The sequence below is a fragment of the Anomaloglossus baeobatrachus genome, chromosome 5, assembly GCF_048569485.1.
Source record: "Anomaloglossus baeobatrachus isolate aAnoBae1 chromosome 5, aAnoBae1.hap1, whole genome shotgun sequence".
In the NCBI taxonomy this organism is placed as follows: domain Eukaryota; kingdom Metazoa; phylum Chordata; class Amphibia; order Anura; family Aromobatidae; genus Anomaloglossus; species Anomaloglossus baeobatrachus.
In genome coordinates, this window is record NC_134357.1 from 259,538,180 (window position 1) to 259,816,316 (window position 278,137).

Consider the following 278,137-nt stretch of genomic DNA (forward strand, 5'->3'; position numbering starts at 1 on the left):
TCTCCTTCACGATTGTCCAAGATGGTAATGTAAAAGTAACAAAATGACCTTGTCAACCCTTGAACTCCTGAAAGGGAATTAAAAATTAAAGTATGTACATACAGTCATGGCCAAAAGTTTTGAGAATGCTACAAATATTAATTTTTACAAAGTCTACTGCTTAAGTTTTTCTAATGGCAATTTGCATATACTCCAGAATGTCATAAAGAGTGATCAGCTTAACAGCAATTACTTGCAAAGTCAATATTGGTTAAGAAAATGAACTTTAACCCCCAAAACACATTTCAACAGCATTGCATTCCTGCCTTAAAAGGAGCAGCTAACATTGTTTTAGTGATTGTTCCATTAACACAGGTGTGGGTGTTGATGAGGACATGGCTGGCGATCAATCAGTCATGATTAAGTAAGAATGACACCACTGGACACTTTAAAAGGAGGCTGGTGCTTGGTATCATTGTTTCTCCTCAGTTAACCATGGTTATCTGCAAAGAAACATGTGCAGCCATCATTGCTCTGCACAAAAATGGCCTAACAGGGAAGCGTATCGCAGCTACAAAGATTGCACCTCAGTCAACAATCTATCGCATCATCAAGAACTTCAAGGAGAGAGCTTCCATTGTTGCCAAAAAGGCTCCAGGGCGCCCAAGAAGGACCAGCAAACGCCAGGACCGTATCTTAAAACTGTTTCAACTGCGGGAGCGGACTACCAGCAGTGCCGAGCTAGCTCAGCAATGGCAGCAGGCTGGTGTGAGTGCTTCTGCACGCACTGTGAGGCGGAGACTGCTTGAGCAAGGTCTGGTTTCAAGGAGGGCAGCAAAGAAGCCACTTCTCTCCAGAAAAAACATCAGGGACTGACTGATATTCTGCAAAAGGTGCAGGGAGTGGACTGCTGAGGACTGGGGTAAAGTCATTTTCTCAGATGAATCCCCTTTTCGATTGTTTGGGACATCTGGAAAACAGCTTATTAGGAGAAGAAGAGGTGAGCGCTACCACCAGTCTTGTCTCATGCCAACTGTTAAGCATCCTGAAATTATTCATGTGTGGGGTTGCTTCTCAGCCAAGGGAATCGGCTCACTCACAGTCTTGCCTAAAAGCACAGCCATGAATAAAGAATGGTACCAGAATGTCCTCCAAGAGCAACTTCTCCCAACTGTCCAAGAGCAGTTTGGCGCCCAACAATGCCTTTTCCAGCATGATGGAGCACCTTGCCATAAAGCAAAGGTGATCACTAAATGGCTCATGGAACAAAACATAGAGATTTTGGGTCCATGGCCTGGAAACTCCCCAGATCTTAATCCCATTGAGAACTTGTGGGCAATCATCAAGAGACGGGTGGACAAACAAAAACCAACAAATTCTGGCAAAATGCAAGCATTGCTTATGCAAGAATGGACAGCTATCAGTCAGGGTTTGCTCCAGAAGTTGATTGAGAGCATGCCAGGGAGAATTGCAGAGGTCCTGAAGAAGAAGGGTCAACACTGCAAATATTGACTTGCTGCATTAACTCATTCTGTCAATATAACCTTTTGGTACTCATAATATGGTTGCAATTATATTTTTGTATGTGATGTAAACATCAGACAAACACAATTAAAAACCAGAGGGCAACAGATCATGCGAAAATATCATGTTGGTGTCATTCTCAAAACTTTTGGCCATGACTGTATGTATGTATTAAAAAGACAGAAAGAGAAGTATTTAAATTTGCCTCATATTACATCATATCCCATGGCCCAGGAACTACCAACACCAAGGCAATTTGCACATAGAAAACTTTAATTGATTGGGTCAGGCATATAAATTTTACATGGGATATAAAACAAACATGGGGAGCTCCCCATGTGCGTCTGCATGTGAGTGTTACATTTGGTGGATTCCCCGCCGGGTTATGTGTTTGGGTAATGTGCCTATGGTTCTTTACTAAGCATTATCTTGTCTTTATACCTTGAACCTGTTTACTGCTAAGGCACTTACACTGGCCCTGCTGGGAATATACCTTTGTGTCTACCCTGCTAGATCCATGCAGCCCCACATGGGGATTTTTTGCTCGCTCTTATGTGTCATTTAACCTCTTCACTTGCTATGATGTTTTATATCCCATGTAAAATTTATATGCCTGACCCAATCAATTAAAGTTTTCTATGTGCAAATTGCCTTGGTGTTGGTAGTTCCTGGGCCATGGGATATGATGTAATATGAGGCAAATTTAAAGACTTCTCTTTCTGTCTTTTTAATATGTTCCTGAAGTTGTTGCCTTTCACTTCATCTAAGTCTGCTGTGACTGTCTTGGTTGTTGCTGTATGTATGTATGTATATTGTAGAAATTTTTTTCGATACTTACCAAAGGTACGCAGTTCACAATGTACTTCAACAGATGATACTTGAAGATCATCTAATAAACACGCAGATTTCCGTACAAAATACAGTTCACAACACTTGTATGCAGAGATACGAAGCAGTGAACTCTAAGGTAGCTGAACAAACTCTGATGTAATCTGAAAGAGCAATATAGCTGAATAGGTAGCGCCTAGAACAGTCATGGCAAACCTTTCATAGGCTGAGTGCCCAAACTGTAGCCCTAAACCCAATTTTTTTTTCTGAAGTGTCAAACAATCCTATTATGTAAATAATTGATTTTAACCTTACCTTTGCAGTTTTCTCTTCTCTTCAGCAGGGGGCATCACGCTCATGCGTGCTTACCACACATTGAAGCTGAGCCTCTCCCACTGCCCTTTCCAGACACAGCAGTTGGATTGATCTTTCTGGAAAAAAATGCAGTATATTAGACAGAGATTTTAGCCTGGAATGCAATCAGGTGTCACCCTGTAATCCACATCTACATTTCAAAGTCTGAACATCTTGAAATCCCATAAAGATCTACGAGTTGCTCCCCTCCCCTTTCATTGTATAGTTATGCCCCCTTCCTGGGCTACTTCCTGGTAAACATGTCCCCCATCTTGATATATATTTCCTACATTCTGGTATATTTGTCCCCATCTTGGCCCCATCCTGGTAAATGTACCCCATTCCTGGTAAATGTCCTCCATCCTGGTAAATGTCCTCCATCCTGGTAAATGTACCTCATTCTGGCATATTCCCCCATGCTGGTAAATTATCCCATCCTGGTAAATGTACCCCATCCTGGCATGTTTCCCCATGCTGGTAAATGTACCCCATCCTGGCATGTTCCCCCATGCTGGTAAATGTACCCCATACTGGCATGTTCCCCCATCCTGGTAAATATCCCCCTTTGTGGTAAATTTACCCCATCCTGGTAAATGTCCCCCTTCCTGGTAAATGTACCCTATCCTGGCATGTTACCCTATCTTGGTAAATGTACCTCCATCCTGGCATGTTTCCCCCATCCTGGAAAATGTACCACCATCCTGGCATGTTTCCCGCATCCTGGCATGTTTCCCCCATCTTTGCATGTTTCCCGCATCCTGGCATGTTTTCCCAACCTGGCATGTTTCCCGCATTTTGGCATGTTTCCCCCATCATGGCATGTTTCCTGCATGCTGCCATGATTCCCCCATCCTTGCATATTTCCCCTATCTTTGCATGTTTCCCCATCCTTGCATGTTTTCCCCCATCCTGCCATGTTTTCCCCCATCCTGCCATGTTTTCCCCCATCCATCCTTGAATGTTTTCCCCCATCTATCCTTGCATGTTTTCCCCCATCCTTGCATGTTTTCCCTTCTTTCCATGTTTCCCCCATCCTTCGATGTTTTCCCCCATGCTTTCATGTTTTCCCCCATACTGCCATGTTTTCCCCCATGCGGCAATATTCCTCCCCCCCACCTTGACACAGCAGCACACAGTTTAAAAAAAACCCCTCACCTTCCAGCACCTGATCCACCACTGCGCACCGCTGGGTCGGGTCCTCAGTTCGCCATCACTGGCCTAGAAGCTTCTGTTGGGATGTGAGAAGGCTGCCGCATGCCATAAGCTAAGCATTAGGTACAGGACCTAAGGAAGTCTGGCTAGCCAGGTCAGTGGATGCTGACGCAGGTGCCATGACTCTGCGCCAGCAACTGAGATGTAGGACCGTAGCCAGGTCCCTACACTTTCAATAGTTTCTCTTTTGTTAAATGTTCCTTATCATTAGAAACGGTTCACAGCAAAGAGACGTGTATTTTACATGTTTTCAGATATTTATCCCTATATTGGTGGGAGGTCCCTGCTTGGTGGGTGGCCCAGGGCCCAGGCCCCTTGGGCCCCCCTCTAAATCAAGGCCTGATCACATTGCAAACCTCTGACTGGATTGCGGCTCTCCTGACCCGAGCATGACAGCATGGATTTCTATGCAGCTTTCACACTTAGGTCAGGGGAGCTGATAGCCAGTCCAAGTAGTGCAATGCGATTTTCTGTCCAGTCATAGACCGTGTGACCCTAACCTAACTCACTCACTATCTGTGGCTCAGAGGCTTTGTCAATATTTAATTTGCTCAGATGAAGCCATCCATACTTTTACTTGTGTTAACTTAGTTATATTTGGTGTTGAAGTTGATTTCTGCCTTGCCGAATGATCCCTAGCATAAGCAGTTCATTGGTGAACACAAATGAAATGTGCAACTTTAGAATCTCAGCCTTCTCTTTATGCGCTACAATTAAATTTTTCTGATCATCTTTTAAGGGGCTGATGTCAGATTTTTTATTTTTGGTATTAATAAATTTATAACTTTTTTTATCTTAATGTTATTGGCAATTTGTTTCCCTGCACATAACTTTGTAGCTTGATTTCTTTGTTACATTTCCTATTCAGATCTTTATACTCTTTGAATGTTGTCTCTGACTTATTGGCCTTCAAGGTCTTGAATGCCCTTTGCATTTGTCTTATTATACATAGTGCCATATTTGTTGCCGAAGTGTAAAGCGGGCTTTACACGCTGCGATATCAGTACCGATATCGCTAGCGTGCGTACCCGCCCCCATCGTTTGTGCGACACGGGCAAATCGCTGCCCGTCGCACACAAAATCGCGCACCCCGTCACACAGACTTACCTGTCATGCGACGTTGCTCTGGCCGGCGATCCGCCTCCTTTCTAAGGATGCGGGTCGTGCGACGTCACAGCGACGTCACACAGCAGGCGTCCAATAGAAGTGGAGGGGCGGAGATGAGCGGTACGTAAACATCCCGCCCACCTCTTCCTTCCGCATTGGATGTGGAGGCAGGTAAGGAGATGTTCCTCGCTCCTGCGGTGTCACACACAGCGATATGTGCTGCCGCAGGAATGAGGAACAACATCGTTAATTAGAAGAGAACGATTTTTTGTTTTAGGACGACCTCTCTGCGGCAAACGATTTTGGCCGCTTTTGCGATCATTTTAGGTCGCACAAAAGTGTCACACGCTGCGATATCGTTAATGAAGCCTCATGTGCGTCACTAATGACGTGACCCTGACTATAAATCATTAACGATATCGTAGCGTGTAAAGCCCATCTAAGTCTATTTCAGACTTCCTCATCAGACCAAATTTTTTTTAAATCTGACCATTGTCACTTTATATGGAAATAACTGTGGAATGATTCTTCATATTACAATGATTCTGAGATTGTGTTTGTTTCTTTTTTGTGACACCAAGATAGTAGTAAATTTACCGTATTTTTCGGATTATAAGACGCACTTTTCCTCCCAAAACTTTGGGAGGAAAATGAGGGGTGCGTTTTAAAATCCAAATGTAGCTTACCGGGGGTTTGTGCAGAGGAGGCAGGGGAGATGTTCCGAGCAATGCACTGTGCTGCCGGTGCTGCTGGTCTGTGCGACGCTGTTTTGTGTATCGGGCGGCGCCACTCTGCTCTGTGTGGGACCGCTCTGCTCTGTGCACGGCTGCTCCGTTCTGCTCGGCGCTCGGCTGCTCCTTTCTGCTCGGCACTCGACTGCTCCGTTCTCGTTGGCGGGCAGCTGCTCTGTGTGGTGTGCGGTCATTCTGAAGATGTCGGTGGTCAGGGTTTCAAGTAATGGTGCCTAGGGTCAGCGCATGCGCAGATGGAGCTCTCAGCTCAAGCTCTCATCTGCGCACGCTCCGACTCTAACTGCCATTATTTGAAGCGCTCACCGCCGACCGCAAACATCTTTAGAATGGCTGGTGACTCACCGCCCCACGCACACAGCAGCCGCGTCACCAGCCCCGCACCGAGAAGCACCCGCAGTGAGTATCTGGGCCCCCCTATATACTACTTGCAGTACTCCAGTACCGCCCCTGCCTCCTGTGAGCCCTACTCTGCTGCTGCCCGCTCTCCCTGGTAAGACACCACCAGATTATGAAACGGACCTAATTTTTCTTTTTTTACTTTTTTTACCTTTTTTTTCCCTCCAAATTTGGGGTGCGTCTTAAAATCCGGTGCATCTTACAAAACGAAAAATACGGTAGATTGATATAATTTGTCTGTATTTATGAACATATCTGAAATTTCATGAAAATGTTTTAAAAAATTTTCGAATTTTTATGTCTTCAAAACAGTCATACCACAAAAACTAAGTAATAGGGATGAGCGAATACCCTAATACTCACTTTGCCGAATATCCGGTGAATACGTCACCGCTATTCGACTATTCGCGAATATTCGATGCCCAATGTAAGTCTATGGGAAACCCGAATAATTTCACGTTGGACCCGTCGGTGACCTGTGGTGACTGAGGAAAAGGCTGAAATGGATGGGAAAAGGCAGAAACAGTATGGTCACAGCCTGTAGAAGGTGTGTGAGTGCATTTCTGCCCACCCTGACCTACAACCCCCTCTCGATCATCCATGATGGCAGCACACACACCATAGCGCTGCCCGCATTCACCCTCTTCCTCTGCCATGACACATGTGACAGAAAACTCCTCCCTGGGTCCAGCTAAGTCACCCCCCATACCACTTCCGGTGTTCTCCGGTGTTCCCCGGTGTCTCTATACCTGTCGCAGCGTTGATCCCCCGCGATCCCTCCTCCTTCACAATAAACATTGGGCGCATGCGCAGAGAGTGGCTGTCAGCTCAGTTTCCTGCTTAGAGAATGGCTGTGCTGGAATTGGAATCATGCCTGGTCTCTCTCTCTCTCTCTCCCCTCCTTTCCTCTCCCCTCTCCTCTCCTCCCTGCTCTCCTCTCTCCTCTCCTCTCCACTTTCCTCCTCTCCTCTCTCCTCTCTCCTCTCCCCTCCTCTCCTCTCCCCTACTCTCCTTTCCTCTTCTCTCCCCTCCTATCCTCTCCTCTCTCCTCCCCGCTCCTCTTCTCTCCTCTCCCCTCCTCTAATCTCCTCTCTCCTCCCCTCTCCTCTCCTCTCTCTCTCGTGGAGCTCACAGGAGCAGCGGTGTTCTACGGCTGCTCCTGTCAGCTTCATGTAGTAGAGCTGGATGCGTCGTGGGACCTTGTGTGGATTACGCCGGTCGGGGGTTTGTCTTTTATTCCAAATAAAGGATTTTTTGCGGGTGTATGTGTTTATCTACTTTCACTTACAGGTTAATCATGCGAGGTGTCTCATAGATGCCTGCCATGAGTAACCTAGGACTTAGTGGCAGCTATGGGCTGCCATTAACTCCTTATTACCCCGATTTCCACAGCACCAGGGCAATTCGGGATGAGCCGGATAGAGTCCCAGGACTGTCGCATCTAATGGAGGCGGTAATTCCGGGCGGCTGCTGGCTGATATTTTTAAGCTGGGGGGCTCCCCATAATGTGGGGCTCCCTATCCTGAGAATACCAGCTTTCAGGCGTGTGGCTTTATCTTGGCTGTTATCAAAATTGCGGGGGACCACACACTGTGTTTTTTAAATTATTTATTTATTTTACTGCACTACATAGACCCGCCCACCAGCGGCTGTGATTGGTTGCAGTGAGACAGCTGTCACTCAGCGTGGGGGCGAGTCTGAATGCAACTAATTATAGGCGCCGGTGGGCGGGGGGAAGCTGGGAATACAAGATGGAATAATGAGCGCCCGGCATTTTCAAAAGCTGGAGAAGCCGCCGGAGCAGTGTGACAGCCGTGCAACGCCGCGCCGGTGATCGGTCAGTGATCGGTGAGTATGAGAGAGGTGGGGAAAGGGAGAGACAGACAGAGAGAGAGACTGAAAGATCTGCGTTCTGTTTGTCAAAAAAGCGATTTATGGAGCTGCTAGCAGCTACTGGACACTGTGTTCAGCCCTTACAACGACTATTTATTAGTTAGATCTATGAATGGCTCTCCCGCACACAATACAGTCTATGTACACCGCCAGCTCCCTATCTCTGCGTGTTCACAAAATGACCGCTGGCTTATATAGCCCCTATGATGCTGTGCGGCCAATACAATCACAGTAACACCACAACAAAGATGGCTATGGTGTTATACTGTGAGGGAAAGCAACATCAGATGTGTTGATTGGCAGGAAAACAGGCGCCAGGAAGTCAGAAATGAAAATGAAAGTATCAGAGCGGATGCGGTTTTATCCATCGGATACCGAATGGTGCAAATAGCCTGTTATCCGTCGGATACCAAATAGTGGCGAATACATTCGCTCATCCCTATTAAGTAATATTTACCACATGTCTACTGTAGATCAACATAATTTAGAGAACAAAATTTTTGTTTTAAATAGTTAGAATTGTTAAAAGTTTATTAGCAATGTTTCATTTTTCCAACAAAATTTCCAAAACCTATTTTTTTAGGGACAATAGAGGAAGCTCTGCTACACTGGTGTATAGGTTCTCAGAGGTAATAAAGGACAAAAATAGAGGATAACCTCGGCACACTGAACCTCCCAATAAAAGTAAAAAGTCACACCGGATAGTAATGCAAAATAATTCTTTATTAGTCCTTTTTTGAAAAATTGCATATATGTTTTTTGTCCAAATCAAGATACAAGTTGACGTTTCGGCCTGAGCCTTCGTCAGATTGGACTTATCTGAATATAATGAAAAAAATAACAATAATCAATATCACACAAGAGTGTGATTTTGTCCTCTCACTCTTGTGTGATATTGATTATTGTTATTTTTTTCATTATATTCAGATAAGTCCAATCTGACGAAGGCTCAGGCCGAAACGTCAACTTGTATCTTGATTTGGACAAAAAACATATATGCAATTTTTCAAAAAAGGACTTATAAAGAATTATTTTGCATTACTATCCGGTGTGACTTTTTACTTTTATTGGGAGGTTCAGTGTGCCGAGGTTATCCTCTATTTTTATTTTTTTAGGGACCACATCACATTTAAAGTGAGTTTGAGGGTTATGTGTTACAAAAGGCTCTATCCAAAGGTGATACCATGTAAAAAAAAACCCCACCTAAAAGTAGTCAAAACCACATTCAAGAAGGCTATTAACCCATTAGGTGTTCACAATAATTAAAGCAATCTGGGAGTAAAAAATGAATTGATTTGGCCCCCAAGTTCTTTATAAGGGTATTAGGAGAAAATGGACCATAAGATTTGTGCAGTTTCTCCTAAGTACGATGATACCCAATATGTGGTGGGAAGCTACTGTTTGGGCACACGGCAGGGCATGGAAGGGAAAGAGGCACCTTTAGACTTTTAGAGCGCAAGATTGGCTGATATAGATAGCGGACATTATGCCTCATTTGCAGAGCCTTTGCTATGCCAAAGAAGTAGAAACTCCCTACAAGTGACTCTAGCTTAGAAACTGCACCTCACAAGGAATTTATCTGGGGTGTGATGAGTACCTTGAAAGTACAGGTGCTTCAAAGAATTTTATAACATTGAGCTGTAAAGATTAAAAAAGTTAATTTCCCCAACAAAAAAAATTGTTTTAGCCCCAAATTTGTCATTTTCTCAAGGGTAACGGGAAATTGGATCCTAGAATCTGTTGAACAAATTTTCCTGAATATACCGATACCCCATATGCAGTGAGAAACTAGTGTTTTGACACACTGTTAAGCTCCTAAACGAAGAAGTAATGTTTTATAGTGCAGACTTTGATGGAACTCTATGCAGGTATTATGTTGCATTTGCAGAGACCATAAAGTGCCACAATAGTAATAACAATAACTACCCCACAAGTGACCCAGTTTTGTAATTGATCTAGGAGTGTATTGAGGTATAGGTTTAGTAGGGATTTTCCTGGTATGAGAATTTATAATGTGGTGCCATATGTAAATTGTGTGGAATACATCAGGGTGTCATATGTAAGTTACCGTATACACAGTGTACATCAAGTGGTGCAATAAATTAGAGTAAATTGAAAATAAAGATATCTTTTGGAACATTATCTTCACTTTTTTTGCAACCTTCCCCTCTCCAGCCAGGGAAATGATGCCTTGGTACAATTCAGGCCTCTTCAATTGCAGAGGTACTGGACCCTCCCCTTCCTAACTTCCAAATATTAGACATTGTGATGCATTATGCTCACTCGATGGGGCACTTTATCACACAGATTTGTCTCAGAATCCACCTGAAATAGAAGCAGTGTGCAAATACCCCAAGAGTTTCTGCTAGAGATTTACATGGTTTTTAACCCAGATTTGTCCAGTTTCTTATAGTATGAAGAATTTGTCATACGTTGGCAAATTTATCAATTCTCCTGGAATCGTACTCATCTTTTCCAGAGTCCGGGACAGAAAATCTGGCAAGATAATCTACAAATAAAAGTTAGGCCTCATTCAGAAGTCAGCTTTTTTGTATACTGTATTTATTTATAACAGGGAAAAGGGAAAGGGGAAACATAAAATGAGGTGTAGCAAGCATTGAAATTACTTATTTTACAATTTTTGTCATTTTTTAACAAACAATAGGCTTTAGATATAATTTGAAAGGCAACCTTAAAAAAAAAAATAAATAAAAATATACAACTCCAGGATTCCTAGCAACTATTACTATGCAAAAGAAACATACTGCAAATATAAGGCAAATTTTGCAAACAGTAAGAAAATACAAACAACTAATATATGTAGAAAAAAAACCCAAAAAACAAGAGAATAACATCAAAGGTCGTATATCTTAAGGGTTGGGTTAAATTTAAGAGACCACAGATACCACCTCTCCGCATATCTAGAAAAGTTACCTTCCTTCAGGGCTATGTTGTACTCATATATGTTGTGTAAGGAAACCCTATCTATAACTTCTTGTATTGAGGGGACATCTATTTCCTTCCATTTGGATGCTAGTAAAGATTTAATGACCAAAAGAATATGGCAAGTAATGTGTTTACACCGCTTTTTCAACTCCTCCAAACCAATAGATAGGAGAACTAGCTCAGAGGTCAAATGAATTCTAACTGAGGTCTCCGTATATATAAGATGTTCTGTGTCTTTCCATAGGGTACCCAACAAAGGACAACTCCAAAAAATATGGAAAAAAGAGCCAGTACAGCCACAACCCCTCCAACAAAGACTTGAATTAGAGGATGAGATGACATTCAATCTCTGAGGCGTATAATACCAGAAGTCAGCTTTTTTGAAGAAAACGGACAGATTTACATAAGTCTTTTTTACTGCAGCTGAATAGAATTGATTATTTGGCTGTCTCCTTAACTAGAACTATTGAGATCAGGGCCGGATTATAGGCAGGGCAGGCGGGGCTGCCGCCCAGGGGCCCCCACCACAAGAGCCTCCAAGGGGGCCCCCACCACCATCTGTCTTCGGCTCCATGTGTTGGCGGCCCCCATGATCATAGCTGGCTTTATCTATATGTGAGTAGTGCAGTTGCACAGTGTGCCGTCCGCCAGGCTCCAGAGGGGGGCGGTGCAGGGAGACAGATGTCATTTTGATTTTCAGTTTCCTCTCTGCCGCGGCTGTTAGCTGCCCGAGAGGATTGTGGGGGCGGGAAATTCATCGTCTCTGATGTGTCACCGGCCATTCTGCTGCTGTGGATGCAGCTAGAGCCTGCACCGTCCATGAGAGATGCAGGCTGTGATAGAAGGACGATGTCAGCTGTGAGAGTTAAGGTCACTCAGCAGGGCAGGGGGAGGGGGGTGTAGAGGGGGCTACAGTGCTCTCCAAGTAACTCCAAAACAGAGCTATCAGTAAGGGGGGAATAACTGCATATAGCTGTGCATGAAAGGTGGAGACAGGGACATTTTATTGCAAGTGGTGTACATTTTGTTCCTGGAGTTTGGGGGGGGGGTCATTTTACTGCAAGAGGTGAAGTGTGTATGAATGACCTACATAGTAGCTACATTACAGTATAGTCCCTGACACCCATCATTGTTTAAAGCTACCTACACCTCCTTAATTACACTATTCCCTTTTCATATAATCAGAATGTAAGCCCCTTCCCTAGATTATAATCATATAATAATGCCCCCTCCCCCACTAGATTGTAATCATACAATAATGCCCCCTCCCCCACTAGATTGTAATCGTATGATAATGCCCCTCCCCCACTAGATTGTAATCATATAATAATGCCCCCTCCCCCACTAGATTGTAATCATATAATAATGCCCCCTCCCCCACTAGATTGTAATCATATAATAATGCTCCCTCCCCCACTAGATTGTAATCATATAATAATGCCCCCTCCCCCACTAGATTGTAATCATACAATAATGCCCCCTCCCCCACTAGATTGTAATCATATAATAATGCTCCCTCCCCCACTAGATTGTAATCATATAATAATGCCCCCTCCCCCACTAGATTATAATTATATAATAATGCCCCCTCCCCCACTAGATTGTAATCATATAATAATGCCTCCTCCCCCACTGGAGTATAATCATATAATAATGCCCCCTCCCCCACTAGATTGTAATCATATAATAATGCCTCCTCCCCCACTGGAGTATAATCATAGGATAACACTCCCCTCACCTGGAGAGCAATCATAAAATAATGCCCCCTCCTTCCCCTGGAATATAATAGAGTAAAACACCTCACTAATGGAGTATAATCATAGAATAATGTCCCCCATCCCTTTGACTATAATCATTATCCCCTTTTTGAGTATATTCATACACTACCTTATTGTGATATAACCGCCTCCTGGAGTATAATTACATACACCCCTTGCAGTAAAATGATGCCCCCCGGAGTTTAATGTGTTCTTTCCATGTACATGTGCCAGACGTATTGCTGAGTGCCATTCACTGACAGCTATCAGTTTTGTTATTCATATTGACTTCATAAAATTTTGTCATAGTATTATAGTACTCAAAATTTAACTCCTTCACCCCGATTTTCCGTTTTTTTTTTGTTTTTTTCTCCCCTTCTTCTGAGAGCCGTAACTTTTTTATTTTTCCATCAATCTTGCCATATAAGGGATTATTTTTTGTGTGACAAATTGTACTTTTGAGTGAAATCATCAGTTTTACCATATATTGTACTAGGAAACAGGGAAAAAATCCAAGTGCGATAAAATTGCAAAAAAAGTGCAATTGCACGATTGTTTTTGGGTTATTTTATTCACCATGTTCACTATATTGTAAAACTACCATGTCAGTATGATGCCGAGTTCATAGATACCAAACAGGTATACTCTTATCTAAGGGGTTAAAAAAATTCAGAAGTTTGTTAAAAAAAAAAAAGTGCTTTTGGTGCCATTTTTTGAAACCCGTAGTGTTCTAATTTTTTGGGATGTGAGGCCCAGTGACTCCTAATATTTTTGCATCTTGAGCTGGTGTTTTCAATTATACAATTTTTATGAAGTTGCTACTTTTTGATCGCCAGTTATTGGATCTTTTTAAAAATTTTGTGGCGACCCAAAAACATAATTTTGGCATTTGGATTTTTTTCTCGCTACACCATTTACCGATCTGATTAATTGATTTTATATTTTTATTGATCGGGCATTTCTGAACTCTGAGATATCAAATATGTGTATATTTTTTTAACTGTTTTATTTTCAGTGGGGCGAATGAGGCATGATTTGAACTTTTTATTTATTTTTTTACATTTTGTATTTATTTTACTTGTCCCCTTGAGAGCTATAAGGATCAGCAGTCTGATCGCTTGTGCATCCCTGTTGATCAGAGCTGTACAGCTCTGGTTAGCAGAAATACAGCATTCCTGTGTGAGTCGGCGCTCTATCGACTGTGACAGAAAATATGTCATGATAGCAACAGGGGTCATTACATGGCCCGCCGCTACCATAGCAACCATCGACTTCCCGTGATCGTGTCAAGGGGCCACCGATGGCGGCAGGGAACAGCGCGATCCTCGATCTTTCTGTGTGTAAGTGGACAGCTGTGAGTGATCCTGGACTGTGTCTGTATTGTAGTACTGGAAATCTGAATGTGGCAGAACAGGATAAGACACATGCTCATTGGATTTATATCTAAATGCTACAGTTCGCGCTTTACTGTTATGGCTAAAAATGTTAACGTTATGGGGCCCCCACCAGATTTTCTGCCCAGGGGCCCCCACCAAACTTAATCCGGCCCTGATTGAGATACAATCTTATTCACACCATTCAGGAAAATTATGGCTACTCCTTTCCATGCTAGCCATACTATTAAGAATATCCCTGTGGGTGAGATGATCAGGACTAAAAGAAATACTACAGATACAGAGAGATTGTTCTGTGGAAATCGGTATTGTGCAGGATAGATTGAAGGCTAGGAAATAGCCATCATGGATGGCCAATACGGCTAGGGATTGTATTAAAAACAAGGACAGGGAAGACATATTGGTAATATAGGAGGTCTGGATAGTAGTAAAAATAAAAACAACAATGTAACCTTTGTAACTCAGTTTAGTCCCCAGTTTAATAAGAATAAGCAGATAATTTCCAAACATCTACCTATTCTTTATTAAGATCAGAATCTCAAAAATATTCTGCTAGAGCCAGTTAGATTTGTGGCCACTAAATTCCCGACTCTGCAGAATATTTTGTCCCCTAGTTTATTTATACATGAGGATAAGGTACGAATTGATAATTGACTATAGACTGTGGGTTTCTATGTGTGTGGCCATACTAAATGTATATGTTGTGACCACGCTAGTAAAGCAAATTCTTTTTCCTCCATATCCACTGAGGACAGATTTAAAGTGAAGAGCTATATTAATTGCAATACCCTACATTTGATTTATTTGATGACTTGTGTGATGTGCAATCTACAGTATGTGGGTTGCACATCTGGACTGCTTAAAGTTAGAATTTGTAGGTATTTGACTGATGCGGTAAAAAAACTCAGTCAAGTGCTCAGCGGCAACAAAGCATTTTCCACAGTGCACAATGGGGATATCAGTATGTGTAAAATTCAGGTAATCGAGAAGTTTAAATTACCTCTACGAGGTCGAGATCTTGGGATGATTTTGCTTAATTGCGAATCCTGGTGGATTTACTGCTTGCAAACCAGAATGCCACAGGGTCTTAATAAAAGACATGATGTCATACTTCATTAAAATTAAATTATTGAAGGTTTTTCTATATATTTTTTAGATCTTTGGAATATATATGTTGAGGATTTTGTTAGGACCTGCCAAAGAATACTTTTTGATTGGCTATTGACTGACATGTGATGGACAAGAGATAATGTAAAACGCTGAGGACACATTATACAATGAATAAGGACAAGTACGTCTGAAACGCTTTTGTGAGAACTAGGATATTCGTGATCATTGCATTTTGTATTTTATGGATTGAAAGTTTAAGGATTTTCAAATAAAATTGCCTTTCTTACAGAACTTGGATGCCGAATTATTCCCTCCTTTTGCTTATACTTGCTCAGCTGACACTGCTGCAATCCATTGCACGGCTGCATGCATGGATGGATGAGCTGAGTTTTAAAACTTTCAGATTAGTGTTTATTTTTTTTCTTTTCACTTTCCGGGTTAGTAATGAAGGTGTCCAATGCCTATCCATTACTAACACAAGGGCTTAATGCAAGGTGACTTTACACACTTAACATAAACCCCAGTTATCAAAGAAAAAAACAACAACTCTGCACTACTTGTAAGCAATTATATCCCACAGAGTCACCCTGGAACACACTGGTGGATATACGTGGTCCTAATACTTCATGCAGTTATCGTAGAAATAAAAAAGTGTGTAGATGAAAAACAAAGTAGCACTCACCATCCATAAAAACTGGATTTATTGATCAGTCTTTAAAACAAATCATAGGAGGACCAGGAACATAAAAGACGGACAACAGCTGTTTTGTTTAAAGCACACACTACAACAGGTCCCTTATGTCTAACTTACAAGTGCTTCCTTTATAGCAGTCTTGGCAAGGTTACGTCACATGATTACGGATAACAAATTGAGATCACATGTGACAGGTAACTGAATGACATATTCACAAATCACATCTATAAAAAATCTCAGTGTAATACAACTGTTCTGCCCATTCAGGTATAAAAGATTTGTCAAGTTATAAGTGCCATACAACCACTGTTGATAAGCCTTAGCCCCGTTTCACACATCCAGCATTTCGCCAGATGACGGATTCAGCACGCATGCAGTGCAGTACATTAATTTACAGTGGAAGCGCGACACCATGCGGACAAATGCGGTTGTGCATGAAGCACTCAACCGCATGGTGTTGTGCTTCCACTGTAAATGAATGTACTGTACTGCATGCGTGCTGGTTCCGGCGAAATGCGGGATGTGTGAAACGGGCCTCACAAATTTTAAATGTTAGAGCACTATCTAGTGGCTTATTTCGGTAGTGTTCAGGATTTCCTCTGTGGGAGTGTTCTAGTGTATTATGGGAAATTTCCTAAGCATTCTGGGTAATGGCATCCATTTTCAGGAGTTAATTCACCACAGGAGGACATGTGCTGTTCTGTCTCCTGCACTTTCCTTGTTAAAAACCCACTATCCTTACAAAAGCATATCTGGTAAGGGATTACTGCTGTATGTAATAACAGATAGGAATTTGAATGTGTGTGCATTCTCCATTTTGTGGAGCACTTCCTCTGTATTATGTGAATGTACCTGTGTGCATTATGTGCTCCATACTATTGTTATTTATGTATTTACAGTTTTACCACATATACTCACTGTTGACCAATAAACAAGTTTAGACTATAGAGAGAACATTCTGATTACTTGGGAAACAGAGAAGGTTCATGCTGTATGTCAGATTGCACACTGTGCAAACGTGCATGGAAACAGAACAGTAAAACAGATGCTAGTGGATTGGACTATACGGAGCTGCTACCCCCACATGGTGCAACGTAAAGATACAGCAGCAGCCGCCATACAGTCACAAGTAATGCCTGCAGCCCCCAGAAGTGCAGCACAGATCCATCTGCGCTGAAGTCTGTTCCTGCGTAGATTTAGTCTGCAAATGTGCCGCCCCTGCAGCGGTCGAACCGCTCAGATTCGGGGGTTGCTACTGTGGCTCGAGGGTCTCCGGACCCGGGGGCTCACGGCCACTCTCAAATGAAAAGGGGGCTATTTACAGGGGAGAGAGAGTTTGTGACACCACCCGTGGTTCACGGTAAAGGGGAGTACCGCAGCTGCTGATGGGAGTACCCGGGGGAGATGGAGTGGGGGCAGCCAGATGATGTTTCCCTCCACGGGTAGGGGATGGTTTCGGGACTCTAGATGCTGGGTCGCTGGTGCAGGGGAGCGCAGGGCTAGTGGAAAGTAGGGGAGGACCATGTACTCACTCAGGCAGCATCGGTGATGAAAAGACGACTCTGACAACAAGGTAAACCAAGTCTCTGTGTGCCGCTGCCCTCTTGGGGTTGCCCGTCCGGGTATCCGTCCCCTATAGTACTGCCAGGTGGTCCGGAGCCTGCCTCCGTGCACAAATTAGGAGTGTTCTGGTGGCCCGTTGGCATAAAGCTGTCCGAGCCCGCTCCCTACTGTTGGTAGTGGAACTGTGATCTCAAGGGCTCACGCTTGGGATTTCTGTGGGCTGCGGGGGTTGGAAAGCCCTATCCCCCTCATTGTGCTAGTGCCCCTGATCTCTGAGCTTCATGGGGGACAGTCCATAAGTCACTATTCTCCTCAGGTTAATTGCCGGGTTGCCTGAAGCTACTCCCCGACCTAGGGTCCAGTACCCCGCTGTGCTTTTGGTCCCAGACCGGTTATTAGACTCGAGCTGCTGACCATCCTTCAAGACCAGGTCTAGGCACCCAGCCTCAATACCCTGCGACCAGGTCTCCGACTCCTCCGGGCCCAGACCACCGTCTGCGACCGAACCTCTAAAACCCGGGAGCCACACACTCTCCAGCTCCTCACTACATGAGGGCTACCACTCTTCTGTTCTACTTCCCTCCCACCAGTCTGCCTGACCACTAGGTGGGCGGCCCTATTCCAGCTCAGCAGCCCACTCATGTGTCTGACAGGGTGTGGTGTGAGGAGTGGTTGGGATTTGGATGCGGATGGAGGCAGTACTATAGGTTGGGAACCCATAACCATGGGGGGCTGAGTCCTGCACTAAGAGGTAAAAAGCGTGCAGTACCCTGTGACGCCCTGACTAGTCCAGGGGCGTCACACAAACAAGCAAGCAACGTCTGCAACCCAGGCATCCTCAGTGAGGACGAGGTCCCGAGCAAGCTGCTCTAACAAGTCTTCAGTGGAAGAGTTTGCTGCTCTCACTCGTGCAGAAGCTGAGGCCGCAAAAGTAAAATCCTCCTTCGCTGCACAAGAGATGCAACTAAAACTAAGACAAGCAGATTGAGAAGCAGAAAGCGCATGCCTACAAGCAGAAAGTGCACGCCTTCAAGCAGAAAGAGCTCACCTGCTAGCTGAAGAAGAGGCTGAGAGAGCGCGCCTGCAGGCCTCTCTGGAAAAACTGATTGCAGAAAAGGAGGCAGCAGCGACAATAGCCAAAGCAGAGTTCCTGGAGGCCGTGGAGTATCCTAAATCCGAGGAACGCAGCAACATGCTTGAACCAGACCTAGATCAGCAGGATCCAACTCAGCTCATCTCAGAGTATGTCCACCAACATCCCAGAATAGATGACAACCCTGATCCACAACACCGACCAGCCTATACTGACTACCCGTGATCCCATCCTGAACTGCAGTACTGCAAGCAAGAAAGTATGCAACAGATTGATGTTGACCACAACTACAGTTCTACAGAACTGAAGGTACTAACTCCATTCTGACGTAGAGGGTCACCCCTCGCTTCAGAACCATATTATATAGACTACCCGGAGACTGAAGCTCCTAACAAGTATGATGTTACACCACACATGCAGGACAACAACAGCACACCAGCTTATTCTGACGCTAACCAAGCCACGATGGACTTTGCAAAGTTCTTTGCTCGGCGAGAGCTGGTCACCAAAGGACTTGTAAAGTTCACAGATCGTGCTGAGAACTACAGGTCATGGAGAGCCTTCTTCCAGAATGCCATCAAAGATTTGGGTCTTTCTCCTGGTGAGGAGTTAGATCGCCTTGTAAAGTGGCTCGGAAGTGAATCTGGTGAAAACGCCAAAAGGATCAGAGACATTAGCATAAAGTATCTAGACTCTAGTCTTCGTATGGTATGGGAAAGACTCAATGAGTGTTATGGTTCAATAGAAGCTATATAAAATGCTTTGTATAAGAGAATTGATGCTTTTCCCAAAATAATAAGTAAAGGTTAGTGTTACGGGGGGACCGGCAGATTAGGACCAGGGGGTATATATCCTAATCGCCAGTCGGGGCCCACTGTGCTCCAGATGACAAAGGAGCTGCTGGCACCTGAGGGTTAAGCGGAGACTATAGAGCTGGATGGCTCTGAGATAACCCAGGAACTCTGAGAACCGGTCACGTGTGTTGGGACACGTCAGACCGGACGACAACCCGATTAGCGTTTTGGTGCACCTAGCGCTACACCAACCACGTGTGCAGGAAACACGTCAGGCCGGGTGGTAACCAGGTAGCGTTGACCGGAAGACCGCCACGAAAGCGCCCTGTCGGCCACGTGTGTAGGACACGTCAGGCCGAGCGGTCCTCCGATTAGCGTTTCTGGCCACCTCTCGACTGGCCATGTGTGTGTAGGACACGTCAGGCCAGATGGGTACACCAGTAGCGTTGACCGAGAAGCCGAGGAGGATAAGGAACACCCTGTTAACTCCACAGGGGTCCTGGGGTACGCTGTCCGTGCGCGTAGGGGGCACAACCGGACAGGTGGCGCAGCAGGTGCGTTGTCCGTGTGCGTAGGGGGCACAATCGGACATGTGGCGCAGCAGGTGCGTTGTCCGTGTGCGTAGGAGGCACAATCGGACAGGTGGCGCAGCAGGTGCGTTGTCCGTGTGCGTAGGGGGCACAATCGGACAGGAAGCACAGCAGCCGCAGCCCAGTTAACACCACTGGGCTGCTATAGCAAGACTGGAACGGCAGGAGGGAAGCACGGTGCCTGACCCTGATGTGCCGAGCCACGAATCTTGGCGTGACAGGCACTGTTCGCCTAACCCTACCTACCGCTTCCCAACATAGGCTTATGCCGCAATGAGGCTCTAACATGGAGGTGTGCTCTGACTGAGCAAAAGTGAAGACTGCGCACCTCCATGTTGTCTCCAGCCCCTTTTATAACCTGGGTCCGCCCCAAACCCAGGGTGGAACCACCAAGGTCCAATAGCAGAGTGCCATGTCATCAGTGACGTCACATGCGACCTATCCGGAACCGCCACATCATTGATGACCTCATGGCAGCCACGCCCCAAACACTTCACCAGTCATCGTCTGACGACCAATACTGAGGTGCCAGATCATAGGGGCGGGCCTCTGCGAGCCAGTCTGGAGTTGCCACGTCATCAGGACACCTGACACCCTCTGCCCTATCAGGGCCTGCCACCTCACGGACATGCTCAGTGAGGTCCTTACCGGACCTAGCCTCTGGTGCACTAAGTGCCTGAGCATGCCCAGTAGCCTGAGCAACAGGCTCAGAAAGCAAATTATCAGTTTGAGCATACTCAGTAGGCACATCCCAGCACTTAGACACAGCACGAAGTCCAAGTACCTGTGCAAAGAGGCTGTTAGGGTTAATTGTGGGAGCATGCTCAGTAGCCTGAACTGAGGACTTAGTCTCAGACATAACACAATCAGGCTGAGCATGCTCACTAGGCAAAACACCGGGCTTAAACTCTGGCTGGGGTAAATCGGCGCACGCATGTGCACTAGCCGCCTCTCCACAGTTAGACGTGGTGGAAGGAACAGCCAACTGGACGACCCGAGGCACGGCCAAGAACGTCAGCCGGCGCCTGGGCGCAACAGGAACCGCAGCAGGCTGCTTGCGGCTATGGCGGCGCTGGTTCGTAACAGCAAAAGCTCTGGGAACTAAGCGACTTGTTAGTGGAGGTACAGGTTGCTCAGGCAGAAGGAGACCTGCCAGGATTGGCATTCCTGGACACTACCCGGGGTGTCAATCCAATTGTCCAAAAATTTCTTATAAATTTCAAGAGAAGTGGATCATGCATGGTTCCCACTATAAACAGACTCATAATGTACCGTTTCCTCCTTTCGCAGTGTTTGTAGATTTTGTCACTCAACAGACAAGAATTAAAAATGATCCCAGTTTCGATTTCACTCTGTCATGTCCCACTGCCCTTGGTGTCAAGCCTTGCAAAATACCAGTGGCAGTCCATAAAACTAATGTTACCTCCACAGGTTTTCCTTACAGCGCAAGTAAGTTCTCTCAAGAATAGAACAAATCTATGAACTTCAACAAGCAGTGTCCCCTACACTGGAAACCACATCCTCTTTTAAAATGCAGAGCCTTCAAGGAGAAGTCTCTAGAAGACCGCAAAGGATTCCTCAAGGAAAATAACATCTGCTTCAAATGCTGTGCTCCAACATCACACTTTGCAAGGAACTGTGAAGCCAGTGTTAAATGCGCAGAATGTGGTAGTGTAGATCACAATACAACCTTACACCCTGGACCAACCTCACAAGTGCCATCACAAACAGTGGAGCATAGCGAAAAGCACGGGGACACTAACATAGTCACCCCAGTAGTCACCTCTCAGTGCACAGAGATCTTTAAAGGACTTGAAGGAGGAAAGTCTTGCTCAAAAATCTGTCTTGTCAGAGCGTATCCAGTAAGCCATCGGGATATGGCGATCAAGATATATTCAATCTTAGATGATCACATCAAGAGATCCCTAGCTAAGTCCCTCTTCTTTGATACCTTTAACATTGTAGACCCCCAGGTCTCCCTACTCCTTGAGGATGTGTGCAGGTACTGTCGAGACGGCGGGGAGGAAAGCAACCAGTTACAAAGTGGAGTCTATGGATGATCAGACTTGCTTACCGCTGCCAACCATATTGGAGTGCAACCTGATTCCTGATAACAGGTCTGAGATACCTACACCAGAGGTAGTGGCACATCACCTCCATTTGAAGAGTATAGCTCACCAAATACCAGAACTGGACACAGAAGCTCCTATAGTCTTACTCCTCGGAAGAGACATATTACATGTTCATAAGGCTAGGAGACAGATTAACGGCCACCAGAACGCTCCCTATGCGCAGAAACTTGACCTAGGATGGGTCATTATAGGAGATATCTGTCTAGGAGGAGTACATAAGCCAACCTCAGTCAACAGTATGCTCACTAATACCCTTGAAATTGGATTTCTAACTCTCTTCCAGCCATGTCAGAGCAGTTTCCTGGTAAAAGAATTATCACGTAGTGCTCCCCTGCCTTGCCCTTTCACAGACCCTTTCTGTGAAGACCACGCTTGTGATGATGAGCAAGATGACAGAGGATGCACAGTTTTCCACAGGACAAGAGAAGACAACAAGATAGCAATGTCCATAGAAAACAGACTGTTCTTGGACAACATGGAGCAAGAAATAGTAAAAGACAAGTCAAAAAGTTGGGTTTCACCTCTCCCATTCAGACCCCAGAGACGGTGCTTACCCAACAACAGAGAACCTGTCTATGGTCAATTTCTCTCAATAAAATGTCGCGGGCGGGGAGGAGGGTGTCGGCACACTACGCTCACCCCTTCTGCTCGGGTCCGGCAGCTACTCAGTGGTGGCTCGAGCCGTGGGCCGGATCCCGGGGTTTCTCGAGCGACACTCCTCGCCCGTGAGTGAAAGAGGTTTGTGGTTGGGTGTGGGGGATTGTTATAGTTCGTGACGCCACCCACGGTTGTGGTGATTTCACCACCGCTGCTCAATTCAGGGGTCCCGGGGATGGTGATGCGGAGCAGCCAGGTGTTGTGTTGTCCCTCCGTGGGTAGGGGCTGGTGATCCCGGGGCCCGGTGGTGGAGAAGGAGGTGCGGGGCCTGGTGGGCGCAGGGACGCGGGGGCAGCGCTGTGCCTTGCGGCACTGTGGTACTCACTCAGCCTGAGACATGGACACAGTTTGTACGGTAAACCAAACGGCTGGTAGGACGGTCCCACAGACGGCTGCACCTGCACCGGTTACCCGCTCCCCGACTGCAATCTGGGCCGGAGGAGCTCTACACTTTGCCCGCAGGCGCTGGCCCTGAGAAACTGGTGCCGTGGCGGTGGCGGTGTCTCTCTGCTTCAGGTTGGGCTGTTGCCTTCAATCGGGACTTGGTTGTTGGGGGTTCTACGTCCCCTTCACTGACGGATTTGGCAAATTTGGCGACTCCTAGCCTTGCCGGGGTCCGAGAGGCCCCTGCCCTGGTGCTGACTGTCCTTCGGAACACTGCTCCAGACCACCGGGCACACAGCCAACGGGGTCCTTCCAGGAACTTCCAAACGGTCCCCCTCCAGACAGTCACCGCCGTCGCTGACCTTGCTGATCTGGCCCTCCACAAAGCTGGACCCTTCAGGCTTTCTTTCTTTACTGTCACTTCACTTGCTTTCCTCCTTTACCACTTCTCTACTTTCACTGCTTGTTTACTCTCTCTTTAGCTCCTCACACTTGCCCTGCCTGGGCTTATCCGCCTGGTATCTCCTGCCTCCAGAGCTGTGATCTCCTTGGTGGGCGGAGCCAACCGCCTGGCACACCCCCTGGTGTGAATCATCAGCCTCTGGAGGAAGGCAACAAGGATTTCTGGTTAGCATTGATGTGCCTACCTGGAGTGTGGGGTGTGGTGGTGTTGTGACCCGTGACCCCTGGCTTGCCCAGGGCGACACATTCCCCCTTAGCAAAATGCAGACCGTCCGCGGGCTGCCGTCCTACACCGGTTTTATTTTTCTGAAAAAGGGGGTAACAAGGTTAAGCAAAACATGAATAACATTTTTAATAACTCTTCCCAAAACGGGAGGCACATTTACTTTTAACGTTGCAACGGTTTACGGTTACGGTTTCCGCTCTCTCCCACCCAAGCAACCTGGCCCTGATGCTGCCCCTAAAGCCCAGGCAGCACCCCTTGACCTACAGTCCAGCACAAGTTACCCGAGCGGGATCTGTCCTTCCCTCCAGAGGGTAGCCACCGGTTCCTTTGGTGGCTGGGCCCTAGCCTGCTCTGCTCAGGGCCCTCCCTCCAACCTGCCTCTCCGGAGGCGGCATTGCGGAAACGGTAACGGTAACCAACATATTTACAAGCCACTTAACGTTTGTGGTGCCCTGCAAGTTCACGGGCTTGTCCATGGATAGTTCCCATGCAAAAACTTTAACGGTCCCCACTGGGACAACGGTGCCGGCTCCTGCCGGTTCAATCACAAGCAAATCAGGTGAAACTTCGGTAATTTTTCATTTTCCTTATCATTCTTTTCAAAACTTTTAAACAAACAACAACTCAGTGGTGGTCCCAACGGGGACGGTGCAACGGGCATCCGCTGCCCTACTCCGGTCCTTCTGCTGCTTCATCCGAGGGAGGGGGTGCAGAGCTCACCCTGCTCTCGTTGCTGCCCCTGAGCTTTACATCCAGGGCAAACCACCCCCTCTCTCCGCAGTGCCGGGTATACCGCACCATGTCCCCCGGTATGAGATTACGGCCAGGATGCTCCTCGGGCAGGTGGGCATTCACATCCCGCCGGGCCACAAACACTTCGGCCTCCAGGCCCGGTTCGTATATAAATCCGTAGCCCCGGCGGACATCAAACCGCCTCACCTGCCCTTCATACAACGGGCCCCGGACACGGAAGGTCGCTTGTCAAAGGTTCTCTTTCTCCCGAATGGCTCGGGCCACCAGCTCGGCTTTTCTTCTCTCCCTCTCCGCGATCTCCAGGCCCAGCTTTGTCGGCTCCCTGTCCCAATATGGCGCTGCTGCCAGCGCCGGCGCACGGGTCGGGCCCCGCGGGACATCCAAAACGTTACCCACTGTCAGGAAGGTGGGCGGCGTATCCCGCGGTGTCATGGCCTTGGGCGCTGCCTTGCAGCAACAACCCGGCGCCACCTCAGCCGAGGTGTGGGGGATGGGCACAGGGGCTTTCCTTAGCTGGGCCTTCGGCTCGGAACGGGCCATCGGCTCCGGCTCGGGAAACTGCTCGGGGACTGTCTCTGGCACAATCTTCGGGGCCTTCCATGGCAACACCTCCGGTTTGCTACGGGCTCCGGCTACAGGTCGGTCCGCTGGGGCGGACGGGCTGGGTATCGCTACCGGTTGCGGTGGTAGCGGGCCTAGTGGCGGGGTCACGGCCCCCGAGACGGGTGGCGAGGGAGGCAACGGGGGGAGAGGGCTTGGACCGGGTCCCTCAGCCGCAGCGACCGGTCCTTCCGGGACATAGGGGCGTGGGTCACTCACCCTCCCTTCCTCCGCTTCCTCCTCGCGTCTCCGCACGGTGGCTATAACGTCCGCCATGTCGGTCTCCCACTCCTCCAAGAGGAGCTGCTTTTTGACCTGCAGCCTTAGATGGAGCTGCGCGGTCCGGATTTCCACCCAGGCTGCGGTTCCCGGTGCGGGGGCCACGGTGTTTCGGGACGGCATCCACATGGTGTCTTTCTCTCTTTCTTCCAGGAACGGTATACTTGCAAGGTCCTGGCGTCCCTGCTTTTATATCCGCGACTACATGCCGTCAGCCGCCATCGCGTCCCCCTTAGCTCTTTCCGGCCCCTCCTCTCTCGGGGCGGGGTTTTGGCCTTCGCGCCTCTACTGCTCGAGAAGACGCTCGAGCGGGAACTCTTCGCGCCAAAGATGGCGGCTTCTGAAATTTTTCTGCCAGATGCCTCCGGCGGTAACAAGGCGCACCTCTACCAGACGGCAGAGCGGTAAGATCCTGTTCGTGACGCCAAGTTGTCGCGGGCGGGGAGGAGGGTGTCGGCACACTACGCTCACCCCTTCTGCTCGGGTCCGGCAGCTACTCAGTGGTGGCTCGAGCCGTGGGCCGGATCCCGGGGTTTCTCGAGCGACACTCCTCGCCCGTGAGTGAAAGGGGTTTGTGGTTGGGTGTGGGGGATTGTTATAGTTCGTGACGCCACCCACGGTTGTGGTGATTTCACCACCGCTGCTCAATTCAGGGGTCCCGGGGATGGTGATGCGGAGCAGCCAGGTGTTGTGTTGTCCCTCCGTGGGTAGGGGCTGGTGATCCCGGGGCCCGGTGGTGGAGAAGGAGGTGCGGGGCCTGGTGGGCGCAGGGACGCGGGGGCAGCGCTGTGCCTTGCGGCACTGTGGTACTCACTCAGCCTGAGACATGGACACAGTTTGTACGGTAAACCAAACGGCTGGTAGGACGGTCCCACAGACGGCTGCACCTGCACCCCCGGTAGGTGACGGTGATGTCCCTCTTCCTTGCACCTATGTTTGACTTGTGGTAGCGGTGGATTCCCTCCGGTTACCCGCTCCCCGACTGCAATCTGGGCCGGAGGAGCTCTACACTTTGCCCGCAGGCGCTGGCCCTGAGAAACTGGTGCCGTGGCGGTGGCGGTGTCTCTCTGCTTCAAGTTGGACTGTTGCCTTCAATCGGGACTTGGTTGTTGGGGGTTCTACGTCCCCTTCACTGACGGATTTGGCAAATTTGGCGACTCCTAGCCTTGCCGGGGTCCGAGAGGCCCCTGCCCTGGTGCTGACTGTCCTTCGGAACACTGCTCCAGACCACCGGGCACACAGCCAACGGGGTCCTTCCAGGAACTTCCAAACGGTCCCCCTCCAGACAGTCACCGCCGTCGCTGACCTTGCTGATCTGGCCCTCCACAAAGCTGGACCCTTCAGGCTTTCTTTCTTTACTGTCACTTCACTTGCTTTCCTCCTTTACCACTTCTCTACTTTCCTGGGTTTGCCTTAAACCAGCTGCAGAATTTTAAGTGAGTTTTTAGGATCAAGCGCTTATCCTTGTCCTTGGACAATCTATTACTTCTCTACTTTCACTGCTTGTTTACTCTCTCTTTAGCTCCTCACACTTGCCCTGCCTGGGCTTATCCGCCTGGTATCTCCCGCCTCCAGAGCTGTGATCTCCTTGGTGGGCGGAGCCAACCGCCTGGCCCACCCCCTGGTGTGAATCATCAGCCTCTGGAGGAAGGCAACAAGGATTTCTGGTTAGCATTGATGTGCCTACCAGGATTGTGGGGTGTGGTGGTGTTGTGACCCGTGACCCCTGGCTTGCCCAGGGCGACACAAAAACACAAACTTCAAAGGACACCAGAGGCGAGAGAACATTTTTTTGCCTTCATGGAGAAGTTATTCAAGAGTAACTATGTAAAAATTGCACCCCCACTCCAAGACCCTGAGGAGTTCTGGTCCTTACCCATTTTCAGTGTGTGTCATCTTAAGAAACCAGGTGATATAAGAATAGTATTTGACTTAAGCGCCAGTTATGAAGGCGTCTCATTAAATGATGCCCTACTGTCCGGCCCAGACCTCAATAAGAGATATATGGCAGACATACAACAGATGTTTTACTGCTTTCTTGTCAAACGAGAACACAGAAACTACTTGAGGTTTGTTCAGTTGAGGTAACTGAAAATTTTGCAGTTGTCTCTTAATTTTGGCCATACTAGAAGATGGCCCGATTCTACGCATCGGGTATTCTAGAATTTACGTATTGTGTAGTTCATGTATGATTTTTGTTATATATATACAGTAGATGTTGTTGTGTGTAGTTACCAAGTGTTTGTTTAGGGCGCTGTACATGTTCTGGGTGTTGTCTGGGTGTGGCGGGGGGGTGAGAGCGGTGTTGTATGTGTGTTGCGTGTGTTGCGTTGTTTGTGGAGCGCTGTGTGTCTGTAGAGTTGTGTGTGTGTGTGTTGCGCGGTTTGTGTGTGTGTGGTGTGTTTTGGGGGGAGGTGCGTTTTGGGGGAGGTATGTTTTGTGCAATGTGCCGCGGTGTTTGTGTGTTGGGTGTTGTGTGTGTGCAGCATTGTCTGTGTGTGTGGGTGTCTGTGTAGGGCAGTTGTTTGTGGTTCCCAGTGTGTGTGTGTGTGGTGTGTTGTGCAGTGCGCGCGCGTGTGTGTGTGTGTGTTGGGGGGAGGTGTGCACTTCCCATTGTGCTCTTTCCCCCATGCAGCGCACTCCCCATCGTGCTCCATCCCCCATGCAGCGCACTTCCCATCGTGCTCCATCCCCTATGCTGCGCACCCCCCATCGTGCTCCATCTCCCATGCTGCGCACTCCCAAACGTGCTCCATCCACCATGCTGCGCACTCCCAAACGTGCTCCATCCACCATGCTGCGCACTCCCAAACGTGCTCCATCTGCCATGCTGCGCACTCCCCATCGTGCTCCATCCCCCATGCAGCGCACTGCCCATCGTGCTCCATCCCCTATGCTGCGCACCCCCCATCGTGCGCCATCTCCCATGCTGCGCACTCCCAAACGTGCTCCATCCGCCATGCTGCGCACTCCCAAACGTGCTCCATCCGCCATGCTGCGCACTCCCAAACGTGGTCCATCCGCCATGCTGCGCACTCCCAAACGTGCTCCATCCGCCATGCTGCGCACTCCCAAACGTGCTGCATCCCCCATGCTGCGCACTCCCAAACGTGCTCCATCCGCCATGCTGCACACTCACAAACGTGCTCCATCCGCCATGCTGCGCACTCCCAAACGTGCTCCATCCGCCATGCTGCGCACTCCCAAACGTGCTCCATCCGCCATGCTGCGCACTCCCAAACGTGCTCCATCCGCCATGCTGTGCACTCCCAAACGTGCCCCATCCGCCATGCTGCGCACTCCCAAACGTGCTCCATCCGCCATGCTGCGCACTTCCAAACGTGCTCCAGCCGCCATGCTGCGCACTCCCAAACGTGCTCCATCCGCCATACTGCGCACTCCCAAACGTGCTCCATCCGCCATGCTGCGTACTCCCAAACGTGCTCCATCCACCATGCTGCGCACTCCCAAACGTGCTCCATCCGCCATGCTGCGCACTCCCAAACGTGCTCCATCCGCCATGCTGCGCACTCCCAAACGTGCTCCATCCGCCATGATGCGCACTCCCAAATGTGCTCCATCCGCCATGCTGCGCACTCCCAAATGTACTCCATCCGCCATGCTGCGCACTCCCAAACGTGCTCCATCCCCCATGCTGCGCACCCCCCATCATGCTCCATCCCCCATGCTGCACCAGCATCAGCCTCTCTACCCGCAGCATCAGCCTCTCTGCCCGCAGCATCAGCCTCTCTACCCGCAGCATCAGCCTCTCTCCTCCCAGCATCAGCCTCTCTGTCCCCAGCATCAGCCTCTCTGTCCCCAGCATCAGCCTCTCTGTCCCCAGCATCAGCCTCTCTCATCCCAGCATCAGCCTTTTCTGTCCCCAGCATGAGCCTTTTCTGTCCCCAGCATGAGCCTCTCTCCTCCCAGCCTACCCCAGCCTCAGCCTCCCCCAGCATCAGCCTCTCTGTCCCCAGCATCAGCCTCTCTCCTCCCAGCATCAACCTCTCTCCTCCCAGCATCAGCCTTTTCTGTCCCCAGCATGAGCCTTTTCTGTCCCCAGCATGAGCCTCTCTCCTCCCAGCCTACCCCAGCCTCAGCCTCCCCCAGCATCAGCCTCCCCCAGCATCAGCCTCTCTCCTCCCAGCATCAGCCTCTCTCTTCCCAGCATCAGCCTCTCTCCTCCCAGCCTACCCCAGCATCAGCCTCTCTCCTCCCAGCATCAGCCTTTCTCCTCCCAGCATCAGCCTCTCTCCTCCCAGCATCAGCCTTTTCTGTCCCCAGCATCAGCCTCTCTCCTCCCAGCCTACCCCAGCCTCAGCCTCCCCCAGCATCAGCCTCCCCCAGCATCAGCCTCTCTCCTCCCAGCATCAGCCTCTCTCTTCCCAGCATCAGCCTCTCTCCTCCCAGCCTACCCCAGCCTAAGCCTCCCCCAGCATCAGCCTCTCTCCTCCCAGCTTCAGCCTTTTCGGTCCCCAGCATCAGCCTCTCTCCTCCCAGCCTACCCCAGCCTCAGCTTCCCCCAGCATCAGCCTCTCTTCTCTCAGCCTCCCCATCCCAGCCTTCCCCAGGATCAGCCTCTCTCCTCCCAGCCTCCTCCATCACGCCGTGCTCCTCTGCCGACACTCACAGATCCGATCGCATACACTCACACACACATGCACACACCCGATCGCATACACACACACACCCGATCGCATACACTCACGCACACACACACTGACGATATCACACATACGCGCTCACACTCACAACATCCGGAGATACCACATGCTTCTGGCCATGTGATCCTCCGGCAGGTCCTGGAAGCTCACAGCACAGTATCGCCGCCGAGAAGCAAGTCATATCCCAGGATGTTGTGAGTGTGTGGATGCTATGTGTGTGTGAGGTGTGTGTGAGAGTGAGTGTGATCTGATGTGTGTGTGTGTGTGTATGTGTGTGTGTGTGCTGTTATGTGTGTGCGTGTGTGTATGTTCCGCCGCTGCAGGACCTTGATGCGCTGGTAACTATGCTACCATGGTTACCAGCGTATCTCGTCCCCCGCTCGCACGGGAGCCCACACCAGCATACGCCGGCCAGCCCCAGCAATGCGAGGGTATGTGTCAGCTGGTTTGGCGGCGTACGCTGATATGGGCTCCCGGGGGTACAGTACTCACCTGGGAGTCGTGGCTCCGTGACCGTGTCGGTTCGGGGAATGCGTGGGGGGGCAGGGCCAGAGCTAGCGTGCATTGCGTGAGGGGGGCGGGGCGTGGCCGAGTTGCCAATGCCTGCAGGGTGCCGGGGCAAGAGCCCAATCTGTGGGGGGGGGGGCGGAGCCTGGGCGAGCAGCCGGCCAATCCGTGTGGGGGCGCAGCCTGGGAGAGCGGCCAATCCGTGCGGGGGGGCGGGGCCATGGCGAGCTCAGCGGCCAATCAGCTTTGTGTCACTGTAAGGACTCAATTTTGGAGCAAGACAGACAGACAGAATAAGGCAATTATATATATATAGATATACCCTATATATACATACAATATATAGTTATATCAAAATTAAATAATTTAAAAAAAATGACGTAGCGCTCCACGGTATTTTTGATTCTCAGCGCAGATAAAGCGGACGGCTACGGGGCTGCCAACTCTCCATCTGCCTGGCTTTACCTTGGCTGGCAATCTAAATACAGGGTAGCCCATTAATTTTTTTTTATTATTTAAAAAAATAATTAAAAAAAAATGCGGGAGATCCTGACATATTTTGATCAACAGTCAGGTAAAGCCAGGTAGCTGGGGGCTGTGATTCTCGGCAGCCCGCAGCCGCCCCTGGAAATGGCGCAGTGTTTCTTAGCGCCATTTACAGGTGGTTTACCCGGCTCGTCCAGCGGCCCTGATAGTGGTGACACGCTGGGTAATAAAGGGGTTAATACCGGCTTTGTATTCTCAGATGGTACTAAGCCTAAAATTCATGGTATCACACCAAATTAGACATGTCCACCATGAATTTCTAGGAAAAAGTAAAAGAAAAAACACAACACAGAAAAATTTTTAGAAATAAAACAAAAAAAAAAATTATAGACTACATCTTTATTATAAAACAATCCTTAGTCCGACGTAGTTCACAAGGGCAGCAATGTCAACTCTGATTCATCACTCTGTACATACAGTCTATACATTGTGAGAAGCAGAGAGTCATGTCAGCTCTGCTACATCGCTTTGTACAGAACGGTGAAGCAGGCTGACAGTGAGGGGATGATTGCACTTACGTGTCGCATTGCATCACCCCGTACTGACGCTCTCAGGACAGGAGCACTTCAGTTGCATCGAAATAGATGCAGCTGACCTGCTCCTGTTGGGAGATTGTGCGCCGTGATGCGACACTCGCACAGTAACAATCAAAGGTCAGTTACCATCAAGGACCTTTGATGATGGCATAGTCATGTGACCAGTTTTGGAGCCATAATTATATGGAGATAAGGTATGCACACCAGTGACTATGTAAGGGGAATACATGTAATAGCAGAAACTGCTGGTTGAATACTGACATGAAAAATCCAATAGCTATATGTAAGAATGAAAATGTGAAAAATGGAACCTGCATTACTGCCATGAACATATGAATCAAGAGAAATTTAGCTACTGAATTGATCAATGCAACAGAGCCCCAACACTACGCCAAAGTATTTCTCTACGTTGGGGTCCCTAGCTAGTGTGTGTCCTCTCATGCAGTTAAAAAAAACCTACCGTGTATGGGAAACTGAGACCCAGGCTATATATACATATCATGTGGATTGGCAATAGGTGTGAGTGGGGAGGGTTCACAAACGAAAAACTACTAACAAATAAGGAATAACGTTTGGAACACCATTCTAAGTCTGAACTGGGTGCAAAAACCTAAAAAAAACAGTATATGGAGAGAAGGTATGCACACCAGTGACTATGCAAGCGGAATACATGTAATAGCAGAAACTGCTGTGTGAATACTGACATGAAAAATCCAATAGCTATATGTAAGAATGAAAATGTGAAAAATGGAACCTGCATTACTGCCATGAACATATGAATAAAGAGAAATTTAGCTACTGAATTAATAATAATGCAGGTTCCATTTTGACTTCAAGTGTCATAAACGCACTTCGACGTTTTATTGCCATAAGAGGCCCAGTGAAGCACATCCACTCCGATAGAGTCACGAACTTCGTTGGGGCAGCAAAAGAACTTCAAATTCCTTCCAACTTAGATGCTACCAATGTAGAAAGATACTTAAGTGAACAAGGATGCACTTGGACTTTCAATTTACCACACTCTTCTCATATGGGAGGTGCTTGGGAAAGAATGATAGGGATAGAACGCAGAATCTTTTTTTTTATTATTATTATTATTTATTTATAGAGCACCATTAATTCCATGGTGCTGTACATGAGAAGGGGTTACATACAGAATACATACACAAGTTACAGTAGACAGACTAGTACAGAGGGAAGAGGGCCCTACCCTTGCGGGCTTACATTCTATAGGATTTTGGGGAAGACAGTAGGTGGGGTGTAGATTGGTTGGGCGGCAGCTCCGCTCGGTGAACGGGTGGCGTCTCCGCTTGGTGGACGGGTGGTGGCTCCGCTCGGTGATCTGGCGGCGGCTCCGCACGGTGGTCGGGCGGCGGCTTCGCACGGTGGTCTGGCGGCAGCTCCGCACGATAGTGAAGCAGTGAGGTCATTGTAGATTATAGGCATTTCTGAACAGATGGGTTTTCAGGTTCCGTTTGAAGCTTGCAAGGGTAGCAGATAGTCTGACGTGTTGAGGCAGCGAGTTCCAGAAGACTGGGGATGCTCGGGAGAAGTCTTGGAATCGGATGTGTGAGGAGCGAATGAGAGAGGAGGAGAGAAGGAGATCTTGGGAGGACCGGAGGTGACGTGTTGGAGTGTAGTGGGAGATTAGTTCAGAGCTATACGGAGGAGACAGACTATGCACAGCTTTGTAGGTCAGTGTTAGTAGTTTGAATTGGATGCGGTGGAAGATTGGGAGCCAGTGGAGGGACTTGCAGAGAGAAGCGTGGTGGTATTGAGGAGAGAGGTGGATCAGACGGGCAGCAGAATTAAGGATGGACTGGAGAGGGGCGATCGTGTTAGCAGGGAGGCCACAGAGGAGGATGTTACAGTAATCGAGGCAGGAGATTGAGGGCATGCACTAGTATTTTTGTAGATTGCGAGTTGAGAAAAGGACGGATTCTGGAAATATTTTTGAGATGAAGACGGCAGGAGGTGGTGAGGAATTGGATGTGTGGTATGAAGGACAAGGCAGCGTAATAGGTCACTCCGAGGAAGCGAATTTTAGGTACTGGCGAGAGCCTGGTGTTATTTATTGTAATAGATAGATCAGGTGGAGAGTGTAGGGGAGATGGAGGAAAGATGATCAGTTCAGTTTTGGACACATTGAGCTTTAGGAAGCGAGAGGAGAAAAAGGAGGATATAGCAGATAGACACTTTGGGATTCTGGACAGCAGAGATGTGACATCTGGGCCAGAGAGGTAGATCTGAGTATCATCGGCATATAGGTGGTACTGGAAGCCATGGGACTTTATGAGTTGTCCCAGGTCAAATGTGTAGATAGAAAAAAGTAGGGGTCCCAGGACAGAGCCTTGAGGGACGCCAACAGAGAGATGGCGGGATGAAGAGGTTGTGTGGGAGTGGGAGACACTAAAAGTGCGGTTGGAAAGGTATGAAGAGATCCAAGAGAGGGCGAGATCTCTGACACCAAGGGAAGAGAGGATCTGTAATAGGAGGGAGTGGTCGACAGTATCGAAGGCTGAGGACAGGTCTAGAAGTAGAAGTATGGAGAACTGCTTGTTAGACTCTATCTTCTTATAAGTGGGTACCAGACTCACCGTGAAAGTCTAAGTACATTCTTGGCAGAAGTCTCAGCCATCATGAATGCTAGGCCATTGACAACACTTTCTGGCAGTTCTGGTACCTGTCAATTCTCACTCCAGCTATGTTACTTACTCAGAAAACCAGTGCTCTGAGTGCTCCACTTGGAGCATTCAGCGACAAAGACCTCTACCGATAACAATGGAGTCAAGTACAAAGCATCTCCAATGTTTTCTGGGACAGATGGAGAAAGCAGTACCTCTCTACCTTACAAACTAGGATGAAGTAGCAGGACAACAAACCAAACATCAAACCTGGTGATATTGTGTTGATGAAAGACAGCTAGTCATACCGAAATGAGTGGCCACTCAGCCTTGTCACCAAGATGTTACCAAGCAAAGATGGGAACATTCACAAAGTCAAAATCAAAGTGTGTAAGCTTGGGAAGAGTAAACTATTCGTCAGGCCAGTAGCAGAACTTGTCCTGTTGTTTTCGCCAAAAGAGCCTATAAGTGGCATCATTTGACGCCAGGCGGGGAGTGTTCTGCCCATTCAGACATCAAAGAGTTGTCAAGTTATAAGTGCCATACAACCACTGTTGATTAGCCTTACAAATGTTAAATGTTAGAGGCACCATCTAGTGGTTTATTTCTATAGTGTTCAGTATTTCCTCTGTGGGAGTGTCCTAATGTATTTTTGGAAATTTCCTAGGCATTCTGGGTAATGGTATCCATTTTCAGGAGTTAATTCACCATAGGAGGACATGTGCTGTTCTGTCTCCTGGCACTTTCCCTGTTAAAAACCCACTATCCTTACAAAAGCATATCTGGTAAGGGATTACTTCTGTATGCAATAACATGCTGTTCAAATCTGTTGTTGAATTGTATAGTTGTGATCATGTAGGGAGATTAGGCCAGATAGGAATTTGCATGTGTCTGTAGTCTCCATTTTGTGGAGCACTTCCTCTGTATTATGTGAATGTATCTGTATGCATTATGTGCTCCATACTTACTATTGTTATTTATGTTCTTACAGTTTTACCACATATACTCACTGTTGACTAATAAACAAGTTTAGACGATGGAGAGAACAGTCTGCTTACTTGGAAAACATAAAAGGTTTATGCTGTATGTCAGATTGCACACATGGTGCAAACGTGCATAAAGACAGAACAACAATTACGAGGGGCTGCTGATAAGTCTTTGGCTTTGTGATTTTTTTTTGTTTCTATGGTAACGAATATTATATCACATGAAAGACTAAGGTGTCTAATATGTTTTTAAAATTTTGTGTTTGTTGTTTATGGCAACAGTGTTTTATGCACGCGGGAAAACAAAATGGCGGAGTCTAATATTCACAGTAACTGAGAGCAGAGGAGGGATAAAATTCTTATTTCTGCAAGGAAAGTCCGAGAAGGATATTCATGGTGATATGTCACAGACATTAAAAGATCAATGCTCTTCAAATTCCACAGTTAAGAATTGCATTGCCAAATTTTAACTGGGCAACTTCAACAGCAATGATGAGGAACGTCCTGGACGACTGAGAGTGGTTGTTATCTGGAGATCGTCAATGCTGTGCACAACCTCATACTGGAGAATCAACAAATTTCAGCTAAAGCAATAGCAGACATCATGGGGATTTCCCATGAACGTGTTTGTGTCATTAACCATGAACATTTGGACATGCAAAAGCTATCTGCAAAGTGGGTCCCCAAATGTTTAACAACAGATCAGAGAAGCATGCGGGTGAAAACTTCCTGGTCCATTTGTCAGCTTTTCCAAACTGATAAGAACTTCCTGGATCGACAAATCACTATGGATGAGATATGGATTTATTTGTATGACCCTGAAAACAAGGAGCAGTCAAAAGAGTGGAGGCAAAGTGGTTCTCGTTCAAAGAAGTTCAGGGTGCAAAAATCAGCCACTAAGGTGATGGCGTCTGTTCTGGGATAAGGAGGGCATGCTGCTAGTGGACTACCTTCAAAAGGGTTCCACCATCAATGCAAGGTATTACATTGAACTTTTGGACCAATTGAAGGCAGCTCTGAAGGCCAAAAGGCGCAGTAAGCTGTCCAAAGAAATCTTGTTTCTGCAAGACAACTCCTCCGCTCACGCTGCACAAGCGACCATGGCAAAACTGGCAGAGCTGGGCTTCCAGCTGGTTGACCTCCCACCTTATTCACCAGATCTAGCTCCCTCCAACTATCATCTGTTTCCAAACCTGAAGAAACACCTCAAGGGTACCAAATTTCACACCATTTCTGATGCCATGGCTGCTATGGATGCCTGGTTTGAGGCACAGCCGAAATCCTTCTTTTTGCTAGGCTTACAGAACTTGGAATACCAATGTAAGAAGTGTGTTGACATCAGTGGAGAGTATGTGGAATAAATGTAAAGTTTCATCATCCAATCTCATTTCTTTCTGGGTAAAGCCAAAGACTTATCAGCAGCCCCTCGTATATAGCAACTATTAGAGAAAAACAGACAAATTGTTAGAGAAAATAAAACCTAAAAATGTGTAGCCCCAATTTTTCAATGAGTAGAGATGGGGATACAACAGAAAGAGGACCACAAATAGTCAAAGTGAAATACAAAATTTTAATAATTTGTACAAAGGTGATACAGGACACACAGTGGAGGCAGGCTAGATGGAAACAGCCTGCCAGGAAAACAACCCACAGCAATACCAGGACACACCACCAGATGGCAGCCTGCAGACAGGCAGCAATGTAAAAGGACAATGAAGGTGAAAAATAGCCCATAGAAAGTCACTAGGGACGGTGTAGGAATTGAATTGTATAAAGGAGATCTGTAAAACCCCCTACGAAGTCCCAAAGGGCAAAAGGGCATGAATAATTAAGCACTGTTACCTTGCGACATGTCAGAGCAGGAATGGTGGATGTGTCCGGGCGTGGGGGCGGGGCCTCGACGCGCGTTTCACCAAAGGCTTCGTCAGGAGGCGTGGCTACAGGTTGTGAGTGAAGGGTATAAGTAGGAAAGTGTGGGCGCCCATTAGCAAATCGGCGCGCACAGTGTCATGTTGCCACGCCCCCCCGAACGGCCAGGCACGTCGGGCCTCGCGATGACGAGCGTGAGAAGGAAGTGACCTCATTCCCACGCTCGCCACAGGGACCCGACCGAGCCAGGCCGTTCATCATCCAATCTCATTTCTTTCTGGGTAAAGCCAAAGACTTATCAGCAGCCCCTCGTATATAGCAACTATTAGAGAAAAACAGACAAATTGTTAGAGAAAAACGAACAATTTCTTTAATTTAATCCCATAGGTCCTAAGGCGTCTAACAACAGAATCCATCTGGATTGTTTTTGTAACAGCAGTTTATGATAATCCCTACCTCTAGGGGGAAGGAATCTTTCAAAACCTGCAAAGTGCATTACTTCTGGATCAGATTGATGGACTTATTTGATATGTTTAATTAGTCTAGTAGCTCCTATTCCTGTGCATAAAGATAATGTTCCCTAAATCTTCTAAAAACCAGTCTAATGGATTTACACACATAATAAAAACTGCATGGGCAGAAAATACTGTAGACTACATATTTCTTCAGGCAAGAAATAAGCTGCTTTACCTGTCGATAAAAGGAAGTTATTTGTATAGGATTATTAGTTAAATGTAAATGGCGAAATGAGCAGCTTCCATTATAAAAGCATTAGACCGGTTTTCACGGCCCTCAGTGAACTAAGTTGAACCCAATGTAGATTTGCAACAATGTGAGCTGCACCAAGTAGCACAAACGGTGGAGTGGTGCATGGGACACATCTGCTTATTCAGTTGAACCCGCTGCCGGATTGCCAGACTGCAGTGCGGCCATGTCCCGCAATCCAACAGTTTGGCAATCCTACATTGGTTCAACTGAGTTCACTGAGTGTGAGTGTGAATTCTGGTGATCTGACTGCTGGATTGTTAGTCTGTGTGATTGCGGGGTGCAGCGACACAGCAGTCCGGCAATCCAGCAGTCAGGACTCCGGAGATCAGACTGCCGTCATCCCTCAGTGAACTCAGTTAAAGCCTCTGTGGGATTGCCGGACTGTCGGATTGCAGAACATGGCTGGCACAGCAGTCCAACAATCCGGCAGCGGGTTCAACTGAGTTCACTGAGCATGGCAAGGGAGTACCCGAGTGTGAACTCCGGTGACCTGACTGCTGGATTGTCAGATGGCTGTGCTGCCGTGTCCTGCAATCCGGCAGTCTGGCAATCCGACAGAGGGTTCACCCATGGTTACACTTGGTACTGTGGGAACCTGGAAGTGAACTCCGGTGACGTGACTGACATCACCACTTCTCAATTTCCTCCACTGCCCTTAGTGTGTCCCAGAAACTGCAGTGATCGGTCGGATTTTTGCATTTTCCATCACTGCAGCCTCTGGATATAGCAGACATGGGATCGTCTTGGGATGTCATGTGGATTACATTGGACCTGTTGGCGTGTTTTGGGGGTTAATAAATTGCTGAAAGAGGGTGTGTTTTTTTTTATAATTTAACTACTTAATGACCTTGCCACTTTGTACATTAATGACCGAGCTTCACTTTATGAGATAATACATTTGTAACGCTTTAATGGATCTCAGTAATTCGAATGCGGGATTTACACGAGACGAGCTATCGTGCAATGCGTCGTCGGGGTCACGGTTTTCGTGACGCACATCTGACATAGTTAACGACGTCGTTTCGTGTGAAACCTCCGAGCGACGCAGTATCGGTCACAAATCGTGAGTCGTGTACTCGTCGCTCAGTTTTAAAAAATTGTTTAATTAAAATGGCGCCGGTTGTTCATCGTACCCGGGATAGCACACATTGCTCCGTGTGACACCCCGGGAACGATGAACACAGCTTACCTGCGTCCCGCGGCTCCCAGCGGCTATGCGGAAGGAAGGAGGTGGGCGGGATGTTTACGTCCCGCTCATCTCTGCCCCTCTGCTTCTATTGGCCGGTGGCTGTTTGACATCGCTGTGACGCCGAACGTCCCTCCCCCTTCAGGAAGTGGATGTTCGCCACCCACAGCGAGGTCGCATAGCAGGTAAGTACGTGTGACGGGGGTTTCACGACTTTGTGCGACATGGGCAGCGATTTGCCCGTGACGCACAAACGACGGGGGCGGGTACAATCGATCGTGAAATCGCACGATCGGTCGACTCGTGTAAAGTCCGCATAAGAATGTTTTTTCATGTCATATTTTCCTTCATGATAGTGATACATTTTGGTTAATATTAATTTATGAAAATATCAAAAAGGTGTCAAAAAATTACTTTACATCAACACAATTTTTGAAGAATCTTTTTTTTTTGTTGGGAAATTAGAAGGGTTCAGTTTATCAGCAATTTCACATTTTTCCAACAAAATTTACAAAACAATTTTCTTTAGGAAACACATGACATTTCAAGTGACTTTGAGGGCCACTTGTAACAGAAAATACCAAAATGTGACACCATTCTAAAAACTGCACCCCTCAATCTGCTCAAAACCACATTTAAGAAATGTATTAACCCTTTAGGTGCTTCACAGCAACTAAAGCAATGTGGAAGAAGAAAATTAAATGAATGAAATGAATGAAATCAAATGAAATGAATGAATGAAATGAAATGTTACTTTAGCCTTAAATTTTGCATTTTCACAAGAGTATCAGGAAACAAATGCACCATATAATTTGTTGTGCAATTTCTCTTGAGTATGCCGATACCCTATATGTGGTGGAAAACTATTGTGTCGCCCAGAGTTATGGGGTACTCGGTCCCGGGCAGTGTATATGTGCCGCCCCCGTGCCAGCAGCCGGCGCTGCTTGGTTCCGGGCCTTCAGGGGTGGTGGCTCGAGGGTCTCCGGACCCGGGGGTCTCGCGGACACGCCGAATAAATGGGGGGACGTAGATGTACGGGCTAGGCCGTAGTAAGTTTGTGACGCCACCCACGGTGTGTGGTGAGGTGGGACACCACCGCTGCTGTTATGGGGCACCCGGGAGAGATGTTGTGCAGCAAGTTGTTAACCCCTCCGTGGGCAGGGATGGTGGCCCCGGGACCCGGTGGTTCCGGTCCTGGCACCCACCTTTGTGCTCTGGTTTCCGGGTCGGTTCCCCGTGTCGGTACCGGTGGGCTACAACCCTGTCCCAGTCCACCTCGGTTCCGCCGAGCCATCTTCCCGTCTCCTGCTGACGGAGACCACCGTCTGCTTCCTAGACAGTGGCACCAGGGCTCCTACCCTGGTACCGTTCAACTTGAACTCTCCTCCTGGAGCTACACTTAGCTCCAGCCTACACGCCTCGCCAAACTCCTCTCCAAACTCCTCTCTGACTTTGATTCCTGTTTTTCCCGCCCCGGGCTGTCTGGACCCCTGGGTAAGTGTGTCCCAACTGCCTGGTCATGCCCACTGGTGTGTCTATCTTTTCCTAAGGGGGGGGTGACTAGGATTTCTGGTTGGCTGTGTGTTTCCTAGTGAGGGAACGGTGTATTGCGGGGGGGCCTAACTGTGACTACCTGGTTTTGCCAGGGCGTCACACTCCCCCTTGGTTAAACACAGACCGTCCGCGGGCTGTCTGACCACCACCATTTATTTAACTGGAAAATATAAAAGATGAACAGTTACAAGTATAATAACATAATTACAGTAAGCATATTTTGTTTTCTTCCCTTACGGGAGGCATGTTTCTTAAACGTTGCACATTAAAACCTGGACGGGACGGACCGGGTCCTTCTCACTTCACCCACCCAAAACAACCTGCCCCCTGATGCCACCGCTAAGCACTGGTGCGCACCCCTTGCCCAAGTCCAGGGTAAGTCCTGGTGTTGCCCAATGGGCCGGGTAAAAAGTTCCTTACCCGGCAGTCCTTTTTCAAGGGCCCCACGTCCAGGGGACCCCTGACCCGGAGGGTAGTCACCGGTTTTGCTGGTAACAGGGCCTCGTCCGACTCTACCGCAGGCCCGTCCTCCAATCAGCCTCTCCAGAGACTGCAGCTTGGTGAGAAGGTTGGTCAGGGGCTATTTACAAGACCCAAAAGTTTATGGGCTGGTTTGCAAGTTCAAAGCCATTGTCTTTTAACTATAAAACCGGGAACTAGAAAGCATACACAATCCCAACGGGGACTTTAACTGTGGGTAGCCGGGAACCGCTACCTAAACATCTTAATCTGGTGACGACCTCAGTTGATTGGCATTCATTCACACTCATATTTACACAATGAACAGACACCACCCACTAGATTGCGGTCTCTCTGTACCTAAGTGGTGGCTGACCCAAGTTAGGGCGTATGGACCTTCTAAGCACTCTAGGTTCACATGGGACCGGTGAGGGAGAGTGAAATACAGCCCCCTCTTCCCCAATGTCGGGTATGGCTGGCAGAGACCTGCGGGGGCGGGGTGTAGGTGCATCCCTGGGCGCTGGTGCTGGTGTGTTGCTGGTAGGCTCTTCTGGCTCTACATCTTCCACGGGTTGTGGGAACATGATAACGGGAACAATCACCGCTCCATTCTGCATAGGCCAATGAGCCGGAAAATCACCCATCACAGTGTGGATCACCTCTTTCTTCTGTTCCACATTCGGCGCAGGAGGGAAAACCTCTTCCAGCATCTTCAGGGGTTCTGGGCACGTCTTCAGGTGGTCCCTGGAAACAGTGGCCGTAGTCTTCCCCTGATCGCGACTAACAAGGTATGTTTTCTGGTCTTCCCATCCAGTGCGTTGGATAACATAAGGGATCCTCTCCCACTGATCATCCAGCTTGTGCGTCCTTCTCTTCCTCTTCAATACTACATCTCCGGGTCCAAAAGGGGCAGCCCGAGCTCGCTTGTTGAAACGTTGCTCTTGCCTCTCCCGGCTCTGGCACAGATTCCTTTCCACATATTCCTGGATCTGCCGGTACTGCTTCTGTCGCTTGACGTCCCAATTGGCAGTGGGGGGAATGGTTTCAGGTACCTCGATGTCTAATTCTAGATTCACCGGCAACTTCCCAAGCCAGGTTCTCATCAGGTACGCAGGCGTGCACTTAGTGGAGCTGCAGGGGATATTATTGTACATGTCCACCAAGTTGGGCAGCTTCTTGGGCCACAAGTTTTGTTCTTCCAGAGGCAGGGTCTTGAGGAGGTTAAGAACCAAGTGATTCATTTTCTCACACATCTTGTTAGTCTGGGAATGGTAGGCCGTGGTCCGGATCTTCTTGCACCCATACAAGTTGCAGAATTCTTGAAAAACCTCTGGCTTGAAGGCCGGGCCCTGGACCGTAAGCACCTTCTCCGGGTAGCCATGGGGCTGGCAGAAGTACGCCTGGAAGACCCTTGCTGCAGTGTGGCCCGTTAAGTCCTTGACGGGGACCACCACCATGAACCTGGAGTAGTGGTCTACGATGCTCAGGGCGTACGTATATCCACTTCGGCTAGGCGTGAGCTTGACATGGTAAAGGGCAACCAACTCCAACAGCTGGCGGGGGACAATCGGCTGCAGCGGGGTCTTCTGACTGGTTTCATCCCATCTTCTCAGCGCACAGGGACCACATTCTCTGCACCAGGCCTCTACGGACTCTCGCATCCCGCTCCAGTAGAAGCGTCTCCAACTTCTTCCAGCCGAAATGTCCGGCCCCGTCATGATAAGCCTTCAGGACCTTGGGTACGTATGCCTGCGGCACCACCAGCTGGCGGACCTTCTCGTGCGTTTTTGGGTTGATTAATCCCGTGTACAGCTTACCCTGTTGCAAGAAAAGGCGGTCCCTCTCTTTCCACAACCGCTGAGCTTCGGAGGGGGCTGTAGGCTGTAACCCTGAAGCATGTTGAGTAATCATCATTTTGACTAGCCGGACCGCGGGTTCCTGATCTTGGGCTTCTCGCAACCCATGGTGGGGTAACGGGTCAAAGTTCGCTTGCTGCTGGCCGACATAGGGCTTTTCGGCACTTGGCTGATGGAACGCGGGCAGCTCGATTTCCTCCAAACCATCTTCCTCCACCCCTTCATCTGATAGGTGCGGCATCCGGGACAATGCATCTGCGTTGGTGTTCTTGCGGCCGGCCCTGTACTTAATGGTGAAGTCATAGTTGGCTAGCCAGGCTACCCATCGTTGTTCCAGGGCCCCCAATTTTGCAGTGTCCAGGTGTGTCAAAGGGTTGTTGTCCGTATAGGCGGTGAACTTCGCCGATGCCAGGTAATGCTTGAACCTCTCCGTTATCGCCCAGACGAGTGCCAAGAACTCCAACTTGAAAGAGCTGTAATTCTCGGGGTTTCTCTCCATCGGCCGGAGCTTCCTGCTTGCATAGGCAATCACCTTCTCACTGCCATCTTGCATCTGGCACAGGACAGCACCCAAGCCCACATTGCTGGCGTCCGTGTGAGCAGGAGACCATAATAGGGATAGGCCAGGATTTCTTCTCCAGTTAGGGCCGACTTCAGTTGCTGGAAGGACTCCTCGTGCTTCTCACCCCAGGCAAAGGGGTCCGGGATTTCTGCCATTCTTGGTCTGTAACACGAGGAGGTCTTGCATGGGTGCGGCCATCTTGGTGTATCCCTTCATGAAGCGACGATAGTAGCCCACCAGGCCCAAGAACTGCCGCACCTCTTTAACCATGGTAGGCTGCGGCCAGCTCTGGATGGCAGTGATTTTCTCGGGATCCGGGGCCACACCTTCAGCACTCACCACATGCCCGAGGTACTGCACTCTGGGCTTCAACAGTTGGCACTTAGAGGGCTTCAATTTCATCCCGTACTTAGAGAGGGCTGCAAACACTTCCGCGAGGTGTTCTAGATGGGCTTCATATGTCTTGGAATAAATGATCCCATCATCCAAGTACAGCAGGACCGTCTCGAAGTTGCGATGTCCCAAGCAGCACTCCTTGAGCCTCTGGAAGGTTCCTGGGGCATTACACAGCCCAAAAGGCATGCTGTTGAACTCGCAGAGTCCCATCGGGGTAGCCAACGCAGTCTTCTCGCGGTCTTCCTCCGCAACTGACACCTGCCAGTAGCCACTAGTGAGGTCATGGGTAGAGAAATAATTAGCAGTCTTCAGCGCGGCCAATGACTCTTCAATGCGAGGAAGTGGGTATGCATCTTTATGCGTTATCTGATTAATCTTCCGGTAATCCACACACATTCTCATAGTGCCATCCTTCTTCTTTACAAGGACCAACGAAGCTGCCCAGGGACTACAACTATCACGAATGACCCCTGCCTTCTTCATGTTCCTCAACATATCTTTGGCGCACTGGTAGTGTGCAGGTGGGATCGGCCTGTACCTCTCTTTAATAGGTGGATGTGTGCCGGTTGAATATGGTGCTGGACCCCCTTAATCCTTCCGAAGTCTAACGGGTGTTTACTGAATACCTGCTCGTACTCTTGCACTACCCGGTACACCCCCTCCTTGTGATGTGCGGGTGTAGATTCGGTGTCGACATGTAGCTCCCGGCACCACTCTTCTAACTGTTCGGATGGGGTGTCACTGCCTGACTGTGATGCGGTGATAGTGGAGGTTGCTACGTGAATGGCGTCTGCGTCTACAGTGAATAATTTAGCAATGGTGGTGTAACGGGGTAGCATAACCTCTTCCTCTCTGCAGTTCATCACTCTCATGGGCACCCGTCCTTTCTTGACATCAATCACCCCTCTGGCTGCCATCACTGTGGGCCAATTCTCGGACAGCAGAGGCTCCACCACTGCCGGGTAATCCTGTCCACGGGGACCCACTGCTACTCTACACCAGATCATCATTTCATTCTGTGGAGGCACCACTAGAGGCACCACATCCATCACTCACACGCCACCAATCTCTCCACCTGACATGTTCACTTGTCGCTGCAGGAGGGCCCGGATTTCACGTTGCAGAGCCCTCTGCTGCCCCTCGTCTGCTGTGACAGACACTTGTTGCAATAGGTGCAGTACTTCTCCCATGCAGGTCTCGATCACGTTGGTCCCTAGGACCATTTTTGGGGTACGGTCACTGGGGTCATTCTGCACTACAATTAGCCCTTGATGTTTCAGCTCTACCTGCCCCACCTTCAAGGTTACCTCCTTAAACCCCTCCTGGGTCATAGGGAGTTCATTAGCTGCAATGATGGTCAAACTGGGGTCTGGGGGGGTGATCTCACTATCAGACCAGTATTGCTTGTACAGTATATAGGGCATAATCGTTACCTGTGAACCGCTGTCGAGAAGGGCGTAGGTCGGGATACCGTCCACAGCAAGGGAGATGATGGGGTGGTCTCCAACGTATCGATCACGCCAGTCTGCTGGGCCTTGAGGGTCTATTCCTGAGGATTGGCCCTTGGCCTCAGGAGTTGCCCGTTTAAGGGGCACCGGCGAGAGTATTGACCAGTCTTGTTGCACTTATAGCAGATGGGTGGTCCATACCGGCTGTCGTTGTTCCTCCTCCGCTGCATCCACGGGACCTCCTCCGGGCTGTCGGCGAGCTGTATCTTCTCTGCTGGCTTGGCTTTCGATGGTAGCTGTAAAGCGGGCTTTACACCCTACGATATATCTAATGAGATGTCGGCGGGGTCACGTCGTAAGTGACGCACATCCGGCATCGTTAGAGATATCGTAGCGTGTGACAGCTATGAATGAGCAGAAATACTCACCTTCTCGTTCATCGTTGACACGTCGCTCATTTTCTAAAAATCGAACGTCCAGTTGTTCATCGTTCCTGAGGCAGCATACATCACTCCTTGTGACACCCCGGGAACGATGAACTGCAGCGTACCTGCGGCCGCCGCCAATGCGGAAGGAAGGAGGTGGGCAGGATGTTTAAGTCCTGCTCATCTCCGCCCCTCGACTTCTATTGGCCGGCCGCTGTGTGACGTCGCTGTGACGCCGAACGTCCCTCCCCCTTCAGGAAGTGGATGTTCGCCGCCCACAGCGAGGTCGTTTGGAAGGTAAGTACGTGTGATGGGAGGTTACAGCATTGTGCGACACGGGCAAGAAATTGCCCGTGCCGCACAAACGATGGGGGCGGGTGCAATCGTAAATGCGATCGCACGAGACATTGTAACGTGTAAAGCAGCCTTAAGGCAGCGAGGATCCTAGCGACGTCACCACTCAGGCGCTGGACTTGCAACAACAGATCCTTCGGGGTCCCTGCTGCTGCTTCGGGAGCCGGCAGGGCCAACAAGGGGGCTACTACTGAGACGGGAGCGGTGTCAGCCGGCCAGGATGGTGGGTCGGGGGCACCAGCATCGACCATCTGTAGTGCTTTAATGGCCCGGTCTTTTAGAACCGCAAAGCTCAAGTCCGAGTGTTCCAGAGACCACAGCCGTAGTTGTTTACGATCTTCAGCGGACCCTAGCCCCTGCAGGAACTGCTCCACCAGCATTTTGTTGCTCTCGGGCTCAGTAATAGGGTCCACCTGCTTCAGGGTGCGTAGGGCCGTCTGCAGCCTCAAAGCGTAGTCTCGGATGCTGTCTTGCGGGCGCTGTCGGTAGTTATAGAAATGCATCCACAACTCCGCTTCAGTACGGGTTTCAAAAGCAACTTGCAGCTTGTCAAAGATGGCAGTTACTGAGACTTGGTCAGCATCTGCCCAGGTCTCCACCTCCTGCTCAGCGGCGCCGGTCAGCTGCCCAAGTACCACAGATGCACGCTGCTTGCCAGTCATGGCATACAAATCAGGGATAGTACAGATTTTCTTCCTGAACATCTGCAGGGTATCAGGTTTCCCATCATACTGGGGTAGCCAGGCAGCACCAGGCACATATGGGAAGGAGATCGGCATTACCTGGGTGACCGCCGGGACCACAGCTCATCCCGCTCCTGCGACCGGAGCGGGAGCTGCCACATTTCCGTCATCGGCCACATCTGCGCCCACCGCCGCTCCAGTGGTCGGCGCCGCTCCGACATCGGGGTTAGGCGCAGACATGTTCCCACTGCTCCCCCTTGGTCTTTTGCCGACACTTCTTTCTGCGGCCTGTTAGTTTCGTTTTGCGACTTCCGGGCTCGCTTTCCGGCCACGTTCCCAGGGGCGGGGCTTTGGCTTTCGCGCCCTTTTCTCAGGGAAAAAGACGCTGGGCTGTAGTTTTCGCGCCCAAAATGGCGGCAAAATGGCGACTTCTGAAAATTTGGCAACAAATCACCGCTGACTGTCCAATACACGGCGCACTTCCACACGGTAAGTGGATGGGTAAGTATCCTGTTCATGACGCCAAGTTTCGTGGTGTGCCGCCCCCGTGCCTTCAGCCGGCGCTGCTCGGATCCGGGCCTTCAGGGGTGGTGGCTCGAGAGTCTCCGGACCCGGGGGTCTCGTGAACACGCCGAATAAATGAGGGGACGTAGATGTATGGGCTAGGCCGTAGTAAGTTCTTGACGCCACCCACGGTGTGTGGTGAGGTGGGACACCACCGCTGCTGTTATGGGGCACCCGGCAGAGATGTTGTGCAGCAAGTTGTTAACCACTCCGTGGGCAGGGATGGTGGCCCCGGGACCCGGTGGCTCGGTGCAGGGGATGGCAACCGCAGGGGGTGCTGCTGTACTCACTGTTACTAAAACACACAAGTCTCTGGTAAACCAAGGTGATGGTGACCGGTGCCGCGGCCGGTTGCGTTCGGGTCCCCCACCCGGTTGGTGGTCTCTATCCTTTTCCTGCACTGCTTTGTGTAAGGTGGACTTTCCTAGTGTGAAACTCAGGAGTCCGCTCCCGGCTGGATGTGGCCTAAGGAGCCATGCCCGCAGACGCTGGCCCGTGGGATCTATGGGCCCTGGCGGTGACCTCTTATCCCTAATCGGTGGGCTGTTGTCTTCTATGAGGGACTTTGGGTGGGACAGGACCTCTAGTCCTGGCCTCAATCGGTTAATTAACCAGTTCCGCTTGGTTCCGGTCCTGGCTTCAGAGTCCGAGTACCCCCCTTTGTGCTCCGGTTTCCGAGTCGGTTCCCCGGGTCGATACCGGCGGGCCACTACCCAGTTCCGGTCCACCTCGGTTCCACCAAGCCGTCTTCCCGGCTCCTGCAGACGGAGACCGCCGTCTGCCTCCCAGCTAGTGGCACCAGGGCTCCTACCCTGGCACCATTCAATTTGGGGGTATTCGCCTCTGCTGGAGCTGCACACAGCTCCAGCCCACACTCCTCTCCAAACTCCTCTCCGACCTTGGCTCCTGTGTTTCCCGCCCCGGGCTGTCTGGACCCCTGGGTGGGTGTGTCCCAACCGCCTGGTCATGCCCACTGGTGTGTCTATATTTCCATATTTCCCTAAGGGAGGGTGACTAGGGTTTCTGGTTGGCTGTGTGTTTCCTAGTGAGGGAACGGTGTAGTGTGGGGGGGCCTAACTGTGACTACCTGGTTTTGCCAGGGCGTCACATATAAGTAGGGAATATCACTTTGGCAGCCGTTGCCCGGTTCTCTGCCCTGGGTGCTTTTTAATGCTGAGTATTTATAGTGGAGATTAAAGTCATTGGTGTGACGCCACCTGCAGGTTGCGGTTAGGATGGTGGAACATCCGCTGATGAGTTGGTTATCCCTAGGGCTGGTGGTGATGGCAGCTGTGGTGGTAGTCCCTCCGTAGGTAGGGCTGAGCCCGGGAGATGTGTGGTGGAGACTTTCGCCGAAGAAGGGAGGCCACACCAAGGGTTGTAGTTTAACAGTCTTTACTCACAGTTGTGAAGAGAAGACCTCGCGTCACCTCCCGTAGGTGCTCAGGAGAAAAAAATAGATAAGACTGTGTGAGAACTCCAGCACACTAACTATTACCCATGGAGACACAGAGAAAAAAGGGGAAACGTAAAGTTGATGTCAAAATCCTTTTCTTTTTATTTTTTAGTGAGAAAAAAGTGCAAATTGTGCTGTACAAAAGTCCGCCAGATAACAAAGTTTCGGCCGATTTGGCCTTCTTCAGGTCGGACAGGCTAAATACAATATATACAGGAAAGAAAACAAAACAAAAATAAAGGATATCCATCAGTATAGAATATTGGAACATGTTAAGGTATAGTAGGACACATATCAAGGTATAAGATAATCCATGAGAGACAATAATGCAGAATCATAGGTGCAAATAACATAGAATCACGTCGACGTACGAGGAATTAAGGGAGACCAAGGAGAGTTGCATTCGGTTTGGTGCTCTATTTACAGTATTCCCGTATGTACATATATAGTTACATATGCACATGTGTGTCATATAAGCACCTTGTGGACTACATGGTAGAGAGGCTCACCTTAAGGATAACAGGACACAGAGTGGGTAGGTATGTGCAGGACACAACCACGCAGGCACATGGTAAGTGGCTCATCTTGACGATCTGGACACATCTACTGAAGCCATATATACTTTACATAGTGATCCCCCCCCTTTTTTCCTACCTCACTCTGCCAGCTACGTGGACTCCTACTGTCGCGGGCGGGGAGGAGGGTGTCAGCACAGTACGCTCACCCCTTCTGCTCGGGTCCGGCGGTCGCTGCTCAGTGGTGGCTCGAGCTGTGGGCCGGATCCCGGGGGTTCTCGAGCGGCACTCCTCGCCCGTGAGTGAAAGGGGGGGTGTTGGGTATGGGGATAGTTTATTGTCCGTGACGCCACCCACGGTTGTGGTGATTTCACCACCGCTGCTCAATATGGGGACCCCGGGGATGGTGATGCGGAGCAGCCAGGTGTTGCGTTGCCCCTCCGTGGGTAGAAGTTGGTGATCCAGGGCCCAGTGATGAGATGGGAGATGCAGGGCCTGGTGGGCGCAGGGACGCGGGGGCAGCGCTGTGCCTTGCGGCACTGTGGTACTCACTCAGCCTGAGACGTTGACACAGTTTTACGGTAAACCACACGGCTGGAAAGACGGTTCCCACGGACGGCTGCACTTGCTCTCCCAGTAGGTGACGGTGATGTCCCTCTGACCTGCACCTGATGTTTCTAAGTTGGTAGCGATGGGTCCCCACCGGTAACCCACTCCCCGGCTTCAAGCTGGACCGGAGGAGCTCTACTTTGCCCGCAGATGCTGGCCCTGAGGAACTGGTGCCTTGGCGGTGGCGGTGTTCCTCCTTAATGGTTGGACTGTTGCCTTCAATCGGGACTTGGTTGTTGGGGGATCGACGTCCCCTTCACTGACGGATTCGGCAAATTATGGCGACTCCTAGCCTTGCCGGGGTCCGAGAGGCCCCTGCCCTGGTGCTGACTGTCCTTTGCACGCTGCTCCAGACCGCCGGGTCACTACCCGTCCGCGGTTCTTCCAGGAACTCCCGAACAGCCACCCCTCTGGACAGTCACCGTCGTTGCTGACCTTGCTGACCCGGTCCTGCACACAGCTGGACCCACTTCAGGCTTTCCACTCTCTTTCTTTTCTGTCACCACTCCTGCTTTCCTCCTTTACCACTTTACTTCCTTCACTTCACTACCTGTTTACTCCTCCACTTCCTCCTCCTAAAACTGAACTTTACTCGAGCCCTGCCTGGGCTAATCTGCCTGGTACTTCCTGCCTCCAGAGCTGTGAACTCCTCGGTGGGCGGAGCCAACCGCCTGGCCCACCCCCTGGTGTGAACATCAGCCTCTGGAGGAAGGCAACAAGGATTTCTGGTTAGCTTTGGTGTTCCTGACTGGGATGTAGGGTGTGGTGGTGTAATGACCTGTGACCCCTGGCTTGCCCAGGGCGTCACACTACCATTATATCCCAGGGACCCTCATCCAGACTAAAACCATTGGCGTCTCAGGTACTGATTTCTTTCTAATTCCCTCTTTCCTCCTTTCCTTTTTACAATGTTGATCTTTCTTTTTCCTTCCCTTTTTCTATACAGTCAGGTAGTTACCTGGACCAACACCTATCTGCCTTATCACCCTCCATTTTTTTGGACCATACTGTGGCTCCTTACTCTTGGCCTTTACACATCATCTCAGGTACACCACAACCATTGATCTTTATTTTTGTTTTGTTTTCTTTCCTGTATATATTGTATTTAGCCTGTCCGACCTGAAGAAGGCCAAATCGGCCGAAACGTTATCTGGTGGACTTTTGTACAGCACAATTTGCACTTTTTTCTCACTAAAAAATAAAAAGAAAAGGATTTTGACATCAACTTTACGTTTCCCCTTTTTTCTCTGTGTCTCCATGGGTAATAGTTAGTGTGCCGGAGTTCTCACACAGTTTTACTCACAGTTGTGCCTTTGGATGGCTGGTTCAGATCCCTGTAGTTCCAGTGCCAGTTTGTGACTCGGTTGCTCTGTCCCCGCACCCTCAGTGTGGTTGGGTCCTCGTAGCTTGGAGCTGTTTTGGGGCCCGACAGTCTTTAGGCAGTCTCCTTGTCCGTACTGCGGGCAGTGTGGACCCTGTAGGGCCAGTCCGTGGTCCCGAACCCTGATCCTCTCTTCACTGTTGATGTCCCCAGATCTGTGGGTAAGTGAGGTCCGTGAAGGTCCCCTCACTGTGCAGGTATTTGCCAGGCTGCGTGAAGCTGTCACCTGACCTAGGGCCCTGTGCCCCGTCGGTGCTCTGGTACCAGTACCTACCCTGGCGACCACTCTCCTCTGCCTCCGGGTCACCATTACACGACCCAACTCTAGGCACTTCTCTCCACTTTCACTCTCTTCACTCAACTCTCCACTTCCGACTGACTGTCCCCTCCCATCAGGTTGTCTAGTCCCCTGGACTGGCTCCGCCCTCTAGGTGGCCATCCCCTTTGTGCCTGACTAGCCAATTACCCCTGGTGTGGAGTGGTAACTGGGATTTTGGTGTGTGCAGATGTTACTGGCACTGGTGTTCCAGGTCCCTGGGGGTAGGCCCTGCATCCTGGTGAGGATGCAGCACTAGTAGTGCCCTAAGTGGTTCAAGGGTGCTACACTATACTTTGGGTGCATTGCAGGTCTCAATAAAAAAAAAATCACATTTTTTCCCACAAAAATATTATTCTAGCTCTAAATTCAGCAATTTCACATGGGAAACAGTTTTATTTTTCTCAATGCATTCCACTAAGTAATGAATAAAGATTTGCAATTGGGATATTTCATTCATTGAGATCTAGGGTATGGTATTTTAGTGTTCCCTTTATTTTTTTTGAGCAGTGTATATTCTAAATTGTATTAACCCCTTCATGACCTTTGATGTAACTGTACATCATGTAAAGAGGTCTTTCCTGACCAATTGACGTACAGTTACGTCATGGCGATTGCAAGGGCTCAGATGCTGTAGCCCCACGATCGCAGCATTCAGGAAGCATGGAAAGGGATCGCTTACCTCTCCCAGGCGATCAAGTCCCTGAAATGTAAACACAGGGACCTGATTGCTCCCATAGTAACCCAAGGTCATCGTCATGACGACCCCGTATTACTGAGCTATGGAAAGCCTCATACACCATGCTAAATGCATGGTGTGTGAGACTAAAGGTCCCGTTACACGTAGCCACGTTCCAGTGATCCCAACAATGACACAACGAGGTTAAGATCGCTGGTACTAACTAAAGAATGTATGCCTGGAACACCAATGGTGTGAACATGGTGCAAGACTCAAAGACATAACTATACAATAGGATAAAGAGTTGCACACAAATTGCACACAAGTTTTTTAACTACAGGTGAGGTTACATATAGGCTAGGGACCCCAAAAATAGAGATTACCTTGGCGTTGGGTTGGGGCTCTTTTGCATTGATCAATACAATGGCTAAACATCTCTTATATTCCTATTATTCATAGCACTTATGCATATTCCATTTTCATGTTTTTCACTTTTTCAGATAGTTCATTGTATTTTTCAGCCTAGTATTCCCATAGCAGTTTTCAAGATCACTGGTACGTCGCTACATGGTCGCTAGTGAGCTGTCACACAGGCAGATCTAAGTAACGACGCAGCAATGATACGGCGATCCTCGGCGGTCGTTGGGACCCTGTCACACAGCAGCTATTCTGACGGGCGTTGAAAAGACAAAGTAAAAACACAGCGATGAATGCTGCCCAGTGGGACACCAATGATCAAAAAATGAACCAGGACGTTCAGGCACGATCGGCGATATCACAGCGGGGGGCTGGTCGCTGCTGTGTCACACATAGCGAGATCGCTAGCGAGGTCGCTGTTGCGTCACAAAACCTGTGACATTTCAGTGATCTTGCTAACGACATCGCTATGTGTGATGGTGGCTTTATGTTAAAGCTGCGAATGCAACACTGACATATATAATCCACTGCAGTGATTGAGCACTGCAGTGGATTATATCAGTGATCAGATCACTGAAAGTTAGTTGCCTATAAAGGGACTAAGTAAAAAAAGTTTTAAAAATTGGTAAAAATATAAAAAAAAATCTAAACATTAAGGACAAAGAAAAAAAAATCAAATATGTAAATTTGTGTACAAAAAAAAGAAAAACACCAAAAAAAACTACACATATTTGGAATTGCTGCGTCCGGAACAACCCGATCTATAAAACTGCACACTAGTAAACTATTCCAGCAAACACGGTAAAAAATAAAAAACGTAGCAAAAACTATGTCTTGAGCTGACAAAAAAAATGGAATTAAACACAATCAAAAAGTCATATATAGATAAAAATGGTACCACTGAAAATGATATCTTGCCCCGAAAAAAATTAAGCTGCCATACAGCTCCATCAGTGAAAAAATAAAAAAGCTATAGCTCTTAGAATACAGCAATGCAAAAACTGATTGTTTGTTTTTTTTTATATAAAATAGTTTTTATAGTGGAAAAGCAGCAAAACATAAAAAATGCTATAGTAATGTGGTATTGCTGTAATTGCACTGACCTGAAGACAAAGCTGTCTTATCACTTTATGGAATGGTGAACGGCATAAAAAAACTGAAAAATCGTATTCCTGAATTGCCGTTTTCTTATTGATTCTGCCTCACAAAAAATGGAATAGAAAGTCATCAAAAAATATTATGTTGCCCAATATTGTAACAATATAAACTCCAGCTCATCTCAGAAAAAAAAGCCCTCACATTGCTCTGTTGGCAGAAAAATAAAAAAAACATAAAGCCTTCAAAATTCAGTGATGCAAAAAACCTTTATTTTGTAAAAAGCGTTTTGTGTGATGTCACCAAACCTAAAAACTATATATATCTGGTATCGCTGTAATTGTACTGACCTAAGGAATAAAGCCGCCTAATCACTCATTCCAATCAGTGTACGGCGTAAAAAATAAATAAATACCGCCTATTCTTCAACCGCTATTGATTTGTTCATTCTGCCTCTAAACACTCGCAGTACTGCGCAGCTCATATTGATCCTGCGCTCAAGGCTTACTCCATGATTACGTGTAAGGGCACCTGTCTACGATCATTCTTAGCAGCATTTTGGATGCAGCGTGTTTTTTATTGCGTCCAAAAGCTATGTTGTACAATACAAGCACAGAGGATGGGATTTCAACTTATGCTTGTGGAGATGTGAGTGTTCTCTGAGAAAACAAAGCGAAAATCCACAACACCCCAAACCCAAATGGGCAGCTGTGGTCTCCTGCGGAGAACACTTGCTTCTCCGCAGGAGAAGACACTCTGAGTACAGGACACAGCATGTGCAGATCATGGGCTCATACCCTAAATTTTCTGAAAAACATGATTCAGACAAAATTACCAATGGAATTTCACTAATGAAACAGAGGGAATCACTTTCACCTCACGTCTGGCTCAACTGCCTCATTAGTGAATTGATCCGTCTCGAGTTTCACCTGAATCACGTATTTCAGAGATGTAGATGGAAACCATAATGTAAGTGCTCAGCATAGAGCACAAAATAAATGTGAACTGACCCAAAATGTTCTGTAGCAAAATTGCCACCAAATAGCATTCAACACAACCCACAAAAACACAAGTCCTCACTCAGGTCGGTCATTGGTTAATGTAAATATAGGGGGCTTCCACATTACTGGTAACACAAAGGCTCTGGAAAAAAGTTAAGGGTTCCCCCTCAAAAAAGAAATCCAGAAAAATTTGCGGTCCCAAAACCAAATGCCCCCCCCCTCTTTTCTGAGCCCCACAATGTGTCTAAACCACTGTTAGCATCCACATGTTTGACATTACTGTAGTGAGGAGAGCCCACTTCAAAAGAAACCCGCGGGAAACAGGGCACGGAGGCGCATGAGCTTAATAGGTCCTGTAGCAGGTACATACAGTTAGGTCCAGAAATATTTGGACAGTGACACAATTTTCGCGAGTTGGGCTCTGCATGCCACCACATTGGATTTGAAATGAAATCTCTACAACAGAATTCAAGTGCAGATTGTAACGTTTAATTTGAAGGTTTGAACAAAAATATCTGATAGAAATTGTAGGAATTGTACACATTTCTTTACAAACACTCCACATTTTAGGAGGTCAAAAGTAATTGGACAAATAAACCAAACCCAAACAAAATATTTTTATTTTCAATATTTTGTTGCGAATCCTTTGAAGGCAATCACTGCCTTAAGTCTGGAACCCATGGACATCACCAAACGCTGGGTTTCCTCCTTCTTAATGCTTTGCCAGGCCTTTACAGCCGCAGCCTTCAGGTCTTGCTTGTTTGTGGGTCTTTCCGTCTTAAGTCTGGATTTGAGCAAGTGAAATGCATGCTCAATTGGGTTAAGATCTGGTGATTGACTTGGCCATTGCAGAATGTTCCACTTTTTTGCACTCATGAACTCCTGGGTAGCTTTGGCTGTATGCTTGGGGTCATTGTCCATCTGTACTATGAAGCGCCGTCCGATCAACTTTGCGGCATTTGGCTGAATCTGGGCTGAAAGTATATCCCGGTACACTTCAGAATTCATCCGGCTACTCTTGTCTGCTGTTATGTCATCAATAAACACAAGTGACCCAGTGCCATTGAAAGCCATGCATGCCCATGCCATCACGTTGCCTCCACCATGTTTTACAGAGGATGTGGTGTGCCTTGGATCATGTGCCGTTCCCTTTCTTCTCCAAACTTTTTTCTTCCCATCATTCTGGTACAGGTTGATCTTTGTCTCATCTGTCCATAGAATACTTTTCCAGAACTGAGCTGGCTTCATGAGGTGTTTTTCAGCAAATTTAACTCTGGCCTGTCTATTTTTGGAATTGATGAATGGTTTGCATCTAGATGTGAACCCTTTGTATTTACTTTCATGGAGTCTTCTCTTTACTGTTGACTTAGAGACAGATACACCTACTTCACTGAGAGTGTTCTGGACTTCAGTTGATGTTGTGAACGGGTTCTTCTTCACCAAAGAAAGTATGCGGTGATCATCCACCACTGTTGTCATCCGTGGACGCCCAGGCCTTTTTGAGTTCCCAAGCTCACCAGTCAATTCCTTTTTTCTCAGAATGTACCCGACTGTTGATTTTGCTACTCCAAGCATGTCTGCTATCTCTCTGATGGATTTTTTCTTTTTTTTTCAGCCTCAGGATGTTCTGCTTCACCTCAATTGAGAGTTCCTTAGACCGCATGTTGTCTGGTCACAGCAACAGCTTCCAAATGCAAAACCACACACCTGTAATCAACCCCAGACCTTTTAACTACTTCATTGATTACAGGTTAACGAGGGAGACGCCTTCAGAGTTAATTGCAGCCCTTAGAGTCCCTTGTCCAATTACTTTTGGTCCCTTGAAAAAGAGGAGGCTATGCATTACAGAGCTATGATTCCTAAACCCTTTCTCCGATTTGGATGTGAAAACTCTCATATTGCAGCTGGGAGTGTGCACTTTCAGCCCATATTATATATATAATTGTATTTCTGAACATGTTTTTGTAAACAGCTAAAATAACAAAACTTGTGTCACTGTCCAAATATTTCTGGACCTAACTGTACATCTGGTTGTTTGCCATTTGTATTTAGCATGCACTGGTTGCACTTTACCTTCCAGCATGGGACATCTGCACTAGTCTCTTTATTATATCACTGTCTATTTGTTATGCTAGTAACATTTGACTATTATAGAAACTGATTTTGGTTATTGTATTACATTATTGATCCACCTGAACGGCCCGAAATTAACACCTTTTTCGCTTTGCCTCTCATTTGGGAAACCCTGTCTATGAATGCATTTTTCATATCCAAATTTCTGTAAAGCGCATGATTTTAATCCATTTAATAAAATGTATATTTTTATATCTATTATATTCATTGCTGTATCATTTTGATTCCCACGTATAGGGGATCACCTTCTCCTTCCCGCGGGTTTCTTTTAGAAAACTATACTTATTTGGGCGACACTTTTTTAAGGGGATTTCTGATGATGTATTAATTTACAAGGTGCAGTTTTTCAGAAGCACGAACTGGAAACAATGTACGAGCACAACAATGTACTGGGCACATCAAGGACTTATTTGCAATTTTTAATTCTGCAACATTCACTGCGTTTGACTCCATCGGTGGTTTCCAGAGACTAAATCATCACTAAATCCGTAGACAAATTCCCAAAGGGGTGTTATTTCCAAAATGTGGTTACTTGAGGGAATTTTTTCTGTTCTAGCACCAAGTGGCTCTGCAAATAGAATTTGCTTAGTATTCTAGGAAAATCTGTGGTCCAAAAATCAAATGGCATGCTTTCCCTCCTGATCCTTGTGGTACAGCCAAACAATACTGTACAGTGACATGTGGGGTATTGCCACATTCAAGAGAAATTTGTAACACATTATCGGGCCTCTTTTACCTTTTCCCCTTGTGAAAATTTCAAATTTGGGGTTAAAACAACATTTTAGTTGTTTACTATCCTATAGTATAAAATTTTGTGACACACCTGTAGTGTCAATATGCTCACTGCACTGCTGGATGAATTAATTGAGGTGTGAAGTTTGTAAAATAGGGTCACTTGTGGCGGATTTCTGTTGCTCTGGCACCTTAGGGGCTTTGCCAATGTTACATAGCGCTCATTCCCTTCCGAGCCTTGCCATGCACCCAAACAGTTGATTTCCACTACAGATGTGGTATTGGCATACTCAAGAGAAATTGCACAATCAATTGTATTGTGCATTTTCTCCTGATACTCTTGTGAAAAAAGCTATCTGGTTGAAGTAACAATTTTGTGGTAAAAATGTATTTTTTTGTTTTCACGGCTCAACGTTATAAAATTCTGTGAAGCACCTGGGGATAGAAGGTACTCACCAAATATCTAGAAAAATTCCTTGAGGAGTCTACTTTCTAAAATGGAGTCACTTGTGGGGGAGCTCCACTGTTTAGGTACCTTAGGTTCTCTCCATATACGACATGGCGTCCTCCAATGATTGCAACTATTTTAGTATTCAAAAAGTGAAATGGTGCAAATTCCCTTCTGAGCTCTGCAGTGCACCCAAACAGTTGATTTCCACCACATATGAGGTTTCAGCGTACTCAGGAGAAATTGCACAATAAATTGTATGGTCCATTTTTTTTCTGTTACCTTTGTGAAAAAAAGCTAGCTGGTTAAAGTAACAATTTTCTGGTAAAAATGCATTTTTTTTTTTATTTTCACAGCTTAACGTTATAAAATTTTGTGAAGTACCTGGGAATTCAAGGTGCTCACCAAACATCTAGATAAATTCCTTGAGGGGTCTAGTTTCCAAAATGAGGACACTTGTGGGGGATCTCCACAGTATAGGAATATCAGGGGTTTTCCAAATGTGACATGGCGCCCGCTCTCTATTCCAGACAATTTTGCGCTCTTAAATTCAACTAGCACTCCTTCTATTTCGAGCCCTGGTGTGCGACCAAACAGATTTGAGTACTTCGAGGGGTGCAGTTTTTAGAATGGTGTCACTTTTGGGTATTTTCTGTCAAGTAGGTCTCTCAAAGTCACTTCAATAATGATGTGGTCCCTACAAAAATGGTTTTGTAAATTTTTTTGGGAAAAATGAGAAATTGCTGATAAAATTTGAACCCTTTTAACTTTCTAACAAAAATTATGGTTCAAAAATTGTGGTGATGTAAAGTAGACATGTGGGAAATGCTATTTATTAACTATTTTATTTGATATAACTTTCTGGTTTAAGAGCATAAAAACGAAAATCTTGAAAATTATGAAATTTTCTAAATGTTCTCATAATTTTCAATATTTTCACAAATAAACGCAAAAAATGTCATCCTAAATTTAGAACTATCATGATACAATATGTCACAAAAAAAACTTTCTCAGAATCACTTGGATCCGTTAAAGCGTTGCAGAGTTATAACCTCATAAAGTGACAGTGGTCAGAATTGAAAAATAATTCCCTGGTCATTAAGGTGAAAACGGGCTCGAGGGTAAAGGAGTTAAAGGGAATGTCAGCAGGTTTGTGTCACATCATCTGAGAGCAGCACGATGGAGGCAAATAGATTCTGAATCCAACAATGTATCACTTAGATTAGTGGGTGCAGCCATTCTGACAGAATTAGAATTTTCCGATTTAGTCATGTAGCAGAGTCCAGAGTGCTGCCTCCACCCACAACAGGCTCTCTATAGAGATTGTACATTGACTGTGAGGTATTAGTCACAGTAGGGAGTGTGTTAGAATGCCATACATAATAAGTCCTGCTGCTTAAACCAACATAGTAAATAGCCAACAGATTGGACTGTGACAAGACAGGCAGCCTTGAGTTTCCTGTGTTAACTTTTGCAGCATTGCAAAAATCTCCATATAACAACCTGTTTTAGATTTCATTGGTTCATAATAGGAATACATGGTAATTAAATCAGAGTATTAGTTAACATTTTATTCTCATTAACCTGCCTAACATATTGATATGGGACTTCCAATGTTCCACAACGATTCTGCAGGGTCCCAACCTTAACTGACCTCCTATGTCTCTGGCCTCAGCTGCTTTACTTCTGTAGCCAACATGTTACAACACAACCGGAGTTTTGGCAGCCGTCTACTTCTGGCACCAGAGCAAGAGATCACATTGCCACTTGAGTCAACAAGATGAAAAAACAATTTTCCCTAAGCACCAAGCTACAGAGACGAGAACAGGAACAGATTTAGCGTTACCCAGGTAAGCCCGAATAGAGCTACGGTGGTTCATCTCTAGAGTCCGAATTCTGCTGTTTCATATATAGTAAACTATGTAGGGCATCAAATGTTTTTTTGCTTTTTTCAGAGTTTTTCATAGTATTTTAATTCTTCTAGTGAATTTAAAAATCAGTATTAATATTTCTGTATTGAGGTGCAATGTGCCTGCCAGTTTGAAGCTTGGTACACACTGCATTTGTGGCCACTATCCATACATGAACCCATTTTAAATAACAAACACATATGGCATGATGTACATAAAATAAATGGTAGATTCAGATGCATACCAGCCAGGTGGAGGCCAACACAATATACTTTTGACTTCTGTCTGATGACCAGGGGCTTTATAGTAATGTTAAACTATTTGCCAAGAGCCTTTTCAAGCACATAGGTTTATGTAAGTGCCCAGATGTATTGGGCACTTAATCTTACATTGGCATGCAGCTTGTAAGGCCCTGCTTATTAATTTTAATAGAAACTGTGTAATACTTGAGTTATTTCCATCTTCAAGCTCCTATTCCAATATATGGTAGGCGTAATAATAACAATATTAGCAAATACCTCCAATTAGAAATGTAGTATAGTTCTCCTGATATAGCCATGTCTCTTACCTCATCTGCAGGGCATTGCAGGTTAGGTATCCATGGTTACGACCACGAACAACTAACAAACTAACTGTCACTACATGAGTGGTCATAACCATTTATACCTAAGCTGCAATGCCCTGCATATGAGGTAAGATCTGGATCCAGCAACTCGGTAAATTTAAAAAAAAAAGAAAAAAAGTAGGAACATTATACTTACCGGTCTCCCGCGCGGTTGTAATTCTACTTCTGGGGTCTCTCATACTAGTTACGGGGCCGATCATTAGCCTTTAGACATGCACTGCTTCACTCGCCCACTAGCAGTCCCCACGTCTCTGACTGGTTGCAGTCAGATGCGCCCCCACCCTGTGTGACATCGTGTCTGACTGCTTGCAAACACAGATGCTATGTGCGTGTCTATATTGGTGTCAAAATAAAGAAATAAATTGGCCTAGGGTCCTTCTATATTATGATACCCCACACTGCTGAAGCATATGGCTACAGGCTGCAGCCCCCAGCTGTGTGTTTATCTTGGCTGTGTATCCAAATAAGAAGGACCGCATGCAGCGTTTTATAAAAAAATATTTACATAAATAATTTTAAAAAACAGCTTGCGGTCCCCTCCAGTTTTGATACCCAGCCATGATAAAGTTGATAACTGGTGGCAGCTATTCTCAGGCTGTGGAGGCCCATGGTTATTAGGCCCCCCAGCCTAAAAATAGCAGTCTGCAGCCACCCAAGATTTTCGCATCCATTCGATGCGACAATCCTGGAACTTTACCTGGCTCATCACGATTGCCCTGGTGTGGTGTCAATCGGGGTAATAAGAGGTTAATGATAGCTCACAGCTACCACTAAGCCCTAGATTAGTAATTGGAGGCATCTATGAGACTCCCTCCAATATTAATCTGTATGTGAAAAGAAATAAAACACAAAACATAGATAAAATTCTTCATTTCAATTAAAATACAAAAAACAACATCCTTTTTCATCCCTTTATTAACTCCAAAACACCCAGTTCCGCCGTAATCCTTGAGGTCACATGACTATTCCAGCTCTGCTACATACATACTGAAGTCACAACATACGGGCACAGAACGTGTCCGCATGCTTTGACTTCAGAGAGAGACTGACTAAGCCGCCGCAATGAGCAGTGACCTCACTCTGTTTATTTGCGGTTACAGCTGAAGGTTCCCATTGAACCCCACCTGTGAAAACAGGTAAACTGATCTCAGGTGACCACTTTAAACTCAGTGATCTCACCTCAGGTGAGGTCACAGTTCACAGACCTGCTTCTGCTGGCAGAAAACAGTGGGGGGAGGGCTCTGCCAAAAGATGCAGATTTGCTGCTGAAATTTTTTACACCATATTTCTGCACAAAATCAGCATCTTCTGGCAAAAATCGCATCAAAACACGATGTGGTTTTAATGTGATAGTGATGCGATTTTTTTTGCCAGGAGATGTAGATTTGGTGCAGGAATTTGGTGTAAAAATTTCAGCATGGTTTTGACACCATTTCAGTGCAATTTTCTGCAATGATGTGCACATTTGGTGCTGAAATGTCTGCACCAGATTTCAGCACCAAATTTGCACCTCCTGGCAGAAAACCACACCGGAAGTACATCAAAACTGTTTTTGTGTATATTTTTGCCAAAAGATGCAGATATGGTGCTTAAATTTATACACCATATTCCTGCACTTAATCTGTATCTCCTGGAAAAAAAATGCATCAAAACCGCAGCATAACACGTGCAGTTTTGATGCAAGTTTTTTGCCAGGAGATGCAGATTTGGTGCAGCAATATGATGTATAAATTTCAGCACCAAATCTGCATTTCTTGAAAAAAATGCACTGTATTCTGCCAGGAGATGTAGGTCTGTGAACTCAGTGACCTCACCTGAGGTGAGGTCACTGAGTTTATCTGTGGTCAAAGCTGTGCATCCTCCACTATGGTGAACTGTTGATAGGGTGTTCTTTTCCTTATAAGTTTCATTGCATCATCTGTAAACAACTGTTGCTTTGCATTGCCGAAAAGGTCTATTTTTGTTTCATCTGTCCACACAACATTTTCCCAGAAGGATTGTGGTTTGTCAAGGTACTCTTTGGCAAAGGTCAGACATTCCTTTTATGTCTTTTCTTCAGCAATGGTTTCTTCCCTGGCCTTAGCCAATAAAGTTCTGCTTGGTTTACTGTGCAGTGTATGGTACTTGTTGAAACCATGGCCCAAGACTGTTCCAGGTTGGCCATAAAGATGGATGTTTGATCTTTGGATGTTTGACCTGGTGTGTTTTCCACCATTCGCACAAACCTTCAAAGACATCTCTTGTCAATTTTCCTCTTTCCCCCACATTCAGGGAGGTTCTTGACGGCTGCATATTTGGCAAGCTTCTTAATAACATTGCGCACTGTTGAAACTGGGATACCAAGGTCTTTGGAGATGGCCTTATACCCTTTGGAAGTCTTGTGTTTACTAATAGCAGTTTTGATGTCCTCAGACAGCTCCTTTGTCTTCATCATTGTGACAAAGAAATAGGCATTACCACATGGCTTTTTAAAACACTAAAGTCATCATTCATTGGCTAATTCATGTCCCATGGGCACCAACAATTTATCACAAGTGATTCTCATTTGTGATTTGCCACAAGTGAGTCAAAATGCGTTTCTATACTTATTTAATGTAAAGGGCCAATACCAGCCTCACAGTAGCTTTAGGTTTTTCTATTTTTACCTCCAATTCCTTTTTGTTTTGAGTCATATAGGACCTGGACACCTCTTCCCAAAAAATAATTGTCCAAAGTGAACTACCCTTTCAAATAAGATTCCTATGTAATTTCTGCTAACTACCATACTTACCTGGTTTGCAAATCTCATACCATTACAATTAAATGCTAACCACAGAGCTTATATTTTGTGTGGCAGTACCTTTATTCAATTGATATCTTGTAGTTCTCGGAAAACCTCTATAATACTAAATTCCTTTCACCTAGTGGATTTGGCTTCCAGAATAGGTTTTCTAGTTCTTGGTATAATATTAAACTGCAATTGTGAGTGGATAATTAATCCAATTTACTATTATGACACAAGATACCTTCTTACATCTACATTATCATAGGACCAGGTCTGAAGCAGGTGAGTTGCCCACTGTATATATGCTTTCCTATATAACCTGCACTAGTATCTCTGCTCTGTAGTACATGTTATCTTGTATTATTATTATTTATTATTATTATAGCGCAATTTATTCCATGGCACTTTATAAGTGAAAAGGGTATACATAAAAACAAGTACAATAATCATGAACAATACAAGGCATAGATTGGTACAGAAGAGGAGAGGATCCTGCCGAAGAGGGCTCACAGTCTATAGGGGATAGGTGAGGGGACAGTTTGTTCTCTATCAGTATATGTATATATAGTGTATATAATTGGCTAACTCAAACCAATTTTATAAGAGATCTGATTGGTTAGAAACATTGTTGTTTAACTGCAGTTTTAGCTGATTAAAGCATTATCCCCCCAAAAAAAACAAGCTATCCCCTGGCCTACCATCAATGTGCCTCAGCGTGCTAACTGTATAGTGTGCAAGGAATCTAATTGCTCCCTGCTCCGCCTTTAAAAGTGTAAGTAAGCAGCTGTAGAGAGAGAATATAACTTGACTTTCTCCATGTAGTTGCATCATAATCATATGACCATATTTTCAAAGGTAACTAGAACTGGGTGATTATCAAAAGTAATTAAAATGGGATTTGTTTTTCATAGAGGGGTGTATGTATGGTATACCCTTATCTTCACCTGTACAAATGTTATCTTGATATTGTATTTTTCTTTTTATTCAGTAGTTATAGTAATAATAGTTTTAAGCACCAATGTAGTTGACGCACCCACGGGTTCTCTGGGGCTACCCGTCACTGGACTGCGGTTCTTCTCCTGGGTCACCACGGTGGCCTTGCCCAGTTCCGTGACCCCGGCGGTGTCAATACAGCTGGGGATGGGGACGATGGGAGTAGTTGTTCGTGATGCCACCTGTGGTATGCGGCTAATATGGGAGCCGCTACTGCGGGGAGTCTCTCTTTGCTGGGGTGGATGGGGACGCAGCTCAGGTGTTGCAGCTCTCCACAGGCAGAGATTGGCCCCAGGGAGGATGATAGGAGTGGTAGTTGCCTATGGCGCAGGGGCGCGATGCTGAGAGTGCTAGCAGTAACAGGACGACACAGAGGGTGCAGTTCAAGTTCTTTACTCATTGGAAGCACACCGCCGTTGGAGTACCAGGCTGCACTGTGATGGACTTTAGCCAATCCCGGATTCTTCGGAGGTCGAGGCCGGTGTTTCCTTCTGTGTGTCAACTTTCAATGGTTTCCCTCCACCCCAGCTCTTGGGCCGTGGAATGGGTCACGGGGGACTTCTGCACTCCCTGCGAACCCTGGGATCCCCTTTCTTTCCTAAGAACCCGGGTCGAACTTCCAGCTCCAGACCACAGGCCCTGAACATCCGTGTCTTTGCTTGCTTATCTCCTCCTGCATGCGACCTGGTGATTCCTGCGCCCGGTGCTAACTGACTACTGTGTGTGATGGCTCCTTAGTACCCCCCTGTTGGTGCCCCGCCTCCCGAGTTCCTTAACTAGTGGGCAAGAGGTCCCATACCTTGTGATGGCCACCCCAGCGCCTACCCTAGCTCAGTCCCAGTGGAAGAGCTCCCGTGTGATATGTTGATTGAGTATGTTGTTGGTTGTTTACTAGTGACGACCTCCTCCGTATCCGAGATGAATACTGCACTTCGAGTGAGGTGCAGTATCCTGTGGAGCCTGAAGCCGTAGAGGCGCCACATATTCTACAGCCCTTTACAATTTAGGGCAGGGGTCGTTAACCTTTTTGGCTGAGAGAGCCATGAATGCCACATATTTTAAAATGTATTTCTGGAAGAGCCATACTCACCAAGGGAGAGCGGTGGTGGTGGGGAAACTCAGAAGGCCCCAGGAGGCAGGGTAGGTGATGCTGTTGCAGGCTTGTGGAGTGTCATGGTGGCGGGAACCATTGATCTGCTGGCAGGCTGTTTGAATCTCCCACAGTTGACGAAATCGACTTTAAGAAAATGGCCCTGGTGTGTGCACAGATTGACACGATGGACTTCAAGAAATTAGCTGCGGAGTCCAATATGCCTACGCGCTGCCTCCGCAGCTATTTTCTTGAAGTTGATCTTGTCAACTGCAGGAGATTCAAAGCAGCCCACAGTCCGCCGGCTACTGCTAGCTCATCGCCGTGATAGTATTGCCGACCCTGTGCTGCCACTGCCGCTCTGGTAAGCCACATGCGGTTTGTAAGTCGCACCCCCATTTTTCCCCCCAAAAAAGTGCGTCTTACAAATTGGAAAATACTTTTTTTATTAAAGATGTCTCTGTGAGCCAGATGCAGTCATCAAAATAGCCACATCTGGCTTGCGAGCCTTAGGTTCCCGACCCCTGATTTAGGGTGTATTTGTACAAACAAGATAAGATATTACAGAATAATAACACATAGTCCAACACATACGAAAAGGGGTAACACAAACGGAAAAATTAAATTGCTTTTTGTGTAAGGTCCATCCATCAGGATAATAAATAGGAGCCTTCAAATTGTAACGCCTGCCTGGATCCACAGGCTCAGACTGGCTGTAATAAACAGGTTAGAGGAAAGCCGTTCACAAAGCAGAACCCCGAGAACCTGAAACCTTTACCCCTATACAGGGATTTGGAATTACACAGGGCCCAGGACATCACTGCCTGTGGTAGGCTGCAGTCCGATGAGAGTAGTAGCCAGGTAGGGTCAAACCGGGAAATGCAAAGCAGGGACAGAATCAGGCAGGCAAGGACGTAATCAGAAAACAAAGCAGAGGTCAAATCCGGATTGGGCAGTGAGGTACAAATACGGCAGGTAGGAGAGTAGTCAGAGAGCAGGCCGGGGTCAAAGCAGGAATCAATAATCAGAGCAGGGGGGTACCAGAGTCTAGCAGGAATGCAATCTATATCTGGCAATGACCAGCAGACAGAAGAGGAGACAAAAAGGGTGTGGTGTCTTCCCATTGGCTGAAGCTGAATTGTGGCAATCTTAGGTGGAAGACAAACGCCACCTACACTCAGCCAGTGGTACTGCAGGCACCAGGAAAACCAAGCCTAGTGGATGAGCGGAGCCTGCACCCACCAGAGCCACTGGCACGACTCCTCCCATTCATATTACATTTAAGAGGGGCTAGTTTAGTAAGAGGGAGACAGATTAGTAGAGAGTTGCAGTAGTCCAGGCAATAATGAATCAGACCCGTAGTTAGAGTTATTTCAAAGTCAAAGGTAAAAAAATGTTGAATTCTAGAGATATTTTTGAGGTGCAGATGTAATGACAAGCAAGTGATTGGATATAGGGAGTGATGGAAAGATCTGTATAAATATAACATCAACAGCAGGCGTGCTGCTTTGGCGTTATGGCTGAACTATACAAGGAGATGGCAATTTCAGGTTTAGGTAGATCAATAGAGGGAAGAAACACAAGGGGTTAACTTTTTGACAAATTGAGTTTTAGATAGAGGGAAGACATGATATTAGAGACAGCAGACAGATCTCTGGTATTTTGTAGTAATGCGCTTGTGATGTCAGGAGAGGAAATGTATTATTGTAAATAAGCACTTGCACCTTGTCCCCCCCCCCCCTTCTCATCTCATTCTGGATTGTAAACTCTCACGAGCAGGGTTGTCTCTTTTTTCCATACTCTAATTATTGTATTTTCCGTAACTGTTATTTGTTTCTATATGATCCTTCTGAATTGTAAGGCGCTGGGAAATATGTTGGCGCTATAGAAATAAAGATTTTTTTTATTATTATTATTATTGAGTATCATCAGTATAGAGATGGTACTGTAATCCAAATCTGCCAATGGACTGTCAAATAGGGGCCGTGTGTACAGACAAAAAAAGGGGCCTAGTACTGAACCCTGAGTAACCCCAGCAGCAAGAGGACGAGAAGAACTGATAAATGATACACTGAAGAACAGTCAGAGAGGTAGGAGGAGAATCAAGAGAGAACAGTGTCTTTAAGGCAGATAGAACAGAGTATGGCGAAGAGAAGCCAGTGGTTCACAGTGTCAAATGCTATGACAATCAGCAGGGAGTAGTAGCCATTTGATTTAGCTGCTAATAGATCATTAATGACTTTAGTAAGAGCAGTTTCAGTAGGTGTAAGGAAATCAAGGCCTAAGAAGGGCCAAGAAGAGAATTATCTGAGAGAAAGCGAATTAGATGAGAGTGGACAAAGTATTCCAGGAGTTTAGAGATAAAGGGCAAATTAGGGACAGGTCTGTAGTTGGCAGAGCAGTTCTAGTCGAGGGATGTTTTTTTCAGTAATTGGTTTATGATGGGGTGTTTAAAGCTGGAAGGACCTGAAGAGAGAGGGACGGTAAATATTTTAGTTAGGTAGAGACAGCCAAGGAGAGAGACTGAAGAAGATGTGAAGGAATAGGCTCACTAGTAATAGGTGCAGGTAATAGGGCAAGAAGAAGACTTGTTCCTCTGCAACTGGTTCAAATATGGAAAGTGAACTTAATGGCATGCTGGAGGTAAAAGGAGCCATGGTTTTGGCAACTGGGAGATATTTTCCTGTAGTATATGATCATTTTTTTTTAAATAATTGTCCAAATTGTCAGCATTGAGGTTGATGAATAGACCAGCACTTTAGAACTGAGGAGTGAGTGAGAGGTGTTAGGCGTTTAGGATTGTTGGATAGTGATGCAGCACCCCACGGGGCAGGTGGTTAACCTACTCGTTGCCGGGCCGTTGAGTGTCGGGTCAGGCGATGTCACGGGTAGCCTTGCCCAGTTCCGTTGCTCTGACGCATGCAGTCAATGGAAGGGAAAGTGGGGAGTTGGTGAAGTTTATCATGATCATACAAGCTCCATACATACTCATACAAAATAACACTGAGACAGACTACAGAGTATAGGTTGGAAAGAATTTGCCATTTGTTTATTATTAAGGGTTACCAAATAACAGGTATATAAACCATAACCAAACATTACCATAAAAAACCAAAACCAAATTCAAGGAGCTAATTACCATAATCCACCCAGAGCCTCTGGGCGATTTTTCCCCCTCTAATATAAACAAATGACAAAACAAAACAAAAGAACATAAAAAGGGGGCGGGAGGGCGGGGCAACTTCTTCTTTGATCTTCAGCTGTGACTGGCACAGCTGACCAAAAACCCACTCTTTTATAGGGAAAAGCCTTCCCGCACAAAAATTGAATCACCAATAAATAACCACCAAACACCCGCGCGGTGTGATAATTGGCCAAAGCCACACACCCGCGTTACTAGGCAGAAAATTACCTCATAACCTCACAAAATATTATATACATCCACGCAGTGCTCCGATTGGCCACAGGCCTCACACCCGTGTTACTAGGTAGAAACTACCTCAGGACCTGTATGATCACGTTAATCCCCCAGCTAGTTGCTATGGGATTTTTCATGATCATACAAGCTCCATACATACTCATACAAAATAACACTGAGACAGACTACAGAGTATAGGTTGGAAAGAATTGGCCATTTGTTTATTATTAAGGGTTACCAAATAACAGGTATATAAACCATAACCAAACATTACCATAAAAAAACAAAACCAAATTCAAGGAGCTAATTACCATAATCCACCCAGAGCCTCTGGGCGATTTTTCCCACACGGACACTAATGCATCATTAGTGTCCCCCCACCCGGCTACCCAGTCAATTCTCAACCATACTCTGTAAGCCCAGGTTAAAAATATCGATCCCAATATCAGATAAATGTACCCCATCTGCCCTATAGATGCCTTGCTCAAAACCTTCCAAGTCAATATGCCTAAAGGACGACTCCCCAATAGAAATTAAAAATTTTGCCAAAACCCTATTAATTCGCTTTCTAATCTCCATAAATGAAAATTGGGATCCACACCAAACCAATCTGGGGATAATTTCAGAAAACACCAACGCTGTTGAAGGAAAAATATTTTTAACCAAAATAATGTCTCTCCTCACTCGAGCAAGAAAATCAAGAGTTCTCATTCTTCCCACGTCATTACCTCCTACATGAATGATTAATAAATCGGGAGTTGGGTAATACGCAATATACCTTCTCAGCATAGCTATAAGATGCTCCCATTTCATGCCCCGGCTGCTAAGCCAAAAAACATTAACCTGATCAAGTTCGAAATTAAGATTTTCAGTATAAGTCCGAGCAGCAGCGCGTTTCTGGGCCCAGTAAATAAACGAGTGGCCAATGATCCATACAGTCAGTGGCTCTGTAAATAAAAATAATTAATTAAGCAATAGCTGAAGCCTTACATACAGTTTATACCGTCCCGATGTCCACCTCCCCAACTTCATAATTTTCCCCTTAGTTAATCCCAAGCTGGCTGCCACCGTGGCAGCCCCAATTCTAAAGGAATGTGACGATATTTTCAGATCCTTCTTTCCCAAAAATGACAAGCAACTTTTCAACATTGCGTTGAACTGAAATTTCGTCGCTGGGTCACCAGAGCTATGAATAAATAATGCTCCCGACACCGGAGGGCGGACACTCAGCCAATGCCGAAGGTTAGCAATCGGACATACGAGTGAATCAGGAATGCATGAAAGCTTAATCAAATGACCCTTCTTAAATTGATCGGTTTTAGAGCTACTAACAGAAATAAAACAGTGAGATCTAAAAACCTTCACGTCCTCAACTAATAACCCGCTAACCGCTTTTTTACTATGAGCCACTAATTCCGAAATCCGCAGTGCAGCGAAAAAAGCAATAACAAAAGCGGCACGAAACAACAAAGTCTCAAAAGCATCCCTACAAACCGACTCCAATGCAACCCACAGCTCTTCTAACAACTCCATCGAGATAGGCCGTCTATTATCACCTTGAACCGATCCCTTCTTGAGCCCTTTAAAAAACTGCCTCACAGAAAAAAACGAAAACAGCGACTGAAAAACCCCAGATTTTTAGAAAAAATGAAATACCCGACACCGCTTTATGCAAAGCCGAAAAGCTGCTCCCTCCCATTAGCTCAGAGTGTATGTAAGTCCAAACATAAGACAACTCACCCCTGTAACTATCCCAACCTCTAGCATCACAAAACTGCTTCCATTTATTCCATGCCGCAGCATAAGCTGCCCATGTATTTGGAGCAAGAGAATTCTTTATAAAACCTGAGATTAAATCCCTAGAATCTGAAAATAGTGCTCTGGACAAGCCACTTCTACCTATCCTTTCTCTTCTCCTTTTCTCAGCCCGGACAACCGCTGTAAAAAAGATAGAGAAGAAAACCCGGTCCGCTCTTGAGTCAATACTGCCTTCAACCAAATGTTAGATCTCAAACATTGAAAAACAATTTGCCTCAGCACCCTGGCTGACCAAAGACATTTGGATGACAGCGTATTCACTGCAAAAACCAAACCTTTACTGCTGGAACAAAGACATATCCTCTTGTTAGCAAGAACCCCACCCCAAAGAGATACGACTACAAAAATTGCAAATAGCTCTAAAGCTAGCTTTTTTTTAGTCAAACCGACAGCTAGCCATTCCTTTGGCCAAGCAGCAGCAGACCAAGTAGTACCTAAAGAAACTAAAAACCCTTGAGAAGCATCTGCAAAAATACGAAGACCCAACTCATCAGAGGAACAAAACTGCTCCTGCATGCAGCTAATCCCATTGAACTCGCCCAAAAATCTCTTCCAAACTAACAGGTCTTCCCTCATTTCCGCAGATACCCGAATATGTGCCATAGGAGAACTTACACCCCTAATACTGTGATATAGCCTGCGGCAAAACACCCTTCCCATGGGAATAATACGAAGTGCAAAATTAAGCGATCCTAACAGTGACTGCAATTCTCTAAGTGTGACCTTTTTCTTTGACCCGATATTATCAATTGAATCTCGCAGCTGCCTCAACTTGTCCTCTGGCAAGCTGCACTCAAACAAAGCAGAATCAATTGCAATACCCAAAAAATCCAGCTGCTGGCAGGGGGATACAGTTTTTTCGCCGGCCACAGGAACACCAAAATGATTCATAAATGTCAAAAACGTCTGCAACATCTCAAAACACAAGTCAGAATCCCTGTGGCCCACGAACAAGAAATCATCCAGGTAGTGCAGGATCCCGCCAGCCGGCACAGCATCCTGCACTACCCAATGTAAAAATGATGAAAAGCTTTCAAAATAAAAACAAGATAGTGCAAACCCCATTGGCAGACACTTGTCAAAGAAAAAATCCCCCTTAAAGTAAAACCCCAACGAATTAAAACCAGATGGATGCACCGGTAATAATCGGAACGCCGATTTTATGTCAGACTTTGCCAGGAGAGCTCCGCGACCAAACCGTCGCAGGAGCTCCACTGCCATATCAAACGATGCATACCGTACAGATGCATCCCTGGCATCAACTTCGTCGTTCAGCGACCCTCCCTGTGGAAAAGACAAATGGTGTATAACCCTAAAACTGCCAGCCTCCTTCTTCGGCACTATTCCCAAGGGTGAGATTCGGAAATTAAAAAATGGAGAAGAAAATGGGCCCGCTAGTCTGTCCATAAGCAATTCCTTTGCAATGTGCTCAGAGACAGCTTGAATATGCGGCCTAATAGAAGGTAAATTCCTAACCACTACACAACCCTGACCCAAAAAAGGCGGTACGAAAAACCCATGCTCAAAGCCATTAGTTATTATGCTGGCTTTCAGCTTGTCTGGATACCGTTTTAGCCACGGGAGCATTTTTCCCAACTTCACCGGAGTCTGTGCTTTTGAGAAAAAGCTCCCGTGGATTATTTGACTGCTGACCAGCTGATACACTACGCTTAAAACACCTCACCATGGGATGTGAACCTCCACAATTCGAGCACTCATGTTTAAACCTGCAGTTGTTCAGCCACTTACAGGCTGATTCATTAAAAGCAAAGCAGACTCCTTTCTTCAACTGCAGATTAGGAGCCTGCTTTGCCACTGTGTTCCTCTGCGGTAACATAAGATTTAACCATAATCCTACATCCTTTTCCCCCCACTTCATATTAGCATGAACTGCCATTTTTTGTCTAAATGACTCGTCATAGACAAGCCATGCAATTCCCCCGAAATTCCGGTAGGCTTCCAATATCGCATCAATATGCTGGAACAGCGCACTGCAATCTCCAGGGAACCGCTCACCCAACACAGAAGCATAGATTGCAAACACCTGCAGCCAGTTGTGAAAGGACTTGTACGTTTTTTTCTTATCATTGTCCGACTCACCCCTGGCCTCAGACCCCGCAATCCGTGCAGGCAACAGTGAAAATACATCTACATATTCTTTATTCCAAATCTTCTCCTTTACAGCTCCAGTCAAATAGAACCCCAAAGGAGAAGATTGACATGTCAGTGCTTCTTTGTAACAGGTTTGTGGAATACCCTGCACAAGCTCTTGTGAATCTACATGCAGCACTGGCTGGGGGGTAGCTAACCTAGCACCAGTCTGCATAAATTCTGAACAAATACTGTAAATGAAGTCCCTAACATTATCTACACTAGCTGTGTGTGAAAAAGGGGAATGTGAAAATGAGGTCTCACCATTCCTGTAGTCCCGAATCTCTCTCCTGGTGCTGGCATCCGATGGCTGGGAGGCAGCGACCGATGATACCGGAGCGGCAGGCCCAGGAACCCCGCAGGCCTCGCCGCTGTCGCTCGCGGAATCCTCCGAGGTCCAGGCCTGTAGCGCCGCCGCTGCAATGGAGCTCTTTTGCAGCAGCGACGGCATGCTACGGCCCGCGACAACCTCTTCTCCAGGACCATGGACAGCGGCAGCCCGACCCACGAACTCCGTCACCGCCGTCGCTTCTGGATGACGCGACCTCCGGACATCACGTGCTGCCGCCGCGAAGTCGCGCGAGACCGATGACACCGCTCGCGTGGATCTCGCGCGACCGCTGCTTCCGCTTCCTCCGCTTCTTCCGGATCTGCTCTCAGGCTCTTGTCTCCTCGATGCCGCCGCTGCTTTCTTCCGGACTTCCGCAGGCGCCGCTCCAGCCTTGCCGCTCCTGGACCTCCTCTCCGACCCCGGTGGTGAGTACGCCTCCTTCCTTTTCCTCGACCTCCGAGCCATGCCGACGCCTTCTTCCATCGCCGCGACCGGGACCGCTGCCGCCGACACTTCTCCCCTCTCCCGCTGCTCCGATTCTTCAACTCCGCCGTCCCCCAGACAGGCACGCATCCACTGGACTCCGTCTTCCTCGCCGGCTCTCTGGATCAGCTGCTGAAGTAAGACCTCCATGGCAACTTCTTCTTTGATCTTCAGCTGTGACTGGCACAGCTGACCAAAAACCCACTCTTTTATAGGGAAAAGCCTTCCCGCACAAAAATTGAATCACCAATAAATAACCACCAAACACCCGCGCGGTGTGATAATTGGCCAAAGCCACACACCCGCGTTACTAGGCAGAAAATTACCTCATAACCTCACAAAATATTATATACATCCACGCAGTGCTCCGATTGGCCACAGGCCTCACACCCGTGTTACTAGGTAGAAACTACCTCAGGACCTGTATGATCATGTTAATCCCCCAGCTAGTTGCTATGGGATTTTTCATGATGCCATTTGTGGTACGCGGCCAGGGAATAGCTGCCACTGCAGAATTTCTCGCCGAGGTAGGTGTTATGGCAGCCAGGATAGTATCGCTCCCCACAGGCGGAGCGGGCCCCAAGTGGATGATGAGGGTTATAATGGCCATTGGTGTCTAAGCGCTGGGCGGCGATGCCGGTAAGGACAAGCCGACACAGTCACTGTGGGTTCAAGGTGTCTTTTACTCACAACTTCAGTTGCCAGCCTAGTAGTACTGGTGACTGCCGTTATGGGCTCTGGCCGGTCCCGGATTCATGGGAGGTCAGAACCGGTGCGGTAGTCTGTGGGCCCTTCCTTGCTACGCATTGTAGTGCGGGTCCCTGTGGCTTGAAGCACTTAGGGTCCCTTCCGTACTAGGTAGAGTACTGTTCCCTATGCCAGTAGCGGGGATCCCCTTGAGTCTGACCGTGATCGAGGCCCCGGAATCCTATGTGCCACTTGGTTATGGCAAATTGTGTGGTCGGAGGAGCATGGAACCCCTCTGTCTGGCAGAGTCTGATGATGCAACGTGGAATTACACCCTAGGGTGGTGCACCCTGAACTGCGCTGGCCCCAAGAGAACTAACACGTTATCCCCACAGCGACCATTAAACTCCTATGTCCCATAGGAGCTACCGGAAAAAAACGTCTGCTCACTGTGACTCCTGGAGGAGAACTCCCTAACTATTGCTGTGTGTGGCTCATCACTCTCCCTGGTGCATCTTCCCCTACACAAGTCCTAAGGTAGTGGATTGGGGCCCCTGTTGTGATGGCATCCTGTAAATGCCACACTGTAGGTGACCCCTTTGGTACCCGACCCTAACCCAGTCCCCAGTGGGAAAGGGGTAAACCATGTGTGCATGTGGTTGTGTATGGTGAAACCGGCAACAACCTCCCTTAAATCCATGATCAGTACTACACCCCGGTTGGAGTGCAGTACTCTGTGGTGACCAGAGCCTTAGGGGCACCACAATAACGCTATTGAAGTAAGCTTGTTTGGACAGTAATGTGCCTTCAAAAAATGTTTTTCAGAAATTGAAAAAAGTAAAGTATTAATATTTTATTACATTTTTTAAAAATAAATATATATATTTTTTAATGGTTTAAAATGTAAAAAATAATTGAAAAAGTTTGATATTCTCCATTTTTAAACAATAGGGGAAGCAGCTGCTGAAACACATTGTCTGATTTCACTCCTCCCTATCCTTCTGGGTGTTTGCAAAAGGATATGGGAGAATGAAGTTTAGGATCACAGTGCGGAGCCAATTTTTGGTTACTGCAAAGTGATATTGACATATGGAAAATGTCACCAAGGACAGCTGGCAGCTCTGATTCTGTTGGTGCTGCTCACCATATCACAGACTGGGATTTGATACGAAAAGTGTACCACATACTGTGATTAGATACGCGGACTGTATTACACGCTAGGATTAAATACAGGCCTCAGTGTTGTGTATCATAAAGGATGGGATTGGATACAAGACTCAGCAGAATGTATTACACAAGATGGAACTGATACGCAAGTATATCATGCAGGGATTAGATACGTGATTGTATGACATGCTGGGAATAGATATGCAGAGTTACAAATGATGGGATTAGATACAGGGCTCAGCACAGTGTATCACACAGGATGAGATTAGATACGTGTCTCCTTCAGAGACTGACATAGCAGAGCAGTGTAAGTGTTCAGAACACAGCAGTGTGATGTTTACACTACTTTACTCTGAACATTGCGGTGACAGTGAGCGCTGATCAGCAACCTCATGCATTACTAACATCAGGTGCTGATCACTGCTCACTCACCAGAGATACTCACCTGATCCTGGACGGGCAGTTCACGCATCTCCTGTCATCACTTGCATCCCAGCCCCTCCTGTCACCACTTGCACTAAACACTGTGAACAGGTGGAAATTGCTACGCCTGAGCTTAAAAGAAATGGCATCCATCTCCTCCCACATCTTTGACTTGGACAGCCCAGAGGGCATGCCAGGTCACAGCTGGAGGCAGCCACAATGCAGGAGATGCAATCAGACACTAATCACAATCTCCTATGCTCAGGTGCTGTTGTACTTGAGGTGTGTATGGGTACTGTCTCACAAAACGACGTACCAGCGATTCCGACCAAGATATGACCTGGTCAGGATCGCTGGTGCGTCACTACATGGTCACTGGTGAGATGTCAATCAGGCAGATCTCACCAGCGACCAGCCACCAGTGATTCTGCGCATGGTAACCAGGGTAAATATTGGGTAACTAAGCAAAGCCCTTTCCTTGGTTACCCGATATTTAGCTTGGTTACCAGCGTACACCGCTTAGCGCTGGCTCCCTGTACACGTAGCCAGGGTACACATCGGGTTAGTAAGCAAAGCGCTTTGCTTAGTTTCCCGATATTTACCCTGGCTACGTGTGCAGGGAGCCAGCACTAAGCAATGTACGCTGGTAACCAGGGTAAATATCGGGTAACTAAGCAAAGTGCTTTTCTTGGTTACCCAATATTTATCCTGGTTATCAGCGTACGCTGCTTACACAGAGTCAGTGGTCTCCCACTGTCAAACACGCCGATGTGTGCTGCCCAGCGGGAGACCAACGAGCAAAAAATGAACCAGAACAGTGTGTAACGATCAGAGATTTCACAGCAGGGGCCAGATCGCTGCTCAGTGTCAAACACAGCGAGATCGCTGATGAGGTCACTGGTACGTCACAAAACCTGTGACTCAGTAGCGATCTCGCTAGCGATCTCGCTATGTGAGAAGTACCCCTAAGTGTTGTGCTCAGACATTTACACACCAGCAAATGAAAATGGCAGCCTCCAGTGGCTACAGAAAAAAATAATAAATAAAATATTGTAAAAACACAACATTTCATTTTGTATTAAAAATAATTGATTATATAATCAATAATTATTAATACAAAAATAAAAATCACGTCACCTTCCCTTTAAGCATGAACTTGGATGAAATCTTCAGCTAAAAGTGATTTTCTCCAGTAAGGCACAACTAGAGCACCGCTGGAGAAATTGTGTTTGTAGCATGTTCCAGGGTTGCTGCCCTCTCTCCTGGGGTGTTCTGGGTGTAGTGGGTGCAGCTTCATAAAGTAAAGGACACTTTTCAGTGGTTTATTATAATGTTTCAGAGCTGAGTTATGACTAGAGATGAGCCACCACCCTAGTGTTTGAGTTCGGTTCGGTTTGTCGAACGGCGGGTGCGTTCGTCGAACCCCATTGAAAACAATGGCAGGCAAACACAAACACATACAAACACATAGAAAACACCTTCTAAGGTGTCCAAAAGGTGACAAACAACTCAGAAGACACCACAAACACATGGAAAAGTGACAAGTACATACAGTGGCATGCAAAGGTTTGAGCACCCCTGGTCAAGTTTACTGATATTCTGAACAATTAAGCAAGTTGAAGATGAAATTATCTGTAAAAGCCAGAAAGTTAAGGATAACACATCCTCTGCGTTTTAGAAAAAAATATATATATATGAAACATTTCCTTTATATTTTAGGTAAGAACAAAAAAAATATTTTCATCTTTAACATTTTAAAAACTACAAAAATGAAAATGGGCCAATGCAAAAGTTTGAACACCCTTGGAGATTTGTGTGCTCAGATAACTTTGACTATCATTTCAGAACTTAATTAGCCTGTTAGGTTTGTGGCTTGTTCATTATCATAGTTAGGAAAGGGAAGGTGATGCAAATTTCACAGCTTTATAAAAACCCAGCTTCCTCTAACCTTGTGCAAATAAAACAGCAGCCATGGGTTCTCCAAAGCAGCTGCCTAGCACTCTGAAAATCAAAATGGTGAAGGCCCACAAAGCAGAAGAAAGCTAGAAGAAAATAGCAAAGCATTTTCAAGTTGCCCTTTCCTCAGTTCGAAAAGTAATTCAGAAATGGCACTTACAGAAACAGTGGAGGTCAGGATAAGGTCTGGAAAACCAAGCAAAATTTCTGTGAGAGCTACTCGTCGGATTGCTAGAGTGGCAAATCAGAACCTTCACTTCACTGCAAAAGTCCTTCAGGAAGATTTAGCCGACTCTGGAGTTGTGGTACATTGTTCTACTGTTCAGAGACACCTACAGAAAAATGGCCTTCATAGAAGAGTCATCTGAAGAAAACCTCTCTTGTGTCCTAACCATAAAATTTAGCATCAGAAGTATGCAAAATAACATCTAAACAAGACTGATGTAGTTTGGAAACAAGTCGTGTTAACTGATGAGGTTAAAATAGAACTCCTTGGTCACAATGATCAAACCAAATGTTTGGGAAAAAAAGGAGACAGAATGTCATGACAAGAATATCTCGCCAACCATTAAGCATGGGGGTGGATTAATCATGCTTTGGGTTGTGTTCTATCCAATGGCACTGGGAACATTTCACGGGTAGAGGGAAGAATGGATTCAATTAAAGTTTAACAAATTCTTCAAGCAAACATAACACCATCTGTAAAAAAGCTGAAGTTAAAAAGAGGATGACTTCTACAAATGGATAAGGATCCTAAACACAATTCAAAATCCACATTAGCCTATGTCAAAAGGTACAAACTGAAGGTTTTACAATGGCCTTCACAGTCCCCTGATCTGAACATCATTGAAAATCTGTGGCTAGACCGCAAAAGAGCAGTGCATGCAAGAGGACCCAGGAATCTTACAGAACAAAAAGACTTTTCCAAGCAAAAAAGCATGAAAATCCCTCAAACAAGAATTGAAAGACTCTTGGCTGGCTACAAAAAACATTTACAACCTGTGATACTTGCCAAAGGGGGTGCTGCAGGGTACTAACCATGCAGGGTACCCAATATTTTGCATTGGCCAACTTTATTTTTTGTTGTGAATTTAAAAATGTAATATATATATATATATATATATATATTGTCTAAAATGCAGAGGATATGTGTATCCTTAACTTTATGGCTTTTACAGATAATTTCATCTTCAACTTGCTTAATTGTTCAGAATATCAGTAAACTTGTAAACTTGACCAGGGGTGCTCCAACCTTTGCATGTCACTGTAGCCTATGCCAGTCAGAAGTTGAGGCCCACGGAGAGGAACCCAGAGAATTATAGCTCCTTCAAGTTGGAGTTCCTGACACTTGTATGGGCCGTGACAGAGAGGTTCAAGCATTACCTTGCTGCTGCCAAATAAACGGTGTACACGGACAATAATCCGTTGACTCATCTGGATACAGCAAAGCTGGGAGCCTTGGAATATCGCTGGGTCACAAGATTAGCAAATTATGATTTTGTTATAAAGGACAGGGCTGGCCGCAAGAACACCAACGCAGATGTGCTGTCCAGGATGCCCCATCTTTTCGATGATGGGAGGGATGAAGATGACCTGGAAGAAGTTGAATTGCCTGTGTTCCATCAGCCCCCATCTGTGGAGCGGCCTCGACCATGTGCCCATCAACAAGAAATGACCTGTAACCGATTGCCTCACCATGGCTGGTAGGAAGCCCAGGACAGGGACCCTGCAATCAAATTAGTCAAAGCGTTGCTGGCCAGAGCTGATGCCCGTCTTGAACCAGGTGCCCCAGAAGAGGCCAGAAAATTGTGGCAAGACCGGAGTTGGCTTTATCTTCACCAAGGCAAGCTATGCAGGAGCTTAACCAACCCTAAGACCCACGACAGGATCTGCCAGATCGTGGTACCCCGGGCGTATGTCCCAGTGGTGCTGGAAGCATACCATGACGGAGCTGGGCACTTTGGATGGAAGAAGTTGGAGATGTTGCTGAGAAGTCGCTTCAACTGGATAGGAATAAGACACTCCATAGAAGCCTGGTGTAGAAATTGCGGTCCTTGCACCAGTCAGCCAGCACCACTTTAGCCGATTGTCACCAAGCAGCCCCTGGAGATTGTGGCTCCGGACCATGTCAAGTTGACCCCCAGCAGAAGTGGGTATACGTATGCGCTCATAATGGTCGACCATTACTCACGGTTCTTGGTGGTGGTGCCCTTTAAAGATTTGACAGCCAGCACTGCGGCAAAGGCATTCCAGGCACACTTCTGTAGGCTGCATGGGTACCCCGACCGAGTCCTTACGGATCAAGGCCCTGCATTTGAGGCTGAAATCTTCCAGGAGTTCTGCAGTTTGTATGGGTGCAAGAAGATACGTACCACACCCTATCATGACAAATGGGATGTGTGAGAAGATGAACCACCTGGTGATCAATCTGCTGAAAACCCTTCCTATTGAGGAGCAGGACCAGTGGCCTGAAAAACTGCCAGACCTGGTAGATATCTACAACAACATTCCGGTAGGATCCACCAAGTGCACCCCGGATTACCTGATGAGAGCTCAGCCTGGACGACTTCCAGTGGATTTGGAAATGCAGGTTGAATTGCCTGAAACTTACGCGCCTGGAGAGGATTGCGACTCACGTCGCCAGATCCAGTACCAGCAGATTAAGAACAGGAAAGGCTTACTGACACTGCACCCACTCCAGCACCTATAGTAGCGCCTGTACCCTTGTGACGCACACGTAGGGTCCTACCAGCAACAACTAGCACTGAGGGCGACGAACCTGTAGAGAGTGTTGCCATACCACCAGAGGGGGGTGAGGGTCCAGAGTTAAGGAGGTTGACCCGGGTTAAATTTGGTCAGCCTTCTATGGACGTACAGAGAAGAGTGTTACACAAAAAAATAAATGTTGAAAATTCTAGTGGTTTAATGATGCCATAGAAATGTTAGGTATCGGTGCTTTCGTTTGTTGTTTTCCATAGTTTATTATTTTTTATATAGAAAATGTTAGCAAATAAGTGCCTAATCAACCGGTTTTAATGAAAAGAGTAAGAGTTACCAGATTTCCGAGAAGATTGCTAAGATGTGTACACCCGGTACATGGACTCTGTTAAGTTTATATATAATAAAAATGGACCACGGTCACAGGACTGGCGTGACCAACACAAACTTGTGTTTTGTATATAGTTGCACCTCCTGTGCCCACCAGAGTCGTCTAACACAACGCCCGGGACCTTAACCTGGTCACTGACCCACCATAGGTATGTAACAGGTCAGGTTATTTGGGTGGCGAGTTAACGGGATCCGGGACATTGGGACTGGACTGTCGTGGGTAGAGGTTGCAACGGAGCAGGTTTAGTCTCCGCTACCACTGAAACCGGTAGCGTCCCACTGTTGAGGAGATGAACTCTTTAAAATGTTAGGAACGTTTAAGTGACAAGACTCCCTGATGTGGGATGAAAGTGTGAATAAAAATGTTTAACCTTTCTTACCTTTTTTCTACAGTTTGAAAAAAAAAAAATAAACCTCTGATGTCCTATAGCTTGGGGACGAGCTACGTTTAACCACGGGGGAATGTGACACCCTGGCATATCAGGTAGTCACAGGGTATTGTGCAATCTGCCCTTCTGTACAGTATCCAACTCCTCCTTGGTTATGGGTCCCTGACCTTTGGTTTTGCCTAGAACAAGCTAATCAAAATCCTAGGAACACACTGCACCACACCCACCAGACACACCAGTGGCTGACCTGAGTGGAATAGGGTCGCCCACTTGGGGGGTTGGTTAGGGGGTCAGGAGTGTTAGGAGACAGTCAGTGAAGTAGTGACTCTCGAGAGGAGAGGTCAGGAGCTGGACTCCTTGAGACTACTAGGTGGCAGACGTTGGTCTGGGCCTGGTAGGAGCTGGACCCTGGTCGCAGGGGATCATAAGAAGGGGCACGGATTGTCGAGGAGGACAGCCAGTGGCCTTGTACCATCACCGGGCAGGGGCTAGGGCACGACCGGGTACATGGACCCTAGGTCAGGAAGGAGCTTCAGGCGTCCTGACAATTTACCTGACGAGGATGGAGCCTTCAACATCCGTTCTCCACCCGCTCCAAAATCAGGGTAATCTAGCGCAACGAGGGGGATAGGACTTTCCCACTACACGGTCCAGAAAATCCCAAGCGTGAACCCTGAGAGCAAGCTCACCCAGTTAGCCATACTGGTAAGCGGGACCCGATTAATTTTACACTAAAGGGACCAACCAGAAGACTACGTGCCAAGGCAAAGGTCACAGACTAACAGGCAACACCAACAGGCACGAGTTCCAGGCATGATCCCTCTCAGCGGCAGCGGTGTCCAGAACTTTGGTTTACCACAGTTGTCGGTGTCAGCGTTTTTGGACTGAGTGAGTACGCAAGTGACCCTTACCATCCTAACGGCACCTCCCCGTCACCATCATCGAGTCCTGGGGCATCCCCCCTACCCAAAGAGGGGTTAAACACCTAGCTGCCCACACCATCACCACTGGGTACTCCCAATCGCAACGGCGGTACTCCATCTTACCACGCACCACAGGTGGCGTCACGAACTTCAACCATACCATCCCATGTAAATATCCCCCCTTTTATCCGAGTGGCCGCGCGACCCAGACTCTCAGTTCCGGAGACCCCTCAAGCCACCGCGGATCCAGATCCGAGCAGCCTGGCTGCTTACACGGTGACGGCACACAGAAGCATGCATAGGTCCTTGATCTGAGTTCATTCCAGCAGCGTGATCTGCCCACCCCTGGATCTCGTTGGCCCAGGCTATACGTCATAACGTATTGCACCAGGGCTCGGCGGTGCTGCCACAGTCGCTGCAACATGTGGAGAGTCGAATTCCAGCGTGTCGGCACATTGCATTTCAGCTGGTGAACCGGCAGGCCGAAAGACTTCTGGAGTGATGCAAGTCGTACAGCTGCGGGGTGTGATCGGCGGAAGTGAGCACATAGTGACTGTGCCCTCTGCAGAAGCAAATGTATGCCGGGATAGTTAAAAATTGCTGGACAACGAGGTTCAACACATGAGCCATACAAGGCACGTGTGTCACATTGCCCCGGCGAAGGGCCGCACCCAGTTTTGCAGCATTGTCGCACAAGGCTTTCCCTGGCTGCGGGTTGAGTGGAGACAACCATTGATGAAACTCGGTCTCCAGAGCTGACCACAACTCCTCAGCTGTGTGACCCACATTTCCCAGACATTTCAACGTAAAGACCGCCTGATGCCATTGAGCTCTGCTGCCAGCATAGTAAGGAGGTGTGCGGGATTCCTTGTGCCCAGTTACAACGCGGGTGGCCTTACTAGACAGGCTTTGGGCGGATGTGGAGGACCGAGATGAGGCTGAGGAGGCAGAAACAGTGAAGAACTTCTACATACAGAGGATTGACACACAACTTCATGGGGACGGCAAGACTTGTACAGCAGACCCTTCTCCATCTCTCACCATAGTTACCCAGTGCCCAGTCAGCGACATGTAATGCCCCTGTCTATGCTTACTGGTCCAAGTATCTGTGGTGAAATGCACCCTGCCATAGACAAAGTTTCTCAAGGAAGCGGTGATGTTGTGTGCGACATGCTGGTGTACCGCAGGCACACCTTTCTTGGAGAAGTAGTGGCGTCTGGGCATCTGGTACTGGGGCACTGTGACGGACATAAGGTCTCGAAAATCCTGTGTGTCCACCAGGCGGAAAGGCAGCATTTCTGTAGCCAACAGCTTGCAGATACTGAAAGTAAAACTCTTAGATTTGTCATGGCTCGGAGGAAATGGTCTTTTACTTGTCCACATCTGAGGGACCGAGGGCTGGCTGCTGTGCTGAGACGGCGTTGAGTAGGGTGTCTCTGGCAAACTGCTGGTTGTTGAGGAAGGTGCATGCAGAGATAGAATGTTGCCTTCATCCAAAGGTGGTGCTCTTGATGTCTGAGAGAGCTCAACACCAGCAGCGGTTTCCACTTCCAAAACAACTGACGACCTGCCAATCACACTGCCCATTGTGGGTAAAGAGGTGGAAGGTCTGCGTTGAAAAGCATGTGTGACTTCTGTCCCCACAGTCACAGAGGATGAAGAGCGTGCGGATGCACTTGATGGGGCAGACAGTGGTTGGCCTGCCCTGCTAACCCGCATTGTAGCACAGTGAGCTTCCCACTGCGACTTATGCTTCATATCCATGTCACGGTTCATGGACGAAGTACTCAAACTGGTGAGTTTTTGGCCTCTACTTAGACATTGGTGACAAATATTCCAGATGACATGAGTTGGGTGATCCTTTGCAATGTTAAAAAAAGGCCCAAGCTAGGAAAGTCTTAGAGCCCATGCAACCTGCAGAGGCACCATCACTTCTGCTCAGAGGCAGAGTTGTGGATGAGGATGCAGTTGTTGATGTGCTTCCAGTACTCTGTCTCTGTCCAGGAAGGCGCAACCTAACTTCATCGTCACTAGCCTCCTCCTCCACCTCCTCTGCTGACTTCATCGACTGTCTGACTGTGCTTCTGGGCATAAGTGCAGATTATTTCCTTGTCTGGACTCACTGCAGCTTTGGAGCAGGTCTCTGATTCCCAGGCTATAGTGTGACTGAACAGCTCTGCAGACTCCACCATCTCTGTTACCCCATACTCAGCAGGGCGGGTGGAGACTTGAGAGCTGATAGGAAGCAAGTGCGATTGGGGTGACACCTCAGAGGACTGGAGTATTTGGGATGTTGATGAAGTTGAAGTGGAGGATGGAGCACTTGAGATCCATTCAAGCACCTGCTCTTTTTGTGCCTCATCTACATTTGGTAGCGATGGTCGTTTCCGTAAGAAAGTGATCATATCAGATTGTCCACGGAAAGAAGTAGACATCTTATTTTGGCTGGAAGATGGTCTTTCTTTAGCAGATGTTACTGTTGATTTACCACCTACCCCACGGACACAAACTTTTTTTCCCTTTCCAACATGCCTGTTCTTCTTTCCACCAGCATCTGGCCTTTTGCCACTCATTTTGTATGTGAACAAACTGGCAACTGTTTGTTACAGTTAAAACTTGGCTACTACAGATGGAGAGGTGGGGTAGCTTTCTTGACAGCAGTGCTACGCAACTGACTATCACACACTGATACTATGCCCAAAGGAATTGCCTGGACTAGCTGCAGTTAAAAATTGGCTACTACAGATGGAGAGGTGTTACACGTCGTGGCTCTCTTATTGCAAGGAATGAGGTGGTCCCCCATTCCTTGTCTGCCACGAGCCCTCCTGCTCAACAGCGCCAAAGGTCTGGGAGACTGCAGGAGTTGCCTTCTCAGAGACACAGCAGAAGGGTGACACCTAGTGGTTCTCCCCTTGCAAGGAATGGAGCGGTCTCCCATCCCTTGCCTGCCATGAGCTCTCCTGCTCAGCATCACGGAGGCTCTGGGAGGTTGCGCAGTGTGCAAAGAATAGATGCTCAGGGAAGCAGCAAGACTTCCCATGTCTCTGCACATTGTGAAACCGGGGATCCCGCCTTTTTGACCCAGAGGCAGGAAGATGAGCATGTGCTCCACGTGACGTCTTCTGATTCGCTCACTGATATCACACGGCCCGATGACGAGGCTGGTGATGTGCTGAATCCTGACTGGCTGGGCCAGGACGTCACGAATCCTGATTGGGTCACGCCCGTCTCGCGCCAGCCCTCGGGTGGAGCTACACCTCCTTAAAAGCTCCCCCTGCCATCATGGTGGCGCGCGACCGTCCTTCTATGTTTGGATGTCTGGCAGCGTGCTGCCACGCCACTGCTCAGGCATTATTGTCTTTTGTGGGCTTGGCCCTTGCTGCTTAGGCAGCACCTGGTTTGCAGGCCGTGTTCCTGCCTTGCTGCTCCGGCAGTATCTCCTTCGGCAGGCCGTGTTCCTGCCTTGCTACTCCGGCAGTATCTCCTTCAGCAGGCCGTGTTCCTGCCTTGCTGCTCCGGCAGTATCTCCTTCGACAGGCCGTGTCCCTGTCCCAGGTGAGCTCCTCGAGTCTCCACCGGACTCACCTGGTTATTGAAAGCACACGTGCGTGGGCACCTCTGTGCTACCCTCGTGCCATATCTTGTGACTCCCGCTGGCACACGTGCGTAGGCACCTCTGTGCGTCCCCGTGCAACAGGTACACCGATCGAGAAGCCCCGAGCCATACAACCCTCACGGGTTAGGGCGGACCGGTGTACATAGATCGTCTGTGACATTCCAGACGATCACCTTTAGCAACCCGCTCACTCTTTCCTGACCATAGCAGCGGTCCCTTACACCGCACAGTGGACCTTGACCGGCGGAAGCTGTCCATTTCCCATCTTGGCACGCTTCCCCGGGTCCCCCTCGTAACATTACGGTCGCGCCAAAGGTCTGGCTATGGCGGAAGAGCAGCAGCAGTTGCTGCGTTATGTGCAGCAGTTGGAGTCACGATTGGCAGCAGTGGAGCGGTCTTCCCCCGATAAGGCTGCTCTGGCAACAGTCGCCACCCAGGCGGCTACTCAGGCTGTGGAATTGTGCGGAAGGTCGCCTCGCCTTGCTCTCCCAGAGCGCTTCAGCGGGGACAGCTCTGAGTGCCATGGTTTCATAAACCAGGTTATCACCTACTTGGAGTTGTGCGCGACTGATTACGCTACTGAGAAGGCGAAGGTAGCCTTCGTCCAGTCCCTGCTCACAGGGAAAGCGCTAAAATGGTCCACCCCGTTGTGGGAGCGCGGAGATCGGGTGGTGAATCACCTTCCAGTTTATCTTGAGGCCATGAGAAAGGTGTTCCTCGGGCCTCAAGTCACCCATGACTCCGCGCTGCGGCTCCTATGTCTTCGGCAAAGGTCCACTTCAGTCGGGGACTTTGCAGTACAATTCAGGACACTCGCCGCAGAGCTGGACTGGCCAGATAAAGTCCTGGTCCCTGTGTTCTGGGAGGGTCTGGCAGGGTTCGTCAAAGACGCACTGGCCACGCGTGACGTGCCGACCACCTTAGAGTCCTTGATTCGGCTTGCCTCTCGCATAGACATCCGCCACGCGGAGCGGAGGCTCGAGGTCTCTTCGGCACCCACGTCTACCTGGTCTATAGAGCCTCTGACTCCCCTTCCCCACCAGACCGGTCTCCCAGCCAGCTCTGTTGATGACTCTGTGGAGCCAATGGAAGTCTCCAAAGTGGTCTCCTCTACCACAGGTTCTCGGCCGTCGGCCATTTGCTTTGCCTGTGGGCAGGAGGGACATGTAGCTACCCGATGTTTGAAACCTTCGGAAGAAAGTCAGTGTCTTGTTTCACCTTCAATCAGCGTGAGGAGGGTCATTTCCACTTCCCAAGACCAGGTGCCACCTGGTAAGACCCTCACTTCCTCTGACTCACGGAACGGTGTGCTGTCATGGGATCAGGCCTCCAAAGTTGGGGCCCACTTCGGGGTCGACAGGACCAGAGACCTAGGGGTCAGGCATTATTGGGGGCCGGCGGTAGCCCAGGATGTACAGAAGAATATGGGAGTCCGTACGTCGTGTGCGTATAATAAACCGTTCAGGCAGAGACCTGCGGGTCTTCTTCACTCTGCGCCATCTTTCGCACCTGGGGACCTAGTGTGGCTGTCTTCTAAACATATCTACCTTCCGGTACAGACAGCCGAGTTCGCTCCTAGGTACCTGGGTCCGTTTACAGTAATAGAGCGGGTAACCCCGGCGGTATATCGACTCCAGCTCCCTCCATGCTGGGCTATTTCTAATACTTTTCATGTATCTCTTCTGAAACCCGTACGACCTAAAACCTCGGGGTCTCTGCTGTCCCAGGTTGGCTTCTCGTCCGACGACCCTGAAGTAGCGAAGCTAGTAAGAACAAAAATTGTACAGGGCAAGAGGTACTTCCTCGTGGAGTGGGTCGGTCGTAGCCCGGAGCATAGGTCCTGGGAATTGGAGGAGCATGTCCACGCCCCCGGTTTGGTGGCGGCCTTCAGGCGCAGGCGAGGGGGGGCCCTAGACGGGGGGATAATGTTACACGTCGTGGCTCTCTTATTGCAAGGAATGAGGTGGTCCCCCATTCCTTGTCTGCCACGAGCCCTCCTGCTCAGCAGCGCCAAAGGTCTGGGAGACTGCAGGAGTTGCCTTCTCAGAGACACAGCAGAAGGGTGACACCTAGTGGTTCTCCCCTTGCAAGGAATGGAGCGGTCTCCCATCCCTTGCCTGCCACGAGCTCTCCTGCTCAGTATCACGGAGGCTCTGGGAGGTTGCGCAGTGTGCAAAGAATAGATGCTCAGGGAAGCAGCAAGACTTCCCATGTCTCTGCACATTGTGAAACCGGGGATCCCGCCTTTTTGACCCAGAGGCAGGAAGATGAGCATGTGCTCCACGTGACATCTTCTGATTCGCTCACTGATATCACACGGCCCGATGACGAGGCTGGTGATGTGCTGAATCCTGACTGGCTGGGCCAGGACGTCACGAATCCTGATTGGGTCACGCCCATCTCGCGCCCGCCCTCGGGTGGAGCTACACCTCCTTAAAAGCTCCCCCTGCCATCATGGCGGCGCGCGACCGTTCTTCTATGTTTGGATGTCTGGCAGCGTGCTGCCACGCCACTGCTCAGGCATTATTGTCTTTTGTGGGCTTGGCCCTTGCTGCTTAGGCAGCACCTGGTTTGCAGGCCGTGTTCCTGCCTTGCTGCTCCGGCAGTATCTCCTTCGGCAGGCCGTGTTCCTGCCTTGCTGCTCCGGCAGTATCTCCTTCGACAGGCCGTGTCCCTGTCCCAGGTGAGCTCCTCGAGTCTCCACCGGACTCACCTGGTTATTGAAAGCACACGTGCGTGGGCACCTCTGTGCTACCCTCGTCCCATATCTTGTGACTCCCGCTGGCACACGTGCGTAGGCACCTCTGTGCGTCCCCGTGCAACAGGTACACCGATCGAGAAGCCCCGAGCCATACAACCCTCATGGGTTAGGGCGGACCGGTGTACATAGATCGTCTGTGACATTCCAGACGATCACTAGTAGCAACCCACTCACTCTTTCCTGACCATAGCAGCGGTCCCTTACACCGCACAGTGGACCTTGACCGGCGGAAGCTGTCCATTTCCCATCTTGGCACGCTTCCCCGGGTCCCCCTCGTAACAGAGAGGTGGGGTAGCTTTCTTGACAGCAGTGTTACGCCACTGACTATCACACACTGATACTATGCCAAAGGAAGTGCCTGGACTTTTTGCAGTTAAAAATTGGCTACTACAGATGGAGAGGTGGGGTAGCTTTCTTGACAGCAGTGGTACGCCACTGACTATCACATACTGATACTATGCCCAAAGGAATTGCCTGGACTTTTTGCAGTTAAAAATTGGCTACTACAGATGGAGAGGTGGGGTAGCTTTCTTGACAGCAGTGGTATGCCACTGACTATCACACACTGATACTATGCCCAAAGGAATTGCCTGAGCTGATTTGGACAGATGCTGTGAAAAACACTTGCACAGCGCTGGCACAGACCTGCCTAGCAAAAATTGCTATGAACTGCTCTAATCTAGCCCTGAAAAGGGCTTAAATTACAACTAGTCCCTACTCCCTAAACCAAAGTCACGATTGCACTTTAGAGCGCCCACAGCAGCAGCAGCGGGAGCGGTGACTGACACACAACCGCAGCACTGAGATAATGGCGGCGATGTGGTAAATGGCCGGGTCTTATAGGGTAAGGACATGTGGCATACACAGCCAATGACACATGCCCTTTCTTGTCTGCCAAAAATGCACTTTGCTGTGTGTGTTCGTCTGTGATTGGCTGACAGCCTGGCCTGCCCCACTGGACGCGCGGTTAGGAAAAAAAAAATGGCGATCGACATTCTTTCAGCACTCAGCAGCACTGATCTAAACCCCGTCCCCCCGCACACTATATGCTGAATTTGTATAATATTATTAATATTGAATGACAGTATTACTGTAAAATGCCAGCCAGTAACTAGCTACGCTTTTGGTGATCGGACCGTTATCGAACGGTAACTCGAACTGTCGAATGTGAAGCTAATCGTTCGAGTTCGTCAAACGACTCGAACATCGCCAAAAACAGGTTGAACTTGAGATTGGTGAACAGTTTGATTAGAACACCGCTTATCTCTAGTTATGACATGAGAAGGAGGAGATTGTGATCAATCATGACTGTAGATTGTTGCTGCTGGGTATTGATGGCTGATAGATTTCTGTATGTGGGGTACCAGTTTCCTGAGCAAGGTGACAGTTGTAGACAGAGAAGGAAAGTATTTTCCTTCTGTCAGTCTACTCGGGACTTCAGTTCTGGCGACAAGACACCACCACTACCTTCTTCCTTTTTCTTCTTTTACGGGGCCTGTGGCTTGGTGGCTTGGAGCGGAACGCTCAACCCGGGTTCCTCACTACTAGAGGGGCAACTCTTAGAAAAGACATTTTCCAAACTCTGGTGGCTTCTTCCAACTTATTCGAGGTCGATGGGGTCCATCACAGCTGGTGACCGGTACTTCCCGGGCGAGCGACAGAGACTGTGAGTAAAACACCTGAAACCTGCAGAGACTATGTCCGCCTGTCATTCCCGGCGCCGCTACCCCATGCCTTGGCGCCCGCCATCACTACTCCCTTCATCATCCTGCCCGGGGCCAGCTCCACCTGTGGGTAGCAGAAACACCGCAGCTGCTACTACCATCCACACCAGAGGACAGCGACAGCGGCTAATTCCCTAGCCACATACCGCAGGTGGTGTCACGACAACAATCTCCATCATCACCCTTATCCACCCATCCTCCTCTGTGTACACCTCGGGGTCATGAAACCGGGCAGGGCCAACCGTGACATCCCCCTGATCCTCACCGGCCCGGTGACGAGTATCTTCCCCCAACCTCCTAGGGCACCTGACTGTATGTAAAGTGTGAATGTCGAACACTGGTGATTAACGCCCTCCTTACTTTGAGGCGAATACCGCACCTTAAATAAGGTGCAGTACTCTGTGGCGACTGGAGTCACAGGGGCGCCACACATACTGTCCATGACACAATAATTGTTATAATGTGAATTGTGACATATGTTGCTTGCGATAGATGGTGTTTTGCTGAACAGTAGGGTGAGACAGAGTTAATGGTTGGGACTAGCCCACAGTGGGAGGGGCTAAAGTGAAGATACAGCGTCTGTTTCCTGTCAGAAGGTCAGGTTGGGCCCAGCATGTTGTAAGGGTAGACTAAAGGTCCTGTCACACTAAGCGACGCTCCAGCCATCCCACCAGCGACCTGACCTGGCAGGGATTGCTGGAGCGTCGCTACACGGGTTGCTGGTGAGCTGTCAAACAGGCAGATCTCACCAGTGACCAGTGACCAGCCCCCAGCCGCGACACGTGGATGTGATGCTGCGCTTGGTAACTAAGGTAAATATCGGGTAACCAAGCGCTTGGTTACCCGATATTTTCCTTGGTTACCAGCGCACACCGCTTAGCGCTGGCTCCCTGCACTTCTAGCCAGAGTACACATCAGGTTAATAAGCAAACCACTTCGCTTATTTACCCGATGTGTGCTCTGGCTACGTGTGCAGGGAGCCGGCACTGGCAGCCTGAGAGCGGCGGATGCTAGTAACTAAGGTAAATATCGGGTAACCAAGCAAAGGGCTTCTTGGTTACCCTATATTTACCTTGGTTACCAGCGTCCGCAGAAGCCGGTTCCCTGCTTCCTGCACATTCAGTTGTTGCTCTATCGCTGTCACACACAGCGATGTGTGCTTCACAGCGGGAGAGCAACAACTAAAAAATGGTCCAGGACAGTCAGCAACAACAGGCGACCTCACAGCAGGGGCCAGGTTCTTGCTGGATGTCACACACAGCAACATCGCTAGCAAGATCGCTGTTGCGTCACAAAAACCGTGACTCAGCAGCGATGTTGCTAGCGATGTTGCTTAGTGAGACATGGCCTTAAGATCTGGCAAATGAGCAGAGCCGTATGACATGGGTGCCCCTGAGGAGAGACGAGACCGACATCGTAGATAGTGTGATCTGAGTAAAGAGAGAGAAATGACCAAAGGACAGAGTGATCTATAGGACATGGGTCCTGGGATAGGATGCCTAGCAGTACGTCCCCCAAATTTATAACTCTGGAAGAATTATTATCTTAAGAACATTCATATGCTGCTTTTCCTTCATTGGAGTGGGCTTATTCCCAATTTTGTCTAAGAACACTGCAATAAATAAAGAATGGTATCTAGCTAATCATCCTCCAGGAACCAGTTCTCTCAATGCTCTAGGAGCAATTTGGTGATAAGTAATCCTTTTCCCAGTATGATGAACCGCCATGTCACAAGGCAAAAGTGATAAGTGGCTTGGTGAACAAAACATTGACATTTTGGGTCCATGGTCAGGAAAATCCCCAGATCTCAATCCCATTGAGAAACTGTGGTCAATCTTCAAAAAGTGGGTGGACAAATAAAACATAGAAATTGTGATAAAGCCAAGTGTGACGCCCTGGACTAGTCAGGTCGTCCCAGGTAGTCCCATGCAAACACACACCCTCCCCTTAGTAAGGTGACAGCAGCCAAACTTCAAAACCTTTTGTCACCACCCTCCGGGTTTGATGTTCACACCAGAGGGGCAGAGCCAGGCGAGGAGTTCATGGGCCCGGAGGCAGGAAAACAGTGAGAGTTGGAGTTGAGCTTTGACAGTGGAGTGAAGTGGAGTCAAGTTCAAGGGCACACCTGTGCTCAGCCCTGCCAAAGTCCACACCAGGTGTGTGGGTTCGAGCATAGTCACCTCTGGCAAAGAGGCAGACGGTGGTGGCCGCCTGCAGGAGCTGGGATTACAGCCGGTGGAACCGTAGGGACCGGGGACGGGGGGTGGCCCGCCGGTACCGAACCAGGGAACCGATTGGAAACCGGAGCACCAGGAGGGGTACTCAGACCCAGTACGAGGCCCAGAAACAACTAGGGGCCAGCGTCTGCAGGCAAACAGGGCTCTCCCGACACATAGCAAGTCGGGGAGCGGACTACCGTTGCTTAGGCATAAGAGTCGCAACTTTTACACAAGAGAGGTGCAGGAGAAAGGCGGAAACCACCAACCTGTTAAGGGGAAACTGCAGCCGGCTGCGGGCACCATTCACCATCTTGTTTGGTTTACCAGAGACTTCAGCGTATTTATCATAGTGAGCACACCAGTGCCTTCGGGCCGCGCACCGCACTGACACCCAAGCACGCATCCATCCCCTCGCCTCAGCACCTCCCTCGGGCCCCCAGGAGCATCATCCCCCTACCCACGGAGGTGGTCAACACCAAGCTGCGCAACACCGTCCCCGGGAGTCTAGTCAACGGCAGCGATGGTGTCCATCCATTCACCACAACCCGTGGGTGGCGTCACGAACTTAAATCCCCTGCAAACCACCGCGGCTTCGGCCGTGGACCTCCCCACCGAAGTCCCTACGTGTAGCGCCAACCCCCTTTCAGAGCGACGTGATTCCCGGGTCCGTGGAGAGCTCGAGCCACCCACCGATGAGCACGGATCCAAGCGGCTTGGCAGCCGGCCGAGCTCTGGGGCGGTACACAAGCACTGATTGGACATGAATGAGTTGCCTGCAGTCAGGATTTGGCTCAAAAGCTGATATCCTGCTGACAGGGTGAAATGCAGAAGTCCCGAAAAATGAGGATCACTGGGATGCTAGTCATTATTTATGGTTGGAGTAGTCAGGAAAGCTGGGGTCTGGTAACAGGAGGACAATTATGGACACAGGGAGTACACAGAGACATTGTCAGGTCACGATGAGGGGTCAGAATTCCGGGAAAAAGGTAACGGTCCGAGGTCAAAAGCCAGAGGTCACGACAGGAACAGGGAGCGTGCATAGAGGAGTCAAACAACAATCCGGGGTCAGCAAACAAAGATCAGAGCAGGAACACAGGCCAATAGCACAGCAGAACCAGAATGTACGACTGGCAGGATTGTGGGAGAGCATGCTCACTAAAGAAGTAGAGCAATAACCCAGAAGATGGAACACCTGAGCAATCAACATCTCCCAGAACCAGCATGGAAGCCTGCACTGTCAATCAACCTGCTAGTCAGTAGCCCAGGAAAATACAGCAGAGCATCACCTAGTGTGCAAGATGCACAGAGGAACCGTGACAATCACACTGTAAATATTGAGGTTTTTTTTTACAAACTTTATGTATTGGACAATAACATTTAAAATACTTAAGAAAAGATTATAATTGTGCTTTAGTAAACATAGAAACATATGACAACATTATCAGAAGACACTGAAGAAGCATATTTTGTGAAAAACAAAATTTGTGTAAGTCTCAAAACTTTTGGCCACAACTGTCTATCTTCATATATCTGTGACGTCCTGGCCTATCAGGTCATCGTAGGGTATTGTGCAATCTGCCCTTCTGCACAGTATCCAATCCCTGTTGGTTACAGGTCCTGGGCCTTTCATGTTACTAAGAGCTTAGCCAGTCAAACTCCTAGAGACACTTTACACCATACCCACCAGACACACCATGGGGGGCCTGAAGGGAATAGGGCCTCCCACTTGGGGGGTTGGTAGGGGAAGGTAAGAAAGTGAAAAAGAACCGTAAAAGGAGTGGAAGGAGTAGGAGGTGTGTAGAGGGAGAGGTCACCGGTGAGGAGCAGGTTTCCTTGAGTACTAGGTGGCAGACATTGGTCTGGGCCTGGTAGGAGCTGGAACCCCGGTCGCAGGGGATCGTATCAAGGGGCACGGATTGCCGAGGAGGGCAGCCGGCGGCTTTGAGCCATCTCCGGGCAGGGGCAAGGGCATGACTGGGTACGCGGACCCTAGGCCGGGAAGTAGCTTCTAGCGTCCTGGTAATTTACCTGACGGGGGTGAAGCCTTCAAGATTCATCCCTCACCCGCTCCAAAATTGGGGTACTAGCGCACCGATAGGATAGGACTTTCCCAAACACAGTCCAACAAATCCCAAGCGTGAACCCTGAGAGCAAGCTCACTCCGTTAGCCATACGGGTTAGCGGGACCCGACTAGTCCCACACTACAGGGTCCAAACAGTGAACAAGGTGCCACGGAAAAGGCCACAGGCTAACAAGCAACACCAAGGGCACGGACCCAAGCGTGCTCCCTCCTGGCTGCAGTGGTGCTCAGAATTCTGGCTTACAAGCTGTCGGTGTCAGTATTCTTGGACTGAGTGAGTACGCAGAAACCCTTCCTTCTCCCAACGGCACCCCACTCCTGCACTACCAACACCGGGCCCCGGGGCACAAACCCCCTACCCATGGAGGGGTTAATCACCTTGCTGCCGCACCATCGCCACCAGGCTCCCCCTTTCCCCAACAGCAGCAGTGGCACCTCACCTTACCACGCACTGTGGGTGGCGTCACGAACTTCTAACTCCCCTGTACATACCCCCCTTTTCAAACTCGAGTGTCCGCACGAACCCCTGGGTCCAGAGACCCCTCGAGCCACCGCGGTTCTGGATCCGAGCGGGGGCTGTACATATATTTTTTGCACATCTTTTATTGTCTCTCCGTTATATTGGTCTTTATTAGGATCAAGTTGATTATATTGGTCCATATTGGCATCATGTTTTGTTAGATCTATAAACCTACAGGAGTGCGTGAAAATGTGTGAATCCTTCAGAACTTACTATATTGCTGCATACATTTGACATAAAACTACCTTTAGGTCAGAGATGAGATGGGATGGGTTTCATGAGTACTGTCATCAGTGTGCTATCCATTAGTCTGTATTTTATATATTAATGGCAATATATCCAGAAAATCAGATGCTATGCAGCTCCATATGGGATCAATTTTTTTTGCATTTCCATATACTTATATAGGCGAATCTTATCCAAGTTATGGAAGAATCTAGTGCATACTGTGATTTTTTCACACACTCGGTCCATGTGTAAAAAAACCTGTCATCTGAAAAAACAGATTGAATAACATTAGTCAGTGTGTATCTGAATTTTACTTGCCAGCACATGTCTGTATTATATTCTTGTCTGAATGAAATCATAAGTATAAATTGAAAGTGAAATTTGAGTCTGGTGTTTTCAATCGATGGGATGACAACCAGATGTGGGTAAAGAAATCTATTTTATTTAAGGAACAAGGATTAACCCCTTCGCCACCAGCCCTGTTTTCACCTTTATGACAAGGTCATTTTTTCCAATTCCGACCAGTGTCACTTTATGTGGTAATAACTCTGGAACATTTCAACGGATCTTGGTGATTCTGAGATCGTTTTTTCGTGACATTTTCGTAACGATATTTTTTGTTTATTTGTGAAAAAATTGGAAATTTGGCAAAAATGTTGAAAATTTTGCAATACTCTAATATTCATGCCCTTAAATCAGAGAGTTATGTTACAGAAAATAGTTAATAAATTACATTTCCCACATGTCTACTTTATATCAAAACCATTTGTGAAACATAATTTTTTCATTGTAAGGAAGATTTATGGGTTACGTTTATCAGCAATGTCTCATTTTTCCAAAAAAATTTACAAAACCATTTTTTTTTACAAAGCACATCACATTTGAAGTAAGTTTGAGGAGCCTATGTGACAGAAAATACCCAAAACTGACACCATTCTAAAATTTGCAGTTTATTAACCCTTCACATGTTTCACAGAAACTAAAGCACTGAAAATGTTACTTTTTCCTATAAAAATGTTGTTTAGCCAGAAATTTTGCAGTTCCAAAAGGATACCGGAGAAATTGCACAGTACAATTTGTTGTGCAATGTCTCTTAAGTACACCGATACCCCATATGTGGTGGAAATGCACTGTTTGGACGCACGGCAGAACTCAGAAGGGAAGGAGCACCATTTAACTTTTTGAACGCAAAGTTGGCTGAAATCATTAGTAGACTCCACTTCGAGTTTAGAGAGCCCGTGATGTGCCTAAACAGTGGAAACCCTACATGGGTATCTCTATTTTGGAAACTAGTCCCCAAAGGAATTTGATGTATGGTGAGCGATTTGAACCCCTAGGTGCTTCACAGAATTTTATGACGTTGAGCTGTAAAAATGAAAAATACATTTTTACCACAAAAATGTTGCTTTAACACCAATTTATCAATTTTCACAAGGGAAACAGGAGAAAATAGACCCCATAATTAGCTGTGAAATTTCTCCCCAATATGCTGATAGCCCATATGTGTTGGAAAATCTAAGTTTGGGTTCAAGGCAGGGCTTGGAAGGGAAGAAGCGCCATTTGACTTTTTAAAATCAAAATTGGCTGGAATCGTTAGCGGACTCCACATCACACTTGATGTGCCTAAACAGTGGAAACCCTCACAAGTAACTTTATTTTGGAAACTAGACCCCAAAAGAATTTATCAAGATGTGTGGTGAGCGCTTTGAACCCCTAGGTGCTTCACAGAATTTTATGACGTTTACCCATTAAAATTAAAAAATAAATTTTAACCCCATTTTTTTCATTTCACAAGGGTAATAGGAAAAATGGACTTCAAAATTTGTTGTGCAATTTCTCCTGAACAAGCTGATACCCCTTATGTGGTGGAAAACCACTGTCTGCGCGCACGGCAGAGCTTGGAAGGAAAGGATCGCCATTTGACGTTTTGAACTTACAATTGGCTGAAATAATTAGCAGACTTCATATTGTGTTTAATAATGACCCCATTATGTAAACTAAATCCCCCAAGGAATTTATCTAGACTTGTTGTGAACATCTTGAACCCCCAGGTGCTTTACAGAATTTTATAACATAGAACTCTAAAAATGAAAAAAATTGTTTTTTGCCATAAAAATTATGTTTAGCCCCAATTTTTTTAATTTTCACAGGATAGCAAGAGAAAATAGTCCACAAAATGTGTTGTGCAATTTCTCCTGGGTACGCTGATACCTCATATGTGGTGCAAAAATACTATATGGAAACAGTGTTGAGCTCTGAAAGGAAGAAGTGATGTTTTGGAGCCCAGATTTTGATGTAATTGTCTGCTCTGCGGATGTTATGTCACGTTTGGAGAGCCCTTGATGTGCCTAAACAGTAGAAACCTTCCACAGTAGAAACTATTCTGAAAACTAGACCACCAAGGAATTTAACTAGATGTGTGTTGAACAACTTGAACTCCTAGGTTCTTCACAGAGTTTTGCACATAGAACTATGAAAATGAAAAATTAGATTTTTCCCACAAAAATGTTGCTTTAACCCCCCCAAGTTCTTTCATTTTCACATGGATAACAGGACAAAATGAACTCTAAATTAGTTGTGCAATTTCTTCTGAATATGCTGATACCCTTATGCAGTGCTTTTTTTGTGGTAGTACGCGCCGGGACGGCGTACCGGAAAATCTGAAGAGCGCTGAGGATAAGCACCTCTGGCTCTGTCCACATGGCTAATTTGTAAATTTGCTATATCATCAGCAATTGGCTGGAGCAGGGTGACCTCTGTGTCTCCCCCCCCCTCTCCGATCTGATTGGAGCTAGCATTCATGTGATGCTATCCCTCCAATCAGATGTGGAGGGACGGTGGGTGCCCGCGAACACCACTATTAAGTCTACTCTCATAAAAATTGTTTTAAGAAATTTCATAAATATTACAACAGAACAATTGTATTGTTCTTCTCATCAAACATATTAAAGATAACATATAGACATAAAAATAAAGTGCAGGTGTCAGGCAGACAATACCCTCGCCTGAGGACAGCCTCAGACAATGGTTCTGGAAAAGGATAAAGTGAAGACGTTGGTTGGTCACTGTCAGGGTAATACTGATGAATATATACTGTGACTACCTCCCTTAGCTATGGTTAGATATCTTCACTTATCAGTTAGCCTATTTTTTCTGCTGGAGGTGTTCGTCAGCCTCACCATCCTTGCTACCCTCTAGCGGGGGCAACCACCACCAAAAAAGTGATTTAGAGTGTAGTACATACAAATAGAACCATAGACAAAAAAGACATAATGCGTTAGATGTCCAGGGTTCTTCTGTTTGGGTAAATTTTCACTAGTTAAGAAGTACTGGATAAGTTAGGTCAGAGCTCAGAGTTCCACTTAGCTTGTGGACCCCCCAGGTCTCCCGACGCGTTTCACCCCCCCTAACGCAATACAGGGGATCATCAGGGGATATGAACAGAATCACTCCTTGGAAAGAAGGACACCTGAAACAGATGATGAACAAATATAAATATACATGGTTTTTAGAGACTGCATTCTTTGAAAGTTTAAAGCACTTAGGGTAACTTACAAGGTAGTTGGTCCTTGCAGTTAAAATCGTAGTGCTTGTATCCTTTTTAATGATAAGTATTATAGTTGGATGACTATGTCGTGTCCGGATAGTAGTTACGGTTTTCTTTAGTTACTTCCTGCATATCAGAAAGGAAATGAGTATACAGTATATAGTATAGTGTACAGTATAACTCATTGTACTTATGCGGTTAGATAGTATCTCATCGGTACAACCTAAGTGTCTGGTACCTGGACTAACTGGAGTTGTATATTCACAGGTTATGAGCTGGTCTGTGTAGACAGGGTGTTCGTGTCCACTCTTATTATTAAGGCTGAAATATGTGTCTGGGCCGTGTTGAGGTCCTGTATAAAATATAAAAAGCTTAGAAATATATCCCACCTCCCAGGCTCATGCTCTCATGAGGGCACATTAGTAGGTGATGTTACCTGTTGACGGCCACAATAAGTATTTACTATCCTAGAGGGTTAAAGGAAATGCAGCTCCTCAGGATATGCCTGACCGCTGATATTACCTGCAAGAGAAGGTATAGTGGTGTGCTCATTGACCTCATTAGGGTTCTGGGCCTCCATAACCAAAGCATCTAGGGTAATAAAGTGGTTTACCTGTAAGGAAAAAAACGTATCTGGAGAGGAACCCAGGTGAAGGGGAAAACCTTGCTGCCTGACTCCAGGGTGTATAGATTCGGTTAGTTCTAGATGTATCCAGATATATATCTTTCTCCTGTAAGAGTAAGTAGTGTACCAGTTGATTAGGCTAGCTTAATAATGAAGCATGCAGGCATTAGATTCAGTAAATGACCAAATAAGGTCATACATTAGGGGTAAAACAGTGTGTTATACCTGTAGGGAGGAAAAAGGAAGGCAAGCAGAGGCCTATCATGGGACTGTAGAGATGTTCAGATTCCAGGTATATGTTTCCTGTAAAGAATAAATAAACATGTGATGGTGTACTGTTTTAATGTAACATATTCTCTAACATGTTCAGAAATCCATAGACAATGCAAATGGAGCATAAGACGGATTCTATTGTCATAGGATTAATAAGGCACCTGGTCACAAAATTGCGACGTTGAGAAGACCATATATATCTATTTGCAGAGGACGATATCACCAGATACTGGTGGTGCCCGGAGTTATCTGATATAGTCTCCGCCGGTATTAGGGTCACACCCATTATGGGACAGAGATAAATACTTTGTGCGCCTTGTATGTAGAGAGGGTTGTATAAATGGGACTTGATTCCCACGCTGAGTCACTCTGCAGAAATGTACTGTTCTTGACACACTCAAAAAGGATCTGGGGTCTGTCACATAATGATCACTGGGAGTATATCGGTATTGGAGGAGGTTATGTCTAATTGCCAGCAGGGTAGGTACTGTAACACTTAGTGCTGTTCAATATATATGCATATAGGCAGTATGGTGTTATAGGACAGGCAGAACACTTACCTAATGGTGAGCTCAACCAGCAAGAACTGTTGGTCCCGAGTGGCTACCACTCTATGTACACTGGGAGCTCACGGTCTGGAGGATGCCAGAGTAGCCGCCACGCCCGCTAGTCCCTTTGTTATCCGAACCTCTTATGCCGGTGAGTCTGTGAAGGGTTTTAAGCGCTAAACTGTCGCGGAAGTGAACGTTCCGGCCGCAGACCGGATGTGTCCCGTTGGCCGGATGTGACGTATCGATGTACGTCACATGCACACATCACATAACATGTGACCTCCACGGGGCGGTAACTCTGGATGTGTCTAATCGCCTGTTACACTATACTCTGGAGCGCATATGCGTTCCATGTGGAGGCAGTGTTACTAAGGCATAGGGGCGGACGTAGTGATCGTGGAACGCAAGCTTGCGTTCCATAGACATGTGAGACAGTGCTGCATCGTCACCATGAGGGAGAGCATTATTGTGCGGTGCACCTCTAACTATACATGACACATTACAGGACGCAACCACGTCCTAGGTAATGGGTGCTATGTTAGAAGGCAAGTTTGTGCCGTTACTGCGTACCAGAGACCATTGAAAAGGTGCATAGAATAGATGTTTGGTTTACAACATATATTCTGCACAAGTCAGCGGCCACGCAGGCTAAAAAATGATAACGATAGCCCAGTGCTAGTACACATATTAAGGTTGTAATAAGAGGGTACTCTTATTATAGAGGTCTGAGACACCCCTGGACAATGTTGGGTCTCTTAAAAAGGGGGGCCCATTAAGGGACGTACTGAATAGTGATGGAGAGTAAACTGATAGTAAAATTCTCGTACTTACAATGCTTTGCCAGGTACAGTGATAAAGGTTTATTTAATGAATTCTCCTGTGTTTTTTTTATTGTTTTTGGTGCCCTAAGTGGGATATTGGGAGAAGGATGGAGAACCGTTGCCTTTTAAGAACCCAGAAGAGAGCCATCACTCCTACCAGGATGGGTTCCGACACATAGGCCATATTATAGAATTTATCTCAAGTTGCAGTCTCATATTCACAGAAAATGTTAATGAATGGTATACAATGACCAAATGCGGGGTATATAAAAAATGCAAAGAAAAACCTATCCTGTCAGTAATAACCACTTACGGTTAGATTAATTAGATGAAGCTATGAAAACTGATAACCTCGTTTAGGCCACTTGGGGAGACTGCGTCCCTCGTTTAGGCCACTTGGGGCAAAAATACTATATGGAAACAGTGTTGAGCTCTGAAAGGAAGAAGTGATGTTTTGGAGCCCAGATTTTGATGTAATTGTCTGCTCTGCGGATGTTATGTCACGTTTGGAGAGCCCTTGATGTGCCTAAACAGTAGAAACCTTCCGCAGTAGAAACTATTCTGAAAACTAGACCACCAAGGAATTTAACTAGATGTGTGTTGAACAACTTGTACTCCTAGGTTCTTCACAGAGTTTTGCACATAGAACTATGAAAATGAAAAATTAGATTTTTCCCACAAAAATGTTGCTTTAACCCCCCCAAGTTCTTTCATTTTCACATGGATAACAGGACAAAATGAACTCTAAATTAGTTGTGCAATTTCTTCTGAATATGCTGATACCCTTATGCAGTGCTTTTTTTGTGGTAGTACGCGCCGGGACGGCGTACCGGAAAATCTGAAGAGCGCTGAGGATAAGCACCTCTGGCTCTGTCCACATGGCTAATTTGTAAATTTGCTATATCATCAGCCATTGGCTGGAGCAGGGTGACCTCTGTGTCCCCCCCCCCCTCTCCGATCTGATTGGAGCTAGCATTCATGTGATGCTATCCCTCCAATCAGATGTGGAGGGGAGGTGGGTGCCCGCGAACACCACTATTAAGTCTACTCTCATAAAAATTGTTTTATTAAATTTCATAAATATTAAAACAGAACAATTGTATTGTTCTTCTCATCAAACATATTAAAGATAACATATAGACATAAAAATAAAGTGCAGGTGTCAGGCAGACAATACCCTCGCATGAGGACAGCCTCAGACAATGGTTCTGGAAAAGGATAAAGTGAAGACGTTGGTTGGTCACTGTCAGGGTAATACTGATGAATATATACTGTGACTACCTCCCTTAGCTATGGTTAGATATCTTCTACCTCTGTGTCTCCCCCCCCTCTCCGATCTGATTGGAGCTAGCAGTCATGTGATTCTATCCCTCCAATCAGATGTGGAGGGGCGGTGGGTGCCCGTCCTCTTCAAGATGTTCATGGACGCTGAAGATCAAGATCACGGCCGGTCACCCCGATCTGCTGCCATCCGGTAAGGTATTTGCTCCCCTCTGCTGTTTTCCACTCCCTCCCCCGGCCTCCGTTGCCCCCCTTCGTCTGATTCAACCCACTGACCTCCGCTCCCTCCCACCTGCCCTGTAATCACTGTGCTGCTCATGCCGCCGGCAATCGGGTCCCCCAGTGCTCACCCCCCCCCGGCCCCCAGTGCTCGGCCCCCAGTGCTCACCAACGACCCCCCCAACCCCCACTGCTTCCCCCTGCTACCACCTGCTACCACCGACGCCATGTCCGCTCCCAGCTGCTAAGCGGGAACACTAGAAGAAAAAAATCTCACACTTACCGGTCTGCAGCCTCCCGGGACACGAGTGATCGGCTTCAGGACCTGCCGGTAATCAGCTGGTGCAGTCACGCTACGGCATCAGCTGACAGTCTAAGTCCAGCGGTGGGGCCGGCTTTTTACCGCCCAGCTGGTTTAAGCGATCAGGTGATGCTCTGAGGTGACTGCAGCAGCTGATTACCGGCGGCTCCTGGAGCGATCAGTCGTGTCCTGGGATTTTGCAGACAGGTGAGTAGTTGTTTTTTTGCACTGATGCATCAGCTGATTGTATAAAAGCCATTTATACAATCAGCTGCTGTGTGATGTGATTCATGTCCTTTAACCTGACATCATCTGATCGCTTTGCCTTCCAGCAAACCGATGAGATCATATTGGATCCGGATTGGACGGCGCGGGACCCTTGACCCAGGATTACTGCGGAGGGGGTTCTTTATTTCAATAAAGATGGAGTCACTAATTGTATTGTGTTTTATTTCTAATAAAAATATTTTCTCTGTCTTGTGATTTTTTTTATCTCTACAAGAAATTCATGGTGGCCATGTCTAATATTGGCGTGACACCATGAATTTCGGGCTTAGGGCCAGTTGATAATATACAGCTGGCCCTAACCCCTTATTACCCAGCGAGCCACCCAGCTCCAGGGCCGCTGGAGAGTTGGATACAGCGCCATAAGATAACGCTTCTATAAAAGCGCCATTTTCTTTGGAGGCTTTGGACTGCAATTCTCAGCAGGGGTGCCCAGAAAGCTTGGGCACTGTGCGCTGCAGATTCCAATCCCCAGCTGCCTAGTTGTACCTGGCTGGACACAAAATTTGTGCGAAGCCCACGTCATTTTTTTTCCTTAAATTATTTAATGAAATTCATGAAATAATTAAAAAAAGGGCTTCCCTATATTTTTGGTTCTCAGCTGAGTACAAATAGGCAGCTGGGGGTTGGGGGCAGCCCGTACCTGCCTGCTTAACCTGGCTAGAATACAAAATATGGCAAAGCCCACGTCATTTTTTTTTTTACATTTTACGTTTTTGGGCAAAAAACTCCTGCTTACAGTCTTGGCTGAAGGATGCTGAGCCTTGCAGTTCAGCAGTTGCTGTCTGCTCTCCTGCATACACTAGTGGATGGAGTATGCTGAGCCTTGTAGTTCTGCTCCCCCTGCCTCTCTCTCCTGCATACACTAGTGGATGGAGTATGCTGAGCCTTGTAGTTCTGCACCCCCTGCCTCTCTATCCAGTATACAGTACCGCATGTATGTAGTAAACCGTGCACAGGATCTCCCGGCAGCACGACAGCAACGACAGCACTCCCTCCCACTCCTCAAACTCGGCCGCCGGCTGACCTCCCCACCCCACCCCCCCTCAATCTTGGCTGCCGGCGCCTAACAGCACCCCCCCCTTCCCCGCTCCTCGTCTCAGAGATGCGTACCAGCAAATTTTTTTTTACAAAAAAAGCACTGCCCTTATGTGGTGATAAACTACTATTTGGACACTCTTTCGAGCTCTGAAAGGAAGAAGTCACGTTTTGGAGAGCAGATTTTGATGGAATGGTCTACGAGTGTCATGTTGTATTTGGAAAGCCCCTGATGTGCCTAAGTATTGAAAACCCCTCCTTCCCCAGTGACCCCATTCTGCAAACTGTACCTCCCAAAGAATTTATCTACATGTGTGGTGATGTGTGTGGTACTCCCAGGTACTTCACAGAATTGTACAACGTAAAATCATAAAAAATGAAGGAAAAAAAAAAGATTTTTCCCATAAAAATGTTGTTCAGCCCCAATTGTTTTCATATCCACAACAATAGGAGGAGAAAATGAACCCCAAAATGTGTTGTGCAATTTCTCCTGACTATGCTGATACCCCATATGTAGTGGGAAATTAATATTGGGACATACTGTTTAATTCTGAAAGGAAAGAGTTACGTTTTAGAGTGCAGATTTTGATGGAATGGTCTACGGGTGTCATGTCACATTTGGAGAGCCCTTGATGTGCCTAAACAGTAGAAACCCCCCACAAGTGAGCGCATTCTGAAAACTAATCCACCAAAGGAATTTATCTATCCATATGCTGAGCACTTTGAACCCTTAGGTGCTTCATAGAAATTTACAACGTAAAACCATGAAAATGAAAAAAAAAAATGTAACCACAAAAATGTTGTGTTAGCCCCAACTTTTTTCAATTTCATAAGGATAGCACAAGAAAATGCACCCTAAAATTTGTTGTGCAATTTTTCCTGAGTATGCTTATACCCCATATGTGGCGGGAAAGTACTATTTGGGCACACTGTCAAGCTCTGAAAGGAAGGAGTGACATTTTAGAGTGCAGACTTTGCTGGATTTATCTGCAGGCATCATGTCGCATTTGGAGAGCCTTGGAGGTGGAAAAAAAACTTGGTTGGCATATGTGAGGTGTTTAGAGTGCATCAGGCTGGCATAAGTAAGTTGTGTAGAGTAAATCAGGTCTGCATCTGCATATATGAGTTGTGTAGACTATGTCAGATTGACATATGTGAGTTGTGTAGTGTATGTCAGGTTGGCATATATCAGTTATGTGAACTGCATAGATTACGTCAGACTGGCATATGTAAGCCATGTAGAGTACTTCAGTTTGGAATATGTGAATTTATTAGTACATTGCTATGTGGGAGACTCTGATGCATTCTGTTATACACAGAGCAGGTATATCAGGCCAGGTGTTACATTGACAAGTGGTGTCCTTCCTTACCCCTTTTCTGTAACAAACTTTGCACCTTTTTTGCGACCTTCCTTTCTTTGACGTTTGAGGGACCTCACCTGGGAAATGATGCCCTGGTACAGCACGAGCACCTTCAGTTCCAGAGGTACTGAGGCCCACTTTTTCATGACTTCCAAATACTGTGGCCTTGATCACTACATCCTCGAATTGAAGGAAGGTGTCGATATGGCCTGCACATTGTGACAAAATCGTTATATAGTGCCATCTGTATGATGTGCATGGATGGCTTCTTATACCTCACCTTAGCTTTTTACATGGCACTGTACGGCTGGAGGACTTGATCAGAGAAATCAACCCCCCATGTTTTTATTGTAGTGCAGGACACAGTTTGGTTAGTTGACCTGTGTAGGAGAACCCCATACGACGGTGGTGGTGGTGCCATCACCATGGATTGTTGTCAAGAAAATAACATCCCTTTTGTCCTTGTACTTGATCACAAGCATATTATTGCTAAATTGGGCTTTGCTCTCTCTCCCTTTCTGACCACGTGTCCAATTAGCGACCTAGGGAGGCCTCTCTGCTTTTTGTGTGCTCTACCGTGAGCTGCGGTAGCTCTGACAGAGAGGGATTTGAACAGTGGGATGCTGGTATAAAAGTTATCTATGTGCAGGTGACAATTTTCCCAGTAACTCCCAAGAAAGGGGAAATTCAGAGGGTTTGATCTAGGGGTCCTTCTTTACATAAACCTTAAACCTGTGGGTGTACCCTGAGGTACTCTCACACATCTTGCAGAGTTTATTTCTGTACCTGGCCCTCTTACTAGGTGGATATTGCCTGAATTTCAGCCTGATGTTGAAATGGATTAGGGACTCATCCACTCAGATTTCATTTTATGGAATGTACACTCCAGCAAATTTATTACTTAAGGGATGATGACTGGCCGAATTTTGAAAAGTTGTTCAAAATTGGGATCATCTCAGGGAACACATTGTGCATTATCGTTGAAATCCCAAAATTTGTGAATGGCCTCAACATTTAGGGGTCATAGCCATGTGGAATATTTGGGCATTATATAAAACATCAATACTCCAATATTGCCGAATTTCTGACTTCTTCACTATGCCCATGTAAAGAATAAGGCCCTAAAACTTCATAATTTTCACTGGAGCAATGGGAGTCCAGTTAGAAAATGATGAAGCATAATTTTGAGTCAGAAAATTGTTCGGTGAACAAATTTGTTTCAGCCACCATGAGATTTATTAAATTCTCAGAGAAAAAGACTGAAAAAGTCAATTTCTGTGAGGCCGGCAGTGGCTCATAATTTCTTAGGGGTGAGGTCTATAGAGGGTCACAACTGGTGGGTCAGGGATCACTAACGGTATGTGGTGGCTTATTTTGTGCCTTGAGGCGTGGGGGTTCAGTATGAATGGAGGAAGACTTGGAGTGGGATGACTAAAGGAAGATGGGATCCTCTCCCTCACTATCAGAGTTAAGGGGGCTTTACATGCTACGATATCGTTAATGTTTTGTCGTCGGGGTCAAGTTGTTAGTGACGCACATCCGGAGTCATTAACGATGTAGCAGCGTGTGACACTGACCAGCGACCTTAAGCGACCTCAAAAATGGTGAAAATCGTTCACCATGGAGAGGTTGTCCCAAACTCAAAAATCGGTAAGGGTTGTTTATCCAGGTGGTTCATCGCTCATGCGTCAGCACACATCCCTATGTGTGACACCGCAGGAGCGAGGAACGTCTCCTTACCTGCCGCCGGCCACAATGCGGAAAAAAGGAGGTGGGCGGGATGTTACGTCCTGCTCATCTCCACCCCCCCGCTTTGATTGGCCGGCCGCTTAGTGACGTTGCGGTGACGTCGCTGTGATGCCGAACGTCCCTCCCCCTTGAAGGAGGGATTGTTCGGCAGTCACAGCGACGCTGCCGACCAGGTAAGTATGTGTGACGCTGCCGTAGCGATAATGTTTGCTATGGCAGCGATCACAAACAATCGCATGCGCGACGGGGGCGGGTACTTATGCGCTCGCTATTGCTACAAATTGCTAGCGATATCGCTACCGTGTAAAGCCCCCTTTAGAGGCAAGGATTTCTTATTTTACTTTTTTTCTTAAACCAACAACAGGATGCTAATCAGTGATTTGCATCACTGATCAGTTTGAATGGCTGCAGGATGCACACATGGGTGTGGTGCAAAACAGGGGAAAACATGTACAGGAAAAGAAATGTAAAAAAGTCCTAAACCAAAAGTGAGTATGGATGCAGATCAGTAATGTGAGTCTGGAAAAAAGAAATTGCCAAGTCTGAGCATGGACACTGATCAGTGATGTGCGTCAGTGATCAGCACGCGTTGACTGCAGAAAACACTCACCAATGTGGTGCAAAATACAGGAATAAATGGACAGGGGGGAAAAAAGAGAAAAAGTCCTAAGCCAAAATTAAGCACAGACCCGACCAGGAATCGGCAGCTGCAAGACGCACACACGGGTGTAATGCAAACAGGTGGTGGTGGAGGGGGAATGGACAAGAAAAAAAAGTCCTGGCTAAAAGTGAGCATGGACGTTGATCAGTGATGTGCGTCACTGAGCAGCTTTCGGCAGCTGCAAGATGCACACACACAGAGGTGGTGCAAAAAAACCTGCCAAAAACCGACTGATCAAGTACTGATCAACTCTCAAGTACTGATCAGCGCTCAGCGGCAAAAGGAAGGATGGGGAAGGGTTAGGGAGAGAGGGGAAAAGGGGGACAGAGAAAGATCGAAGCTATGCAAAAAGAGAGAACAGGAAAAGGAAAAAATCTTTCTTCATCAAAGAGCAGCAGCAGGAACAGCAGCAGTGTTGGCTTGAAAAAACTAGTGGCATCACAATGCTAAACAGATCGAGAGCAGAAGGACATGGTGACCTCCACCTCATTCCAGTTTAGAGATGTGTGCAGAGCGATCACTGCAAGGTCAGACTATGTCTCTGCTCACTGGAGAAATCACACGTCATCAAATGATCGCTCCAATCATTGCTAGGGCTGGTGATGCTGTCATTGCCAGACTCCAGCCTATCATCAGTACTATTATTGCACCGATCATAGCTGGACCTCGCTGTGATTGGCCATTCAGGATTGAACAACCAATCACAGCGATTGTTGTTGCAGGGGGTCAGCGAAACTTCCAGTAGCGTCAAGCCCAGTGCCCTGCTGACAGAATCAGTAAGCCCATTCATCCGATCACCGTGACTTTATTCATGGTGACACAAGAAAGTCATAAGGTACCCCATACATACTAGGTCGGGAACTCCTTGCCTTATGGGGTACGTGAAAAGTTATGAAAGAGATAAAGTCTTAAGTGGGCTTTACACGCTACGATATCGTTAATGAATTATCGTCGGGGTCACGGTGTTTGTGATGCACATCCGGCTTCATTAACGAGATCGCAGTGTGTGACACTTATGAGCGACCTTAAACGATCGCAAAAGAGGTCAAAATCAGAGAGGTCGTCCTGAAACCAAAAATAGTTTTCTGCTTATTAGTGATGTTGTTCGTCGTTCCTGCGGCATCACACATCGCTATGTGTGACACCGCAGGAGCGACGAACATCTCCTTACCTGCCTCCACCGGCAATGCGGAAGGAAGGAGGTGGGTGGGATGTTACGTCCCACTCATCTCCGCCCCTCCGCTTCTTTTGGACGCCTGCCATGTGACGTCGCTGTGACACCGCACGAACCGCCCCCTTAGAAAGGAGGTGGTTCGCCGGCCAGAGCGACGTCGCAGAGCAGGTATGTGCGTGTGACGCTGCCGTAGCGATAATGTTCGCTACGGCAGCGATCACCACATATCGGCCATACGACGGGGCGGGTGCTATCGTGCTCGACATCGCCAGCAAATGCTAGCGATGTCGCAGCGTGTAAAGCCCGCTTTACTTCACAACACATTTATGGAATTTTATCATGGTAAGAACAAAAGAGATTTCTAAGGACCTCAAAAGTAGTTTTTGATGCTCATTAAGCTGGAAAAAGTTAGGAAAAATGATTTCTAAAGAGTTTAGACTTCACCAATCCACATTCAGGCAGATTGTGTAGAAATGTGTAAATTCAAGACTATAATTACCCTCCCCAGGAGTGGTCAACCAACTCCAAGAGCAAAGTGTATAATAGAGCAGGAGGTCACAAAGTAACCCAAGGTCACCTCAAATCAACAAAAGACTTCTATCACATTAGCTAATGTTAATTTTCATGAGTCTACCATCAGGAGGAAACTGAACAACAATGGATTGCATGGAAGAATTTCAGTAGGAAACCACAGCTCACCAAAAAATAAAAATCATTGCTGCCTGGCTGCAGTTTGGTAAACGTTACCTGGAACAAGTGAGAAGGTTTTTGGGACAATGTTGTATGAACAGATGAGACCAAATAGAGCTTTTTGGTTAACATGAGAAGTGTTATAGTTGGAGACAGAAAAACACTGCATTACAGTATATTATCTAATACCATCTGAGAAACACAGAATCTATGCCAGGATGCCTTGTTTTCATTGATGAAACAGTGAATTCTGAAATTCAGTAGATTGTAAAGGAAAATGTCAGGATGTCTGCATATGAGTGGCACCTCAAGAGAACGTGGCTCATGGAGCAATACAATGACTTAGGCTAGTTTCACACTTGCGTTTGCAGGACTCCGTCAAAACAGTAGGTGCATTAAAACGATGCATCCGTAAAACAACGGATCTCCAACGGACCCTTTGACGCGTTATTTTACTGGAAACCGTTAATGGATTCCAGTAAAATAACGGATCCGTTACATCCGTTATGCTTCCGTTATGCATCAAAAAAACGGAATCCGTCGGAATCCGTTTCTTTGCTAATTGGATAAATAGGGGGCGTTACTCATGAAATTTACATTTTCAAGTGTATATATATGAGAGGAGGCACAATCTATCTCAGAGAGCCCAGAAAACTACAGAAATGGATGTCATAACGGGGAAGATCGCTGAAGCCTATATCGAATATTCATACCAGGCAAATGTGTTGGCGTATCGATTTTCAGAAGCTCAACGACAACGTCGTCGTCAACAGAGAAGGCGTCGCTACTGGGTTCACCCCATTAATGAAAGCAGGATTTTCCGTGGTGTCTTTTACCCTCTTTACCTTGAATTGAGAAGGCACCCTGAAAAATTTGGCAACTATGTGCGCATACCTGAGGAAACTTTTAATCGTTTATTAGAGCGGGTGGATCCTTTTATCAAGCGTAAAGATACTTTTTTACGTAAGGCTATTAGTCCTGCCGAGCGTCTACTCATTACTTTGAGGTAAGGACGTGGTACACAAAATGTAATGTAATTTTTTTCCATCTATGATTGATTATTAATGTTTCTTTTGATCTTTTACAGATTTCTTGCTACTGGAGAATCTTACTCCTCCTTACACTTTCAATTCCGAGTGGGGATTTCTACAATTTCTGGAATCGTCAACTCCACATGCCAGGCTTTGTGGGAATGTTTAAAAGACGAATATATTCCTCACCCCACAGAGCAGCAATGGATGGATGCAGCTGACAAATTCTACCAAATATGCAACTTCCCTAATTGCTGCGGTGCCGTGGACGGCAAGCATGTCAGGATTCTTAAGCCCCAAAACACTGGATCAGAATACTACAATTATAAAAAAAAATTTCTGTTGTGCTAATGGCAATAGCTGATGCACAGTATAAGTTTTTGGCCGTGGACATTGGGGCATTTGGCCGAGCAAATGATTCACAAGTTTTAAAAAATTCGGCAATTGGAAGAAATCTTTACGGAGGACATTTTGCTTTCCCGCAACCAAAACCGCTTCCACAAAGTGATGGACCACCCCTCCCCTTTGTATGTTTGGGGGATGAGGCCTTTCAATTGTCCCAAAACTTATTAAAACCATACTCAAGTCGTGGACTTACACATGAGAAAAAAATATTTAATTATCGGCTAAGCCTTGCAAGGCGCATGGTCGAATGTGCTTTCGGGATTTTAACTGCTCGCTGGAGGATCTTGACAACTGCAATAAATGTGAAAGTAGAGACTGTTGACGAAATAATCAAAGCCTGTGTCATATTACATAACTTTTTGTTGTCAAATGGCGTTCCTCCACTTGAGGAAGAAATGACAAACTGTACCCTAACACCATACAGCAACGTATCCTTCCGTACCACCACTGAAGTCTTGCGTATTCGTGACGAGTTTGCGTCATATTTTGTGTCGGATATTGGTCGTTTGGAGTGGCAGGATACAATGGTTTGATGTACTTAGATTGTAATCCCTGTCTGAGATTTTATATTTTGTAATTTTGTGTAACATTTTAATCCATGTCTGCTAATGTATATTAGGTTATTTTATGTGTTTATAGTCTAAATTTTACTAAAATGTCTTACAAATGATATTAAAATTGCATTTCAAAATTGAAAATTGTTATTGGTTTTTTTTCTAACGTTTGTTTATAAAAAACAAAGTTGTTATCTTTATTGTATCATTATTACTGAAACAAAACCAATTGAACTGCAGCCAAGTTCAGATAGTGAAATTGGGGACACCCTGGCAAACATGGTAGTCTGATGACTGTCTTCCCCTTTACAGGAATCGCCTTCCTCCTTGTGAATTGACAAAACACATAACATCTGCCTCAAATGTCGTTATGCTATACTGTCCCCGCGTCACCACAAATCCCCCTGAACTATACCTCCTCTACCCGTGTAGTGGCATGCATCTTGGCACCAGCCACTGTATGTGTACCATTATCCCATTTTTAATATTTATTTCAAATAAATAAGTAAAAATAAAAACCAACACAATGTTAAACAAAAAATAATGATTTATTAAACATAAATTTTAAATTATTATTATTAAAAAAAATAACACTATAAATGTTGGTAATGTGGGGTGGAGACATCACTGGAACCGCTCGCAGAATTGTTCCCTCCAACAGTTGGGGTATTAAGTGTGGATTGGGTAGGTGAAGGTTGGGTAAGAGGTAATGGTGAGGGTGTAGAAAAAGAAAGAGAAGTGGTGGGCAAAAAAGGGCTTGAAAGACAAGATAGTTGAGGGCTGGTAGATGGGTGAGAGCTTGTAGAAGGGTGAGGAATTGGAGTAGGTTGAGGGGTGGTATAAGGCAGAGTGTTAGAAAATGGAAAGGTAGAGGTTGGATAAGATGTTGGGGTTCGGAAGGAGGAAGAAGAATGATGTAACGGGTTAGGAAGTGCAGGAGACAGTGCGGTTGGGGATGGAGTTGTGGCAGTGTTGTCGTGTGGGCTTGAAAATGGAGATGGGGAATAAAGGGATGTTTGGACAGATCTGGTATTGTGCATAGGGTTTCTGTAATGTGTGGGCATTGTAGATTGTGAGTATTGGTGAGTCTGTGTCGGAGGCTGTAAGTGGACTGGGGGTGGCATCTGAGGGGCTGTGGATAGATGTGGTACAGTGGTGGGAGGGGGATGTTGATGTAGTTGCTGGATGGCATTCTGGAAAGCCCTCATTACATGGATTTGCTGGTCAGATGGTAGGCTTTCCAGGTCACCGATAACAGAATGAAAAAAATGTTGACTAGGTGTTTGCCTTACAGCTGAAAGCACCTCATCCATCTTGCTGGTCAACACTTGTAAACTATGGTTTACAAGGTTGAAGCCAGCAATTATTTGGTCTGATAAAACTTTGATGAAGCTATGGATCGATGCGTTCAGGTGTAAGAAGTCGGGGCTGCCCCTATTCTGACCACTGTGTCGCTGACGACCCGAACCTAACGCGGTTCGAGTTTCGTGAGCGTCAGAGTGGTCAGATAAGGGAACACCTACTCTCTGACCAGCCTCATGTAATGAGGTTTGCCAGTATGCCGATGGGCAGGTTGGGTAAGAGGGGAAAGATGGGAGGTTAGATAGTGAGGGATTAGAGGGATTGGTAGAAGGGAGGGAAGGCTGTGAAGTTGAGGTGGAAGGGAGGGAGGGTTCAGAAGAAGAGGTAGAAGGAAGGGAGGGATCAGAAGTGGAGGGCCTGTTGGAGGGTTCACCGGTGACGTTCTGTTCAGCAATCGCTCCAAGAGGGTTCATTTGGGATACAGGCTCCACGGTGCTACAGACGGTTCTGTGGAATGAGAAAAAAAAAAAAAATTAACATATATTATTCACATTTTACGTAGCATGTGATCGATTATAAAGGATACATACATTCAAAGATGCTTAAATTAAACAGCCAAAAAATATATACATACCTTCTTGGAAGCATGCTGCCTCTTAGGAACGCAAGGGCACGCCCATACCGGTATTGGGTGCCCTTGCGTGCCGCCGAACCGCTTGGAGCCTGCATCTCCTTGTTTAAGTCCCTCTTGAAGCGATCACGGAGTGAACGCCACCGGGTCGTCAGACGGGTAACTGAAAAGAGAAAAAAAAATAAAAATAAATTAAATTCATCATTGAATATGGTAGGTTTTGCAAAACATGTTTGTAATACTTACTTCCTCTTTTACGGTTCCTCGTGTCAAGGTCCTCCCACCCATCTATGAGTTCTGCTGCCACTTCTTCCCAGAGCCGCCGGGTGATGAGAAAATTGGCATGGCGATTGTCTCTCATGTCCCACAGCGGCTCTCGAGCATGGACGAGGTCGATGAGGAGTTCGACATCGATGCCACCTCCCCATCAGAATCCTCGTCCGGCCTCCGCCGTGAGACCTGTCAATAAAACAAAATTAATTAAAAATAAATTTAAAAAAATCAATCTAAAACATTTAGAAACCATGGAAGACATCAGAAAAAAAAAAAAAAAAAACCCTCACATTGCTGCGACCACCGCCATGCCGACGACGACTCCGGGAGCAGCGAGGAGGACCTCTAATGTTCGGAACATCGACCTTAGAGAAAAAAAAAAAAAATAAGTAATGAAATCCAATAACTAATTGTACGTAGTTCTTGATGGTACCTCCATAGCTAACGTAGCTATGGTACCTACGTAGTTACACTTACTACGCGTCGATATGTGTGTAGGTAGGGTAGCTATGTGTCAATAGGTAGGTAGTTATGTTCGGTATGTAGATAGTGTAGGTATGTGTCGGTAGGTATAATATGTAGGTATAAAGCTATGTGAGGTATGCATGTATGTTGTTTAGTAGATATGTCGAGTTATTTGTGATGTCAATGAAGTGGATATACTTACATCCTGCGAGCTCTCTCCATGCATATCTCCACCCCTTTCTTGCATTTTTCCTACATGGAGCGGTGCGGGTTCCGCCGCTGCTGCCGCCTCCTCTGTTGGATTTTCATCCTAATTAAATTATAAAAACAAAAATTAATAAGAAAAACTTTAAAAAAAAAAAATAAATAATATTACCTGGAATAGGTCAGGGCTTGGGCTGGATTCTCCAGACATTCTGAAATAGATCTATTTTTTGGGAAATTAAAAATTAGCACAAAAAATACAATACTTTAGAAGAGCGTTGATTTACACTAAAACTATACTTACATTTTTGTCAAATTCTAAATTTTAAGTGAACACTGATTTTCAGTGCGTAGTAGTTTTTCTTTGATGTAACCTATAGTTTGTTAAAAAAAAAAAAAAAATTAGTTACAAAAAAAGGAACATTAAGGTGGGGGGGCTAGGGGGGCTAGTTGTTTTGGTGGTTTTGGTTTTATGGCGAGGGTGTGTTTAAATTATCAAAATTTAAAAAAAAAAAAAAAGGTTTAAAAAAAAAATCCACAAAAAAAAAATAAAATTTAACCAGTGACACTTGCATATGCTACCTTCCAAAAAAAACAAAATAACCTCTGTTTAGTTAGTTTGGTCTTCCACCGCAAAATAATTTTTAATTGCACCTCTAAACCTAAACTAATAACCATAGGCTAAACAAGAGAAAATGACGTGAAATAATGCAACAAACACTGCTTTGGCAGAATTTTATTTGTAGTTTTTTTTTTTTTAAAGGTAAAATAACTCTTTATTGATCACAAGAAAAAACAATACAAACAGGTGCTGGGGCTGAGGGTGGTGGGGTCGTACTGGGGCTGAGGGTGGTGTGGTGGTGCTGGGGCTGAGGGTGGTGGGGTGGTGCTGGGGCTTAGGGTTGTGGGGTGGTGCTGGGGCTGAGGGTGGTGCTGGGGCTGAGGGTGGTGTGGTGGTGCTGGGGCTGAGGGTGGTGTGGTGGTGCTGGGGCTGAGGGTGGTGGGGTGGTGCTGGGGCTGAGGGTGGTGGGGGGTTGGTGGTGCATTGCTGGGGATGAGGGTGGTGTGGGGCTACTGGGGCTGGTGGGGTTCAGGAAGGTTGTCCTTTCTCACCAATGGAATCTCGGGGTCCAGGTAGTCAGGCAGGGCTCCAGGCAGGGCTCCAGGCAGGGCTCTAGGCAGGGCTCTAGGCAGGGCTCTAGGAAGGGCTCCAGGCAGGGCTCCAGGCAGGCAGTCAGGGCTTCAGGGAGGCAGTCAGGGCTTCAGGAGTGATGATCTGGACACCTTCTCTGATGAGATGTATTTATACCCCATCAGTAATTGGGAGCAAACAAGATAATTGCCACAACAAACTAATCATGCAGGATTCCGTTAACGGATTCCGCCTCTTAACGCAGAGCGCAGGAATCCGCTAACATAGGACACCATTAGACACCTTGACGCAGTCTAACGGAATCTGTCATGGTGCGCTATTTCAACGCGCCAAAAAACGTTACATGCCTAGCGGATGCAACGCAGACACTTGCGTTACAGTGCGTCATCCATACAACTCTATGGAGAATAGCGCGGTCCGTTAACGGACTGCGCTATTCTCCATAGTGACGGAATGCGCTGAACGCAAGTGTGAAACTAGCCTTAAAGCACACAAGTCATTCTACCAAGTATCATTGCATAAGAAAGTCAAAGTTTTGGGATGGCCAAGTAAAATCCTATAGAAATATTGAAGAAGGACTTGATTTTAGCAGCTCTGGAGAAAACTCACTAACATAATAGAGTTAAGGATGTATGGTATGGAGGAATGGGCTGAAATTCCTTCAAGATGATGTGCTGGACTAATCAACAATTACTGCAAACATTTAGATTCAGTTACTTATGCACAAGGCATCTTACCAGAAAGTAAAAGCAAAGGTTCACATATTTTTGCCACTCAGAGCCATGTGATATTGGGTCATGTTCCTCAAAAAAAATACAAATTGTAATATTTTTTACTTCTTTGTTTTATTTAGTTCTTTTATCCACTTTTTGGACTTGTTTGAAAATCTGATTTAAGTTTAGATTAAGTTTATTCAGACATGTAGCAAATTGTGAGGGGCTTAGCACTGCATCACAAAGCCGGCTGTCAGTGCTAGGGCCTGGTTACAGATGTTATTCACTATGTACTGAGCAGTGACTGAATTGCTGGAGGCTGCTGAGAGAAATAAAGTTAATTTCTTCCCAGCATCCAGGCCCTGAGTGCCATATCCAGACAGTTTTAAAATGCTATTGTGACGACTGGCCTATCAGGTCGTCACAGGGTATTGTGCAATCTGCCCTTCTGCATGATATTCACCTTGTCCTTGGTTTCGAGTCCCTGACCTTTGGTGTTGCTAAGAACAAGCTAATCAAAATCCTAGGAACACTCTGCACCACACCACCAGACACACCAGTTGACAGCCTGAAGGGAATAGGGCCGGCCATTTAGGGGGTTGGCTAAGAGGAGGTCAGGAGTGTCAGGAGACAGTCAGTGTAATGTTGGAGGTGAAAGTGAGAGGAGGTCAGGAGCTGGGCTCCTTGTTACTACTAGGTGGCAGACGTTGGTCTGGGCCTGGTAGGAGCTGGACCCCGTTCGCAGGGGATCGTGACAAGGGGCACAGACTGTCGAGGAGGACAGCCGGCGGCCTTGTGCCATCACCAGGCAGGGGCCAGGGCACTACGGGGTACATGGACCCTAGGCCAGGAAGTAGCTTCAGGCGTCTTGGTAATTAACCCGACGAGGACGGAGCCTTCAAGATCCGTTCTCCACCCGCTCCAAAATCGGGGTACTAGCGCAACAAGGGGGATAGGACTTTCTCACTGCATAGTCCAGAAAATCCCAAGCGTGAACTCTGAGTGCAAGCTCCCTCAGTTAGCCACACTGGTGAGTGGGACCCGTTTAGTTCTATGCTAAAAGGGACCAACTACAGAAAAGAGGTGCCAAGGTCAATGTCACAGGCTAACAAGCAACACCAACGGGCATGGGATCCAGGCGTGCTCCCTCCCTGCTGCAGTGGCATCAAGAACTTTGGTTTACCATGGTTGTCAGCGTTATTGGACTGAGTACGCAATTAACCCTTACCGGCCCAACGGCACCTCCCTGACACTATCACCGAGTCCCGGGGCATTCCCCCCTACCCGTGGAGGTTGTTAAACACCTGGCTGCCCACTCCATCGCCACCGGGTACTCCCAGCTGCAGCGGTGGTACTTCACCCTTACCACACACCACGGGTGGCGTCACGAACTTTCCACACCATCCCCTGTACATAACTGCCTTCGTTTGAGGAGCCGCACAACCCCCGGGTCCGGAGACCCCTCGAGCCACCGTGGATCTGGATCCGAGCAGCCCGGCTGCTGACACGGGGCACACAATTAACCTGCAAATTAACCTCATACAGTATCTTCAGGTTAATAACGTTTTTTGTCATGACAGGTTTTCTTTAACTTCTTCACACATAATGCATTTTAGAGAATGACACTTACTGTGAACAGTGCCCATATAATTGTGATCCTTGTTTTTTCTCTTCCCTTCCCGTGTGATCAGTTGTTTAGAACATTTTGTACATGTAACGATTGTCTTTTCTTTATAACATTTTGATGATTTGTTACATTTTTTTCCCTTGTTTAGAATGCTAATCCTGACTTGTTCTTCAAAGCTTGCCACTCTCAGAAGACTACTGACTAATAACTTTCCAGAGTCTTTAAAGGTAAGAAGGGAGATAAGCAATTTATACTGCTTGTATGCATTCCAAGGGGTATCAATTGCCCTTTTAACCCTTTAGTGACGGAGCTAATTTTCACCTTAATGACCAGACCAAATTTTGCAATTCTGACCAGTGTCACTTCATGAGGTTATAACTCTGGAACGCTTCATCGGATCCCGGTGATTCTGAGATTGTTTTTTCGTCACATATTGGACTTCATGTTAGTACCAAATTTAGGACAATATTTTTTGTGTTTATTTATGAAAAAAATTGAATATTGGCAAAAATTTTGAAAATTTAGCAATTTTCAACTTTTGAATTTTTATACCGTTAAACCAGAGATTTCTGTGACACAAAATAGTTAATAAATAACATTTCCCACATGTCTACTTTACATCAGCACAATTTTGGAAACAAAATTTTTTTTCGTTAGGAAGTTAGAGGGGTTCAAAGTTTATCAGCAATTTCTCATTTTTACATCAAAATTTACAAAACCAGTTTTTTAGGGACCACATCACATTTGAAGTGACTTCAATAGGCCTAGATGACAGAAAATACCCAAAAGTGACACCATTCTAAAAACTGCACCCCCCAAAGTACTCAAAACCACATTCAAGAAGTTTATTAACCCTTCAGGTGCTTCACATGAACAAAAGCAATGTGGAATGAAAAAAAGCAAAAATTAAATTTTACCTAAAAATGTTGCTCTAACCCAAATTTATTCACTTTTAGAAGAAATAACACAACAAAATGGACCTCAAAACTTGTTCCCCACTTTCTTATGAGCGCGCCGATACCCCACATGTGGTCAGAAACCTCTGTTTGGACAAATGGGAGGGCTCGGAACAGAAGGAGCAATATTTGAATTTTGGAAAGCAAATTTGGCTGAAATAGATTGCGAGCACCATGTTGCATTTACAGGTCCGCTAAGGTACCTAAACAGAAGAAATCCCTCACAAGTGACACCATTTTGGAAACTAGACCCCTCAAGGCTTCTATCTAGGGGTATAGTGAGCATTTTAGATCCACAGGTACTTCACAGATTTTGTTAACGTTACGTTGTCATATTGAAAATTTTAATAATTTTCTCAAAAATGTTGCTTTAGCATCAATTTTCTCACTTTTTCAAGAGGTAATTCCAAAAATTTGACCTCAAGGTTTGTTAACCACTTTTTTATGAGCGCGGTGATACCTCACATGTGGTCTGAAACCTTTGTTTGGACAAATGGGAGGGCTTGGAACGAAAGGAGCAATATTTGAATTTTAGAAAGGAAATTTGGCTGAAAAAGATTGCGGGCACCATGTCGCATTTGGAGGTCCCCTAAGGTACCTAAACAGCAGAAACCCCGCACAAGTGGCCCCATTTTGGAAACTAGGCCCCTCAAGGAATTTATCTAGATGTTTGGTGAGTACCCTGAACCCTCAGGTGCTTCACAGAATTTTATAACGTTGAGCCATGAAAAAAAAAAAATAAAATTTTACCACAAAATTGTTATTTCAACCAGGTAGCTTTTTTTTTTACAAGAGTAAAAGGAAAAAATTCAGCATAACATTTATTGTGCAATTTCTCCTGAGTTTGGCGATACCTTATATGTGGTGGAAATCAACTGTTTGGGCGCATGGCAGGGCTCGGAAGGGAAGGAGTGCCATTTGACTGCAAAATTGGCTGGAATCAATAGCGGACGCCAGGTTGCATTTGGAGAGCCCCTGAGGTGCCTAAACAGTGGCGGTCCCCCACAAGTGACTTCATTCTGGAAACAAGACACCTCAAGGCTTTTATCAAGGTGTATAGTGAGCAGTTTGAATCCACGAGTACTTCACAGAATTTGATAAGCTTAGGTTGCCATATTGAAAATTTTCATTTTTTTCACAAAACTGTTGCTTTAGCATCAAATTTCTCACTTTTTCAAGAGACAACAACAAACCGTGGACCCCACAGGTTGTTATCCAATGTCTTATGAGCACAGTGGCCAAAAACCTCTGTTTGGATAAATGGGAGGGCTTGGAATGGAGGGAGCACCATTTGAATTCTGGAAAAGTTGAAATAAATTGCGCGCACCATGGCACATTAGCAGGGCCCCTTGGGTACCTATACATCAGAAAACCCCCACAAGTGACCCCATTTTGGAAACTGGATTTTATTCAGGAGTATAGTAAGCATTTTGAATCCACAGGTACTTCACAAAAATGTTGCTGTAGCAACAAATGTCTCACTGTTAGGCTCTGTGGCCATGATCCAGCGACACGGCATCTAGTACACAGTGTCAGCCTCCTGCAGAGATGTGAGTGTTGTCCACGGGAGAACGCAGCTGCCCAAGCCCACGATTTGGGTTCAGGCCGCTGTGGAGCTCTATGCTACCTGCAGAGAACACTCGTCTCCGCAGCATAAATTGACATGCTGAGGCTCGGGAAGCTGCGCCACAGGTCGGTTTATGCTGCGGAGAAAAGAAGCACATTGGGCATGGGATTTCTAAAAATCCTTCCACTGTGCTTCTACTGCACAACGCAGCGTTATGGACACAGGGAAAACACTCTGCGCCCAAAACGCTGCAAACCCTGATTGTGGGCACACAGCGTAAAATGCTACAATGGATGAATGGATAGATGTCAAACAAATATAACGTCCCATTCCCCTGCATATTCTAAGCTGGCGCCCTTTAGTGCCTTTCATGTGGCACTAAAGGGTGCGTAGCCTTGTATTTAGCCCCCCAAAAAATTAATAATTAAAATAAACGACGTGGGGTCCCCCCTATTTTTGATAGCCAGCTAGGGTAAAGCAGACAGCTGTAGCCTGCAAACCACAGCTGACAGCTTCACCTTGGCTGGTGATCAATTTGGAGGGCTCCCCAGGCGGTTTTTAAAAAAAAAACAAAACGTGGGGTCCCCCCCAAATTAGATCACCAGCCAAGGTGAAGCGGACAGCTGGGGTCTGGTATTCTCAGGGTGGGAAGAGCCATGGTTATTGGACTCTTCCCAGCCTAAAAATAGCAGGCCGCAGCCGCCCCAGAAGTGGCGCATCCATTAGATGCGCCAATCCTGGCGCTTCGCCCCAGCTCATCCCGCGCCCTGGTGCGGTGGCAGACGGGGTAATATATGGGGTTGATACCAGCTGTAATGTCACCTGGCATCAAGCCCTGGGGTTAGTGATGTCACGGCATCTGAACAGATACCCGACATCACTAACCCAGTCAGTAATAGAAAAAAAAAAAGACAAAAAAAAAATTTATTTGAAAAAACACTCCCCGAAACATTCCTCTTTTACCAATTTATTGAAAATAAAGAAATTCCGGTCGCTGTAATTCATTTTGGAGGTCCCACGCCGGCTCTGGATCTTCTAGAATATGGGGGGCACGTTCAGGGAACTTATCCCCCATTTTCTGGAAGAGCAAGCTCTCCATGAGCAGTGTGGGTGCAGTAATCTGAGAATACTGCACTCACACTGCCCCGGTCCAACCTAGGGCAGAGTGACCTGCAGTAACCTCATTCCAGAATATGAGGGGCACGCTCACAGAACGTACCCCCCATTTTCTGGAACAGCAGCCTCTCCATGTGAGGAGTGTGGCTGCAGATCACTGCACTCACCCTCCCCCGGTCCACAGTGGAGCCTGTGCATCAGCGACGTCAGCAGGATTCCTGCTTGCAGGGATCCAGCTGACAGCCGCTGTCTGCGCATGCGCCGCCAGCATTGAAGAAGGAGGCGGCGATCGCGGGCCCGGAGCGGCAGACAGGTAACGTATAACCGGGGGCTTGGGGGGGGGGGGTGACGGGGGGTGACCTAGTGGGACCTGGGGACACCTTTGTGCCGCATGTGACGTGTCACATGCGGCAGAAAGAGCAGAATGAAGGCGGCCGCGCGCTGTGCGCCGCCATCTTCCACGCTCCGGAGGGGGGAGGGGGGAGGCGGCTCTGGAGACCGGAGGGGGCTCCGGTGACCAGAGGGCTCCGGTGGACCGGAGGAGGGGTCAGGGGGAGGACATTTCCCTCCGATCTGAAATGTTTGATCATTTCAGATCGGAGGGAAATGACTGCAGAGCCGGCGCCGGCGGCAGTTTTCTGTGCGCTTCGGCGCCATTTTGGATGTCCGGTGGGGGTAGGGGTGGGGGTGGGGGGACTCTCCGGTACCGGGGGCTTTGGGGGCACTAGGGGGTTAGATTTCTTTCTCATCTGACATGTTTGATCATGTCAGATGAAAAAGAAATCAGTTTTACCGGCCATTTCTTTTTTTTTCATGTGTTCGTCGGTATACGGTGTATACCGCCGATCACATGATCGGGGTCCAAAAAAAACACCCCGATTCATAATCTGGGGGGTCTCAGCTACCCCCGGTAGCTGAAACCCCCGAGATTTTCGGTCGCTGGGGGGCGCTACAGGGTTTTTTCGGGCCGCCGCTTTAAAGCGGCGGAACAGAATAAGTACCCTGTTTTGCCGCCGCTTTAAGTCGTACGGCCGTCGTTATGAGGTTAATGTTTTTTTTTTGCCACATTTCTTTGTTAATTTTTCTTGTTTATATTGGGCTATTTACTCCACAGTGTTTTACAAACATCATCATTACTATCCCTATTGGAGCTACTATCTAAATTCCCTATTATTATGTCTTTTGGAGTTATTTGGATTCATCATAAGTCTTTGATGAGAGCCCCACCAATTCCATAAATAATTGGCCTTTTGCATGTCCGGGATATATATATATATATATATATATATATATATATGTGTGTGTGTGCGTGTGCCGCCCCAGCAGCGGTCGAACCGCTCAGATCCGGGGGTGATTACTCGTGCCTCGAGGGTCTCCGGACCCGGGAGCTTGGGGCCACTCTTAAATGTAAAATGGGGCTATTTACAGGTGAGATATAGTTCGTGACGCCACCCGTGGTGTGCGGTAATGGAGAGTATCGCCGCTACTGATGGGAATACCGGGGTTGATGGAATGGGGGCAGCCAGATGACATTTCCCTCCACAGGTAGGGAAGACCCCAGGACTCTGGATGGTGGTGTTGAGTGCAGGGGGAGCACAGGGCTTGCTGGTTGCAGGGGTTAATCAGGTACTCACTCAGCACGAAAGCAGACGCTGACATTGTGGTAAACCAAGTCTCTGGATGCCGCTGCCCTCTTGTGGGAGCTTGTCCGGGTCCCGTCCCCTGCAGCACTGCCTGGTGGTCTGCGGTCTGCCTCCTGGCACTGTATTTTAGAGTGTTCAGGTGGCCCGTCAGCTTGGAGCTTTCCGGGCCCCACTCGCTACTAAGGGCTCGAGCGCACGTAACTGTGGATTCTTCTGCAGTGATTTGACAGCACATGTGCGCTTCAAATCGCTGCAGAAACACTGCATAATGAATGCAGTAATTTTGTTAAAAAAAGCCGATTTCATGCGCTATGGCTGCTGCCCCCACCATAGACAGAGTGGGAGCTGCATCCAGGACGCACAAATAATTGACATGCTGCTTTTATGAACGCACGGATTTGGGTCAAAATTTTAGCACCCAAATCGCTGCTTTCAAAAAAGCAACATGCGCACGTCTCATGCACAATCTTCATAGATTGTGCAAGGGATGCAGGACGCATGCATTTACGCTGCAGTGCTATACGCAGCGTAAATGCATGCAATTTCGCAACGTGCACACGAGCCCTTAGAGTAGCAGAGGAGCTTACTCTCAGGAGCTGACGCTTGGGATTTCAGTGGGCTGCTTTGCTTGGAAAGCCCTATCCCCCTCGTTGCGTTAGTGCCCCCAATATCTGAGCTTCGTGGGAACAGTCCATATAGGCCCTGTTCTCCACAGGTTAATTGCCGGGTTGCTTGAAGCTTCTCCCCGACCTAGAGTCCATGTACCCCGATGTGCCTCTGGTCCCAACCCGGCTATTGAACGGCGGCTGCTGGCTATCCTCCAAGACTAGCCAAGCACCCAGTCCCAATCTCCCGCGACCCGGTCTCCGACTCCTCCGGGTCCAGACCACCGTCTGCGACCCAGCCTGTTTCTCCCCTGGGAGCTCCAACTCCCAGCTTCCTCCGAGCTCCTCACAGCTTGAGGGCTACCACTCAACTTCCTCTCACTTTGCTCCCCTGGAGGCGACTGACTTGTCACCTCCCACCTCCCTCCCGACCCCTAGGTGGGCGACCTTATTCCAGCTTAGCAGCCCACTGGTGTGCCTGACAGGGTGTGGTGCGAGGTGTCACTAGGATTTGTAGATGCTGGTGGAGGCAGTACTGCAAGATGGGGACCCAGAACCATGAGGGGGTGAGTCCTGCACTAAGAGTAAAGAGCGTGCGGTACCCTGTGACGACCTGACTAGTCCAGGGCCGTCACATATATATATATATATACACATTTGTATGTGTGTGATCCACGTAAGGCACGTCACAGGACCCAGTCTGTCCGCTATGGCTGTAGTGAGCTTAATATATATGCTATATATACACAGAAGAAGGCCTAGGCAGGTGGCCTCTTCCTAGGAAATATCCTCTCCAGAAATGGAGGGAATATTACTTGGCGTGGCAGACTACTTTTGGACATCTTTGGAGCTACCGAATTTTGCTAAGTATCCCCTTAGTATTTAAGATTTTATCTTTTTCTGTAGCTGAAGAATCCCTTTAAATACCATCTAGATTAATTGATTAGCGCCATCTGTCTAAATTCTGCATGTCCACTGACGCTACTGTATGGCACTGCCTCACACCAGGCAGTCAGCTAAACTGCACAGCACCGTGACATGAGGTGTCATGAAGTCAAGGGCATGAGCAGATGGGTAGAAGACACTTTTCATAGTCAATCTGGACCAGAACTACAACTAACCTGCACAAAGTGGCAAGTAGTTAAAGGGGCTTCCACTTTAATGAAAGCGGACCCTAAACACTCAGATACCTAAAACAAACAAACAGAGCAGGTTATAAACCCTCTCCCGGTTCCAGCGCCAGATACCTGTAGGTGCTTGAGTCTCAATATATTGACTTTAGCAATGATGTCAATTCGACTGAATGCATTACCACTGCAGACAATCACTGAACTTATTGACTTGTACAACCTATCTCAGAACAGCCACTGAGCTCAGTAATGGCTGATATTTAGCTTGATATTGGAAGGGTTACTGTTTAGAGTCCTCATGAAATTATCTAGTTTGGTATCATTTGCTTGACAATAAGAGTTCATCAGTATATCTCATTCAACACTGCAAATGGTCCTTGATCTACACACCTTCCTCATGCAACACCTGACTATTCGAAAATAAACAAGTAAGTATACCTGCTCATGATAGTGCCTTGTTTCTGTAGAAAACAAAATCTTTCAACACAAAAAAAGTTGTGTCAGTATTATTTGGTGCAAATTGATTCACAGGATCCACTCTAGTGGCTAAGTCGATAATCTTTGGCTACTGGGAAAGAGCCTGAAAACCACCTCCTTCCTAGTGGCATCTGTGGCTCTCCTTTAGCCGGCCTGGCACAATATCATCACTGCAGCATGATGCTCATGTGATATTCTGCCAGGTCTGCTAATTAAAAAGAAGATCCAGAGGTCATAGATTACTAACTTTGCCACTGGACTGGATCATACAAATTGATTTCAATTAAATCTAATCAATAAATATTGTAACACTACCAATACGAGCTCAAACAAACTGTAGATCTGTCCCAAATGGTCATAAAAGTGCCAGACCAGAGTGATGTCAACTATATGTGTGTAAAGCTTCAGTATCTGATGTCCCCAAACACATATTGGGATCCAATCAGAATCCAACTTATCAAAACGTCTGTCATGTCTCTGACATACAGTGAATCAAATAAACAAAAATTTTTTCAGCCTGCCATTCACCATATGACCTTTTCATCCAGGTGCACGAACAGAAAGAAGGAGGGCAGTCCACCTCCACAGGAAAATACAAATACAAAGAAGGAATTACAGCACCTGTAGTCCAATCTTCAATTTAAATAAAACATCCTTTTATTGGAAACATGTTATAATATACATGTATAGATAGAAAATCCTTACGCGTTTCAGGTCATGGTGACCATTACTCATAGGTTGGATCCAAAGATCTCAAATTTGGACTCATCAGACCAAAGCACAGATTTCCACTGGTCTAAGGTCCATTGCTTGTGATCTTTAGCCCAAACAAGTCTCTTCTGCTTGTTGCCTGTCCTTAGCAGTGGTTTCCTAGCAGCTATTTTACCATGAAGGCCTGCTGCACAAAGTCTCCTCGTAATAGTTGTTCTAGAGATGTTTCTGCTGCTAGAACTCTGTGTAGCATTGACCTTGTCTCTAATCTGAGCTGCTGTTAACCTGCGATTTCTGGGGCGGTCCTCATGTGAGCCAGTTTCTTTGTACCGTTTGATGGTTTTTGCCACTGCACTTGGGGGCAAAGTTTTCCCAATTTTTTGGACTGACTGACCTTCATTTCTTAAATTAATGATGGCCACTCGTTTTTCTGTACTTAGCTGCTTTTTTCTTGCCATAATACAAATTCTAACAGTCTATTCAGTAGGACTATCAGCTGTGTGTCCACCACACTTCTGCACAACACAACTTATGGTCGCAACCCCATTTATAAGGCAAGAAATCCCACCTGACAGGGCACACCTGTGAAGTGAGAACCATTTCCAGTGACTACCGCTTGAAGCTCATCAAGAGAATGCCAAGAGTGTGCGAAGCAGTAATCAAAGCAAAAGGTGGCTACTTTGAAGAACCTAGAATATAAGACATATTTTCAGTTGTTTCACACTATTTTTTAAGTATTTCATTCCACATTCCACATTCATAGTTTTGATGCATTCAATGTGAATCTACAATTTTCAGTCATGAAAATAAAGAAAACTCTTTGAATAAGAAGGTGTGTCCAAACTTTTGGTCTGTACTGTAGCAGGATAGTCATTTGCCCAAAGGTTTTAAGTAATAATGAACACATTTACAAATTGGGTCAAATAAAAGTGTTAACCATTAATTAGCATAATAAAATGCCACTTGTATTGAATGTTAATCTGAAGCCTTTTCCTTCTTTGTAGGTGTGTGGTGCCTTGCATCATGTTATCGACCAAAATCCTTTTGGGCTTCAGGTTCTGGTGGACCAGTGGCCAGCCGTTACTTCTGTCATGTGTCGCCCACCAATGGAAGTGAGTCCTAAAAGAGACATTTAAATCCAGATTAAGGTTGATGGAAATTGTCCCTCTTGCTTTCCCTATAATCAATTGGACTGTGTTTCTAGCACTGAAATGATTGAAGATGAACTGCAAAACCAGACACGGCCTGTGTATAAAAGGTGAGCTTTCTTTAGAAAAAAAGAAGGCTCATCATGATGCTGCTAACCTCCATTACGCATCATGGTGAGGGAGGTTAGCAGCGTGCGGACATCGCATGACCTGAAGATGGCTGCGCCTGTACAAAGGCTGCTGAGTGGCACGCTATTGTGCAGGACATGGGCTGTGCGAGTCAGGGTTGCAGGCTAGAGTTGCCTCCTGCATTGGGGATTCATGGGGTTTTTGTTGAGGCTGCATGTTTCTGTGTGTTTAAAGATGTTGGCCTTGGGACATCTGCCATGGCAGAATATTGACTAGCTGCAGCTTGATCGTGACACAGCAAGTCACGTTATGCTCCAGGAACAGCAGTATCGACATCTTCAGAATGGCATCACTGTTGAGGGTGAGTACAGATTGTTTTTATTTTAATTTGGGTTTTGAAATAAGTAACCCCTTAACGCTCCATAACATATTCACCATGGAGCATATGGCCGGCTTCTCACTTGCGGTTTCAGAAAATCTCGCATTGCACTCGGACACATGTTATTCAATGAATCAGCTCTCATCTGCGAAAAAATCGCGGCAGGCTGCTATTTGTAGAGTTTCTCGCGCGAGTCTCTCCAATGCAACTCTATGGGAGCGTGAATAAACCGCATGTCACACGGACCGGCACTCACACCATCCTAGTGACATTCGTTTTTCTAAATACATTAATCGCATGTTTCTCAAAACACTGGAAATGAGTGCGGTCTCACAATGTCGGTCAATCAGAGATTGACCGACATTGTGAGACCGCACTCATTTCCAGTGTTTTGAGAAACATGCGATTAATGTCAGTCGGTCTCTCCCTCTCGGTCACTATTCTCTCTCTGTCAGTCTGTCTCTCTCTCTTTCTGTCCCTCTCTCTGTCCATGTCGGTCAGTCTCTGATACTCACCGATCCCCGATCACCAGCGCGGCGCTGCACGGCGTTCATACTGCTCCGGCGGCTTCTCCTGTTTTGAAAAAGACGGCCGCTCACTTAAATCTCGTATTGCCTGATTTCCCCGCTCACCGGCGCCTATGATTGGATGAAGTCAGACACGCCCCCACGATGAGTGACAGCTGTTTCACTGCAACCAATCACAGCTGCCGGTGGGCGCGTCTATATAATGCAGTAAAAAAAAAAAAATTAAAAAAGAACGGCGTGCAGTCCCCCCTAATTTTAATACCAGCCAGGGTAAAGCCACACTGCTGAAGGCTGGTATTCTCAGGATGGGGAGCCCCACGTTATGGGGAGCCCCCCAGCCTAACAATAACAGCCAGCAGCCGTCCAGAATTGCTGCATCCATTAGATGCGACAGTTCTGGGACTCTACCCGACTCTTTCCGTTTTGCCCTGGTGCGTTGGCAAACGGGGTAATAAGGAGTTAATGGCAGCAGCCCAAAGCTGCCACTAAGTCCAAGATTAATCATTGCAGGCGCCTATGAGACACCCCCAATGATTTACCCGTAATTTAAAGTTAATAAACACACACAGTAAAAAAATCCTTTATTTGCAATAATAATTAAGAACAAATACCCTCGTTCACCACTATATTAAGCCCCAAAACCCCCTCCAGCTCCCTTGTAATCCACGGAGGTCCCGCGTTGCTTCCAGGACTGCTACATGAAGGTGACAGGAGCTGCAGAAGAACACCGCCGCTCCTGACAGCTCCACGTAGCAACTGAGATGATTAGCGCGATCAGCGACGATGTCACTCAGGTTACTTGCGGCCACCGCTGGATCCTCCAACAGTGACAGCAAGTAGCCAGAGTGACAGCGATGAAGTCACAGGTGAGTTGCGGTCTCGGGTGGAGGATCCAGCTGGCCGCGGGTAGCCTGAGTGACAGCAGCGCATATCGCGCTGCTCACTTCAGTCACTCAGGGGATTTGTGGTCACCGGTGAGTCCTTCACGGGTGACCGCTAATCAGGACGCGACACACAGACAGAGCCGCAGGATGACAATGAAGTCGGGTGAAGTACATCCGACTTCATTCTGATCGTGCGGCTCTATCTGTGTCTGCTGTCAGCGACTATTCAGCTCTGCTGAATGGCAGATGACATAGAAAAAAGGGATCCCATACGCATAAAAGACGCATTACACACGCTCTGCTAATCATTAAATAATTTAAAAAAAAGCATCGCACTTGCATTGCACACTGACCTAACGTGAACTAAAATCGGCCGAGTTTTTTTCATGCAAGTCGAACCGATTTTGCACGCATAAATGTGTTTCCAGCCTTAGAGGGACTTTAGAGATGGCTAAGAAGCATAGCCCGCTCCACATAGGGCAGATGCCTATATAATATGGTGGCATTTGCCTCTAACAGCAGAAAATGGTGGATCTGCCAAATGTTGCTGTTAACCTCTTTGTGTCGCAATCTAGCCTGGATGTTAGTTCAGGTGGCCATCAGCTTCCCTGTGACATGATCGCAGGGAACTGATGGGTTGCTATGATAGATGGGGCTAGCAGGAGGCCTCCATAGCAACTATGTGATCTTTTCTGTGATGTTCAGCCTGTGATTGTGCGTCATAGAAGACAGCATTTTTTTTGTTTTTACTATTTAAAGCAATATTGTATATAGTTGAATTGGTTAGACACTGTGATTCTGTAAGGGGACTAAAATAAAATAAGGAGTAAAGAAAAGCATTTTTTAAAAATGTAGAAAAGCGATACAAAAAGAGTGACATCTTTTTCCCTTAGTTAACAATAAAGAACTGTAAAAAAGTTAAAAATACACACACGCATGGTATCGCAATGTCTAGAGAAGTCTGATCTAATTACACATAAAATTAATTACCGTAAATGAATCTGTAAAAATAGGAAAGAGAAAAAAATCAAAATGGCAAATTGCCTTGTTTTAGTTGCCCTAACGCTCCACAAAAATGCAGTAATAGGCGATAAAAGCGTTGCGTATATGATAAAATAATATCAATAAAAAATCCGACCACCATGCAAAACGCAAGGCCTTGCACGGCTAAATTGACCAAAAATTAAAATGTGACTGGTTTTCGAACATGGTGACTCAAGAGCTATATATATATACTAGAAGGTGGCCCGATTCTACGCATCGGGTATTCTAGAATTTACGTATTGTGTAGTTCATGTATGATTTTTGTTATATATATATAGATGTTGTTGTGTGTACTTACCAAGTGTTTGTGTAGGGCGCTGTACATGTTCTGGGTGTTGTCTGGGTGTGGCGGGGGGTGAGAGCGGTGTTGTATGTGTGTTGCGTGTGTTGCGTTGTTTGTGGAGCGCTGTGTGTCTGTAGCGTTGTGTGTGTTGCGCGGTTTGTGTGGGTGTGGTGTGTTTTGGGGGGAGGTATGTTTTGTGCAATGTGTGTGTGTTGCGTGGTATGTGCGTATATTTATGTATGCCGCGGTGTTTGTGTGTTGGGTGTTGTGTGTGTGCAGCGTTGTCTGTGTGTGTGGGTGTCTGTGTAGGGCGGTTTTTGTGGTTCCCAGTGTGTGTGTGGTGTGTTGTGTGTGTGTGTTGGGGGGAGGTGTGCATCTCCCATCGTGTTCCATCCCCCATGCTGCGCACCCCCCATCGTGCTCCATCCGCCATGCTGCGCACTCCCAAACGTGCTCCATCCGCCATGCTGCGCACTCCCAAACGTGCTCCATCCGCCATGCTGCGCACTCCCAAACATGCTCCATCCGCCATTCTGCGCACTCCCAAACGTGGTCCATCCGCCATGCTGCGCAGTCCCAAACGTGCTCCATCCGCCATGCTGCGCACTCCCCATCGTGCTCCATCCCCCACTCTGCGCACCCCCCATCGTGCTCCATCCCCCATGCTGCACCAGCATCAGCCTCTCTCCTCCCAGCATCAGCCTCTCTCCTCCCAGCATCAGCCTCTCTCCTCCCAGCATCAGCCTCTCTGTCCCCAGCATCAGCCTCTCTCCTCCCAGCCTCAGCCTCCCCCAGCATCAGCCTCTCTTGTCTCAGCCTCCCCCCTTCCAGCCTCCCTCCTCCCAGCCTCCCCCAGCATCAGCCTCTCTCCTTCCTGCCTCCCCCTCCCAGCCTCCCCCAGCCTCAGCCTCCCCCAGCATCAGCCTCTCTCCTCCCAGCCTTCCCCAGGATCAGCCTCTCTCCTCCCAGCCTCCCTCTTCCCAGCCTTCCCCAGCATCAGCCTCCACCTCCCAGCCTCCCTCAGCATCAGCCTCCCCCAGCATCAGCCTCTCTCCTTCCAGCCTCCCCCAGCATCAGCCTCCCCAGCATCAGCCTCTCTCCTTCCAGCCTCCCCCAGCATTAGCCTCCCCCAGCATCAGCCTCTCTCCTCCCAGCCTCCCTCCTCCCAACCTCCCCCAGCATCAGCCTCCCCCTCCCAGCCTCCCCCAGCATCAGCCTCCCCCAGCATCAGCCTCTCTCCTTCCAGCCTCCCCCAGCATCAGCCTCCCTCAGCATCAGCCTCCGCCTCCCAGCCTCCCCCAGCATCAGCCTCTCTCCTCCCAGCCTCCTCTAGCATCAGCCTCTCTCCTCCCAGCCTCCCCTAGCATCAGCCTCCCCCTCCCAGCCTCCCCCAGCATCAGCCTCCCCCAGCATCAGCCTCTCTCCTTCCAGCCTCCCCCAGCATCAGCCTCCCCCAGCATCAGCCTCTCTCCTCCCAGCCTCCCCCAGCATCAGCCTCCCCCTCCCAGCCTCCCCCAGCATCAGCCTCCCCCAGCATCAGCCTCTCTCCTTCCAGCCTCCCCCAGCATCAGCCTCCCCCAGCATCAGCCTCTCTCATCCCAGCCACCCCCAGCATCAGCCTCCCCCAGCATCAGCCTCTCTCCTCCCAGCCTCCCCCAGCATCAGCCTCCCCCAGCATCAGCCTACACCCTCCCAGCCTCCCCCAACATAAGCCTCCCCCAGCATCAGCCTCTCTCCTTCCAGCCTCCCCCAGCATCAGCTTCCCCCAGCATCAGCCTCTCTCATCCCAGCCACCCCCAGCATCAGCCTCTCTCCTCCCAGCCTCCCCCAGCATCAGCCTACACCCTCCCAGCCTCCCCCAACATAAGCCTCCCCCAGCATCAGCCTCTCTCCTTCCAGCCTCCCCCAGCATCAGCCTCCCCCAGCATCAGCCTCTCTCATCCCAGCCACCCCCAGCATCAGCCTCTCTCCTCCCAGCCTCCCCCAGCATCAGCCTCCCCCAGCATCAGCCTACACCCTCCCAGCCTCCCCCAACATCAGCCTCCCCCAGCATCAGCCTCCCCCTCCCAGCCTTCCCCAGGATCAGCCTCTCTCCTCCCAGCCTCCTCCAGCACGCCATGCTCCTCTGCCGACACTCACAGATCCGATCGCATACACTCACACACACACACACACCCGATCGCATACACACACACCCACCCGATCGCATACACTCACACCCACCCGATCGCATACACACATACCCACCCGATCGCATACACTCACACACACCCGATCGCATACACTCACACACACCCGATCGCATACACTCACACACACCCGATCGCATACACTCACACACACACTGACGATATTGCACATACGCGCTCACACTCACAACATCCGGAGATACCACATGCTTCTAGCCATGTGATCCTCCAGCAGGTCCTGGAAGCTCACAGCACAGTATCACGGCCGAGAAGCAAGCGATATCTCCGGATGCTGTGAGTGTGTGGATGCGATCTGATGTGTGTGTGAGGTGTGTGTGAGAGTGAGTGTGATCTGATGTGTGTGTGTGTGTCTGTTGTTATGTGTGTGCGTGTGGATGTTCCGCCGCTGCAGGACCTTGATGCGCTGGTAACTATGCTACCATGGTTACCAGCGCATCACGTCCCCCACTCGCACGGGAGCCCACACCAGCATACGGCGGCAAACCCCAGCAATGCGAGGGTTTGTGTCGGCTGGGTTGGCGGCGTATGCTGGTGTGGGCTCCCGGGGGTACAGTACTCACCTGGGAGTCGTGTCTCCGTGTCAGTTCGGGGGATGCGTGCGGGGGGCGGGGCCAGAGCGAGCGTGCATTGCGTGAGGGGGGCGGGGCGTGGCCGAGTTGCCAATACGTGCAGGGTGCCGGGGCGAGAGGCCAATCCGTGTGGGGGGTGGAGCCTGTGCGAGCGGCCGGCCAATCCGTTCGGGGGAAGCCAGGGCGAGCGACCAATCTGTGCGGGGGGTGGGGCCATGGCGAGGCCAGCGGCCAATCCGCTTTGTGTCACCGTAAGGACACAATTTTGGAGCAAGACAGACAGACAGACAGACAGACAGAATAAGACAATTATATATATATATATATATATATATATATATATATATATACACAGTGCCTACAAGTAGTATTCAACCCCCTGCAGATTTAGCAGGTTTGATAAGATGCAAATAAGTTAGAGCCTGCAAACTTCAAACAAGAGCAGGATTTATTAACAGATGCATAAATCTTACAAACCAACAAGTTATGTTGCTCAGTTAAATTTTAATAAATTTTCAACACAAAAGTGTGGGTCAATTATTATTCAACCCCTAGGTTTAATATTTTGTGGAATAACCCTTGTTTGCAATTACAGCTAATAATCGTCTTTTATAAGACCTGATCAGGCTGGCACAGGTCTCTGGAGTCATCTTGGCCCACTCCTCCATGCAGATCTCCAAGTTATCTAGGTTCTTTGGGTGTCTCATGTGGACTTTAATCTTGAGCTCCTTCCACAAGTTTTCAATTGGGTTAAGGTCAGGAGACTGACTAGGCCACTGCAACACCTTGATTTTTTCCGTCTTGAACCAGGCCTTGGTTTTCTTGGCTGTGTGCTTTGGGTTGTTGTCTTGTTGGAAGATGAAATGACGACCCATCTTAAGATCCTTGATGGAGGAGCGGAGGTTCTTGGCCAAAATCTCCAGGTAGGCCGTGCTATCCATCTTCCCATGGATGCGGACCAGATGGCCAGGCCCCTTGGCTGAGAAACAGCCCCAGAGCATGATGCTGCCACCACCATGCTTGACTGTAGGAATGGTATTCTTGGGGTCGTATGCAGTGCCATCCAGTCTCCAAACGTCACGTGTGTGGTTGGCACCAAAGATCTCGATCTTGGTCTCATCAGACTACAGAACCTTGAACCAGTCTGTCTCAGAGTCCTCCAAGTGATCAAGAGCAAACTGTAGATGAGCCTTGACATGACGCTTTGAAAGTAAAGGTACCTTACGGGCTCGTCTGGAACGGAGACCATTGTGGTGGAGTACGTTACTTATGGTATTGACTGAAACCAATGTCCCCACTGCCATGAGATCTTCCCGGAGCTCCTTCCTTGTTGTCCTTGGGTTAGCCTTGACTCTTCGGACAAGCCTGGCCTCGGCATGGGTGGAAACTTTCAAAGGCTGTCCAGGCCGTGGAAGGCTAACAGTAGTTCCATAAGCCTTCCACTTCCGGATGATGCTCCCAACAGTGGAGACAGGTAGGCCCAACTCCTTGGAAAGGGTTTTGTACCCCTTGCCAGCCTTGTGACCCTCCACGATCTTGTCTCTGATGGCCTTAGAATGCTCCTTTGTCTTTCCCATGTTTACCAAGTATGAGTGCTGTTCACAAGTTTGGGGAGGGTCTTAATTAGTCAGAAAAGGCTGGAAAAAGAGATAATTAATCCAAACATGTGAAGCTCATTGTTCTTTGTGCCTGAAATACTTATTAATACTTTAGGGGAACCAAACAGAATGCTTGTGGTTTGAGGGGTTGAATAATAAATGACCCTCTGAATAAACTTTTCACAATTTAAAAAAAAAAAAAAAAAAGAAATAACATTCTTTTTTTGCTGCAGTGCATTTCACACTTCCAGGCTGATCTACAGTCCAAATGTCACAATGCCAAGTTAATTCCGAATGTGTAAACCTGCTAAATCTGCAGGGGGTTGAATACTACTTGTAGGCACTGTATATATATATATATATATATATATATATATATATATATACATATAATATATATATATATATATATATACTGTATATAGAGGAAAAAACTCACCAGATACTGAATGTGTGTTCACGTGGCCTTACAATTAGTGAGGTAAAAAAACCCCTCACCAAATACTGAATGTGTGCACGTGGCCCTACAAATACTGTGTTAAAAAACTCACCACATACTAAATGTGTGCACGTGGCCTTACAAATACTGTGTTAAAAAACTCACCACATACTAAATGTGTGCACGTGGCCTTACAAATACTGAGGTAAAACACTGACCATATACTAAATGTGTGCACGTGGCCTTACAAATACTGAGGTAAAAAACTCATCAGATACTAAATGTGTGCACATGGCCTTACAAATACTGAGGTAAAAAACTCACCACATACTAAATGTGTGCACGTGGCCTTACAAATATTGAGGTAAAATACCCACCAAATACTAAATGTGTGCACGTGGCCTTACAAATACTGAGGTAAAATACCCACCAAATACTAAATGTGTGCACGTGGCCTTACAAATACTGAGGTAAAATACCCACCAAATACTAAATGTGTGCACGTGGCCTTACAAATACTGAGGTAAAACACTGACCATATACTAAATGTGTGCACGTGGCCTTACAAATACTGAGGTAAAAAAACACCTCACCAAATACTGAATGTGTGCACGTGGCCTTACAAATACTGAGGTAAAAAACTCACCAGATGCTAAATGTGTGCACATGGCCTTACAAATACTGAGGTAAAAAACTCACCAGATACTAAATATGTGCACGTGGCCTTACAAATACTGAGGTAAAAAACTCACCACATACTAAATGTGTGCACATGGCCTTACAAATACTGAGGTAAAAAACTCACCACATACTAAATGTGTGCACGTGGCCTTACAAATACTGAGGTAAAACACTGACCATATACTAAATGTGTGCACGTGGCCTTACAAATACTGAGGTAAAAAAAACCTCACCAGATACTGAATGTGTGCACGTGGCCTTACAAATACTGAGGTAGAAAACTCACCACATACTAAATGTGTGCACGTGGCCTTACAAATATTGAGGTAAAATACCCACCAAATACTAAATGTGTGCACGTGGCCTTACAAATACTGAGGTAAAATACCCACCAAATACTAAATGTGTGCACGTGGCCTTACAAATACTGAGGTAAAATACCCACCAAATACTAAACGTGTGCACGTGGCCTTACAAATACTGAGGTAAAATACCCACCAAATACTGAACGTGTGCACGTGGCCTTACAAATACTGAGGTAAAAGTTCACCAAATACTGAACGTGTGCACGTGGCATTAGAGGGCTTTTTTTAATCTTTATTACCGCTGGTGGACAATAAACTAAGGAAAGATGTAGCTGACTGTCTAGTGTTCATTTAATCTATGTATTATGGACAGAAGCAGCACAGAAATTAGCAATCGGCCCCTTTAGGTCTATCCTATCCCAGATTACAAATAATATGTATCTATGATCAGTCATGTCTAAATAACACTGCTTTTTTTCCATAGGAAATGACGGATCCCTCAGATCCTTACACCAACACCTATTTTCTCTTCAGTAAAGACCCACAAGGGCTACGACAATTCCTCCAAGATCCCCAAACTGTGAACTGGAAGCAGGAGTTACAGATACAAGGTAATGATAGTCTTGGTGATATAACAATTTAAAAGGGGGAGATCTGTTCTTCGCTGGTGATATCTCTGTGTCCCAGAGCATTTGGAGCTAATGATAACTAAAATGGTTCAGTAACAAATCTACTGAAATGGCTGACCAACAATTCTCAAATATAATAGAGTTTTAATTAAGAAAGACCTTGTTAGGATAATCCGGGTAGAACCTCAAATTAGGGCAGGATATAGAAGGGAGATCATAGCAATGTTCTAGGTACAGTCCAGTAACTCTCTTAAGGCACCACTCCAGCTTTTTGTTTATTGCACTGCTGAAGTGGTGCTTTAAATCTAAGTCCCTTGACCCTTCTATTATACTCACCTTCCAATGACTTCATCTTCTATTACTGCTGCTCCAGTTGGAGTCAGCGATTTATGATCTGCCGGATGCTCCAGTGTTTCATGGAATGAGCCGGAGGTCACAACTCAGTGCAAATCTATGAGAGCCTTGCTCTGGTTGTTATAGAGATGCATTAGGAGCTTGACATCTGTATCTGCGGAGGATACGTTTATCCGAGTCACCAGCCTCAGAAATCGCAGGTTAACAGCAGCTCAGATTAGAGACCAGGTCAATGCTACACAGAGTTCTAGCAGCAGACACATCTCTAGAACAACTATTAAGAAAAGACTTTGTGCAGCAGGCCTTCATGGAAAAATAGCTGCTAGGAAACCACTGCTAAGGACAGGCAACAAGCAGAAGAGACTTGTTTGGGCTAAAGAACACAAGGAATGGACATTAGACCAGTGGAAATCTGTGCTTTGGTCTGATGAGTCCAAATTTGAGATCTTTGGATCCAACCACCGTGTGCGACGCAGAAAAGGTGAACGGGTGGACTCTACATTCATGGTTCCCACCGTGAAGCATGGAGGAGGAGGTGTGATAGTGTGGAGGTGCTTTGCTGGGGACACTGTTGGGGATTTATTCAAAATTGAAGGCATACTAAACCAGCATGGCTACCACAGCATCTTGCAGCGGCATGCTATTCCATCCGGTTTGCGTTTAGTTGGACCATCATTTATTTTTCAACAGGACAATGACCCCAAGCACACCTCCAGGCTGTATAAGGGCTATTTGACTAAGAAGGAGAGTGATGGGGTGCTATGCCAGATGACCTGGCCTCCACAGTCAACAGACCTGAACCCAATCGAGATGGTTTTGGGTGAGCTGGACCACAGAGTGAAGGCAAAAGGGGCAACAAGTGCTAAGCATCTCTGGGAACTCCTTCAAGACTGTTGGAAGACCATTTCCAGTGACTACCTCTTGAAGCTCATCAAGAGAATGCCAAGAGTGTGCAAAGCAGCAATCAAAGCAAAAGGTGGCTACTTTGAAGAACCTAGAATATAAGACATATTTTCAGTTGTTTCACAATTGTTGTTTTACAGTTGTTTCCTTCAATGTGAATCTACAATTTTCAGTCATGAAAATAAAGAAAACTCTTTGAATGAGAAGGTGTGTCCAAACTTTTGGTCTGTACTGTATGTGATTTGCATTCTTGATATCACATATGAACTAGTTCAATTCTTTTCTATTGAGGAAAGCTGGATGAGACTAGTTGGCATATGTGACCACAAGTATGCAAATTACATACATGCGGTCACATGACTGGCCAACCTCTCAGGGGATAGTGAAGTACATTATAATTTGGCAGTCTGCAGACTTTTATCCTAAGACCAGACAACCCCTTTAATATAGACAGTAGAGGGTGATTGTGCCTAAACAGTATATGAGCCACCTTCTCTCTAATAGACTCCACCGAACAATGAATACATGGCTCTGTGTCTCTTTTCCCAGTAGTGTGCCAAGTTTGTGTTGAATTATAGTGTAAAATTCACCAAAAGCATGACAATAACTAGCATGTCATTGTGTTTCATCTGATTTATGATATGAAGCATAACTACTTTTCTCTGAAGGGGAGATAAGAAAAAAGACTTTCCTTTTTCTTTCCTTTAAAGCTTAAATAATTTAAGATCTTAAATTGAAATAAAAACAACTAATACTCCCTTCTCACAATGATGTCATTCCAGCAATGTCTGCACATCTGTGGCCAGAGAGTAATGTGAGTTGTGTTATCACGGGGCGGCTGCAGCCAATGACCGGTTGCTTGCCAGCAGCAGCTTTTCCTATTTCGGCAGAGCGGACAACATATCGATGAGCTCCAACCAAAGTGCGGCCACATATTGTCTACAACTAGCATGTGACACAAGTCACATCACACTCCAGGACCAATGGCTCCAAAAGGTGCATGTTCCGCCCCCGTGCCAGCAGCCGGGCTGCTCGGATCCAGATCCGCAGTGTGGCTCGAGAGATTCCACCAGACCCGGGGGTCACACGGGCACTTCAAATAAAAGGGGACGTATTTGTACGGGATGTGCCGTAAACTGTCTGTGACGCCACCCACGGTGTGTGGTGAGTTGTGGCACCACCGCTGCTGTTGTGAGGCACCCGGGGGCGAGGGGATGGCAGCTGGATGTTGACCCCTCCGTGGGTAGGGATGGAAGTCCCGGGGCCCAGCGTCTCTATGCCGAGGATGGTGACTGCAGGGGCTGGCATGCCCGGTCAGACCGGAGGATGTTAGTTTACTCACGAATAAATGAATCACACAAGTCCAATGGTAAACCAAGGTGCTGGTGGCCGGGCGCCGTGGTCAGGTGTATCTGGTCCCACACCCGGGCTGATGGTCTGTGTCGCTTTCCTCTGCACTCTGTGTTTTTGTGTTGTGGACTTCCCGGTGTGAAACACGGGAGTCTGCTCCCGGTCCTTTGGTTGGGAGCTGTGCCCGCTTTCGCTGGCCTGTGGGATCTACCGGGCCCTGGCGGATGCCCTATCCCCCGCGGTGGGCTGTTGTCTGCTTTTGGGACTTTGGTTGATACAGGACCTATAATTCTGCCCTCAATTGGTTAATTAGCTAGGCTGTTGGTTCTGGTCCTGGCTTCAGGGTCCAAGTACCCCCTCTGTGCACGGTTTCCGGGTCGGTTCTCCGGTGTCGCTACCGGCGGGCTCCAACCCTGTCCCGGTCCACCTTGGATCTCCGGCAGCCGTCCTCCTGTTTCCTGTCAGACACGGACCACCGTCTGCCACCTAGCCAGTACGCCGGGGCTCCGACCCCAACGCCTTTCCTTTCTGAACTTGAGCTTCACCTCCTTCTACTCCTCTCCTCTTGAACTCCAACTTAGACTACCTTTTCCGCCCCGGGTTCTCCAGACCCCCTAGGTGGGCGTTCTCCATCCACCTGATCCCGCCCACTAGTGTGCCTTTCCTAACCTGGGGGGGGTGACTAGGGTTTCAGGTCGGCTGTATGTAACCCTGTGTGGGATGGTGTTATGCGGGGGCCTATCTGTGTGACTACCTGGTTTTGCCAGGGCGTCACATGCATATACGTTGTTTATTTTTAATTAGGTTCTTGAATTAACCTCAAGGCCAAATTTTACACGGCGGTGACTGTGTGGGCACAGCACCTGTGCCCTACATGATTGCCATGATGTACCTATACATAATAGGTCAAGAACCCGTTTCACACCCATGACATCTTTGTATGTCAAAGGGTTGTCCAGTAGTGAACAACTTCTTTTACAAGATATAGCAGCACTTTTGTCTATAAGCTGTGTCTGGTATTGCAGCTCAGCATGATTTACTTCAGTTGAGTAAGATGTAAAACTAGACAAAACATAAGGGGAACTATTACCCGAAAAGAAAAACATGTACTAACTCCTAGACAAGTCCTTTAAGATGCAAAGGCCCCTTATTAATAAAGCTGCAGTGTTAGGCTAGGGCCACACGAGCGTATGGCATCCGATATGAGAACATCGGATGTGATATGCTAATGACTCTCTGTTCTCGCTCTGCTGCAAGTGTGAGTGTCATTATACTGTAATCTGATCCTGCTATCAGATCACAGCTGTGGATTAGAGGGAGGGAGCTGTAGAGAAGAGGGTGGGATTAATCTCTCCATCTCCTCCATTATCAGCAAACGTGTATACTGCACTGCACTTGGATGTCATCCTTGTGGTGTTTTCCACTGTCCCTTATACTCTTATAGAGTTATGCTTAACATTGTTGCTTAAAAATCATTAGATTAATGTATAATTTTTGTTCTTTTATTTCTTAATTATTACATTTTGCAGGGTGTCAACCATCACTGACTGATGTGCTTCAAGAGGTCAGCTCCAAACATGGCAGCCAAATGCATACCACAAGTAATCTGTTATATATGAGAGATGGAATAGAGAGTGAAGACCTGGAGAAGATGAACAACATAAGGTATATAATATAGTATGTATGTATCATGAGTAGTGCTCATTGTGTTGACGATTAAAACAATGGTTGTGCTTTGAATTGTTTCTGTGTCATCTGTGCATAAAGTCATAACCAAAAGTGTTGGCACCCTTGAAATTGTTCCAGGAAATTAAGTACTATATTTTTCAGATTATAAGATGCATTTTTCCTCCCAAACATTTGGGAGAAAAATGAGGGGTGTGTCTTATAATCCGAATGGAGCTTACCGGAGGTGGTGGAGAGGGGTACATGAGGCAGGGAAGATGCTGCGGGCCACAGGCGCTGTGCTACGGATTTACTGCGACTGCCAGTTTGCTGTGCTGTGGGCTTTGAGGCAGGGGCCATCATACTGAAAATGTTGGTGGAGTGGGTTTCAAATAATGGCACTCGGAGTCAGTACAAGCACAGATGGAGCTCTCACCTCAAAATCTCATCTGCGCATGTGCTGCCTCCGGCCCATTGATCTCCCTGCAGCAGACTTAAGGAAAATGGCGCCCAGAGGTGGCGCGTGTGCAGGTGAGATCTTGGCTTATCAGTGAGCCGAGATCTCCATCTGTACATGATCTAACTCTGGGTGCAACTTCTTTGAAGCCTGCACCGCTGACAGTTTCTGGATGCTTTTCCTACCTCACAGTGCCCGCAGCAAGCATCTGGGACACCCGCTGCACCACCCGCAGCATCACACTACTCCACCACTGCCCCTGCCTCCTAAGACCCTACTCCACCACCACTGCCGTCCCCTACCGGTAAGACAGAATGGGATTATAAGACGGACCCCATATTTTTTTCCCCATTTCTTTTTCTCTAAATTTGGGGTGCGTCTTATAATTCGGTGTGTCTTATAAAACGAAAAGTACAGTATTTTTCCCAGAAAATTATTGCAATACACGTTTTGTTATACACATGTTTATTTCCTTTGTGTGTATTGAATTATTAAAAAAATAAAACTAGAAAAAAGGCAACTGTCTGAGAACCAAAATTGTTGAAAAATATCAAGTCTCTTGTCACGATGTGACAGCGGGGGTCACGCCAGGTATGAGAGGACTCCCGGTGAGTGACACAACAGAGAGGGACCCCCAGGATAGCAAAACAATGTAAGGTCCTGGCGCTAGGGATAGGGGAGCAGGATCACTTCCTAACACTCACCTGAGGCTGATCTCTGAACTCCCTAAAGTCCATAGATGGGTTCTTCCCCCTGTGCGCTGTCACATGCCACATGCTGGCCCTGAACTCACCCTGACAAGTGTTGGCCAGCAAGACATTGGTCTCGCCACTGCAATAAAACAACACTAGGAAGGTAAGACAAACAGTTGGGAAAAGACACAACAAATAACACTCTACCACTTAACCAGCAGGAACTTCTCAGCTGCAACAGAAGTGAAAACTCAGCTTTTCAAGAGACTGGCTCCTTCAAAGTGGATAGCATAGGTATGAGCTATAGCCAGCATAGGTAGGAGTGTGGTGTGGACATTTATAGCAGAAGGGAGTGGCTGCAGCTGAAGTTGCAACTACCTGTTAGAGAACTGCAGGATAGATATAGATGGAATTAAATACTCTCCAATTCTGAGTAAATGACACTGAATGGAGCGCATCTGCGATCAACAATACGCTGTGACCTTCTAATCCTAGTCCCCCCTGAGATCACATCAGGCCGTGACATACTCATGACATCTCAAGGTTTCAAGTGCATCTCCAGAGATCTTGATGTTCCTTTGTCCACAGTACACCACGTAATCAAGAAGTTTACAGCCTATGCTATTGTCGCTAATCTCCATGGATGTGGACGGCAGAAAAAATTGATGAAAGGTTGCAATGCAGGACAGTCCAAATGGTGGATAAGCAGCCCCTATGAAGTTCCAAAGAAATTTAAGATGTCTAGCAGGCTCAGGGTGCATCAGTGTCAGTGTGAACTATCCATTCACATTTTAAAAGTGCCTTGTGGACAGGTGAGGCCAAAATAGATCTTTTTCATATAGGACATCATTCTACTGTTTACCGAAAACAGAATGAGGCCTATAAAGAAAAGAACACAGTACCTACAGTTAAATATGGTGGTAGTTTAAAGATGCTTTGGGGTTCTTTTGCTGTTTGTGGCACTGGGTGCCTTGACTGTGTGCACGTTATCATGAAATCTGAAGATTACTAAAGGATTTTGGGTCGCTATATAGTGCCCAGTGTCAGAAAGTTTGGTTTACGTCTTAGGTCATGAATCTTCCAGCAGTACAATGACCTCAAATATACTTCAAGAAGCAACCAGAATTGAATAGAAACAAAACTCTGGATAGTTGTGAAATGGCCAGCAATAAGTCCAGATCTAAATCCCATTGAACACCTGTGGAGAGGTCTTAAAATTGCTGTTGGGAGAAGGCACCTTCAAATAGGAGACCTGGAGCAGTTTGCAAAAGAAGAGTGCTCCAAAATTCCAGTTGAGAGGTGTAAGGAGCTTGCTGATGGCTATAGGAATCGATTTGTTGAGGATGCCAACAATTTTGTCCAACCCATTTTGGGGGATTTGTTTGATATTTATGTCCAATTGGCCCTTTTTTTCCGGGTTTTTTTTTGTATTGTTCCAATACACACAGAGAAAAGAAACATGTATGTGACAAAATGTGTAATTACAATAATTTTCTGGGAGCAATACTTAGTTTTCTGAAACAAGGTCAAGGGTGCCAACAATTTCAGCATGACGGTATGTCTACCATCAACAAGGAAGGTATTATCATGAGTTATGATTGTAAAAATGGTATTATGGACAAGCGTGTGCAATTCTTCCACCCAGCTAACTGCAATCAAACTGTTTCAGATATATAAAAATTAGAGTCTGAGATGGTTCCCCCCCAAAAAAATACCAGGACCTATGCTGGCGGTAACTGGCAAATATACCCAGTGATACCACCACTTATTGGTGGTGTAGAGAAGATTTAGCATACTGTACAATCACAAAGTGACCCGTACAACATTACTTGGCAATACTTGTAGTATGGAAAACACACTCTTGACAAAATCTACTGTTGTTGTAATTGATACCCCCTCTCTTCCAAAACATCAGCCAAATTTATCTTCTCCAATTAATTACTGACTTAGAAATTGGAATAAAAAACGAAAATAAAAGTTACAATTAAGTGAGATTTTAAACTGGCATGAGTGAAATTGTCACCACATCTATGGCCAATGTAACATGTACTTACAGTGGAAAATGAAAACTTCAGAATGCTTTAGAAACTCATTCTAGTATCTTTTTTTTTTTACTCTTTCTGATCAGTTGTTTGTGCACAAGACTTCTCTGTCTTCCTAATTTATTACCACAGTTCCAGGTAGAGATGGAACCCAGTCACCGGTCACTGCATTTTGTGTTGTTAGTTCAATACTTTAACAAAATGCAGTATGCTCCTTACAGAAAATCTGTGAGTAAAATCAATGCCACCACACCTCATATATGGGCAGAAGGCAAATGCTACTCTAGTGACACCTTTATATCTGCCATCTGTTGCTTCATTTTAGAGTACATAGCTTTTTTTATTTATGTGCAAATGAGGCACATGCCCACGATCAGGACTTGCTACGTCCTGGGTCCTGACCTGCGAGGTCGCAAGTCTCCTCCACAAGAGAACGCAGGGGACCGCAGCTGCTGGTACCCACAATCGGAGTTCGGTGCGCTGTGATCTCTCGCTTGTGTTTTCCCTATGGAGGATGTGTTCTCCCTATGGAGGATGCATGTAAAGAATTGACATGCTGGAATCTTGAAAAGCCGCACCGCAGGTCAGTTTTCGCTGCGGGCTGCACACGCACACTGTGCTTGTACTGTTCATCGCAGCATTTTGGACAGAACTGAAGCATGCTGCATCCAAAATGCTGTGAACACTGATCGTTAGCACATACCCTTAGGAGCCTTTGCATCCCCATATTGTTTTGCTGCCCATTGCCAGCATCCTCTTTATCTTGATTCATAGCTCACTCTTGGTGTATGATCATGCGCAAGGCAAAGAAATCAGTCAGTAAGCTATCAATCAAGCTGGTGATAGGAAGGTAAACAACTTTAGGAGGCAGTGGCTCTTTAAAAGGAATCTGTTAGACCACGCTCACATCAGCGGTATTTTGCCGCAAAACCGGATCCGTCATAAATGCATTTCAGTTCCATTAATTTTCAATGGAATTGTGGCAAGATACAGTGGCATGCGGTTGTGTATGCCGCACGCAACCGCATGTCACCGCATCTTGCCAGGTTTCCATTGTAAATAAATGGAACTGAAACGCATTTATGACGAATCCGGTTTTGCGGCAAAATACCGCTGATGTGAGGCAGCCTTAGGAGGATCAATCCTCTTAAGCAATCCATATAGGCATGTAGGGCATGGAAAGTTAAATAAAATTATACCTTGAAATCTGCGATCCGATGCATTACCAGTTCAAGACATGCAGATCAGGAGATCAGACTGTCAGTTACTACATGTCTCACACATGTCCTTCTTACATTTAAAATATTCTCTGGAGGCAGATGTTCATGGGATCAGTGTCAAACACACAGATCTTAAAAGCTCATTTGCATATTAGGAAAAAATGGATTTCTCTTGAATAAAACACTGGACCACAGATTTCAATGTACAATTTAATTAAACTTTCTATGAGCTAAATGCCCATATAGATAGCTTTGGTGGGTACATCCTGCTGACAGATTACCTTTAAGTGTTCTATCACATGCAGAGGTTGTTTTCCAGCAGCTATGTATAGAAGCAACAATGTCCTCTTTTTTTTATCTGGGCTGCATGATACATCTTATTACATGGCTGATAAATGAGAATAACCAAAGTTTTAGATGTAAAGGCAGAAAAAAATCCAGCGATGTAGATTAGTGATGAGCGAGTACTAAAAAGCTCGGGTGCTCGAAGCTCGGGCCGAGCATCCCAAGATACTCGTGTACTCGGGCCAAGCAACGAGCCCAATGTTATCCTATGGGAGACCCGAGTATTTTTGTGAAATGACCCCCCGGCAGCATGGAGAAACCCTAAAAATGTCACAAAAGTCTCAGAAGAGTGCTCAAATGACATGGCAACAGCATGGGGAAGACCCCTTGAAGCATTTATCACTGAAAAGTCACAGCTGTGAACAATTTTGTCCGCGTTTTACGCCATTTTTACGGACTCACCAGAAAACCTTCCAAAATGACCCCAAAATGATTTTTCATGGCGGAAATGTTAAGGGCACATACCCAATAGTGAGATAGAGCTGGTGTATGTTACTTTTTGAGATTAATACATGAAAGATTTTACGTGAAAACATTGTGTGGCACTCCGATGTCCCTGAGAAGAGACGTACATGAAGGCCTCTTGAGTCTAATGTGCCCATTTTGAGGAAGTGAGTCTTTGTAGTATTTTCCTTTGCCAGGGCAGTCCAAAATTGTGAGGTTCACCAATGCCCCTGCATACAGACGTGCATGAGGGCCTGTAAACCTGAAGTGCCCATTGGAAGGAAGTGGGTCTATTGTAGTATAGCCCTTAGGCAGGGCAGCAAAAAATTGGGAGGCTCCACGTTGTCCCTGGGTAGAGACGTGCATGAGGGCCTTTAAACCTGAAGTGCCCATTGTAAGGAAGTGGGTCTATTTCAGTATAGCCCTTTGCCAGGGCAGCCAAAAATTGGGAGGCTCCACATTGTCCCTGGGTAGAGACGTGCATGAGGGCCTCAAAACATTAAGTGTCCATTTTAAGGAAGTGGGTGTATTATAGTATAGCCCTTAGGCAGGGCAGCCAAAAATTGGGAGGCTCCACGTTGTCCCTGGGTAGAGACGTGCATGAGGGCCTCAAAACATTAAGTGTCCATTTTAAGGAAGTGGGTGTATTATAGTATAGCCCTTAGGCAGGGCAGCCAAAAATTGGGAGGCTCCACGTTGTCCCTGGGTAGAGACGTGCATGAGGGCCTCAAAACATTAAGTGTCCATTTTAAGGAAGTGGGTGTATTATAGTATAGCCCTTAGGCAGGGCAGCCAAAAATTGGGAGGCTCCACGTTGTCCCTGGGTAGAGACGTGCATGAGGGCCTCAAAACATTAAGTGTCCATTTTAAGGAAGTGGGTGTATTATAGTATAGCCCTTAGGCAGGGCAGCCAAAAATTGGGAGGCTCCACGTTGTCCCTGGGTAGAGACGTGCATGAGGGCCTCAAAACATTGTTCCCATTGCAAAGGAGCGGGTCTCCTGTCGTTGTAATGTCCATTCTGCAAAGAATGGGCGAAAAAATTTACCACTGGGGGTATACCTGAAACAAAGGCCTAAGTATTGCAATTTGTAACGGTCATCATTATGGTGGCGCATGAGGAGAAGGAGGAGGAGTCCAGCGATTATCCAAAGTCCAGAAGTGTGTACCCATGGGTGAGTGGAGGTACATGGCAAACTTTAAATTCCGCTCTCATTTGCTGGTGGTGTGGTGAAGTCTGGCCCAATCCAACCCTTGTTCATCTTGATCAGAGTCAGCCTGTCAGCATTTTCAGTTGACAGGCGGGTGCGTTTATCTGTAATGATTCCACCTGCGGCACTAAAAACACGCTCTGACAAAACGCTAGCAGCAGGGCAGGCCAGGACTTCCAAGGCGTAGAGAGCCAATTCATGCCACGTGTCCAGCTTGGATACCCAATAATTATAAGGCACAGAGGAATGTCGGAGTACTGTTGTTCGATCTGCAAGGTACTCCTTCAGCATCTGGGCAAACTTAGGATTTCTTGTGGCACTACCCCGCACCTCAGGGGCTGTGGTACGTGAGGGGCTGAGAAAACTGTCCCACATCTTAAAGACTGTTCCCCTACCTCTGGCGGATTGGACTTGTGCCTCTCTCGGCTGTACGCCTCGGTTGTCCACTGATTCATGACCTATGCCGCTAGCGTTTTGTGAGGGGAATGCTTTGCCTACTTCCGTGAGTATGGCCTTCCGAAACTGCTGCATTTTGGTTGACCTCTCCTCCACGGGAATAAGAGACAAAAAGTTCTCCTTGTAGCGTGGGTCTAACAGTGTTACCAACCAGTATTGATTGTCGGCCAAGATGTTCTTAACGCGAGGGTCACGAGACAGGCAGCTTACCATAAAGTCAGCCATGTGCGCCAGACTCTTAACAGCCAGGACTTCAGTAGCCTGACCAACAAGATGACTGAACATGCTGTCCTCCTCCTCCTCCTCCTCCTCCTCCTCCTCATCTACCCTGTCCTCTAGCCAGCCACGCTGAACCGAGGATATGACTGGTGTGCATGTCATATCCTCAATTTGGCCGGAGAGTTGCTCCATGTCTTCATCCTCCTCCTCGTCATAGTCCTCCACTGCACGTTGTGATGAGACGAGGCTGGGCTGTGTGTTATCACCCACACCCACTACTGTTTCTTGCTGCAACTCATCGCGCTCCGCCTGCAATGCATCATGTTTGTTTTTCAGCAGAGACCGTTTTAGAAGGCAGAGTAGCGGTATGGTGACGCTAATAATGGCGTCATCACCACTCACCATCTTGGTGGAGTCCTCAAAGTTTTGGAGGATGGTACATAGGTCTGACATCCATCTCCACTCCTCAGGTGTTATGTGTGGAGTTTGACCCATTTCCTGACGGCTTAGGTGATGCAGGTACTCAACAACTGCCCTCTTCTGCTCACATATCCTGACCAACATGTGCAGAGTTGAATTCCAACGCGTGGGGACATCACACACCAGTCTGTGAGCCGGAAGATGCAAACGGCGCTGAAAGCCGGCAAGGCCGGCTGAAGCAGTAGGTGACTTTCGAAAATGTGCAGACAGGCGGCGAACTTTTACCAGTAGATCAGACAGCTCTGGGTATGACTTTATAAACCGCTGAACCACGAGGTTGAGCACATGGGCCACGCATGGAACATGTGTCAGCTGGCCTCGCCTCAAAGCCGCCACCAGGTTCCGGCCATTGTCACACACGACCTTTCCTGGCTTTAGGTTCAGAGGTGTGAGCCAGTGATCTGCCTGCTGTTTCAGAGCTGTCCACAGCTCTTCTGCATTGTGGGGTTTGTCACCTATGCAGATTAGCTTCAGCACAGCCTGTTGCCGCTTCGCCGAGGCAGTGCTGCAGTGCTTCCAGCTTGTGACTGGTGTGGAGGGCACAGTGGATGAGGATGCGCAGGAGGAGGAGGAGGCTGAAGAGCATGACATTCCGGAGCTGTAGAGTGTGGGTGAAACACTGACTGAGGTAGGGCCTGCAAACCTTGGTGTGGGAAGGACGTGTTCCGTCCCTCGCTCAGACTGGGTCCCAGCTTCCACAATATTAACCCAGTGTGCCGTCAACGAGATGTAGCGGCCTTGCCCACAAGCACTTGTCCACGTGTCTGTGGTTAGGTGGACCTTGGGTGAAACAGCGTTGTTCAGGGCACGTGTGATGTTTTGTGACACGTGGTTATGCAACGCGGGGACGGCACACCGGGAGAAATAGTGGCGGCTGGGGACCGAGTAACGTGGGACAGCTGCCGCCATCAGGTCACGGAATGCTTCAGTCTCCACCAGCCTAAAAGGCAACATTTCCAGCGCAAGCAGTCGCGAAATGTTAGCATTTAGAACTGTGGCATGTGGGGTGTTGGCAGTGTATTTGCGCCTGCGTTCAAAGGTTTGCTGAATGGATAACTGAACGCTGCGCTGGGACAAGGACGTGCTTGATGATGGTGTTCTTTCTGCGTAGGCAACTGCAGGTGCAGGAGTGGAGGAGGCTTGTTCGCAGGCAGCATGGACAGAGGATTGGCTCGCATGCACAACCAGCGAAGACGTAGCAGTGACATCAGCAAGCACTGCTCCTCGACTCTGTTGTACTTCCCACAAAGTCGGGTGCTTGGCTGACATGTGCCTGATCATGCTGGTGGTGGTCAGGCTGCTAGTTTTGGTACCCCTGCTGATGCTGGCACGGCAGGTGTTGCAAATGGCCTTTTTTGAATCATCTGGATCCAACTTAAAAAACTGCCAGACTCGGGAAGACCTAACATTTGTACAGGCACCTTGTGTCGTCGTGTTGTTCCGGGGAACGGTTGCCTGACTTCTGCCTGGGGCCACCACCCTGCTTCTTACTGCCTGTTGTGATGCTACGCCTCCCTCCCCCTGTGCACTGCTGTCCTCGCTCTGCATATCCTCCTGCCAGGTTGGGTCAGTTACTGGATCATCCACCACGTCGTCTTCCTCTTCCGCACCCTGCTCCTCCTCCTGACTTGCTGACAATTGTGTCTCATCATCGTCCACCACTTGTTGAGACACGTTGCCAACTTCGTGAGAACGTGGCTGCTCAAATATTTGGCCATCTGTACAGACGATCTCCTCATGACCCACTTCAATATGAGCTGGCAAGAGGCCAGAATGTGTGAATGGAAACGTGAACAGCTCTTCCGAGTGTCCAAGTGTGGGATCATTAATGTCCGAGGAGGACGTGTACTCAGCCTGGTGGTAGGAAGGAGGATCAGGTTCAGAAATGTGTGGTGCAGTATCACGGCTACTGACACTTGACCGTGTGGAAGACAGAGTGTTTGTGGTGGTGCCAATCTGACTGGAAGCATTATCTGCTATCCAACTAACAACCTGTTGACACTGGTCTTGGTTCAAGAGCGGTGTACTGCTGCGGTCCCCAAGAATTTGGGACAGGACGTGCGAGCGACTAGATGTGGCCCTTTGTTGTGGCGAAATTAGAGCTTGCCCACGACCTCGGCCTCTGCCTGCACCACCATCACGTCCACTTCCTTGTTCCTTGCCAATGCCCTTGCGCATTTTGCAATGCTGTGCACTGCTGACGTGTATATTCACACTACTTGTGCGTTATATCAAAGTGTGTGGAAATTGCACACAAGTGCACCTGTACGCTGCCACCAACAGGCACACACGTGCGGTTTTAAAAACCAAGCACGGACGCAATAATAACCTAACAGGTTTTTTTGGGGAGCGACAATTACAGACAAGTCAGACACTATCTGGACTGTTTTACACTGTGTACACCAGCCCCAGATATGATGAAGGCTGGTATACGGTCACCACTACCCTGCCTGCCTGCCTGCCTGTATACTGGTACAATAGTCCTGACAAGGACTCTTTTGGTCACTAGCCTGTATTCAGACCTGGCTATACCCTGCCTGTATATAGCAACAGTAGTCCTGAGAAGGACTCTGCTACTGTACTCCGACCTGGCTATACCCTGCCTGCCTGTATACAACTAGAATAGTCCTGAGAAGGACTTTTGGTCACACTGTTTGCAGCCCTGCAACTGAAAAAGCTATAAAGGGCCGCAAAGCTTTCCCTGAATCAGCGACACTCTCCCTGCACTCACTGTCTGGATAGCTGTGAGCAGAGCACAGCGCGCCGGCCGATATAAAGGCTCGGTCACGCTGTGCAGGCCGGCCAATCACTGCAATTCCACAACTAACAGGGCTGTGGCATTGCAGTGGTCTGCCAGCCAATCCCTGCATGAGGGCTGGCTCTCAAAAGAGCGCCAACATGCAGAAATGAAGACCACGAGTACAGCACGAGTATCGCGAGATTACTCGGTCCCCGCCGAGCAGCCCGAGTACAGCGATACTCGTGCGAGTACCGAGTAGTGACAAGCATGCTCGCTCATCACTAATGTAGATTCTAAAACATCCAAGACTTTATTTTTTCTTATTCAAAAATATTCCAATGTGTGAGACACATTGAGAAAGGAGTCAGTCCCGAAACATATCTGTGTTTGGACGCGAATGAGATGGCGTCGGTAAATTGTCTCCAGTTTTACGTTTTCTAATTTTGTTTCCCTGTGGAATGTTTTTAATAAGAAAAAATAAAGTCTTGGATGTTTTAGAATCTACATCGCTGGATTTTTTCTGCCGTTACAAGTGTACCCCCTGAGGCTGAGGTGAGCTGATCAAATTTGGTATTATTTACGTAAAAGTTTTAGGCTATGTTCACACTAGAAAAATGATTTTTCTTAAGAAATTTCTTAAGAAATTTCTTAAGAGTGCACCTGCGTTAAAAAACGCACCAAAAACGCACCTGCGTTTTTGCCGCGTTTTCGGTGCATTTTTGGTGCGTTTTCGGTCCGTTTTTGGTGCGTTTTTACCGCTGGTTGCTCCCTGCGTTATTGTGACAATTATCTATGGCAAAAAACGCAGTTAGCTGCAGAAAAGAAGTGACATGCTCATTCTTTTTCTTAAGAAAATCTACTGAAAGAATTTTCTTAAGAAAAAAACGCAGTGTGTGCACAGCTAATTTTTTTTGCCATAGGTTTTGCTGGGGAATGTCTGCAGAAAGGTTACAAGAATTTCTCAAGAAATTTCTGCAGCAAAAACGGACCCAAAACGCAGGTAAAAAACGCAGTGTGTGAACATAGCCTTAGATTGGTTTGGAAATAATGCTAAGGATCCCTTCAGAAATAGGAGTGTTAATATGTTTTTTTTAATCAATAAACAACATGAAAACTGAGTGAACAAAAGAGAAATCAAAATCAAATACATATTTGGTGTGACCATCCGTTGCCTTCAAAACACCATCAATACACTAGCACAAAACCATGGATTTTGTAGGATTATTAGGTGTATGCATAAAAAAATTATGCTAAACAAGTGATATTGAACAACATTTTAATACGTAGGTTTTAAGTCTGTCATTAACTGAAACAGAAACAGCTTTGTAGGAGACCTATGTTAGGTTGTTCCTTATCCAAAGGTGAGATTATAGTAAAACCAAAGAAATGGGCGGAACTATCAAAGTGCAAAGTGTAAGAGCATGTTCACACTGTGCCCACTTCACAGACAAGACCCAAGAAAAAAAACAACAAAATTAGCATATACCCTAAAGCAAATAAATAGTAATAGTATATAGAAATAACATAGGGTAATTGGTTAGTGCTATTTTAATTTAAAAAGAAAAAAAAAAAAGCATAGACGCTTTTAATGAAAATAGAGTTATCCAAGTACCCTATGTTACTTACAAATACAACTACTATTTACTTATTTACTTGCTGCAGGGTATATTGTTATTTTGATTTTTGTTTTTTAAAGGTTAGGTTGTGCAAGACAAGTAGTACATTATGACAAGCATGAGCCCTACAAAACCACACTAGGTAGTTATACTACATCAGTAAGGGCTCTGCTAGGCAAAGATTTCAAAGCTGATTTCATGATACGCTGTTAAAGTTGTTTTGAAGACACACTAAGAAATGGGCAATGTTGAGAACCATAGAAACATTGGTTGGACAAGAAAGCTTAGTGTAGCAAATAAAATATACATCATGCTGACCTCTTAGAAATCAGAAGATGTCCAGCAGTGCCATTGTCGGGGGCGGGGGCCAGTTCCCTGTCGCGGGGCTGCTCGGGGAGATCGCGCTGGGATCCAGTGTCTTCTCGGTGGCTCGAGCGGGCTGGACCCAGGGCTCGAGCAGCGCTCCTCACCCACGAGTGAAAAGGGGAGTTGGATGTTTGGGATTTATATGTATATAGGGTTCGTGACACCACCCACGAGTTGTGGTGATGGTGGGCACCACCGCTGCTGGTGACGGGTCTCCTGGGAGCGATGGCAGGGAGCAGCTAGGTGTTGATGCCTCCGTGGGTAGAGGTTGTTGGTCCCAGGCCCGATGGGAGGGAAGGAGAGAGAGAGAGCTCCGTAGCAGGGGTTTGCAGGGTGCAGTGTTGCGGTGCAGCGCAGCGCAGCGCGGTGCCGGATGGCACAGGTGTACTCACTCAGACAAGTCTCTGGTAAACCAAACGGCTGGATGGACGGGGCACGCAGCCGGCTGCAGTGTTCTCCCTGGATGGGTTGATGGTGGCTGTCATTTCCCTGTACCTGTGTGTTGTATCTTGACTCCAATGCCTGGGCACCGGTAGTCCGCTCCCCGGCGTATACGTGTCGGAGGAGCCCGTTTGCCCGCAGACGCTGGCCCTGTGGATCTCTGGCCCTTGGCGGTGGCACTTATCCGGAATGATTGGGCTGTTGCCTTCAATCGGGACTTGGGTGGGAATGAACCCCTGAGGTCCAGACCGCAATCAGCAAAATTGACTAAAGGGCGGCTTCTAGCCTAGACGGGGTCTGAGTACCCTGCCTGGTGCTCGGCTCCAATCGGCTCCCCGGTTCGGTACCGGCGGGCCACCGTCCGACCCCGGTCCTACGGTTCCGCTGACCATCACCAATTCTTGCAGACAGCCACCACCGTCTGCCGACCTTGCTGGACGTGCCTGGGATCCAACCCAGACACCAACAGTTTCACTCCTCACTCTCTACCGTCCACCACTGGACTCCAACTGCAACTAACTGTGTTTTCCTGCCTGCAGGCCTGTGAACTCCTCAGTGGGTGGGGTCAACTGCCTGGCTCCGCCCCACCTGGTGTGGACATCAACCCTGGAGGGTGGCAACAAGGGTTTTATGTGTGACTGGTGTGACCTGTCCAGGGAGGGGGTGTGTGTGGTGTTGTGTCTGTGACTACCTGGCTAGTCCAGGGCATCATACCATCAGCTGAGAACTGGCAGGAACCGGTGGGACATAGCTACAACCATCAACTGTTCAGAGAAGTCAGGCAGGAAGTCATCTTTATCCAAGAATTGCAGCTAAAACGCCATATCTTCAGCATAGAAGCAAAACCCAGTGTCTCAACTCTGCATGAGATCTTAGGAACTGGCCCAGAAAATGAAATGAATGGTTCTCTGAATTGATCAGTGAAACTTTAAAGGCAGCTCACCATAGGTTAGAAGGTTGTGAAGTTAAATCCAAGGCAGAAAGGAAGGCACTCTTCAATGAAAATTTCCATGTGGTTTATTCCCCGTGCACAAATTGTATAAAGTGGGTACTGACATCCTCTAGACAGGAGAAAAAAATAGACTAGCAATGCATTTCGACCGTATTACATGGTCTTAGTCATGACATGACTAAGACCGTATAATACGGTCGAAATGCTTCGCTAGTCTGTTTTATTTTCCCCCTGTCTAGGGGCTGTCTGTACCCACTTTATACAATTTTTGCACATGGAATAAACCTGTCACGGTTTCCCCTCCCCGTCCACATAGCTAGGGGGCGGAGCCTTCTCTCAGGCCTCACTTCCGGAGCTGGGATGCTTTAAATACTGTCATCTCCAGTGAACCTGCACCGGCTATAAGCTTAGTGCTGCTTTGCCTGTGAGTGCTGGTCCCTGTAAGTGTAATCCTGATCCATTCCCTCTCTGTGCCTTAAGCCTCTGTCTGTGTTCTGTCCCCTAGTCGTTCTGCCATTCTTCTGTCCCACCTCCTTCTTTCCCACAATAGCCCCGGTTGTTTCCCCCTCTCCTACCTCCCAACTCGGTTGTTTCCTCTGGTACTGACTTCGGCCTGATCTCAACTCCTCCTCTGCTAGTTCCTCGAATCTTCCTGCTGCCCGTACTGTGTATGACCCGGACCTGTTTGACCATCCCCCGCATGCCCCACAGCTTCATCTGCCCGGCTGATGCTGGCAGACACTGCATCAGCACACACTGGGAGTTCCCCTCCTTGCTCATTCAGCTCCGTGTAGTGTCTTTCCCTGCAGGATTCCAGCTCCCCCTGCTGGCAGCCTGACAAAACCACATGGCAATTTTCATAGAAGAGTGCCTTCCTTTCTGCGCTGGATTTAACTTCACATGTTTACAGCTGCCCGGTTGATTGTCCGTGCTGCGGAGGAGGCTAGGAAACTTGGAGTGGGTGTGCTGAATTCCTTTGTCATTCATAGGTTGGAGAGTGGTACAATAATGAGTGTCTGCAAGCAATAGTGAAGCATGGTGGAGGTTGTTTGCAGGTTTAGGGCTTACTTTCCACAAATGGAGCTGGGGATTTCGTCTGCATTAATGGTATCATCAGTGCTGAGAAACAAAAGTAGATACTTATCCATTCTAAAATATCATTAGGGAGGCATTCATTCTGCAACTGTACAACCACCCCAAACATACAGCCAATCTCATTAAGAACAAACTTTAGCATAAACAAGGAGTCCTTGAAGTGTTGATATGGTGCCCACAGAGCCCTGATCTCATTAGAATTCAGATTGTCTGGGAAAAGACAGAAGGTTTGCCCAATCTTACATTCACAGTAGATATGTGGTTAGTTTTCCAAGATGTTTGGCACAACCTCCAGCCAAATTCCTTCAAAAACTGTACAAGTGTACCTAGAAGAATTTATGCTTTCATGTTGTTTTGTAGTCAAAGGCTGTTCTCAAAAAATATTGATTTGATTTAAATTTCCCTTTGGTACATTCTCTTTACATTATGTTAACTGATAAAAAAAACTATCAATTTTTTTAAAGCATTATTACTTTGCAGCTTTTTTCATACTTGTCTAAAACTTTTGCACAGTACTTTAAAGTTAAGTATCACAGCAGCAGATTTGGTAAATTTGTGATTCTCTTTTGGTGAAAATATTTAAAAATGGTAAGTTCTCCCATTATATTCTATAGATTATTGAGTCGTTAAAACTAAGCACAAGAGTCCACTTTGCCATTTGGATCCTGTGTTGGGAAGAGAATATCACCAGACTTTGCGTTCACTCTGATAAAGTGAGAGTACCTCCTGTGCTTCTGTAATACTGAAGGAACTCATCTGATTTGCTAATGAAACGTATGTGAGAAGTTTTAGAATTGACCTGTCTTGTTACTGTCTTTGTTTTTATCATAACCAATACCTTCTCCTTTAAGGGAAAATTTGTCATTAACACATTTGCCCTGGACTAAAGTAATGGTAATCACAATATGATAATCACAATATCAAAAAATATGTAATCACTTTACAAGATAAGAATAACTTTTTAAGTGCATATTCACTTGGGAGATATCATTTTGGGAGTATCCGTCTATTTGAGGTGAGCACTAAGCCGCAGTCGACCACATTTTAGTGCCCACCTGAAGTAGACAGATAGGGCTGAAAATGATGCCCGTCAGAGCATACAATGACTCCATCTGCATCATCAAAGTCAATGGACCTTGTTAGTGCAAATGTCTGAATCCCGGTTTTCAGGGCTCTAGCCTATGTCCCACAGATCCACTTATCAGTGAAATGAAAAAAGGGGGAGAGCTAAGTGTAATGTGAAGAGTAAATGCAGACAATGGTCAATCAATCACTTTCTCTCCTTTCTTACACAGTTCAGACGAATTGCAGTTTACCCCACTTCAAACCAGTGAAGCTACTTTTGTTAACGATCAGTGGCGGTTTGGAAGGAATGAACATAGTCTTAATTTTGTAAAGCGCTGCATCCAAACTTTTCCTTCCATCAGTGTCCGAAAACAGGGCGTGGATCAGCCTATTGCCTGGTCAGTCACTGACCATTCTGTGGAAATACGTATGGGGTACACCCAACCATCCTACAGGAATCTAGGACTCTCCTCCATTATTCTACTTAAGTTTGCAGATATGGTTCACAACAGGGGGTTTCCTATATATGCCCATACTGCACCTGATAATGAAGCAGGTCAAGGTGTACTGCAGAAAGCCGGGTTTCAACAAAGGGGCAGGTGGTTACAGTGGAACATCTGGCCAAAAAGTCCAAAAGCAAAATACTAACAGGCAGCAGAAAAGCAGTTACCCATCCTTTCTATGTAATTGAAAACACAAAGGTTGAATTCAAAAATTTCATTCTTTTATAGCTTTATTACCTATTTTACAAATGTATCAGCTGTGGCAATTTCCAATGCCATTTAACATTTAGTTAGTGACTATGTACACCGTGTGCAGAATTATTAGGCAAGTTGTATTTTAGAGGATTTTTTATTATTGATCAACAACTATTTTTTCAATCAACCCAAAAGACTCATAAATATCAAAGCTTAATATTTTTGGAAGTTGGAGTAGTTTTTTTTTTAGAATTAGCTATCTTAGGAGGATATCTGTTTGTGCAGGTAACTATTACTGTGCAGAATTATTAGGCAACTTAAAAAAAAACCAAATATATTCCCATCTCACTTGTTTATTTTCACCAGGTAAACCAATATAACTGCACAAAATTTAGAAATAAACATTTCTGACATGCAAAAACAAAACCCAAATAAATTAGTGACCAATAGAGCCACCTTTCTTTAAGATGACACTCAACAGCCTACCATCCATAGATTCTGACAGTTGCTTGATCTGTTTACGATCAACTTTGTGTGCAGCAGCCACCACAGCATCTCAGACACTGTTCCGAGAGGTGTACTGTTTTCCCTCCTTGTAGATCTCACATTTTATTAGGGACCACAGGTTCTCTATGGGGTCCAGATCAGGTGAACAAGGGGACCATGTCATTATTTTTTCATCTTTTAGACCTTTACTAGCTAGCCACACTGTGGAGTAGTTGGATGCATGTGATGGAGCATTATCCTGCATAAAAATCATGTTTTTCTTGAATGATACCGACTTATTCCTATACCACTGCTTGAAAAAGTTGTCTTCCAGAAACTGGCAGTAGATCTGGGAGTTGAGCTTCACTCCATCCTCAACCCGAAAAGGTCCCACAAGTTCATGTTTGATGATACCAGCCCATACCAGTACCCCACCTCCACCTTGCTGGCATCTGAGTCGGAGTGGAGCTCTCTGCCCTTTTCTGATCTAGCCTCTGGCCCATCCATCTGGCCCATCAAGTGTCACTCTCATTTCATCAGTCCATAATACCTTTGAAAAATCAGTCTTAAGATATTTCTTGGCCCAGTCTTGACGTTTTATCTTATGTTTCTTGTTCAAAGGTGGTCGTTTTTCAGCCTTCCTTACCTTGGCCATGTCCCTGAGTATGGCACACTTTGTGCTTTTTGATACTCCAGTAATGTTGCAGCTCTAAACTATGGGCAAACTAGTGGCAAATGGCATCTTGGTAGCTTCACGCTTGATTTTCCTCAGTTCATAGGCAGATATCTTGCGCCTTTTTTTGCCCAGCACGCATCTTGCGACCCTGTTGGCTATTTGCCATGAAACACTTGATTGTTCGGTGATCACACTTCAAAAGTTTGGCAATTTCAAGACTGCTGCATCCCTCTGCCAGACATCTCACAATTTTGGACTTTTCAGAGCCCGTTAAATCTCTCTTCTGACCCATTTTGCCAAAGGAAAGGAAGTTGGCTAATAATTAAGCACACCTTATATAGGGTGTTGATGTCATTAGACCATATCCCTCCTCATTACAGAGATGCACATCACCTGATTTACTTAATTGGTAGTTGGCTCTCAAGCCTATACAGCTTGGAGTAGGACAACATGAATAAAAAGTATCATGTGATCAAAATACTCAGTTGCCTAATAATTCTGCACACAGTGTAAGGATCTTTTTTGTAGAACTCTCTAAATCAGTAATAAGAGGGATAGGAAAATAATGCACTGGTAGTTTGCCCCTTAATTCAATGAGCTACTTGAGTACTGATGTGCAATTTTTCTGAACCACCTCCAAATGTCAGACATTTCTAGTCTAATTCTTCAGTAAAGGCCTGCTGGCCATTGCTATATACTATATATAACATGTACCACCCAAAACTTTAAATAAACCACTTTCTAAACATGATATTAAGACATAAGAGAAGTCTGTTGGGATGAAACTGGGTTTGGACATGGCATTTATCTGAAAGGTAACACAACTATGTGATGTCTGCATTCAGGCACTTCCGGTGACTTACCATACTTATTATAAAATAATGACAGAAATGGTATCAACCCCTTGTGAGCATGTGGTAACCCACCCCAATTAACAAAGATTAACCATCCACTAGGCTCTCGTATGGCTCTTGCAGCAAAAACTGGTCTCTTCCAGCTGCCGATAACACCGGAAAATCCCACCTCGGGTCTTGCCAAAAAGAGACACCCTAGTACCCAACATGTTCAAAGTGTACTGACGAAGGACTATTCCTATCAATACTTTGATTTCATGTACTGTCTTTAATATACTACATTGCTACATTTTGAGATTTCCCGTTATGATCATGTGGCACCCCAGGGTTGCCACAGTAACAACACAAAGGGTTAACTCCCCACACACAACACCAAGACCTCCTGGCCAGAAGGGGGAGACCAAGATGCTTCCCTGTACATTCTGCTGGGGGGGAGGAAATGGTCAGAAGTAGTTTCAGTTTGGAAGTTCAGTGCAGAGCACTGAGGAGAAAGGATCTGTAGGTTGGAAGCTGGCTTTAGCTCACCTCAGGATCCACTGACCAATTCCAGGCCTAGCTGAGGGTCTGAGGAAAGGAGAAAGCGTACACAGAGGAACATTCCTGGGAGACAGAGCATTGCTGAGATTATCCCAGTGGAGCACACAGAACGGATGCTGGATCCGAGACTGCAAGTTACATACTGCACAGTTACCACCAGAGAAGTGAAGATTCCAGATCTTTCACCTGTACCACAGACACAAGCAACAAGCGCAGAGTTCAGGAACATACTAGGAAGGACTCGAGTTGCCTGTCATGTGGGTACCGAGGAGCACAGGGCCGGCTGCATAGTTCACACAGCGGCAGGGCCACAGACACACAGTGCAGGCAAGGAAGCCAAAACGGCCCGGCTGGGTGGGAGAAACCCTGAACCCCTCACAGACTCCGTGGACAGTACTCTGCTGAATACCATCATCAGTAAAGGACAAAGAAACTGCAAAACCGTGAGTCTGCCTGTTTATTGTGCTCGTGTCCTGCACTCCCCCCATAGACTAACATACTGCCCCGGGGAAAAGGCTCTACCCGTGGGGAGCCGTCCCATCTCAAGCTGCCTTCCATCACCCCGGAGGTTCTGCAGCAGCGGTGGTCATCTCTGATCACATTCCACGGGTGGCGTCACGAACATAACCCCCCTTTTTATTGTGGAACCAGGGACACAGACCGGGTCACGACACCGTGATCCCCTTTCCAGAAGCAACCCCTTGGCCCGGTTCTGGGTATCCCCTTAACCCCTGGCGACACAACTTTGGCGTCACGAACAGGATGCGGACTGGACCCGGCTGCAACCCGGGTGACGTGCGCCTGTAAAGACTTGTTGCATCGCATAAAAGACTTGCACTGTGAATTGTTGCAACAAAGAACGGACTTTAAACTTTGCAAAGATACCTGGAAAAATCCAAAAACATCATTGGTAAAATTTTCCAGGCGCCATCTTTAATCACGCCATTACCTGCTACGCGCGGGAAAATATCGCGCCTAAACTAAGACTCCGCCTACCGCTTGCAGAGGAGGTGCGCTCGGTGCTGCGACCCGCACGAAAACGCAGAAAAGTGTCCCAGGCTTGCTGTCAAGAAGACTGGTGAAATTAACTAAGGGGGCGCAAAGATGTCGCAGCAGGGAGACGCTGTTGTACCCGGCGGTGCAGCGGCACCTATCATGCCGTTCCTGCTGCCGTACACCCCGGGTGCAGTGTGGCTGCCGCAGTACTCAGGTGAGCCCAACACACTTAATGACTTTATCGGAAAGCTAAAAATCTACTACAGCATGTACCCCCTGACAGAAGCTCAGCGTGTTGGTATGCTTATGGGACAGTTAACCGGCAATGCCCAGCGGGAGGCTACATCCTGGCCGGACGATGCAACGGACACTGTAGAGCATATAATAGCTGGACTAAAAGCAGCTTTTGAATCCACTGCCGGCAGCCGGGCTAAAATGAGGTTCTTTGGATGCAAGCAAAAACCTAGAGAGAGCGCAAGAGACTTTGCCTTAAACTTACAGGAGGCGCTCAGAGCACTTAAATTAGCAGAACCTGCCTTAGCCCCTGGAGCAGATAAGCTGCTGATAGACCAATTCCTGGATGGACTCTCATCCCCTTCCCACCGGGGACAACTGAGCATGATGGTGATCCAGGATCCAGGACTAACATTTGCCCAGCTAAAGGATAGAGCCATCCGCCTCCAGCAGGTGGAGGAGCCGCAGGATATAGACTCTGTTCAACACCTTACAGTGGCACCCCAGCAGCCAGTAGTGCCGGTGACATCGGCCATGTCAGCGGCTGCTGCTAACCACCTGGAGCCGATCACTAATGAGGCTCTACATCAAAAGCTTGAAGCCCTTACAGACACTGTTGCTTCCATGGCTAGAATCGTCCAGGAGCTGCGTGGATCCAAGTCTGCACCCAAGATTGAGCTGGCGACCAGCAAGGAGGATGTCCCATGGATGAGGCCTAGGAGATACCAAGCGACGAGAGGACGACCCAGCGACCGCTACCAGCCGGATGGACAGCCCATTTGCCGCCGTTGCAATGAGCCAGGTCACTTTGCCCGTGAATGTGCTTTAAATGGGGATCCCCTGGGGAGGCGGGCCGCTCCTCAGGAATGAACTCTCAAGGTCCTTCACCCTGGCACGACAAGTATGTGGGGGGACGTCCAGTCATCCCCATCGTGCTGGATGGCATTCCGCTCAACGCCTTGCTGGACACTGGTTCCCAAATATCATCAATTCCGCATGTCCTTTATAAGAGGTACTGGGCTGATTCAGACGTTAGCAGTGGTCCATCTAATGTTGCATTGAATATATGGGCTAGCAATGGTGAATTAGTACCACAGGTTGGTTTCAGAGAAATGACCATTAAGATTGGGAGAGTAGAATTGCAGAATCAGGGTATTATCATTGTTGATGTGGACCGACGAGAACGTGAACCAACTATGCTGCTAGGAATGAATGTAATTGAAAATTGTTTTGCAGAGGTAATTACTGTCTTGCAGCAGATCGTCGAGACTGCCAAACCTGGGCAACAGAGACTCCTGCAGAAGGAAATTAAAGCCTTGATGCTGAAGCAGCAGGTAGAAATGTCAGGAGGTGAAATTGGCAGTGCAAGGGTAAGTGACCCAATACCTATTGTAATTCCTCCCAAAACTGAAATGCTGGTCTGGTGTAGAGCCGCAATAGGCATCAGAGGGCGAGACTATCAGGCCCTGGTAGAACCCGTGTACTCAGACAGTAGGCCCACTGTACTGACAGCCAGAGGAATAGTTGAGGTACACAGGGGAAGAGTGCCAATACGCCTTCTAAATTGTGGGGAAGATGAGGTCACCCTACCAAAGTATGCTACCATGGCTAAGCTATATACGGTTGATAACAATGCCATCACCACCGTTGAGCCCTTGAAGCCGTCAAGTCAGGCGGAAGACAATGGCTCAGAGGGAAAGCTGGAGGATTGGTGCCAAAAGCTACATGTAGGTACCGATTCTACACCCTCCCATCAAAAGCATGGAGTATACAGGGTAGTGAAAGAATATGAACAAATATTCAGCAAACACCCATTAGACTTTGGGCAGATCAAAGGGGTAGAGCACACTATACCCACAGGTAACCATCCACCAATAAAGGAGAGGTATAGACCAGTACCACCAGCTCACTACCAATGCGCCAAAGACATGCTCAAAGAAATGAAAGAAGCAGGGGTAATAAGAGACAGTTGTAGCCCCTGGGCAGCCCCACTAGTGCTAGTTAAGAAAAAAGATGGGACCATGAGGATGTGCGTAGACTACAGACGGATCAACCGCATTACACACAAGGATGCATACCCATTACCTAGGATAGAGGAGTCATTGGCTGCATTAAAATCTGCTACTTACTTTTCCACCCTAGATCTGACTAGTGGGTATTGGCAAGTTCCTGTGGCAGAGGCTGACAAGGAGAAGACAGCATTCACCACGCCGATGGGCCTCTGTGAGTTCAATTGTATGCCGTTTGGACTCTACAACGCGCCTGGTACCTTCCAGCGAATGATGGAGTGCTGCCTAGGACATAAGAACTTTGAAACTGTCCTCCTGTACCTGGATGACGTCATAGTCTACTCCAAGACCTATGAACAGCATCTACAAGACCTGGCAGAAGTGTTTGAAGCCTTATCCGGATACGGCATGAAAATCAAGCCATCCAAGTGTCACCTTCTAAAGCCAAGGGTACAGTACCTGGGACATGTCGTGAGCTCAGAAGGGGTAGCACCAGATCCTGAAAAAGTTACCGTGATCAGAGATTGGCCGAGACCCACCAGTGTGAAAGAGGTGAGGCAATTCCTGGGACTGGTAGGCTACTATAGAAGATTTATAAAAGGGTTCACGAAGCTAGCAGCTCCCCTACAAGACATCCTGGTAGGACAGTCAAAGAAGTCTGCAGCCCGAAATCCTCCCTTCCAGTGGAGTGATGAGAGAGAAGAGTCCTTTAAGAAGTTGAAGTGGGCACTGACAGGGGAAGAGATCCTGGCATATCCAGATTACCATCAACCCTTCATTTTGTACACGGATGCCAGCAACGTAGGACTGGGAGCAGTATTGTCTCAAAAGCAGGAAGGCAAGGAGAAAGTTATTGCCTTTGCAAGCAGGAAGCTCCGGCCTACAGAAAGAAACCCAGAGAATTACAGCTCCTTCAAGTTAGAACTACTGGCAGTAGTTTGGGCTGTAACAGAGCGTTTCAAACACTACCTGGCAGCTGCAGAATTTACCATCTTTACTGACAACAATCCGTTGACCCACCTGGACTCTGCAAAACTAGGTGCACTGGAACAGCGGTGGATAGCCCGACTGTCAAACTACAACTTTGTCATCAAGTACAGGGCAGGCCACAAGAATGGGAATGCAGATGCCTTATCCCGGATGCCACACTCGGGGGACGTGGAAGAGGAACCGGAGGGACTGGAAGAAATTGAGCTGCCGGCCTTTCACCGTCCTAAGATGGGACAGTATCAACCGAGTGTCTACCAAAAACAACAGCAGGCAACTCTCAACCCATTAGCACACCACGGATGGGCTGACACACAAGACAGTGATCCAGCTGTGAAGCTAGTGAAAGAACTGCTTACACAACAAGGTGCATACCCTAATCAGAATGCCCCAGCTGAGACACAACATCTCTGGAAAGAGAGAGGTAAATTGTTCCTGTACCAAGGGAAGCTCTGTAGAAGGCACACCAATCCAAAAACACATGAGTTGGTCTGGCAGATCATCGTGCCCAAGAGAGACGTCAAGATGGTTCTGGAAGCTTACCACGACGGTGCTTGTCATTTTGGTTGGAAAAAGTTGGAAGTGCTCTTAAGAGAAAGATTCTACTGGGTTGGCATGAGAAAATCAATTGAAGATTGGTGTAGAAAATGCGGACCGTGCAACCTCAGAAGAAAGGATCAACAGAACCAGAGAGCTCCACTCCAGTCCATAGTAACCAAGCAACCACTCGAGCTAGTTGCATTAGACCACGTCAAGTTGTCACCAAGCCGGTCTGGCTATGTCTATGCCTTAACCATCGTGGACCATTACTCACGCTTCTTAGTGGTGGTACCCGTGAAAGACCTTACAGCTAGAACAGCAGCTAAAGCATTCCAGACGTACTTTTGCAGACCCCATGGTTACCCAGAACAAGTCCTTGCAGATCAAGGTCCTGCTTTCGAATCACAGATCTTCCAAGAATTCTGCAACATGTATGGCTGTAAAAAGATTCGCACAACAGCATACCATCCCCAAACAAATGGCTTATGTGAGAAGATGAACCATATTGTGATTGACCTGTTGAAGACCTTACCAGAGTCGGAAAGAAATCAATGGCCAGAGAAATTGCCAGACTTGGTGGACTTGTACAATCATGTCCCGGTGAGTTCTACAAACTGCACCCCCGCTTACCTTATGCGTGCAAGGCCCGGTAAACTGCCAATTGATTTAGATATGGGAATTCTGAAGCCAGATGCAGAAGTTCAAGAATCCAATTGGGATACCCTACGTCAGCAGCAGTATCGCCAAGTACAAGAGTGCGTAGAGAAAAGTCTCCAACAAGCTAGGGGAAGACAGGAGAGAAACTTCAACCAGCATGCTCTAGCAACCCCATTGCAACCTGGTGACCAAGTTCTCAAGAGGAAACGGCGCACAAACAAATTGGATAATCAGTGGGAAACCACCCCATATACAGTCTTACCATCCAGTATGGATAATCCCAAAGTGTGTCTCATCAGTAAGGATGAAGGAAGGACATCAGCTGTCGTGTCAAGAGATCAACTCAAACCGTGTCCTGAAACCCTGAAGACACCAGAAGTCACCTTACCCATACAGGTACAACCTGTCAAGAAGGAAGAAGATGTATTCCATACAGTCTTAGGAGATTTCCCAAAAACATGGCCAAATTACTATGGAGCAGTAGTAGTCCCAATGATCGCCTTCCCTCAAGTGGTGGAACCACCATCAGAACCCATACCACAAGAAGTCTCAAGACAAGAAGAACTGGAAGTTGAAACCGTAGAGGAAGAACAGATTCCTGGTCCCAGTGAGCTTGCCAGTCCTACAGTCAGTCCACCATCCTCACAAGTACCAGAAACACCAAATAGGTACACTTCCACTCACACCATTATGCTAAGTACACCCAGTACACCAGCAGTACGCAGGTCACAGCGTAGTACTCAGGGTCAGATACCAGCAAGATATAAAGACTAATGCGAAATTGCATATAAAATGTACATATGTTATAATGTTTATATGAAAAACCGTAACAGTTTAGTGTACAGAAAAGGTGAGAGAAGAGTGGTGTAAGGTGGCAGCACGGAGAGTTACAACTTGATCACATGTTGGTGGCCCGAGGGCCGTGAGGCCTACTGCACTTATGACCAGAGTAGAGACACCTTTAAGAAGCGTTTGGTTGTTTAAATGTTTTATATAATTGCAACGTTAAGACCAAAAGCCCAGTACCTACAGAGACTATACTGTATGAACACTTATATATTTTTGAACATTTTGGACTCTTTTTGAGCTTTAAGGTTTTTGTATTTTTTCCTTTTGAGACTCTGTATATATATAATTGTTGTGATAACTTGTTTGTTTGTTTCACAGTCCCGGAGTACTGTTCTTCACTAAGGGGGAATGTGGCACCCCAGGGTTGCCACAGTAACAACACAAAGGGTTAACTCCCCACACACAACACCAAGACCTCCTGGCCAGAAGGGGGAGACCAAGATGCTTCCCTGTACATTCTGCTGGGGGGGAGGAAATGGTCAGAAGTAGTTTCAGTTTGGAAGTTCAGTGCAGAGCACTGAGGAGAAAGGATCTGTAGGTTGGAAGCTGGCTTTAGCTCACCTCAGGATCCACTGACCAATTCCAGGCCTAGCTGAGGGTCTGAGGAAAGGAGAAAGCGTACACAGAGGAACATTCCTGGGAGACAGAGCATTGCTGAGATTATCCCAGTGGAGCACACAGAACGGATGCTGGATCCGAGACTGCAAGTTACATACTGCACAGTTACCACCAGAGAAGTGAAGATTCCAGATCTTTCACCTGTACCACAGACACAAGCAACAAGCGCAGAGTTCAGGAACATACTAGGAAGGACTCGAGTTGCCTGTCATGTGGGTACCGAGGAGCACAGGGCCGGCTGCATAGTTCACACAGCGGCAGGGCCACAGACACACAGTGCAGGCAAGGAAGCCAAAACGGCCCGGCTGGGTGGGAGAAACCCTGAACCCCTCACAGACTCCGTGGACAGTACTCTGCTGAATACCATCATCAGTAAAGGACAAAGAAACTGCAAAACCGTGAGTCTGCCTGTTTATTGTGCTCGTGTCCTGCACTCCCCCCATAGACTAACATACTGCCCCGGGGAAAAGGCTCTACCCGTGGGGAGCCGTCCCATCTCAAGCTGCCTTCCATCACCCCGGAGGTTCTGCAGCAGCGGTGGTCATCTCTGATCACATTCCACGGGTGGCGTCACGAACATAACCCCCCTTTTTATTGTGGAACCAGGGACACAGACCGGGTCACGACACCGTGATCCCCTTTCCAGAAGCAACCCCTTGGCCCGGTTCTGGGTATCCCCTTAACCCCTGGCGACACAATCACATTACAAACTTCGGCACCTCTACATCTTTTTTTTCTAGTACATTCTACTTGTGTATAATATCCTGTCTGCCTCCATTAATGATTCTGGTTTTCAGTGTTTTAATTTTGGGGATTGCCGCATATTGTTACCATTATAGTGGTTTACCACGTATTATTAGAGAAGTATCTCGGGCCATGGGTCTAGCTCGCATTATCTGTATGTGCATAGTAGTGGATTTTTTTGTCTGGCTTTAAATGATTTTATCTTTTTGTGGGAGCTTGTTCTGTCTTTATATACACATTGATTCCTTTTGTTATTTAATAAAGTCATTATTATTCTACCTGTTGAATGTTCACACAATTTCTTGTATTGTTTTTTTTTTTTTTTCTGGTGTCCAGTCTTTCTAACAATACTGATGGAGCACCCTGTTTCTTTATTGGGGTTGTGCAGATATGTCTTTTACTGTTGACTGTTTTTTTATGAGATGAAGAAGTAATATGCAGCTGGTAGCGTTCGCCAGACTGAAAAATGAAAAAATATCCAGGTAATGGGTGATGAAGGAACCACCAGTCTGAATTGTAACCCATTCTAGGAACCTAGGCGGAAACTTCTAAGTAATAAGAAGAAAAGGAACACCTCATGCGTCAAAATATATAACAGAAAATGCACATTCGAATGTTGAATATAAGAAGAAAAGAAAAAGTAGCACTACTCCGGCAGTCTGATTCCGGTTTATTCAAGGTGCGAATAAAATGAAGTGGTGAGGTTGGGTGCAGGCTTCCACAGGACTACGGCCATTTCGCGCTGGCGTGTGCATGTGCATGGACCTGTAGAAGCGCACACCAGCACAAAACGGTCATAGTTCTGTGGAAGCCTGCACCCGGCCTCACCACTACATTTTATCCGCACCTTTCAATAAACCAGAGTCACACCACTGGAGTAGGGCCGCTTTTTCTTTTCTTCTTATATGCAACATTCATTGGATTTCTATCTCTGTGTGAGTGTGCACCCCCGACAAGTTCCGGATGCATGGTAGATCTGAGATCTGTGGACAAGTTGAAGGCAGGAGAAGGTTGCTGGGACATCATTTGCTGTAGCCACACATTGGTAACCTTGGTGTTTCAGACTATGTCCAGTATTTAGGGTGTCACGGTGGCTCAGTGGTTAGCACTGCAGTCTTGCAGCGCTGGGGTCCTGGGTTCAAATCCCACCAAAGGACACCTTCTGCAAGGAGTTTGTATGTTATCCCCATGTTTGCGTGGGTTTCCTCTGGGTTCTCCGGTTTCCTCCCACACTCCAAAAACATACAGATAGGAACCTTAGATTGTGAGCTCCAATGGGGACAGTGTTGCCATTGTATGTAAAGCGCTGTGGAATCAATAGTGCTATATAAATGAATAACTATTATTATATATTATTATTATATTTGAGCAAGGCATACTTGCAGTTTTTGTTATACCACCACCAGATGGATCTGCCATGCACTTTGTAAGCACTAAAAGTACTATCGACAACTGGGTAATTCAATCTGGAAACTGCTTAATGTAATCCCAAGCCAGAACCCAAAAAAACCTTGCAACTAGTGGTTGAATGTTTTAGCTACCAGTGCATTGTTTTACAGACCTGATCAAAATGGCATTCCTGATCCACTGTCACTAAGGGTACCTTCACACTTTAGCGATGCAGCAGCGATCCGACCAGCGATCTGACCTGGTCAGGATCGCTGCTGCATCGCTACATGGTCGCTGGTGAGCTGTCAAACAGGCAGATCTCACCAGCGACCAGTGAACAGCCCCCAGCCAGCAGCGACGTGCAAGCGACGCTGCGCTTGCACGGAGCCGCCGTCTGGAAGCTGCGGAGACTGGTAACTAAGGTAAACATCGGGTATGGTTACCCGATGTTTACATTAGTTACCAGTGTGAGCAGGGAGCAGGGAGCCGCGCACACTGAGCGCTGGCTCCTTGCTCTCCTAGCTACAGTACACATCGGGTTAATTAACCCGATGTGTAATGCAGCTACATGTGCAGGGAGCCGCGCACACTGCTTAGCGCTGGCTCCTTGCTCTCCTAGCTGCTGTACACATCGGGTTAATTAACCCGATGTGTACAGCAGCTACATGTGCAGAGAGCCGGAGCCGGCACTGGCAGCGTGAGAGCTGCAGAGGCTGGTAACTAAGGTAAATATCAGGTAACCACCTTGGTTACCCGATGTTTATCTTGGATACAGCTTACCTCAGCTGTCAGACGCCGGCTCCTGCTCCCTGCTCGCTTCATTTGTCGCTCTCTTGCTGTCACACACAGCGATCTGTGTGTCACAGCGGGAGAGCGGCTTTGAAGAAAACGAACCAGGGCTGTGTGTAACGAGCAGCGATCTCGCAGCAGGGGCCAGATCGCTGCTCAGTGTCACACACAGCGAGATCGCTAATGATGTCACTGCTGCGTCACAAAAAGCGTGACTCAGCAGCGATCTCGGCAGCGAGCTCGCTGTGTGTGAAGCACCCCTTACTCAGTAGAGATCAGAAGCAAGATATGCACATAATCATTTGTTTAAAATCTTGTTTCTGTCAGTCTCTTATAAGTGAGAGCTTAGAAGATAAGCAATATAAAGATATATACAGTGGAACCTTGGATTACGAGCAAAATTGGTTCCGGGAGTGTGCTCTTAAACCAAGTTACTCTTATATGAAAGCGAATTTTCCCATAGGAAATAATTGAAACGCAGACAATTCGTTCCACAACCCAAAAATATTTACTGCATTTATACAAACGTATTACAGTAATACAATATAATGTGCTGTATTAATATAAAATTATTACAGTACACTAATACAAAATACTGCACAGTACAGTAAAAAACATAAAAACAAATTAAACTATATATTAGCTTACAACAAAATTGTTGGTGTGCGAGAGGTACAGTATAAGCAATGTGCTGTACTGGTTAGCCAAAAGAGTACAATACTGTATCCACAAATGCAAATTGATAGATATGCTATATAGTATATACTGTATTGTGCAATGGTATACTGTATACAGTAAACAGTACATATGGACAGAAAGTTACCTCCAGAGCGGGTCAGAATACGGTGAAAGGACGGAACCGGAAGTATACACGGTTTGCTCTTCTTGCAAAGCATTGCTCTTAAACCAAGTTACAAATTTGTAAAAACGCTCTCAAATCAAGTTACTCTTAATCCAAGGTTCCGCTGTGTATACTAAAGACAGTGACTGATAGTGTAGGGATTGAAATAGACACCTCTCCAACTACTTTCTCTTGGAGAAAGGACCCCACTACATTGTCTAATTTACTAAAAAGCATAATAAATGCTGATTAAACCTGGGTATCATTATCCTCACCTATCTTTCACCTCTCATTGTTTGTACTCTATGGAGGCCTGTGGAGGAACCCAACAACTCAGAAGAAGAGGAGGCACGGGTAAAGCAGTCTGCACCACACATATGATTAAATAATTTATGATCTGGCCTTTTTTTGTGACCTTTGTGAAATGATGACTGCAGCCAAAGGACAGGGCACTGTGGGTACAGACTACTACATGACATTTACTGGAAGATGCCCCTAAACAACCAAGAAGTTCATGAAGGTTTTGATGAGACAGCTTGGAGGTGGTGTTAAGGGCATAATAGATCTGAGAGTATTGTAGAAAATCATTCCCACAGCTATGCTCTGAAAGAGCTTCTCAGCTGTAGGGGGGGTTGTTAAAAAACTAGATGCTTCAGAGGGAACTACATCAATTGGTGGAGGCCTGCTCTAGGTGTAGGTGAGGATTCATTTTATGTAGCTGTAGCACGAAGCTGCTTTATACATAGTAGAAGGGTTGGGGCTATGGCATACTGTGACCAGCCTGTGGACTATACAACAGTCTGACAGGAAAGCAGGCATAGAGAAGGAGCTAGCCAGAGCTGCTAGATTAACGGTGCATAAGTAGCGCCCCACAGGGCAGGTGGTTAACCTACTCGGGCTGTTGCGGGTCGGGTCAGACTATGTCACAGGTGGCCTTGTCCGGTTTTGTTGCCCCGAGGCGTACAGAGAAAGGAAGGGAAAGCGGGGTGTTTTGGAAAGTTTGTCGTGACGCCACCTGTGGTATGCGGCCAGAGAGTAGCAGCTGCTGCAGAATTCTTCACCGAGGCAGGTGTTATGGCAGCCAGGATGGTGTCACTCCCCACAGGCGGAGCGGGCCCCGGGTGTGAGAACTAGGGTTGGCAGTCCTTTGGAAGCGCCGGCGCATGGGGTGACGGCGTCGCTAAACAGAGTCTGAGTCAGCAACTGCGGTTCAATGTTCTTTTACTCACTGATTTAAAGCTGCACGCAGGTGCTGGTCTCTGTCGTTGTGTGCTCCGGTTAGTCCCAAGCAAGTAAGGGGCCACCACCGGTGTTTGAAGAGAGAAAGAGATAGAGTGTCCTTTTCCTAGGGTGTTCCCCTCAGCAGTTAGGAACCCGGGCTGAGCTCCCGCTCCAAGCCCAGGGCCTAGTAAAGTCCAACAGTTCCAGAAGTATCTTGTCAGAACTATGGTCCCAACATGTCCGTCTGTATAAGTGTATTGCGCCTAACTCTACCCCCAATGGTGCCGGCCCCCTGGCAGTTGCTGTATTAACTGTAAAGTCCCATGACTCTATATGGCTACCCCCCATGTGCCCCAAGACAGCTCCCCAGTGAGAAGCACCTAACTGTATGTGAAGTGAAATGTGGTGACACAGATGCTTAACCCCCCCTTACCTGAGATGGGTACCACACTTTAACTGAGGTGCAGTACCCTGTGGTGACCAGAGCCTCAGTGGCGCTACATTCCCCCACGGCAAATGGCAGCCCTCCCGGGTTGCAACAAAGCACAATTAACACAGCAATTATTTTATGCATGTAACAGGTTAACAAATAATGCTCTTCCCCTTATGGGAGGCAGCAATGACTTCAAACGTTTCAAACAATTTTCAACAATACCGGTCACTGATTATCAAAACATTTCAAGGCAACAAATATCAGCAATTAGAAAACATTCTGCATATGAAAAACATTAACAATTATTCTTTCTGGGCTGTTGGTAGTTCCAGAGGGCTGGTCTCGACCCACTAGTTTGGCACGATCACTGGACATCCTCTGGCATAATGTCCTGACTTCCTGCAACGGTGGGAAACCGGTATCAGAATGTCCATGGTGTCAGGAGCAGGTTCCCCCCCAAAAGCAGCTTCAGCTTTTGAAATGACTCCCGTGCAGCACTTTGGCACTTTGCGCAAGGGCTAGAATGTGGCCAAGTCAGTCTCTTTGCCGCTGTGAGACTCCTTGACATCGTACTACCAGCACTGATCCCTGCAGCGACTAGGGCCAGGCACCGGTAACAGCAGAAGAGTCTCGGTAATAAAATAGGGTTTAAGCACTACACGAGGTTTAGGCACAGCATTCCATCCATCAGTACTCAGCAAACCGGGTTGCCCGGAATTCCTCGACACCCATGCCACCTCTGGAGTGCGGGGCCCAGAATCCAGGATCACAGGAGTCAAAGTTGCAAGGATTGGAACCACCTGGTCTTCCTCTCCTCCTTTAATGTCAGATCGTTTCCTTCTGCCTCTATCAGACTACCTGAGGTAGTGGATCCTACCTCCAGCAGCGATTCTTCTTTTTGCACGTTTTTTGGGGTTCCGCACCCAACGGCACCTTTTCTTTTCTTCCTGTCGTGTGCAATGGTGATGGTCGATGGTTGTTCCCGGCAGCGGGACTCTTTCTGGGCGTCTCCTGCGCTTTCGCGCCTTCACCAACTTCCGACCACGAAACACGCCCATTCTTTTCCCATGCGGAATGATAAATGGCGACTGTCGTTTTTCATCAACGCCAAATTAACCAGTTTAACACAGTTCTGTAGGCGCGCAGTACCCATTGTATGGGCACGATATCCTGTTCACGATGCCAAATGTAGTGCCCAATGGAGCAGGTGGTTAACCTACTCATTGCTGGGCCGTTGTGGGTCGGGTCAGGTGATGTCATGGGTAGCGTTTCCCGATTCCGTTGCCCCGAGGCATACAGTAAAAGGAAGGGAAAGCGGGGTGTTTAGAAAAGTTTGTCGTAATGCCACTTGTGGTATGCGGCCTGAGAGTAGCCGCTGCTGCAGAATTCTTCACCGGGGCGGGTGTTATGGCAGCCGGGATGGTGTCGCTCCCCACAGGCAGAGTGGGCCCCAGGTGGGATGACTAGGGTTGGCAATCCCTTGGAAGCGCCTGAGCATGGGGCGATGGCGTTGCTAAACAGAGTATGAGTCAGCAACTGCGGTTCAATGTTCTTTTACTCACTGATTTAAAGCTGCACCCAGGTGCTGGTCTCTGCCATCGTGGGCTCTGGTCAATCCCAAGCAAGTAAGGGGCCACCACCGGTGTTTGAAGAGAGAAAGAGATAGAGTGTCCTTTTCCTAGGATGTCCCCCTCAGCAGTTAGGAACCCGGGCTGAGCTCCCGCTCCAAGCCCCGGGCCTAGTAGAGTCCAAGAGTTCCAGAAGTCAGAACTATGGTCCCAACTTGTATGTATGTATGAGTGTATTGCACCTACCTCTACCTCCAATGGTGCCCGCCCCCTGGTGGTTGCCCAAGTGACTGGAAAGTCCCATGATTCTATATGTCCAACCCCCTGTGTGCCCCAAGACAGCTTCCTAGTGGGAAGCACCTAACTGTATGTGAAGTGAAATGTGGTGACACCGATGGTTAACCCCACCTTACCTGAGATGGTAAGGAGGGTTAGATGACGCTACATCTAGACTTCTAGGAGGCTACACCCAAACCTGTAGACTAGGAGGCTAAAGATTACAACACACTTGGAGGAGGTCAGACTGGCTGCAGAACATGTCCTTTAGGAAGAAATGCAATGCGCCCTGAGCGAACTCGTACCCTCCTGGAATTTTCTATACTGGAGCACGAGTAATCTGCATGTTACTGATTATAAGCCTTATTCCTATCCCCCCTCCACGTTTTGGTGAAAGGGATTATTGGATAAAGAAAGTCCTATCTTCACAAGATTAGACTTATTTGCCTCCACTGTTCTTTTCTGACTCCATTTTCTATTTATCTTCTTCATCTTAATTGCAGTATATTATCCTACCTCTACTGTATAGGTGATTGTTAAGCCAAAATACACACTAGTTGTACTGGATGCCTTAAGGCCCCGTCACACTAAGCAACATCGCTAGCAACATCGCTGCTAACGAACAACTTTTGTGACGTTGCTAGCGATGTTGCTGTGTGTGACATCCAGCAACAACCTGGCCCCTGCTGTGAGGTCGTTGGTTGTTGCTGAATGTCCTGGGCCATTTTTTAGTTGTTGCTGTCCCGCTGTGAAGCACAGATCGCTGTGTGTGACAGCGAGACAGCAACAACTAAATGTGCAGGCAGCAGGAGCCGGCTTCTGCGGAGGCTGGTAATCAATGTAAACATCGGGTAACCAAGAAGCCCTGTCCTTGGTTACCCGATATTTACCTTTGTTACCAGCCTCCCCCGCTCTCACTGTCAGTGCCGGCTCCTGCTCTGTGCACATGTAGCTGCAGGACACATCGGGTTAATTAACCCGATGTGTGATGTAACTAGGAGAGCAAGGAGCCAGCGCTAAGCATTGTGCGCTGCTCCCTGCTCTGTGCACATGTAGCTGCAGTACACATCGGGTAATTAACCCCATGTGTGCTGTACTAGGAGAGCAGGGAGCCAGCGCTAAGCATTGTGCGCTGCTCCCTGCTCTGTGCACATTTAGCTGCAGCACACATCGGGTAATTAACCCCATGTGTGCTGTACTAGGAGAGCAGGGAGCCAGCGCTCAGTGTGCGCTGCTCCCTGCTCTCTGCACGTGTAGCTGCGTGAGCTGGTAACCAAGGTAAATATCGGGTTGGTTTCCCGATATTTACCTTAGTTACCAAGCGCAGCATCTTCCACGCGGCGCTGGGGGCTGGTCACTGGTTGCTGGTGAGCTCACCAGCAACTCGTGTAGCCACGCTCCAGCGATCCCTGCCAGGTCAGGTTGCTGGTGGGATCGCTGGAGCGTTGCAGTGTGACATCTCACCAGCAACCTCCTAGCAACTTACCAGCGATCCCTATCGTTGTTGGGATCGCTGGTAAGTTGCTTAGTGTGACTGGACCTTTATACAAATGTTGTTTGTTTTTTTTTATTATTATTATTATTATTATTATTACTCCGGATATAGATAGACATCTTTAGTATTGGTTAAGGTAGCGCATGACCATCTCTACCCTCACCTACTATATCCGCACCCATCCCTTATAGACTGTGAGGACTGTGTGGTCCTCTCTCCTCCTATACCTGTCTGTGCCTTGTATTGTTTATAATTATTGTACTTGTCCATGCAATGTATACCCCTTTTCACATTTAAAGCGCGGAATAAATGGCTCTATAATAATAATAATAATTATAATAATAATAATATTTGACACCCTAATTATTTTTTAAGTTAAGGGCTCCGTGCACAATAGATGGCTCTCAGTGAATTGTTTGTCCAGCAGATTTCTCTTTGACTCCTCCACACAGAGTGCTCTTTGAGAGAGCTGTGGACTCCTCCACACAGAGTGCTCGCTGAGAGAGTTGTTGCCAGACTCCTCTGGTAGTGACTTATCTCTCTGAGAACAAAAGGATCATCAGTCTGAAAACACAAATGTAGGATCCTTATCTTCCCTGACATCATCTATCCTTAAGGTACCGTCACAATAAGCGACGCTCCAGCGATCCCACCAGCGACCTGACCTGGCAGGGATCGCTGGAGCGTCGCTACACGGGTTGCTGGTGAGCTGTCAAACAGGCAGAGCTCACCAGTGACCAGCCCCCAGCCCCCAGCGACGCGTTGAAGCGATGCTGCGCTGTGCTTGGTAACTAAGGTAAATATCGGGTAACCAAGCGCTTGGTTACACGATATTTACCTTGGTTACCAGCGCACACCGCTTAGCGCTGGCTCCCTGCACTCCTAGCCAGAGTACACATTGGGTTAATAAGCAAACCGCTTCGCTTATTACCCGATGTGCACTCTGGCTACGTGTGCAGGGAGCCGGCACTGGCAGCCTGAGAGCGGCGGACGCTAGTAACTAAGGAAAATATCGGGTAACCAAGCAAAGGGCTTCTTGGTTACCCGATATTTACCTTGGTTACCAGCTCCCTGCACATTCAGTTGTTGCTCTCTCGCTGTCACACACAGCGATGTGTGCTTCACAGCGGGAGATCAACAACTAAAAAATGGTCCAGGACATTCAGCAACAACCGGTGACCTCACAGCAGGGGCCAGGTTGTTGCTGGATGTCACACACAGCAACATCGCTAGCAAGATCGCTGTTGCATCACAAAAACCGTGACTCAGCAGCGATGTTGCTAGCGATGTTGCTTAGTGAGACGTGGCCTTTAGTCTAATGTGTATGGGGGCCTTTAGTCTCCCGATGTGCTGTCCTATAACAAGGTCAATGAACTTGTTCTATAACAAGGTCAATGAAATGCACTGAACAGAATTTAGTTAAAGTAATGTTATCTTTTTTTTAGAGTAGTAGAAAGCTATTTCTAGCTATAAATGTATCTGTGTCCTGCGTGCAGTAACATTAAAGGGATTATCCAGAACTTTAGTATTTTTTCCCTTTGGGGAGTAACAACCTCCCTGTTCTGCCCTATGTCCTGCGACAGACAATCTCTTCTAGCTCAGAATGTCATTGACCATTCCCGATGACGATTTTCCTGTTTCCTTTGACCTCATGTCAATAGAGCGGCTCTTTTTCTCGCTCTGCTCTATGGATGGGGTAGTCACTGCTGACGTAATGATGATTGACAGCTGCATCCCTGGTGCCTAACTGCGGTGAGCAGGATGTGAATCAGCATGATAACGGAAATGACATCCCATTGGCAGAGCAGAAGATAAAGAGCTGCACTGTAGACATCAGGTCAAGGAAGCAAACTGCTGAGACTTAACACCCCCCTCCCCAAAAAAAAAGTCCCATATAAAGAAAACACATGACTTAAACAAAACTCCTTTAATGCATGGAGGTCGGTCACAACCATTGTAAACATGAACTCTAAAGGCCCCGTTACACGCGTCGATTTATCGGGAGACATGTTATCGGGGTCACGGATTCCGTGACGCACATCTGGCATCGTTCGCGACGTCGTTGCGTGTGACACCTAGGAGCGACTCTGAATGATGGCAAATAGGGTGAAAATCGTGGATCGTTGACACGTCGTTCATTTTTAAAAAATTGCTTTGGGGAAGCAGCCGACATATTGCTGCGTTTGACACCCTGCCAACATAAAACAACATTCAAACGACCGCCTGGGTCCAACAATATATTGTTGAACGCAGATGCGTCGATTTTGAGATTGTTACGTGTGACATCAAATAAACGACCTATAAGCGATACCGGCACATCGTAAATACGATCTGGGCGTGTCACATTGCAAATGCGATCGTCAGATAAATTGTAGCGTGTAACGGGCCCTTTAGAAAGACCACAAAAGGCCTAGTGCAAAAACTTGCAGCATAACACGCCGACCTCCCGACTGATTACTTTTGCATTACCAGGCCATTGATCGGGCATTGACCACATCTTTGACTTAAATAACACATCTGAAACATAAACTGGTAACATAAAACAGAAAATGAAACAGGGAAGGAGGGTGGGAGAGTTGCCTCCATGTCCTGCATGGCAGGGAGAGGCCAGAAACAGTGGGATCACCCCTTATAAAGGGGAGGGGAGGGAGTTTATCCCATTGGCAGAACGTAAGTGGGGAGAGCAGGCATATGGGATGACACTTGTTAACCCCTCTTAAATCAGGTCCCGGCAGTCAGGGAGGTCACTGATTATAGCCACAATGCCCCCTACAAAATTATCACCTGAACCAGTAGAGATCATCGCCGGGCAGAACAGGCAGGCAGATTGTTACCAACTACCTACTAGTAAGTTCTTAGCCCCACGGTGGGGAAGGGAGTCCTGGACAATCCTTTAAAGGCAGGCCACATTGTTACAGTCAATGAGAAATATTGATTGTGTGCAAAGCAGTGGGCTTTAGCTTTATAGTCTACCCCAGATCATTGGAACACACACTGGATGTGTAACGCCTGCCTGGATCAACAGACTCAGGGGGGATGTAATGGACAGACTAGAGGGAAGCCACTCACCAAGCAGGACCCCCAGAACCCTGAAACCCTTTAACCCCTATACAGGGATTTGGAATTACACATGGCCCTGGAGATCACTACCTGTGGAAGGCTGCAGTACAATGAGAGTAGTCGTCAGGCAGGGTCAAACCAGGAATAGCAGAACAGGGACAGAATCGGCAGACAAGGACGTAATCAGAAAACGGAGCAGAGGTCAAATCCGGATCGGGCAGCAAGGTACAAAAACAGCAGGTAGAAGGGTAGTCAGAAAACACGCAGAAGTCAGCACACAGGAATCACAAAACAGAATAGGGCGGACCAGGAGCCAGGAAATCAGAACTATCTCTGGCAGTGGTCATGTGACAGGAGGGGGATTAAGAAGGGTGTGGTGTCTACCCATTGGCTGTAGCTGAACGCTGGCAACTTCAGCTGGAAGACACACGCCACCCACAGTCAGCCAGCGGTACTGCAGATCCCAATATAACCGAGCCCAGTGGATGATCGGAGCCTGCGCCCACCGATGCCGCTGGCATCGACTCCTCTCCCATCACCAGCATCATCCACGGCAGGAACACGGCGTCGCCTGGTGATCGGAGCAGAAGTCGCTGGAGCAGACTCTGGCGGTGACGTAACAGGATGCTGACATTAGTGATCCTTCTTTCAGTCTCCACGAATGTCGATCTATAGTCTTTATAATCCCCTCTGTTCCTGTTCCTGTTCCAAGCTAGAGAGGACATGGCTTCCAATTGGATTACCGTAATTAATTTAACATTTTTATAGTCCAGACTTTTATGGGAGTAGTGATACCACATATATGTATTTTTTTAATTTCTATATTTTTAGTGAGAGGAAGAAGAGGGTTATTTTTAATTTTTTATATTCACTTTTTTATATATATATATATTTTTTTTTTTTTTTAAATGCCACTGTATTTTTTAGTCCCTTTAGGACTCAATGCAGGTTCAGCTCCTGAGTGAGACCCAATGTTTGAAATAATAGTATGTCACATATTAAGAATGGGTTCAAATCGTTTGTCATAAAACAAAACAATTGAGATCATCTGCATACTGTAAAATCCTGTACACAGCTCTGTGCACAGGAGCACCGCGGATTATCTGTGCCCCAAAAATGCCTCCTATTAAGAGACATGCTTATGATGCAGATTTTAAGCTTAAACTAGAAGTCATGCAGTAGAGCATGGAAATAGAGCAGCTGCAAGAGAATTCAACATTAATGAACCTATAGTGCGTAAGTGGAGGAAACAAGAAGATGCCCTACGTGAGGTAAAGAAGAACAAACTGAGTTTCCGCAGAAGCAAAGCAAGATGGCCACAGTTGGATGACAAAATAGAACAGTGGGTTGTTGAACAGAGAACTGCAGGTAGAAGCATCTTCACTCACTGTCTTTATTTGACTCAAAGCCACAGCGTTAGCACGCGACATGGAGATCAAAGACTTTTGAGGAGCTCGTTCATGGTGCTTTCGTTTTATGAAAAGGCGCAATCTCTCCATCCACACCAGAACTACCGTCTGCCAGCAACTGCCAAAGGATTATGAAGAGAAGCTGGCCATTTTCCGCACCTACTGCATAACCAAGATAAATGAAAAGAGTATCCAGCCAGAACACATTACTAACATGGATGAGGTCCCCCTCACTTTCGATATCCCCGTAAATTGTAATGTTGAGAAAACAGGGACCAGTACAGTATCTATACGTACCACAGGAAACGAGAAGTCATCTTTCACTGTAGTACTCGCCTTTCAGGCTAATGGCCAGAAACTGCCACCCATGGTCATTTTTAAGAGAAAGACTTTGCCAAAAGAAAAGTTTCCTGCTGATGTCATCATCAAGGCTAACCCAAAGGGCTGGATGGATGAGGAGAAGATGATTGAGTGGCTGAGGGAGGTCTACGCCAAGAGACCGGATGGCTTTTTTCACAAATCGCCATCTCTATTTGTGACTCCATGCGCTCCCATGTGACTGATAATGTCAAAGCCCAAGTGAAGAAAACTAATTCAGAGCTTGCTGTAATTCCGGGTGGATTAACCAAAGAGCTCCAGCTGCTAGATATCGGCATCAACAGGTCATTTAAAGTTAAATTGCGAGCTGCGTGGGAGCATTGGATGACAGAAGGTGACCACACATTCACCAACACAGGGAGGCAATGTCGGGCAAGTTATGCCACTATGTGCCAGTGGATCGTGGATGCCTGGAAGAAGGTATCAGTCTCCAGTGTCATCCGAGCTTTCAGGAAGGATGGAATCATCATGAAGAGCTAAGCAGCAGCAACGAAATCGACTCGGATAATGATGAGGGGGACCTGAGCATGCTTGATATAGAAATCGCCCAACTGTTAAACTCCCACACTGAAGATGAAGGATTTGATGGATTTATGGAGAAGGAATGAACTGAAAATGTAAATGTATTGATTTACAGTTACAACTGAACAACTTGAGAGTTATTGTGAAAGAGTTGAATAAAGTTTGACCTACGGTCTGAGCTTTGTTTCATTTAATGCCCTGTGCCTTATAATCCGGTGCGCCTTATATGTGAACCTAGGCACCTTAGCAGGCGCTTATTGATAGTGCACCTTATAATCCAGTGCGCCTTATGGTCCACAAAATACGGTACAAAAAGCATAGATCAACGTAGGTGGAGCTGAATATATGATCTGCTCCAGTGCAACTGTCACTCAACAAGCAGCTCATTTTATAAAGTTTACTTTTTTAGATTTCAAAACCTAAACATCTGAGCTGACCACTAAAGGTATGTATAGAATTAGCATGACAGTGCCAGTATAGCACCCGGTTTAGGTTATATACGAAAATCCTGGTGATTGGTTCCCTTTAGGTATTCAATAAAAGTAAGGTATTTTGGTGTATGGACACAACGTCTTTTAAATTCAGGCAAGCATGCCAAGTATTTCAAACAGAAGAGTCTTCAGGAAAACGCTGGTGGTGATTTTCCTGGTGGGTTTTTTTATGACGACTTTTTCTTCATTATTGTAGCTGTTTTGCTGTTTGCTTTTTTTTTCCTTTTATGTATAAAATAGTGATCTGGTTGGATACTCCTGGTTTTCCTTTCTACATACAAATAAGAGAGCGATCCTTTCTATTCTCTGTCATCTTATACTTAGGCCTCTACTAAAACAGAGAAAAGAAGGAATAATTGAAATTAGAAAACTAACAGAATAGTCAATGAGAATTAGCTCTTGGCTAGATGGATGTTCTCTCTACTAAATTGGCTAGTTAATGCCAATTCTTGTCACTTTATTGTTGTTTTTGATTAGTTGACATGTACACTGACGAGTACAATGTTTTGACTTTCAGGCTCCATATCTCACCATCCACTACAACTTGAAATGTGAGACTACTGTCATTTTATAGACAATCATCTTGGCTATCATATACATAAATTTGACTTGCTTTTATATAGCATAGGATTAGCTATGCAAATTCTTATCATGTCACTGCATTGTTACTGTTTTGCACCTGGTGGTGGAAAAAATCTTGTTCTTCCTGTATACTACAAATTACATTTTCTCACATTCCCTAATAGCTCAGTGTTTTATAGGTTGATTCTCAATTAAAAGGTCACTGGTTTGAATTGAGGAGCAGCCATCAAGAAAATTTCCCAAGAAATTAGGAATAGTATCATCGCTTATTGATAATAGTCTCTTGTCCAAGAAAATTGCCAAATTACACCATGTGAGTGCCATGATAGTTGGATGAATATGAAATGAAGTCCATCTGTCCAGTGAAAAGCCAAGAGGTGGACGTCCAGGTAAAATATCAGCGTCAACAAGAAAGCTCAACACAAGGTCTATCAGTTCTGGCGCGACAAACATGGCATTGAAGGCGACTAGTATGCTTTGTAATAGTGAGATCACAAGTGTCCATGTAAACACTGTGTGATACACGTTACACAAGTCATATCGTCATAAGAAGCGTTATGTCGAGTTTGCAAAACAGTATGAAAAGTGGACAACAGAATATTGAAAAAATATTGAAAGGTGATTTGAAGCGATGAGGCAAAAGGCAGTAGACTAAGCTCTGATAGGTGTAAATAGGTCTGGAAGAAAAAGGGGCTAACAGATTGAGAAATTGAAGAGACATGGGATCAGATTTCAGTTGAAACTTGCTTGAATCTGATTGAGAGCACATTCAGGGATTGTTGAAAGCCAAAGATAGATTTACAAAATAATAAAACTTAAAATTTCGATTTTTAGGAGCAAAACAGTAACAATGCAGTGACATGACAAGAATCTACATTACTAATGATATGCTAAATAGTTGCAAGTAAAATGTATGTATGAAATAGCCAAGATGATTGTCTATAAAATGAAGGTAGTCTCACGTTCAAAGCTTTAGTGGATGGTTTGATATGGAACAATATAGCAAAAGCAGTTACCCAATGTTTGAGAAAGTTAGTAGCTAGGTAATGTTAAAATTTAACCTTTAATATACCACAGGGGATGTGAGACAAACAAAATATATAAAACATATAAAACCCTTAACCCCTTCAGCCCCCAGCCTGTTTTCACCTTAAAGACCCGGCCATTTTTTGCAATTTTGACCAGTGTCACTTTGACAGGTTATAACTCTGGAACACTTCAACGGATCCTGGCGATTCTGAGATTGTTTTTTCGTGACATATTGTACTTCATGTCAGTGGTAAATTTAGGCAGATATGTTTTGCGTTTATTTGTGAAAATTTCGGAAATTTGGCGAAAATTTTGAAAATTTTGCAATTTTCAAAATTTGAAATTTTATGCCCATAAATCTGAGAGATATGTCACACAAAAAAGTTACTAAATAACATTTCCCACATGTCTACTTTACACCAGCGCAATTTTTGAAAAAAAAAAAAATTCTGTTAGGAAGTTAGAAGGGTTCAAAGTTCATCACCAATTTCTCATTTTTCCAACAAAATTTACAAAAAAAAATTTTTTAGGTACCACATCACATTTGGAGTGATTTGAGAAACCTAGGCGACAGAAAATACCCAAAAGTGACCCAATTCTAAAATCTGCACCCCTCACTCTGCTCAAAACCACATCCAAGAAGTTTATTAACCCTTTAGGAGCTTCACAGCAACCAAAGCAATGTAGACGAAAGAATGAAAATTTTACTTTTTTAACACAAAAATGTTACTTTAGCCATAAAAATTAGTATTTTCACAAGGGTATCAGGAAAAATGCATCATAAAATGTATCGTGCATTTTCTCCTGAGTACGCAGATACCCCATATGTGGTGGAAATCAAATGTTTGGGCACACAGCAGGACTCGGAAGGCAAGGAGCGCCATTTGAATTTTTGAGTGCAAAATTAGCTGCACTCATTAGCGGACGCCATGTCGGGTTTGAAGACTCCCCGAGGTGCCTAAACAATGGAGCTCCCCCATAAGTGACCCCATTTTGGAAACTAGAGCCCTCAAATATTTTTTCTAGATGTTTGATGTGCACTTTGAACCCCTGGTGGCTTCACAGAAATTTATAACGTTGAGCCGTGAAAAGAAAAAATTTTTTTTTTACCACAAAACTGTTGCTTCAACCAGGTAGCTTTTTTTATCACAAGGGTATCAGGAAAAAATGCACCATAAAATGTATTGTGCATTTTCTCCTGAGTACGCAGATACCCCATATGTGGTGGAAATCAAATGTTTGGGCACACAGCAGGACTCGGAAGGCAAGGAGCGCCATTTGAATTTTTGAGTGCAAAATTAGCTGCACTCATTAGCGGACGCCATGTCGGGTTTGAAGACTCCCCGAGGTGCCTAAACAATGGAGCTCCCCCATAAGTGACCCCATTTTGGAAACTAGAGCCCTCAAATATTTTTTCTAGATATTTTATGTGCACTTTGAACCCCTGGGGGCTTCACAGAAGTTTATAACGTTGAGCCGTGAAAAGAAAAAATTTTTTTTTTACCACAAAACTGTTGCTTCAACCAGGTAGCTTTTTTTATCACAAGGGTATCAGGAAAAAATGCACCATAAAATGTATTGTGCATTTTCTCCTGAGTACGCAGATACCCCATATGTGGTGGAAATCAAATGTTTGGGCGCACGGCAGGACTCGGAAGGCAAGGAGCGCCATTTCACAGCAAAATTGGTTGAAATTATTAGCGGACGCTATGTTGCGTTTGGAGACCCCCTGAAGTGCCTAAACAATGGAGCTCCCCCACAATTGACCCCATTTTGGAAACTAGACCCCTCATGGAATTTATCTAGCTGTTTAGGGAGCACTTTGAACCCCTGGAGGCTTCACAAACGTTTGTAATGTTGAGCCGTGAAAATATTTTATTTTTTTTACCACAAAATTGTTTTTTCAAACAGGTAGCTTTTTTTCCACAAGGGTATCAGGAAAAAATGCACCATAAAATGTATTGTGCAATTTCTCCTGAGTACGACGATACCTCATATGTGGTTGAAATCAATTGTTTGGGCGTACGGCGGGGCTCAGAAGAGAAGGAGTGCCATTTCACAGTAAAATTGATTGGAATTATTAGCAGACGCCATGTTTCATTTGGAGACCCCCTGAGGTGCCTAAACAATGGAGCTCCCCCACATGTGATCCCATTTTGGAAACTAGACCCCCCCCCCATACAAAAAAAATTAGTTTGGCGAAATAAAAAATACAGACATCAGTAGAAAAAAAAAAAAAAATGAGCGCCTGCCAAGACCAGTGCCAAACGTGAGAGCAATGCACGAGTCTCGCATCGCATCATCCACTGCAGTCTGGAAGCGAGCAACTGCGCTGGATAATGCGATGCGAGAGGGCGGGGCGGCAGATGAGAGAGGGCGCAGCGGATGGAAGATGGGAAAGGGCGCAGCGGATGGATGATGGGAAATGGCGCAGCGGATGGATGGGAAATGGCGCAGCGGATGGAGGAGCGGCAGAGGATGGGGGGGGGGTGAGATGGGGATACCTACCTTACAGGATGGATCTAGGCAGCAGGATCACAGCAGACAGAAGAGACAGCAGACAGAAGAGGCAGCAGATGAAGGAGGCAACAGATCGAGGAGGGTGAGAAGGGGCAGTAGATGAAAAATGGGAGAGAGCAGGCAGCAGATCGGGGAGGGGGGCAGAGTCTGATGGGAGAGAGAGATGGCACATGTAGGGGAAGGGAGGGGGGCTTGCAGCACATGTAGGGGGAGGGAGGGGGGCTTGCAGCACATGTAGGGGGAGGGAGGGGGGCTTGCAGCACATGTAGGGGGAGGGAGGGGGGCTTGCAGCACATGTAGGGGGAGGGAGGGGGGCTTGCAGCACATGTAGGGGGAGGGAGGGGGGCTTGCAGCACATGTAGGGGGAGGGTGGCTTGCAGCACATGTGCTGCAAGCCAGCCACCCTCCCCCCACATGTGCTGCAAGCCAGCCACCCTCCCCCCACATGTGCTGCAAGCCAGCCACCCTCCCCCCACGTGGGGGGAGGGTGGCTTGCAGCACATGGAGGGATAGGTGGTGTGGCGATGGAGAAGGGGCAGCCGATGAAGGAGGCGGCGGCCGCCGCCGATCGGGGGCAGCAGCGGCTGAAAAAGGTGGGTGCGACGGCGGCGGGGACAGTGGCGAGCATGGCGGCGGGGACGGCGGTGGATCGGGAGCGGCGGCGGGGACGGCGGTGGATCGGGAGCGGCGGCGGGGACGGCGGTGGATCGGGAGCATGGCGGCGGGGACGGCGGTGGATCGGGAGCGGCGGTGGAGACAGCGGTGCAGCGGGAGCATGGCGGCGGGGACGGCGGTGGATCGGGAGCGGCGGCGGAGACAGCGGTGCAGCGGGAGCATGGCGGCGGGGACGTCGGTGGATCGGGAGCGGCGGCGGAGACAGCGGTGCAGCGGGAGCATGGCGGCGGGGACGGCGGTGGAGCGGGAGCATGGCGGCGGGGACGGCGGTGGATCGGGAGCGGCGGCGGAGACAGCGGTGCAGCGGGAGCATGGCGGCGGGGACGGCAGTGCAGCGGGAGCATGGCGGCGGGGACAGCGGTGAAGCGGCAGCAGCGGCGGGGCGATCGGAGACAGCGGCAGCAGCGGCGGGGCGATCGGAGACAGCGGCGGGGACAGCGGTGAAGCGGGAGCAGCGGCGGGGCGATCGGAGACAGCGGCGGTGAAGCGGGAGCAGCGGTGGGGCGATCGGAGACAGCGGCGGTGAAGCGGGAGCAGCGGCGGGGCGATCGGAGACAGCGGCGGTGAAGCGGGAGCAGCGGCGGGGCGATCGGAGACAGCGGCGGTGAAGCGGGAGCAGCGGCGGGGACAGCGGTGAAGCGGGAGCAGCGGCGGGGCGATCGGGGACAGGGGCGGGCGGCGGGGCGATCGGGGACAGGGGCAGGCGGCGGGGACAACAACTTACCGCTCTCCTCGGCTTCCAGGGACGGTCACAGGCCGCAGATCCACATTGATTGGAGAGAGCGGTCACAAGACCGGTCTCTCCAATCAGAGCTGGGGGCGGGTGAAGCATCGATCACCCAGCTCCAGCCAATGGCCAGTGCTACAGCAGCACTGATCAGGGCTGGATTTCAATGTTCCAGCCATTTTCAATGGCTGGAACATTACAGTGGCTGTAATTGGCTGAGCGGCGTTCGTCAGCCAATCACAGCCTCTGTAGGTTCGGGGAGGAGGAACCACCCCTCCTGACGTCAGGCAGAGGTCCCCTCCTTCCCGAATCCACCGTTTAAGTAAATAAATTTCACTCCCCGGGGCTCCGGGACCGCGATTTCGCCAGGACGTACTGAGTACGTCATGGGTCCTTTAGCACCATGTCACCATGACGTACTCAGTACGTCCAAGGTCGTTAAGGGGTTAAAAAAGGGTCAGAAAACCAATGTCAGTGTGGATAGTGAAATCCACTAACTATGACAAAATGGATGCCTCTGTATGAATTTGGGTTAATGTAATAAACCCCACCTATTATAAGGTATGTAAAGGTAGAAATGGAACAATCTCACCGGTATGAAGTCCTGGTCCGGTGTAGATATTCATAAGAGGATGCTGGCTCTCCAAGGGGAAGAAATGGAGCCTGAAAGTCAAAATGTCTTACCATTGTTACTTTTTTGCTTGTTAGTGTATACAGTGGGTTCAGAAAGTTCTCAGACCCCTTTAAATTTTTCACTCTTTGTTTCATTGCAGCCATTTGGTAAAAATTCATTTTTTTCTCATTAATGTACACTCTGCACCCTATCTTGCCAGAAAAAAAACAGAAATGTAGAAATGTTTGCAAATTTTTTAAACAAGAAAAACTGAAATATCACATGGTCATAAGTATTCAGACCCTTTGATCAGACACTCGTATTTAATTCACATGCTGTCTATTTCTTTGTGATCCTCCTTGAGATGGTTCTACTCCTTCATTGGAGTCCAGCTGTGTTTAATTAAACTGATAGGACTTGACTTGGAAAGGCACACAACTGTCTATATAAGACCTCACAGCTCACAGTGCATGTAAGACCAAATGAGAATCATGAGGTCAAAGGAACTGCCCAAGGAGCTCAGAGACAGAATTGTGGCAAGGCACAAATCTGGCCAAGGATACAAAAGAATTTCTGCAGTATTCAAGGTTCCGAAAAGCACAGTGGCCTCCATAATCCTTAAATGGAAGAAGTTTGGGACCACGAGAACTCTTCCTAGACTTGGCCGTCCAGCAAAACTGAGCAATCATGGGATAAGAGCCTTGGTGAGAGAGGTAAAGAAGAATCCCAAGATCACTGTGGCTGAGCTCCAGAGATGCAGTAGGGAGATGGGAGACAGTTTCACAAAGTCAAATATCACTGCAGCCCTCCACCATTCGGGCCTTTGTGGCAGAGGGGCATGACTAAAGCCTCTCCTCAGTGCAAGACATATGACAGCCCGCATAGAGTTTGAAAAAAAAACCTCACAAAGGACTCTGTTACGGGGGCTGTCTGATTATAAAAAACAAAGGGATATCAGACAGTCAGGGTCCAGCGTGCAAAGTCTCTGCTGGAGACTATGGCAGAGGATAAGGGGTATCTTGTACTACGGAAGCAGTACTGATACGTCTCAGTGACACTAGAGCCAATCGTGGCATGTACTGTTAAAGTCACAGCGACTACCGTATTTAGCATTAACGTAAAAGGGATAGGTTAATGAGTGAGGAAGAGTATATAAGTGTGCCGCTGTAAATAGTAGTAGCACAAGTGCAGAGTGCAATACCTCTGTTAAACTCACAGAGGCATATAGTTAGGAAATAAACCAATTCCTCCCTTACTCAGTGGGTGTGTGGTATGGTCTCTGTTAATGATCACAGAGACAAAAGCAGTGAATGTGAAATGGCACCTACCTAGGTCCGTTCCTCTAGTGGTGCCAGGAGACGGACAGCAGCGTAAGCCGCACAAAGCTCCTACCTGCATTCGCTCCACTAGTGTGCGAGGACACGAACCACTAGATATGGCACCTGCCTAGGTCCGCTCCACTAGTGGTGCAAAAGAGACCTCCTACCTATGTTCGCTCCCCTAGTGTGCGAGGATACGAACAACTGCCAGACGCAGTATAAGGAACGTTACCCTAGCGGCAACGTCCACCTTCGAGTAGAATCACAAGGCCCAGCTGGACCATGTGCCTCAGGCACCTACCTATGTCCGCTCCACTAAGATGTAAGGATACGGACCGCAGCCGAAGCTGTAAGGTACAAGAAGGCTACCCTGCCAATAGCGCTCACCTAGCATAGACAGAGAGATGCCTAGAGGGACGTGCACAGAGCGTCTACTCTCATGCATGAATCAAGAGGACTGAGCGCCAGGCGGCATGCGTCAGGGTCTTATATAGACTCTTTGCCTCATCCAAGATGGAGGGCATCAGAGCCAATCCGCTGCCAGAACGACAGCAATGACGTCACGCTGGCCTATCACCGAGCAAAGCGTCACAAACACATGACCAGCGACCAATCGGCATAGAAGGTGTCAGAGACATGTGAGGACGTGTCACAAGCACATGACCAGTGGCCAATCAGCTTAGAAGGTGTCAGAGACATGTGACCTCGTGTCAGCGATGATGTCACCCGCACATGTGCAATGGCTCCAAGATGGGACTTAGTCTCCAGTGCTCGCACATGTGCAATAGCAAGAAATCCGAACATAGTCTCCAGTGCCACAGCAACCATAACAGTACCTCCCCCTCAAGGGCCCCCCTCCCAGCGACGCAGGTAATCGGCAACTAAGTAGGGAGCATGGACAGCCTCCTCAGGCTCCCAAGAGCGATGTTCTGGGCCGTAGCCCTCCCAATCTATCAAGAAGATCCTGCGCCCTCGAACCATCTTAGAACCAACTATGGCTCGTACCTCATAGCTAGAGGAATCAGAGGCAGGAGAGTGCACTTCACGAGCGTGAGGTAAAATAGCCGGCTTTAACAATGAGACATGGAATTTGTCATGGATCCTAAGATGGACGGGTAACTTCAATTTGTAGACTACAGGATTTACCTGTCGAAGAACTTCATAAGGACCCAGGAAGCAAGGAGCAAATTTGACAGAGCTCACTTTAAGTTTCACGTGTTTTGCAGAGAGCAACACAAAGTCCCCCGGAGAAAAGACAGGAGCCAGACAACGAAACCGATCGGACACCGTCTTCATACAGTCCTTAGCTGCTTGGATCGACTCTTGTGTCCGATCCCAAACCTCTCTGGCATTAGTTGCCCAGTCGGCCACAAGAGGAGGAGGTGCAGCAGTGGAAAACGGTACCGGTACCCTAGGGTGTTGCCCATTATTGAGTACGAACGGTGTTTGCCCAGTGGCTACAGCCAGCGAATTGTTAAGGGCAAATTCTGCCCAGGGTAGGAGGGAGGACCAGTTATCGTGGTTCTCAGCAACAAAGTGTCGAAGGTATATAATCATGGATTGATTGGTACTCTCAACCAAACCATTGGTCTCCGGATGGTATGCCTAAGAGAGATTCAACTCAATTTGCAGAAGGCTACAAAGATCTCGCCAGAAACGGGAAGCAAATTGCGGGCCTCTATCACAAATGATACGATCTGGCATCCCGTGAAGCCTAAAGACATGCTTGAGGAATAGTTTGGCTAGTACCCTGGAAGATGGGATTCTCGATAACGGTACGAGATGAACCATCCGAGAGAAATGGTCCGTAATGACCCACACAAATCTATGTCCCTGTGAACACGGAAGATCACCCACAAAGTCCATGCCTACCACCTCCCATGGTCTATCTGTCACTGGTAAAGGATGCAAGAGCCCAGCCGGTCTCCGCCATAACGGACGGTTGCGAACACACGAGTAGCAGGAACCGACATATCTCTTGACGTGGCTGGTTAAGTGTGGCCACCAATACCACCTCTCCAGTAACTCTCGTGTCCGTCTAATACCAAATTTGCCCACCCACCTTTGAGGTGTGGGCCCACGACAGTATATCATTCTGTCGATCAGGCGGAACAAAGGTCTTGCTCGGTGGGATTTGGTCTAACATCACAGGAGAGAGCGTATGAAAAACCCTGGAGGGAAGGATAAGACGAGGTTCGTCAATCTCTTCCTGGGTAGAAACCATAGAGCGAGACAGGGCGTCTGCCTTGTTATTCTTACTCCCAGATAGATAGTTGATGGAGAAGTGAAAGCGGGAGAAAAACAAGGACCAGTGGGCTTGGCAAGGATTCAGATGCTGAGCGGTTTGTAAGTACGTCAGATTCTTATGGTCTGTATAGACCTGGAAAAGATGTTTCGCTCCTTCTAGCAAGTGACGCCACTCCTCCAAGGCTAATCTCAGGGCGAGCAGTTCCCTATTCCCAATGGTATAGTTTCTCTCTGCCGGTGCAAAGGTTTTAGCAAAGAAGAAACACGGCCTTTTTCTACCTACACCGTTCTTTTCATACAAGACCGCACCAGCACCCACTGAAGAGGCATCAACCTCCAAGAGGAAGGGCTTATTCTCATCGGGTCTTTGAAGTACGGGAGCAGTTGAAAAGTGTCTTTTTACTGCCTCAAAAGCCTGGGATGTCTCAGTAGACCAGACTTTTGGATGAGCACCTTTCTTAGTCAAGGCCACCAAAGGGGCCACCAAAGTGGAGAAATGGGGTATGAACTGCCGATAATAATTTATGAATCCTAAGAAGCGTTGCACCGCCTTCAAGGAATGAGGTTCGGACCATTCCAGGACAGCAGAGAGCTTCGCAGGATCCATAGCCAAACCCTCTTGTGAGATAATGTAACCCAAAAAACGCAAGGATAACTGCTCGAATACACATTTTTCGAGTTTAGCAAACAATGAGTGCTCCCTTAAAAGGGAAAGGACACGATTGACATCCCGACGATGAGTCTCCAGATCAGGAGTAAAAATCAGGATGACGTCCAGATACACCACGACGGAGGATAACAGTAAATCCCTGAACACATCGTTTACAAAGTCCTGAAATACTGCGGGTGCATTACATAAACCAAAAGGCATGACGAGGTATTCATAGTGACCGTCTCGGGTGTTAAAAGCGGTCTTCCATTCGTCACCCTCTCGAATTCGTACCAAGTTATACGCACCCCGCAGATCCAACTTCGTAAAAACTTGAGCTCCCCTCAGTCTGTCAAAGAGCTCCGAAATTAAAGGTAACGGGTATTTGTTCTTTATTGTGATTGCGTTGAGACCCCTGTAATCTATGCAGGGACGCAAATGACCCTCTTTCTTACGAACAAAGAAAAACCCAGTTCCCGCGGGAGAGACAGACTTACGAATGAACCCCTTCTCTAAACTCTCTCTTATATAGGTCAATATGGCCTCTGACTCAGGTATTGACAGAGGTAAACCCTGCCCTTAGGTGGAACCGAACCTGGGATAAGGTCTATGACGCAGTCATACGGCCTATGGGGTGGAAGAACCTCAGCACCCTGTTTGGAGAACACGTCAGCGAAATCCAAATAGGGTGTAGGTATGGGAGAGAGATCAGTTGATGCAACCGCAAAGACCTTAGGTGGTACCCACACAGGAATAGGCGCCTCTAACATGATAGAGGGAATATTGTGTCTCTTTACAAATCCTGAGGACACAAAAGTCCCGTCAGCTCCGGAATCCACAAAAGCCATAATAGGCCATGTATTCTCAGAGAATGAGAGCTGACCTGGGATACTGCACTTAGAGGGTGCAGAAGACGTCTCTAGTAACCCCCCTCTAATGGTTACTAGGCCTGGGAGTTTCCCTGACGGCTAGGACACTTGTTGGCATAGTGCCCAGCCTGACGACATACGTAACATATAGGAGGGCCAGACTTGCGTAGTCTGGAGGATGTATGACCTAACTCCATAGCAGTGGGAGATGTTTCAGATGCTGAGGAAGATGGTGGTGGACCCTCAACAACTGGAATAGCCCGATGCTTAGGGCGTGAGGAAGAGACCTCGAGTCTACGTTCCCTATGGCGTACATCGATCCTCGTTGCTACTGTGATCAAGTCCTCCAGAGAAGCAGGGAACTCACGAGTAGCAAGGGCATCCTTGACATAGCCTGCCAACCCTCTCCAGAAGATAGGAATCAACACCTTCTCTGGCCAGTCTAGTTCTGCCACCAGAGTTCTAAAAGCAATGGCATAAGAACTAGCGGATAACGAACCCTGAGATAGATCTAACAGTCTCAGGGCCGCATCATGGGTAACCTGCGGACCCATGAATACCGCTTTAAGAGCATCAAGAAAGTCTTGATGTCTCAGAGTAACCACATCAGAGCGCTCCCATAGGGGAGTCACCCATTCTAAGGCTTTGTCCTAAAGTAAGGAGATGATAAAGCCTACTCTGGACCTCTCCGTAGAGAAGCGAGAAGAGTTGACCTCTAGGTATATCTGACACTGACTAATGAAACCACGACATGATCTGGCATCGCCAGAATATCTGTTTAGCAGAGCAAGTCGAGGATCATGTGCAGATGTCACCATGGTCTGAGGTTTATCCTCTATACTCTTGAGCCGCGACTCAAGTACTTGTATGTAACGGAGTAGCTGCTGATATTCTGCCATAACTGCCAGACCCTTGGCTCAGTCCTAATGTTACGGGGGCTGTCTGATTATAAAAACCAAAGGGATATCAGACAGTCAGGGTCCACCGTGCAAAGTCTCTGCTGCAGACTATGGCAGAGGATAAGGGGTATCTTGTACTACCGAAGCAGTACTGACATGGATACGTCTCAGTGACACTAGAGCCAATCACAGCGTGTAATGCTAAAGTCACAGCAACTACCGTATTTAGCATTAACGTAAAAGGGATAGGTTAATGAGTGAGGAAGAGTATATAAGTGTGCCGCTGTAAATAGTAGTAGCACAAGTGCAGAGTGCAATACCTCTGTTAAACTCACAGAGGCATATAGTTAGGAAATAAAGCAATTCCTCCCTTACTCGAGGGGTGTGTGGTATGGTCTCTGTTAATGATCACAGAGACAAAAGCAGTGAATGTGAAATGGCACCTACCTAGGTCCGCTCCACTAGTGGTGCAAAAGAGACGGACAGCAGCACAAGCCGCACAAAGCTCCTACCTATGTTCGCTCCCCTAGTGTGCGAGGATACGAACAACTGCCAGACGCAGTATAAGGAACGTTACCCTAGCGGCAACGTCCACCTACAAGTAGAATCACAAGGCCCAGCCGCACCATGTGCCTCAGGCACCTGCCTATGTCCGCTCCACTAAGATGTAAGGATACGGACCGCAGCCGAAGCTGTAAGGTACAAGAACACTACCCTGCCGGTAGCGCTCACCTAGCATAGACAGAGAGATGCCTAGAGGGACGTGCACAGAGCGTCTACTCTCATGCATGAACCAAGAGGACTGAGCGCCGGGCGGCATGCGTCAGGGTCTTATATAGACTCTGTGCCTCATCCAAGATGGAGGGCACCAGAGCCAATCCGCTGCCAGAATGACAGCAATGACATCACGCTGGCCTATCACTGAGCAAAGCGTCACAAGCACATGACCAGCGCCCAATCGGCATAGAAGATGTCAGAGACATGTGACCACGTGTCACAAGCACATGACCAGCGACCAATAAGCTTAGAAGGTGTCAGAGACATGTGACCTCGTGTCAGCGATGATGTCACCCGCACATGTGCAATGGCTCCAAGATAGGACTTAGTCTCCAGTGCTCGCACTTGTGCAGTAGCAAGAAATCCGAACATAGTCTCCAGTGCCACAGCAACCATAACAGACTCCCAGACTATGAGAAATAAGATTCTCTGGTCTGATGAGATGAAGATAGAACTTTTCTTTGTCGCTCCATTGGGAGACCCAGACAATTGGGTGTATAGCTTCTGCCTCCGGAGGCCACACAAAGTATTACACTTAAAAGTGTAAAGCCCCTCCCCTTCTGCCTATACACCCCCCGTGCCTCACGGGCTCCTCAGTTTTTATGCTTTGTGCGAAGGAGGCTGACATCCACGCATAGCTCCACATCTTAGTCAGCAGCAGCTGCTGACTATGTCGGATGGAAGAAAAGAGGGCCCATAACAGGGCTCCCGGCATGCTCCCTTCTCACCCCACTCTGGTCGGCGGTGCTGTTAAGGTTGAGGTACCCATTGCGGGTACATAGGCAGGAGCCACATGCTGTTTTCCTTCCCCATCCCTTAATGGGCTCTGGGTGAAGTGGGATCCTAATCGGTCTCCAGGCACTGGGACCGTGCTCCCTCCGCAGCCCCTGGGGAATCTGCTGGACAGGAGCTGGGTATCGTCAGGGACAAGGCCCTGCTACTGTGAGGTACTCTGTGTCCCCGTGGGGGACCGCGCATGGAGCGCTTGTGCCATACACACTGCAGCACTGCTGGGTGTGTTTGTGCGCCGGGGACTACCGCGCCGACCGCGCTTATTTGCCGGCCGCGCTTATAACTTTAGTCCCCGGCTTTTGCGGCCTAGTATCGCATATTCCCGCCCCCAGGCCTGCCAGTCAGGGGAAGGGAGGGACGCTGCACAGGACGTCAGCGCTGAGGGCTGGAGCATACTTTGTATCCTCCTCCCCCCTCACTCAGCACAGTGGGGCATCAGATTCCCGCACTTTCTAGGGCACGCCCATGGCCCCCTCCTCCCCACAGAACGCCGGCAGCCATTCCTGTCAGCACTTCTGACGCTGGAGAGGAGAGACAGCACGGCTCTGGGAGGCCCAGGCAGGGAATCTGGTGATCACACAACCGCTTTGAGCGGTCGGTAAGCAGCACCTGTGGTGCTGGCCCCACTGAGTGCCGAAGTGTACATATATATATATATGCTTATATGCTATACATTTACACTGTACGGTCGCACTGTTGATTTTTGATATACCCTCCTGGATTGTACTCAGAGGAGACAACAGCATGTCGTCCACAAAAAGCAAGGGTGCCAAAGCACAGGCTTCCTTTGCAACCTGTACCTCATGTGCGGCTATACTACCGGCAGGTTCCACCGACCCTCATTGTGTGCAATGCTCGGCCCCTGTGGCACTTACTCAGCCGGAGTCTCTGCTACTGGTGGCCCAGGTGGAACCACCTGCTACCACTGTCCAGGTGACAGGGACGGAGTTTGCAGTATTTGCTGACAAACTGTCTGAGAGTATGGATAAATGGTCTGCTAAGATACTAGAAGCCTTACAGTCCAGACCGGTGACTCAGGCCCCGGGCACTGTTGAATCATTGACCCCAGGCCCCCCTCAGTTGGAGCAGCAAAGTGCTCCTGGGGTGACTCATAGGTCCCAGGGTGAGGTCTCTGACACGGACCGCAGTCCCAGGCCGCCTAAGCGGGCTCGCTGGGAAATTCCCTCGACTTCATCACACTGTTCAGGGTCTCAGCAGGAGGACTCTCTGGATGATGAAGCGGAGGTAGCAGATCAGGATTCTGATCCTGAGGCCGCTCTCAACCTCGATACACCTGAAGGTGACGCCATAGTGAATGACCTTATAGCGACCATCAATCAGGTGTTGGATATTTCTCCCCCAGCTCCTCCAATTGAGGAGTCAGCTTCTCAGCAGGAGAAATTCCGTTTCAGGTTTCCCAAGCGTACATTGAGTACGTTTCTGGATCACTCTGACTTCAGAGAGGCAGTCCAGAAACACCGAGCTTGTCCAGATAAGCGTTTTTCCAAGCGCCTTAAGGATACACGTTATCCCTTCCCCCCTGACGTTGTCAAGGGCTGGGCTCAGTGTCCCAAGGTGGATCCTCCAGTCTCCAGACTGGCGGCTAGATCCATAGTTGCAGTGGAAGATGGGGCTTCACTCAAAGATGCCACTGACAGACAGATGGAGCTCTGGTTGAAATCCATCTATGAAGCTATCGGCGCGTCTTTTGCTCCAGGATTCGCAGCCGTATGGGCACTCCAAGCTATCTCAGCTTGTCATGCGCAGATTAATGCAGTCACACATATGTCTGCTCCGCAAGTGGTGTCCTTAACCTCTCAGGCGTCGGCGTTTGCGTCCTACGCCATTAATGCTGTCCTGGACTCTGCGAGCCGTACGGCGGTGGCATCCGCCAATTCGGTGGCAGTCCGCAGGGCCATGTGGCTACGTGAATGGAAGGCAGACTCTGCTTCCAAAAAGTTCTTAACCGGTTTGCCATTTTCTGGCGACCGCCTGTTTGGTGAGCGATTGGATGAAATCATTAAACAATCCAAGGGAAAGGACTCATCCTTACCCCAGTCCAAACCAAACAGACCTCAACCACGGAAGGTACAATCGTGGTTTCGGTCCTTTCGGTCCGCGGGCAGGTCTCAATTCTCCTCGTCCAAAAGGCCTCAGAAGAATCAGAGGAACTCCGATTCATGGCGGTCTAAGTCACGTCCTAAAAAGACCGCCGGAGGAACCGCTCCCAAAGCGGCCTCCTCATGACTTTCGGCCTCCTCACACCGCATCCTCGGTCGGTGGCAGGCTTTCCTGCTTTTGCGACGCCTGGCTGCCACAGGTAAAAGACCGTTGGGTGAGAGACATTCTGTCTCACGGTTACAGGATAGAGTTCAGCTCTCGTCCTCCGACTCGATTCTTCAGAACATCTCCGCCCCCCCGAGCGAGCCGATGCTCTTCTTCAGGCGGTGTGCACTCTGAAGGCAGAAGGAGTGGTGATCCCTGTTCCTTTTCAGCAACAGGGTCACGGTTTTTACTTCAACTTGTTCGTGGTGCCAAAAAAGGACGGATCCTTCCGTCCTGTTCTGGACCTAAAACTGCTCAACAAACACGTAAAAACCAGGCGGTTCCGGATGGAATCCCTCCGCTCCGTCATCGCCTCAATGTCCCAAGGAGATTTCCTAGCATCAATTGACATCAAAGATGCTTATCTCCACGTACCGATTGCTCCAGAGCATCAGCGCTTCCTGCGTTTCGCCATAGGGGACGAACACCTTCAGTTCGTGGCACTGCCTTTCGGCCTGGCGACAGCCCCACGGGTCTTCACCAAGGTCATGGCAACAGTAGTAGCAGTTCTGCACTCTCAGGGACACTCGGTGATCCCTTACTTAGACGATCTGCTTGTCAAGGCACCCTCTCGGGTGGCGTGCCAACACAGCCTGAACATTGCTCTGGAGACTCTCCAGAGTTTCGGGTGGATCATCAATTTTCCAAAGTCAAATCTGACACCGGCCCAATCTCTGACATATCTTGGCATGGAGTTTCATACTCTCTCAGCGATAGTGAAGCTTCCGCTGGACAAACAGCGTTCACTACAGACAGGGGTGCAATCTCTCCTTCAAAGCCAGTCACACCCCTTGAGGCGCCTCATGCACTTCCTAGGGAAGATGGTAGCAGCAATGGAGGCAGTCCCGTTTGCGCAGTTTCATCTGCGTCCACTTCAATGGGACATTCTCCGCAAATGGGACAGGAAGTCGACGTCCCTCGACAGGAACGTCTCCCTTTCTCGGGCAGCCAAGGCTTCCCTTCAGTGGTGGCTTCTTCCCACTTCTCTGTCGAAGGGGAAATCCTTCCTGCCCCCATCCTGGGCTGTGGTCACGACGGACGCGAGCCTGTCAGGGTGGGGAGCGGTCTTTCTCCACCACAGGGCTCAGGGTACCTGGACTCAGCCAGAGTCCTCCCTTCAGATCAATGTTCTGGAGATAAGGGCAGTGTATCTTGCCCTAAAGGCATTCCAGCCGTGGCTGGAAGGCAAGCAGATCCGAATTCAGTCGGACAACTCCACAGCGGTGGCATACATCAACCACCAAGGCGGAACACGCAGTCGGCAAGCCTTCCAGGAAGTCCGGCGGATTCTGCTATGGGTGGAAGCCACAGCCTCCACCATATCCGCAGTTCACATCCCGGGCGTAGAAAACTGGGAAGCAGACTTTCTCAGTCGGCAAGGCATGGACGCAGGGGAATGGTCCCTTCACCCGGACGTGTTTCAGGAGATCTGTTGCCGCTGGGGGATGCCGGACGTCGACCTAATGGCGTCCCGGCACAACAACAAGGTCCCGACATTCATGGCACGGTCTCAAGATCACAGAGCTCTGGCGGCAGACGCCTTAGTTCAGGATTGGTCGCAGTTTCAACTCCCTTATGTGTTTCCTCCTCTGGCACTGTTGCCCAGAGTGTTACGCAAGATCAGGTCCGACTGCCGCCGCGCCATCCTCGTCGCTCCAGACTGGCCGAGGAGGTCGTGGTACCCGGATCTGTGGCATCTCACGGTGGGCCAACCGTGGGCACTACCAGACCGACCAGACTTGCTGTCTCAAGGGCCGTTTTTCCATCTGAATTCTGCGGCCCTCAACCTGACTGTGTGGCCATTGAGTCCTGGATCCTAGCGTCTTCAGGGTTATCTCAAGAGGTCATTGCCACTATGAGACAGGCTAGGAAACCAACGTCCGCCAAGATCTACCACAGGACGTGGAGGATATTCTTATCTTGGTGCTCTGATCAGGGTTTTTCTCCCTGGCCATTTGCCTTGCCCACTTTTCTTTCCTTCCTTCAATCCGGATTGGAAAAAGGTTTGTCGCTCGGCTCCCTTAAGGGACAAGTCTCAGCGCTCTCTGTGTTTTTTCAGAAGCGCCTAGCCAGACTTCCACAGGTACGCACGTTCCTGCAGGGGGTTTGTCACATAGTCCCTCCTTACAAGCGGCCGTTAGAACCCTGGGATCTGAACAGGGTGCTGATGGCTCTTCAGAAACCACCTTTCGAGCCAATGAGGGATATTTCTCTCTCACGCCTTTCGCAGAAAGTGGCCTTCCTAGTAGCAGTCACATCACTTCGGAGAGTGTCTGAGCTAGCAGCACTGTCATGCAAAGCCCATTTCCTGGTGTTTCACCAGGACAAGGTGGTTCTGCGTCCGGTTCCGGAATTTCTCCCCAAGGTGGTATCCCCCTTTCATCTCAATCAGGATATCTCCTTACCCTCTTTTTGTCCTCATCCAGTTCACCAATGTGAAAGGGATTTGCACTTGTTAGATCTGGTGAGAGCACTCAGACTCTACATTTCTCGTACGGCGCCCCTGCGCCGCTCAGATGCACTCTTTGTCCTTGTCGCTGGCCAGCGTAAAGGGTCACTGGCTTCCAAATCAACCCTGGCTCGGTGGATCAAGGAACCAATTCTCGAAGCTTACCGATCTTCTGGGCTTCCGGTTCCCTCAGGGCTGAGGGCCCATTCTACCAGAGCCGTGGGTGCGTCCTGGGCTTTGCGGCACCAGGCTACGGCTCAGCAGGTGTGTCAGGCAGCTACCTGGTCGAGCCTGCACACTTTCACGAAACACTATCAGGTGCATACCTATGCTTCGGCAGATGCCAGCCTAGGTAGGCGAGTCCTTCAGGCGGCGGTTTCCCACCTGTAGGAAGGGGCCGTTTTACGGCTCTATTACGAGGTTTTACTTTACCCACCCAGGGACTGCTTTTGGACGTCCAAATTGTCTGGGTCTCCCAATGGAGCGACAAAGAAGAAGGGAATTTTGTTTACTTACCGTAAATTCCTTTTCTTCTAGCTCCAATTGGGAGACCCAGCACCCGCCCCTGTTCCCTTCGGGCTGTTGTTCTTTGTGTACACATGTTGTTCATGTTGAATGGTTTCAGTTCTCCGAAATTTCTTCGGATTGAATTTACTTTAAACCAATTTATAACTTTTCCTCCTTCTTGCTTTTGCACCAAAACTGAGGAGCCCGTGAGGCACGGGGGGTGTATAGGCAGAAGGGGAGGGGCTTTACACTTTTAAGTGTAATACTTTGTGTGGCCTCCGGAGGCAGAAGCTATACACCCAATTGTCTGGGTCTCCCAATTGGAGCTAGAAGAAAAGGAATTTACGGTAAGTAAACAAAATTCCCTTCTTTGTTGATAATTCTAAGCAGTTTGTGTGGAGAAAACCAGGCACTGCTCAGCACCATCCAAATACAATCCCAACAGTAAAACATGGTCGTGGCAGCATCATGCTATGGGGGTGTTTTTCAGCTGCAGGGAAAGGACCACTGGTTTCAAATGAAGGAAAGATGAATGCGGCCAAGTACAGAGATATCCTGGAAGAAAACCTCTTCCGGAGTGCTCTGGACCTCAGACTTGGCCGAAGGATAACCTTCCAATAAGAAAATGACCCTAAGCACACAGCTAAAATAACAAAGGAGTGGCTTCAGAACAACTCTGTGACCATTCTTGATTGGCCCTGCCAGAGGCTTGACCTAAACCCAATCGAGCATCTCTGGAGAGACCTGAAAATGGCTGTCCACCATCCAACCTGACGGAACTGGAGAGGATCTGCAATGAAGAAAGGAAGAGGATCCCCAAATCCAGGCGTGAAAAACTTGTGTCATTCCCAAGAAGACTCATGGCTCTACTAGCTCAAAAGGGTGCTTCTACCCAAGACTGAGCAAAGGGTCTGAATACTTATGACCATGTGCCATTTCACTTTTACTTGTTTAAAAAATTTGCAAAAATGTTTACATTTCTGTTTTTTTTCTGTCAAGATGGGGTGCAGAGTGCACATTAATGAGAAAAAAAATGAACTTTTTTGAATTTACCAAATGGCTGCAATGACAGAGTAAAAAATTTAAAGGGGTCTGAATACTTTTCGTTCCCACTGTATATGCAAATACTATGCTTGCTTTGAACTAATCTGTATCTATGTCAATATCTTTTGTTATTGTTTCCTCTTCCTATTTGGAAAAAAAAAACAGAAAACTGTATGTAAAGTGGTTTTGTTTAAAAAATGATCTGATTTAAAAAATATAAAATAGGAAGCGGCTCCAAGAGTAAGAACGGTCCGTTCACTTCTTTTCACCAGTTCGCGGATGAACAGTAAGTATCAAACTTGCATTGCTAAAGATATGTTGTTAATTTTTAGCACTTATTTAGCGCTTTTCAAGGCAGATTACAGAAATACACATACATTTATATAGTCCTGTGCCTATACATATACCTTACTAGTCCTGTGCATATACATATACCTTACTCTTAATGAGTAAACTCTCTTCAGTAGACATTAACCCTTGTGTGGTCAATGTGACCCTGTACAGATTTTTTTTTTTACCAGAAAAAGGTTAATTATTTCATATGTTGCTAGCCCTGCACATTCTTGCACCACAATTTGATGTCAGCAATCAAGGTACAAATCAGGAAAAATAAACAAGATACAAATTGACAAAGCAATATTCTGAACTCTAAAATTCATACATTACTCCAGAAGGGAAACAATGTTTTGAACTTTTGACTTTCAGGCTATAGATTTCACCATCCACTACAGCTTTGAGCGTGAGACAACCTTCATTGTATAGACAATCATCTGTGCTATGTCATACATATATTTGAGTTGCAACTATTTACTATATGATTAGTTTTGCAGACTCATGTTATGTCACCACATTTTTATGTAGTATAATTTACAACCTGTTCTCACATTTCCTTATAGCTCAGTGTGTTATTAGGTTGATTTCAAAGCAAAAGGTCACTAGTTCAAAAGGAGAAGCACCCATGAAGAAGATTTCCCAAGAAAATAGAAAAAGAATCATCTAGCTGATTGATGGCAGTCTCTCCGCCAAGAAAATTGCCAAATTGTATCATGTGAGTGCCATGACGGTTGGAAAAATACAAAATGAAGTCTGTCCATCCAGGCCAAAAGGTGGACGTCCAGGCAAAATATCAGCGTCAGCAAGGCGGCTCATCACAAGGTCTATCAGTTCTGGCATGACAAACCCAGCAGTGTAGCTGGCTTGTATGCTTTGTGATAATGAGATCACAGATGTCCATGCAAGCACTGTGAAACACACCTTACACAAGTCTGGAATTGTAGCCCGAAAAAAGGTAAAGAAGCCTGGATTTCAATATCATAAGAAGCGTCGTCTCGAGTTTGCAAAGAAGCACAAAGAGTGAACAATTGAAGATTGGAAACGGGTGATTTGAAGAGATCAAACAAAAGTCAATAGACCCTAGGCTCTGATAGGTGGAAATGGATTTGGAAGAAACAAGGAAAAAAGGGGCTAACGGATCGAGAAATTGAAGGAACAGTCAAGTACAGTGGAGGAAGACTGACGATATGGGATTGTCTCACAGCCAATGGCATTGGATGCTTGACCAGGATCGATAGTGGTCTCATGGTCTCAATGATGAACTATATGTGAGTACCCAACAAAACAAATTACTTCATACACTGGAGTACTATGGGTTTGAAAGGACAAAAAAAGTGTTTTCCAGCAGCACAACGACCTAAAGCATACGTCGAGATTGGTGAAGAAATATTTCAATTACAATGAAGTAGAGGTGTTGGATTGGACCCCACAGTCTCCAGACATAAACCCAACCAAACACGTGGGTAAAGTTGAAGAAAAAGCTGTATACATACCCAAGTGAGTCGACCAGTATGCACCAACATTGGAAACATGTAGTAGAGACCGGGGATCAGATTTCAACCAACAAATGCTTGAATATGATTGAGAGCATGCTCAGAAGGATTCAGGAATTGTTGAAAGCGAAAAGTGGATTTACAAAATACTAACAAAATATTAAAAATTAAAATTTAGATTTTTAGGGGCAAAACAGTAATAATGCAGTGACATGACAAGAATCTGTATAACTAATCATATGCTAAATAGTTGTAAGCAAAATTTATGTATGAAATAGGCAAGATGATTGTCTATAAAATGAAGGTCGTCTCATGTTCAAAGCTGTAGTAGATGGTGAGATATGGAGCTTAAAAAAAGATAAATCAAAACATTGTTACCCTTGTCACTGTACCTTGAAGTTGTATGCAAGAAGCCATTACAGCCCAATAGGAGTCTACATGTCTATTAGGTTTTCTGGTGACCTGTCAGACAAATTTTCTCTCTTACTAAATGCCCATTTAGATGGCCAATTGTAGCCTTTTTAAATACCACATAGCCCTTTTTCAGGCCCTGAGATTGCCCCCATTAAAATTGCTATTATGACCCGATTAAACAGCCATGCTGACAACTATGTCAACTGAAGAAAAGCCTATCCCCTGTGATTTTAACTGACATATGGCATGCATATCTAAGTGTCCAAGGTAGCAGCTGCTTTCTTACGCTGGTTTCACATCAGCGTTTTTCTGCCACACTGTCAGATCCGGCACAAGTACAGTACAGTTCAATACAGTTCACAAGCAGTGCGGCAAGCCCCGGTTGTTACGGGGGGACCGGCAGATTAGGACCAGGGGTATATATCCCAATCGCCAGTCGGGGCCCACCGTGCTCCAGATGGTAATGGAGCTGCTGGCACCCTGTGGGTTAGGCGGAGACTGTAGAGCTGGATGGCTCTGAGATAACTCAAGGAACCGGTCACGTGTGTAGGGACACGTCAGACCGGACGACCGACAACCCAGTTAGCGTTTCGGTGGAGCGGACGCTACTCCGACCACGTGTGTAACAACACGTCAGGCCGGAAGGTAACCAGTTAGCGTTGACCGAGAAGACCGCTGCGACAGCGCCCTGTCGGCCACGTGTGTAAGACACGTCAGGCCGAGCGGTCCTCCGATTAGCGTTTCTGGCCACCACTCGACTGGCCACGTGTGTAAAGGACACGTCAGACCAGGTAGTCACACCAGTAGCATTTGACTGGGAAGCCGAGGAGGATAATAGGGTTCACACACCCAATCCAGGAACACCCTGTTAACTTCACAGAGGTTCTGGGGTGCGCTGTCCGTGCGCGTAGAGGGCACAACTGGACAGGTGGCGCAGCAGGTACACTTTCCGTGTGCGTAGAGGGCACTTTCGGACAGGTGACGCAACAGGTATTCTGTCCGTGTGCGTAGGAGGCACAACTGAACAGGTAACGCAGCAGCCGCAGCCCAGTTAACGCCACTGGACTGTTCTAGCTCAACAGGAACGGTAGCAAGGAAGCACGGCGCCTGACCCTCATGTGCTGAGCCACGAATCTTGGCGTGACAGGCACCGTTCGCATAGCCCTACCTATCGCTTCCAACAAGGCTTATGCCACCAAGAACTCTAAATGAAGACTGCGCACCTCCATGTTGTCTCCAGCCCCTTTTATAACCTGGGTCTGCCCCAAACCCAGGGTGGAACCACCAAGGTCCAATAGCAGAGTGCCATGTCATCAGTGACGTCACATGCGACCTATCCGGAACCGCCACGTCATTGATGACCTCATGGCAGCCACGCCCCAAACACTTCACCAGTCATCGTCTGACGACCAATGGTGAGGTGCCAGATCATAGGGGCGGGCCTCTGCGAGCCAGTCCGGAGTTGCCACATCATCAGGAGACCTGACACTCTCTGCCCTATCAGGGCCTGCCACCTCACGGACATGCTCAGTGAGGTCCTTACCGGACCTAGCCTCTGATGCGCTCAGTAGCCTGAGCAACAGGCTCAGAAAGCAGACTATCAGTTTGAGCATGCTCAGTAGGCACATCCCAGAACTTAGACACAGCACAAAGTCCAAGTACCTGTGCAAAGAGGCTGTTAGGGTTAATTGTGGGAGCATGCTCAGTAGCCTGAACTGAGGACTTATTCTCAGACATAACACAATCAGGCTGAGCATGCTCACTAGGCAAAACACCGGGCTTAGACTCCGGCTGGGGTAAATCGGCGCACGCATGCGCTCTAGCCGCCTCTCCACATTTAGACGTGGTGGAAGGAGCAGCCAACTGGACGACCCGAGGCACGGCCAAGAACGGCAGCCGGCGCCTGGGCGCAACAGGAACCGCAGCAGGCTGCTTGAGGCTATGGCGGCGCCGGTTCGTAACACCGCTCACATGCTGTCACATGCTCCGGTCACATGACCGCGTGTGACTAGAGCTTGCCAGTGAACTGTATTGAACTGTACTGCACTTATGCCGTATGCGGCAGTGTGGCAGAATACCGCTAATGTGAAACCAGCCTTACTTGATTTCATCTGCTTAAGATAAAAGGTGCCAATTGCTTGACTGGAGACATTCAAGGCACCATCATTCTTGGGGTGCAAGCTTTTGGTTCCCAGACCTAGCAATACCACTAATAACACTATATCAGTGCCACTGCAATAGTTACCTCTGCCACTATTAATCAGTTGAGTCGGTGTCTTGACTGGAAACTCTGATCTGGAAACAGTTGAGGTTTTCAGACTGAAATAAACATTAAAGTGGTTGTATAGCCTCTATACTAAATTTACATGTTGGCAGGGATAGTTTTAATATAAAAAAAATAGGCATACTAACCTACTTTGACCTTCCATGGATATAATGCAGGGTGCAATGGAGGTCTATGCTGAGACTGGAAAGGATGAGTTCATATATTTAGTCTGATGACCGTTATATTCCTGTCCTGGTGCAGACCACTTGAGTTCCCTGTGATGGATATAAATAAGTCAGTGCAGGTAGGTTTACCTCATTTTATTATTTCGAAACCATCACTGACCCCTGTAAATTTGATGTAGAAGTTGGGCAACCCATTTAAAGTAAACCTGCCTAAATAGTCTAGACAGGAAAGCTATTTTCTGAGTATAGAATTGTAACGCCCCTGCAGCAACCAGGTGTCACAGAAACAAGGTAACAGCTTGGGTCCAACATGACTGTGCCAGTCACTATACACACACTAGCAAACCAGGACATTTACACTCGCTGTACCCGGCTGGGAGACTCATTTAGCCAGATGACAGGGCTGGGCACTGTGAGATAACAGGCAGCCAACTGGGGAGGAAGAGACCAGACCTGGGGGAGGAGAAAGTGACCTGGGGAGTGTGGCTAGTCAGTCAGAGAAAGGAAGTGAAAGAGGAATGAGTTGTGAGTTGAGGAGAGGAGTAAAAGGAAAAGTGTCAAGACAGACCACAGACTCTTGAGACACAAGGAAAGTAGCAAAGAATCCACAAAGACCTGAGTAGAAAGAGCAGCCACTCAGAGGAGGAAAGTAGCTGGAGAGCGAGAGAGCAAGCTTCAAGGACAGAGAGATCCTGTGGGGTGGACATCCAGGGCTCACAGTACTTTGCACGCACGGGGTGCAGATCCCAGAACAGATCAGGACTTCAAGCCATCTGTTAATGTCGTGGGCGGGGGCACAGGCCACGGCCAGTGGGGAGCTACTCGAGATGCTCGGATCTGGGATCGTGGCTGTGGCTCGAGTGGTAGCCCGTCGCCCACAACGTAATTAAGGGGGTATTTACAGGAGAAGAGTTTGTCAGTGATGCCACTCGTGGGTCGCGGTGAGTTGTTGGTGACACCGACCCGCCTTTGTATGGGACGCCCGGGGCTGATAGAGCCGGGCAGCAAGACGGTATCCCCTCCATGGGTAGGGGAGGTGTTGTACCGGGACCTGGGTGTGGGTGGTGTACAGTGCTGGGGCACCGTCAGCAGGCTGGACCGGATGACACCGGTGTACTCACTGTTGTTGAATAAACCACACAAACTCCAAGTAGTAAACCAAGTGCCAGATACCGGTAGCCTCCGGAGGGTTGTGCTCAGGTCCCACACACCGGTTGACAGGATAGGGGCCATGCCTCCTGCACTGCAGTGTTTTGTCTTGTGTGTTGACTAGTCCGCATAAAATGGGAAAAGTCCACTCCGGTGTCTTTGCTGTGGGAGCTGTTGCCCACGAAAACTGACCCTTGGGATTTTTGCAGGCACTTGCAGACGCCCTATCCCCCACGTTGGGCTTCCGTCTCGCTCTATCTGGGCTCACTGGTGGGGCAAGAAGTGGAATCTTGTCCCCTGCTAGCTAATTGACAAGGGGCTTCAAGCTGTTCTTGCCCTAGGGTCCAGGCACCCCGACTGTGCACGGCCTCCAGACCGGATTCCCGCTATTTTCACCGGTGGGCTACAACCCTGCCCCGGTCCACGTAAGGTCTCCCGCGACCGGATCTCCGTTGCCTGTGGCCCTGCTCTGCCGTTTGCCACCTAGTCAGCTCAGGTAGTCCGGAAGCTACGACCCCTGACCACCACTTGACTCCTCTCACTTCCACTGTCAGCACTAAACTGTTGTGTTCCCTCCCCTGACACCTCAGAACCCCTAGGTGGGCGTCACCATCTGCCTGGCCCCGTCCACTGCTGTGTTCCTATTGTCCTGGGGGGGAGTGACTAGGCTTTGTGGCTGGTGTTTGTACCTGTGTGTGGGATGTGTTGGTAGGCAAGGAGAAGAGAGTCCTGCATCTGTAGGATTGATGCAGTCTCCTGTGACAACCTGGTTTTGCCAGGGCGTCACATTTACTCTGCCAGGCGGGTGGGTTTCCAGGACTCATCTGCCAACTCTAACGTCTGAGGCATCAGGAGCAAAGAGGGGACCAGGAGAAATTCCCTTAAATAGTCCAAGCTGCTTGCGGCAGGACCCAGACACCAGGAGGACCTCCAACAGTTCCACGCCAGGGAGGACCCACATACACCAGAGTGCAAAGGTGGAGACTGGCACCAGGTTAGCTGCCACAGCCATCAGGGACATGGGCGCACCTGGGATCCAGTACGTCCCCAGGGCGTGAAGCCAGTAAGTAAAGACAATCAAACTGCACTCTCTGTCTGGACTGCTTCAGTGCGCTGTGCCTCCCCGTTAACCCTTCACCTACCCCCGGGGAAAAGCCCTGCTCACGGAGGGCTCCATCATCCATGCTGCCCTCATCCATCATCCCCAGTGGGAATCCGCAGCGGCGGCCCTACTATCCCTGGCCGCAAACCGCGAGTGGCGCAGTCGGACTTTCTTTTTCTTTTTCTTTTCATTTAAAACTGTTTGACGGTGACCCCGGGTCTGGGACCCCTCGAGCCACGGACCGCCCGGATCCGGGCAGCTCGGCTGCCCCGGGGCGCGACGGAAGCCTTGAGATAACAAATCAAGTATATTGAATTTCAATGCCTAATACTTTTGTTCTCACCTAACATAAGCTGATTCCAGAAGGGCCTGACAGCAGCTTACTCCCCTGTAGCCACTAAAACCACACATATTAATGGCAGAACCAAGCGTACCTGTATGTGGGGAGTCAGGAGGAATAGCTGTCAGCAGGGGCGTAATGATCGTGGTCTCACTGATCGCCTTGTGATTCAGGGGGCACGTCGGCCCCAGCACCTGTTTCAGCTGCATGTGCATCCCAGGGCACGCATCTGATCCACTCCGGGGCCGTGGGATACTCGGTTCCGGGCGTTGGTTATTGGGATTATGTGACTAGGGCCTGTGCCCGGTCTTGTGGCCCTGGTGGTTGCTGAAAGTCAGTAAATAGTAAAAAAATAATAATAAAAAAAAGTATTTTGTGACGCCACCTACAGTTCCAGTATGGTTACTGGGGCTGCAAGTCAGACCTCCGAGGCAATGGTTAGGCAACCAGTTGTTTGCGCTTCCCGTATGTGAAAGCGGCATCAACAGGCCAGTTTTAGTAGTCTTTACACAGATATGGCAGTTTTTCTTCACAGCCTTTTCAACTGTCACTTTAGTGCAGCAGCCTATGGCTCCTCAGATGAGAGAAATAAAGTATGTCACACATTTATTAACTCTGACCAGGTTTTACTTGCAGGTATTATTTAGGGTACAGTTTCTGATGTGACAATACAGTTTTTGATGATCTGGGAACAGTTCAGGATCTCTACACCAGGTGAGTTGTAGGCCTCCCTGCTGCGCTGTGTCTCTCCTTGGTCCAAGGCTGCCTAGAGCTATACCTTAAAAACAAGAAAGCCTGCGGAGACACCATCACATGTTTCTCAATGCTGGCAGGAAACTAGCCAGGTATTTCACCGGGAAGGAACAACCATGGGAAGGGCAGTCTCCAGTCAAGGAGACCACCTATGCCAAACATGGTATTCATCCACAGACAGCTGTTTCGGGGTATTTGCCCCTCATCAGTGTGGAGTAGGAAACTGGCTAGTGGGAGCATTGCCTAGTAGAATACTACATAAGCAAGGATGGTTGACCTTAGGGAGATCAACATCCAACACAGCAGAGACTGTTACGAGGGGGACCCGGGGAAGCGTGCCAAGATGGGAAATGGACTGCTTCCGCCGGTCAAGGTCCACTGTGCGGTGTAAGGGACCGCCGCTATGGTGGGTGAAGAGTGAGCGGGTTGCTGCTAGCGATCGTCTGGAATGTCACAGACGATCTATGTACACCGATCTGCCCTAACCCGTGAGGGTTGTATGGCACAGATCTCACGGCTCGGTGTACCTGTTGCACGGGGAAGCACAGAGGTGCCCACGCACGTGTGCCAGTGGAAGTCACGAGAATACGGCACGAGGGTAGCACAGAGGTGCCCACGCACGTGTGCTTTCAATAACCAGGTGAGTCCAATGGAGACTTGAGGAGCTCACCTGGGACAGGAACACGGCCTGTTGACGGGGGTACTGCCGGAGCAGCAAGGCAGGAACACGGCCTGCAAACGAGGTACTGCCGGAGCAGCAAGGGCCAAGCCCACAAGAGACAGTAATGCCTGAGCAGTGGCGTGGCAGCACGCTGCCAGACATCCAAACATAGAAGGACGGTCGCGCGCCGCCATAATGGCAGGGGGAGCTTTTAAGGAGGTGCAGCTCCACCCGAGGGCGGGCGCGAGGCGGAGATGACGGACTTGACCCAATCAGGGTCCACGACGTCCCAGCCTGGCCAGTCAGGATTCACCACGTCACCAGCCTTGTCATCAAGCCGTGTGACGTCAGTGAGCGAATCAGGACCCACCACACATTGCACATGCTCACCCTCCTGCCTCTGGGAAATAGAGGCGGGATCCTCGGTCTCACAATGTGGAGAGATAACGGGAATCTCACTGCTTCCCTGAGCAGTAAACCTCTGCACATTGCGCAGCCTCGCAGACCTTCGGGGCCGCTGAGCAGGAGAGTCTGCGGCAGGCCAGGAATGGGAGACCGCTTCACTCCTTGTAACAGGAGAACCACTAGGTGTCACCCTTCTGCTGCCTCTCTGAGAAGGTATCTCCTGCACACTGCGCAGTCTGGCAGACCTTCGGCGCTGCTGAGCAGGAATGCTCGTGGCAGGCAAGGAATGGGAGACTGCCTCAGTCCTTGCCTCAGGAGAGCCACGAGATGTAACATTACCCCCCCGTCTAGGCCCCCCCCCTGTCTGTGCTCGAAGGCCGCTATCAAACCCGGGGCGCGGATATGATCCTCCAACTCCCAGGATCTATGCTCCGGACCACGGCCGGCCCACTCCACGAGGTAGTACCTCTTGCCCTGTATGACTTTTGTCTCCACAAGTTTTGCCACCTCAGGGTCGTCGGACGGGGAGTCGGTTTGAGCCGGCAGGGACCCCGAGAATTTATTAAGTCGTACGGGTTTCAGGAGGGACACGTGAAAGGTGTTGGCTATAGCCCAGCGTGGAGGGAGCTGGAGTCGATATGCCACTGGGTTTACCTGCTGTAGTACTTTAAACAGACCCAGATACCTAGGGGCGAATTTGGCTGCCTGTACCCGTAGGTTAACATTCTTAGAGGACAGCCATACTAGGTCACCAGGGGCGAAGGATGGTGCAGGGCGGCGGCGAACATCAGCCGTTGTCACCATCCGGTCTTTAGCCCTTTTAAGAGCCTCTTGGGTGTCATCCCAGATCTCCCGGGCCTTGGTCGCCCAATCCTCCACTCTAGTATCGGGTGACGTAATGGGCATCGGAACCGGGATTCTGGGATGTTGTCCGTTATTGAGTAGGAACGGAGTCTGGCCAGAGGATTCATGGACCGAATTGTTAATGGCAAATTCGGCCCAAGGAAGGAGGTTAGCCCAGTTGTCATGGTGCGCGGATATAAAATGGCGGAGGTAAGTTACCAAGGTCTGATTAGTCCTCTCCACTAGTCCATTGGTCTCGGGATGGTATGCGGAGGAGATGTTCAGCTCTATCTGCAGGAGCTTACAGAGCTCTCTCCAGAAGCGAGACGCGAACTGGGGACCCCGGTCGCTCACCACCTTGTCAGGCATGCCATGCAACCTAAATACATGCCGAATGAACAAGGTGGCGAGAGCACGTGACGTCGGGAGTCGTGGGAGAGGCACCAAGTGGACCATTTTAGAGAAGTGGTCCGTGATGACCCATACGACCCTGTGCACTGCTGACTTGGGCATATCTCCCAGGAAGTCCATCCCCACCACCTCCCAGGGACGATCCGGCACTGGCAGTGGGTGAAGAAGACCTGCCGGTCTCTGCCGGGACGGCTTATTCCGAGCACACGACATACAGGCTCCCACATATTCCTGTATGTCCTGGGGTAGTCTCGGCCACCAATAATGCCTGGTCACCAGGTCTCTGGTCCTTTTGACCCCGAAGTGACCCCCGACCTTGGAGGCATGGGCCCACGATAGCACCTCGTTCCGTAGTTCAGGGGGAACGAGGGTTTTGCCAGGTGGCACCTGGTCCAAAGAAGTGGGAGTGACCATCCTCAAGCTGTCCGGGGGTAGTATAAGACGAGGCTCCTCCTCGTCCTCCTCCAACACAACCATACAACGTGACAAGGCATCGGCCCGTACGTTCTTCTCACCGGCCAGGTGGCGGATAATAAAGTGGAACCGGGAGAAGAATAAAGACCAACGGGCCTGCCTTGGGTTCAGGCGTTGTGCTGTCTGGAGGTATGTGAGGTTTTTGTGGTCAGAAAAAACCTCAAATGGATGCTTCGCACCCTCCAGGAGATGCCGCCATTCCTGGAATGCTAGTTTCATCGCCAGTAACTCTCTATCCCCTATGGAGTAGTTCCTCTCGGCCGGAGAAAAGGTCTTGGAGAAAAAGAAACACGGATGTTTCCTTCCTCGTTCGTTTTTCTGGTACAGGACTGCACCTGCACCGACCGAAGAGGCGTCTACCTCCAGTAGGAAGGGTTTGGAGATGTCTGGACGATGAAGGATGGGAGCTCTGGAGAAGTGAGTTTTGAGAGTGTGAAATGCCTCTACCGTTTCCCGTGTCCATGCTTTGGGATTAGCGCCCTTGCGGGTAAGGGCAATGATGGGTGCTGCCACCGTCGAGAAGTTGGGAATGAACTGGCGATAATAATTGATAAACCCCAAGAATCGCTGGATCGCCTTCAGCGAGCGGGGCTCAGGCCAGTTCATCACTGTCTCCAACTTCCCCGGATCCATTGCTAACCCCTGACTGGACACGATGTACCCCAGGAACGGCAAGGATTCCTGTTCAAAAACGCACTTTTCCAGCTTAGCATATAACGAATGGGTGCGGAGCCTCTTCAGTACTCGGATGACATCCCTCCGATGGGTGGTAAGATCGGGGGAGAAGATAAGAATGTCATCCAGGTATGCAACCACGGAAAGATACAAATCCCGGAAAATGTCATTCACAAAGTCTTGAAATACGGCGGGGGCATTGCAGAGTCCGAAGGGCATTACTAGATACTCGTAGTGACCGTCCCTGGTGTTAAAGGCGGTCTTCCACTCATCGCCCTTTCGGACTCGCATTAGATTATACGCCCCGCGTAGATCCAGCTTTGTGAAGACCTTTGCCCCGCGGAATCGATCAAATAGCTCAGTAATGAGGGGCAAAGGGTATTTGTTCTTGATTGTGATTGCATTTAATCCCCTGTAATCGATACAGGGGCGCAGATCCCCTTCCTTCTTCTGCACAAAAAAGAACCCTGCACCAGCCGGTGAAATAGACTTGCGAATGAACCCCTTCGCCAGGCTGTCCTGAATATATTTGGACATAGCCTCCGTCTCTGGAGCAGAGAGTGGATACACTCTGCCCCTAGGGGGCTCGGAGCCTGGCTTCAGGTCTATTCGGCAATCATATGGCCGGTGGGGAGGAAGAGTATCTGCGGCCCTTTTGGAAAAGACATCCCTGTAAGCCTCATAAGGTGTCGGTAAACCCGGCCCCTCAGTATTCCCTGAGGACCCAACCGACCTAATGGTAGCGGGTGGTTCGGTAGTCACGAGGTGCTCTCTACAGGATCCTGCCCAGAATGAGATCTCCCCTGTTGCCCAGTTGAGTATAGGAGCATGCTGTCTCAACCAGGGAAGGCCCAGTAGGATCTCATCCGTCCCCCCTGGAAGCACCAGGAAGGACACCTGCTCATGGTGTCCCGGTGGTACATCCATCCTGAGAGGGATGGTGATCTGGGTGATAGGATCGAGTAGTATGGACCCGTCGACTACCCGGACCCTGAGTGGCTTGGGCAACAGAACCAGGGGAACTGAGTATCGGGTTGCCAGGGAGGTCGAGATGAAATTGCCTTCAGTGCCTGAGTCCAAGCAAGCCAGGGCAGAGAAGAGAGTAGTGCCGAACTGCAACTGGGCGCTGATAGTCAACCTAGAGGGAGAAGTAGCGTCTAGAGTCCCCCCTCTGATAGAAACTAGACGCTGTCTTTTCCCGACGGTTTGGGACATAGGGTAGCTATGTGTCCCCTCTGCCCACAGGAAAAGCAGATGACACAAGACCGAGAACCTGGGGCAGAGGAGACCACCTTGGACACCTCCATTGACTCCACGGAGTCGCCTACAGGACTGGCTGGGGGACCTGTCTGATGGAAGACGGGAGTCAGACGCTTTTTAGGCCGAGAAGACGTGGGTGCTGAAGAGACCTCGAGCCTTCGCTCCGCCTGGCGGATGTCTATGCGAGAGGCAACCTGAATCAAGGACTCTAAAGTGGCAGGCACCTCACGTGTGGCCAGTGCGTCTTTGACAAACCCTGCCAGGCCCTCCCAAAACACAGGGACAAGGACCTTATCCGGCCAGTCCAGCTCTGCGGCCAGTGTCCTAAAGTGTACAGCAAAGTCCCCGACTGAAGCAGACCCTTGCCGAAGTCGTAGGAGGCGCAGCGCGGAATCGTGGGTGACTTGAGGCCCGAGGAACACCATTCTCATGGCCCCAAGATAAGCTGCTAAGTTATTCACCACACGATCTCCGTGCTCCCACAACGGCGTGGACCACTTCAGCGCTCTCCCTGTGAGCAGGGACTGGACGAAGGCTACCTTCGCCTTCTCGGTAGCGTAAAGAGTCGCGGACAGCTCTAAGTAGGTGGTAACCTGGTTTATGAAACCACGGCACTCAGAGCTGTTGCCGCTAAAGCGCTCTGGAAGCGCAAGGCGAGGAGACCTTCCGCCCAATAGCACAGCCTGGGTAGCCGCCTGGGTGGCGACTGTCGTCAGAGTAGTCTTATCGGAGGAAGACTGCTCCACTGCTGCCAATCGTGACTCCAACTGCTGCACATAACGCAGCAACTGCTGCTGCTCTTCAGCCATAGCCAGACCTTTGGCGCGACCGTAATGTTACGAGGGGACCCGGGGAAGCGTGCCAAGATGGGAAATGGACTGCTTCCGCCGGTCAAGGTCCACTGTGCGGTGTAAGGGACCGCCGCTATGGTGGGTGAAGAGTGAGCGGGTTGCTGCTAGCGATCGTCTGGAATGTCACAGACGATCTATGTACACCGATCTGCCCTAACCCGTGAGGGTTGTATGGCACAGATCTCACGGCTCGGTGTACCTGTTGCACGGGGAAGCACAGAGGTGCCCACGCACGTGTGCCAGTGGAAGTCACGAGAATACGGCACGAGGGTAGCACAGAGGTGCCCACGCACGTGTGCTTTCAATAACCAGGTGAGTCCAATGGAGACTTGAGGAGCTCACCTGGGACAGGAACACGGCCTGTTGACGGGGGTACTGCCGGAGCAGCAAGGCAGGAACACGGCCTGCAAACGAGGTACTGCCGGAGCAGCAAGGGCCAAGCCCACAAGAGACAGTAATGCCTGAGCAGTGGCGTGGCAGCACGCTGCCAGACATCCAAACATAGAAGGACGGTCGCGCGCCGCCATAATGGCAGGGGGAGCTTTTAAGGAGGTGCAGCTCCACCCGAGGGCGGGCGCGAGGCGGAGATGACGGACTTGACCCAATCAGGGTCCACGACGTCCCAGCCTGGCCAGTCAGGATTCACCACGTCACCAGCCTTGTCATCAAGCCGTGTGACGTCAGTGAGCGAATCAGGACCCACCACGCATTGCACATGGTCACCCTCCTGCCTCTGGGAAATAGAGGCGGGATCCTCGGTCTCACAATGTGGAGAGATAACGGGAATCTCACTGCTTCCCTGAGCAGTAAACCTCTGCACATTGCGCAGCCTCGCAGACCTTCGGGGCCGCTGAGCAGGAGAGTCTGCGGCAGGCCAGGAATCGGAGACCGCTTCACTCATTGTAACAGGAGAACCACTAGGTGTCACCCTTCTGCTGCCTCTCTGAGAAGGTATCTCCTGCACACTGCGCAGTCTGGCAGACCTTCGGCGCTGCTGAGCAGGAATGCTCGTGGCAGGCAAGGAATGGGAGACTGCCTCAGTCCTTGCCTCAGGAGAACCACGAGATGTAACAAGAGACACCATCACGTGTTTCTCAACGCAGTGATTCTAGAGCAATGCCCAATTGCTCCCACTAGCCAGTTTCCTACTCCACACTGATGAGGGGCAAATACCCCGAAACAGCTGTCTGTGGATGGATACCATGTTTGGCATAGGTGGTCTCCTTGACTGGAGACTGCCCTTCCCATGGTTGTTCCTTCCCGGTAAAAGACCTGGCTAGTTTCCTGCCAGCGTTTAGAAACATGTGATGGTGTCTCTGCAGGCTTTCTTGTTTTGAATATTTCCCAGGGGGCATTGCTCTAGAATCACTGCGTTGAGAAACACGTGATGGTGTCTCCGCGGTGTTGGATGTTGATCTCCCTAAGGTCAACCATCCTTGCTTATGTAGTCTTTTACTAGGCATTGCTCCTACTAGCCAGTTTCCTACTCCACACTGATGAGGGGCAAATACCCCGAAACAGCTGTCTGTGGATGGATACCATGTTTGGCATAGGTGGTCTCCTTGAGTGGAGACTGCCCTTCCCGTGGTTGTTCCTTCCCGGTGAAAGACCTGGCTAGTTTCCTGCCAGCATTGAGAAACATGTGATGGTGTCTCCATGGGCTTTCTTGTTTTGAATATTTCCCAGGGGGCATTGCTCTAGAATCACTGCGTTGTGAAACGTGATGGTGTCTTCACGGTGTTGGATGTTGATCTCCCTAAGGTCAAACATCCTTGCATATATAGAACTATACCTTGACCCTCTCTTTCTGTCTTCACCTGTATGGCAGGCGGCAGGAGCTTCTCTAAGGGCACTGCTGTACTCACTGCGGTCCCTAAGCTTTGTGAAACGGCTTTGCCTTCAGCTGCTGCAACGACCAGGAGATCTGTAGTCTCCCTGGCCTCCGATCTTTATTGCTGGGCAGATTAGATCCCTTACAATCTCGGACGCCGGTGTCCGGTAGTCAGCTCTGTTCCTTGGGGATGAACCGAGCTGGCTCCACCTCCCCGGTCATTCTTCTTTTGCCTCTCTCCTGAATCCCTCAGTCTGTCTCACAGCTACTCGTATGGGCTTAGCACAGCCCTCTCCATCTTGATGTGCTCACTCTCCTCGCTCGAGCTAAACTCTCAACTGTCAACTCTCTGACTATGCCTCTAGACCTGGATTTAAAGGGGACCTCACCTGAGCTCGGCTTGTAGAGCACCCCCTCCAGGCTTGGAGTGGAAGGTGTTGTTTGTGGGATTACCTGATGAGGAGATCCTTCCCTGCCTTAGTTAGAAGTATATCTATGGCAACCGAACCCTGGGGTGCCACATATCCAGCTGAAATACATCGCTCCACAGAGACCCGTCGGGTCCCTGCATTGCTATGTGCTGGCCGCCGATTAAGGCTATGAATATTCACTGCTCCACTCGCCCATAATCCAGGGCATGGAGAGCAGAGACTGTGCCGGCATCCGACAGGTGACCGCCCTGTGAGTGGGCGTGAGGCACATGAAAGTGAAGTCATGCGCTGCGCCACTTACACACTGGTCAGTTGTGGCATGACATCATCAGAGGTGGACACGGGGGCAGCGGGGGCAAGGTGAGTATAATTGTTTATTTTTATTACTGTGTGTGACACCTGGGAGTATCTTGTATACCAGGATGTGGCCAGGATGGGGACATAAACCAGGCTGGATACACAAACCAGAAAAACTCCTAAAAACTAAAAGTTATTTATTAGAACACTAGAAAGCATATAACAGTACTACGCGCCCTGTGAGTGGGCGTGAGGCACATGAAAGTGAAGTCATGCGCTGTGCCACTTACACACTGGTCAGTTGTGGCATGACATCATCAGAGGTGGACACCGGGGGAGCGGGGGCAAGGTGGGTATAATCGTTTATTTTTATTACTGTGTGTGACACCTGGGAGTATCTTGTGTACCAGGATGTGGCCAGGATGGGGACATAAACCAGGCTGGATACACAAAGGTCAGAAAAAAATGGGTCTCCAAGTCTTGCGCTGCAGGTCAGGAGTAAACCAGAAAAACTCCTAAAAACTAAAAGTTATTTATTAGAACACTAGAAAGCATATAACAGTACTACGCGTTACGGGGACGGTCCGCCTCCTTCCTCAGGTGAGGAGAACCTAATACATCTCTGAGCGTTATGGAGGTGGACACCATCAGGCTTTTACTCAGCATTGTGCCTGTTCAGCACAATATGAAGAGGTGAGTCAGTATTTTACCCAATCATTTTTTTTTCACTTGTAAGCGACGAATCACACACAGCCAGCGCTTTCCTTTTTCTTTTACAAACCAGGCTGGGGCCATTATGAGGACATCTATACTAGGATGGGGCCATTATAGGGACATGCAAACCAGGAAGGGGTCATTATGGGGACATCAAGACCAGTATGGGGCCATGATGGGGACATACATACCAGTATGGGGTAATTAAAGGGACATGTATACCAGGATGGGACTATTATAGGGATATGTATTCCAGCATGTTGCCATCATGAGGACATATATACCAGGATGGGGCCATTATGGGGACATCTATACCAGTATGGGGCCATTATTTGGACATATATACCAGGATGGGGCCATTATGGGGACATCTATACCAGGATGGAGTCATGATAGGGACATATATACCAGGATGGGGACATTATGGGGACTTCTATACCAGATGGAGCCATGATGGGGACATGTATACCAGAATGTGGCCATTTTAGAGACATGTATACCAGAATGGGGCCATTATGGGGACATCTATACCAGCATGAGGCCATTATAGGAACATGTACTGTATACCAGAATGTAGCGATTATGAAGACATATATATCAGGCTGGGGCTATTATGAAGACAGTATGGATCCATAATGGGGACATATGTACCAGGATGGGGACATATATACCAGGATGGGGCCATTATGGGGACATATATCCCAGAATGGAGCCATGATCGGGACATATATACAAGAATGAGGACATATATACCAGGATGGGACCATTATGGGGACATATATACCAGGATGGGACCATTATGGGGACATATATACCAGGATGGGGCCAGGATGTGGACATATACCAGGATGATGCCAGGATGTGGACATATACCAGGATTGGCCATGATGGGAACATATATACCAGGATTTAGCCATGATGGGGGTCATACACCAGGATGGGGACATTATGGGAACATTTATACCAGGATAGAGCCATGATGGGGACATGTATACCAGAATGGGGCCATTATGGGGACATCTATACCAGCATGTGGCCATTATAGGAACATGTGTACCAGGATGGGGTGATTATGGGGACATATATATCAGTATGGTGCCATTATGAGGACATCTATACCAGTATGGGGCCATGATAGGGACATATACTGTATACCAGGATGGAGACATATACACCAGGGTGGGGCCATTATGGGAACATCTATACCAGGATAGTGCCATGATGGGGACATATATACCAGGATATAGCCATGATGGGGTTATACACCAGGATGTGGCCATGATGGCGACATATACCAGGATGAGGTCATGATGGAGACTTATAAACCAGGATGAGGCCATATATACCAGGATGGGCCAGGATGGGGCCATATATTCCAGTATATAGCCATGATGAGGTCATACCCCAGGATGGGGGTCATTTTTACCAGGAAGTGGCCAAGGATGGGGAACATTAGTACAAGATGGGGCTCAGTACTACACAATGAAGGGGAAGGGGGTCAACTTGTATGTCTTTATAGGATTTAGAATGCTACAACGGCCCATACATCTGACCAGCATGTGTGTGGTGTGGTGTGTGTGTGTGTGTGTGTGTGTGTGTGGGGGGGGGGTAGCAGGCTCAAACTTTGCACTGGGGCCCATCGGACTCTAGTTACGCCACAGGCTGTCAGTGACCAAGCGATTATCCAACATCAATTGAAGGTGGCAACTTTGGAAAAACCTTCTGGTGGAGCTGCATTGAAGCCAAAGCAACTATTCCAAAAGCAAGACTTCAGGGTCTCCATTACATGAGCTATACCATTAAACAAGCATCAATCCAGAGAGAAAAATGACATTTGTAATTTATTCATGGTTCAATTTTCAAGCCCCATGCAGGAGATGAAACATTGACTTGTGAACAAAAGAAGAAGAAAGAAAAACCCCCCCACAAATTTCGCTTTACTAATAATAATAATAATAATCTTTATTTCTATAGCGCCAACATATTCCGCAGCGCTTTACAATTCAGGAGGATCATATACAAACAAGTAACAGTTATAGAAATACAATATTTAGAGGGAAAAAAAAATACAACCCTGCTCGTGAGAGCTTACAATCTACAATGAGATGGGGGGAGAGGCAAGGTTCAAGTGCTTATTTACAATGACAATCCAACCATCTCACGGAAATGGGGCTGGATAATGGCTTCCTGGACCAGTGGGCCCGAGCCTTGAGATGCCTTTGGGTGCCATGGAGTTTGATGTGGAGCTATGTTGTGAGAGGTTGTAAAGGGACTATGTGAATCGAATCTGATTAGGCAGTGTGATAGGCCGCCCTAAAAAGATGCGTCTTTAGGGTGCGTCTGAAGCTGAGTAAGTTGTGATTTGTCCTAACTTCTTGGGGTAGAGCGTTCCAGAGGGTTGGTGCAGCTCGGAAGAAGTCTTGGATCCGGGAGTGGGAGGTTCGAATTAGTGTGGATGTTAGTCGAAAGTCGCTTGCAGAGCGTAGAGAACGGGTGGACTGATAGACAGAGAGGAGGTTGGAGATGTAGGGGGGTGCTGCACTGTGGAGAGCTTTGTGGGTGAGAACAAGCAGTTTGAATTGGATCCTATGATATATGGGCAGCCAGTGCAATGACTGGCACAGAGCAGAGGCATCCGAGTAGCGGTTAGCCAGATAGGTGACCCTGGCTGCTGCATTAAGGATTGACTGTAGAGGAGAGAGTCTAGTTAGGGGGAGACCACTTAATAGAGAGTTACAGTAGTCCAAGCGAGAGTGGATCAGGGCCACGGTGAGGGTTTTTGTCGTTTCCATAGTGAGAAAGGGGCGGATTCTAGAGATGTTCTTGAGGTGCAAGCGGCAGGTGCGGGCAAGAGATTGTATGTGGGAGGTGAAGGAGAGATCAGTGTCAAGTATAACCCCCAGGCAGCGGGCTTGCGGCCTAGGACTTATCGTTGTGCCACACACAGAGAGGGAGATGTCAGGTTGAGGAAAGTTGGAAGATGGAGGGAAAAGAAGAAGTTCAGTTTTGGAAAGGTTAAGTTTCAGATAGAGAGCAGACATGACATTGCAAACTGCAGTCAGGCAGTCACTGGTGTTCTGTAGTACAGCGGGGGTGAGCTCAGGGGATGAGGTGTATAGCTGTGTGTCATCAGCATAAAGATGGTACTGAAAGCCAAATCTGCTGATGGTCTGACCAATTGGGGCAGTGTAGAGGGAGAAAAGAAGAGGGCCAAGGACTGAACCTTGAGGGACCCCAACAGTGAGAGGAAGAGGAGAAGATGTGGAGCCAGCAAATGATACACTGAATGAGCGGCCAGAAAGATAGGATGAGAACCAGGAAAGAACAGTGTCCTTTAGGCCGATAGAATGGAGCATAGAGAGAAGGAGATGGTGGTCAACAGTGTCAAAGGCAGCAGAAAGGTCAAGAAGAATAAGCAGAGAGTGGTCACCGTTACGTTTTGCTGTCAATAGGTCATTGGTCACTTTGACAAGGGCAGTTTCTGTTGAGTGTAAAGGGCGGAAGCCAGACTGTAAAGGATCTAGAAGAGAGTGAGTGGAAAGGTAGCGTGTGAGGCGAGAGTAGACCAGGCGCTCCAAGAGTTTGGAGATGAAGGGGAGATTAGAGACTGGTCTGTAGTTGCTTGTGCAGGACGGATCGAGAGAAGGTTTTTTTTAATAATGGAGTAATGATAGAGTGTTTGAGGGAGGAGGGGAAGATACCTGAAGAGAGAGAGAGATTGAAGATTTTAGTTAGGTGAGTGGCGACAACCGGAGAGAGGGACTGGAGTAGAGGTGTGGGGAAGGGATCAGTAGGGCAAGTGGTAGGACGAGAGGAGGATAGGAGCCTGGAGACTTCCTCCTCTGTGACTGGGTCAAATGTGGAAAGTGAGCTGGATGGGATGTGGCGAGGGATGGGATTCACAGGGCTTGGTGGCTGGGAGCTGATCTCTCGGCGGATGTTTTTAATTTTCTCTGTGAAATGAGAGGCCAGGTCATCAGCATGAAGGGCTGTGACAGGGGTCTGTACTTTGGGACTGAGGAGGGAGTGAAAGGTGTCAAAGAGTTTTTTTGGATTGTTGGCAAGTGAGGAAATAAGGTTGGTGAAGTAGGTCTGTTTGGCGAGGTGAAGGGAATAGTTATAGGTCCTTAACATGAACTTGTAGTGGATGAAGTTTTCTGGTGTGCGGGTTTTCCTCCATAGGCGTTCGGCGCTCCTGGAGCATCGCTGAAGAAATAGAGTTTGGGATGTGAGCCAGGGCTGTTTTACTCTGTGTTTGGTCTTTCTGAGGGTGAGGGGCGCCACTTGGTCTAGCGTAGTCCTGAGTGTGTCATTGTAGTGCTTTACAGCCAGATCAGGACAGGGAAGTGAGGATATAGGGGACAGTGATGCGTGTAAAGAGTCTGAAAGTGTCTGAGAATCGATGGCCTGTAGGTTTCTGAATGTGTGATTGGTGGGAGTGTGCTGGGGCGGACGAGGGTTTGTGAGCTTGAAGGAGAGGATGTTGTGTGCTTTACTGTGTGAAGTGTTTTTTTAGGATTAATGACTGTGGATGATTCTATCTATGTTCTTCTAAGTCAGTGTTTCTCAACTCCAGTCCTCAAGACCCACCAACAGATCATGTTTTCAAGTTTTCCTCAATATTAGACAGGGAAGAATTCCATACCTGTGCAACATTAAGGAAATCCTGAAAACCTGATTGATGGAAAACCTGAAAACATGATCTGTTGATGGGTCTTGAGGACTGGAGTTGGGAAACACTGTTCTAAAGCTGGTGTCACACATAACGACGACGACAACGACGTCGCTGCAACGTCACCATATTCTGTGACGTTGCAGCGACCATAGATAATCGTTAGTAAGCTGTCAAACATGCTAAATAAAGCAGCGACGGAGCAGAGATCATAGCGACGTCGACGGTCGTTGTGTGGTTTCAGACATGTCATTAAGGCATCTGTTTGATTTCCTATTAACACTACTAAAACATGGCTATGAGCAGTCACTCAAGATTAGCTGCATGGGCTAAAGGGAGTCTAGGGTTGTCTGCAACCCACCGCCTATTTCAGGACAGATTACTGCTGCACCGATGCCCCTTGTAATTGTGTCTGTTCTATAAGCCCTTCAGAAGTTCACCATGATGGCAGCTGATTTCTGTAGTTCAAGATTTCCATTTTCTGGAAGATGGCAACAGAGGAACCATCAACCTTCATGACTTTCCCACTGTTTCTTTATTACTCATGTTAAATACTATGAGAACATAAACACACATGGATATTATGAAAGTGAATTGCATTAATATACTATGTTTCACAGTTTTTCATGGTGTGTTGATGCTGTGATATTCAACGGCCTAACTAGAAGACTACTACTTTCTAGGTTTCTCTGAAGTTTTGATTAAAGAGGTTGTTCACTGCTTTTTCATTGATGGTCTATCAATATCTGATCATTGGGGGTGCAACATAAATATAAAAGTGGTGGCCAGCCTCTACAAAGGTCACATAAGGCAGTCAAATTTCTATACTAGTTAAACTTTGTATTGGAGCCATTTTTGGAGGGTGGAGGAACCTGTATGCAGCTCAGCCACAGTGAATGTGCCAGATAGTCATATTCCATAGCTTTTTTCTAGTTGCATCTTGTTTGCATGTATTTTAATCCTGCTGTTATAAACCTGCATACAATCTGCTGTGATATTTTTAGCTTTCCCAACATAGCAGTTTACACAACTAGCCATATATGTTATCGCTAATGGAGTCCTGGTTTAAAATTCAATCAAGGATAAAATTCATGTGGTTTTCTTTGCTTGTCTTATTCACTAGTGCCTAAAAAGATTCATGTTCTAGTGACTTGTTTTTACCAATATCCTAAAATTTGATAATTCATTACACTATTTTCTACATTTTTTTGTTTCCTGCAGTGACCTACAATTCTCTAGCCTCAAACCTGAAGAAGCCAACCTGGTCAATGAAGTCTGGGCATTTGGTGGGAATCCACTTGCTGAACGTTATATTAGTCACTGCATCAAGAATTTTCCCAGTGTTTGCGCGAGAAGATTAGGGATAGGGAAGCCTGTTGCTTGGACAATGAGTGAACAATCTGCCGAAATGCGTATGGGGTTCACCGAAAAAAAATACAGGAATCAAGGAGTGTTTCGTACAATGATAACTCAATTGACACATAAATTAAATTCCAAGGGAAGTCCACTCTACTGCCATGTAGCACCAGACAATATGAGCAGCCAAGCAGCTACTCGTGGCGCAGGTTTTCCATTGGCTGGAAGATGGCAACAGTGGAAGTTTCAACCCTCATGATTTTTTTCTGAATTTCTAAACTACTCATGTCAAATACTGTGAGAACATGATCACACATGGAGATTAATAAATGTGTCTTACAATAATATAATATGCTATAATACACTATGTTCTATGTATTGGCCTGGTTGAAACTGTGGTCTTCAGCAGCCTAAGTAATGTTCTATGTGTACCAGAATACTATGCGTAATGGTCCCAATCTTACCACTGTACTCTTGCACATTCTGCTTTTCTCAGGGCTGGTTTTTAGGGTGGGCAAACAGTACAGTTGCATAGAAACCTTGAACGCCCAATCTTTTCGAGATCAAGCCATTTGTATTGGTAAAAAAATGTAAGTGGCAAAAGAGGTTGTACTGGGATAAATCTGGATTAAATAGTGGCGACCTCATGCAGAAAGCTGGGATGTGAATGATGTACCCTCATAAGAAATGTTGGATGTTGTAACTCTTAATAGTTTGAGTGATCCCCCGACGAGAGATAATAGAAAGAATGCAGGAATACATGAGAAGGTGTTAAAGGAGCTATCGGGTCTTCTGGTAAATATGCTGTCAGGATTCTTTGGTATTGTGGGCTGTCACATAACCGCAAGTATGTGACTAGCATATTTGCAGTCACATTCCGACCAGACGTGCTCGGCCTTGTTCAATTCTCTTCTATTGAGCGAGGTCAAGCATGTGTAGTCGGAAGGTGACTTGTAGTGTTATACTTGTGGTCTTTTGACTACCCACTTATGCTGGGAATACTGGAGAATCTAGACAGCATGTAGTCAGCACACTGTAAGGATCCTGAAGTTTGCAGTCTCATAGAGTGATTGCAGAATTTCAACAAGTTTCTATCCTGACAGCAGTTTTCAATTTAAGCACTTTCATTTTTTCCTTCCCTTCTTGCAAGAGCCATAACTTTTTTATTTCTCCATTGATATAGCTGTATGAGGGCTTCTTTTTATGGACTAAGGGCTCATGCGCATGTTGCTTTTTTTTGCGTTTCCGCAGCGTGTTAAGCTGCAGCGTCACATTGTCAAAATGCATGCGTTCGGCTTCCCCAGCAAAGTCTTAGAGAATCATGCAAAATAATAATAATAAAGTTTATTAATATAGCGCCAACATATTCCGCAGCACTTTACAATCCGGTGGGGGGTTGTATAGACAAAAACAAAACAAAATAGTACATAATTCAACAGCTACAGTAGGACTAAGGGCCCTGCTCAAAAGCTTACAATCTATGGGGAATAAGGGGGACACAAAAGGTGAAGCACACTTGTAGATCTGGCCGGCCATTGTTATGCTATTTTATTGGTTACATATAAAGATGAATGATCTGGTCTTTAGATAGTAACCTTTTGGGTGCCCTTACGTGCTATTGGTTGTATGTAAGATGTGAGGACAGAAATGGGAGAGAGAAGGTTACGAGTAGCATTTAGAAGGTGGGACAGGGGAGAGTTAGGTTAGTAAGTTATTGTACCGCCCCGGGGCTCGCCCGGCTGCTGAGCCGCTCGGATCTGTGCTCATCGGTGGGTGGCTCGAGCTCATCCAGGACCCGGGGGTCACGTCGCTCTGAAAGGGGGTTGGCGCTACGTGTAGGGATTTCGGTGGGGAAGGTTCACGGCCTAGGCCGTGGCATTTAGTGATGTAAGTTCGTGACGCCACCCACGGGTTGTGATGAATGTAGACACCACCGCTGCCGTTAACTAGGCTCCGGGGGACGATGTTATGCAGCCTGGTGTTGACCCCTCCGTGGGTAGGGGGTGATGGTCCCGGGGCCCGGTGGTTGTGAAGTGCGGGCAAGATGGTGTGGTGTGGTGCGCGGCCCGAGGGCACTATTGTACTCATTATGACAGATACACTGGAGTCTCTGATAAACCAAAAAGGATGGTGGTCGGTGCCCGCAGCCGGCTGCGCTTTGCCCCTTTCTCAGGTTGGTGGTTCCCGCCTTTCTACTGCACCTCTTTGTAGAACTTGACTGCCTATGCTTCAGCAACGGTAGTCTGCTCCCCGGCTTGATGTGTGTCGGGGAACCCGTTTGCCCGCAGGCGTTGGCCCGTGGGATCTCTCTGCCTGTGCGGTGGCTTTCTATCCCCCTCGGTGGGCTGTTGCCGTCTTTCGGGTCTTGGGACAGGAAAGGACCTAAGGTCCAGACCTCAATCAGTGAATTCGACATGGTTCAGTGGCTTCTGGACCTCGTTCAGGGTCTGAGTACCCCTCCTGGTGCTCCGGTTTCCAGTTGGTTCCCCAGTTCGGTAGAGGCGGGCCACTACCCTGTCCCGGTCCCTTACGGTTCCACCAGCCGTCTTCCCGGCCCCTGCAGGCGGCACCCACCATCTGCCTCCTTGCCACGGTACCAGGGCTACGACCTCGGCACCGGTCAGTGTTGTCGCTCCAGACCTGACGCCTCAGGCCTGCTGCACTTGAACTAGAACTCCACTGTGCTGAACTGACTTTAAAGTGACTTAAAACTGACTGTTTGTTTCCTGTCTCAGGATCTCTGGACTCCTAGGTGTGCGTGGCCAACCGCCTGGCTCCGCCCCCTGTTGTGACCATTGAACACAGAGAGGTGACAAGGGTTTTGTAAGTTGGCTGCTGTCACCTTAATAGGGGCTGGTGTTTGTGCAGGGGGTCTACCTGTGATTACCTGGCTAATCCAAGGCATTACATTCCCCCTTGGTTTAATGCAGACCGTCCGCGGGTTGCCCGACCACCACCAGTTTATTTTTGTTTGCTGTAAGGTAAAACGGGAAAAACAAATACAAGTATACTAAACTTTTTACAATTCAAGCATGTTTTGGTAGAATCATCCCTTGCGGGAAGCACATTTTTAAGGACCCCTGGACCCGGAGGGTTGTCACCGGTTGCATTGGTGACGGAACCTCGGCCTCCTCTGCCACAGGCCCTTCCTGCAGTCTGCCTCTCCGGAGGCTGTGGGATCTGAAGGGTGGTCCGGCAATAATTTAAAGCCCCAAAAGTTTTTGGGTGGCCTGCAAGTTCTTGGCCTTGACTATGTTGAAACGGGGTAAAACAGTAAAGTCCCAATGGGGACGGGCAGCATAGTCCCAACAGGGACAATAACTGGGGTAGCCGGGATCCGCTACCTTTTACTCCTGCTGCTTTTGTGAATCAGGTGAGAGTCTTGGGTGATTGGCATTCATTCGCACACATATGTACATAATCAACATCTGTACCCCTTCTAGATGGCAGTTTCCCTGTACCTAAGCTGGGGCTGACCTAGGTTAGGGCGTGTGGACCTCCGAGGTCCCCTATTCTCAGGGGAGAGCAACGGGGGAGAGGGAACTGCCAGTTCTTCTTCCCTAGTGTCAGGTATGGCGGGAAGAGACCTGCGGGGGCGTGGTGTAGATGCATCCCTGGGCGCTAGCTCGAGTTGCTCACTGGCAGGTTCTTGCGGCTCCACTTCTTCCACGGGTTGTGGGAACATTATTACAGGAACAATCACCGCGCCATTCTGTGTAGGCCAGTCAGCTGGGAAGTCTTCCATCACCGTATGGATCACCCCCTTCTCCTTCGCGCTTGACATGGGCACAGGGCCCTCTTCCACCAGCCTCAGGGGACCCGAGCATCTCTTCAGGTGGTCCCTGGAAACGGTGGCTGTGGTTTTTCCCTGGTCACGGCTAATCAGATAGGTTTTTTCATTCTCCCATCCAGTTGGCTGGACAACATAGGGGGTCCTCTCCCATTGATCGTCAAGCTTATGGGTTCTCCGTTTGCGCTTCAGCACCACATCTCCAGGCCCAAAGGGAACAGCCTGAGCCCGCTTGTTAAAGCGCCGCTCCTGTTTTTCTCGACTTTGACACAGATTCCTTTCTGTGCACTTGGTGGAGCTGCAGGGTATGTTATTGTACATGTCCACTACATCAGGTAGCTTCTCCGGCCACAGATTCCGTTCTTCCAGTGGTAATGTCTTAAGGAGGTTTAGGACCAGATGGTTCATCTTCTCACACATCCCATTGGTTTGGGCGTGGTAAGGCGTGGTCCGGATCTTCTTGCACCCGTACAAGTGGCAGAACTCCTGGAACACCTCCACTTCAAAGGCTGGTCCCTGATCCGTGAGCACCTTTTTGGGATAGCCATGTGGCCGGCAGAAGTAGGCCTGGAAAGCTCTAGCTGCAGTGCGGCCTGTCAAGTCCTTAATGGGGACAACCACCATAAATCTGGAGTAGTGGTCGACAATGGTCAGGGCATAAGTGTACCCGCTTCGGCTGGGCGTGAGCTTGACGTGGTCCAAGACGACCAATTCCAGCGGCTGGCGGGTGACAGTCAGTTGTAGCGGGGCCTTCTGACTGGTTTCGTCCCGCCTCCTCAGTGTACAGGGGCCACACTCTCGGCACCAGGCTTCCACGGACTCTCGCATCCCGCTCCAGTAAAACTGCTCCCTCAACAGCATTTCCAGCTTCTTCCAGCCGAAGTGTCCTGCGCCATCATGGTAGGCCTGCAGGACCTTGGGTACACACGCCTGGAGCACCACCAGCTGGCAAACCTTCTCATGGGTCTTCGGGTTGATCGATCTCCTATAAAGCTTCTCTTAATACAGGTACAGCCGGTCTCTCTCTTTCCACAACCGCTGGGCTTCGGAGGGAGCTGCGGGGTTCATGCGGGAAGAACCCTGGGCAATCATTGTCTTGACCAGTTGAACTGCAGGCTCCTATTCCTGGGCTTCCTGCCACCCCTGGCTTGGTAGCGGGTCGAAGTTCGCCTGCTGCTGGTGAACGCAGGGCTTCTCACCTCGGGGCCGATGGAATGCGGGCAGCTCGATTTCCTCCAAGGTATCTTCCTCCATCCCTTCATCAGGTAGGTGGGGCATCCGGGACAGCGCGTCCGCGTTGGTGTTCTTGCGGCCAGCCCGGTATTTGATGGTGAAGTCGTTATTTGACAGCCGCGCCATCCACCGCTGTTCCAAGGCGCCCAGCTTGGCCGTATCCAGGTGCGTCAACGGGTTGTTATCCGTATAGGCCGTAAACGTCGCCGCCGCAAGGTAGTGTTTAAACCTCTCCGTTATGGCCCACACAAGGTCCAGGAACTCGGACTTGAAGGAACTGTAATTCTCGGGGTTCCTCTCCGTTGGCCGGAGCTTCCGACTGGCGTAGGCGATCACCTTCTCTTTTCCATTATGTATTTGGGACAGGACCGCACCCAGGCCCACATTGCTGTTGTCGATATAGAGGACGAACGGTAGGCTGTAGTTAGGATAGGCTAAGATTTCTTCCCCTGTCAGGGCAGAGTTCAACTGCTGAAAAGATTCTTCGTGCCCCTCACCCCAGACAAACGGGGGTCCGGAGGATCTACCATTCTTGGTCTGTCCCACGAGGAGGTCTTGCATGGGCATGGCCATCTTCGTGTATCCTTTGATGAAACGGCGGTAGTAGTCCACCAGGCCCAAACACTGCCTCACCTCTTTCACCGTGGTTGGTCATGGCCAGCTCTGGATAGCAGTAATCTTCTCAGGATCTGGGGCTACGCCTTCTGCGCTCACCACATGCCCGATGTACTACACCTTGGGCTTCAACAGATGACACTTGGAGGGTTTCAGCTTCATTCCGTACTTGGCGAGGGCCGCAAACACCTCTGCCAGGTGAGCTTCATACGTCTTGGAGTACACAATCACGTCGTCCAGGCACAGCAACACCGTCTCGAAGTTGAGATGTCCCAAGTAGCACTCCATGAGCCTCTGGAAGGTTCCCGGGGCATTGCATAGCCCGAATGGCATACTGTTAAACTCACAGAGCCCCATGGGGGACTTTTTAAAAAAAAAAAATCTTTGTTAAAAAAAAACAAAACAAAGATAACAAAGATTTTTTTTTTTTTTAAAAGTGTATACTCTGTTTAACCAACTAATGGGTGTTACCCTATAATAATAGGGCACCTGACGTCGCATGCTTGTAGATCTGGAAGTGCTTGCTGAGCACGAAACGGCCGTCATCTGCTGTGTCGGACGTCTGTTTTCTCCTTCCCCCCCAAGAGATTGATGTAACCTGTATGCTGCAATAAAGGTATTTTTTAAGGCTACCACTGAGCGAGTGCCCTGCTCTCCTGATTATTCTAAGGTTGTAGTCAGAAACGCCCCCACGCTGAGTGACAGCTCTCTCACTGCAACCAATCACAGCCGCCGGTGGGCATGTCTATATCGTGCAGTAAAATAAATAAAACATTTAAAAAAACAACATGAGGTCCCCCCAATTTTGATACCAGCCATGGTAAAGCCACAAGGCTGAAGGCTGGTATTCTCAGGATGGGGAGCTCCACATTATGGGGAACTCCCCAGCCTAACAATATTAGCCAGTGTGACGCCCTGGGCAAGCCAGGGGTCACAGGTCATAACACCACCACACCCTACACCCCGGATAGGTACACCGAAGCTACACCAAAAATCCTTGTTGCCTTCCTCCAGGGGCTGATGTCCACACCAGGGGGTGGGCCAGGCGGTTGGCTCCTCCCACCGAGGAGTTCACAGTCCTGGAGGCGGGAAAACCAGGCAGATGAGTTTTGTGAGTTGAAGTGAGAAGGAAGTGGTAGAGGAGCAAGAGAGAGGAGTAAAAGTGGAAGAGAAAGTGACAGTTGAGGAAGCCTGAAGTTGGTCCGGGTGTGTGCCCCGGACTGAGACAGCAAGGTCAGCGGACGGCGGTGACCGTCTGCAGGAGAGACTGATCGGAGGTTGCCGAAAGGACCGTGGACGGGTGGTGGCCCGGCGGTACCGGAGCAGTATACGAAGAGAAGCCAGCACCATTGGCAGGGGCCTTTCGGATCCCGGCAAGGCTAGGAGTCGCCGTGAATTTGCCAAATCCGTCAGTGAAGGGGACCTGCTGGGTCTCCCAACAACTAAGTCCCGATTGAAGGCAACAGTCCAACTGTAGGAGAGAGACACCGCCACTGCCAGGGCACCAGTCTCTCAGGGCCAGCGCCTGCGGGCAAAGAGGGGCTCCTCCGGCCCATATCCAAGCCGGGGAGCGGGTTACCGGTGGGAACCCATCGCTACCAACATTTCACTAAGTGCAGGGACAGAGACTGTCACCGTCAACTATCGGGGAAAAGCAATAGCAGCCGTCCGTGGGAACCGTCTTTCCAGCCGTGTGTTTTACCGAGAACTGTGTCAACGTCTCAGGCTGAGTGAGTACCACCGTGCCGTGCGGCACAGCGCTGCCCCCGCGACCCTGCACCTCACCAGGCCCCGCACCCGGCCTGCCATCCATCCCTACCCCTCACCGGACAACCAACCCCCTACCCATGGAGGGGAGAAATAACAACAAAGCTGCTCCCTGTCACCGCTCCCGGGATCCCCATACAGAGCAGCGGTGGTGTCCACACAATCACCACAACCGTGGGTGGCGTCACGGACAATAAATCCCCGAAACCAAACCCCTTTTCACTCACGGGCGAGGAGCGCCGCTCGAGTCCCCGGGATCCGGCACAACGCTCGAGCCACCGAGCAGCAGAGGCCGCAGCAGCAGCGGCAGCCGGACCTGAGCAGAGGGAGAGCGCAGCGTCCCCTCCTCCGCCCGCGACAACTTGGCGTCACGAATAGGATCTTACCGCTCTGCCGTTGGGTAGAGGTGCGCCTTGTTACCGCCGGAGGTGTCCGGCCAAAAAATTTCGGAAGTCGCCATCTTTGGCGCGAAAAGTTCCCGCTCGAGCGTCTTCTCGAGTAGCGGAGGCGCGAAGGCCAAAACCCCGCCCCGATAGAGGAGGGGCTGGAAAGAGGCTAAGGGGGACGGAAACAAGATGTCTGCGCCCGACGGAGCCGCTGGAGGAGCGGTGGTCGCAGCCGCAGTGGCACCCGTGGATGGGAATGGGCCTGCCCAGGTCCCGGCCGTGCTAGTAGGAGGTGCCGCGGCCCCCGCACTCGCTCAGGTGATGCCGTTCTCCTTGCCCTATGTGCCCGGAACTACCTGGCTACCGCAGTACGACGGGAAACCTAATGCGTTACAGGTCTTCCGGAAAAAGCTTAACCCGCTTCTAGAATTGTACCCCCTGACTGATAAGCAACGTGCAGCGGTAGTGCTGGGCCAGCTAACCGGCGCGGCTGAGCAGGAGGCGAAGACCTGGGCCGAGGGGGACCGGTTCTCTGTAGCCACCATCTTTGAGAAACTACAGACTGCCTTTTTTGAGACCCGTACCGAAGCTGAGCTGAGGATGCAGTTTTACCAATGCCGGCAACGGTATGTGGATAGCATTCGGGACTACGCTTTACGTCTGCAAACCGCCCTCCGCACACTAAAGCGGGTGGACACTATCAATGAGGCGGACAGCAACAAAATGTTAGTAGAGCAATTTGTGCAGGGGATGAGGTCCTCTGAGGATCGCAAACAACTCCGGCTGTGGGCCCTGGAACACCCTGATGTGGACTTTGCTGTGTTAAAGGAACGGGCCATTAAAGCTCTGCAACCCCCAGCTTCAGAAATCTTGGAGCCAGCCCCGTGGCCAGTTGAGACGGCCCCCTACCAGCCTCTCCAGTACCTACAGCTCCAAGCAGCACGATGGAAGAACTGGCAGCCCAGGTCCGCCGCATGGACGGAGACCTCGCCAAGATTCTCGCTGCACTCCAACCTTTGACCAGATCCCAGCCTCCAACCAAGATACAGCTCGCCGACAGCCCTGAGGATGTTCCCTGGATGCAGCGGAGAAGTGCTAACAACTCGCGGAACAGACCTCCAACCTGCTACAGGTGCAGCAAGCCTGGCCATTACTTCCGACAGTGCCCGTTAAACGTGCAACCCCTGGGGCCGCGGGCCAATCCTCAGGAGTAGAACCCTGTGGCCCCCCAGACTGGCGGGACCGGTATATCGGGGCCCGGCCCATCATCCCCGTGGCTGTGGACGGCATATCGGTGATGGCTCTCTTGGACACTGGATCACAGGTAACCACCATACCATACACATTGTACCAACGGTATTGGGGGACAGACGAGCTGGCTCCCCCAGATACTTGTATAACACTGATTTCTGCTGATGGACTCCCACTGACCCAAGTGGGGTATAAACAAGTGGCCATGACAGTGGGACGAGCTGAACTGCAACACCAGGGTATGATTGTGATCATGAATGAACCCAGTGATCATAACCCGAAGATAGTGCTGGGAACCAATGTGATGGAGCACTGCATGAATGATGTGTTGGCCCTACTGCAGCAGCTGGCCGCCACGGCGACGGGGAGCCGACAGAGAGCTGTGCAGCGTGAGATCCGAGCCTTGATGTACCGCCAGCATGTAAACTCAACAGGAGGAGAGATTGGTGGGGTGAGAGTGATGGATGTTGCTCCGTTGATTGTGCCCCCTAGGAGTGAGATGATGATTTGGTGTAGGGCAGCAGTAGGGCCTCAGGGGCGTGACTACCCTGCCATGATAGAGCCCATGCCCTCCGAGCACTGGCCCACAGTAATGGCCACCCGAGGGGTGGTAGATGTAAAGAAGGGGAGAGTGCCTGTGAGGGTGCTGAACTGTGGGGAGGAAGAAGTCAGGCTTCCCCGGTATTCCACGCTTGCCAAATTGCTCACCCTGGATCCCCACACCATCCACGAGGCAGCTCCTCCAGTTTCCCCACCTACTACCAGCACTCACCCGCCCCAAGGGGAGTTAAATGAGTGGCACCAACAGCTACACGTGGGCACTGACGATACTCCTACACATCACAAAGAAGGGGTATACAGGGTGGTACGGGAGTATGAGCAAGTTTTCAGCAAACATCCACTAGACTTTGGGCAGATCAAAGGGGTCCAACACCACATCCCCACCGGTGAACACCCCCCTATCAAAGAGAGGTACAGGCCTATTCCCCCTGCGCATTACCAATGTGCCAAAGATATGTTGAAGAACATGAAAGAGGCAGGGGTTATTAGGGACAGCTGTAGTCCCTGGGCCGCCCCGTTGGTACTGGTCAAGAAGAAGGATGGTACCATGCGGATGTGTGTGGATTACCAGAAGATTAACCAGATAACGCATAAAGATGCTTACCCACTGCCCCGTATTGAAGAGTCTTTGGCCGCACTGAGAACTGCGAATTACTTCTCTACCCTTGACCTCACCAGCGGGTACTGGCAAGTGGCGGTGGCACCGGAGGACCGGGAGAAAACTGCCTTCACCACCCTAATGGGGCTCTGTGAATTCAATAGTATGCTGTTCGGGCTGTGCAACGCCCCTGGAACCTTCCAACGGCTGATGGAGTGCTGTCTGGGGCATCTAAACTTCGAGACCGTCCTGTTATACCTGGATGATGTAATTGTGTACTCTCAGACGTATGAAGCCCATCTGGAGCACCTGGCCGAGGTGTTCGCGTCCCTTGCCAAATACGGGATGAAGTTGAAGCCCTCTAAGTGTCACCTGCTGAAACCCAGAGTGCAGTACCTGGGGCATGTAGTGAGTGCAGAAGGTGTCGCCCCCGACCCCGAGAAGATTACTGCCATCCAAGACTGGCCGAGACCAACCACAGTGAGAAAAGCAAGGCAGTTTCTGGGTCTGGTGGGGTACTACCGACGCTTCATCAAGGGGTACACAAAAATGCCTGCCCCCATGCAAGACCTCCTCGGGGGACAAACCAAAGGTGGTAGACCCATCGGAGCCCCACTGGTGTGGGAAGAAAGGAATGAGGAATCCCTCCGCCAGCTGAAAGCGGCCTTGACCAGAGAGTAGGTCCTAGCGTACCCTGATTACAGCTGCCCATTCATCCTCTACACTGATGCCAGCAATGTGGGTTTGGGGGCAGTCCTATCCCAGGTCCAGGACGGGAAGGAAAAAGTGATTGCTTATGCTAGCCGAAAGCTCCGGCTGACTGAAAGGAACCCTGAGAACTACAGCTCCTTCAAGCTCGAGCTCCTGGCACTGGTATGGGCTATCACCGAGCAGTTCCGCCACTACTTGGCCGCAGCAAAATTCACCGCTTTCACGGATAACAATCCGTTGACTCACCTGGACACGGCCAACTTGGGCGCGTTGGAGCAGCGGTGGGTGGCCAGGCTAGCCAACTATGATTTCACAATCAAATAAAGGGCCGGTCGTGTCAACATTAATGCTGATGCACTCTCTTGGATGCCCCATTTGTCAGAAGAAGGGTGCGAAGATGACGACCTTGAAGAGATCGAGTTGCCTGCGTTTCACCAGCCGCCAACTGAGAAGGTACATGTCCACCAACAACGGGTGAACCTGGACCCGCTGCCAAGTCAGGAGTGGCAGGAAGCTCAAAACCAGGCGCCCGCTGTCCGCCTAGTCAAGACCCTGGTGGAGTGAGGCGCTGCTGGAATAGACCCTGCCGCCCCAGCTGAAGCCCAGCGCTTGTGGAAGGAACGGACCCGGCTGTATTAACACCAAGGGAAGTTGTACCGTGAGCTGATTAACCCGAAGACTCATGAGAAAATCCGCCAGTTGGTGATTCCCCAAGCTAATGTATCCACCGTTCTGCAAGCATACCATGATGGTGCCGGACACTTCGGATGGAAGAAGCTGGAGATGCTGTTGAGAGAGCGGTTCTATTGGAGTGGGATGCGGGAGTCTGTGGAGGCCTGGTGTCGAGAGTGCGGTCCTTGTACGCTGAGGAGGAAGGACGAAGCTAGCCAGAAGGCGCCCCTACACCCGATCATCACACATCAGCCGCTGGAGCTGGTCGCCTTGGACCATGTAAAGCTCACCCCCAGCCGAAGTGGGTACACTTACGCTCTGACCATAGTAGATCATTACTCTTGGTTCATAGTGGTTGTCCCGGTCAAAGACCTAACCGGCCGTACCGCCGCTAGAGTGTTCCAAGCTTACTTCTGTCGACCCCATGGATACCCTGAGAAGGTGCTTGCTGACCAAGGCCCAGCCTTTGAAGCGGAGGTGTTCCATGAGTTCTGTCAGCTGTACGGCTGCAAGAAGATCCGGACCACACCTTACCATGCCCAAACCAACGGTATGTGTGAGAAGATGAATCATTTGGTCCTTGGCCTCCTCAAAACGTTGCCGCTGGAAGAGCGGAACCTGTGGCCGGAGAAGCTGCCTGACTTGGTCGATATGTACAACAATATCCCGTCCAGCTCAACGAAGTGCACCCCAGCATATCTGATGAGGGCTCGCCCCGGCCGACTGCCAGTGGACCTGGAAATGGGACTGGAAGTCCCAGAGACACTCCCCTAGACGGCTGAATGGGACGCCCGGCGGAGGGTGCAGTACCGACAGATTCAGGAATATGGGGAGAAGAATTTAAGTCGGAGTCGAGAACAACAGGAGCGGCGCTTCAACCAGAAGGCGTCTGCTGGCCCTTTCCAACCTGGAGATGTGGTGTTAAAGCGGAAGAGGAAAACCCACTAGCTGGATGATCAATGGGAACAAAGCCCATACGTCATACAGCCCACAGGATGGGAAGATGGGAAGGCCTACCAGATCAGTCGTGACCAAGGGGGCACTTTGGCCACGGTTTCCCGGGACCATCTGAAAAGGTGCCCACCAGCATTGAGGGCAACGGCTGAAGTACCGGTTCCTCCACCAGCAGAGAAGGCAAAAGAGGTAATCCACACCGTGATGGGTAACTTCCCAGCGGACTGGCCTACACAGAATGGTGCGGTGATTTTTCCAGTGATACTATTCCCACAACGCGTGGATGAAGAAGCGATGGAGGTGGTCCGATACTATTCCCACAACGCGTGGATGAAGAAGCGATGGAGGTGGTCCACCGTGAGCCAGAACCAGTGCCAGTGCCCAGGGATGAACCTGTGCCCAGCTCCCCTATGCCTCCGCCTGCCCCACACGATAACAGGGAAGAGGGACTGATTGTTCTCTCTTCCCCGCTGCCTATCACCACTGATACCGGACCCCGGAGGTCCACCCGTCCCAACCTAGGTAGACCCCCACTTAGGTACAGGGAAACCATTCTTTAAAAAGGGACCACAAGTGTGTGTGTTTTAAAAGTTTGAAAAGTTTTTGAAGAAAATGAAAATGATTACCGAAGGTTAACCTGATTGTCTGCAACCGTGATTTGGAACCGGCCGTTGCCGGCATTGTTGTCCCCGTGGGGACCATCCACAGTGTTTTGCATAGGAACTCCTATGAACAGGCCCGAGAACTTGCAGGGCAACCACAAACGTTAAGTGGCATGTAATTAAATATGTTTGTTGCAGCTAACCGTTACCGCCTCCGGAGAGGCAGGTTGGAGGGAGGGCCTGCAGTGGAGCAGGCTGGGGCCCAGCCACCACAGGAACCGGTGGCTACCCTCTGGAGGGGAAGGACAGATCCCGCTCAGGTGATTTGGTGCAGGACTGGGTTCAAGGGGTGCTGCCTGTTTCTTAGAGGCAGCGTCAGGGCCAGGTTACTTGGGTGGGAGAGAGCGGCAGCAGCAACCGTTTAAATGTTACTGTAACGTTTAAGTACATTACCTCCCGCTGTGGGATGAAGTTATTATACTTTTTTATGTTTTTATCTTTTTTCAGAAAAATAAAACCGGTGTGGGATGGGCAGCCCGCGGACGGTCTGCATTTTGCTAAAGGGGAATGTGACGCCCTGGGCAAGCCAGGGGTCACAGGTCATAACACCACCACACCCTACACCCCGGATAGGTACACCGAAGCTACACCAAACATCCTTGTTGCCTTCCTCCAGGGGCTGATGTCCACACCAGGGGTGGGCCAGGCGGTTGGCTCCGCCCACCGAGGAGTTCACAGTCCTGGAGGCGGGATAACCAGGCAGATGAGTTTTGTGAGTTGAAGTGAGAAGGAAGTGGTAGAGGAGCAAGAGAGAGGAGTAAAAGTGGAAGAGAAAGTGACAGTTGAGGAAGCCTGAAGTTGGTCCGGGTGTGTGCCCCGGACTGAGACAGCAAGGTCAGCAGACGGCGGTGACCGTCTGCAGGAGAGGCTGATCGGAGGTTGCCGAAAGGACCGTGGATGGGTGGTGGCCCAGCGGTACAGGGAGCGGTATACGAAGAGAAGCCAGCACCATTGGCAGGGGCCTTTGGGATCCCGGCAAGGCTAGGAGTCGCCGTGAATTTGCCAAATCCGTCAGTGAAGGGGACCTCCTGGGTCTCCCAACAACTAAGTCCCGACAACAGTCCAACCGTAGGAGAGAGACACCGCCACCGCCAGGGCACCAGTCTCTCAGGCCCAGCGCCTGCGGGCAAAGAGGGGCTCCTCCGGCCCATATCGAAGCCGGGGAGCGGGTTACCGGTGGGAACCCATCGCTACCAACATTTCACTAAGTGCAGGGACAGAGACTGTCACCGTCAACTATCGGGGAAAAGCAACAGCAGCCGTCCATGGGAACTGTCTTTCCAGCCGTGTGTTTTACCGAGAACTGTGTCAACATCTCAGGCTGAGTGAGTACCACCGTGCCGTGCGGCACAGCGCTGCCCCCGCGACCCTGCACCTCACCAGGCCCCGCACCCGGCCCGCCATCCATCCCTACCCCTCACCGGGCCCCGGGACAACCAACCCCCTACCCACGGAGGGGAGAAATAACAACAAAGCTGCTCCCTGTCACCGCTCCCGGGATCCCCATACAGAGCAGCGGTGGTGTCCACACAATCACCACAACCATGGGTGGCGTCACGGACAATAAATCCCCAAAACCAAACCCCTTTTCACTCACGGGCGAGGAGCGCCGCTCGAGTCCCCGGGATCCGGCACAACGCTCGATCCACCGAGCAGCAGAGGTCGCAGCAGCAGCGGAAGCCGGACCCGAGCAGAGGGAGAGCGCAGCGTCCCCTCCTTCGCCCGCGACACCAGCAGCTGCCCGGAATTGCTGCATCCATAAGATATGACAGTCCCAGGACTCTACCAGGCTCATCCCGAATTGCCCTTGTGGGGTGGCAATCGGGGTAATGAGAAGTTAAGCGGGCTTTACATGTTGCGACATCGGCAACGAGATATCGTCGGGGTCATGTCGTTAGTTATGCACCTCCGGCGCCGTTACCGACATCGCAGCGTGTAACGCAAATGAGCAACGATCAACGAGCACAAAAACGTCAAAAATCGTTGCTCGTTGTCAGTTGCTCATATCCATAATATCGCTGCAGCAACAGGTATGATGTTGTTTGTCGTTCCTGCGGCAGCACACATCGCTGTGTGTGACACCACAGGAGCGACAAACATCTCCTTACCTGCCTCCACCGGAAAAGGAGGAAGGAAGGAGGTGGGCGGCATGTTCCGGTCGCTCATCTCCGCCCCTCCTTTTCTATTGGGCGGCGGTTCAGTGACGCTGCTGTGACGTCGCTGTGACGCTGAACGAACCGCCCCCTTAGAAAGGAGGCGGATCGCCGGTCACAGCGACGTCGCAGGGCAGGTAAGTGCGTGTGACGCTGCCGTAGCGATAATGTTCGCTACGGCAGCGATCACCACATATTGGCCGTACGTCGGGGGAGTGTGCTATCGCGCTCGGCATCGCTAGCATCGGCAAATTGCATCCAAAATACATGCGTTTTGGATGCATTCTTTTTGTCAAAACGCAGTGTCAAGTCTGCCAGCAGGGGCGCTTTTTTCTGCTCTGGTCAGGACGCAGTGTGCGCACGAGCCCTAAGTTGTATTTTTTAATGACATTTATGTTGCCATTTTCCAAATCCCATAACATTTTCAATTTTTGGTCAATTGAGATGCGTGACGGCTTGTTTGTTGTGCCCTGAGCAAATGTTTTTATTGATATTATTTTGGGCTAGATGTTTTAACAGGTTAATAGCAGCATTTAACAGTTCCCAAGCCCGCATCAAGGTCAGGTAGCCACCATTTGATATACAGTAACAGTGCGTCATATGTCAGTAACGGGTTAAACAACAGCTTTACTCAACAAGCATAATAGTTAGAAAGTCTTCAAAAGGCAGCAATCTTGATGGGTTTAACAATTTTACAAGAGGCAATGTCTTGTAGTCTGTTGGTATTTACAACATTGGTGGACTTTTAGATAGCTCACAGAAATATACCTAAAATTATTTTTAAAAGAAGAGTCCTCAATGGTTAATACAGTTAGGTCCAGAAATATTTGGACAGTGACACAATTTTCGCGAGTTGGGCTCTGCATGCCACCACATTGGATTTGAAATGAAACCTCTACAACAGAATTCAAGTGCAGATTGTAACGTTTAATTTGAAGGTTTGAACAAAAATATCTGATAGAAATTGTAGGAATTGTACACATTTCTTTACAAACACTCCACATTTTAGGAGGTCAAAAGTAATTGGACAAATAAACCAAACCCAAACAAAATATTTTTATTTTCAATATTTTGTTGCGAATCCTTTGGAGGCAATCACTGCCTTAAGTCTGGAACCCATGGACATCACCAAACGCTGGGTTTCCTCCTTCTTAATGCTTTGCCAGGCCTTTACAGCCACAGCCTTCAGGTCTTGCTTGTTTGTGGGTCTTTCCGTCTTAAGTCTGGATTTGAGCAAGTGAAATGCATGCTCAATTGGGTTAAGATCTGGTGATTGACTTGGCCATTGCATAATGTTCCACTTTTTTGCACTCATGAACTCCTGGGTAGCTTTGGCTGTATGCTTGGGGTCATTGTCAATCTGTACTTTGAAGCGCCGTCCGATCAACTTTGCGGCATTTGGCTGAATCTGGGCTGAAAGTATATCCCGGTACACTTCAGAATTCATCCGGCTACTCTTGTCTGCTGTTATGTCATCAATAAACACAAGTGACCCAGTGCCATTGAAAGCCATGCATGCCCATGCCATCACGTTGCCTCCACCATGTTTTACAGAGGATGTGGTGTGCCTTGGATCATGTGCCGTTCTCTTTCTTCTCCAAACTTTTTTCTTCCCATCATTCTGGTACAGGTTGATCTTTGTCTCATCTGTCCATAGAATACTTTTTCAGAACTGAGCTGGCTTCATGAGGAGTTTTTCAGCAAATTTAACTCTGGCCTGTCTATTTTTGGAATTGATGAATGGTTTGCATCTAGATGTGAACCCTTTGTCTTTACTTTCATGGAGTCTTCTCTTTACTGTTGACTTAGAGACTGATACACCTACTTCACTGAGAGTGTTCTGGACTTCAGTTGATGTTGTGAACGGGTTCTTCTTCACCAAAGAAAGTATGCGGCGATCATCCACCACTGTTGTCATCCGTGGACGCCCAGGCCTTTTTGAGTTCCCAAGCTCACCAGTCAATTCTTTTTTTCTCAGAATGTACCCGACTGTTGATTTTGCTACTCCAAGCATGTCTGCTATCTCTCTGATGGATTTTTTCTTTTTTTTCAGCCTCAGGATGTTCTGCTTCACCTCAATTGAGGGTTCCTTAGACCGCATGTTGTCTGGTCACAGCAACAGCTTCCAAATGCAAAACCACACACCTGTAATCAACCCCAGACCTTTTAACTACTTCATTGATTACAGGTTAACGAGGGAGACGCCTTCAGAGTTAATTGCAGCCCTTAGAGTCCCTTGTCCAATTACTTTTGGTCCCTTGAAAAAGAGGAGGCTATGCATTACAGAGCTATGATTCCTAAACCCTTTCTCCGATTTGGATGTGAAAACTCTCATATTGTAGCCTGGAGTGTGCACTTTCAGCCCATATTATATATATAATTGTATTTCTGAACATGTTTTTGTAAACAGCTAAAATAACAAAACTTGTGTCACTGTCCAAATATTTCTGGACCTAACTGTATATTTTAATGGCTAACTGAAAAGATGGTAATAAATAGCAAGCTTTTGAGACTACTTAGGTCTCTTCATCAGGCAAGGTATAAAAGGTATCTTTATTAGATTTAGTTAAAAACACCAAATAATGTTGAAAAAAATAATTGTGGGAAAAAAGGCCCCCAAAAGAATGTGTAAAATAGATACACTGGTGTATATAGTACAAGTAACAAATTGTGAAACTGATAGGTAGTGAATAGGTATAGCCTAAAAATCACAATAAGGTAGAGTGTGTGGGTTCATGGAGTAAGAATTCTCCAGTGTGAGACTTCTGGCATATCTAATGGGGAAGGGTGAAAAAGAGCTGTGCTTGGGTCCTTTGAACGATTTGTGACCCGTTAGTACCAAGATGCCCCCACTACTGAGGTCACCAGAATAATTATTATTTTTTTTTTAATTAGTCACAGAGGAACTTCAAAAATTGGGCTGTGTCCATAAGGGAACAATATCCAATCTATTATTTTTGAAAATTAAGGCTGTAGGAATTATAATGGATAATGTGACGCCCTGGACTAGTCAGGTCGTCCCAGGTCGTCCCATGCACACACACCCCCTCCCTAAAAAGGTGACAGCAGCCAAACTACAAAAACCTTGTCACCTCCCTCCATGTTTGATGTCCACACCAGGGGGGTTGAGCCAGGCGGTTGGCTCTGCCCACCAAGGTGTTCACAGGCCTGAAGCGGGAAAACAGTAGTTAGAGAATTCTAGAGAGTAGTTCAAGGAGAGAAGTCGAGTTCAAGGGCAGACCTGTGACCAGGCCTGCCAATAGTCTACTCAGGTGTCTGGGTTGGAGCCAAGTCACCTCTGGCAAGGAGGCAGACGGTAGTGGGCGTCTGCAGGAGCTGGGATTACTGCCGGTGGAACTGTAGGAACCGGGGTCGGGCGGTGCCCTGCCGGTATCGAACCGGGGGGCCGATTGGAAATCGGAGAACCAGGAGGGGTACTCAGACCCAGCACGAAGCCCAGAATCCACAGGGATGAGTCAAATCAACTGATTGAGGACTGGACTTAAGGACCTTTCCCAAACAAGACCCAACTGAAGACAACAACCCAACCATTAGGGTAAAGCCACCGCCAAGGCATAAAGAAAGACCCAAAGGGCCAGCGTCTGCGGGCAAACAGGGCTCCCCCGACATCCAGCAAGCCGGGGAGCGGACTACCATTGCTTAGGCATAGGAGTCATAACATTCACATTAGGGAGGTACAGGAGAAAGGCGGACACCACCAGCCTGTTAAGGGAGAAGCTGCAGCCGGCTGCGGGCCCCGTTCATCATCCCGTTTGGTTTACCAGAGACTCCAGTGTGTTGTGTCATAGTGAGTACACCAGTGCCTTCGGGCAGCGCACCGCGCTGCACCGCACCAGCACCCAGCACGCACCCATCCCCATGCCTCAGCACCTCCCTCGGGCCCCTGGGACCATCACTCCCCTACCCATGAAGGGGTCAACACCAAGCTGTGCAACACCGTCCCCGGGAGGCCTAGTCAACGGCAGCGGTAGTGTCCATCCATTCACCACAACCCGTGGGTGGCGTCACAAACTTAAATCCCCTACAAACCACCGCGGCTCCGGTCATAGACCTCCCCACCGAAGTCCCTACGTGTAGCGCCAACCCCTTTGAGGAGCGACGTGACCACCCACCGTATGAGCCACCCACCGTACGAGCACGGATCCGAGCTGCTCGCAGCCGGCCGAGCCTGCGGAGTGGTACACATACGCTTCTTCTGGCATTGCGAACAGGATTGAACCCCTCCACTTACCAGTGGAAGTGCGCCTTGAAGTTGTCGTTAGCGGCGTCCCACTGAAAAATTGCAGAATCCGCCATCTTGTCACTGTCTAGTGGCGCGAAGTTTCCTGCCCAAGCCGTCTTCTCCAAGCAGAAAGGGCGCAAAAGGTGAAGCCCCGCCCCCTGAGAACAAGCGGTGCAGAAGGCAAGCGGAGTGCCCCGAGAAGACCAAGGGGGGGAGGGTGAAGATCCAGCCTCATGTGACTGAGGAGATAAAAGGCAGGGACTCCAGGACTCTGCCACCTGTTTGCTTCCTGGACAAACAAGTTGCAACATGTCCGCCCCGTCTGAGAAGCCCGAATTGCCAGAGCCTGCGCCCAGAACAGCGGCGTGGGTGGAAGCCCGGACGACTCTCATGTGTTGTCGCCTACAAGTGCAGGTGAGGTACCTAATGGAGCAGTGGGCAACCGAGATGGGGGAGATAGCTTCGGCTGTGCGGCACGTGAGATGGAGACGAATTTGGAGGAGCGGGTGGGCGACCCACGCCCCTATGTCCTGGAGAGACCGGCCTCTGCGGCTGAGGGACCTGGTCTGCCCCCGCTTTCCCTGTTGCCTCCTCCACAGCCCGTTCCAGTCGCGGCTGCCCCCCCGCTCGGTCTGCCACCCCCGACACCGGCAGTGGAACCCGTCCCTGCTGCCCATGAGGACCCACCTGTAGATGCGGCCCGCAGGCGGCCGTATGCTCGGCCCACACCGACCCCGTTACCCTGGAAGGTGCCCGTCCCGGACGTGATCCTGCCAGTCCCGGAGAAAGCAACGGACCCGGCAGTCCGCCCGGCCAAGAGGGAAGCTATCGCACCTCATAGACCCGCCCAGCAAGGAAAGCTGGCCGCTTCCTGACCCCAGGCCTCGGCGGAGGCAGCGCAGGGTTGTAGCTGCAAGGCAGTGCTCCAGGCCGCGACACAGCGGGGTTCCCCAGAGAAGGTGCAGGTCGTGGCCGGCACAGGGGAGCTCTGTCTGGGCCCAACCCGTGCGCAAGAAGGGCAACTGGACGCTCCGTACTGGGAGCGGCAGCAGCGCCAGCTGGGACGGGAAATTGCAGCCCGGGAGAAGAAGGCGGAGGTCCTGGCCCACACCATAAAGGAAAAGGACAATCTGCGTAATGCTACCTTTCGGGTACGGGGCCCGAGGCACGAAGGCCAGGTCAGGAGGTTTGACCCCGACAGAGGGTGGGGGTTCGTGTTTGAGCCCGGCTTGGAAGCAGAGGTCTTCGTGTCCCGTCGGGACGTCTACCCCCACCTGCCCATGGGTCACCCGGACCGTGACCTGATCCCCGGAGAGATGGTTAGCTACACCCGCCATTGTGGGAAGAGGGGCTGGTTTGCCCTGAGCGTGCAGAGGAGGGCCCGCCATGAAGGCCCGGAGCGCTCCCAGACCCCTCCCCCACCGTACAGCCCTGAGGTTGCCGTCGAAGAGGAGTATGAAGAAGATCAAGAGTAAAGGCAGCGGAACCCAGTTGCCAAATAGAACACAGTCCCCGTTGGGACCATACTGCCCGTCACCATTGGGACTTTGTTTGTGCCCGTTTCCTAAAGACAAGGCTAAGAACTTGCAGGCCAACCCAAAAACTATTGGGCATGTAAATAATCCCTAACCGGCCTTCCCGTTTCACAGCCTCCGGAGAGTACTTTTCTATTTTGCGACGACATGCAGCTTTAAATGATGGGTTAATGCTTATATAGTGGTAACTACAATTTTTCTGGTGGTATACAATAAATATGGGTTTTTTAGTGGGTCAAGTGACTTACTTTAGGAGGTTTTTGGGGGTTAACAATTGAATGGGCAAATTATGTATTATTAGGGACTCTATATGGTGGTTATACCTTAAGTATGGCAGCAGGTCTGGTTTGAGCATTTGATTACACCTTAGTGAGACATCCATATATATGATTAGTGTTGGTATTTTACCTTTATGAAACTAAATATATAATGCATTTCTGCTGTAATGCCTCCATGTAATTGGATTATTTAATGGTATGTTCTGTGACTTGTAGTGCCAGAATTTAGTAATTTAATTGTAAATGAATGTTTATGGCATATATTCTTATATCATTGGTGTATGGCCTGCTCCCCCTGCCTTCTAACTTTGGTATTGTCATTTTAATTTTGTCTGTGTTTATGTTTTTTAATCGTCATCAATAAAAACAAATTTTATGAGCCTATAGTTTATTGGGATAATTTGTAATACTTATCAGTTGGTATATCCCGATAGGATATTGTTCTATTAATTTATGGTCGAATCTTCTAATTTTGGGTTTATAGACTGGAGGATGGGCCTGCGGGAAACAGATGGCCGAGGCCCGCCACCATTGCGACCGGTGGCCATCCTCCGGGTCAGGGGCCCCCTGGACGTGGAGCCTCCGAGAGATGAGCAGATGTGAACCCTGCACCCGTCCCATTAAACAATGGCTGGGCCCGTTCCTGGACTGAGGAAAAGGGGTGCTGCCCACTTCTTAGGGGCAGCATCAAGGTTCAGGTTGTTTGGGTGGGTGATTGAAGGACCCGGTCCCATTCCCGTATTATTAAAAATGTTCATGTTTGCAACGGTTCAAGAATGTGCCTCCCGTACGGGAAGATTTCAAATGTAAATAATGTTTTATTAAAAAAAAAAAGTTAACTTGTTATATTTTTCAGTTAAAAAAGAAAGCAACAAATAAACAGGTGATGGACGGGCAGCCCGCGGACGGTCTGCATTAAACCAAGGGGGAATGTGACGCCGTGGACTAGTCAGGTCGTCCCAGGTAGTCCCATGCACACACAACCCCTCCCTAAAAAGATGACAGCAGCCAAATTACAAAAACCTTGTCACCTCTCTCCATGTTTGATGTCCACACCAGGGGGGTGGGGCCAGGCAGTTGGCTCCGCCCACCAAGGAGTTCACAGGCCTGAAGCGGGAAAACAGTAGTTAGAGAGTTCTAGAGAGTTGTTCAAGGAGAGAAGTCGAGTTCAAGGGCAGACCTGTGACCAGGCCTGCCAATAGTCTACTCAGGTGTCTGGGTTGCAGCCCAGTCACCTCTGGCAAGGAGGCAGATGGTGGTGGCCGCCTGCAGGAGCTGGCATTACAGCCGGGAGAACCGTAGGGACCGGGGTTGAGCGGTGGCCTGCCGGTACAGAACCGGGGAGCCGATTGGAAACCAGAGCACAAGGAGGGGTACTCAGACCCAGCACGAAGCCGAAAAACCACAGGGCTGAGTCAAATCAACTGATTGAGGACTGGACTTAAGGACCTTTCCCAAACAAGACCCGACTGAAGACAACAACCCAACCATTAGGGTAAAGCCACCGCCAAGGCATGGAGACCCAAAGGGCCAGCATCTGCGGGCAAACAGAGCTCCCCCGACATCCAGCAAGCCGGGGAGCGGACTACCGTTGCTTAGGCATAGGAGTCATAACATTCACATTAAGGAGGTGCAGGAGAAAGGCGGAAACCACCAACCTGTTAAGGGAGAAGCTGCAGCCGGCTGCGGGCCCCGTTCATCATCCCGTTTGGTTTACCAGAGACTCCGGTGTGTTGTGTCATAGTGAGTACACCAGTGCCTTCGGGCCGCGCACCGTGCCGCACCGCACCAGCACCCAGCACGTACCCATCCCCACGCCTCAGCACCTCCCTCGGGCCCCCGGGACCATCACTCCCCTACCCATGAAGGGGTCAACACCAAGCTGTGCAACACCGTCCCCGGGAGACCTAGTCAACGGCAGCGGTGGTGTCCATCCATTCACCACAACCCGTGGGCGGCGTCACAAACTTAAATCCCCTACAAACCACCGCGGCTCCGGTCATGGACCTCCCCACCGAAGTCCCTACATGTAGCGCCAACCCCTTTGAGGAGCGACGTGACCCCCGGGTCCGTGAGGAGCTCGAGCCACCCACCGTACGAGCACGGATCTGAGCGGCTCGGCAGCCGGCCGAGCCTGCGGGGCGGTACAATAACTCAGAAATCTTTTTGCGTGGCTCAAAGACATAACTGAACCTGGTTTATAGGTGATAAAGTTTGTGTTGTAATACACGGTGATAAAAAGCTAAGTGCAGAGGAAAACAATCAAGCCTATAAACACACAGTGAAAATATCAAATGATGCCTTTAAGGTCTCTTGAAAACCTCACAGGATTATGCCATTTAGCATTGCAATCTTTTAAGCTCAGTAAGCAAGTGTTTGAAAGTCCAGAACCAAATGCAGAGCAGTTTACTAAAGTCCAGAACAGTCCCGTGCTCTGCTACGCTATTTAAACATGGAAGTGATAGAGCACTTATTTAAGCAAAGCAGTATATGTGTCAGCAAAGACAGGTCAGGCAAGAGCAATGCAACAGCATCTGGAAGTAACAGGCAAGCTGGCAACAGGTGAAGGTAGCAGAACCTCAGATAGGCAGCAATGGGAGCGTCACACAGAAATTGCAGTAGGTGGAGGAACTTAAGATGCCACTAGGAGCAGAAAACCAGGTAGAATATTTAAGCAGAGGACTAGATGAAGGATTCTAGACTAATCACAAAAAATTAAATGGACTCTGTGTGCCCCAAATTCCCAATGATGCCTACATTTTAAACTCTTGAAAAGTACATAAGGGCTTCAACCCCTGAAGGAACACTCAATAGTCTCAGGAATTGACTCTTTGACACAGAACTAGGGGGTTTATATCAATAAGATACTTAGGCAATTTGTGGTCACACTACCATCAAACATTAGTGATTCCTTGGACCTACAAAAATTGGAGGCTCTTGTATTGAGGGAGGATGTCCAATTGGCCTTGACAGATGTGGAGGTGCTAAAAAGTTGCATTCCCCTTGACTTTGCATTCAGAGCAATAGACTACAATCTTAGGTCAAGGGTAATCTATCTGATTAACCATAACACCTTTCTCCATGAACTACTTGAATTTGAAATAACACACAATTATTTTAAATTTAATGAACAGTTCTACCACCAGTTTAGGGGCACAGCAATGGGGAGCCCATGTGCTCCCACATATGCTAATTTGTTCTGGGGCTCGTGGAAGGAGACATATAGTGTTTCAGGATGACAAACCACCATGTGGAGTACCAACATAATTTTTTAGGGCTGATACAGAGATGACTTCCTTATATTTTTGGTCCTATAATAATTGCTTGTTTAATATGTTGTTAAAGATCTAAAAATAAATGTGCTGGGTCTGAGATTTACCTCAGAGATCAAGCATTATTCTATTAATTTTCTTGATATTACAATAGAGAGATAGGGTAGGACATGTTGCAATAAAGACCTATCGAAAATCCATGTCCCATAACAGTTTGCTTCATTGGAATAGCCATCACCCATACACTCTTAAGAAAATATTCCTAAGGGCCAAAATTTTAATATCAGAAGAAATTGTTCCTCCTTTCCTGTGTTTTGTAATCAAGCACAAAATTTTAGAAATGGTTTTCTTGAGAAGGTCTATCTTCTGGAGATTCTCAGTGATAATTTGTCAGCTCACCACCATCATCCATCCCGTCATCCAGTATGCACCGAACCACATCCTGACAAACTGCAAATAGAAATCTTGAACAAAAGAAGAAGGTTCCAGATCCAAAATGATGAAAACAAAAGATTATTTATTCCATTCCAAGCATTAATAATATTTGAGGTAAATTTGGGGGATAGGGGAAAACTGGCGACACGTTTCAAATGGTAGCTGCATTCTTTTTCAAAACCCTTCTTCTTTTGTTGAAGATTCTCAGTGACTCCTGTAAAAAGGCTAGCTCATAGAATAGACTGGAACTTTTAAAAGCCCCCCCCCCAAAAAAAACCAGGAGAATGCATAATGTATTTTATCATAGAAATGTTATCATCTATTGATAGTTTAGGCATATAAGGGTTAAGAGTGAGTTACAGAAGGAGTAAAAGAAAGTAATGGTATAGTCATCTTAGGTAAGAAACTAAAAAAAAGAAAATGCTTGAAAAAGTGAATACCTCCAATAATATAATGCAAAAAACAAAAACTGACCTGCACATCCAAATAAATGTGAACACGTGCGAGCTGCTATGACTACACATAACACAAATCAGCCCCAGGGTGTGTTTTTAATTAGTACTGGATAATATCTGCCGATAAATTTGTAGATTTTAGGTCCAGAAGAGGCATGAAATAAGTTAGGGTTTCATCAAAGAAGGATAACCCTGTCGTGGTTGATGGGCTCACATGAATTGGCCAATTTATGAGCTAAGAACCTTCATTTCTAAGTATAATCCATATAGAATAATGCAGTTTAAATTTCATATATTCTATGTTTGCATATATTTTAGCGCTTACAGAGCTGCTGTATTCTTTTGTTTGTGTTTCGTGTAATTATAGCAGCTCGCACCTGTTCACATTTATTTGGATATGCCAGTCAGTTTTTTTCATGTAATTTAACTAGCCTGGTGAATTATGTAAAAAAAATAGAAACCAAACCAGAATTGCTGAGTTTTTGTCACATTGACTGAAAACACTCAATCAAAATACAATCAAAATGTCAAATGAATACATTACAAAAATTACTTGTATCCAAATGAATACAAGAATTATGCCACTAAAAACTTAAGTTTGTTGAAAAAAAACAAGTGTTCACAAAGCTTTGAATACATGTGGCACCCCAGTGGTCCGGTCGCCACAGTGGCGTTGCTCTCCTCACAGGGGGTGATTTTATGCCTGGAAGCAAGAAGGGGGTCCCCCCACGCTAGGTACCACCAGCTGCTAACGCTTCCTGACTCCACACCAGAAGGGGGAGCTCTAAAAAACTTTTTAAGGGGAGCTTCCCTATAAATTCTGTCCTGGGGGAGGAGTTAGAGAGGGAGACAAGCCTGACGTGCTGGGGACCGGAGTGACCAAAGGGCTCTTCTCAGGGAAGTGAAGGGCTAGAGAAAGAAGTAGAGAAAAGCCTGGGAATCAGAGTGGTGACTGAGCTCACCCCAGAGCAGAGCACAGAGACACAGGACGCCGGACTCCATGGTTGTTTGGGTACTGAAGTCCCAGTAACTGAATCCAGAGGGCAGGAGACTACATGTCTTCTGGCCACACAAAACACCTGGTGGCACAGAAGCATACTAGAGCCTGGAGCCGCTACAAGAGGAGCTGCACCTGTAAAAGGCTCGCGCTACCTGGCATACGGGTAAGAAACTGTACCAACACCAGGAAGAGGGCTGCAGCATAGCTTTAAGCAGCAGGGACCTACATGGGACAGCGCAGAAGGAAGGTGTGCCAATGGGCTGCTCGGACCCGGATCCGCAGTGGCTCGAGAGGTCTCCGGACCCGAGGCGGGGTCGCGCGGCCTCTCAAATAAAAAGGAGGTGTTTTGGGATAGTGTTCGTGACGCCACCCAAGGTGTGTGGTAACGTGAGGGACCACCGCTGCCGGTTTGGGGAGCCTGGGAATGCTGGTGCGTGGCAGTTGAAGTTGTTAACCCCTCCGTGGGCAGGGGAGTGGTGTCCCGGGACCCGGTGATGGATGGTGTGGGGAACCCGTCGGGTGCAAGGGGGGTACCGTGTACTCACACACAGTCCAAAGTCACCGACGCTGACACCAGGTAAACCAAACTCTTGAGCACTCTGTGGTCCTTGTACGAGCACGCTGGGTCTGTGTCCTCTTGGTGCTGCTTGTTGACCTGATGCCTTGACCCTTGGCACTGTGTATCCTACGTGTGGATCCCTTACACTTGAAGCATTTCGGGTCCTGCTCACCTGCGTGGCTAGCAGGCTGAGCTTGCTCTCAGGGTTCACGCTTGGGATTTTCTGGACGCTTGTGGGAAGTCCTATCCCCCTCGTTGTGCTAGTACCCCAATTCTGGAGCGGGTGTGGAACGGTTCCTGAAGATTCCGTTCCAGTCGGGTGAATTACTGGGCTGCGTGAAGCTACTTCCCAGCCTAGGGTCCGCGTACCCCATCGTGCCCTGGTCCCTGCCCGGTTGTAGCACAAGGCAGCTGGCCTGCTCTCTGTAGCAGCACCGTACTCCCTGCCACTACTCCCTGTGACTGGGGTTACAGCTTCTTCTGGCCAGGCCAAAGTCTGGCACCTGGAGCGGGTACAGGAGCCCAGCTCCACAGCGTGACCTGGACTGTCACCGCTGTCTCTCCTTCCACCTCCACTCTCCACAAATCACTCTCTGCACTGACACTTCTGCCCTCCTTCTACCAGCCCCCCATCTGGGTGGCCCTATTCCCCTCATGCTGGTTAATTACCCGATGTGTACTCCAGCAACGTGTGCAGGGAGCAGGGAGCCAGCATTGACAGCTGAGAGCGGCGGACGCTGGTAACGAAGGTACATATCGGGTAACCAAGGAAAGGGCTTCTTGGTTACCTGATATTTACATTGGTTACCAGCGTCCGCAGAAGCCGGCTCCTGCTGCCTGCACATCTAGTTGTTGCTCTCTCGCTGTCACACACAGCGATCTGTGCTTCACAGCGGGAGAGCAACAACTAAAAAATGGTCCAGGACATTCAGCAACAACCAACGACCTCACAGCAGGGGCCAGGTTGTTGCTGAGTGTCACACACAGCAACATCGCTAGCAAGTTGTGCCTCAGCAGCGATGTTGCTAGCGATGTTGCTTAGTGTGACGGTACCTTTACTGTACTATCTATCCTGCTGCTACAAGCTGCCATGTCAGCCATGATAACAACTGCTGCAAAGTATCCTCACCAGCTACTGTCGTATCCATCAGTCCGTCCACCCATACTGGATGGATCCTCTACACCCGCTGCTGCAAAGTAGCCTCACCAGCTGCTACTGCCGTATCCATCCGTCCATCCAGCCATGAGCTCCAGACAAATCCTTGACTTCAGCTGCTGCTGTGATCTACATCAGAGGCTGTTGCTCGTGTAACCCTGGGGCCAGCTGTCACAGAACCAGTCTTCCCAGTGGCAACCGGGCTCGCACCTGTCGTGTAACACCACTTCTACCATCAGGGGTTCTGGAATAGACCAAGTGCAGGTTTGTAGTTAAGCCCCTCAAGGTTATCTGTGTACTGTGGCCCAGTGGGTTTACTATCATCTCGGCTCATCCGGAGAGCATAACATATTGCCTTACAAAAATGGGAAGAAAAGGTGATCAAAATGTCATCCTAAAATAGTGCCAGTCAAAATCACCCCTCGTCCTGTGTAAAACAAGCCCTCAAACATCTTCATTGATGAAAAAATAAAAAAGCTGTGGCTTAATATAACACATTTTTTTTCTTAAAATAAGGGATTTTAGTGTACTAAAGTAATAAAACATAAAATATAAAGTACTGACCAAAAGTTTGGACACACCTTATCATCTCTAGAACAACTATTAAGTGGAGACTTTGTGCAGCAGGCCTTCATGGTAAAATAGCTGCTAGGAAACCACTGCTAAGGACAGGCAACAAGCAGAAGAGACTTGTTTGGGCTAAAGAACACAAGAAATGGACATTAGACCAGTGGAAATCTGTGTTTTGGTCTGATGAGTCCAAATTTGAGATCTTTGGATCCAACCACCGTGTCTTTGTAGAAAAGGTGAATGGATGGACTCTACATGGCTGGTTCCCACCGTGAAGCATGGAGGAGGAGGTGTGACGGTGTGGGAGTGCTTTGCTGGTGGCACTGTTGGGGATTTAGTCAAAATTGAAGGCATACAGAACCAGCATGCCTACCACAGCATCTTGCAGTGGCGTGCTATTCCATCTGGTTTGCGTTTCGTTGGACCATCATTTATTGTTAAATAGGACAATGACCCCAAACACACCTCCAGGCTGTGTAAGGGCTATTTGACTAAGAAGGAGAGTGATGGGGTGCTACGCCAGATGACCTGGTCTCCACAGTCACCAGACCTGAACCCAATCAAGATGGTTTGGGGTGAGCTGGACCGCAGAGTGAAGGCAAAAGGGCCAACAAGTGCTAAGCATCTCTGGGAACTCCTTCAAGACTGTTGGAAAACCATTTCCGGTGACTACCCCTTGAAGCTCATCAAGAGAATGCCAAGAGTGTGCAAAGCAGTAATCAAAGCAAAAGGTGGCTACTCTGAAGAACCTCGAACATAAGACATATTTTCAGTTGTTTCACACCTTTTTAAGTATTTTATTTCACATGTTTTAATTCATAGTTTTGATGCCATCAATGTGAATCTACAATTTTCAGAGTCCTGAAAATAAAGAAAACTCTTTGAATGAGAAGGTGTGTCCAAACTTTTGGTCTGTACTGTATATATCACTGATATTATTGTGCACATAAACCACAAATTCTAACATTATCATGTTGTTTAACCCACCTCGTGAAAAATAAAATACAAACTACCGACAGAATAGCCTGGGGTTTTTTATTTATCTTCATAGTATCATAGTATCAAAGTTTTTTAAGGTTGAAGGGAGACTCTAAGTCCATCTAGTTCAACCCGTAGCCTAACATGTTGATCCAGAGGAAGGCAAAAAAACCCCAATGTGGCAAACAAGTTCCAATGGGGAAAAAAATTCCTTCCTGACTCCACATCCGGCAATCAGACTAGTTCCCTGGATCAATACCCTGTCATAAAATCTAATATACATAACTGGTAATATTACATTTTTCAAGAAAGGCGTCCAGGCTCTGCTTAAATGTTAGTCGTGAATCACTCATTACAACATCATGCGGCAGAGAGTTCCATAGTCTCACTGCTCGTACAGTAAAGAATCCTCGTCTGTGATTATGATTAAACCTTCTTTCCTCAAGACGTAGCGGATGCCCCCGTGTTCCAGTCGCAGGCCTAGGTGTAAAGAGGTCTTTGGAAAGGTCTCTGTACTGTTCCCTCATATATTTATACATTGTGATTAGATCCCCCCTAAGCCTTCGTTTTTCCAAACTAAATAACCCCAAGTTTAATAACCTGTCTTGGTATTGCAGCCCACCCATTCCTCTAATAATCTTGGTCGCTCTTCTCTGCACCCTCTCCAGTTCAGCTATGTCCTTCTTATATATCGGTGACCAGAATTGTACACAGTATTCTAAGTGCGGTCGCACTAGTGACTTGTACAGAGGTAGAACTATATTTTTTTCATGAACACTTCTACCTCTTTTAATACATCCCATTATTTTATTAGCCCTTGCAGCAGCTGCCTGACACTGTCCACTAAAGTGAAGTTTACCATCCACCCATACACCCAAGTCTTTTTCTGTGTCTGTTTTACCCAGTGTTCTACAATTAAGTACATAATTATACATTTTATTTCATCTACCCAAGTGCATGACCTTACATTTATCTACATTAAACTTCAATTGCCACTTCTCAGCCCAATCCTACAATTTACATAAATCTCCCTGTAATATAAAATATATCTTGGCACCAAACATGTCATAAAAACTGATTGAAACAGTAAAATGTCCTCCAAAATAACAGCAATGAAAGCCATAACTTGTCCACAAAGAGAATCCCTCAGTCCATAACAAATAGGTGTCGAAAAGTTCCTTGAAATAGGGAAAAATTGCTGATAAAATGTGGCCTTATCCACCTAATGTTCCGGAAACATAAATGCAGGGGTAAACTATTATTCCAACATAAGGTGCACAAGTGGGAAATGTTAATTATTAACCAATTTGTGTGGTATCACTATCTATTTTAGGGCTCATTTCGATGTGTACTGCCCATGTCCTCCACTGATTGCACACAGCGAGCACATGCACCCATTATATCGAATGTGACACTGCCTATGGATGATTTTCCATATGGACCAACAGTCTGCGGGGAAACATTTTGCGTCCTGCAGTACTTTTGTCCCATTCCCGGACCAGACTAGGGCATGTAACGTGCAGTCAGCCTCTGAAATCAATCATTATGCACAAGGAATCCATCTTTGCACCATGTTAGCCAGTAGATAGAAAATTATTAAAATTTGAGAATCTAATTGTAATATTTTTCTATGCATATTCAGGAAGACGTCCGCCGTTTTTGTTTGGCCTTCTGAATATGGCTTTAAAGGGAATCTTTCACCAGGTTTTTGTCACCTAATCTGAGAGCAGGATAATATAGAGGTAGATATCCTGATTCTTGTGATGTGTCACTTACTGGGCTGCTTAGTGTAGTTTTGATAATATCACTGATTAATCAGCAGGAGATTATTATTAGAGGACTACTTGCCCTGCTGCCAGGTAGTCCAGCATATCCATGATCTCTGATTAACCCTGCCCCACTTCTGATTGACAGCTTCTGTGTACACTATATATGGGCAGAAAGTGGTCAATTAGTGGTGTAAGTGGGGTTATAGAGCTCCTCATTCAAAGAGGTGGTAGATCTGCAACAGAGAAAACACTGATTTTATCAAAATTATAGCAAGCAGCCCAGTGAGTGACAGATCGCTGGAATCAGGGTCTCTATCTCTACATCATGATATTCTCAGATGGGAGCAAAAACCTGGTGACAGATTCCCTTTAAGGAAGAAAAGTTCCAGGGCGGCACTCAGGGATCAACAGTGCTCAGGTCTATGGAAGGCATCCACAATCAAAAATGAAAAAAAAGACCGGAACTCTTCTTTATGAATGTAGATTCTTTTTATTGTAGAATTCCATGTACAGGCGTCAAATATTTTAACGCGTTTCGGCGAAAGCCCTTTTCAAACAAAAGATGATTACTGCATCACAACTCCCACTCTAAATAATAAAGGTTCATGGATCTGGTGGGAGGAAACACCCTACTCATTTGCATAATCAAATGTATCAGTTAACAACTCAAATCCCAAGATCCAATTCAAGTAAAAAAAAAAAATAATGTGAATCATCAAAAATAAAATCAACTCTTGTTCATATAAAGTATTGCAATACATTTTTTGCCAATTTTTTTACTATTTATAATTTTTATCCTTAAGGATTCACATAGCATCATGAAATTTAAACTAGAGAAACATAGGTTATATTATAGCAACCAAACAAATAAGCTTCCAAAAGCATTTGTTTACAAAGTTACATGATGGGGTTACATTTATATCACAGAGAGATACACAGAGAGATTTTAATCAGCGAATCATTCATTACAAGAAACCACTAATATCATAGTCTCTATTCAGACCAAGCGGCTGCAGAGATTGCAGCCTGAATATCTAATAGGTCTCTCTCCTCTTCAGCATTGTGATGCGATCCCCCCCTCGTCTGGAGCTGGATCTCCTCTTCAGCATTGTGATGCGATCCCCCCTCGTCTGGAGCTGGATCTCCTCTTCAGCATTGTGATGCGATCCCCCCTCGTCTGGAGCTGGATCTCCTCTTCAGCAGTGTGATGCCATCCCCCCCTCGTCTGGAGCTGGATCTCCTCTTCAGCATTGTGATGCGATCCCCCCTCGTCTGGAGCGGGATCTCCTCTTCAGCATTGTGATGCAATCCCCCCTCGTCTGGAGCTGTATCTCCTCTTCAGCATTGTGATGCGATCCCCCCTCGTCTGGAGCTGGATCTCCTCTTCAGCATTGTGATGCGATCCCCCCTCGTCTGGAGCTGGATCTCCTCTTCAGCATTGTGATGCGATCCCCCACTCGTCTGGAGCTGGATCTCCTCTTCAGCATTGTGATGCGATCCCCCCTCGTCTGGAGCTAGATCTCCTCTTCAGCATTGTGATGCGATCCCCCCCTCGTCTGGAGCTGGATCTCCTCTTCAGCATTGTGATGCGATCCCCCCCTCGTCTGGAGCTGGATCTCCTCTTCAGCATTGTGATGCGATCCCCCCTCGTCTGGAGCTGGATCTCCTCTTCAGCATTGTGATGCGATCCCCCCTCGTCTGGAGCTGTATCTCCTCTTCAGCATTGTGATGCGATCCCCCCCTCGTCTGGAGCTGGATCTCCTCTTCAGCATTGTGATGCGATCCCCCACTCGTCTGGAGCTGGATCTCCTCTTCAGCATTGTGATGCGATCCCCCCTCGTCTGGAGCTAGATCTCCTCTTCAGCATTGTGATGCGATCCCCCCCTCGTCTGGAGCTGGATCTCCTCTTCAGCATTGTGATGCAATCCCCCCTCGTCTGGAGCTGGATCTCCTCTTCAGCATTGTGATGCGATCCCCCCCTCGTCTGGAGCTGGATCTCCTCTTCAGCATTGTGATGCGATCCCCCACTCGTCTGGAGCTGGATCTCCTCTTCAGCATTGTGATGCGATCCCCCCCTCGTCTGGAGCTGGATCTCCTCTTCAGCAGTGTGATGCGATCCCCCCCTCGTCTGGAGCTGGATCTCCTCTTCAGCATTGTGATGCGATCCCCCCCTCGTCTGGAGCTGGATCTCCTCTTCAGCATTGTGATGCGTTCCCCCCTCTTCTGGAGCTGGATCTCCTCTTCAGCATTGTGATGCGATCCCCCCCTCGTCTGGAGCTGGATCTCCTCTTCAGCATTGTGATGCGCTCCCCCCCTCGTCTGGAGCTGGATCTCCTCTTCAGCATTGTGATGCGATCCCCCCCTCGTCTGGAGCTGGATCTCCTCTTCAGCATTGTGATGCGATCCCCCCCTCGTCTGGAGCTGGATCTCCTCTTCAGCATTGTGATGCGATCCCCCCTCGTCTGGAGCTGGATCTCCTCTTCAGCATTGTGATGCGATCCCCCACTCGTCTGGAACTGGATCTCCTCTTCAGCATTGTGATGCGATCCCCCCTCGTCTGGAGCTGGATCTCCTCTTCAGCATTGTGATGCGATCCCCCCCTCGTCTGGAGCTGGATCTCCTCTTCAGCATTGTGATGCGATCCCCCCTCGTCTGGAGCTGGATCTCCTCTTCAGCATTGTGATGCGATCCCCCCTCGTCTGGAGCTGTATCTCCTCTTCAGCATTGTGATGCGATCCCCCCCTCGTCTGGAGCTGGATCTCCTCTTCAGCATTGTGATGCGATCCCCCCTCGTCTGGAGCTGGATCTCCTCTTCAGCATTGTGATGCGATCCCCCCTCGTCTGGAGCTAGATCTCCTCTTCAGCATTGTGATGCGATCCCCCCCTCGTCTGGAGCTGGATCTCCTCTTCAGCATTGTGATGCGATCCCCCCCTCGTCTGGAGCTGGATCTCCTCTTCAGCATTGTGATGCGATCCCCCCTCGTCTGGAGCTGGATCTCCTCTTCAGCATTGTGATGCGATCCCCCCTCGTCTGGAGCTGTATCTCCTCTTCAGCATTGTGATGCGATCCCCCCCTCGTCTGGAGCTGGATCTCCTCTTCAGCATTGTGATGCGATCCCCCCCTCGTCTGGAGCTGGATCTCCTCTTCAGCATTGTGATGCGATCCCCCCTCGTCTGGAGCTAGATCTCCTCTTCAGCATTGTGATGCGATCCCCCCTCGTCTGGAGCTGGATCTCCTCTTCAGCATTGTGATGCGATCCCCCCTCGTCTGGAGCTGGATCTCCTCTTCAGCATTGTGATGCGTTCCCCCCCTCGTCTGGAGCTGGATCTCCTCTTCAGCATTGTGATGCGATCCCCCACTCGTCTGGAGCTGGATCTCCTCTTCAGCATTGTGATGCGATCCCCCCCTCGTCTGGAGCTGGATCTCCTCTTCAGCAGCGTGATGCGATCCCCCCCTCGTCTGGAGCTGGATCTCCTCTTCAGCATTGTGATGCGATCCCCCCCTCGTCTGGAGCTGGATCTCCTCTTCAGCATTGTGATGCGATCCCCCCTCGTCTGGAGCTGGATCTCCTCTTCAGCATTGTGATGCGATCCCCCCCTCGTCTGGAGCTGGATCTCCTCTTCAGCATTGTGATGCGATCCCCCCCTCGTCTGGAGCTGGATCTCCTCTTCAGCATTGTGATGTGATCCCCCCCTCGTCTGGAGCTGGATCTCCTCTTCAGCATTGTGATGCGATCCCCCCCTCGTCTGGAGCTGGATCTCCTCTTCAGCATTGTGATGCGATCCCCCCCTCGTCTGGAGCTGGATCTCCTCTTCAGCATTGTGATGCGATCCCCCCTCGTCTGGAGCTGGATCTCCTCTTCAGCATTGTGATGCGATCCCCCCCTCGTCTGGAGCTGGATCTCCTCTTCAGCATTGTGATGCGATCCCCCCCTCGTCTGGAGCTGGATCTCCTCTTCAGCATTGTGATGCGATCCCCCCCTCGTCTGGAGCTGGATCTCCTCTTCAGCATTGTGATGCGATTCCCCCTCGTCTGGAACTGGATCTCCTCTTCAGCATTGTGATGCGATCCCCCCCTCGTCTGGAGCTGGATCTCCTCTTCAGCATTGTGATGCGATCCCCCCCTCGTCTGGAGCTGGATCTCCTCTTCAGCATTGTGATGCGATCCCCCCCTCGTCTGGAGCTGGATCTCCTCTTCAGCATTGTGATGCGATCCCCCCCTCGTCTGGACCTGCTCCAAGATCTGGAAACGTAGTTGGGAGACATTATGCCTAAATTCAGCAAAATGCTGGGATACAGGTAAGGTTAGATTTTTTTGCCTTATTGTATACTTGTGATTAGATAGTCTATCTTTTAATTTTTGAGTGGTTTTACCTACATAAATTAAACCACAAGGGCATTTCAACATATACACCACAAAACTACTATCACAGGTATAATGTCCATTTATTCTAAACGATTCCCCTGTACGAGGATGCTGAACTGTGGATCCCTTAATCACACCTGAGCAGTGGACACAGTTCAGACACGGGAATGTGCCTGTCACAGGGTTAGAAAGAAATCTCTGAACTAGTTTACTTTCACTGCCCAGGTCCGCTCTCACTACTTTATCCCTAATATTCAGGGACCTACAATGAGACATAAGGGGAGGTCTGTGAAAATCTTTAATATTAGGGTAGGAGTTAGATAGAACATTCCAATGTTTCCTCAAGACTTTATGGATGAATACAGACCATGGGTGATATGTGTTTGAAAAAACTAGCCTCTGCTCTTTATCTCTCTGTGTGGATTTGTGACATCCTGGACAAGCCAGGGGTCACAAGTAATGACATCACCACACCCTACACCCCGGTTAGGCACATCTAAGCTAAACCAGAAACCCTTGTTGCCCTCCCCAGGGGCTGATGTCCACACCAGGGGGTGGAGCCAGGCGGTTGGTCTCCACCCACCAAGGAGTTCACAGTCCTGGAGGAGGGAAAACACAGGCAGAGAGAGAAGGAGTTAGAGTTTGAAGGAGGAAGTGAGAGGAGTTGAGTGGTAAAGGAGCAAGTGTGAGGAGAAAAGTGACAGGAACAGAGCCTGAAGTTGGTCCGGGTGTGTGCCCCGGACAGAGACAGCAAGGTTAGCAGACGGCGGTGACCGTCTGCAGGAGTGGCCTATCGGAGGTGCCGTGAGGACCGTGGACGGGTGGTGACCCGGCGGTACCGGACCGGTACACAAGGAGAAGCCAGCACCATTGGCAGGGGCCTTTCGGATCCCGGCAAGGCTAGGAGTCGCCGTAAAATTGCCAAATCCGTCAGTGAAGGGGACCTCCGGGTTTCCAAACAACTAAGTCCCGATTGAAGGCAACAGTCCAACCGTATGAGTGAGACACTGCCACCGCCAAAGCACCAGTTTCTCAGGGCCAGCGCCTGCGGGCAAAGAGGGGCTCCTCTGGCCCATATCCAAGTCGGGGAGCGGGTTACCAGTGGGAACCCATTGCAACCAACAGAAGTACTAGGTGCAGGGAAAGAGACAGTCACCGTTAACTACCGGGGAAAAGCAACAGCAGCCGTCCGTGGGAACCGTCTTTCCAGCCGTGTGTTTTACTGAGAACTGTGCCAACGTCTCAGGCTGAGTGAGTACCACCGTGCCGTGAGGCACAGCGCTGCCCCCCCGCGACCCTGCACCTCACCAGGCCCCGCACCTGGCCTGCCATCCCTCATCCTCCACCCCATCACTGGGCCCCGGGACAACCAACCCCTACCCACGGAGGGAAGAACTAACAACTCTGCTGCTCCCTGTCACCGCTCCCGGGATCCCCATACAGAGCAGCGGTGGTGTTACTAAAAATCACCACGACCGTGGGTGGCGTTACAGACAATAAATCCCCAAAACCAAACCCCTTTTCACTCACGGGTGAGGAGCGCCGCTCAAGTCCCCGGGATCCGGCCCATCGCTCGAGCCACCACTGAGCAGCAGCGGCCACAGCAGCAGCAGCCGGACCCGAGCAGTGGGAGAGCGCAGCGTCCCCTACTCCGCCCGCGACAACTTGGCGTCACGAACAGGATCTTACCGCTCTGCCGTTTGGTAGAGGTGCGCCTTGTTACCGCCGCAGGTGTACGGCCAGAAAATTTCAGAAGCCGCCATCTTTGGCGTGGAAAGTTCCCGCTCGAGCGTCTCCTCGAGTAGTGGAGGCGCGAAGGCCAAAACCCCGCCCCGATAGAGGAGGAGCCGGAAAGAGGCTAAGGGGGACGAAATGGCGACTGGTCGCATGTAGCCGTGGCTATAAAAGCAGAGACGCCAGGACTCTGCAGCAATACTGGGTTCCTGGAAGGCTCGATTGCCAAGATGCACAGTCCGACCACCAACGAGGACGCTCCCGCACCCGGCACGGCGATGTGGCTGAGAGACCGGACTGCCCCGTTGAATAACCGTCTGCAAGCCCATATGCAGCTCCTCCTAGAGGAGTGGGAGACCGACATGGCGGACGTAGTGGCTGCTATGCGGAGACGCGAGATGGAAGAGGATTTGGAGGAGCGGGTAAGAGACCCACGCCCCTGTATTCCCGAAGGATCGGCCACTGAGGCTGAGGAGCCCGGCCTGCCTCCGCTCACCCTGCCTCTCTCCCGCTACCCGTGTTAGCTGCTGCCGCCCCGCCACTAGGCCCGCTACCTGCCCAACCGGTAGCGATACCCTGCCAATCCGCCCAGGCGGACCAACCGGCTGCAGACGCCCAGGACGTCCCTGAATCACTCCCAGGGGAACCGCTAGGACCGCGGCCCCTTAATGAAAATGTGGCAGAAGTCCCGGCAGTGATTGCGCCAGACCCCGAGCCTGGGACCGTGGCATGGATGAAGGCCCGGGTGATTAAATTCCACCAACGTCAACAGGATCAGATCTTCCGGATGATGGAGCAGTGGACCAACGAGGTGGAGATGCTGATTGCAACTGCCCCGATGTACGGGAGGGGAACAGATGTAACAGAGCCGACTGGTGACCCACGTCCCTATGTCCTATCAGGACCGGCCGCTGCGACTGAGGGGCCCGGCCTAGTCTCGACCTATGCATCACCCTTGCCGTTACTTATGGGGCGCCTCAGTGTAAACTCGCCTGACCTGCTACCCCGTGCTACTGCAGAAGGATCTGATGTGCTGGATGCTGGAGGCCAGGAAGCTGCGGCAGCTGGCGGCAACCCGCCTGACGCAGATGCAAGTGAAGGTGACTCCAGCGACTCCAGCTCTGGGGCTGAACCCGCCCTTGAAGGTGAGGAGGCAAGTGAGCGTCTCCGCTATGTGGGGGAACCGGTAGTTTATTACACCGCGCGTAATGGTGGGAATGGATACCGGGCGCCCATGTCACAGCAAGCCTGTCACTACATGTTTGATATGCTGGTGGCCGCGGACCCAGCAGATACAGAAGAGTCACAGTAAGGGCAGCGGAGCAATGTTGTCACCGTCCCCGTTGGGACCACCAGTGTATGTTACAAGTTTTGAAAGTTTTGCAAAAATGATAAGTAAATGACACCGTGAAGATTCACCTGATTATTGCTGATTGAAACCGGTTGTTGCCGGCACCGTGTCCCCTTGGGGACCATTTAAGGTTGCGTAAGGGACTCCTTACGGACAAGCCCGTGAACTTGCAGGGCAACCACAAACTTGTGGAATGTAAATAATGTTTTGTTATGGCTCCACCGTTACCGCCTCCGGAGAGGCAGATTGGAGGGAGGGCCCGCAGTGGAGCAGGCTGGGGCCCAGCCACCACCGGAACCGGTGGCTACCCTCTGGGGGTTCCAGGGGCTCCCCATGGACGTGGGTCCCCTGGAAAGGACAGATCCCGCTCGGGTAACTTGGTGCAGGACTGGGGTCAAGGGGTGCTGCCTGTTTTCTTAGGGGCAGCATCAGGGCCAGGTTACGTGGGTGGGTGAGAGCGGAAGCCGTAACCGTTTAAAATGGTTTGCAACGTTTAAGAAAAGTGCCTCCCGTTGTGGGATGAAGTTAGTATAATTGTATGTGTTACCGTTTTTCTTATCTTTCTACAGAAAAATAAAACCGGTGTTGGACGGGCAGCCCGCGGACGGTCTGCATTTTTCTAAGGGGGAATGTGACACCCTGGACAAGCCAGGGGTCACAGGTAATGACATCACCACACCCTACACCCCAGTTAGGCACATCTAAGCTAAACCAGAAACCCTTGTTGCCCTCCCCAGGGGCTGATGTCCACATCAGGGGGTGGAGCCAGGCGGTTGGTCTCCACCCACCAAGGAGTTCACAGTCCTGGAGGAGGGAAAACACAGGCAGAGAGAGAAGGAGTTAGAGTTTGAAGGAGGAAGTGAGAGGAGTTGAGTGGTAAAGGAGCAAGTGTGAGGAGAAAAGTGACAGGAACAGAGCCTGAAGTTGGTCCGGGTGTGTGCCCCGGACAGAGACAGCAAGGTTAGCAGACGGCGGTGACCGTCTGCAGGAGTGGCCTATCGGAGGTGCCGTGAGGACCGTGGACGGGTGGTGACCCGGCGGTACCGGACCGGTACACAAGGAGAAGCCAGCACCATTGGCAGTAAGCCAGCACCATTGGCCTTTCGGATCCCGGCAAGGCTAGGAGTCGCCGTAAATTTGCCAAATCCGTCAGTGAAGGGGACCTCCGGGTTTCCAAACAACTAAGTCCCGATTGAAGGCAACAGTCCAACCGTATGAGAGAGACACCGCCACCGCCAAGGCACCAGTTTCTCAGGGCCAGCGCCTGCGGGCAAAGAGGGGCTCCTCCGGCCCATATCCAAGTCGGGGAGCGGGTTACCGGTGGGAACCCATCGCAACCAACAGAAGTACTAGGTGCAGGGAAAGAGACAGTCACCGTTAACTACCGGGGAAAAGCAACAGCAGCCGTCCGTGGGAACCGTCTTTCCAGCCGTGTGTTTTAACGAGAACTGTGTCAACGTCTCAGGCTGAGTGAGTACCACCGTGCCGTGAGGCACAGCGCTGCCCCCCCGCGACCCTGCACCTCACCAGGCCCTACACCAGGCCTGCCATCCCTCATCCTCCACCCCATCACTGGGCCCCGGGACAACCAACCCCTACCCACGGAGGGAAGAACTAACAACTCTGCTGCTCCCTGTCACCGCTCCCGGGATCCCCATACAGAGAAGCGGTGGTGTTACTAAAAATCACCACGACCGTGGGTGGCGTCACGGACAATAAATTCCCAAAACCAAACCCCTTTTCACTCACGGGCGAGGAGCGCCGCTCGAGTCCGCGGGATCCGGCCCATCGCTCGAGCCACCACTGAGCAGCAGCGGCCGCAGCAGCAGCGGCAACCGGACCCGAGCAGTGGGAGAGCGCAGCGTCCCCTCCTGCCCGCGACAGATTGTCTCTCTTTCTGCTCATTCAGTAACCTTGAGGGCAGGGCTGTATTTTGCCTTCGTGCTGCCCTAGGCACTTTAAGGCACTTTAAGTGGTCGCGCCCCTTAGTGACAACGTAAAACTATGAGTTTTCACACACAACATCTGTTTAAGGCAGATCTACTCTGTAAAACACTTGAAAAAGTATCAATGAGAAATGAAGGGCACTAACCCCCCCATGAGGATCACCACAGGCACATCAAAACATAGCATGAGTATAAAATATTCCCACCACACCGTCCCAACTTATATACTGAGACTGTCACACTGCCCCTAATAAACTACATACTGCCCTCCCTTATAAATTATACCCACCACACCTTCCTCAATTATGAAATATGATCTGCACATTGACCTCACATCATGCTGCCCCCTCCTCACAATGTCCCATTCATGCTGCCCCCTCACAATGTCCCATGCATGCTGCCCCCTCCTCACAATGTCCCATGCATGCTGCCCCCTCCTCACAATGTCCCATGCATGCTGCCCCCTCCTCACAATGTCCCATGCATGCTGCCCCCTCACAATGTCCCATGCATGCTGCTCCCTCCTCACAATGTCCCATGCTTGCTGCCCCCTCCTCACAATGTCCTATGCATGCTGCCCCCTCCTCACAATGTCCCATGAATGCTTCCCCCTCCTTACAATGTCCCATGCATGCTTCCCCCTCCTCACAATGTCCCATGCATGCTGCCCCCTCCTCACAATGTCCTATGCATGCTGCCCCCTCCTCACAATGTCCCATGCATGCTGCCCCCTCCTCAGTGTCCCATGCATGCTGCCCCTCCTCACAATGTCCCATGCATGCTGCCCCCTCCTCAGTGTCCCATGCATGCTGCCCCTCCTCACAGTGTCCCATGCATGCTTCCCCCTCCTCACAATGTCCCATGCATGCTGCCCTGTTACATCTCGTGGCTCTCCTGAGGCAAGGACTGAGGCAGTCTTCCATTCCTTGCCTGCCACGAGCACTCCTGCTCAGCAGCGCTGAAGGTCTGCCAGACTGCGCAGTGTGCAGGAGATACCTTCTCAGAGAGGCAGCAGAAGGGTGACACCTAGTGGTTCTCCTGTTACAAGGAGTGAAGCGGTCTCCCATTCCTGGCCTGCCGCAGACCCTCCTGCTCAGCGGCCCCGAAGGTCTGCGAGGCTGCGCAATGTGCAGAGGTTTACTGCTCAGGGAAGCAGTGAGATTCCCGTTATCTCTGCACATTGTGAGACCGAGGATCCCGCCTCTATTTCCCAGAGGCAGGAGGGTGAGCATGTGCAATGCGTGGTGGGTCCTGATTCGCTCACTGACGTCACACGGCTTGATGACAAGGCTGGTGACGTGGTGAATCCTGACTGGCCAGGCTGGGACGTCGTGGACCCTGATTGGGTCAAGTCCATCATCTCCGCCTCGCGCCCGTCCTCGGGTGGAGCTGCACCTCCTTAAAAGCTCCCCCTGCCATCATGGCGGCGCGCGACCGTCCTTCTATGTTTGGATGTCTGGCAGCCTGCTGCCACGCCACTGCTCAGGCATTACTGTCTCTTGTGGGCTTGGCCCTTGCTGCTTAGGCAGTACCTCGTTTGCAGGCCGTGTCCCTGCCTTTCTGCTCCGGCAGTATCCCCTTAAACAGGCCGTGTTCCTGTCCCAGGTGAGCTCCTCAAGTCTCCACCGGACTCACCTGGTTATTGAAAGCACACGTGCGTGGGCACCTCTGTGCTACCCTCGTGCCATATTCTCGTGACTTCCACTGGCACACGTGCGTGGGCACCTCTGTGCTTCCCCGTGCAACAGGTACACCAAGCCGTGAGATCCGTGCCATACAACCCTCACGGGTTAGGGCAGATCGGTGTACATAGATCGTCTGTGACATTCCAGACGATCGCTAGCAGCAACCCGCTCACTCTTCACCCACCATAGCGGCGGTCCCTTACACCGCACAGTGGACCTTGACCGGTGGAAGCTGTCCATTTCCCATCTTGGCACGCTTCCCCGGGTCCCCCTCGTAACATTACGGTCGCGCCAAAGGTCTGGCTATGGCTGAAGAGCAGCAGCAGTTGCTGCGTTATGTGCAGCAGTTGGAGTCACGATTGGCAGCAGTGGAGCAGTCTTCCTCCGATAAGACTACTCTGATGACAGTCGCCACCCAGGCGGCTACCCAGGCTGTGCTATTGGGCGGAAGGTCTCCTCGCCTTGCGCTTCCAGCGCGCTTTAGCGGCAACAGCTCTGAGTGCCGTGGTTTTATAAACCAAGTTACCACCTACTTAGAGCTGTCCGCGACTCTTTACGCTACCGAGAAGGCGAAGGTAGCCTTTGTCCAGTCCCTGCTCACAGGGAGAGCGCTGAAGTGGTCCACGCCGTTGTGGGAGCACGGAGATCGGGTGGTGAATAACTTAACAGCTTATCTTGGGGCCATGAGAATGGTGTTCCTCGGGCCTCAAGTCACCCATGACTCCGCACTGCGCCTCCTACGACTTCGGCAAGGGTCCGCTTCAGTCGGGGACTTTGGGGTACACTTTAGGACACTTGCCGCAGAGCTAGACTGGCCGGATAAGGTCCTTGTCCCTGTGTTTTGGGAGGGCCTGGCAGGGTTTGTCAAAGACGCACTGGCCACGCGTGAGGTGCCTGCCACTTTAGAGTCCTTGATTCAGGTTGCCTCTCGCATAGGCATCCGCCAGGCGGAGCGAAGGCTCGAGGTCTCTTCAGCACCCACGTCTTCTCGGCCTAAAAAGCGTCTGCCCCCCGTCTTCCATCAGACAGGTCTCCCAGCCAGTCCTGTAGGCGACTCCGTGGAGTCAATGGAGGTGTCCAAGGTGGTCTCCTCTGCCCCAGGTTCTCGGTCTTGTGTCATCTGCTTTTCCTGTGGGCAGAGGGGACACATAGCTACCCGATGTCCCAAAACCGTCGGGAAAAGACAGCGTCTAGTTTCTATCAGAGGGGGGACTCTAGACGCTACCTCTCCCTCTAGGTTGACTATCAGCGCCCAGTTGCAGTTCGGCACTACTCTCTTCTCTGCCCTGGCTTGCTTGGACTCAGGCGCTGAAGGCAATTTCATCTCGACCTCCCTGACGACCCGATACTCAGTTCCCCTGGTTCTGTTGCCCAAGCCACTCAGGGTTCGGGTAGTCGACGGGTCCATATACTCGATCCTATCACTCAGATCACCATCCCTCTCAGGATGGATGTACCACCGGGACACCATGAGCAGGTGTCCTTCCTGGTGCTTCCAGGGGGGACGGATGAGATCCTACTGGGCCTTCCCTGGTTTAGACAGCATGCTCCTATACTCAACTGGGCAACAGGGGAGATCTCATCCTGGGCAGGATCCTGTAGAGAGCACCTCGTGACTACCGAACCACCTGCTACCATTAGGTCGGTAGGGTCCTCAGGGAATACAGAGGGGCCGGGTTTACCGACACCTTATGAGGCCTACAGGGATGTCTTTTCAAAAAGGGCGGCAGATACTCTTCCTCCCCACCGGCCATATGATTGCCGAATAGACCTGAAGCCAGGCTCCGAGCCCCCTAGGGGCAGAGTGTATCCACTCTCTGCGCCAGAGACAGAGGCTATGTCCAAATATATTCAGCACGGAGAAAAAGCTGTGGAAAAACAAGCGCATAGGGTCTTACCCCAATATGTGAGGGGTGGGGGTGGGGGAGTGAAACTACTCACCAGATGTAGTTGTGAGAAGCCACAACTACTGTAATCGCATGTATCACACAATCCAAGGCTGCAGCCACCAAAACGGTAGATAACAGAGAGCACAAGAGAGTGGTGTTTTAATGCTCTGAAGTGATCTATTGGCGCGGCATTAAAACACCACTCTCTTGTGCTCTCAAATATATTCAGGACAGCCTGGCGAAGGGGTTCATTCGCAAGTCTATTTCACCGGCTGGTGCAGGGTTCTTTTTTGTGCAGAAGAAGGAAGGGGATCTGCGCCCCTGTATCGATTACAGGGGATTAAATGCAATCACGATCAAAAACAAATACCCTTTGCCCCTCATTACTGAGCTATTTGATCGATTCCGCGGGGCAAAGGTCTTCACAAAGCTGGATCTACGCGGGGCGTATAATCTAGTGCGAGTCCGAAAGGGCGATGAGTGGAAGACCGCCTTTAACACCAGGGACGGTCACTATGAGTATCTAGTAATGCCCTTCGGACTCTGCAATGCCCCCGCCGTATTTCAAGACTTTGTGAATGACATTTTCCGGGATTTGTATCTTTCCGTGGTTGCATACCTGGATGACATTCTTATCTTCTCCCCCGATCTTACCACCCATCGGAGGGATGTCATCCGAGTACTTAAGAGGCTCCGTACCCATTCGCTATATGCTAAGCTGGAAAAGTGCGTTTTTGAATGGGAATCCTTCTCGTTCCTGGGGTACATCGTGTCCAGTCAGGGGTTAGCAATGGATCCGGGGAAGTTGGAGACAGTGATGAACTGGCCTGAGCCCCGCTCGCTGAAGGCGATCCAGCGATTCTTGGGGTTTATCAATTATTATCGCCAGTTCATTCCCAACTTCTCGACGGTGGCAGCACCCATCATTGCCCTTACCCGCAAGGGCGCTAATCCCAAAGCATGGACACGAGAAACGGTAGAGGCATTTCACACTCTCAAAACTCACTTCTCCAGAGCTCCCATCCTTCATTGTCCAGACATCTCCAAACCCTTCCTACTGGAGGTAGATGCCTCTTCGGTCGGTGCAGGTGCAGTCCTGTACCAGAAAAACGAACGAGGAAGGAAGCATCCTTGTTTCTTTTTCTCCAAGACCTTTTTCTCCGGCCGAGAGGAACTACTCCATAGGGGATAGGGAGTTACTGGCGATGAAACTAGCATTCCAGGAATGGCGCCATCTCCTGGAGGGTGCGAAGCATCCATTTGAGGTATTTTCTGACCACAAAAACCTCACATACCTCCAGACAGCACAACGCCTGAACCCAAGGCAGGCCCGTTGGTCTTTATTCTTCTCCCGGTTCCGCTTTATTATCCGCCACCTGGCCAGTGAGAAAAACGTACGGGCCGATGCCTTGTCACGTTGTATGGTTGTGTTGGAGGAGGACGAGGAGGAGCCTCGTCTTATACTACCCCCGGACAGCTTGAGGATGGTCACTCCCACTTCTTTGGACCAGGTGCCACCTGGCAAGACCCTCGTTCCCCCTGAACTACAGAACGAGGTGCTATCGTGGGCCCATGCCTCCAAGGTTGGGGGTCACTTTGGGGTCAAAAGGACCAGAGACCTGGTGACCAGGCATTATTGGTGGCCGAGACTACCCCAGGACATACAGGAGTATGTGGGAGCCTGTATGTCGTGTGCTCGGAATAAGCCGTCCCGGCAGAGACCGGCAGGTCTTCTTCACCCACTGCCAGTGCCGGATCATCCCTGGGAAGTGGTAGGGATGGACTTCCTGGGAGATCTGCCCAAGTCAGCAGGGCACAGGGTTGTATGGGTCATCACGGACCACTTCTCTAAAATGGTCCACTTGGTGCCTCTCCCACGACTCCCGACGTCACGTGCTCTCACCACCTTGTTCATTCGGCATGTATTTAGGTTGCATGGCATGCCTGACAAGGTGGTGAGCGACCGGGGTCCCCAGTTCGCGTCTCGCTTCTGGAGAGAGCTCTGTAAGCTCCTGCAGATAGAGCTGAACATCTCCTCCGCATACCATCCCGAGACCAATGGACTAGTGGAGAGGACTAATCAGACCTTGGTAACTTACCTCCGCCATTTTATCTCCGCGCACCACGACAACTGGGCTAACCTCCTTCCTTGGGCCGAATTTGCCATTAACAATTCGGTCCATGAATCCTCTGGCCAGACTCCGTTCCTACTCAATAACGGACAACATCCCAGAATACCGGTTCCGATGCCCATTACGTCACCCGATACTAGAGTGGAGGATTGGGCGACCAAGGCCCGGGAGATCTGGGATGACACCCAAGAGGCTCTTAAAAGGAATAAAGACCGGATGATGACAACGGCTGATGTTCGCCGCCGCCCTGCACCATCCTTCGCCCCTGGTGACCTAGTATGGCTGTCCTCTAAGAATGTTAACCTACGGGTACAGGCAGCCAAATTCGCCCCTAGGTATCTGGGTCCGTTTAAAGTACTACAGCAGGTAAACCCAGTGGCATATCGACTCCAGCTCCCTCCACGCTGGGCTATAGCCAACACCTTTCACGTGTCCCTCCTGAAACCCGTACGACTTAATAAATTCTCGGGGTCCCTGCCGGCTCAAACCGACTCCCCGTCCGACGACCCTGAGGTGGCAAAACTTGTGGAGACAAAAGTCATACAGGGCAAGAGGTACTACCTCGTGGAGTGGGCCAGCCGTGGTCCGGAGCATAGATCCTGGGAGTTGGAGGATCATATCCGCGCCCCGGGTTTGATAGCGGCCTTCGAGCACGGACAGGGGGGGGGGCCTAGACGGGGGGTAATGTTACATCTCGTGGCTCTCCTGAGGCAAGGACTGAGGCAGTCTCCCATTCCTTGCCTGCCACGAGCACTCCTGCTCAGCAGCGCCGAAGGTCTGCCAGACTGCGCAGTGTGCAGGAGATACCTTCTCAGAGAGGCAGCAGAAGGGTGACACCTAGTGGTTCTCCTGTTACAAGGAGTGAAGCGGTCTCCCATTCCTGGCCTGCCGCAGACCCTCCTGCTCAGCGGCCCCGAAGGTCTGCGAGGCTGCGCAATGTGCAGAGGTTTACTGCTCAGGGAAGCAGTGAGATTCCCGTTATCTCTGCACATTGTGAGACCGAGGATCCCGCCTCTATTTCCCAGAGGCAGGAGGGTGAGCATGTGCAATGCGTGGTGGGTCCTGATTCGCTCACTGACGTCACACGGCTTGATGACAAGGCTGGTGACGTGGTGAATCCTGACTGGCCAGGCTGGGACGTCGTGGACCCTGATTGGGTCAAGTCCATCATCTCCGCCTCGCGCCCGCCCTCGGGTGGAGCTGCACCTCCTTAAAAGCTCCCCCTGCCATCATGGCGGCGCGCGACCGTCCTTCTATGTTTGGATGTCTGGCAGTGTGCTGCCACGCCACTGCTCAGGCATTACTGTCTCTTGTGGGCTTGGCCCTTGCTGCTTAGGCAGTACCTCGTTTGCAGGCCGTGTCCCTGCCTTGCTGCTCCGGCAGTATCCCCTTAAACAGGCCGTGTTCCTGTCCCAGGTGAGCTCCTCAAGTCTCCACCGGACTCACCTGGTTATTGAAAGCACACGTGCGTGGGCACCTCTGTGCTACCCTCGTGCCATATTCTCGTGACTTCCACTGGCACACGTGCGTGGGCACCTCTGTGCTTCCCCGTGCAACAGGTACACCAAGCCGTGAGATCCGTGCCATACAACCCTCACGGGTTAGGGCAGATCGGTGTACATAGATCGTCTGTGACATTCCAGACGATCGCTAGCAGCAACCCGCTCACTCTTCACCCACCATAGCGGCGGTCCCTTACACCGCACAGTGGACCTTGACCGGCGGAAGCTGTCCATTTCCCATCTTGGCACGCTTCCCCGGGTCCCCCTCGTAACACTGCCCCCTCCTCACAATGTCCCATGCATGCTGCCCCCTCCTCACAATATCCCATGTATGCTGCCCCTCTCCATGAGCTCCTAATGCTGCCTTCCTCTTTTCCATAATGACACCTCCATGCTGCCCCATTCATCATACTAAGACCACCAAACTAACGCTTATGCTGAGACACCCCACACACACACACACACACACACTACCCCACTCTTGATATTGACTCCCCTACATTGCTCCTCTCCATACTAGCCCACACATGCTGCCCCTTCTCCATAATGAGCTCCCAATACTGCCCCCTCTCATTCTGAGTCCTTACACTCCCCCCCATCGATTTTGTCATTGCACTATACCTCAACCCTTGTCCTCTGTCTCTAGCATTGGCCCCTGTCTCCTATTCCCCCAGCAGCAGCCTCTCTCCCACGCCTCCAGCAGCAGCCTCTCCCCCACTATCAGCCTCTCTCCCCCCAGCCCCCGCAGCATCAACCTCTCTCCCCCCAGCGTCCCCCAGCATCAGCCTCTCTCCCCCCAGCCTCAGCCTCTCTCCCCCAGCTTCCCCCAGCATCAGCCTCTCTCCCCCAGCTTCCCCCAGCATCAGCCTCTCTCCCCCAGCTTCCCCCAGCATCAGCCTCTCTGCCCCCAGCATCAGCCTCTCTGCCCCCAGCATCAGCCTCTCTGCCCCCAGCCTCCCCCAGCATCAGCCTCTCTCCTCCCAGCCTCCCCCAGCATCAGCTTCCCCCAGCATCAGCCTCTCTCCTCCCAGCCTCCCCCAGCATCAGCCTCTCTCCTCCCAGCCTCTCCCAGCATCAGCCTCCCTCAGCATCAGCCTCCCTCATCCCAGCCTCCCCCAGCATCAGCCTCTCTCATCCCAGCCTACCCCAGCATCAGCCTCCCCCAGCATCAGCCTCTCACCTCCCAGCCTCCCCCAGCATCAGCCTCTCTCCTCCCAGCCTCCCCCAGCATCAGCCTCCCTCAGCATCAGCCTCCCTCCTCCCAGCCTTCCCCAGCATCAGCCTCTCTCCTCCCAGCCTCCCCCAGCATCAGCCTCCCCCCTCCCAGCCTCCCCCATCATCAGCCTCCCCCAGCATCAGCCTCCCTCAGCATCAGCCTCCCTCCTCCCAGCCTTCCCCAGCATCAGCCTCTCTCCTCCCAGCCTCCCCCAGTATCAGCCTCTCTCCTCCCAGCCTCCCCCAGTATCAGCCTCTCTTCCCCCAAGTCTCCCCCAGTATCAGCCTGTCTTCCTCCAAGTCTCCCCCAGTATAAGCCTCTCTTCCCCCAAGTCTCCCCCAGTATCAGCCTCTCTCCCCCAACCACATACGCAGATCTTCGGTCTGCATTAGAGACACCGTCACGCTCCTTATGAATCTTCAGCTCTGCGAGCACTTACCTGCTCCAGTGCCCGCCGTCATCTTCCTGGCTCACGTGAGTATCCTCTTCTGACACCGGCTTCCATCGCGGCGTCCTCCGCGGCGTCCTGCTGGGAGCTCTGCATGTGACGTCCACACAGCATTGGACGCAGCACAGAGGAAGGAGCTGATTGGCGTGCCTGTGACCCCGGAAGTGCAGGCGCCGGCAGTTCCGGGGTCAATCAGCTCTCTGTGCCCGGCCGCAGCAGTTTGTCTGCATTCGCGTCTTAATTGACATGGATACAAATAAATGGAGGTGCGCCTCTCCCCCTCCCCCCTCCCCCCTCTGAAAACACAGCGGATTTAATGGATGTGTAAAAAAAAAATATTTTTTTTTACTGCTACAAGGTGCCACCCCCCCCCGCATCCTGCCAACCCAGGCACGGGACCACAGGTGCCTAATGGTAAATACGGCCCTGCTTGAGGGGTAACCCCGCTGTGAAAACTTTATGGACATTTCATCTACTCTTTGTTCAAGCACCTTTGGGTCAGTGACTATTCTCCGCACTCTTTGATATTGTGAGTGTGGCAATGATTTTTTCAGATGAGGGGGATGATTACTAGAAAAAAGAAGGAGATAATTTATCAGTCGGCTTTCTATATAGGTCAGTGTATAGATTATGGTCGTCACCCTTAATGACAATTGTATCCAAAAAATTAATTCTGTCCAAGTGACAGTTCATTGTAAACTTCAGTTCAGACCAGATAGAGTTAATCTCATTAATAAAGACCTCCAGGGCTCGAATGTCACACCTCCAAATACAAAAAATATCATCAAGGAATCTGCACCAAAAAACACAGTTCGGTTGAAAAAAAACACTTGAATAAATAAATTCCTTTTCAAACCATGCCATATAAGCATTGGCGTAAGGAGGTACGACATTCGAGCCCATCGCTGAGCCACAGCGCTGTTTATAGAAGGTATCCTGAAATAAAAAAAAATTCTCATTCAAAGTTAGAGCGAGTAAAGGGGACTTTACACGCTGCGACATTGCTAATGCGGAGTCGTTGGGGTCACAGAATTCGTGACGCACATCCGGCCGCATTAGCGATGCCGTTGCGTGTGACACCGATAAGTGATTTTGCATCGTTGCAAAAACGTGCAAAATCGCTAATCGGCGACATGGGGGTCCATTCTTAAAAATCGTTACTGCAGCAGTAACGAAGTTGTTCCTCGTTCCTGCGGCAGCACACATCGCTGCGTGTGACACCGCAGGAACAAGGAAGCTCCCCTTACCTGCCTCCCGGCTGCTATGCAGAAGGAAGGAGGTGGGCGGGATGTTACGTCCCGCTCATCTCCGCCCCTCCGCTACTATTGGGCGGCGGTTCCGTGACGCTTCAGTGACGTCGCTGTGACGCCGCACGGACCGCCCCATTAGAAAGGAGGCGGTTCGCCGGTCACAGCGACGTCGCCGGACAGGTTAGTATGTGTGACGGCTCTGGGCGATGTTGTGCGGCACGGGCAGCGATTTGCCCGTGTCGCGCAACAGATGGGGGCGGGTGCCCACACTAGCGATATCGGGACCGATATCGCAGTGTGTAAAGTAGCCTTAACTCAAGAAAAAACTTTTTTTGTACATCCGAGTAATCAGTCCCATGTAATAGCCAGTCAACAGCTCTTATTCCTTTTGAATGAACAATAGAGGTGTAGAGACTACACACATCTAATGTTACCAGTTACCAGTCACCCGATTCAACAGATACACTTTTAATCTCCTGAAGGAAGTGTGAAGTGTCCAGTAAATATGATGGAGCTGATTTGGTTAGTGGGGTCAATATTTTTTCTAACACAATAGCGGGGGCTGCTAAAATAGAATCAGTAAGGGCGACTATTGGCCTCCTATTACGGTGGCTGTCTGATTATAAAAACCAAAGGGATATCAGACAGTCAGGGTCCACCGTGCAAAGTCTCTGCTGCAGACTATGACAGAGGATAAGGGGTATCTTGTACTACGGAAGCAGTACTGACACTGATACGTCTCAGTGACACTAGAGCCAATCACGGCGTGCACTGTTAAAGTCACAGCGACTACCGTATATAGCATTAACGTAAAAGGGATAGGTTAATGTGTGAGGAAGAGTATATAAGTGTGCCGCTGTAAATAGTAGTAGCACAAGTGCAGAGTGCAATACCTCTGTTAAACTCACAGAGGCATATAGTTAGGAAATAAAGCAATTCCTCCCTTACTCGGAGGGTGTGTGGTATGGTCTCTGTTAATGATCACGGAGACAAAAGCAGTGAGTGTGAAATGGCACCTACCTAGGTCCGTTCCTCTAGTGGTGCCAGGAGACGGACAGCAGCGTAAGCCGCACACAGCTCTATGGCGCAGTCATACGGCCTATGGGGTGGAAGAACCTCAGCACCCTGTTTGGAGAACACATCAGCGAAATCCAAATAGGGTGTAGGTATGGGAGAGAGAGCAGTTGATGCAAACGCAACGACCTTAGGTGGTAAGGGAAGACATCGGGACTGACATTTCAAACCCCATCTAATAATGCTGTCGGACTCCCAGTCAATTAGAGGAGCATGAGTCCGAAGCCATGGGAGACCTAGAAGGACGTCGTCTATACCCTCAGGCAAAACAAGAAAAGGAATCTCCTCTATGTGACCCTGAGACAGGGAAAGGCACAAAGGAACTGTCCTCAATGTAATGGAGCCAGACAACATAGTCCCATTAACAACACGGACAGGAATAGGCGCCTCTAACATGATAGAGGGAATATTGTGTCTCTTTACAAATCCTGAGGACACAAAGTTCCGTCAGCTCCGGAATCCACAAAAGCCATAATAGGCCATGTATTCTCAGAGAATGAGAGCTGACCTGGGATACTACACTTAAAGGGTGCAGAA

At 48.4% G+C, this 278,137-nt stretch overlaps 1 protein-coding gene across 2 annotated transcripts; it reads left to right on the forward strand.

Moving 5' to 3' along the window:
- Positions 1 to 59,995: 59,995 nt before the first annotated feature.
- LOC142311186 (glycine N-acyltransferase-like) lies at positions 59,996 to 226,171 on the forward strand. 2 transcript variants are annotated; one of them, XM_075349377.1, is made up of 6 exons: positions 59,996 to 60,098; positions 118,716 to 118,794; positions 127,777 to 127,884; positions 137,453 to 137,579; positions 141,734 to 141,869; positions 225,270 to 226,171. In XM_075349377.1, exons 2-6 carry the CDS (start codon positions 118,717 to 118,719, stop codon positions 225,661 to 225,663), a joined length of 843 nt encoding a protein of 280 aa, XP_075205492.1. In that variant the 5' UTR covers positions 59,996 to 60,098; position 118,716; the 3' UTR covers positions 225,664 to 226,171. The 2 variants fall into 2 exon arrangements, with proteins under 2 accessions (XP_075205492.1, XP_075205491.1); XM_075349376.1 differs by lacking the exon at positions 225,270 to 226,171 and adding an exon at positions 157,939 to 161,917.
- The last annotated feature ends 51,966 nt before the right edge of the window (positions 226,172 to 278,137 follow it).

Bases quoted from the DNA above. Each gene is read 5' to 3' on its own strand.
- LOC142311186 (XM_075349376.1), top strand. From the start codon at position 118,717: ATGCTAATCCTGACTTGTTCTTCAAAGCTTGCCACTCTCAGAAGACTA. The intron at 127,885-137,452 runs GTGAGTCCTAAA...TTTTTTCCATAG, and splicing joins TGTGTCGCCCACCAATGGAA to GAAATGACGGATCCCTCAGA. The intron at 141,870-157,938 runs GTATATAATATA...TTTCTTACACAG, and splicing joins GAGAAGATGAACAACATAAG to TTCAGACGAATTGCAGTTTA.